Source organism: Chanos chanos, chromosome 12 (genome assembly GCF_902362185.1).
Source record: "Chanos chanos chromosome 12, fChaCha1.1, whole genome shotgun sequence".
Classification (NCBI taxonomy): Eukaryota; Metazoa; Chordata; class Actinopteri; order Gonorynchiformes; family Chanidae; genus Chanos; species Chanos chanos.
Window position 1 is genome coordinate 10719451 of NC_044506.1, and position 242500 is coordinate 10961950.

General features: G+C 41.1%; 6 protein-coding genes across 7 annotated transcripts; 2 read left to right on the forward strand and 4 right to left on the reverse strand.

Annotated features, from left to right (window-relative positions):
* Positions 1 to 16540: 16540 nt before the first annotated feature.
* arl4ab (ADP-ribosylation factor-like 4ab) lies at positions 16541 to 18307 on the reverse strand. The gene is made up of 2 exons (XM_030788725.1): positions 18180 to 18307; positions 16541 to 17418 (listed from the first exon to the last, which is right to left on the reverse strand). Exon 2 carries the CDS (start codon positions 17292 to 17294, stop codon positions 16689 to 16691), a length of 606 nt encoding a protein of 201 aa, XP_030644585.1. The 5' UTR covers positions 17295 to 17418; positions 18180 to 18307; the 3' UTR covers positions 16541 to 16688.
* A 1552-nt stretch (positions 18308 to 19859) lies between these two features.
* On the reverse strand, positions 19860 to 27381 carry LOC115824729 (adseverin-like). Its single transcript, XM_030788486.1, has 16 exons — positions 27189 to 27381; positions 25971 to 26125; positions 25276 to 25437; positions 24711 to 24860; positions 24188 to 24280; positions 23880 to 24012; positions 23442 to 23530; positions 23035 to 23250; positions 22759 to 22892; positions 22452 to 22542; positions 21667 to 21837; positions 21205 to 21382; positions 20839 to 20960; positions 20413 to 20490; positions 20126 to 20186; positions 19860 to 19993 (listed from the first exon to the last, which is right to left on the reverse strand). The coding sequence occupies exons 1-16, from the start codon at positions 27379 to 27381 to the stop codon at positions 19860 to 19862; spliced, it is 2160 nt and encodes a 719-aa protein (XP_030644346.1).
* Positions 27382 to 31577: 4196 nt separating this feature from the next.
* LOC115824665 (adseverin-like) lies at positions 31578 to 40770 on the reverse strand. Its single transcript, XM_030788421.1, has 16 exons — positions 40560 to 40770; positions 38838 to 38992; positions 38157 to 38318; positions 37095 to 37244; positions 36512 to 36604; positions 36204 to 36336; positions 35688 to 35776; positions 35282 to 35497; positions 35006 to 35139; positions 34713 to 34803; positions 33663 to 33833; positions 33357 to 33534; positions 32982 to 33103; positions 32520 to 32597; positions 32246 to 32306; positions 31578 to 31750 (listed from the first exon to the last, which is right to left on the reverse strand). The coding sequence occupies exons 1-16, from the start codon at positions 40750 to 40752 to the stop codon at positions 31578 to 31580; spliced, it is 2199 nt and encodes a 732-aa protein (XP_030644281.1). The 5' UTR covers positions 40753 to 40770.
* A 5410-nt stretch (positions 40771 to 46180) lies between these two features.
* On the reverse strand, positions 46181 to 51764 carry tmem106bb (transmembrane protein 106Bb). Of its 2 annotated transcripts, none has more exons than XM_030788424.1 (8): positions 51681 to 51764; positions 50338 to 50550; positions 49880 to 49943; positions 49323 to 49482; positions 48854 to 48994; positions 48516 to 48565; positions 48367 to 48420; positions 46181 to 48218 (listed from the first exon to the last, which is right to left on the reverse strand). In XM_030788424.1, the coding sequence occupies exons 2-8, from the start codon at positions 50540 to 50542 to the stop codon at positions 48098 to 48100; spliced, it is 795 nt and encodes a 264-aa protein (XP_030644284.1). In that variant the 5' UTR covers positions 50543 to 50550; positions 51681 to 51764; the 3' UTR covers positions 46181 to 48097. The 2 variants fall into 2 exon arrangements, with proteins under 2 accessions (XP_030644284.1, XP_030644283.1); XM_030788423.1 differs by having other exon boundaries at positions 50338 to 50565; positions 51681 to 51754.
* A 19350-nt stretch (positions 51765 to 71114) lies between these two features.
* Positions 71115 to 154657, forward strand: thsd7aa (thrombospondin, type I, domain containing 7Aa). Its single transcript, XM_030789120.1, has 27 exons — positions 71115 to 71274; positions 104050 to 104929; positions 108431 to 108679; positions 112203 to 112384; positions 116243 to 116398; positions 118608 to 118811; positions 123809 to 124003; positions 127303 to 127555; positions 129407 to 129522; positions 132023 to 132155; positions 132505 to 132608; positions 134562 to 134756; positions 135500 to 135766; positions 138586 to 138764; positions 139227 to 139360; positions 139530 to 139683; positions 140609 to 140750; positions 141116 to 141231; positions 141322 to 141439; positions 144156 to 144301; positions 145205 to 145379; positions 147306 to 147479; positions 147929 to 148024; positions 150474 to 150556; positions 152416 to 152629; positions 152766 to 152853; positions 154573 to 154657. Exons 1-27 carry the CDS (start codon positions 71115 to 71117, stop codon positions 154655 to 154657), a joined length of 4998 nt encoding a protein of 1665 aa, XP_030644980.1.
* A 7772-nt stretch (positions 154658 to 162429) lies between these two features.
* On the forward strand, positions 162430 to 188225 carry nxph1 (neurexophilin 1). The gene is made up of 2 exons (XM_030789423.1): positions 162430 to 162483; positions 187461 to 188225. Exons 1-2 carry the CDS (start codon positions 162430 to 162432, stop codon positions 188223 to 188225), a joined length of 819 nt encoding a protein of 272 aa, XP_030645283.1.
* Positions 188226 to 242500: the final 54275 nt, after the last annotated feature.

A 242500-nucleotide genomic window follows, 5' to 3' on the forward strand; every position in this document is an offset into this window, starting at 1 on the left:
AGCGCTGCTTTGCTCTCTCCTGTCCGTCCTCTCTTCCTCCAGCCTGTGAGTCCCATCCACACAGCGCTGCTTTGGCTCTCTCCTGTCCGTCCTCTCTTCCTCCAGCCTGTGAGTCCCATCCACACAGCGCTGCTTTGGCTCTCTCCTGTCCGTCCTCTCTTCCTCCAGCCTGTGAGTCCCATCCACACAGCGCTGCTTTGGCTCTCTCCTGTCCGTCCTCTCTTCCTCCAGCCTGTGAGTCCCGTCCACACAGCGCTGCTTTGGCTCTCTCCTGTCCGTCCTCTCTTCCTCCAGCCTGTGAGTCCCATCCACACAGCACTGCTTTGCTCTCTCCTGTCCGTCCTCTCTTCCTCCAGCCTGTGAGTCCCATCCACACAGCGCTGCCGCCAGGTGTCGCGCTCAGCAGCCACAACCTCCCGCTCCTCCCGTCTGATCTTTCATTTCCTTACCCAAGTCTTTTTCTGGTTTTTGTACGTCTCTTTCTGTCTTCCTGCTGAGCGCCAGCCGTGGTATAGCAGGACACCTAACACTTGACGGGTCAGTCGAACTTGAAGAAGCCTAATGACATACCCAGGTGGAGTTGGTACTGGATGACCGTAACATCAATACCTCTGGTGTTGGTCATTGCGCATACAAACACGTACGGATACAGACACGCACGGACACACGTGCACACACACACCCACACACACACACACACACACACACACACACTTGTGCGCCGTCCCTGAGTTCCTGAACGTAGGCCTTGCTGTGAGGAGAGGGGATAGTACTATAGCAGGTTTCCTGTGGGCTGATTGGCTTCCTGTCTGAGAGTTGCTCTCCTTCCTTCCATTCAGACCTCTTCTTTTCCACTGTCACGTGCCAGACCATTGTGTTCTGACATCAGCAACACTCTTATAAACACACACTGTCTCACACACACACATACACACACACATGCACACACACTCGCTCATGCCACATGTGCACACACACACACACACACACACACACACACACACACACACACACACACACACATGTGTTTATGACCTGGACTCTGAGCTGTTTGTTTCACTGTTTTTGCGAAACAAACCGCTCATAACTGATTATTTGAGATTGACTTGGCCAGTAACAGATAGTTGGCTCTTTGATCTGTGCAATTGAGGTAGACAGAGCAGAAGCTGTTGTTATGGTGGTATAGTTAACAGTTGTACATTCTCAGGTGTTGAAGAAAGAGACTTTACTTCTTTGTTAACTTTTGTTTGAATAAGTGTGGAGATAAGAGGCTGGATTTCAATCTACGTAAAAATGGGGGATGATACCGTCTACATCACCTAACACAAACTCCGTCCGACCAGCACAATGTAGTTTACTTCCAAAGGTCACTGATAAGTCTTGATTAGCGTGATCAGAGCTGACTGGGGTGGTTATCATTGCTCTATCTTTTACTACATACTCTCTCTCTTTCTTTCTCTCTGTCTGTCTCTCTGTTGTAGAATGTGATGTGTGGCTTTCCTGTGTGAAATGTGTTATATTTGATCTTTAGAGGGTGTGGTGACAAAAGTGCATCATTGTTGTCAGTCCAAACAAAATGTAATTCTAGCTAATGAGGTTAAGGTTCTGACTTTTGTACAATCTGCCATCCTGCGTTTCAAGTTTCATCTAACTTCAAAAACCACATTCACCCAATCTGTCTCAGTTTGTGAGAATGGAAGAGAGCTCAGATGCACTAACTTTTGTTTGATCTATAAATGCATGACACACTTTGTGCTGTGATCACACACAGAGGGGCACAACCCCCTGGCTTAATTAGAGTTTTGGTTTATAATAATTCTCTCTCTCTCTCTCTCTCTCTCTCTCTCTCTCTCTCTCTCTCTCTCTCTCTTTCTCTCTCTCTCTCTCCCTCTCTCTCTCTCATGCCCTATGTCTCTCTCTCTCTCCCTATCTCTCTCTCTCTCACACACACACCCCCTTACTCCCTCGCTCTCCCTCTCTCTCTCTGTCCCTTTTGAAAATGCTGGTTAAATATACCATTGATTATAATTAATTACATTGATCGCCATTGTGTGTTTATGTATGCTGGCTTTCAGACTGCTTGATTTTGTCACACTTAAATGAAGAAAGCTAAGTTAAAGTGCAGGAAATTTGAGCACACAGCAGTACAGATAGGACATAGAAATGGAAGGCACTCTTTTATTCAAAGTAATGAAAGAAAAGCAGAATACAACCTGACAAATCACAGATAAGAATTCTAACAAAACAAGCCGCTTCACTAAAGCAAAGTCACAAACGAGTCTCGGAACCCCCAAAAATATGTGAACACATTTTTGTAAAATGACTAGTAATAAAACCAGAGTTGTAGCTTCCCCACATAATTAAAGATGAACTATGTGATTAAGTGTAGCTCCTCAAAAAGCCCCACAGAACATAGCTGGCTTTGGGGGTGGGGTTGGGATGGGGGTGGGGGACAGCAGACAGAACCGGGGTGATGTATTCATCTTAAGATTAACGAGCTGGCGATTTGGAGCGGGCCCGGAACAGGAACCCAGAGCAACACGATCATTAATAGCCAGCAGATGATGGCCTTCTTTTTTTATAGGGGATATTTATGGAGAAGTGTGTCTGTACCGAGCTCCATTTCAAGCCCTTACTAAATCTTACCGCTCACCTTATACGAACAAGGTTCCTCCCATTCACTTTAAAAGGCGCTTACTAAGAACAGTCCGACTGTTTAATTGGAGGGGGAAGAAAAAAAAAAAAAACTTGCAGTCTGATGGAAATTGAGCTTTGGTGATGCTGGGCACTAATCTGTTTTGGATCATGGGTTTACTGGGCCATATGTTTTCCATACTATCATTTTGTGTTAGTTGCGCCGCGAGCGTGTCTCATGCTTCTGAATAGTTTACAGGTCGTACGGTACGAGCAAGGGGGGTTGCTTTCCGTACTATGTTATCGGAGCGACTTCTTCTGTTTGTCGGTCCGAATGCAGTGTTTTTGACCGCTCAGATAATGATTGTGTTTATGTGCTGTCATGAGAAATCCTGTTTGGTTGGGATTAATGAGATCTGTCTCTGAGATGTGGCGTAACATGAACACATACAGATTTTTTTTTTACAGTTCTGAGGTTAAAATTAAAACCCAAAACTCACAAAGGACTTTTTTTTGCTCAATTGCAACCAGATTGAACATGATTCTGGTGCTTGTGGAATTCCTGTTCATCTGACCAGAAATATTTTAAAAGCACACAGTATTTTAAGTATTTTGGGAGGATATGTTCATATTTGAGATTGTCTTCAGAATGTTCTTTTATTGAAGTTTTGAGAGGTCACATAAAAGTCAAAATTATTCTCCAAAACTGACAAATGTACACAAGTATGTGTATTTACACATACATATGTTAACTGTAGACTGGCTTTTCTGCCTTCCAGACGCTCCAGTATCTCTTTCACTGTACCCTGTTACTTCTCTTGGCATCTCTGTAATTCAGTCTTCTATGTCTCTCGCATACTCTCCTATTTAAAGGCATTTACTGTAACTTTAAGACCCCCTATATCTTAATATGGTAGTAAGTCTGGTCTGTATGTTTATGACTGTCTGAGTGTGTGTGTGTGTGTGCGTGTGTGTGTGTGTGTGTTAAAGAGGGGAAGGAGGGTGACAGAGAAGGAGAGAGATTTGAATAATATAAAACAGGACAGATATCTTGAGTATGAAGTTAATTAGAGCTGAATTTCTAACAAGGAGGAGATGGCAAGAGCAGATGCAGACCCAAGACACACAGGCACTACCTTATGACACACACACACACACACACACACACACCGCACAGACACACCGAGGAACCGCTATCCAAATTCCTTATTGGGTCACATCTCTTCCCCAGGCTTGGTTAAACACACACTCGTACACACACACACACACACACATATACACACACAGAAATAAATATACTGTACACTAATCCCAGTGCCCTCCCACACATCTCACACACACACACACACACACACACACACACACACACGCACACACACACACACACACACATACAACACAAACCCATCAAGTGTGAGGTGTTTGAATGCAGTTTAAAAATAACGTCATGTTTGTGCATCTGTGAACACGTTTGTGAGATACCCTGGCAGTGATTATTTCGGGGTTAGCTCAGATTCTTGGGATAGCTTCTAACAGATTTAGCCCATTCAGTCGTCTGACGCTGCTTACACATAGAGCGGCAGGGTGCTTGGATAATGACTCTCTTTTGGATTGAGGCAGATTGCTTTCCTCCTTAGGCCAAGCAGCTGCTAATCTTTACTTTAGAACTGCGGAGCACATGTTTCCAGGAGGGTTTTTTGGGGGGAGGGGGTTGTGGAGAAGGGGGGGGGGGTGTGAACAAAGCTACAGATGACTCTGTTTGAATGAGATATCAATTTAAATGGAAACTCCAAGTGAATATCAACCTGGGATATATTTTCACTCAAAATAGAGATAATTACTGTGGCATTTCTTTCATGTGTCAAATTCCAAGCTTTAGCCTTTGGCTCCAAAAGTTCATTGGGGCTGTTAATGTCAGAGAGGGATGAGGACAAGGGAAACAAATAGAAAGGAGATAAGATTTGAGACTTATTATAAATTCTCTGACAGTATCCTCACAATCATGAGTTAGTATGAGTACATGGCTCAGTCTGTACATTAAACACGCTTTCACTGCACAGGAATACATATCACCTTCTGTCAGCTTCTGAAAAATGACATCACCATGAGCCTTAAGCAATTACAGGAATAGTCTGATCCTTATTCGTCAATTGAGTGGATCAGCTCAAAGCATTAATAAAACTCTGGAACTCTAATGCATTTGCCACACAGATTTTGCAACAAATCTGTAATGCTTTCAGGAACTCTTCATTACAAACAGCAATAAAATCAGTGTTGTCGCAGGTATTTATGTGCGTTTGCCCATGATTCATGGTGTTGTGTTAATACAGAGAATCCCTAAAGATAAGGTAGGTTTAGCTTCCTCAATACAACTGTGATTGTCCTGACTTAAAACACACAAACCTTTGACCAGCAGGCTATCCCTTCTTCTTGATGAGGTCACTCCTCTCTCCACCCATCAGCTGATATCCTGTTTGATGAATAAACCAGCCAGACACTCCAGCACACCTCAGACACACAGCACAGGAGAATATTTAACTAGGAACCATTGTAGCATTAGTGGATTTCCTTTTATTATGTTTAACACTAGTTGACGCTACATACCCCCCCCCCCCCCCACCCCACACACACACACACACACACACACACACACACACACACATTTGATATAGGAGCTTAGTTCTAATGTAGGAAATTAGATTTGTACCATTAACGTTAGCCATTAAAAGTCTAATGGACGGTATATTGCATGTCTATTTGAAATCAAAGCAATGCTAATATTACAGCTCTAGAACTGAGTTTCAGATCAATTCTGGGACTCTTGTAGGACTAACAGCAGTAGAGTGGAAAGGACTATTCATCAAAATGGGTAACATATAATTGCTTTAGGGAAGACATTGAACCTCTTTTTGTTTTATTTTGTTTTGTTTTGTTTTGTTTTGTTTTGTACCTTGTACCCAGATCAATGCGAGAAACAGTGTAGGTCATCGTTTTGGTTCCTTTCATGCGCAGCTGCTATCCAAAACCTTTACGTACCTAGAAACAGAGCTGTTATGGCACCTCACCTCATGGAATAATCTTTTTTTTTTTTTTTTTTTTTTTTACGATCAGCGAGGTTTCAAATTTGGGTTTTGGAGCCCATGAAAATAATCTTTGTTACTGGTCCGTGCTGCCTGAGAGAACATGTCGGAGGACACATTGTTGTCGCAGCATCATAAGCACACTCAGTCCCACAGGTATTTTGTGAATTCACTGAATTGGTCCATGCTTTCCCTGAAGCTTAGTCAACTGAGTGGATGGGAACACATCTCTTACATAACAGTTGATATTATCATAAAGCCACTGAGCTTGCATGAAACACTCCATATCGCAACCCTCCCAGGCACTCTGCAGATTCAAAGCTCTTTTGAATGCATACAAACACACACACACACACACACACACACACACACACCCCCCTTTGTCCTGAGTGTGTTTCAAAGGCAGCTGAATTGGGTCTTGCTGTCCTGATGTCAGTGAGCGATGAGGGGCTTTGGTCCTTATCAGGCAGGGCGTTGAGGGGTGATCACCAGTTATCTGTCCTCTCCCCTGAGACAGAAGCACTGACGTAGAATTCCCTGGCCTCATCTGTACCTTCTGTTTCACTGCTGTAACTGAAAGCACGAATGGTCAGACAGAGGTCAAATGTGTCTCAAAGAATTTTGAATGGTAGGGGCGAAAGTTATAACTCAATCTTTTTACATTCAAGCAGACCAATTCTCAGGTGTTATCATTTGATTTAAACATAGCAATTTAACACAACTTTGAGAACAGACTGCCAAAAAGTACAACAGAGGAAATTTTAAATTTACAAGATTGCACAAGAACTAGAGGATATCAAGATCAAATAAACTGTGAAATGGTTTACAGATAGGACACATTGACCTTTGACTTTTGGAAGTTCCTATTTATTACAGCAAGGATTCGCATCCATATGGTTGTGAAACTATAATATTTGTCTCACGTTTTATTTGTCTCGTGTTTTATTGACAGCTACTTTCCCTCCCTGCTTTCTCCTCAGATGCTGAATGACAGTCTGGTGTCTGTAAAAACGTTTTTTTTTTTTTTTTTTCTTCTGACATTACGCTCAGTTAGAGCTGAAGTAAGCAAAACTGATCTCAGATCTGCCAAAAAAAAGGGGTGAGCAATCTAGAAGTGGGAGCAGGTGCTTCCTGTCTCTTTATCTCTGGCTGAGTGATGACAGGTGAGCCAACCCCACGAGCATGCTGGGAAACTGTGACGCATGGAAATGCAGAACCCTGAGCCCTGAGGAATGAAGAGGAAGGACAAACTACACGCGCCCTCCTTTTTATCCAGATGAGTTGTCCTTTCTCTGTGTGAATCCAAGTGGGCCTTGAAAACCCTACCCATGAGCCTTTGCAGGATCCACAGCTGTCTCTGTTATACAATCAAAAGGGCTTGTGGTCGGAGAGGAGTCAGGCAAGGTCTAACTCTCCAAAAACAGAAGGCACTGAAGGAGAAGAAGAAGAGATTAAAGCCTAATGAAGCCTGAAACCATGGAAAGAAACACTAAGATTGGAAGCGTTGAAGGATTTACAGGCAAATGTTAACAAAATAATTACAATCCAATATATCCATCATACGGTGCATTCTGGCACTATATAGAAGGATTCAGCATTCAGTGATCTGTGGTTGAAACATTGTTTTACTCCCTAGCATTTCAGTCTGGGTAACTAACAGTAAGCAGAGTGTCTTCTATTGATTGAATGCAGTGTTGCACTTTGCCCCAATCTGGTTAGGCATTTGTAAATGTTTACATATGGAGGTAAGCTGGTTTCTTGCTTATGATATTTGACTGAGTGACTAAGGATGTGTAAAGTTTAAAAGCACAGCCCCTGGCTTACCGTCCGTCCCAGATGAAATTATTGACCATCAGCTCTGGCACCATACAAAAGCTCTTGGCAGCAATCCACCCCCTGTGGTGTTCTCTGAGACACAAAAAAAAAGGTCAAAACAAATCACTCTCCTGCTATTGTTCTCTGCTGCACTGGGAGTGATTAACTATACTACCATGTTTCATGAAAGAGAAACATGGAAAGAGAGAGGAAAGTGAGGATGAAAAGGGGTGAGAAAATAGAGGGAGAGAGAGAGAGAGAGAGAGAGAGAGAAAAGAATACAGAGAGGAAGGGAAAAGTATAGAAAGAGAGAGAGAGAGAGAGAAAAGGAGGGACAGAAGTAAGGGTACAGAGGGCAGTGTGGAAGGAGTGAGGGAGGAAGAGGGAGAAAAGGGAAAGAAAGTGTGAGAGGAAGAAAATAAAGGAATAGAAAACAGCGGGGAGTAAGCAGAGGAAACTTCAGAAATTGATTCCCAGTTGTTATTTGTCACTGACATTTACAGTAAGTTTCGTTTAGCTGAATGTAAGATTATGTTAGCAAGAACTGAGAACCGGTGCTCCCAAAATCCTTCATGAGCTTTCTCAATTATTATTCATTTGTCGTTTAAGGCTGGTGTCAGAGATTTACTATTCTTAGCCATAACACGCTGTCTGAATGTATTAACACTCACCCAGATCAGAAGATGAAAAGGCGTGTGTGGCGTATGTAGAATGAGAGAAAGTGTCAAAATGGAAATACAGAGTCTGTGGCATAGTGAGGAATGAAAAAAAAAAGTGTCAATAACACATTAGGAATCACTGCTTTAAATTTGGAACGATTTCTGAACACAGAATATGATTAGATAATGGAGAATTTAGATGGATCTCCCTTTCCTGTCATGTTGCATGCACTGTTTACTTAAACGTGTCAGGTTAGAAGGGGTTAATAGGTCTTCTGTCCCTGTGCCAGAAACATCATGTCCTTTTGCATGCAGCATGAAAAACACCCATTAGTCAACACTTCCCCCAAATATTATTGTTGGTGAGGCTTGTACTGTAGCAGTTAGTGTGTGTGTGTGTGTGTGTGTGTGTGTGCCAGGGCTAGGACAGCATGGACAAAATGGTGTCCGGTATCTTAGAACAACACAGGTGGCTCCTGCTGGAACTTGTGTCCAGCTTTCATCAGCATATGAAGGGAAATGACAAACTCTTTATGTAACCCCTGAGAAACTGATACTGAAAATCTACAGAGAGTTTTGTCCATTACTGAGCCTCTTCCCTGGGCTGTGTGTGTGTGTGTATGTGTGTGTGTTTGTGTGTGTGTTTGTGTGTGTGTGCAAAGGAATATGAGAGAGAATTGTTTTGTTTTTCAGAACTTGTTTTTCTTCTGCATATTGTCTTGCCACAGTCTAACTAGAAAGTAAAGTAGAAAGAAAGAAAGTAAAGACAGTAAAAAGAAAGTTAAAGTAGAAGAACTCTACATGCCCTTTGTTTAACGGCAAACTGCTCACAAATTTTGATGGTTAAATTCATAACTCCCATCATATTAGCTAAATGATTTTTTAACAGTTTCAATCATTCACCTCAGATGAGCTTTAATTGTGTATTTATCTCAAATGTAAAATGTGTGTAATTGTGACAAATGAAGTTTCCCCTCACTTAATCGTTTACGTGAGATGTCATCTATTTTTGCCGACGTGTGAATCACAATTAGTTTTTCCAGTGAAGTTTTGAAATTTATGTACGTGTTTATTTTCCGTCTTTCATCGAAGACTATTCAGAACATTTCTTTCTTGAGGATTGTAGACCAAAGAAGTTTGAACACATTTCCACATAACTGTTGTTACTTTGATTTTCTTGTGTGATGTGTGTATTGTGTTGGTGTCAGAACATCCAAGGAGGGAATGGGATCTGTCTCTGGTTCTCGTTTCTCATTTCCTCGTGACAATCACAGGCGATAATGAGGTGGCACACAGTGGCTCTCTTACCTGCTGAGAGGATAATCCTATTGGTTCACTTCAGTAAACATCACTCTGTCTTCACCCACCCACAGACAAACACAGCTCTGCACACAACAGCTGACAGCTGTCAGTCACTCTCAGCTTCACTACTTCTGGTCTGGCCTGGGGTGGAGGTGGTGGTAGAGGGTGAGAACTAGAGCCAAGATGGCAGCCTTTGGCTGGCTCTGCTCATAGTGGCACACATACAGGCAGACTTCCCAGGGGCTGAGTCTTATCTTCAGGCTGTGTGTTTTCACAGTGGTCTGCTGAAACACTGAGCCAACAACATTGCGTAACTCAAAGGCGTTGCTCAGTGAACTCCGCCGAGACTTTTCTTTTTCCTTGCTGAGTGAGCAGCCCTGAGATGCATGGGAGTGGATAATTGTTAAATAATTTCCAAGCACAACTGTTGTTTGGCAGCTCAGTTTCGCTTCAGGAGAACAGTATCGTGTTTAAAGGGCAATAGAAAGAACAAAAGGGGGAAAAAAAAGAAGAGGAGAGAGGAAAGGATGAGATGAAGAAAGAGTGAAATAAGACCTGCTAAAAGACTATTGAGAAGAGACTGTTTTAAAGAGAAACACTCTGATGTTGATTTAACTGTCTAAATGTTTTAAAAGAGTCCTAAGGAGGCAGAGAGGCCTCAGTATGACTAGCACAGTCTACTCTGAGGACTTCACCACATGGACTGAGAGATAAGTGCAGGTTTATATTAGAGTTGGTTAACTGGTGTTAAAATGCTACTTTCTCATAAAAGGCTGGAGGATGTTTGAAGAGGTGTTCTAAGGTTCATTTTATTTCATCACTTCTCATGATCTCTCTTGCTTTTCCACATTTAATTGACTTCCCCTGAAAAAAAAACCAAACTAAATAAACTTTAGTGTTTGAATAGAGAAATACGTTTGACTGATCCATACGCCTGTTATTTTATAACCGAAGTAAGAGAATACTTTTCATTACATATTTGAAGCAAAGCTAAGTTATGACAGACCAAGTTATATTTGGTCTGTCCCTTTGTTTCTCTGTCTTAGACTCCACTGTAATGACTTCACAGGAAACAAAGGACATCCCCACCCACACAGTAAACAAAAGCCCCTTAGACAAAATAGAGCAGCTCCGTTCCTGTGTTCAATACACTAACCAGCCACAGGGTACAGACAGACAAAATGACAGTTTGCCTGAATGTATACATCGAACTCAACTGCCTGTGGACCAAAGATAAGATTTTAGAGTTTGCAATTTAATATAAATTCTCTCTACACAGTCATGTGCACATCCCTCAGTTTTGTCTACGATGCACAATTCGTCTCTAAGTAAATTTAGTTTGTTGAGGACATTACTAAGGCAAAGAAAAGCCAAAGACATATTGAAGGATTGTGCTATTGTTGGTTCGGTCACATGTCTGGCTGTCTTTTTGTTCCGTTGTATATTTCACGTTGGTTGAGAAAATTTTTCAGAAGTTCACGAGCAAAGAGCATATTTCACACAAGGGTCATAGAACTGCGGAATTTCGACAGAATTACTCTGCTTCAGTGATAACACAAATGAATTAGTCTATGGCCAGTCAGATATAATAATTCACATTTATATAACTTACATAACAAATCTACCACTGTCCAGTTGTACTTGTTAATGATGCATGAACATTAAATATTCAGTTGAGAAGACTTTGAATCTGACTTTCTTCAGAGTGTCTCTGAGGTCAACATTGGTCCATTGTTCAAATATTTTGGCTAAATCAGCACTAGCGTTTGTCAGGAATTTTAACTGACCAGGACTAGTTATAGAGGGCAGTCAAAGAGTACCATCAAACTGAATCAGTGTATAACATACCTCTGAGAGCTGACTTGAGGAGCAAGCATGGCTTTGAACTGTCAAATACACACATGCACATTCTCATTCTCTGTCTTTCTCTCTTTCTCTCTGTCTCTGTCTGTTTGTCTTTCTGTCTGTCTGTCTCTCTCTCTCTCTCTCTCACACACACACACACACACACACTCACACTTGGCTAAAATCTAATTTGATGAATTCTGTTGGAATGACATTTTATGAACTCATGGTGATGTGTGTGTTTTTGCGTCCTGTGTCATGTGACTCAGAAGAAGTGGCCCGTTTATGGCTTTTATCATTTCACATTTCACATATTTCAAATGTTCAGCGTCCATGAAATTAATTACCCAAAAAGAATTGAAAGCAAAAGAAGAGAGAAGGAGCAGGGAGAGAAAAAGACACATAAAGACAGAGAAAGAGAGAGAGAGAGAGAGAGAGAGAGAGAGAGAGAGAGATGGTTCTACTTGAACTGATTTTCTTAGAGAAGTATCACACTGGTAAAAATGTTTCAGTACTAGTCCTTTGTCAGTATGGAGCGGTGGGTGACAGTAGGACGACTAGTTTTGCAATAATTCATGCCTGTCCACTTAAATCATTTGATCTCAGACAGCAGTATGGACTACATAGACTGTCTCTGAACAGTTCATGTGGAATATTGACTCTGGAACACTGTCAAAAAAGCACAAAAATGAGATCTCTGAAACTTCTCAAAAATAAGCCATTTCAATCAAAATCAAATTTAGAAAGCACATGCAATGAATGATGGGGTTACCAAAACAGCTCTGTGTGAGATAAACATGTCATGACCCACCATGACAATTAACGTAAACTTGTACAAACATAAAAAAAGTTGACAATATGTCTGTGAACAAGTCAGTGTTTGAAATCTATTTTAAGCAAAAAAAAAATTCAGATTAGGTTTGCAAATCTGATTTACACATCTTTGCTCTGTTTTGCTTTTGTTCATTGAAAATTGTACGTTGGCATGTTAACATGTTTTTGTTTCAATGTGATATGCTAAAGGAGACACCCCTCTCTTGAGCAAATCATATAAAACTGTTCATTCATATTACTGTAATTTTCCCACCGCTGTCATTATTTAAACAGTCATAGTTTTATCTCATTAAGAAAGTTGTTGTAAACTAAGCAAATAGTCTAACAGGGTTATATATATATATATATATTTATAAAAATTCAATTCTCTACTGATATGAGATGAGTGTGCCATTAGATATTACCTTCTCAATTATGCACTGTCTGAATACAGTTCATTTTACAATGCTTCAGTGACTTTCTCTACCCAATTTAAATAGCTGATAGCCATTTGTAATAATTAAACCGTACAGGCTTCTCCAGACTGATCAGACAACTATTTCAACTGTTAAACTCATTGAAATAATTGTAATATGCTTACATAACTAAAGATAGGTCTTCAGAGGTTCTTAGGCTAACCTCTTTAGTGAGAGAGAGAGAGAGAGAGAGAGAGAGAGAGAGAGAAAGAGAGAGAGAAAGAGAGCGGGAGAGTTCTGCCTCTCTTCTCAGGAAGGGCAGTGAGGGAGTGGTCCCACTCTTATCACTCTGTTCTTTCCCCCCAACTCTGACCGTTACAACCCCACCCTGCTGGGTTCACACCACACACACATACTCCCACGCAGCCATTCACACCTCAGTAATACAGCATTTAGACATCAAAGTCAGACATCTCCGCTTGAATATACAGTCGTCTGATATTTAACCCAGCCATATCCTCTGAGAGGAGACTGGGTAATCTCCAAGTCTGATCACTCTCTGGAGTCGAATGATTTTGCTTTCTCAAAACCGACGCCATTTTAAAGTTCTTTAGCTGCCTTGTTTCCAAGTTTGCTCGCTCAGGTGAGCCGACGTCTCTCAACTTGTGCAAGGCAGTCACTAACCCCTTCCTAAAATGCTGAAAAATCCACCAATAAACTCAAACCTACTGAAATCTTGGCAAAACATATAAAAAAACCCCCCACAAAACTGTGATGGGAAACTTCTCGTACTCATATATGCATTTGGCCCCTTAGAAATGCTTAGCTACACCGCACATCATTTGCGGCAAAAGTTATTGTAAACATCTGTTATGAATGACAAGGTCAACCAACCAGATTGGTCCTCCATTCCACCGTAAGAGCCCTTAATGATGCACTGGAGCCCTCTTTATGACTGCAAGCAACATTTTTACAAGCCTGAGTGGCTCTTTTATGATAGGTGTAGTTGTGCGCAACACAGTCTATGGGAGGGCACTGGTATAGAGTGAAGTTCAGACTAGGTAGAAAGGTGTAGCACTCCATGGCCTGAGTCAGTGTGTTCGAGAGTGCATAGAGGAAGAACAGGATGCCTGTTCTAAGCTCTAATGTCCTTTGACCCAAAAAACTAGCCAACGCCGAACCGCTTCTAATCCCATGTTAATTACATCAATGACATCAAAGTGAAAGAGGCCTGTACAGGGTCTTATGCTGTTAGTGGAAAGCACAGGCAGTGATAGGAGAGGATGGGAACATGTAACCCCTTAGCCTGAACACCGGTCTGATAAACCTGGCTTATTCCCCCCCCCCCCCCTCACGTCCATGGGAACCGGCAGAAAAGCTTAACCCCATACCGCTTGGCCCGCCTCGCTTGAGTGATGTTTTACTGGAACAGGCCCATCGGGCATTTGGCGAGATGCCAGGTTTCCCATGAGACCCGGTACCATTAAAAAAAAAAAAAAAACAGAACGGCTTATTTTCATAAAGGCACAAAGGATGTGATTTTTTTTTTCTTCCTTCTCTTTTTTTTTTTTTTTTTGACTCATTAAAATTCTTCAGCATAGCCACGTTGCATGTGAAGTAGAGGTTGTCAGGTGTAATTTTTGTATTCTGTTTTCAGACGAATCAAAGAGAGGGGAGCCAAACAGTTTGTGATGGCATCGTCCTCCGAAGCTTCATAACCCTCCGCGTTTTGTTACTGATCCTTGATGCCGTTGCCCTACAAAATGTAAACATACTTTAAGATGCCACATAAAAAATTCTCTTTGATACATGGGTTAGAGTGTATGCTGTGCCAAACAGAACTTGTGTTTTTTTTTTGTTGTTGTTGTTTTTTTTTTTCTGGGAGGCACGACGCACCGTCGTCTCCCTGTGGAGGAAATCTGTTTGCATATTTCCAAATCTCTCCGAGAGTTAAGGGGGTGTGCTAATTCTGCCTCTGCAAGGAGCGCTGTCGCCAGGAGACCTGGCTGACGTACAGGTGCCGTGTAATGGACCTCACACTTCCCTCATGTGGGCCATACCACTTATCAGCCCTGAGTGTGCTGATCTGGGCAAACTAGTCCAGCAATGTCCCCATTTAATGGGTCAGGTACTCCTAAAGCTCCCCCCCTCTCACTTTGTTTGTGTTTGATTGTTCTTTAAAAAGGGGTTCTCGTTCTAGAACCGGCTGTGCCAGATCCTCTTCAAACGCTTGGCTCTGTAGGATCTTTTGCCAAGACCTACTGTGTACAAACCTCTGATCCCAATCTGTAGGACAGAAGCAAGTACGTCTGTATGCTGTAGGTGTGGCTATCAAAGCCGAAAACACAGATCTGTTGTTAGCATTATGAGGGGTGTATAGAATTTTGACAAAAGGACATAGCCTGGAAGCAAAATTGCATAGTTAAATAAACTGTGTATGTTTGTTTTCATGTGCCTCACATATAGCCAGTGTAATGGATCAATTATGCATGCATGTATGTATTTTGCACTAGCATATACACAGGCTACTGGATTCCTATTTCTCTCTGTCATAAGCTTTCAGTCCGACATGCTGGCAATGTAACACGCCATGGGTAAAGTCAGGGTTGGGTAAGGGTGGAGACATCACGGTTACCAGGCGACTCTGGTAAACCACACCCTAAGTAAAGAAATGTGCCAGATTTCATTATGATTCATTAATTTAGTGTGTCAAAGCATTATATGTACAGGAAATGAGCTTGTAAGTTTATAAATAGCTGAAGATCATTTTTGAGATGTAGTCAAAAGTTAATGATTACAAAAGCAAGTATCATTCTACATAGTAAACCAGCAATCGGAGAAATCAGTAGGGCATACAGTTTGGTGAATAGTTGTTGCTTTATTCAAGGTGAGCCGATTTTGATACATAAATATCAACATCACCCTATACACACACACACACGCACACACATTGAGTGACAGGGTGGCACACTTGAATGTGGAACAGCGTACAACTTATAAAATGCTTCATTTGAAGCAATACATCACATTTTTTTTTTTCCTTCAGTATCATAAATCCCATACGAAAACTGGATTACATAAGTCCATGGGCTAGAAAAGGCTAAAGTGCATTTTAAATATTTCTTGATTTAAAGGAAAGCACACATTAACGGGTTCGGCTAGAAATAACATCGGCCATCCACATTTTCTCTCTTTTCTTTTTTCTGAGATGCAGGAATGACAGTAAGCTGAGGAGAAAGTCCTGCTGAGTAAACAAACGTTGTGAATCAACAAGAACATATTAGATAGAACCATACACCCTGCAACATGTGCTCCCTTACTGACCCATAAAAATGTCAGATTTACTGGCATTCGCAGTCTTAAAGAACCCTTCCTTCTGAAACAAAATGTTCCTGACATTAGATACAAAACATCTGTGCTTCCCCAAAGAGTCAGTCATAAAGCTTATTTTGGTTCTTCTTTCTTCCACACCTTTGTTGTGCAACACTCCGAGATGAAATTCTCAGGCAAACTGACTCAAAACACTATTTCATTGTTCTTACACTGACAGGATTGACACTGATAACCTGAACGTATGCTTTTGATGTTTCGGAATAATTAACTCCACAAGGACTTTGGTAATCCATATCTCCACTTCTGAGTGCAAATTGTTTCAAAAGGGATTATGGAAAATGTCTTTTTTTTCTTTTCCCCCCAGATCAAAGGACTCGGTGGAAAAAACTTCTGAGTTCTTTGACATGTATAACCTTGCGTCCAGTGTTTTCTATCACAAGAACTCCTTGTACCACACATACAGTGAATGGCTTTAAGACTGTGTATTTCTAAAAGGTCATGTGACCCCCAATACTGTCCCAGCAATGCTATCATCCTTCAACCGAGTGGCAAAATGAATGGTGTTGATGTACACATTGTATTGTATTTGTGAACTCAAATGTGTCCAACTTCACTCAGCTGATAAAACTCAGCCAATAGGAAGAAAAAAAAAAAATCAAATCAATCAATCCACCAATATGCCACACCGCTAAGCTGAGAGCCTGTGTCACCAGCATGCCCTGCCCAGAGGCCAGAGTGAACCCCTCCTCTGATGTGCCTCTCTCTCTCTCTCAACCCTCTGTCTCTCAGAGTCATCTTTTTCTTTTCTGTTGCCTCATCATCTTCCTCCGTTTGACGATCATGGCATGGAGTCTCTCTAGGCCTTCCTGCAGGCCTTCCCCGATGATGGCACAGGCGGGCTGCAGGTGCCACGGCGTGTGGGCGCCCAGCTCGCTCAGTGCCAGTAGCCGTTCCACTTCGCCGAGCGCCAGGGCGCTACGTAGGTCCTGTTTGTTTGCCACCACCAGCACTGGCACGCCTTGGTTCTCCTGTAGCCGCGTGATCTTGTGCAGTTCCGTTTTAGCCTCCTCCATTCGCTCGACATCCACAGAGTCCACTACGAAAACCAGTCCGTCCGCACAACGCGTGTACGACCGCCAAAGCGGTCGGAGCTTCTCCTGTCCCCCAACATCCCAGAAATGGAAGGCTGCTGTCCGGCCCTTGCTTCCCAAAGCCACTTTGATCTTCTCAGTGTTAAAGCCTTTGGTGGGGACAGTGTTCACAAACTCATTGAAGCGAAGTCTGTACAATACTGTGGTTTTACCAGCACAGTCCAAACCAAGAATAACAATATGCAGTGCCTGAAAAGATGGCAGGCAGGGGAAGATGGCGTGAGGCTCTGATAATCCGTTCCCCATCTCTTTCTGCCTCACTGAAGGCGATGAAAGCAAAAGGAGAGACTCAGGAGACCAAGCTGTTGCTGTTGCTTCACCAAATATTCACAAGGCTTCTCTCATTCCCTCAGGAGACTCTAGCGATAACCTGAAACCAGATGAAAAGAGAGCTGATGCAATGAGGGCAGCAGTGGAACTCCATAACAAAACACCAGGTCTACTGCTTTTCAGTTGAGGGACTGTTAATATTAACTGAACGTGGCTTTCTCTTTGTTATACCAAAACGGTTAAAGCTTTAACCTGGCTGGATGACATTTTGCGCTTGTGTGAGTGAATGAGGAATAAAACAGCAGGGAGAGTGGCAATCCATTTGCACATGTAGCACCAGTGGAGCGCCAAAGGGTTTCATACGCTAATTTCTATTCAGGGGCAGTAAAATACATCGCTACTGAATGCCATGAACGCGCTCTCTTCCGTCCTTGAGCCTCAATTCAAACCAGTTTTATGCCCCCTGTGCACAAGTGCCAGAGGGTTAAAGAGAATATGCAGTTTGTCTTTTGTTGAATTGCCTCTAAAGCTAGGGAGGGTTTATCAATAGTAAATATGTATCGAGCTCGACATGAGTGCAACCACATTAGGCCATCTGTAGCTTAAAATCAGTTTTACGGGACATAATATTCTCCCAGAAAAAAAAAGAAAAACATTTTAGACAAGCTCAATATTAGGCTAAAATAAGAAGTATCGTTGCATAGATTCAAGCAAGCGAAAATTTATAGGCAGCGTAAATACAGCCCTATAGCAGTTTACATTCAACGAATGAACAGATACAGAATGATCAGACAGTTGTCCATAGTGTCGTTTGAGAGAATGACAGCGCTGTGTTCGGAAAGGAAAGATGAGACAACCTACCTTTTGATGATAAATCCACGGGACACACTGACTGCTTCTGGTAAAAGGGAGTCTTATATAGTAGGAGCTAATTTGACCACTTGGTCTACTCTCAACCACGTCCGCTGTTCAACTGCTTTCTTTGCCGATGGTTTGCCAGTTCATTCTAGCACTGATGGGTCAACCCATTACTTGAAGTGAGCGCTGGTTGGTTATTTTTCCAAGCAATGCACACGTTAACTCGACATACGATTGGTCGGCAGCAACGCTTGTCGTTCGTTTCTAACACACCTTCCTACCACCTGTTTCTCTCATTCAAAGACTACCGAAACTTCGAAGGGGAGAAAAGTGTTAACATAGGTTGGTTGTGTAGTCGTTAAAACATAGTCTACAAGGACAAGGATTCCGATCTCCTTACTTTGTCTAAATGCCGATACAAATGAAAAAAGGCAACTTGCAGTAATTAAAACAAGAATTACAGTAATCAAAGATGTAACCCAAGTTATTCTAGTGATTAATTTCAGAACTGTAGATGAATTGGGTGGGTGGTTTCCTTCCACTTAAAGACAGACGATCAAGAGCGCTAATTAACATCAATGCAAAGTGACTGCTCTGGCTGTCACGCTGATCAGATATACCTGATTGATCCCAAAGCCATCAAACAGACTTTGTGATTAAGCGGGTATGCCAGCAGTGAGCAAAACACATTATCTAACCCCTTTGGTCCATATAAAAGTCGATCTCCCGCTTTTGCCCTAAATAAATAAATAAGTAAAGCCCTTGAAATATTTGCGGAGAACTTTGCGCCACCCTTAAACTTTCCATGTTGCAGTCGCGCCATCGTGTGGCGTAAACAGGACACTGACAGTTTTTTGTTCGAAATTGGTCATCTAAAGGCTGTGTTTTGCAAATGGTCATGGGCCTTCCTTTGCATGCAGTCTTTCTCATTGTTTTCAGAAGTAAAAAAAAAACAAAACCTTTCTTACTGATTATTTTATGGCTTATTGTATTTTTTCACACAATGTCATGTCATTTCATCTGCACAACTGTTGGCTTCAGCATGGACTTCTCATAGCTCTGCTTACCACACAATGGTCTCAGTGTGGTGATCATTGGGTTTTCTTGATCCTTTCATCATGTTTGTCCTAAGATACTGCTATAATTAAGTGAAATTCTATTAATGTGGGCACGGTATGACCATAGGCTGATTTTTTATACACACTAAGAGGGCATACAAGACTTTTAAGGTGAACAGATTGTGCTGATGGCCCAGCTCTTAATAAAATATTCATTTTAAAAGGGAAATTAAAAAATAAATAAATAAACCATAGGGACTATGGAGCAAAATAAACTCGAGACAGGTGACTATGTCAGGTATTAATCACATCATAAATGTTTTTAATAATCACATTGAGTATATACAATACCATTTAAATTCAGTTCATTATGTCACCATAGTGTAACATGGTTTAGTGTGTGGATCTGGAGCTAAACTACACATGTAAAAGCAGTAATTGTTTGCACACATCATAAAAATATTAAACTAAAAATAGCGCCAACGAAATGCCTTTTGCAGTTTTCAAGAATACTTGCTGGTTGTGTCTGTTCTCTCTGGTACCTTTTCTGATTCTAGCTCTGTCGGTTTTTTTGTGGCTCAGTTCGTTTAGATTGTAGCAGTTAGTGATAGTTCTGGTCATAACATCAGGGTTCCCAGCGAGAATGGTCCCACGCCAGGAACCACCCAGTAAAGTTTGGGGGTTCATTCCCCTGCTTGACTATCACCACAGGGGTTCTTTTGTCCCGCCCAGACGGATCCGTTTCTATATATGTCATAGCTGTAGAGAGTAAAACAGTTTAGTGAGATTTTTTACACACTGTCTACTTTAGTCTCTAGTCACTTTACTTGTCACATATTTTGTCTAAATATTGACGATGTAGGTAAATGAGGGTAAACAGAAAATCATTACCAGCTTTTAGAGATTCTGTTTTTTCCACATCATTAGCATCTTTTCCAATCCAGATAAACACCTGAAAATAAAAGGCAGACTCCAGTTATGTTGGCACGCTCCCCAGCTACACAGTGGATAAATGAAGTAAATGCATCCTTCAATGATTTCTTCCTTGAAGGATCTCTCATTTCAAGCTGCTACAGTCATTTATAGCTACTACATATTGCTTTCACCTTTTCAAAAAACGCGGAATGGTTTGTATCACAGTCGAGAGAGGGAGAAAATAACACAGAAGTTCATCTCACCTGATCCCAGACATCTAAGAGCATGACATCGTCTTCTGCCAGGTCATCCTGGTTGAACTCTCCTGGCACCTCTTCAATCTGTAGGTAATGGGATAGAAATGAAAGAGTTTCTCATTCATTCCTCTGAACGTATCGCTCTAAATCCAACCATCGGCTCAGTCTTTCAAATGTCTTTCATTTCTTTACCTACACAGTGTTTGTTATTTTCAGATCCTCACTGAAATTCAACAGTAGCTCAAAATGAACCAAATGAAAATAATTGCTAGTCTTATGTGTTGTGATGTTAGTTCAACATAACAACATTTCTGGAATCATCTTAGGAAACCGAATAATGCTTTTTGCAACTATCTTATACAAATCACATGACACTTTTGAAGTTATCGGCAATCATATCCGTGCGTGTTTAAAAATTGAGTGGATACTCACAATGAACCTGCCTGTTTTGTTGGAACATGCAAAAAGTCTAGGAGGATGAGTAATGACTTTACTCTCCAGTGTACTTGATGTCTGGTAGTCTGTCTTTCCACCCAATGCTGCCCAAAAATCAGCTACAAATGACACAACAAACAATCATTAGGTGACCTTCAGGCATCAGGTTGCTAGAGTAAGGCTGCAATTGTTTGGATGTCGTTCATGTCAATCACTGATTTATAGATAAGAGGGACTGTATTTAGTTAGAGTGCAATATTAGTGATTCAGCTCTGTTCAGAGTATTAGAGTGTACTGAACCTGAGTCTTTGCTGGCAGAGTTAAATTGAATGTCTCTTGGTTCAGTTACAGATGTACTCTTACCTGGTTCTTGTCCCTCCACAATATGTTTAGCTTCACAATTCAGAACCTCACTCATGTACTTTGCTCCTTTCTCCTCTTCCTCATTGGCACCTTTCCCCACCCACAAATACCCACCCCCATGGGGCAGCTTCAGCAGGTAGGCATCATTAGAGTTCAAGCAGGAAGCTTTGGTGTCAACCTAGTCGATTGCATATGTGCATACACACCCACACACACACACACATATACACACACGCACACACACAATTGATGTAAAACATGAAATCCACATTCCTCCACGTTGTAAGACTCAATACTTTTCAGTAACCAGAAGGTATTGAAACATATAGAAAGGGCAGGCCTGAAGTTACATGAGTAGCTACATAATGTTTTTGATGGAGTTGCATATGTTTGCATGCGTGTCTGTGTATGCTCGTGTTTGTGGTCCAGCAGGTCGTTTCAAGCCTTAGCTGTAGTTCTCACCTCAGCGATGCGTGTGATGGTGTCCAAGTTCCTACGAACTTGAAAGAGGCGTGTAGGGGATGCGGGTGCCTGCCCACCTTTCCTTGATGTCCCATTTTTATATATAATAAGAGGTTTGTCTTTGAAGAGACTCAGGAAATGAGCAGGTTCCTTCCCCTGGGTTACTCTCACCTGAACATTGAAGACAGTTTAGTGTAAAATATGAGACAAATAGAACATGTGGCTTGATAGAAGATTTAATCTTATTGAATTTGCTGATGTTCATGAATATGAATCACATATAAACAGTCCACCTTCTGGGGATTTAGAGGGAATACAAGCTTATGCACCAGTCCTAAACATGTCTCAGTTTTGCTAATCAAGCTCCAAAGCAACGTCTGTTTGTGAATATAAAACGTGTTGGATTAGATTAGAACTGGCCCTCAATGAAAGGGTTGTCATCCCAAAATGCATTTCAGCTCAGGTATTGTTCACGAACAACAATAATAATTTGTGGTGGAAGTTGACTGTAGCTTTAGCCAGGGGGCTGCCTTCTTCCTGGGAATACCATTTTACTGGGTAATTAACTGTAAAACAGCCGAGTTATGCCCTGCTGAGCTGTCCCTCACTGAGTGCCAAAATCAATCAGAGCTTTTTAGTGCTGTAATCAGTCTTTGTACCAGTAAAACACAGAAAGTAGTCTCTTCAGACTTGACAAGGGAATGCAGTCCAGCAGTGCTCTCTCTCTCTCTCTCTCTCTCTCAAACAAACAAACAAACAAACAAACAAACAAACAGCCATATCACCTGAACAGCTTTTCCACCAATTGAGCGATCCAGTTGCACCGTGAGAAAGGCTGAAGCTGTCACCTCATCTAAAGTGCTGCTGGAACCCTGCCTGGACATGGGAGTGAAAGGTTTACGCTCTACTCTGTTAACAATTTCGTTAAAATATTACAATTGCAGCAAGATATTTTCCAATGACCTAGTATGAGAAGGTTACGACAGTTTATTAAGAGAGTTTATTTAAAACAGTTTATTAAGTTTGTGCTAAAAATTTAAAAAGGCCCACTGGTCAAAACAACACTTATATGTTGCAGAAAAAAGGTCTCACCACGTGTAAATGATTTTTCCCTTTCTGTATGTGTATAAAATGAGATAGCAATCTCCACCGTAGAACTGGCCGTATGTGTTAGGGTCTACTGGGACTTTGGTTTCTCCTTTAGCACCACACTCCACTCTCCAAATCTGAAATACAGATCAGTCAGTTTACACTTGACCTTAGGTGAAGCTTATTCAGAAAGTTTAATGGGGTGATTCCACATTTATAAGCTTTATTTGTGTATCGCCAGCGCTACACACACACAGCTACACACACAGTACATGTTACCTGCATATCCCCAGAACCATCGTCCACCATGTTATATTGGGCAGCCATGTGCTGAGACTCATGCAGTTTGGTGGCATCAAAGGGGACCTGCTGGATTTTGGCGATCCTCTCTGTGACGTAGACCCTGCCAAGGCCCTCGCTCTGGTCCACGTCCTTCCAGTTCTGAAAGAACTGTTTGAAGATTGGTGTCTCTCCACCCTCTGGAAGAACCTGGACCTGTTTAGTGAGTGGTAATGAAAGTTTCAGTTATGTTACATTTTGACTTGATCTTTTTTCCCCCTGAAATTACTATACATTTTTCTAACTTTGAAGATGTTGAAATAAGTTGTTTTCTATTTTTTTTTTTTAAATTTCATTTATCTTTCCAGATGGTTCCATTAATGATGCGGTTGATAGTGTACATGAACCTGAGTGTTTGGCACATAGCCCATCTGCTTTATGAAACTCTCTGCTGTCTTCATGGCTTCCTTCCTCTCGTTGGGATTTGCATTGCGGCCTTGATCGATGAATAATGGAGACATGCAGTATGAAATTGATGGCACAGAGTGGTTTGTACAAATGGCCCTCCAGCATACATTGTCAATGAGAGTCATAAACACCACTGATTGTTCACTGCATTGAACTCAGAGACAGATTACACTAATTGTAAAGGAAGAATTAAGGAATTAAGGATATTTGCCTGTCTGTTTGAAAATGTTAATGTTATTTATACACACAAAAGCATCAATGGCTTGTGATTGCGAGGGTGTATTTTGCTCAGTGGATTGTGTGACATGAGAAAAATAGCGCATTTGAGATGTATGAGTGGGATATGAGTTATACATTGAGTTATACATGAGTTGTACCTTTCCAGACAAAGATCATCTTGTTTTTGCCGTGGTCCAGGATGAAACATTCATCTGAGAGCAGCTGGCTTTGAGAAAAGGGATTCTCTTCAGACACCAGAGTCACCTGCATTTCACCAGTAGCATCAGACACCTGCAAACACAAGAGACAATGTTTGGTTGTTTTGTTTGTTTTGTGTTTAGCTCATTGAACAAATATGTCTGTCACTTGTGAATACATGTTTGCTCTTGCCCTTATATGCTTGTCTGTGCACATAGGTATGAATGTTATTTAAGTGCTTTTGCATGTTACACAAGTCTTATATTACCATGTAAAGTTTGGCCATTTTCCTGTTTGACATATCTGCCACCGCATCATCATTGTCATCACCTTCTGGCAGGTCTGGTTTGTCTCCAAGAACCTGTGACAAGATACAAAGTCATTTTCACACAGATAAAGCTGCAAAATACAACAGAGAAAGCAAAACCTAGCAAACACCAGAAAAGCAAGAATGCTTTAACCTGAAGCTGTCTGGTTTTTTTTTTTCACAGGAGTTCCACTGAATTCATCATCATCCCTGATCTTTGTTTAGATGCTGGTTAACAGGAAAATGAAAATACAATATGGACTGAGCAGAACACAGAAAAGTTCAAATCAGTGCGTGACAGGGTGGGTACTGGTTAAACCTGAAACTGTCAGTGGTTTAACATATGATGGTTGTACATTAAATTCCAAAGAGACTAAAGTAATCAACTAGGTTTCCTTTTTTAAAAAGATTTACATTGAATGTACTTTTAAGACATCTAGTGTTTCCTTTAGAACTTAAGAAACAGGACGATATAATTTGTCACCTTGATCAGTTCATCTGGTTCGTCCCCTTCATCAGCAATGACCAGCTGAGCCCTCCCTTTTCTCTCGTTGTCACGGATACCAGTTGCCACCTGAGCAGCTTTCAACCTCTCAAACTTATTACATGTGGAGCCACACCATTGGTAGATGACCTGAAAATGAAAAAATTCAATGCTCCACTATCTTGTGTAAACTTGTGAAATGTTGAACGACTATTACACGCCAATGTAAACTGAGTTTCTCTGCGTGGGTATGTGGGTGTGTATGTGTGTGGAGGACATAGAAAAATAAATTCCACTAATTCTGTATACAGTCCAGACATACTTATGTATGGGAGTACATTCTGTCAGACTGCCTATTTCATTCATTTAATTGATTAATTCAGTTTATTTGGTTTCAAAGTCTTTTTACTTTTAAATATCTTACTGGGGAGACAGTTGTACCCCAATAGAAACTGCATTTGTATATTTCAGTATTTGTGTAAAATGACTGACATCTGTTTTTGTCTTCTGAGGTCAGTGTTTTGAAGGAAAACATTAAGATCAGAACATTAGAATCTGGCCTTACTGCGCCCAGGTCCACAATGAAACAGTCGCCTTTGTTGAAGCTGGACCAGTCCAGAGGCACTTCTGTTGCCCTGACGACACGTCGACCTTTGATGTGGAAAAGTCTTTTGGCTGTGAGGTCGTTGGGGACCACGTGCTGCAATCCTGATGCCACGCCCCCTGACTGAGGAGATAAAGAAAACATAACGTGCATTTCTTCACCTCCTCTACCGTTTTTCTACTGTTTTACTTTTTTAATCTTATGAATCACTCCCCTTTGTTGTCAAAAATAAGGTTGCATGGAATTTCACTGGATCGGAACATGTACATTGAAGAGCTATAGAACATCCAGAGAGAAAGCTAAAGTCCCATTGCTCATGTCAGATAACGAAATAGAAGCGAAGAAACTGCTCCTAAATTTACATAATGGAACAGTTCTGAAAGAAAGTTTAAATCTATTAAACCAACCATCATTTACATAATAAAATGTCACAACAACTGTAATCAGTGTCCACTGTTTCATGTCTATGATTAAACCTCTTCAAATGATATTGAATGAACTACCAATATTGAATTGACTAAACTAATGTCATATGCCTTGCTTTGACTTTTCTGTGCATTAGTAGCTTGTCAGAAATAGCACTATTGACTCCTGAAACAAAACAAAGCCCAATACACAGGGTCGTGGACTCAGAGACATTGAACAGAGATTCATACTTGGTATGTGATTCCTCCTTTGAAGTAACTGGTGAAGGTGGTGGACTCAAAGCCCTGCAGTTCCCGGTACTGGACGGGTTTTCCTCCCAAATAGTCATCCAGCTGAACTGTGAAGATAGCTGCAGCCATGCTCTCGTCCTGTGTACATTCCTTGCCTGCAGGTGGAGGTGTGTGAAAACACAATTATTCTACATGCACAATATCGTCCTGATTTCGATTTTCATAGTTCATGACCACACAGCGTGTTCACGTACTCACACATAGTTTATAGTCTTACAATCTCTCTCTGTCTCACACACACATTGCTATATGAATGAACTTCACTTGCCACCAGCAGTCAAAATCTTATATCGAATTTTATCATGACATTTTAATCTGAAAGGACGCACCTAAGTTGTTTTTTTTTCTCCTTTTACAGGATTTAAATGACATCTAAATTTCTACTGAAAAGGCCTGCTTTCTCGGGAATAGTCAAACGGATCACTTTGAGCTCAAATTGTTTTGGGGTTTTTTTTTTTGCCTTTTTTTTGTTCTCATTGATGCCAGTGACATTGGATCTGATGATTTGTGGCGCATTAGTATCGATGATCATATTTGTGGTGTCACGTTCACGTTTCTCATACATAAGTGGTATTACACATCAATTCAGTTACAGTTTTTCTCTTTAGAATGATCTGTTCCTGGGATATTTTCAGCCTTCCTTATCTTACACCTCATATACTTATGATCCCACAAATCATTTCCTTATCTCTGAATTTTGATCTTTATCAAAGGACTGCATATCCAGAATTGTTTTGGGTTTTTGTTGTTGTTGTTGTTGTTGTTGTTTGTTTGTTTGTTTTCTGTTTTTTTTTTTTTTTCAAAATTTTTCCAGATTTCTTTCAGAATACAAGTGGATGAGAAAGGATGTAGGTTTTAGAAACCGACATTCACTGAAGTAATTTTTTGAGGCCAAATTACTTCAAAGAGATTGTGCTGCGCACATGATATACAACAGGTACACTTTTGACATATGTGGTACTGCCAGCAAAATGGTAGAGAACTCACAATTCAAAATGAATAATTATACAAATAAATGAGTGAATACAGTACTTATTAATAAATAAAACTAGTACTGTTGCTCTAAAAGATGCAACACATCATTCAGGGCCAAACATCTGGATTCTCCAACACATCTTTCGGGTATTAGGTGAGAGATACAGGTATACTTTAACTTACCCAGCCAGTAATGAAGGTCGTAGGAGGAGAAATTCTTCCTTTTGATGGTGTGGAGCACCAGGTAAGCATCCCCCACATAGAAACTGCCATGTAAATTCTCAGTTACTGGGACCAGATCCATTTTCTCAATCCTCCAGACCTGGAGACCATCATTCTTACCTGCCTGCTCAAACTGTTTGTGGTAAAGAACCATGGTTTTGCCTTGAGGTTTGGAGTTGAAGTGTGCTGAAAAGAAACCAGGCTGTGAGTGACACACAGTGCAGCTCTGCTGTCTGTCAGGAGTGAATCAGAGGCAGCAGTGTGCAGCAGTCTTATCACATTCACCTGAACTATAGTAAAGGTAGTGCAGGGTGAGGAGGAGTATAAGAAGGTATGAAATGATACTGCAAAAACCCTCCTCTTTTCTCATCACTTCCTGTCTTTATCGCTCTTACCTAGCAACCAAACTAAATAACAAAACACACACACATACTCACACACACACACAAACATATATACTATGTGTGTGTGTGAGTGTGTGTGTGTGTATATATATATGTATAATGCACAAATTTTATATATAAAGTTAATTTGTTTTTCATTTCATTTTCCAAATTTAAAGATAATCATTGATATTGACACAAAAGTACATTCATGAAAGTCCCATGTTTAACCAATCAATATCATTTTCAAACTGGAATGTCTCGTTCAAGCAACCATTTCTGATTTTATCACAGCTAAGTAATGGAGAAGTAAAGTGGAAAGTATTGTACAAAGCATAGCATAAAGTGACGCAGCCAGTTCTCTCTCAACTTTTACCTCTGTGCTTGTATTACCAATGCAGCAAAGGTATTGTAACCATCTACAGGGGTTAATGGGTTTAAAAAACCTTCGCCCATTGAAAGAATATTGGCTACTGGAGACAATGTTTGTGTGTGTGCGTGTTTGCTATTTATCCATGGCTTTGTGTGCTTTGTGCGCTCGATGTTAAGTAAGTAGTTGTTATAAACAGAGATGCAGTCGACCCCAAAAACGATCACCAATCTTTCACAATCTTTCACAAATACTGATTTATCACCATTGGTGCTCTCTGATAATACGGAAACATCCATTTTTTGTTTTTTGGGTTTTTTTTGTTGAAAAACTGTAAATCACATATAGTCAGAATTGAAACTGAAAGGAGGCAGAAAATAAAATCATGCAAGTGAAGTGAAAGCACTTAAAATTCTATTCAGTTTAGAGCCCCATTTCTAACCGTATACAAAGTTCATTTAAGTTTATTCTTCATAGTGTCACTTTGATTCTGTTCTGTGATCACTAATGCAACCCAATCCATCTGTATTAAAGAAATCCTGTTGTTTTGGCCTTCACCTCTTACTTACAACCTTACTTACAATCGCATTGCTTGGTATGAAGAACAATAGGACCTCAGCCCTTGGCTTTCTCTTTTATTACTTTGTAACTTATTGTGCTCTGATAGTAAACAATTTTTACAGTACACAGAGGCCTTTGGAAGAGCACAACACGTTTGTACTTTGGAATATATACTACCATTCAGTAACAATGTTTAAATTGTCCTGATAGCAGATTAAACCAATTAAATGAGACATTAGCTTATTTCACCAAGTGGAATTCCTCAAGTGCTTTGTTGTAGATGTGCCCTCCACGCATTTATCAGTATCTTCAGGGCGAAAGATAACAGCCTCTACGTTAGTAACTTACTGACAATGATCGTTCGTCAGTAATTCCCGCTTCCTTACGGTAATCATGTGGATCAGTTTTACAGTAAATAAGTCAATAACCAGGTGTCTGATAAAACATACTTAATAATCCTCTGCATTTTATCTCTAGTGTCAGTTGACTAGAATCAGTGAGAGTCAATAGCAGAAGTGGACTTTTAGAAGGACCCACTAAAATCAAAAAAAGTCAAAGTCTAAGAACCACAGCCTTTAACCCTCAAGTCGAAAGGTAACAATATTTACGCAAGTGCCTTATTTTTAATCATCACTCATGAGATGCACTGATCTCTTTACAGTGATAAGGAGGAGCCAGTATTCACTTGTGTCATGCTGGAGATCAGCCAATGACTGGGTAGCTTGGTGTCTGATAAATTAAAGGATGCTTAGTGACACAGAGGTGGGCAGGTCTCTGTGCATTTCCTACCTCCCTCATCCCTGTATCCCTGTGAGGCTGGTAACTCTTGTTTTCTTTCCTTTAAAGCTCAGTTATCGGAATCCCATTTGCTAACATTTGTCACTGAAGGCATTATGTTGATTTTCAAATGCTAAGAAGCGTATAGAGAGAGGCCATTTGGGTTTATTTATTTGAGGTTATTTATTTGACAGTTGTAGATGATATACCAACACTCTGAATGAAAATATTGACTTTATTCCTCTTCACTCGTAACCTTAGTAATTCCGACGCACACTTCTGTTATGATTAATAAAATTCCATTCATACTTCATCATCCGTTTTTACATCCAAGATCACAGCAACGTGTAAGCAGCTCTGTGAAACTTGGATTGAGCTAGTACTCATTAAACTGTGAACTCATGAGACGACATAGTGTCACAGAGAAAACCGTTCCAGTACAGCTCAGCATTAAACTATACTTTCACCAGCTGTCTCTGACCCAGATTCCAGGAACATGAATCAAACTACATGAAAACATCCAGGTAATGCTTACTTTTCAATATTACAGCAAATGAACATACAAAAATAATCCCACCATTTTTAATGTCATTGAAGAGATGACAGCACTGGGCTGAAGAACTGACACCTTTATTGATTTACAGACTCACATGCAGAAGATAACACACACAATTCACACGCCAACACCAGAGGAGCAGATGTAGGAATATTCAGTGTTAAGGCTATGTGTGTCTTTGATAGGTGACACAGTTGCATAGTGCTGTTCAGGAAATCTGTGATGTGTAATCAGGAAAGTGCAGAAGTCTTTCTGTTTGCCTCCAAAACTTGTTTGAGTTGAGTTCATTCATTCAGTCACTCTTATTATTTGAAGACAGCCATTTTTTGCTTACAAGCAATCTTCATTTGAATTTCAGATTAACTGAATTTAACTGAATTGGATTGGTTGGCATTGGTGGACATCATTCAACGCTGACACACCTCTCCACTCATTCAACAGCTGCTGAAGCTTCTTAGAAGAGTGAATGAGTTTCAGAGGCTAGTTGCACAGAAGGCACCCCAGATATACTGAAACAGGCTTGTCTATCTTAAAAAAAATCACAGTACATAAACAATGGATCAATAAAAACCGTACAAGACTCAAATTTACAGCTGACACGATTAAAAATAAGGCAAGTCATTGTGTTCTAGGTTCCTGCAAAGTAAACAGTTGGAGACCGGTTGGTTCTTTAGTAACTAAACAGTTTCTCTTCTCCTTATCAGCACCAGCACAGTGATCCCTCTACTGCATTCCATGCTGTTAAAGTCTTAGAGCCACGAGAAAACTATTTCACACATTATGACAACAATGCATAGAATATTTGACTCGCATTTATGGCATGAAATGTTTACAACTATCTGAATGTAAAAAAAAAAAATTATAATCATAAAAACGGAACATACATTTCTGCCAAATAGTTGATGAAATAATCTCTGGAAACATAACAATTCTGCCATCATGTGGTACCTAGATGAATAACTACTACACTGTTTAGAGTTAGCCAAGTGAATAATCTGGACACGTTGGTATCTTCAGATAGGTTATCTTGTTTGACATGAAACTCATGTCCATTCATTTATAAGGCTGCTGGTTTCTGTACTGACCTGTCCTTTAAATGCCGTTTCTGATATCTTGATTACGTTTCTCACAGGATTTCGCACGAATAAAGTGAAACTGCGTTGTTCGAAAGGTTATCCTGAGGTCGCTATTGATGCAAACATAAAAATGTCTCATGAACAAAGCACACACAGTATGGGAGCTTCTTTTTCAAGTTTATTAAGAAAGAATGTGGCACCGTTTTCAAATAAGCGCATTGTTTTCGTAACAGTCTTGTGCTTAATTAAAAGAAAAAGAAAAACCATAACAAACGGAAGATGAAAAATGTTGACTGTAGAGGATATTATGTAAAACAAAACTGCAACATGGTATTTTGCCCCCTTTTGTTTTTTAAAATCATAACATATGTCATATTATATCCCGACACAAAAGTACGCTGCATTGCTTGCACACCTCGTTATGACACCCGGCTGACTGTAAACTTGACACCGCTCCTGTACGAGTTTAATTAACTGTATGGACTGCTTGCCTGAACAACACTTGTTTTCACACATCATAAAACCACAAGAGCTCGCTTTTGAAAAGTAGCAAACGCTAAAAGTATTTTACATTTCCTCCAAAATACTAACTGTTTACAACTTTCCTTTTCCACACCCCTTCTGATCTTAGACAACGGTCAGCGACTTCATAGTCCCGGCCACGGCATCAGTATCCCAGCGGGAGGCGTCCCAACCCAGGAACCATCCTGTAAAGGTGGGTGGTTCATGCCCCTGCTTGACGATCACTACTGGCGTCCCCTTGTCCCGTCCAGACGGATCCGTTTCTATGTACGTCTTAGCTGCGAAAGGACAAACATTTCAATGAGAGTTTTTCCCCCCTAACATATTTTCCTTTTCTTTTCTCTTTGCGTGGGCTCGTATTTACAAACATATAAGCCGTACTCTAAACTCTGTCACGTCACAGCTAATCTCTCGCTTTGCCCACAGTTTATCTTTGAACTCGTCGTCTCGCTTTTGCGACAACTTCTTAGAAGTTTGCATGCTTAATCTTTGTATGTTTTAAAACTCATTCCACATCTTTCAGTATCGCATGCTTTAGTCAACACATAAATAATTATAGCATTTTTCAAGCGGAGATGTTTGGCGTTAAGTTGTCAGTGATGTGCTTAATGCACATTTAATGGCTGTCTGCACTGGTGGTAATGTTATTGACAGATTCTTTTGACATGCATATTGATGATAGCTATGAAACCCTCTCTCAGGCCCATTAGTGGAATAAACAAACAAGAATGAACATAAAAGAGAAAGATGTTTACCAAAGTTGTGTTACATACCAGATTTAACTGACTCAGTTCTCTCCACCTCGTTTGCATCTTTGCCAACCCAGATAAACACCTGAGGGTAAATTCAGATTCCAGTCATGTCAACAGAGTTTCCAGAAGTATAAGAGACATATTGTGAAATGAAAGTGAAAAAAAAAAAAAAAAAAAGTTGGCCTCCTTTCATCGTCTCTTCTCTGAGTTCTGGCTAATTTAATTTTCAAAATACCATGGAATTGTTTGTAGCACAGTCGAGAGAAGGAGGGAATAACATAGAGGTTCATCTCACCTGATCCCAGACATCTAAGAGCATGACATCATCTTCTGCCAAGTCATCCTGGTTGAACTCTCCTGGCACCTCTTCAATCTACAGGTAATGGGATAGAAATGAAAGAGTTTCTCATTCATTCCTCTGAACTTATCGCTCTAAATCCAACCACATGGCTCAGTTTTTCAAATGGGCTGAATTTTTTTCACTTTTTAGTTTACTTGTGGTCCTCATTCAAAAGTAGCAGTAGTACTTAAATGGCCCATCAGTCCCAAGCTTCTATGCAAACACTGATTTTCAGACTGACTCGGTCTTATCCGTTGATTGCTCCTATGTTCGAGGGAAATTGCTCGAGTCCTTCTAGGAACTGAACTGTGGATTATACAGCATTCCTTTCTAGCTCATCGGGCACTTCTCCAGCTCTGTGAGTCACAGGTAAAAATATTACAACACTACTGTAAATGATGAGAACTGGATACTTACAATAAACCTGCCTGTTTTGTTGGAACATGCAAATAGTCTAGGAGGATGAGCAATGCTTTTACACTCCAGAGAATCTGATGTCTGGTAGTCTGTCTTTCCACCCAGTGCTGCCCAAAAATCAGCTACAAATGACACAACAAACAATCATTAGGTGACCTTCACTGGACAATCATTAGACATCAGGTTGCTGGACTAAGGCTGCCATTGTTTGGATGACATTCATGTCATTTATAGATAGTAGGGACTGTTGTATTTAGTTAGAGTGCAATATTAGTGATCCAGCTCTGTTCAGGGTATTAGAGTGTACTGAACCTGAGTCTTTGCTGGCAGAGTTAAATTGAATGTCTCTTGGTTCAGTTACAGATGTACTCTTACCTGGTTCTTGTCCCTCCACGATACGTTTGGCTTCACAATTCAGAACCTCACTCATGTACTTTGCTCCTTTCTCCTCTTCCTCACTGGCACCTTTCCCCACCCACAAATATCCACCCCCATGGGGCAGCTTCAGCAGGTAGGCATCATTAGAGTTCAAGCAGGAAGCTTTGGTGTCAACCTAGTGGATCACATACACACACATACACCCACACAAGTAAACATGGTGAGAACATGATGTGTGTGTGTATGTGTGTGTGCGTGTGTATGAATAGGTTGTTTGAATAGGATGTCAGCTGTAGTTCTCACCTCAGCGATGCGTGTGATGGTGTCCAAGTTCCTACGCACTTGGAAGAGGCGTGTAGAGGGTGGGGGAGCCTGCCCATCTTTCCTGGATGTCCCATTTTTATAAATAATCAGAGGTTTGTCTTTGAAGAGACTCAGCAAATGAGCAGGTTCCTTACCCTGGGTTACTCTCACCTGGACATTGTACACGGAATGAATACAAAGGACTAATATAACATGTATTTCCACAGTAGAAGATTTAACCTGATTTTATGTTCATGAATGTGAATCAGGTATATACAATGCACCTTCTGGAGAGTTATACTCTAAAGCTTGTGACAGAATCCTGAGCAAACATGCTTAATTTTGCTAATCAGGCTTTATAGGGCCCTCATAGAGTAGGAGGAAGTTCTCAGTAGTTTGCCCTTTCACTTAAAAGATTATCAACCTGACATTTAAACTTATCAGAGTGGTCCCTTTTCTTTTTTATGGCAGTCAAATGCACTATCAGGCACAACCACAGGATGGTTTTAGCTTACAGATATTCCAGTCGCCTCGCTGATTTTTAGTCAATGCAAATGCTGTGGTCTACATAACATGCCTGTGTTTATTTCAGTGCAAATGGACCTCAGGACAAATGGTATTAAGCTGAATATCCTGAATATTGCACAGGTAGGGAAGTGAAAAAGAGAGCACTCATGGCCAGTGTGCCAGTGAAATGAAGGGAGACAGGTCATACAAGTAGACATGATGTTTCAGTTCAGGTACTGTTCATGTTCAGCTCTCACAGCAATGTTGTGAGCCAGCAATTCACTGTAGCTTTAGCCTGGGGCTTGACGTCATCCTGGAAATCTATAGGTGTTGACAAGTTCAACGTCAAACAACTGTTGATTGCCCCCTCCCTTAACGAAAAGTGTCATAGAACTGACTTCTCTGGTAGTGCAACCTCTCTGAGAATAAATGGAATAATTTTTTCAGGAACAGACGAGGGCTCGTGCAGTGTAACCCAACAGATAGTCAACATTTCTCTCTCTCTCTCTCTCTCTCTCTCTCTCTTTCAAATATCCATATTACCTGAACAGCTTTTCCATTGAGAGAGCGATCCAGTTCCACCGTGAGAAAGGCTGAAGCTGTCACTTCATCTAAAGTGCTGCTGGAACCCTGCCTGGACATGGGAGTGAAAGGTTTACTCTATAAACTATAGATACCCATAAACATTTAAAAGAATGTGCATCAAGATACCTGATAATGCACTTTAAGTTTTATAAGAGAGTGCTTAAACTGTATTACTGTTTCCAGAACATGAAAAGACATGTTGATGATGATTACCGTCAAAAAATTGTATTTTTTATGTGAAATGGTCTTACCAAGTGTAAATGATTTGTCCTTTTAAATATGTGTATAAAATGATATAGCAATCTCCACCGTAGAACTGGCCGTATGTGTTAGGGTCTACTGGGACTTTGGTTTCTCCTTTAGCACCACACTCCACTCTCCAAATCTGAAATACAGATCAGTCAGTTTATACTTGACCTTAGGTGAAGCTTATTCAGAAAGTTTAATGGGGTGATTCCACATTTATAAGCTTTATTTGTGTATCGTCAGCGCTACACACACACAGCTACACACACAGTACATGTTACCTGTGTGTCCCCAGAACCATTGTCCACCATGTTATATTGGGCAGCCATGTGCTGAGACTCATGCAGTTTGGTGGCATCAAAGGGGACCTGCTGGATTTTGGCGATCCTCTCTGTGACGTAGACCCTGCCAAGGCCCTCGCTCTGGTCCACATCCTTCCAGTTCTGGAAGAACTGTTTAAAGATTGGTGTCTCTCCACCCTCTGGAAGAACCTGGACCTGTTTAGTGAGTGGTAATGAAAGTTTCAGTTATGTTACATTTTGACTTGACCTTTCCTTCCCCCTGAAATTACTATACATTTTTCTAACTTTGAAAATGTTGAAATAAGTTGTTTTCTATTTTTTTTTTAAATTTCATTTATCTTTCCTGATGGTTCCGTTAATGATGCGGTTGATAATGTATATGAACCTGAGTGTTTGGCGCATAGCCCATCTGCTTTATGAAACTCTCTGCTGTCTTCATGGCTTCCTTCCTCTCGTTGGGATTTGCATTGCGGCCTTGATCGATGAATAATGGAGACATGCAGTATGAAATTGATGGCACAGAGTGGTTTGCACAAATGACCCTCCAGCATACATTGTCAATGAGAGTCATAAACACCACTGATTGTTCACTTTATTGAACTTAGAGACAGATGTGTGAATTAATGATATTTGTCCATTTTAATGGGTCAATGTTATTAGAACATATGAAAACCATTAATGGTTTGTGAATGGCCAGTGCATTTGTAATGTAACCTTCGCTGATCAGGTTACTGTTTTTATGTGCTAAAAAAATTGTATTTGCTAAAATAAGGTCTCTGTGTTGTGTTTTTTTTTGTTCTACAGATGGACTCAATGCAAAATTGATGCATATGAGATGTGTGAGCGAGATATGAATCAGGCAGTGCAGTGGGTGTCGCAGTTAACATGGAAATGCATGTACCTTTCCAGACAAAGATCATCTTGTTTTTGCCGTGGTCCAGGATGAAACATTCATCTGAGAGCAGCTGGCTTTGAGAAAAGGGATTCTCTTCAGACACCAGAGTTACCTGCATTTCACCAGTAACATCAGACACCTGCAAACACAAGAAACAATGTTTGGTTGTTTTGTTTGTTTTGTGTTTAGCTAATTGGATGAATATGTCTGTCACTTGTGAATACATGTTTGCTCTTGCCCTTATATGCTTGTCTGTGCGCCTCGGTATGAATGTTATTTAAGTGCTTTTGCATGTTACACTAGTCTTATATTACCATGTAAAGTTTGGCCATTTTCCTGTTTGACATATCTGCCACTGCATCATCATTGTCATCACCTTCTGGCAGGTCTGGTTTGTCTCCAAGAACCTGTGACAACAGAGAAAGCAAAACCTAGCAAACACCAGAAAAGCAAGAATGCTTTAACCTGAAGCTGTCTGGTTTTTTTTTTTCACAGGAGTTCCACTGAATTCATCATCATCCCTGATCTTTGTTTAGATGCTGGTTTACACGAAAATGAAAATACAATATGGACTGAGCAGAACACAGAAAAGTTCAAACAGAAGTAAAAGTGAAAACAGACAATATAAAAATGTATGTGGTTCTGTTCTAAGTCAAATTTAAAGAGCAAAAAATAGAAACATCCGATCTGCCGCCTGACAGGATGAACACTGCTTAAACCTGAAACTTTCAGTGGTTTAACATACGGTGGTTGGGGCCAGAAGCTAAAATTGAAAAAGATTAATTTAGCCAACGTGGTTTCCTTTTCTAAAAGAGTTACATCCGTAGTTCGTTACTTTCAGAATTTAGCAAACAGTTTGTCATCCTTGCTCCTTGACTGGGTGTTGTGATTATTTACCTCTGTCATGGTTGATGGTTCACTCCCTTCCTCCACAACAACCACCTGAGCCCTGCCATTTCTCTCGTTGTCACGGATACCTGTTGCCACCTGAGCGGCCTTCAGCCTTTCAAACTTGTTGCACTTGGAGCCACACCATTGGTAGATGACCTGAAAATGACAACATTTAAAGGTCCATTATCTTATACAAACTCATAAAACCCCGAGATGTCTGAAACACACTGATCTGAATTGAGTTTTCACTGTCAACAGTAGGTACTGAATAATCTAACAACATGGGCTGTATTCAGCCAAAGGGAATTCCGCACTGATAAAAAACTACGATACTGAACACTATTTTGTCAGTTAACCTGAAGTCAGCCTTCTCAGATGAAACGGTCTTTCTCCATTAACATTTTCTTATTGAGCAAACAGTAGTTTGCTTTGCATAAACACTCTTGCTGTCCTCATGTTTTATATCTAAAATGAATAACTATTGCAGAGTATATAACTCCGATAACGCTGTTTTGAAATACAACTTTGTCCGAGCAAGACCTCTAGCAAGGCCGACACTTTTTCCTTGACTGTACAACACGCTATTGTTTACTTTTGCATTTGTGCTGTAGTCGTGCTTCATTGAATACTGTAGTTTACTTAGATGGTTATATTTACATTTGCTGTTGCTACAGAGTAGATTGAATTTCACTTGTGCCCACTGTGCACACAGGATAGACAAGTTTAAGTTTGGGAATGCACACTGCGAGGCAATATATTCAATATATTCTGTCACTTCATTAACAAAATCAAAGAGCAATTTGTTGCTCATAATGATGTTAAATCTCACTAATTGTTTTTATTTCAGGATCATCTCATATATCCTGTTTTAATTACTGCTTGTAAACACATAACAATTATGATTTAAAAGGCTCCAAAGCACAGTGTGTTTTGAACATGTTTGGAAAAGCGATGTGCCCCAGTGAATGCAGCTTCCTAAACTCACTTTTGAGACATATTTTCTTTTCTGTTTTTTTTTTTTGTCCCATAAAGCTAAACATGAGAGTCTAGGTTAGAGTCTGGCCTTACTGCGCCCAGGTCCACAATGAAACAGTCGCCCTTGTTGAAGCTGGACCAGTCCAGTGGCACCTCTGTTGCCCTGACGACACGTCGACCTTTGATGTGGAAAAGTCTTCGGGCTGTGAGGTCATTGGTGACCACGTGATGGAATCCTGATGCCACGCCCCCTGACTGAGAGGGTAAAGAAAACAGACGATATTTTTCTTCTCTTCTACCTTTTTTTTCTCTGTTCTTCTTTTTTAAACCCATGAGTCATTCCCCTTTAATGCCAAACATAATATTGAAAGGACACTTAGACTTTATGAGTAACATCTTTCCACCAGATCAACACATGACAGTGACATGTGGAGGAATGGAAGATCCAGGGAGAAAGGGTGTTTCTGAGGGCTGAGTTTGAACCTCTTGACTACACCTCGTTCTGCTTAAAGGCAAACATGATGCTAAATTTACACAGTGGAACAGTTCTTAAGGAAAGTTTGTCTTTTCAACCAACTGTCCTGCGTGTCATTCCATAAAATGTAAAAAATAAAAAAACCTAAAACATCTGAAAAGATTTTTTCCACTACATGCAGATGGTGGTACTTTTCTGTGCATTAATAGCTTGTCAGAAATAGCACTTTGACTCCTGAAACAAAACAAAGCCCAATACACAGGGTCGTGGACTCAGAGACATTGAACAGAGATTCATACTTGGTATGTGATTCCTCCTTTGAAGTAACTGGTGAAGGTGGTGGACTCAAAGCCCTGCAGTTCCCGGAACTGGACGGGTTTTCCTCCCAAATAGTCATCCAGCTGAACCGTGAAGATAGCTGCAGCCGTGCTCTCGTCCTGTGTACATTCCTTGCCTGCAGGTGGAGGTGAGTGAAAACACAATTATTGTACGCATGAAAATGCCCTCTTGTGTATACGTGACCATTTTTTGTGAGGGATTTTTGTTGTGCTTTCATGGGTCTGCAACATGCTCACATTCTCACACATATTTGCGGGTGCGACCTGTTTTCACGCCATCACACCAGTTTGACCATTAACATGATTACTGAGCATTGTATTGTGTTGGACGCTGGCCAGAGAGGATGCTGCTGCTGCGGCGGTGACACTGTGGTTGTCTTACAGAGATAAACATGTCCGGTAATATGAGTGGTTATGGGTAGAAACCTAATAAGAGTTCAATTTTGTTGTTAGCTCCTTAATGACTCATAATGGAAGTGCTTTAGAGAGAGAGAGAGAGAGAGAGAGAGAGAGATAGAGAGCTGTGCTAAATGTTGCAGAGAAAATGAGTGTGTGTATTATGTCTTAAGTGTTATTGAGAAAGATGAAAATGGGGAGGAAGAGACACAGACACAGAAAGAGAAAAAGAGAAAGAAAGAGAAAGACAGAGGAGAGAAAGTGAGAAAGTGAATGGGAGTGAGTGTTTTTGCTGAGGTCTCTTATAAAGAAGCGAAGACGCGCAGTCACACAGAGAAGAGACTGTTGGCGAGTGTGATAAAGTTGTGGTTATGTAGCTGGTTCAGCATGAGTACCCACTATTCCATTTTTTGACTTTTGCATGAGAGTAAGCCTAAACTAGATCACGGACTGAGTTAAAAAGTTTACTGTCAGTTTGATTTTGTGATTCACCAGTAATGCAAACCCAAAAAACAAAGCACAAAAAATGGTTGATGTACTTTTTTATGACACCTTACCATAGTTCAGTGAGCGCTTAGTTCAAATGCAGGAGAACACGCACTTTAAATTATATTTTGTACTATATCCTTCAAGTGTGCGCTATATTATGGACTGGTATTTGATAATAATATTCGCTCTGTAAAGCATCGCCTGGAAACTTTCCACCTGAGTTAACTGGACTTTTTTTTTTTTTATTACCATACGAAATGGTTATTTTTAGTTAAATATATTTACATGTTTTATGGTGTGCCATTTAAGTAATGGTCTAGCAAAGACTCTGCCAAAAGTCCTGATATTTATGACTTTCCTTATCTGATAACTGCTCAGTGCAGGATGGTTATGCGAATCGTTTCCCTACTGTTCCTGTATCAGTCTACATGTAGAGATTTTTTCAAAGTGTGTGTTCAAATAAGTATTGGCCATATGTCATATTTATATACATATATCATAAGCATATGTTAAATATAGATAAATATATTCTTTGACATAGCAAGGATTGCTGTTAAAATTGTATAAAACTGCCCTAAAACCAAAATTCTTTTTAAAAGCTCAGTTGTCAGGATTTGGAAGACTGCGTACCACATCATGACAAATCAATGCTCCATGTACAGTTTGTACTAACAGGTGCCACACTGGAGACCACTGAACTTTTCCAGCACATCACTCAAGGGGAAGCCTGTGGCTACCCAGGCATCATAATACAGACTTCAGGTGCAAGGTTAGAGAAACAGACATTCTTGAACTTACCCAGCCAGTAATGCAGGTCGTAGTAAAAATGGTCCTTTTGCTTAACAGTGCGGAGAACCAGGTAAGCATCCCCCACGTAGAAGTTCCCATGTAGGTTCTCAGGTACCGGGACCAGCTCCATTTTCTCGATCCTCCAAATCTGGAGACCCCCAGCCTTGCCTGCCTGCTCAAACTGTTTATGATGGAGAACCATAGTTTTGCCGTGAGGTTTGGGATTGAAGTGCGTTGAAAGGAAACTGGGCTGTGAGGGAGGCACAGTGTAGCTCTGTTGTCTGACAGGAGTGAATCAATAGCAGCAGTGTGCAGTGCTCTTGACGCAGTGTAGGCTGAGGCGTAGTGTAAGTGGGTGTGTTCCGTTTTTTTCTCTGTTACTCTTTCTGTTTGTCTCTCTGTCTCTTCCTCCCAGCGCACGTATATGCGCGCGCACACACACAGGCACACACACACACAAGCACGCACGCACGCACGCACGCCACACGTACCCACACACACGCACACTCGCGCGCACACACACATACACACACAGAGCCCTATTTTAATCTAATCACCATTTATTGGTAATATAACCCAAATGCTGATTTTTATGGAATCAAATTGTAAAGTCCTGTTTATGTAACCATTTCTGCTTTCAACATACTTCATGGAAATGATGAAGGAAGCTAATGCACTAAGTGTGGCCTGTCATCTTCCAGCCAATTTTTGTTCTATTTACTTCTATCTGGGCTTATATTTCAAACACACATCAACTAATACAGACATCTGGAAAAGTAAAGATACACTGCTCTAAACATGGTTGAGTCCCATGGTTGAGTCCCAAAAAGTCCCTGTTTGTGAAGTAAATCACAGTCATACTGTAGGATACGCACAATGTCAATGATAGCCTTTTGGATTCAGAAAGAGATGGAAGACAGTAGTCATTGACTGTTTGATTAAAAATGTATACATTTCTTTTTATCTTTAAAGTTCAAATTATCTGGAAAAAATGTAACAAACATACTGTTTATACATTATACATGCTGTCTTAGAGTGCCACACATGGGGTCATGGCAGGGTCATTGTTTCTGGGAAAAAAGTTAATGCATATTCTTAGATTAATTGCCAATGGAGACAGTGTGTGTTTTTACCTTGTGCCCACATTCTGGGTCACCCTACAGCTAATAGCTTCACTGATGAAAGGATATATAAATAAAAATGATCTCTATCTGAAATCAAGAACTTATCAGAAAGTCAGAAAGTAATTATCTAGAAAGAGTGTTTCAGGTTCTTCTTTGGAAGTTATTTCACTACACAGAAAATATTTGTGTATGGGGGGCAGTTTCTCTATTTGTTATTTACTCAAATTCTAAGTTACCCAGAATGACTGTCCAGTTTTGTTAGTGAGGTCTTAATTTGGTAGTGAAGGACCGAAGAGAGACAAAACAAAAGCAATAAAACAACATAGCAACATACAGGTCTCTGGTGTTATGAGTACATCAAGAGTGAGTTTCAGGAAACAACAGTTTTGGCATAGCGTCTTCCTGAACACAATAACAACACCACTTTTCTTTCACACACAGCAAGCAGTGCATAGCTACACAAATGAAGATGTGTGAAAAACATCTATTTCTGAAATCAAAAACCTGTCAGAACCTATTTATCCGTCGAGAGCATTTTGGTTTTTCTCTGGAAAGTATCAGTTATAAATCTGTTATAAATGTTTGTTCTGCGAACAAGGCCGAAACACAAGTAGTATTCTTAGTGCTTAGTGTATTTCTGAGAGGGACGTTTCTATAAACATATCTAAGAATAAACTAGCATAAACAGCAATCAAGAAATCGCTCCATTGAGAATACTCAGTGCTTTAATTTGATAAGATTAAATTTAATTCACTACAGAGCTCATTCCAGTTATGTAATTTTGATACAGCTTTATTTGTGACCAAATGACTTTTCACTGTGGTAAAGTTACCAGGGATACATAATGTTTTCACCTTGGGAGAATATCAGTAACTATCTTGGGTTCTTGACTTGTTACTTTAAGAGTTTAAACTTCCTGAAACACAAAAAATTTTTATGACTCACAGGAAGTTTGCTAGACTAATTTATGGCCAGTCATGGCTTTTTTTTTTTTAATCACAGTGGTATATCTCTCTTGACCTTTATCAGTAGTAGCAATACCTTTTCCTTAGATAAGGATGACAGCCATTGCTTTGGCGAGTCACTGTAAACTCAGATCATTGAGTAGATATGCTAACTTCCCCATAGTGACTTAGAAATTTATTACACACTCATGTAAATTTGAACACCCATATTTTGCATGTATGGGTGGAGGATTTTCATGATTAAATCTTCAATACTATTTTTACTGATGTTGCATGAAACAGGGCCTGTGTGTTATGTATAGTGATGCACGGGTCATTGTCTTTTGAATCCTGGCACCCACCCACCCAGTTATGAGAGCCAATCCGCACCGCCCCACCTGCAAAAATATGCGTTAATCAACCACCCGCATCCGACCCGACCTGCAAACCGCCAACTTTAGCTTGTATAGCAGTGGCATCCATATTATAGAGTAAGAGATAACATTTTCTTATTTAATGCACATCAAAAAGGACAGACACTCGTGTAGACAACAAGGTATGAGCTACCGTAGATTACAGCAAAGTGACCAGTCTTGCACTATTTCGTTTTTGGGCTGCTTGCCCGAACGTTAGCATAATACACTGACTGCAAGGCATAGTATAGCGTGTGGGTCTAGGCTACTAAATGAACAGACGAATTGTTCCAGACGGTGTTCTTTATTGTTGAATAGTATTGTTGAATAGTGGCACACACACACACACACACAGACACAAACACAAACGTTGCATCCTTCACAACTCGCGCAGTTAACGTAGTCTGTAATGGTGTCATCGATCAGGACAACCTGCCCGAATCTCTCTTTTACTTTTTTGGCTCACTTTGCGTACAACCTTAGCATCGCCCGTTTTTAACTTTTCTCTGATTATGTTGGCCATATCTTCAGTGGTAGCGTCTTCTTTCTGACCAAAAAAGGGGGTGCTTTGGCAGTGTATAATCTAAACAAAAGCTATGGATACCACGAGGGGGAAAAAAAAACTCGTAGGTGAAGCCCATTATTAACACTCTAAAACAATGATTCTCAGCTCCAGTCCTGGGGGCCAACTGTCCTGCACATTTTTATTTTAACTGTTCATTATCACAGTTAATTATGCTAGTCAGTGTCTAGATGATTAACTGATCGGTGGAATCTGGTGTGTCATTCCTGAGTTAAAAGAAAACCGTGCAGGCCTCGGGTAAGCTTACCTGAACCCGCCGAACCGCAGATTTTGCGTCGACCCTCACATTACTAGTAGTGTAGTACAGAGTAACCCCCCCCCCCCCCCCCAACCCCACCCTCACCCTCACCCCCACCCTAGTGGCCAGAGCAAGCACTTAAAATGGAAAAAAACGGCATGCGGAAAATCTGAGTCTCCTAAGTGGAAATGAAACACCCCCCCCCCCCACACACACACACACACACACACACACACACACACACACACACAAACACTGCCCTGCCACCTACCAGAAACACACGCACATGCAGACAGACAAACTTTGGCCGTCCACGCAAACAGACACACTTTGACATGAATTAGTAACAGTACATGTGACCCAGTTTGTCATGTGCTTGACTCAGTGAGAGACTCAGGACACAATGTGGTGCCGAGGGTTTTTTATCCCTGTCTGAATAACATCTTTATATCAGTCAACTGCAGGAACTGTTTATCAGTCATGGGTCTCTCGGTGACCAGACGTTTTGGCTGTATTGCACTTTCTATCTTGTTAGCCTAATAGTAAATGCAATTATTTATTATGACAGGAGGCAGTCCAACAAACCCAAAGCCAAAGACTGTCGGCAAGCATGTTACTATTTATACCACTGAAAAGTCAAACTGTTGAATTACATTCAGTGACTTTATGCCGCATAAATACCAAAAAATAATTATCCAAAAACAAGATGTAAAGATGTAATTCAGACTATAGACTTAGCCCTCTGCGATGAAATTTTGGCTTAGTTTAGCATAGTTTAAATTGAATGTGTTCTCTTTTAATGAGAAATTTTGGCTTATGTGAGGGAAATGACCTAATGTGTGTAAATTAGCTCACATTCTTCTGTGAGAATTGCATATATCATCACATAAGTACTACTGCTTCATATATTTCAAGATAAAGCCTTTGTTTTTGTGAATTTAAGCATGAGTGGCTGTTACAGGCCTTGCTGGTCCAGATTTGGGGGGGGGGGGGGGGGGGGCATCTATGTCTGCTGGAGGTTTGTGCGGTTGTCCAAATCCAACTGGCATGATGTGACATCCCACTCTCCATGTGACGGGCTCCCAGCCAGTGATCAGTCAGGGAATTCCTCATCGCTTATGTAAGCACATTTACTCTGCCTGTCTCATTCACACTGGGCAGCAGTAATACAATTTGCATGAGTTCAAACAAAGATACTGTGAACCAGTTAGAGATTTTTAGTATAGAGCACTGTTGCTCAATGAGTGTGTGTGTGTGTGTGTGTGGGGGGGGGGGGGGGGTGGTTTTTAAGTAAGAGTGTGCATTGGCTACAAAATAGCATATCGTGAGTGTCTACTTTTGGTTCCTGAATGAAGAAATCTTTCATCACAAGTTGACATTTCAAGTTTATTACAGGCATTTTGTTGACTAAAGTAATGATGTTCAAATCATTATTGCATCGTCATCCCATATGATTATACTGTCATCAACCCTTACATCAATCTTGCATACAGGGTTGCATAACTTAGTTTTATTTGATGCATGAGAACACAATGTGACTTTTTGACTTTTTTCCCCCTAAAAACTGAGTCTGCAGTGAGGCTTGGAAGCATTACCCTTGCTCCAAACCAGCTTAGGCGATATATGTGTGTGTGTGTGTGTGTGTGTATGTGTGTGTATATATATATATATATATATATATATATATATATAAATAGTTGTCTTTACATAAAATGTGGTGTATAACATCAGATTATTTTTTTATTTACATCTTTGTTACATTCTTAGTAGCACACAATTTACTGTCCACTTTTATTTACAGGACACCAGAGTAACATTCTGCTATAAACACCCCGATTATCTTGTTAACTGACCATTCATTGAGGCACCTAATTTCTTAATGCATCATACACCATGCTTATTGCAGAGTCATGTGCTTCAATAATCTCAAACTTATAGACTTGGGTGTTGAATAAGCTCAAACTTATAAACTTGGGTTTTGAATAATCTCAAACTTATAGACTTGGGTTTTGAATACACTCAAACTTATAGACTTGGGTTTTGAATACGCTCAAACTTATAGACTTGGGTTTTGAATACGCTCAAACTTATAGACTTGGGTTTCGAATACGCTCAAACTTATAGACTTTGGTGTTGAATAAGCTCAAACTTATAGACTTTGGGTGGTGTTAGAACAATTCTTTTGTAATTCCTTTGAACAATTCAGTCCTGTTATCAGTTCTGACGTTAATATTAATGAACTTTTGAACTGAGTGGTTAAAGGGGGAGATCAATTTTAGATCTGTGAAAAAGGGATGTTGTTGAGACAGAAGACAGACACATCAGTGGTCACATGGCTGACAAATTTATTCATGCCGGGGAGGAACGCGAAACATGTTTCCAGAACCACGACTGTGTGGATAAGATTTCAGGAATAAAAACACCAAAGACAAACAAGTGATTCAAGGGGCAAAAAAGCAGGAACACAACACTAATCATAAACACAGTAACTTATACACACTTATATATTTACACTTTTTTTTTATCAAACCCAGTTTTTAAACACAATTTTCTCTAGTGTGAAACTGATTAATTTATTTTGTATCTATATCAGTAAAGTTAAAATCAAAGGTATGAATAAATGAGTGGAAAAAAAGATAGATGACACAAGACTGCAGTCTGACTTGAAACCCAACTCCACTCAAATTCTTCCACAGATGTCTGTGGATGCATCTGCATGTTATGTGTCAAAGTTTTATCTCTGAACACAACTAAGTGTTACTGTTTGTTTAACATTCTTGAAAGCAGCAAGCTCATATTTCTGTGAACCTTAAGGTGCTTTGTACCCGACATAAAAATGTTGCTGCAGCTATATTTCCAAATCAGGTTATGTCTAAAAAAAATATCTACTTCTACTACACAAAGAGTGAAGTTGTCTTCAAGCCAATATCTTGTTTAGAAATGTGATTACAAATGTTTAAAAATGTTATGATCTCTGTAGAAACATATTAATGTTAAAAATGTAGTATTAAACTGCTATTTGTCATCAAAGTATTCCTTGAAGTTATTCAACACTTTTTCTTTTTGCAACAAATCTAGGTCACATATGCTCATGATTCTTTATTATTAAAAAGTAATAAAATGCATTGAAAGTGTGTGCCTTTCCAATGTTGTGCAGTATTCAGTTTTAAATGAGGAGAAAAACCAGATGTGAGAATGCGATGTCTGTAATACTGAAAGATGTAAATAAACAGAACCTTTCACTCTCACAATCAAATTCACCCAGAAACACTTTAAGAAAGCACAATGTCGCCCGTATGTTTCCTTTAGAGAACACAGTGTCACAGCCAAATTGTGTTTTCTTCAGTTAACTTTGCTGATAAGGTAAGATAGCTTATACACAATGACAATGAGATGAACATTTTGTTTGACTGAAAACCTTGCCAAGAAATGAAGTATGATTTTACAAGTTGTGCCGTAACACAAGAAAAGATGCCAATGGGTGATGACATTATTTAGAATAAAGAGAGGGGGGAGAAAAAAACAAACAAACAAACAAACAAAAAGTGACAGAGCTCCCCAAACAGGCCATAGTCTGCAGCATTAACCCAGAACAGGACCATTCAAATATACAACAGGTGCCAGGACAGGTCTGTAGGATGTGAGGTAACAAAAGCACTGACATGAGGTAAATCTACCACAATAGTAATAATTAAAAAAAAAAAAAAAGTCCTTTCAAAGAGAATGACGTAATCCATTGGCATGACGTGACATCTCAAATCATTCTTCAGAATTCTCATTCAAATGCCTGATCATATGGGATCTAGTATCAGCCACACATTCACTCACACAGTGAAAGGCATTGAAAGAATGAAATCACATGACTAAAGGAGTACACTGGATACATAACGGCCCTTGATCACAAAAACTAGGACAAAAATTTAAGAGTCTCCAATCTAGCGTGACAGCTTATCATGGAATATTAGATGTAAATTGAGAACGAATGTGTACAGTCGTTAGTGGTTTGTTTTGGAGTGGCGTCAATACAAGGACCTGCTGGCCTTGCATTGTTTAAGTAACTCAGCAGTGTAATTTTGATAATAAAGTGCATTATGATTTGCAAACCCTCATGTAATTATTTGGCAAAGGATATGGAATGGACCCTATACCGTGGGTTTCTGTAGCATAGATAATCCATGCTGCAGAGAAGAGGTGGGTTGGAGGGGGGGGGGGCGCAGGGGATGTAAGGGACCCTGTGGGCATGCTTTAGCCAGTCCAAGGGGTTTTCAGATGCAAGGAGGTGGTATTACCCCCACAGTCCACATACTGGTACATCTCCTGGGAAACTTGCTCAGCATGTCCAAAATAGACTGTGGTTACAGTTACCCTAGAAACAGAACAGAGAGTCAGCCCCTTTGAAGAAATATCGAGGGAAAGGTGACGGCTTCGAAGAAAAATAATTCGTATAGCTGTAACAGACTAATCAAGCCTGCAGGCATGTAGCTGGTAGTATATCAACACAAAGAGTAACTTACTGCATCATAACCACAATGTTGTGCACTTTGATGGTCTGCAGGGTACAGTAGTCACTGTAAAACAAAGGATGTGAACTCAAACATTTGCCCATAAAGATTCTCAGACAAATCTATATTTTTATACTTATGTACATGTCACTTGTACTTACTACATATAGCTCATCTCATCTGCTATTGTGGTAGAAACCATGTAGTCAATCTGAAAAAAATTTGAGGGGATACAACAGAAGCGATGGCATTAAGTTGATGTGCTTTGTTGGTGACTTTTAATGGAAGTCACGTGAAATGCATTGGACATAAAAATCCTTGAAAGAATGAACTTGCCCAGTGCGTCATGTCACATGAAATGAACTCTTCTAATGTGTAAACTGAATGTTTGTCCATTCAAACAAACAAACAAACAAACAAACAAACAAACACACACACAAAACGTATGTATTTACGTCTGAGTCATAGGTTTTAGTGATCAGAAGGGATGATGATCTACCTGCTTCATGTCCAGGGGACCTATGGTGGTAATATTGCTGACGCGGTTCTTGCCAATCACAGTCTTTGAGAACTGCACCTGTGCTGTGATGTTAGCCACATCCACAGAGTAGTAGTTGTTGTTGGTGATGTTGAGAGTGTTCTACCAGACAGACAATGAAAATTCAAATGCGATATCACACTTCTAAATATTTATCACACCGTCTAAAAACTGAACCATCTGCAAGAACTGGAACACATTTCTTTTAAGACGTGAGAACTGCTTGTCACATTAATGTCACTGATCTACCAACGCGTAATAATATCGAAAGAGCGTCAGAGCAGACACACAATTATCTTCCGTCTTGCATTCATTTAATGGCTCTTGAAGAAAGACTAAAGAGGGGGAAATAACGATCTTAAGTTTCTCATTGCTTTGTGAGGTGATTCAGAATCCCAAGATCCAGCTAAATGTAGTTGGGGGAACTTACCGTGATGTTCAGATAAACGATGTGTTTGCCCTGGTCATAGGTGACAATGACAGACTTTACACCAACGTAGTTCACGTCAATGGAACGGGGGAACAGGAAGAAGACAGCCAACCCTGAGAGCAGCAGGCACAGAATGACCGAGGCTGTCACATACAGCTTTCTGTAAGTCACACACAAATAAGCAGAGAGCAGGTTACTTTAAAAAAAAACACGAATACAATCCACACTGAGCGTTTTGGTTTTTTTTTTATTATTTATAGCCACATCCTCTCTAAAATATGAGGAAGTTTAAATATCAGTTGAATGTTATAATATAAGAGGTATAAATAGAGAAAGGGAAGAAGTTCTAGGATTTCTCAATAAGCATGATTAAAAGTCGGCGCTTTGAAATTCAACAAAAGCTTCCCCTTTTTGGTTGCTGCCACAATGTCAGACTCGTGCCGATGATGTGTGCATGAGTTAATAGCGTAGTTTGGATGATCGGCTTGTCACGGTTAATGGTAAGGCTTAGGCAACAAGTTATTTGTGTGTAGAATGAGAAGCAGCATCGTTCTTACGTTCTCCTTGGTCGCAGCCTCTGGTCACTGTATGGAATCAACGCCACCAGCTGATTCTCTTGGCCTGCGTAAGGAGATCAAAAGTCAAATCTGAACAAACATAGTGCAGACATACCATTTGTTTTGCTGATGTGATTCGGCTACCACCTGATTCTCCTGTATTATCATCAGACTGAATTATGACTATGCACTGGAATTTGAAAACCAAACAAACAATCAGTTGCTGGTTGTTTGACCTGAATGAACTTTGTAACTTCAGTGAACCACAAGAGTGCTTCAAGGAACTCCAAACAATCAATAGACTTGGAGGGAGAACCACTTATCTTTGAGGGCCTGCCTAAACAAGAGGTTTATTTTGGAACTAATCTAAACCCTCCGCCTGACTAAAGCTAGGCCAGTGTTTCATGCACTGATCGTTGGGGCTGTCGTATTTGAGAGTTGTTTGTGTGTAGCCATACCTCTTGGGATCCTTCCAGTACCCTGGCATGTTGGGCAGGTCACGCTGTCTCTGCCAGTGAATTCCACATAGGGGAACTGAGAAACATCACCACTTGTCTTGCCATCCTCACCCTGCATGTTGTTGTACTCAGCCGATGATGTCAGGCTGTCCTGGTAGTCATCGTGAGATGCTGGCTTGGGCAGGTGGGAAAGAGACTTCCCCATTGTCTCACCTGACAGGAGGAGCCCTGGAGTTATAAGGCAGTTTAGCTAGAGAGAGATCTTAAACTAGGTATTTGACTTAGATGCACATCACACAGTCAAATTTTGTGTTCAGCGGGGTGTGTTAATCCCACATTGCATTACTCATAATTAGCTGATAACTATTCAAGTTGCAAAGGTATTTACATTGGGTGTTCTAGGAAAATAGTTAGACAAAAGAAAAATGAAATGCGTGGCTCTCGCCTTCCAAAGCAAAATATTTACAGGACACCCATATGTAAAAGTACTTCAAAATGACGACCTACACAGATTAGCAAAGAGTGAACAGGCGACTAACCTTCAAACAAGTCATAAAGTTTTAAATTACAGCGAGGGCCGGTTATGCATAGGGCAAAGACTTCAGAAAAAAAAACACACTTCTAACTGCATACCAAACCGTGACACTACCTAACCAAATAAGATATTTGGTACAGTGGTCTCTTTCTACTAAACCTGGATACAAAATACACGTGATTTGCTACCGTTGTCAGCCGATGGCGAACGCTCTCTCTCAGCCATTTAACCATTTAAGATCTCACATATCTCTCACGGACCATGTAACCACTTCCCGTGCAAAACATGGTGCAACTTTGCAGCATAACTACCAGGCAAAACGCTGAAGTTACTTGTATGCCTACAAATACACCACATCCATTTGATAGCTAACATTACTGTAAAGGCTAAATTGGGCTTCGTGTCTGCGAATTGACAGGTTTACAGAATAGCGATAGCGAACGACAGCTATTCTAGCTGACCTCCATTTCTGGTGCAGAGTGATAAACCAAAATCTATCAAAGAAACCAATGATCGACGCGACAATACAACAACATGACACCAAACGACACAAAAAACCAACTGCCCCTATGCATTAAATTACTAAATCTGCCAATGGAACTACAAACTATATAGAACCTGCTTTGCTAGCTATCTAACCAGCCAGCTACCCATGCTCGCTAAATTTCACGTCATTGAATTCAGACATGAAGCTACAACCTTCCAAACTTCACCGTTTTCTATATTGACAAACACTACGCAGTATGTCAGAGTCCTTAATTAATGTACAGTTTCACAATAGCATTATAACAGTAATAAACTCTCTTACCTGTATGAAATGTACAAAATGTTCAATCGTTTTAGGACATAGAGTTCTTGTTTATCTCCGAGCTGACATGCGCGGACTACGGGTTCGCATTCTCTGTGCTCTGCGCGCTGACGTCACGTAAAAAGCCTGTGAATTATTTATAGAACAAAATAAAGTTCTGTGAAGGTAAACCATGAATCGCAAGCGATTCTTTACTGAGAATTACCGAGATAAATGATTTTCTTGAGAAAAATGCTTTAGTGGGTATTCTTAATTTGTGTGGTTTGTAAAGACTCATCTAAGAACGGTTGCAAATACTCTGAGTTAGAGCCGACGAAAATGATTCTATCTGAGTTTCTCGCTCTGCTGCCTCTGTTGGTACAACAAAGGAGAGCTGTAAATTCACAGAATCATCAAAACAACTCCTAAAACCGAAGTTCAAGTGAAAAGGAAATACAAATGTGGGTGCTGGTCATTTCAACGATGCTGTCGTCAGACCCATTCTTCGCTTCACACCTTTCCATCACAATCTGGACAATCGTGCCAAGTAGAAGTTGAATTTATGCGTAGTGTAAGCATTCCCATGTTCTATAGTTGCGTAGTTTATGCTATATAAATTAGGTTAATCAGGACTCTCCAAACTCATTTAGCATCATATCCACAGTGGCTGCCTTGTTAAAAATGAAATAAAATAAATAAACATTTTTTTTCCACAAGGGGAAATATATAGGGAGTTTGAGATAGTAAGAGGTTGTATTGCCTGTACTCAGTGTTGACACGAGACAGCGCTGAGAGCACAAATTCTTTGGTATGCCCGACACGTCACCGAACCAGTCAGAGGACAAGCTAAACATTTAGCTGATTACGGCCTCATTATCAATCCTGTTTATCGGATCTGTTTTAGGGAAGCAGGCCAACTGCGAATTTTAATTGTGCTTTACATTAACGTCTCTGAAATGACTGCAGTTCCGATTTTTTCCCCATGATGGCAGCATTGCATTTTTTCTTAGACCTCAAAGATCGTGTAACGGGGCCTTATATACTTGCTAATGAATTTATACACAATGTGCATCAAATAGGACCTGTGAAAAATATTCTATTTTTGTGTTTTACTTGTTATATTTTACATTTATTATGCTAAGTAAACACATCACATGGCGACATGCACAATCTTTCTGTCAAAATTTACCTCAAAATCATATTCAAGCATATAGAGGGGAGGTATTTTTAGGAACAACAACAAGAACAACAACAACAACAACAACAACAACAACAACAACAAAATCTTGTTAGGGAAAAAAAGAACTTAATGAGTACAGTTTAAAAGATTTTTCATTCGGGCTCTGGAGAGACAGTTTCAGATATCAAATTGACAGAAAGCAAGGGAGACTCAAAGAACAACAGAGAACATTAAACATCTACATACCCCCCCTGCGACCCCCTCCCCCCAATCCATTGACTCACAATTATACAGCAGCCAGGGGTGTAATGGCTGTTCAGACTGCAGCAGTACAAGGGGTGATGGGAGACATTAGCATATTTCCTTCACTTATTTTAGTCTGCTTTCCTCACCCCCTTTTATTGCCTCTCAGAGTTGTGGTTTTATTGTGCTGTGATTGCCGCTCAATGGGAGTATAACATCCCTTCATTAGGAACTCCCTCTCTGTCTGCATTGGGGCCGAAGGGCTAATGATTCTTCCCAGTCTCCTGTCAGTCTTTTGCTTTTGTATTCCCATGTTCATCTGCCCTCCAGTCTGATGATATTTTAGTTCTTTTAGGAATAAAGGAATGTTTGAAAGATGATCCGTTTTATTTTATTCTTTCATGTGACGTATGTTCGGCACATTTTATTAGCTGTTGCACGTGGTATAGCTCCTTTTCTTTTTTCTTTTTTGCTTTGGATATGCCGTCCGGGTGAAGGTGAAAGGGCTATAAGACATAAAGGAGACCTGCACAAAAGTGTATCTCCACAAGAGCTTACGTTTGAGTTGGTAGTTCATTTATGATTCATTATCCCAGAAGCTGTGTCACGTTTTGGTAACTGTCAGGCAAAATTTGAACACAGCCAATATCATGCATTAAATGTAATATAATATGCATATAATATTATATATATATAAATATAATATGCATGTTAGATCATGATAAAGATTACACTCATTTAGTGCAGTATGATGAACGTGGTCATTCCTTATCTCAGCATAAATGTGAGCCTTGACCTAACTTGCGACTCAAACGTTTTTTTTTCCCTTGATTCCTGGCCAAATATTAAAGTGTACCCTTTTAAAGTCAACATTCACACACCGATTTTAATTGCCCCTGCTTAGAGGCACGATTCTCTAACAGCCATTAAATATTAAATCGCCTTTCCCATCGCAGTCTGCTGCAAACAGTTTACATGAATTTGTAATTGAGACCAAGTCAAAGGAAAGTGAGAGCACAACCTTTGGAAGTCATAAATATTTATGTGCCTGATACACTATGTTAGTTTAATTATCCATACTGATTAGAAAAAAATGCAAGTCAAAGTGTCGGAACAGATGAGAAATGAAACTACGACTCGTTCCTTCCTCTTCACAAAGCGGTAAAATGTTCCTCCAAAAAAACCCCAGAAAGACAGAAGAGATGCTCCGCATTAGTAGTTTTTATTGGGATGATTAAAAGAGGAATTGGATCCATCGGGGAGTCGGGTTTGGTGGCGTCTTGGGCCCGACGGCATAGTGTAAAGGGAGGGTCAAACTCCGACCTAATGAGTGAGGTGACTCAGCTGTGTGGAAGAAGCTCATTAGTGAGCTGCAGTCCGGGTCTTATGCCCCAGGGTTTGCTCTCTCTTGTACTTCCCCTCCTTTGGTCAAACCTGTGCCAGAAGTGCTCTATATCAGCATGAACATGGTCGCAAAAAGATCTACCGCTTCTCTGGTTCATGTGCGTGTGTGTGTGTCTAATGGAAGGTCTTGGAAGCGGGTCAGTGGATAATGTCATTTTGGCCTAATGAGTGTGCTACATAGCGCACATAGGCACTTGTCTGGTGTTTATGTTGCGTTGCATCTATCTTGCCCACAGACACGCAACTGGGCATTGTGAGGTCACGGTGGATCCTCCTTCGCATCCAATCAGAATGCGAGCTGAAGTAAACAGTTGTTCCTTCCGCAGTTGAAGCCTGTCATATTTCATACAGGGACATGTGACAAGATGCTCACTCCTCATCAAATCAACAAAAAAGTCATGCCCTTTCCCTCCACTGCCGAGAGCTGTCATAGACCGTCAACATTCTTGTCTCGTGGAGAGAAGGAGTGGTGGCACGAACAGGCCAGTTCCCTGTCCACCAGACAGAGCGATATTGAATATTGTTGTCGTGGCTGATTCAGGCTGTTTTTTTAGCTGACGTTTTCATCACGAATAAGCACCTGCCCTGCTCACTTACCGCGGGACAGTCTCCTGGTTAAGAAGACCATAATTTATCTCACTACCTGCCGGTCTGCCTGAGGCAGACTGGATATGGAAAAAGGAATAATACAGTTATGGACAATTTTAGCAATTCTTTTTTTTTTTTTTTTTACAATTAGCTGTAACCAGTCCAAACCAAAATCCCCTCAGAAACAGCCTTTAAAAAAGAAAGAAAAAAAGGGAGGTGTATAAGCTTTTAATAATTCTTTTGCATTCATACAGTTTTATATGTGTTTGTCATCACATATTTTTGATGTTATTACCCCTCTCCCCCATATCTTTCCCTCTATCTGTCTCTCTCTCTCTCTCTCTCTCTCTCGCTCTCTCTGTGCGTGTGTGTGTGTGAGAGCGTGTGTGTGTACGGGTGTATGAGTGTCTGTGGTCTTTTGCGTGCATGCAGAGAGAAGACTGGGTGGAGAAAAGGGTGGTATGTGCACTGCTGGATGCACATGACTGGTTTTGGGGTTGCTGTTTTGCCGGATGCTCAGTCTATTCTTGTTCCTCTTTCCTTCTCTGTTTCAGAAGTAGAAAGTATTTAAACTCTGCGTGCGTGTGTGTGAGTGTGTGCATGTGTGTGTGTGTGTGTGTGTCTGCATGTCTGCACGTGTGAATGTGTGTGTGTGTTTGTGTATAGGTGTGTAGGCGTGCATTTGAGCGTGCGTGCACTCACACACACTACTATTTTCTTGCCTGTGATGTGTGTGTGTGAAATGTCAAATCAGGCCAGAGAAAAACAGTCTAATCACAACTCACTGATACCAAGCCTCAAGGGAGATGGATTCCATTGTCTCTTGTTGGAGGTGAGACAAGGGGGATGAATAATGTACCTAGTCTCTCTCTCTCTCTCTCTCTCACACACACACACACACACACACACGCACAAGCCCTTCTCACAGACCATGAAGAACTGAGTTTGCTCTCTCTGTAATCTATTCTTCACAAAAGCTTGTGTTTTGTTTACGGTCAGTGGTTCTGATGAAGTCTGCCTGTGTGACTGCACAGATAAAGTCCAGCCTTGGTGTGCTACTGTGGTCTAACATTATGTTCACAACAAAGGCACGATGTCTTTGTGAACCTGAGCAGTTAGGCAATTCAGCACCTTGGAGAGCAGCCACGTGTTTGCTTTGAGACACAATACAAGAAAGTGCAACCACAGCACTTATTCACTCACCTTCACCAAGCTACAGCTGGGACACAATGACACTTTCCACATTGGATTGTCTGTATTTGTGTTTATGTGTTGTGTGTTTGTGTTTGTGTGTGTGTGTGTGTGTGTATGTGTGTGGGTGTGTTTTTGTATGTGTGTGTGTGTGTCTGTCTGTCCATCTGTTTCCTTTTTGTGTGTCATTTTCTCTTTTTCCGTCTTTTGTTTTTTGTTGGAAAGACACAAGAGCTTTGCCATTCTGTTGAAACAGCTATTGTTCTAGCTTGTCTGTGTAGGATTGTGCTTTGTTTAAGGAAGGATGAGTCTATGCACACAGCTTGAGTATATTGCTGTCATCCCCAACTTGGTTACAGCCTTCCAAAAGGGGACTCCTTTCATTCTAACGACTCTTGAAGTCATAGTGTAATTAGCACCAGTGAGAGGTTAATGACAAACAACCAGTCTCTCTCTCTCTCTCTCTCTCTCTCTCTCTCTCTCTCTCTCTCTTCTCTCTCTCTCTCTCTCTCTCTCTCTCCCTCTGTCCCTCTCTCTCTCTCTCTCTCTCTCTCTCTCTCTCCCCCTCTGTTTCTCTCTGACAGGCTCTGTCACTTCTCGGGAACACTGTTGTGAATAAGCTGGTCGCCATGGCACCGGTGAGTGACATGTGTTGTTTTGTGAGGACTCTTCCTGTGGGATGTGTTATAATGAAGGAGCCGGGACTCAGGGCAGGATGCCATTGTCCTGCAGCTCATCATGACAACACCACAGAGAGCAAGATTAGCTCCTCCACATTCACCATAGCTCCTGAGAACAGACATATGCATGTATCCTCAAAACACACACACACACACACACACACACACACACACACACGCACACACACACACACACTGTATGCGTGTGCGTTGTTTCAGTTTATTTCAGTTAGAGTGTTCTGTTCTCACTTTTGCCATAATGTTCAATTACATTTAAACAGCGCTAAGAGAACTGATACTTTGTGTAGTTTAACACAGACAAAATGGGTCGTTGAGTCTTTTTCAGGCCATTCTTCATTAAACACTGCTTCTCCATGATGTGCTCAAATTGGTATTCATCAGAAACTGCTGATCTAATGTGTCTTTTTTCACTACTTTTTCTATCAGAAATAGAATAAATGCTTTTATAGCCTGAAGGTCTTGAGATCCTTTGAATGATCCCTGTGCTTAATGTGTTTAACTCTTGTGAATGTGAACACATCTGATGATGGAATTTTCTCACATAAAGGCCAAATGAACAGTGAAAGGAGAGCAATTTTTTCTACTAGACCTTTGCAAGCAAAAGTTGAATTCTCTTATTCAGCCCAGTTACTGCTATTCTCTGAGACAGAAAGACAGAAATATATGTCGACAGATTGATGGATAGATAGATAGATAGATAGAGAGAGAGAAGGGGGGGAGGGAGAGAGAGAGGGAGGGAGGGACGGAGGGGGGGAGGGAGAGAGAGAGGGGGGGAGGGAGAGAGAGAGGGAGGGAGGGAGGGGGAGAGGGAGAGAGAGGGAGAGGGAGAGAGAGGGAGAGAGAGGGAGAGAGAGGGAGAGAGGGAGGGACGGAAGGAGGGAGGGGGAGAGAGGGAGAGAGAGAGAGAGAGAGGGACCTTCTTTCCTCCTATCATGAAGGAAGGGGGCCTTAAATACACTTTTAATTTAATCCATTTTAAGTTTACTCCCCATGTACCTCTCAGATATTTTACATCTGTCAACATCTGCAGTGTTACAGTTCCTTGCAAAAAGGCCCTGTTTTCATAAACTTTTAAAACTGCTTTTACTCTGGTATATGCTGATTTACATTAACACTGAAAAGTGTTCATTTAATCCACTCTTGCTTGTACAGATCATATGAACACTGTAGAGACACTGATTTTTGATGTAGGCAGACTCCTGAATCAAGTGCTTTTTTCAATCAGTTTTGAGAGCTTTTATGATTGAGGTGTGCAATGAAGTTGGAAAGGCTAATCTTACATCTCTTATTATAAGAACAAAAAAATATATATATTTCTTTGTGATGGCCTTGCAAAGCAAGCAGCTGAACTGAACTTTGGAGAACATGTTAGGAAATTGATTGTGTAGGGTCTAATGGAAAACAGAGACGGGGAGATCTCAGAAGACAAATTGTGGTAATTACTCTGTGTGGAGATTGTGCTGTCTGATCAATTGATATGTGAAATGATGTCCTCACAGTTGGAGGTGGGTCTGATGCTAATTTGATTTACATCACATTTGCCACCCGGGAGTGCTCTCTGATTGGACACATTAACAACTGCATTAGTGTTTAGGGTGCAGGCCCAGACCTTTGTGGGCTAATGATTTCTTCTTCTTCCACTCTAACCCCTGTTATCAACATCACCCAGCTCATGGAAAAGAGGTTCAGTTTCCTCTGAATGTGATAAGATTTAGTGGTAATGTTAAAGGACTATTTACTATCTATCTATCTATCTATCTATCTATCTATCTATCTATCTATCTATCTATCTATCTATCTATCTATCTATCTATCTATCTATCTATCTATCTATCTATCTATCTTCTTGTCAGGATTTTTGAGAATCCTGCGTCCTGTGTCATGATCTAATTTATCATGAGCTGAAAGACAAAACCAGAAGGAGGGAATCGATCCTCTTGACACTACACAAATGTGAGCGTTTGTCTTTTAATGCTTTTGGAGCCTGCTTCTTCAGAGAAGTATTGGCACAATTAAACACAAGTGTTTTACTGTTGTCTGAGTGAGCTTTGCAAGCTTCTCCAGAGCTTCCAACTCTAGCTGTGCATGTGTGTGTGTGTTTGTGTGTTTGTGTGTGCGCACATGTGTGTGTGGTGGTGGTGGGGTGTGTGTGTGTGTGTGTGTGTGTGTGTGCATGCGTGTGTGTGCGTGTGCGCGCGTGTGTGTGTGTGTGTGTTGTGTGTGTGTGCATGCGTGTGTGTAAAAAACTCTTTATTCCTGCTCCATTTATGATCAATTCCACCAAAGAACTTTAGTTTGTATGTTTGATTGTATGCCTGTGTAACATTCCCTGCATCATCATGTTCAGTAAAATGTGAGGCTATCTGGAACCTTTTGCCTAAAGATGTTAATGTGGATCTTTATGAAGTGAAAGGAGCTGTGTCTTTTACAGTCTGAGTGATCAGATATGTTGACTCTCACACATGGTCATGCAGCAAGCTGCAAGCAGTGGGTACATACATGTGGGCTGCTTGCATTCCGCTTCTCCTGATTGGTCGCTGGCTAGAGCATGGATGACTGCTTGACCCACATTCCGTGAATGTTGTAGCCTGGTGTACCTGATAAATGATAAATAAAACAGGAAAAACACATACATGGTATATTTAATGATAAAAAAGTGAATCTCCCTCCAGGTTTTCTTGATTTTTTTCCAAAGCACCACTCATTTTATTTATCTTAATTCCAAATTTAAAACTCCCTCCAGATTATTTTTTTTTTCATCTTTGGTTATTCATGTCTTCTATTCTCTCTGATTACTGTCATCTTCTCACTCTCTCACTCTTATTTGTCTTGCTGCCGGATCGGCTCTCTCTCCTGGTGAGCTGTTTTGAGTGTGAAATATATTCGGATTCAGTGTGCTGTTTCGCCTCAGCACATCAATTACCAGTGTGTGTGGTGAGCAGAAACAAGTGGCTCCTATTAACCTTACCGAGTTTCGCTGGGTCTGCCGGAACACCTCCATTTCGCTGGCTCCTTTCTGCCGAGATTGAGTGATAATTCCTTTGCTTAAGTCTTCTCCGTGACAGACGTGTGCTCGGCAAATAGAGAACTCTGCCTTCTGCCTTTGAGTGCGACGTCTTCTCGTCACTTTCGTCCTATTGCGTTAAGCAGATCAAAGCAGCGTACTGAAGGTAAAGCAGAGAGAGGAGGTTGTAAGATATCTACACTTATGGGTTTTTTTTTTTTTTTGCGCTGTTTTGAAACTGTTTTATGTCTCCGTGAACGTGCTGCCGCTCTTTACTAAGTCCAGGTGCAGCGCTTGACACTGATGTGAAGAAACAGGAGTTTGTTCACCTCTTCATGAACTGAGGGAGGGAATTGCTCTTTTGAACGTAATTGTTTGGAAGAAGCAGAGAGGGGGGAAAATGCAGTGCGGCAAAATAACGCGTGTGCCCATATGCTCCAGCTGCCCGTGCTCCACCGATGGAAGTGTTCTAGCGCCGAAAGGCAAAAAAAAAAAAAAAAAAAAAACCCAAGAAAAAACCCCCAAAACAAACAAACAAACAAATAAAAAAACAGAGGGGCGGATGTGTTTATCAGATGCTATGCTGAATAGAGCAAATCCCTTGTTTTATTTTCTGTTCTTTTTTTTTGTTGGCTTTGTTACAAAGGATTTATTGTGTTTTTTCTTCATAGAGCAACCCGGATCTGAATTCACGCTGGATTTTTTTTTGATGTATTGGGATATTTTTCCCCCATGTCTCAAATACCAGATTACATCCGTAATCTGATTTATAGATTGAATGAAGTGTTCAATACTGGGATTTCTGTGCAAGTTCTTACTCAACATCTATGTTGGCTCCTTATTGATGGAGGAATGTTTTTTTTTTAATCTTAATACATCTCTACTCTGAGACATCTCAGTTTTCAGGAAGATTAGGCTTGTAATCTGAGACAGAACGATGAAGATGGGACTGATCATATTTGTCCTTGGGTTTGCTCTAAGACTCAGTCAAAACAAGGCCTGCTTGTTGCTTGTTCACTCTCCTCAAAATGTAGGATATACTTGATTCACCAACTAGAATCGGACTCTGAACCAGAATCAGAGTCAATATCAGAATCAGACTCAGAACCAGAATCAGAATCAGGATCAGAATCACTTTTGTGCAGCAGTATTTGTCAGGTATAGGAATTCATCGTAGCAAATAAGACAATATCCGTCATCCATGATATGCACACAAACATATACCAAACACAGAGTTTAATGATGAATTCGTCATCGACATGCTAACCGCTATCGCAGAAAACAAAGTTTAAACATACAGAAACGTATCTTTATGATACTGACTGTTCTTTAGTTTTATCATTATTTTATAAGGTACAAGCCCATGAAATATCACGCCTTCCAAAAACCATCTCCCGCAGTGGCTTCTTAAATCTGTGTTGAAAGGAGTGTGCATATGTATGTCAGAATGTAATCCCCATTGTCTGCGTACATGCACTCTGTCAGAAGGCACCCCACATGCCTGGAGGGGTTGCAACCATGAGGAGAGCCCATATTGTACGCTTTGCCAAACGAAGAGCCTGCCATGCGGAATCGTCCGGGCCTCGCGTCTGATTGGTGTTAAGCTCCATGACTTGGAAGAGGAGCGGAGCCGCCCCAGACCTGAAGCTCGCTGTCTCTGGGAAGGAATGCCACTGATGCTCTCTCATTGGCAGGCTGAGCGGGAGAATCCGGGGGTCGCAGGGGGTTGGAGGCTGGGTGGGCGCGAAAATGGGGGGAAGGGGAAAAACAGCACGTTCAAAGTGAGGAAGATGAAAACGAGCACATTCCCATGCTCCAGTTATGAGAAATTTCCTCTCACTGTAATTAAAAGGATGTTGGGGGTGGGGGGGGGGTCTTATTTTCAGAGGGTTGACTTTTTTAAACTTACCATCAATTTCTACTCCCAAAAGTCGCAGTGGGTCTCTGAGTATTTACAATCCGGAGTTTCATTTTTTGGCGGCTCTTAACACCATGCTCTTATAGTCTTATGCCTTACATGTATTAATTTCAGCAATTCTTAAGTTGTCGTTTTTTGGGGTTTTTTTGCATTTATAAGCATTGTTACCAATGAAGATTTCATTTTTTGTCTAACACATTCATTTTTTTTCCAGCTCTATTCTTGGTAATACTTATTGATCCAGTTAGTCATGTTCTGCAGTCATTTACTTACATGTGCCGCCCACATGTGCACTTAGAGATCTCAGACGTTCAGAGGGATTTGTCCTCCTTTTGCAATATGACAGCTATGCATGAGAAATATGAATATAAATGAATTGTCTCTCTCTCTCTCTCTCTCTCTCTCTCTCTCTCCCGTGTGGACAGCTCCTTGGGGGCTTAACAAACTCACAGGACATTTGCCGGAGTCAAAAAATTTCCCTTGATCATTCCCAATCAGCTGGAAAGAGGCCCTTTCTTGGCTCTTCACTTTGACACTAAGCTGGGATGGGAGTGAGTTCGCGAGCTGTTGCTAGGATACAGAGCGCTTCAAGAGTTAGGCCCCTCACCTGCTAACAAGCAAAAGTTGTGAGCTCCAGACGTTAAAGAGAGAGCGAACAAGCCAAGACACCATCAGTGTTGTTAAGACTAAAAATATCTTGACAAATGAGAAACAAGTTCTCAAGTGTGTATCGCCTCTACGTTAACCACAAAGAACCATGTTTAGTGTGGCAGGATGTGTTAGTTCCTTTGAAAATGACACCGAAGATAAACACAGCAACATTTTACAGCCAAAAGAGAAATACGCTAAAATTCTAGTTACGTGACGAATCCAGCCCTTAAACTCTTTTACCAACATCCTAGTGTGAAGCGTCACGTCTAAAAAATGGACACAGAAATTGATTAGTCACCACAGCAGCAGCTCCCACTACCAGAGCCTCCACGTCTCTCGTCAGATCGATCCACGTAAGTGATCAATAACCCTTCTCTCGTTGGAGTGGTGGGCAGGAGATGACAGCTGTTGATTTGTGCTATCTGTCCACACTGGTCACTCAGAGTCAGCATCCTTTAAATTCCACTGAGGATTGGCAGACCGGATGCCTGGCCAAAGCGTTTAGTCACAAAATGCCTCGCTAATGGCATTAATTTTGTGGGAATGAATTGAATTAAATGGAAGAGGGCTCAGTGTGTGAATGCCTAGGCATACAGGGTTCGCAAAAACACAAGCTTCAGATGGACAAGATTTCATTCAGTCTGTTTGCACTGGATGAAATTATAAATCAATCAAATGCAACGTGTGGAGAGATAAGATAAGGAATTGAGTGACAGTGCTGGTTTTATGTGGGAAGACACCCACAGACGTTCCTGATAGAGCCAGCTTCCGTACGTGCTTTATTCCTGCTGTTGTTCCTATTACTCTGATACCAATGGCTTATGTAAATGGAGATCTGAATAATCAGATATGGTTTGTAATATGACTGCATAGACCAAGATAAGAGAAGGTTCTGAGTTGTGGTCAGTGACAAATTAAACACGTAAGAAGGAGAACAAACATAGTAGCATATTGTGTGGAAATGCACATCCATGGCTAGTGTCCTGTGGTGATAATCTAAAGTGTGTGTGTGTGTGTGTGTGTGTGAGTGTGTGTGTGAGTGTGTTTTATTATGTTAGAGCTAGCATTTGTCATTGACAGGGAAAACACGTTTGTCAGTGTGTCATGTGAACCCCCGGCGCAGTCTCCATGGCTCTGTCAGCAGGGTCACTCTGCCTGCTGACTGCCTCTTGGGTTGCTATGGCTGACAGGTAGTCTCTGTCAAACAGTGATGTGGCAGGCTGACAGAGATGAGTGTGCAGCACGACCTAAATGAGTCATCCAATCTTTAGGGTGCATAGTGCACCTCTAAGCACCTTCCGCAGACCGAATGATAAGGAATCATTACAACTGTCTCTGTCTGTTCACCAGACACACATTCAATCACTGGCCTTGTCCGTGAGAAAAAGCAGCTTATCACTCCGGCTTTGTGTTATTTTGTGACAGGTTTAGCATTCCTTAGTTTGATATGCGTGGTAAAATGAGGTTTGTTTGAAAATATTCATGAAATCATTGATGGCTCATTGACATAGGTGTAATTCTTATCACAATCTGTTGTCTTCATTGTAACAAGTGGAAAATCTTGAATATGGAAATAATGTATTATGTGTATTTAAGGAATATTGTAAATGTAACATCGATATGTAATAAATCAATGTAACATTGATTTATTACATACAACCTTATGTAAAGCTCACATAATATAAAGACCTATGAAATCTTATATCTATAGTGTCATACAATTTTGAATGTGTAAGATCCTTTATAAGATACTATTTTCTAGTAGTTGATATGATGCATAGGGCTGGGGTGAAGGCGGTTTTTTGAACATTACCCTTACAGTAAGTCACCTTCACAGGAGCTGTGGATTAGGACAGGTTTTACTGGAAACTGGTGGCAGATGTTCCATCTCCAGTGACATCGCAGATACACGTCCCATCCTGACAACCAAGCCGGATGTTCTCACCCAGGGGACAGTACCTGTGACCCTACTCCCCCCCAGTCACGGGCAGGCCTAAAATTCCCCTCTGTTTTCAGTCATCAACGCGGACACCTGTCCCCTCCTCCCAACTCTCCGAGTAGACACAGACAGATAGTCATACTGCTGCACTACATCTTGTAGACAAGGTCATTAAAGAACGAATCAATGGAGCACACGCTCCCTCCCCTCGGCAGGGGTTTAGACCCGGCTTGTTTAAAGATGAGCCCAAACAGGACGGGTCACATTCATTTGCTCCTATCGCCACTGTGCAAGACCCTGGTTGGTCAATATCTGACCTCCTGCTGCATTTGCATATCTATCTGATTTCAGCTGAAAATTCATTTACAACGAGCTGTTCAGAAAGCATATAATTATATTTTCTGGCTGATAATTGCCCTCTTTCCCCCTTTTAAAAAAAAACAACAGCCCCAACAAAAATGACATTTTCTGTGTGTGTGTGTGTGTGTGTGTGTGTGTGTGTGTGCACGCGCAAAAAATATTTTATGAAGTCCAGCTGGCATATATTGTGTGAAATGCAGATCAATGGGTAGAAGGATAGCAACCCCCCCCCCCCCCCCCCATTATTTGTTTGGTTTGGAGTCCCATGAGGACCAGCCTTATGTTGCTTGAAGAGGAGTGGTTGGTAAACCCCATTTGAAATCCTCTCTGAAATGTCTACCCCCCCCCCCCCCCCCCTCGTTTGCATGCCGTGTGAAGTGAGGTTTGGAGGGGCATGAAAAGAGGGGGGACTTCTTGATGGCTTTGTTCCCAATCTGGTTATAGTCTGGGAGTCAGTGAGGCAGGAGACAATGGGAGTGTGGCAGGGATTGGAAGAGGAGTTCTGGTTCTCTGGTTCTGGTGTGAGGTAGTTCGCCTGACTGAACTCATTTCAGGCATGATTTGCCTTGACAGATATGAGCTGCTTGGATTAGCATTTATGGTGGGGGGTTAAGGTCCATTATTGGGGGAAGGATTGGGGGACAACCTATTTAGAGCTTTAAGGATTGGAACGCATTACTTCTGATCTGTCAAACCTTGACGTAAACAACGGATGGTGTGGCTTACAATTGAATTAGAGATAGTTCCTGTTCTGTTGAACAGTAAAGGTTTTATGCTTGATGGTCAATAACATCAGAAAGATATTTGAGACTGATTTGAAATAAGATTTGAATTGAATATTGTTGGGAAAATTGTCTGTATCTGAAATACAGACTCTTATGAGCACATTAATGAAGTATCCTTGGTTGGATTCACTGTCATTCATAGTATGCTGTACAAAACATTAGTATTCACTATTTCTGTTCATTTCTATAAAAGTGTAAAACTGATAAATGTTTTAGCTAAAATTTTGCTAAAAGTGATGTTTTTCAACAGTGTTTTCCTTTCTCTCTCTCCGAAGATGTCTTACAAGCCCCTGTTCTGATTCTGGACTCTTTTTATAAAGTGCCTTCAAATCTATTATTTGACTTAACTCTAAAAATTAAATGATATTAGGCATCGCTATTTTTTTTTAAATGTCTCATTGTCTTCCCATTTTCCTCTTGCAGCTCTGGTGATATTTGCATATACAAATTGGATCAGCTTGGATGAGCACGCCCCTCCTACTTCATTGGCCAGTTCCCAGTCGATTGCCCCACCCCCCCTCCAGCTGTTTGAAAAATGAATCAGACAGTCGGCTCTTGCTTCAAAACAAAAACACTGGACTGGGGCAATGGTGTTTTGTGCCCGGGCTGTCTGTTTGATTTAGATTTGGTGTTAACACCGCAGGACTACATTTAAGCTTCCATGGTACAATACCCATCATAACTTCTGTAACCTTTGTCCTCCTGTGACAGTCACTCCATAAATAAACAACAGGGGAGAAACTGTCTTGTGACATGTTAGTTTAATTGTCACGTTGCCATGAAAATGGCACCAATTTTATTGCACTCTACAGTGTATTCATGAAACACTGTACAAGCTATACAATATTAGTGCAGAATCTCTTTGGCTGAAAATAATAATATTTATTAATAATATATAATTTTATCTCTGTAGTACAGTTGGCCTTACAAATATTGTTTAAATATTATAGCATGTTAATGACCTGGTGTCAGCAAGTGAGGGTGTGTAATGCAGTGTCTAAATCTACAGCATCTTTAAATCTGTTATCATTTAATGTCTCAGCCAAAAATGCTTTTAAATTTAACACTTCTTGATGCATATAGTCAGTACTGTCCATTTCATCTAATAGCTTTTTTTTTTTTTTTTTTGCTTGCATTTGTAATAAACATCCATTGGTAAAAAAAAGAAGTACCCATTAGCATCCGTTCAGCTCAACTCACAGACCAACAATATGAGTAGATCTCTGGTATATTGCTGCTTTATTGCCATATTGCAGTATATTCCTGGAATAGATCTTTTGGCATTTCCACACTCTGCTAATGTTTTGTGTGTTATCTAGAACTTATCTTAATGTTTACCAAGGCACTACTGTGATTAATACGTTCTGCGTTAAAATTTGTCTTTTCTCAAAGTGAGCGGTGGATTTACTCCTTTCATGCGAGTGTTTATATTTGTAGAACGTAATTTGCCTTTGCTGTGTCTACTTAATCTTTGGAGGAAGCTGCCCACATTTTATTAGCTAGCCTGTTTTTACATATGCTTTTGTTAAATGAATGCGTAAACAAACAAAGAGCAGTCCATCGTTTGTTGAGAGCTAATAGACAGTGTCAATGCTCTCAGGTTCATCCTTTATATTGCTCCCGTAATTATTATGAGGTATCTTTGATGTGAGTCATATATCATACACACATCATCCTGTCAGCATGTGTGTGTGTGTGTATATGTGTGATGTGTGTATGCCCACTCCTTTTCATCATGTCTTGCACAACCACACACTCCCCTCCTTGCGCAGCCCTTTCACTCAAGTCACAGTCCCTAGTTTCCACATTTGGCCTGCAACTTTTCCCTCTTAGTTCTTCTGTTCATTTCTTTGTCTCGCCGTGTGTTTTTTTTTTCTACTTTTTTTTTTTGGGGGGGGGGGGGGGGGGGGGGGGGGTTCTGTTCATATTATTTTCTCGTTCTGGCTCTGTTTTTGTGGATCTTCATTCCTGTCCGTATTTCCTTCTCCACCCCTCCACCTGTGGAGATGAGTCAGGCTGGTTTATCTCAGCGAGCTGCACTGTGCGTAGTCTTAAAGCTAGAACAGCTGAACCCGTAATCCTACCCAGCTGATTCCCCGCTAATCTCAGTCGCCTTACAGACCAGTAATGCCAACATCAGCCTCTCTGCCCTTTCTGTACCTTTCTTCTCACTCTCTAGCTTTCTGTCACATTGTATAATTGTCAGGCCATAGGGCTTTGTTAGTTGTAGGGAAACCACTTAAGTTCAGCCGTGTCAACTGTAGCAGAGAAACTCCGAAACTAATTTCAGTTTGGTGATGAATACATGCATACAAATGTACATTCGTAAATCCTGAACACACAAACAAATACAAATACACTCTGCCAATTGTAGTAAACTGAGATTTTTGTGAGATCATCTCGTGCTTATACTGGTTGACCTGTTTAACCTCGAACTGGGGAGCAAATCCAATTTTACCAAACATTTCAAAAGCAGAAGATCCTTTGCAGTAGGTTAAAGTTAAACCCAATTGCAAGGAGCCTTTTCAAGAGATTAAAGGGAGGTTATCTTAGATTTGCCTTCTTGCAGGATTAACTAAAGATGTGTGTGAGACAAACAGAGAGGAAGAGAAAAAAAAAAGAATCAAAGTTTATTAAATGAAATGTTAATATATTTCATTATACTTCTATGCTTGTCATGAGAATATATAAAACGGATTAAAATATTTCTTGTTACTTGTACTACTATACTGCCACTGTGTTTAACTTGGGATAAAGTAACACTGTAGGCTATTACAGTGTAGGCTCATTTATGTATGTCTAAGCATACAATAACTAATACTTTAACTAATGGAGCTAAGTGAATAAAAAAAAAATCAATTCATTTAATAATAGGCCCACATAATAACATAAATGGAATGTACAAAATATACCTCAAGCAAGATCTCTAGACTTAATAAAGTTAGCCAAAATTTGCACATATTTTGACAAATTACAATAAGCTGCATCACTCTTTGCCAACTGAAATACCAATGTTCAGCTGATTTGCTGAAAGATGATGCTGAAGTTATCATGAATCTTTGGTGAGATATGAATACGTCACAAACCATGGACTAACAGTGGCTAATCTTTCGTGCAGAAGTATATATATATATATATATATATATATATATATATATATATATATATATATATATATATATATATATATATATATATATATATATGTAGTTTCACAGCAAAGAGATCATCTTTTTTTAGCATGGCAATATATAGTCTTATTATAACCACACACTAACATATGTTTGTTAGAAAATACCCTATCTTTCTTGAATTTCTCAATTCTGTTGAATGGATCCTTCCATTCAAAATTTTGCATCAATAACACAAAATTATGTCGTCGTGGTTCCCAAAAAGCTTTTCCTCCCAGAATAAGTACAAGATGGAAAGTTACTGAGTGAATTCTTCATGACTACATGAGAGACTATTCCCCTTTCTTCTCAGGCGAAGAGACGTCATTGTACTAGCACCTGGCACGTGTTTCTGTTAGTCCAAAAGAGGGCATGACCCAGGCTGTGTGCCAGCCTGCAAGCTCTATTTATGTGTTCCTGTGTGTGTGTGTGAGTGTGAGTGTGTGTCTATAAGTGGGGTTTGGGAGGAGTTTAATTTGGGGTGCTGGCCGTCTGTTGCTGCCCAAGCTTGGCTAATTTGTTCAGCGGTTTGCTAAGCTTGTGCGTGGTTAGCAGGGGGTGAGCAGTTTCTTTTATGAACCTAATAGCTGTGAAACAACTGAAACGGACGTTAGCTGGGGTCAGGCTGAGTGGGTAAAGAAGGGGGGGGGGTATGGTGGGAGGGTTGAGGGCTACAAAGAGGACACATTTGGGATCAAGGGGGGGTATATTTATTAGCAGAACGACAAACTAGAGGCCCTTAGTTGAAAGCAGCACATGGTACACTGTTTAGCACCTTTTGTAAGAACACAAATTTGAATGACATTTGAATCATATGTAATAAGTAGATCTGCTTTACAACACTGTAAACTCTTTTCATTTTAAATGGGATGCATAACAAAGCAAGTGTTTTTTTTTTTAAATGAATGATTCTTAGGTTATATAGCCTTGTATTTGTTAAGGCTATAAAATCAAGAGCTATGTCCGTTCCCTCCAGTCTTTTTCATTTTCATAGTAACTCAGCTCTAGACGTTGAATCTAGGGGTTTGATCTAGAACATTCTTGTCAAACAGTGAATTTGCACTGAGGCTGAGCACGAGACATTTGGTAGCATCCCGCTATTGATTTTGAAGTCAGTTCTTCATAAATGTATTTTTCCATGGCTTAGATATCATACAAGGTCAAAAGGGTCTCCCTTCAATTATTCATAAAGATCTCCACAACTCTCCCTCTACTGTTTTTCTGTCTTCTTTTTCTCATATGGGACACTTACCCTGACTACTCCTCCCAACCTCCTCCTTTTCCACCTTCTTCCCCCATCCCTCTCTCTCTCTCTCTCTCTCTCGCTCTCTCTCTCTCTCTCACACACACACACACACACACACACACACACACACACACGTACACACATACAGACAGACGCATCTCTCTCTTGTGAATCTCTTTATAGCTTTTGGTCCCAGCTGGTGCAATGACCCTGTTCCTCTCTTTTAGCTGATCCTAAATTGTATGAACGGATACACACAGTCACACCTCCTCTTGCCTGTCTGCAGCTGTCTACATCTGTTTTGTGGAAAACAGAGAGAGTAGACAGAGAGAGAGAGAGAGAGAGAGAGAGAGAGGGAAGGAGACAGAGAGAAAGCAGGTGAGCACAGTACAATCAGTGAGGGGAGAGAGAGGGAGGGAAGAGGGACAGACAGGAGGAGAGTAAGAGGTAGAGAGAGAGAGAGAGAGAGAGAGAGAGAGAGAGAGAGAAAGTGGGAGGTGCTGCATCAGCGCGGTGCAGACAGGACGCAGTAGCAGCACTAGCGGCAGACTGTACTGAGGGATCTATTGTTCCTTTCTTTATTTCACCCACTCAGACCTCATTCTCCTTCACTGACTCAGTCTACAGAAAAAAAGAAAGATAGGAGAAAAACACAGAGAAAAAAGAACCGGGCGAGAGGGAAAGAAACAGAAAGAGGTTGGGGAGGGGAGGAGAGAGAGAAGAGCGGATTACCCTTTCCTGGAGGAAGCGCGGCACCCCGCATGAGAGAGAGAGAGAGAGAAAAGCGAGAGAGGAGAGAGAGAGAGAGAGAAAGAGGGGGAGAGAGAGAGAGAGAGAGAGAAAGAGGGGGAGAGAGAGAGAGCAAGGGAGAGAGAGGGGGAGAGAGAGAGAGAGAGAGAGAGAGAGAGAGGGGACAATAGCAGCACACGTTTCCCCTTCACCCATCTGTCCATACACACGTCTCTGAGAGTGTGTGTGTGTGTGCGTGTGTGCGTGCTTGAGCTAGTGAATGAGGTTTTTCTACTCTTTTTGGCTACATTGTTGTTGTGCGGATCTTACTGGCCGTGCTGAAGCCATGGGGCTGGCCGGCAGGGCTGCGGGGAGAGGGGGCACTCCGAACGGGGTGCTCTCCTCCCTACTGAGGGTTGTCTTGCTCTTTTTGGGACTCTTGGATGTCCAGGCGCAAACCGTCGCGAACAACAACAACAACAAACCTGTTTACATCTGGCAAACAGGTAAGTCTATTCGTTTCAATGAGCTGGAAAAAAAATCTTAGAAAACCCCTTGTTTCATTGAACTCACTCATGTTCACGCTCCTTTTCCACGGTGCCCTTAAAACATAGTGACTCAAGTGAGCGCGGGATGTTACTGGTGATCAGGTTGTCTTGTTTCTGTTATGAGCACCATTAGTCTCCTCAAAAAGAGGCTCTTTTATCCGACTGTATTTTTACAAATGAGTGGAGAAATGATGCTTGTTTTGCGCGTTCAGGATGCTGGTTTTAACTTCTCTCCTTCGGATTTTATGGGAGATTTTTGCCTAAAAATCAAGGTGAAAAAAAAAAAGAAAAGTTAAAATTTGCTGTCTGACTTTGCTCTCTTAAATGTTTGTGTGACTAACGGAAGAAATCAAAGTGTATACTGAAGTAGTTCTGTTGTAAAACACATACACAGTGTGCAGCCTCTTTGGATAAGAAGTGTTAAGAATCGTGAACATGTTCTGCAGTCTCTTTTTGGTGAGAAAACGCTCTGCTAGACTCATGCCTGGTGCGTAGCTCGCTCATTCACTTCGATGAATTGGAGGATTATTGGCTTCAGCTTCAAGGGAAACTTGAACCAGAATCAATACGATGTTATCATAATACAACACATGAATATCTGTATAGCAAGCATGAAAAATTAATGAGCTTGGGTCAGATACTGTATTACACACCGAGGCAAGAGGATTTGAAAGATGTTTTCATGTTCTACTTGCATGAATTTGCTGATTTGAGAGAAACAGCAGCATTTGTAGTGTAAATGATTTTGATATGGTGTTTACAGACTGAACGCACTACTGAAGAGCTTTAAAATGACAGACTTGCCTGTTTCTATTGAGTGTAAATACAGCAGGGATAATTCCCCTTATGGTGGTGCTTACATGGGGTATTGCCCTCAACATTTGGGTGGTGCCCCCTTCTCTCTCTCTCTCTCTCTCTTTTTTTCTCTCTGCAGTCAGTGTGAGACAACACCACATGCTGAGGGGGGAGGCATGGTGTTAGTCATGCACGGGATAGAGAAAGTAATGGGGGGTAGCGCTGTAAGAGAACAAGCCCGATTTGGGTGCTTCGGGGGGAGGGTGGGGGTGACTGACCGACAGGGGTTGAGTGGTTCTTCAGCAGAGCCAGGAGAATCAATGGGTCATTTCGCTGCTGACTCAGCTGGAGATGGGTGGAGAGGCTTCGAGATCAATGGACTGGTTTCACTGGGACCACTGGTGTTCTGCTGGGGCTGGAACTGATCAATGCATTGGCTCACGCCTAGACAGGATTAAGACGACAGTGTAAGTGGAGAGCCATCTCCACTCGTTTAGGATCTGTGAAGGGATCCGACTGAAACTGCCTTGACCAGACTGATACTGGGTTGATTTTACTTCATACTTTGAGTACAGTTGGCTCGAACAACTACAACAACCGTAGTATCCTATTGCTCATAGAATCGTCCAGCCAATATACTCTCCTCCAACAGTTTCTCTGTTATCCCTTCATATCCATTTATTGATTTCTTATGCTTCATTTGTTATATTATGCAAAAAGTTGCTTTGCTCGTGGAGAACTGTGTGATTTGCAGTTATTTGTCCCATGAGAGCCAGTGGTTTTGTGCAGTGGGGAAGTCCTTTGGCTGTACTCGCCTGCTCTGCCTCTTTAGAGAAGCCAGGCTGAGTGCAGGAGATTAAGAGTTGAGAGAGAGAGAGAGTGGTGGAACAGATTGGCTGGAGCAAGTTAACCTACATACCGCTGAACCCTGTTTTTGTTTGCCTACGTACACACACACACACAAACACACACACACAGACACACACACAAACTATGGTTTATGGTAGAGCTTTAACTATGATAATATATTTAAGCAGGTGGAGTATTATTTGCAATGCAAATTATTTTCATCAAAACGTTACTGCAGTATTGTTGTTCCCCAAACAACAACCACGAAGATAAATTCTGACTACAATATTATTTTCTGCGGTTACTGCGCATGACCTTTGACTTCATGAAATTCTCTATCACCAAATTAACAATTCCAGGACACACTCCTAACCCCAGGTCTACGGCAGCACGGGGGAAAACCAGGGCACGAGGCATAAAGGGAGTGTATGTTTGCCCATGGGGTCTCATCTAGGACCGCATCAAATTGTGACGGAACCACAATAAATTTCGGGCCTTTGACAAATAGACCTACCCCCTGCTGTGCTTATATTAGCCAACAGTGAGGAGGGATATGATTGGAAAGGAGAGAATTCCAATATTTCCCTCAGGAGGAAGCTAGGCGTACGCCTCTGATGTATGAAAACAGGAGGAGGGTTCTCTGAGGGTCTCTGCTCACTTTCTCACAGTACTACTTAAAGAGGTAGCGAGAAAACTATTTGACAGGAGACAAGAAAAGCATGAATTTTTTTAATTCACAATATCAAGTTTTTATTTCGCTCGAATATGGAGGGAGGAGAGAGTGTGAACGATGAAACAGGCTCTTTTTCCGGACCTCATTTTAGATTTCACACGCTATCCCAAACGGGTATTCTCAAATGTTTTCTAAGGGGTCCAGTTCTAGACTTTATCAAAACATTTCACAGTCTTAATTGCCAGCCCACTGTTCTGTTGTGTGTGGTGTAATCTTTATTTAGTTCTAATTATCTTCTAACCAGTCATGATTGTTAGAATGAGCCCCCTGGAACTAAATCAGACATTCTGCAGAGACCCACTGTCTTGACCCTGTGCTTTACATGTGCTCTCACTGCTTTGTAAGTACTTGCACAATTCTGCTGTCTTCTTTTGGACTCAACTAATGCATGAGTGATACACAGCAGGCCTTCAACGTCAGATGTCACTGCCTAAAATACCCCCCCCACACACACCAACACACACACACACACACACACACACACACACAGATCTTAATCGACAGGGCCGGTCTTTTTTTTCCCCCTGTGATCATTGTGTTGAGCGATAACGCATAGGCAGGAAGAGGGCATTGACTCCAATAGGACCCTTCCCCCATCAGCCACACCCATCCAACCCTGCAGATGATCATGCTTATAGTTTCCTGACGCTGCCACTAGTTTGTATCCATAATGTTCATCAATACTCACAAAAGATGCTGTCCTCAGTTCCCCTCCTCCTGCATCATCCTTTGTTCTTCCCTCAGCCCTTTCCCTGCTGTCCAACTCCCCTTTTCCAAGGGGTGAACTTTGACCCTCAAGCACGTAAGGTCCCGTGAGAGCATTGCTGGGGGGAATGATGTGCGTACGAGGGGTGGGGGGGTGGAGGGGGGGGTGGTGGGACTGGGGGTGTGGAGGGTGGGGAGTGGGAGTGGTTGTTGTAGCAGTGGTTTAGAGGGCCAAGTGTCAGACACTTAATTCAAGCATTTCCACTCAGCCAGAAGCCAATGCCACAGAGACATCCATACCATATGAATGAAGTCTCACTCCAGATTACAGAAAGCCAGTCAAGTCAAAACGGTGCTTAAGGCCTGTTTTCCTGGATACAACATTGCGCTGAACAAAACCATAGAGAGCGAGAGAGAGTGAGAGAGTGGGAGAGCAAGAGAGCTAGAGAGAGAGAGAGAGAGTGTAAAAAATCTAGCAACAACAAAAAAACATATGGATGTGCATAAACGCTGCAGAGCAGTTGTGAGGAGTAATTATTTTGAGCCATCAGGTTGGATTGTGGAGCGGAGCCCATGCGTGAATGAGGCATAATGAGGAGGGATAAAATGAGTAGCGTACTCCGTAGGATGGATCAAGTGCCAAATTACAGCAGTTATTTTAGCCGCCGTAGCCCAGGCTCTGTCCAGCTGTTCAGCACAGAATGGCGTAGCTTGCCTGAGGTGCCGGGTTTTTCCTCACTTTCTCTCTCACTCCCTCCTTCTGTCTGTTTTCTTTCATTCTGATTATGACTTGTCTTTAGTAGCCTCTCTCTTTCTCTCTTTCTTCTCTCTCTCTCTCTCTCCTTTTTTTTCTTGCTTGGTCCTCTTTCTCCTTTTCTTTCTTTTTCTCCATCAAATCTGGAAAGTCTTGTCTAAGCATTGCCATATGCTGTCTTTTCAGCTGCAGATGCATGCCTTTTCTTTTTAACCCCTCTCTTTGGAAAGCAGGGAGAGAAGCGTGATGAACAGAAAGCTTGGTAGATAAAAGGACAACAAAAGATAGAGTGACAGTGTGATTTGCTCAGTGTCCATCCATCTCTTTTCTTTCTTTCTTTCTCCCTCTCTCTCTCTCTCTCTCACACACACACACACACACACACACACAAGCACACATGCTTAGGCACACGCAGAATCATGTATATGTGCAATGCCTCATTAGTCTGAGATGAGAGTGGGTAGTGAACAACTGAAAGGCTCTTTGTACATGTGGTGTGTGTGTGTACGCGTGCGCGTGCGCGTGCATGTGTCTGTCTCTCTGTCGGTCTGTGTGTGTTTATGTTGTATGTAACTAAAGTGGGAAACTGATGACATATTGGACATGGGCTGCTGAAGTAATTAGCTGGGAGTGCGGTGGTGTTTGATCACCGTACAGCTCCACGGCCCTTAGTTCTCTGCTTTAGCTGACCACGCTAAGTGCCATGCTGACACCTACCCAAACATAATAGATCTGTTCTCTCCATCTACTGAAAACATTACTGTTTGGATGACCACGGAAAAAAATGTCCAGACATCTGTGAATTTATCTGACAATTTAAAATAAGTATTGTTCCTTGACAGCAGATAACATCAGACACGCAATAGTACTCAAGTGATTAACTACTTAAATCTGCCATGGCGGTTGCAGAAAATCTGTTTGTGATCGTCGATGGTAAACACCTATGTTCCAAAGGTGTAATAAGTTCATACTTTCCCTTTTTTACTCCTGTGAAGGAATATTTCCCTGTTCTCCCCGTGATTCAAATGAACTCTTCAAACAGATTTTTGCCCCTAATTAGCCTGTTACAGCTGTTTTTATAAGGGCAGATTAATGGCATTTCTTTCAACACCACCTAAAAGGCTTATGGACTAAAACTTCCTTCATTTGCTCTAAACGACTTTTGGCTGGGTTTGTAATCGTTGTAATGGCATCATTACAATGGTAACAAGATGAGAGAGATAGTAGAATGTTTCCCAGATTGTGTTCCCTCTCTCTATCTCTCTCTCTCTCTCTCTCTCACACACACACACACACCAGGGACAGCAGGAGGTCTAGGTCTGCTCACGTTTCTGCAGTAGGCTGCTTAACCTCTAGGAAACGTGCAGAGGAATTGCACTAATCACACTAAACTGCTTTAAATCAACACCTGAGAAATCCTCCTCTTTCCTCCTCTTAGACACTGGTCACAGCAATCTCAAAGCAATGCGTGTACATCGTGTAATGATCCTGAGGACTCTCTGTCTCTCCACACACACACGCTCACACACACACACACATACGCACAAACACTTACACACACACATACACACTCACACTCACACACGCACTCACACGCACACACAGCTTTTATTAAGCACAGACATCTATGAAAGAAGGCTAGCTGAGCCAGACATCACTTTTATTCTGTCAAGGAGTTATTCTGCTATTGCTAATGAGAGAGACAGAGAGAGAGAGAGAGAGAGAGAGAGAGAGAGAGAGAGAGAAACATGAGGAAGGAAAATAAAATTTTATGTGTATTATTAGCTATCTCTGATGTGTTCGCGGACCTTGGCAGGTAAACACATTAAGACAAGCTTATGACTGCATTGCCTACATGCAGTTTTCAATGAAGCAACACAAGGCAGTCAAGCTAGCCCAGACTACATAACGCCTCTCAAACGAACAAGTTTTACGCAAGACAGCCTCTGTGAACACCATTCCTGACAGATTTAGAGAAAAAGTCTCTTTGACAACTAAGAGAGAACTAATCCTCAACAGAAAAGACCGGAATATTTAACCACTCTCCAATCTCTACCCTTAATATCCGCCAATACAAGCACGGACAAAACCGGTATCGAGTTATTTGACCACTGAAGAGTCTATTGTGAAAGGCTGTCTTTAAGTCTTTTTATGAAGTTGTTAAGATGGCCCACGAGGGAATCTGTGCAATGTTAAGTCACACCCAGGCTAATCAGTTAACGCCAGCTCTCTCCTTTCCTCTGGAGCAGTGGAGAGCAAGGCTCCTCACACACAAACAGGTGTGCTGGAAAGCTTAAAGACAGCAGGAAAGATTAAGCAGACCTCTCTCCTGTCTGTGGAGGAGAGAGATTGCACTCTTCCTTTCCTCTCTTCGGCTTTAAGGATGTCTCTTTCTTCCTGTGTTTATCCTTTTGATTCACAATACTCCCTGGAGAGCAGGAAAGAATGTGGTGAATCCTATGCTCCCTCCAATCATGTCAGGTGTTATTTGCCAGCAGCAGCAGTGTGTGTGTGTGTGCGTGTGTGTGTGCGTGTGTGTGTGTGTGTGTGTGTGTGTGTGTGTGTGTGTGTGTGTGTGTGAGTGGGTGGGTGGATGTGTGTGTGTGTGTTTGTGTGTATGTGTGTGTGTGTGTGTTTATGTGAGTGGGTGGGTGGATGTGTGTTTATATGTAATGTGTACATGTGTGTGTGTTTGTTTCATTGTCTTTTCTTCCTGTGTCCATGTGACCGGCCGTCAGCTCTAATGTTCTCTGGAAATTGGCTTGGTGTACAGTGCCCATTTCACTCACATTGTTCTCAGACTGAAAAACAATGTTGGAGTTAAAAAAAAAATCCTGACCTCAGTTCAGCAAGACATGAAAAAAAAAAAAAGTAAGTGAGTGAGAAAAATATGAGTAATGTGCTGGAAACTGTCTTACCTTTTCAATAGCAGTTTTTTTTTTTAGCACTGGCTTATCAGCGTATGTTTTTACACTAAACATACAAAAATAAAATCCTGTGCTGTGTATGATTTGTATCTGAGAAATAATTATTGCCTAAAACCATTAGCAAGTGTAATTAAGAGGGCTGGAGATGTGCTTTCGGGTTAGCCTGTGTGTTTTGCTCGGAGGTTTTCTTGTCCAGATTGTTTAACTGAGACGCACTGAAAAGCCCTCTGGAAAATTCATTCTGATCATTTCATCTGTGCCCGTCTCCCGATCTGGTCCTTAGATTTGTTACCACGCGCCCCTGTAGTTATACCCCTGCCGGCACCGGAGAGGAACTTCCAAACGGATCATTTTCAGCAGGTGAAACTGGGAGAAAAACAGAAAAGACCAACACTGGAGCACAGGGAGAATATTTTGTCCATGTCATTTTTCATGGGAAGGTCTGCAGGGCCTATATTAAGTGAGCTAGCAGAGCTGGTCGATTTATCATAGTAACAGAGCTGAGTCTTAGTCCCTGAAGGAACATCTCTTGAGTTAAGTTCCACTTTCCCACAATGCACTCTCATAAGCATCACCCTCTGCCTCATCAGGGTTTACATTCTCTACCATAGACAACTGCCCCCCTTTTTTTCTTTTATAATAATAACAGAAGCCTCTCAATAATAATAATAATAATAATAATAATAATAATAGTTGCTCATCAGAGAGCTTTATTAATTCATCTAGTGGATTAAACATGTTAATTAGTCATAATGGCCTCAGGATGAAAGATCCTCAAAATACACGCTTTGCCATCTATGCTAACATGTGTGGTTTGATTGGAATAAGTATATAGGTTTTGATATAACTGGATTTTGAAATGAGCTTCCCCCCACATGTGATAGCCCCCGGAACTGCGGTCTACATTTATATAAACAAAGCAACCAGGTTGGTAAATGTGAGCAGAATCAGCATTATAGTTTTGTGACGGAGCATGATTGGGGATTTGGTGGTAATCCAGCTCCCCTCTGTTCTTTATGCACAGGGGAATGTGTGGCAGCTCAACCAGTAGTGCACAGTGTGTTGTCTGATACCCACGTGTCTCCTCTCGTCCCAAACGGCACAGGGACAGGGGTAAAGAGAGAGGAAAAGAACGGACAGTAAGTGTGTGTGTGTGTGTGTGTGTGTGTGTGTGTGTGTGTGTGTGTGGGGGGGGGGGGGGGGGGGGGGGGGGGGGGGGTAACCAGCAAGTGTTGACAGAGTGAAGGCTAAATAAGAGAGAGAGAGATAGGGAGATAGACAGAGAGAGAGCGAGAGAGGAGAGAACGAGAAAGGGAGGGGAGAGAGAGAGAGAGAGAGAGTGTATTAATCTAAATGGCATGGCTTACACTAAGTCCCAGTCATTACTGATATGGGGATGTTGGATGGATTATAGATTAGAGTTTATTCAAAAACTTTATTTAAAATGTTCTAAGAGGATTTGAAGGTTATTCTCATTCATATATCTGTATAGATTCTTTTGGAGGGAGGGTTGTGTTTTGACATGTAACCCAGATACATCACAATAACCGGAATATTTCACCGGTGGCTCGGAGGTCAGCAAGACTTCAGAATGAAAAAAAAATCTCCAAAATTCCAAAAGCATGCATAAAAATGTAATCAGAGCAATATAAAACATTTATAATACGCTGAGTTCAATGCAAATGCTCTTTTTTGAAAAAACAAAATCTCCAATTACTCATCTCATATCCGTGTCAGAGCTTTTCTGTTTAACTTCAATATCCCTAATTTCAAAAGCATCTGTAGCTACACTTAACATTTTAATATAATATTAATTTAATATAACTTTTTTGAAACTACTCACCACTGTGACTGAGAAATAGATATTTATCTAAATAATTTCTACTCTCTCTCTCTCTCTCTCTGTCTCTTTTTTTTTATCTTGCTTTCTCTGTGAAGCCTAGTTTTGATTGGGTTTGAGCAGCGATAGATGGTCAAGGAGGTCTTCAAACACGTCACCGTAAACTTGGCCGGACACGGATTCAGTCTGGATGCATCTCCTTCCGCAGTTAGAGTTTTTCTAGTACCAGTGCTGACATTAGGGAGTGACCTAATTCAACATGGTATCCATTCATGCTAGATACAGGGGACGCAAACCTCAGTCTCCTGTCATTAGCCCAAGTCGCGCTTCTCCCATCCCTCACTCTTGTCTTCTGTAGACCCATTCTCTTCTACTCCATTTCCTCTCTTCCTCTGCTGCTATTACTTTCTTTCATTTGCTCAGTCTGCTTCAGTGGACTTTAATATGGCTTCACTGCTACAGACATTGGTTATTCAAATCATAATGAATGTTGCATACTAAGTTTCCAGACGTGCTTAGAGCAGCTTCGACCTCTTCAAATATTTATGTTTTAACATCAGATGAGACAAAAGCATAAACATCTTTAGATCAGCGCACGTGAATGTTTTCTTTTCCCAGCAAGCCCCGCAGACGAAAACGTAGCGCGCGCAAACAGACCGTCCTTCACATTCAGTCTCCGAGAGGACAAGAATCTTTGTTCATCCTCCTCCAGGTTTACTGTTCAGCGTTCAAACCACAGTGTCCCCCTTAGTGACACAAACATTCTCTAGTGTAATGCAGCAAACATGTGTCGCGAGCTGGGGTCAGCATGCCTATCTAGCAAGACGCCTCGGCTCAGTCGTCCTCAACAGCCCCGTGAAGTAAAATTACACTGCCCAGTTCATTGTTTTTTTTTTTTTTACATCTGCCGCTGTTAAATGAAATGTCACTGCGGAACATACCTCTGCTTTCAAATAGCTGTAATTTGTTAGCCACTTGAAGGGCTAATAGCAGGCGAACATGACAGCTGTAATTGTTTCGTGTTAGTCTCTCACGCAGTCGGAACAAAAGGGCAATTGGGTGTCGCTCTGAGTCTCATTCTGTAACTGATGAATTGGCTTTTTGAATTGCACATGTTAGTATTAGAATAGTCTAAAAAAAAGAAATAAAAAGTAAGTGTGGGGTTTTTGTGAATTGCAGGGGAAAATTGTACAGTTGGGAGCATATCTTCCTTACTTTTTAATGTCTCCTTTCATGAGAAATAGAGACGATATGTGCACAGATTGTTTTTTATAAATAAGAATCAGAACTGCATTTCTAAATGTATTCAGTTGTGGCTTATTTCTGCCTGTGCTTACTTATTGTCTTTATTGCAGTTCTTAGAAAGCAGCAAACAATATTGTGAGACCTGTGACTCTTCCAATTATTTTGCTCGACTGGCCAACAGAGAGTGTCTTATCTCTTCGTGTGTGTGTGTGTGTGAGTGTGTGTATAAGTGTATTGGGGGCACTTTTTACCTCAGCTGTCTGTCACAGCTTCAGCCCCTGCTGACAGCTGTAACCATGACAACTGCGATGACTGTATTAAGGGATGACGGGGTTGTGAGATGTGGATTTAGTGGAAAGGACGAGTCACGCATTGTTTATGCGGCACCCACGGAATGACCACATTTGGAACACCACAAACACACACGCACATGCACGCACTCACGCACGCACACACACGCACACGCCTATGCACTGACACTGACCAAGGTCTCATTAGAGAGGCAAGAGGGGGAGATGGAGTTGGTGTGTTAGTGTGTGTGCTTTATCTCACAGTGGAGCTTGCAACTGTACATTTTAGTTCATGTGGTTCTAGAGCTCAATTGCCTTTGTTTGCACTACTAAAATGTACCATTATTTGTCTGTTTCCATAAAACTCACTCTGTCACTGAGTGCAGTTTGATGAGTATGTTCCTCCATTAGCTGCAGAGGTTGCAGTGAAGGTCTAGTGTTGGGAAGAGAGTCTCTGACTGATAAAGCTGACCAAAAGGCCACTGAGGCCACTGAGCTGGCTTATTCTCTGATTGCATGACATTAGTCATGAACTCAAAGTCTTAAGACAGCAGGGAAGCACAACCTATCCCACCTGTCCCAAATACACACACACACACACACACACACGCGCGCGCGCGCACACGCACACACACACACACACACACACACACACACACACACACTCCACCCCACATGTACACAGACACACACACACATCTCACCCTACACACGTACACGTACACACAAGTACACACACACACACACACACACACACACATGCACAAGTGTTTGGCTGAGTCCATTCAAAAACACACAGTAGACAAGTAGCTATATCCAGGAAACATTTTTCGCTCTGTAAAAGATGGAGACAGAAGAAAAGAGGAAACCAATTTTGGACTGTCAGTTTGTGGCAGTTGTTAATATTAGTGAGGAGACAAAAGAGCTCTTTGTAGATGACCACCCCCCCTTCTCTTTTTTTTCAGAAAGATTGCTGCTTTTTAGAGGGAGAACAAAATGAGAGAACGAGAGTGGCTTGTTTGATGTATATAGAGAGATGGACAGCAATCAGTGGAAAGAAGTGGAACAGAGAGTGCTCACTCAATGCTCATCATGTGTGTGTCTCCGTGTGTGTATGTGTGTGTGTGAATGAGTGCGCGTGTTTCTGTGTGAGTGTGTGTGTGTGTGTGTGTGTGTGTGTGTGAGTGCGTGTGTGTTTCTCTGTGTGTGTGTGTGTGTGTGTGTGTGTGTGTGTGTGAGACACAGAGAGCGAGAGTTTGAGTGATGAAGTCTGAGCAGCTCTCATTACAGTAAAACACAATAACACAGCCCCTGTCTTCGCCTTGGGTTCTCCACACACGAGCGCCTGCAATTTCAGCTGTCCTTCATTCTAATGGAGCTCCATCGACAGCAGTAGAAAAATGAACTCTGCATCTCTACATATGACACAAACCCATGAGCAAAGCCTCTGTATCATAACTCACTGTGTCAACTTGGCCCGTGTAAAACAAAAATACAATTCTGTCAAAAACAGAGGTTTACAGATTGCAAATTCCATCAAATCAGCTTTTAGTAAAATATAATTATGATGTTTATGGAACAAACTACAGAGAGGAAATGATCTGTCTGCAGTTTCTTATTGTCTCACACAGATAACATGAGTTTCTCTGTAAGTAGGGAGAGGGCAAAAAAGAAAGAAAGGAAGAGAAAAAGAAAGAAAGAAAAAAAGAGAGAAAGAAATCCTGACATTAAGAAAATGCTGCTACAAAGTAGTCTGGTACCTGATCTTCTCAGGGGTATCATAACTCTCTAAGGTTTTTCCAGTTAGTGACACGTGTGCAGTGGTCCCAAGATGAGAGGATGTGTGTGTGTGTGTACATCTGTGTTGAAACAGGAAGGGGTTAAAAGAAGAGGTCACATTGCTACCTCTGATCTCTCACCTGCTGGGTTTGTCTCCTGAATTTCGCTGAGGGAGCTTCTCTGTAGCTCCTGTGCCGGGCGGGGGTCCTCGTCTTTAAAACCCGCCTGTTCTGTCTTCTGAGCACGTAGTTCTCCTTCTACCTCTCTCTGACCCTCTCTCTATCTCTCCCATGCAGCTCACACACATTCACAACTTTCTCCTGCATGCGCCTAGCTCGCAGGCTCTGTGAGATGTAAAGAAGCCACAAGCCACGGAGCTTTTTGTCGTGGTTTCTCCCAGTGCTCTTTAGGTTGGCAGACTTTTCTTCTCTATCTCTACTCACAGGAGCAAATTCAGCGCTGAATTTAAATCAGACTGGCCAAGTTATGCTGGAGTTCATTATAATATTTGCAAAAGGTAGTCTAAACACATTGTAATGTTCTGTATACAAAACATTGCAAAATTGCACAACATTGCACAACAACATTCAACACATTTCCTGTTGCTCTGAAAAAAAAATAAATAAATAAATGAAAAGCCGCTGAACCTTTTAAATAGACTGCGGTGAGATTTAGAAACAAGAGGCAGTCTTCAGTATAACTGGTGTTCATTTGTGTGTTAATTCTGCTCTTGTCTTTGTTGTGCCTGGCACTGATTTGGTGGAAGTCCCCAGGTGACTCATGTGAGACAGGTCAAAGACAATAGACTGAGCTTTGTAAGAAGGCTCAGCCCTGCACCAAGATCTTAATACAGCCCTCATTATGATGAGGCTTGAGAGACTGGGACAATATACTTCTTCTTACTGTGAGGTGCTTAGCAAATTTGAGTCAACTACAAAATGGAAATATTCAAATGATTGGATAGTGTTGTGTGGTTTTTTTTACTGAAAATTAATTTAAAAAAAAAAAACAAACGAAAAAAAAACTACATTTTAGCACAGCTTGGGTCTGATATTACAAAGCAATTACATTTTTTTTTATTTATTTACTCCTACGAAGTCAGTAACATGGCTGCTGTTTGATACATCTCCAACCCTTTGACCATTCACTGACTGTGTAACTACTTCTGATTAACAAAAATCACACATGCTTCCAGAAATCAGATTCTAGAACACTCAAACAAGATTACCTAAATAACTCTTTCAGGTAATGTGTCGGGGCCTAATCCCCATTAAGAGTTGGAACCAGGCCTTATGGACACATAGCCAGAGTACTCTTTGCTTTCCAATTGGTGAATATAACCTTAACGTAAAAAAAAAAAAAAATTGCATGGATCCATTGCTTCTATAGCAACTGATATGTGTGTCTACGATGCTGATACATGCGGCAGCGCTTTTAATAAAACAGTCATAAACCACTGTTTAATTCAGTGCTGGGCTCCTGCTGATTTTCACTTTATTAAATACAGATGAAATCGGAAGGAATCCAGGGTATGCTTAGCTTTTTGATGTCATAACCCAACGAGATACTCTGGCAATGCCCTGGTTGTTTCAGTACTAATTCAGTATTTACTGAGTTAGGAGGCCACATTTCAACATCTGTGGCCAATATCAAGGAGAGAAAGCATCATCAAAGCTCCTGTTCTTTGAGATAGAGAGAAGAAGAAATACAGAGAGAGAGAGAGAGAGAGAGAGAGGTGCCCTCAATCACCTCCTGCTGAAATGGAAGACAGCAGCCTTTATTTTGCCTCTACCCCTGCCCTTCCCCCCTCCCACTGTGACCAGAGTCTCTGAGGAGCACTTATTGCATTGTGGGTAATTCCAGCTCACCAAGCCAATTAGATTTCCCCAGAAAAAGGGGAAAATGAAAACTCATTGTGGTTTGAGGTTCACTAAAACAATGCCCTTAGCCAGCTTGTATTAAAAAAAAACCCAAGAACAAACAAAGAAAAAAAAAAAAGGTCTTTTTCCTCATGGTTGTTGCTACCCTCAAAGATGACTTTTTTTTAGTCATGTTTACCTCATGACTGGTGATACATGAATGAGAATACGAGATCTGATGTTGCATTTTGCAGTTTCACGTAGTTGCATTTCCATCAGTGTCACTCCTTGAAGCCTTAAATGATAAGGCAAAACGGTCTAGATTGCTAATTAAACTGGCCATTTCCTCCTGATAATTGGTGAGAAGGGAGGGGGAGGGGATTGTGAGATTAACTGAAAGAAGAGAAGGAATCTTGAATGAAACTTATTATTATATTAGCTGTTCATTAATGAAGTTCTCATCCTTTGGCAAATTGCATAAAAACAACTTAGATGGTCTGCGTGTGTGTGTGTGTGTGTGTGTGTGTGTGTGTGTGTGTGTGTGTGCGCGTGCCCATGTGTGTGGGCGTTCCATCGCTGCATTTTTTTTTGTCACTGGAACATAAAGCGACTGAAAGCACTTACTGCTGGAGAACAGGCTGAAAGAATCTCTGCTCCTTGGCTTCCTCTGTCTGTCTTATGGGACCTCCGATCTATTATGGTCAGAGTGCCATTGTAACTTGAGGGGGGACTGAAATCATTTCCCCAGTCTGGGCATGGAATGACACTCCAACATTAAATATTAACGCTGGTTATTTTCTGTCTGTGGTGACTTCCCAAAGACCAGCGCTGTTTTTTTCTGAGCACAAATTTGTCACTGCATTGAGAAACTGTCAGGAAGGGGTCAGAAAAGATCTGGAGAACTGCTGTCTGTCCAGTTGTTAAATGCGATATTCTTGGCAGAGATCAGAGGTAATGCAATCCAATGGAAAATTGGACTTGACTTGTTATGGATGCTGCCACATGTTATTGCTATTCTGAGGAGCCCTTGATAAGAAATGCCTGTGTATTGATCTGTGCGACTCACTCTTCAGCTGGGGAGTGTAGACTCGTGTCAAATTGGCAGGTGTTACTAGTATTAAAAAAAAGAAAAAAGATAAAAACAAAACAAGTGGGAGACTTTTTCTTGTTGCCTGTTAAGTATTGATGTTCTCAGTGTTTTGATTTACTCCAAGCTAATTTGGCATACACACACAGACACATTCACACATATGCACGTATGCACACGCACACACACATATACACATACACACACAAACATTTTCCAGCTATCATTGTTTCTTCTGGTCGCTTTTATTGTATCTACAAAGGAAGTTGAAGGAGAAGGAAACTAGACGTCGCCCTAACAATTAGCATTACACAGTTGTAGGTAATTACATGCTAAACGCATACGTTTGTGTCTGTGAGTATTAGGTTTCATTTTAACTGCTGAGGCAAAATGATAACAGTCATTTTTTTTTACAGTATGGGCCTTTAATAAACAAAAATGTTCCTTTCATGTTGGATAGTTTACTTAAATAGTTGTAATGCTGAGGAAAAATTAAAGAAGACAAACTAGGTCATCGGTAAAAAAGAGAACACAATTATTTCTCTCATCACCTAAAACTAATCTAATCGCAAAGCTCCTATCACAAAAGCTGTCCTGTCTGGGCATCTGGGTTATAATTTAGCTTTAGCATGGCAGACAGGGGACTGTTCTGTGAGATGTTTTAATTAATCATTTTGGGAGCGCTTTGATGTTCTGTGTCATAAACATCATAAACATTACATTATGTCTGGGTTTGTGTGTGTATGTGTGCATGTGTGTGTGTGTGTGTGTGTCTGTGTTTGTTTGTTCATGACAAAAAACAGGTAAAACCAAGTCTGTAATAAAAGTAAGGTTACATTATTCAGGATCTATTGATCAAGTGGCTATGTTTATGCCATGTAACACAACTATCGATATCAGCGATTAACAGCTGACATTGAAGATTTTTTTTTTCTCTCTCTCTCTCTGTCTCTCTGGTTTTTGTCAGTCGTTGAAAATGCTTAGCTAGTATACGACTGGGCTAGATTGTTTCCTGCCTTTTTTGGGGTGTGCCTGGAAAGAGGCCACCTTTTACACGCCAGCAAGAATCTCTTCACTTAAAACAGCCCTGACAGCAATTAGCAAGATTGACACGTGTTAGCGTGCCACTTAGCTTGATTTGGATGCTCTATTTTTGCTTTTCTTTCTCTTCGCATCGCACTTGTTCCTCCCTTTCATGCTGCTAAGACCCAGCCCCACAGTTCCACCTGCACGGCAAGAGGTCTACAACCTGCTAATTCAAACATGTCATTAAGCCTCCGCCGACTGCGCCCATAAATATTTCAATAAAAGCCTATGCTAATTCTCTGTATTAATATACAATAGTGAGTTGCATTTGAAGATTTTCATAAGCTGAGCATGTGAAAGCTAATGAACAAGAAGAAAAAAGAAAAAAGAAAAAAAAAACATCAGTCTAGTGAATTTCACAGAAAGGCTCACTGATTATGAGGTATATAATGAGCAATGAGGTAACTGGCGTAAACACTGAGAGGGTATTGAGTACATAAATTGGGTGTGTGAGAGTAAGTGAGAGAGAGAGAGAGAGAGAGAGAGGGAGAGAGAGAGGGGGGGGGGACAAGAGAGCAAAAGCAAAAGCCTTTGTTCCTTTGCATTTAATATTTCATCTGAAGATATAATGTTATTACCATGTCGTGTTACTGTAACAGCTGAAACAGAAATCTTTCTTTGATCCAGAAATACAGTATAGAACCCAGTTTGATTCTGCGTGCTGAAATGATGAGGAGCTGATATGCATACCTTGTGACACATACTTCACTTTGGATAGATATTGGATAGTGCGCCTTCCAGAAGGCTCCACACACGTGTGATCTGACCAGCCCAGTACGGGACAGAGCAGAACAGCCTGTATCTGTAGGCACCAGTGTAATCCTAATCAACACTCTCCCCTCCTCCATCACATACACACACACACACACACACACACTATATATATATATATATATATATATATATATATATATGTATATACATACACTACACATTATCCCCCTCCTCCATCACACCGTTCCAGCACCTCTCCACACACACTCTCACAAACACACGCACACTCCCTAGGTGCCACCATTCTCCCATCTGCTCTGTTTACAGCTATTAGCATAGATGGAGAGAAGACATGTGCAAGCAAGAGGGATTCCCCTGTGACTGAAGCTCTGTTCCCAGTCTTCTGAACCACTTTACACACACACACATACACACACACACACACACACACACACACAAACACACACACACACCCCAAGAGGGAGAGAAATATATTTTGTATGTATACATACTTAAGTGAATTATAGAAGCACTCAGTCATGCACTGGCACTAACAGTGTTTGTACCACCTTAAGTGTCCTTGGAAACTGTTAGAAATTCAAGTCTTGAACTCCATAACGTCTAATTTAAGGGAAATATGAGAACACAGTAGCTTTTGTTCTCATTTTATTCAGTCATTATTTGTTCTAGTGTCTGCAAGTTATGTAAATTATAAATTATCCACCGCACAGACCCTTTCTCTAGCCCAGAGAAAACACGCAATCACTATCAGAAAGTTTGGTTTCTCTGAATGATAATTAGTATGAGCTGTATACAGTCTGCACAATATTTTGCTTGCTTCAAAAGAACATTTAATTGTGTGTGTGTGTGTGTGTTCATCCCCCCTCCTCATGGCAGAGTCTGTGGAGAAAATGATGCCCTGTAGGCTTGCCTTAGAGAATGAGGTGGTTGCTTTTCTCCATATGAGCTGTTAAAACATGACAAACCAATACAGTACATTCAACCATATGGCGAGTGTGTTAGCCTACATGTAGAGCCATATGGGATCTGCAGGCTGTGTCTTTATTTCATACAGACACCAGCCATTGCTGCTATTTGTTATGATATTCTACCACAGTCAGTCCAATATTAAAAATGACTAATAAATAAAATGTCACCACAGGCAGTGGGCAATGGATTTTGATGGGAGAAAGGAATTATCCTTTATAAAGTCCTAATTAACGGGCACATAGCCCATTTGATACTACTGTTCACAGCCAGAAACTTACACCCACACATCAACATATATTCTAGAGACACTCTAGAATAGAATAGAACAGAATAGAATAGAACTCACATCTTTTCACATAAACACAATAATGCAGAAGACACATTTCGAAATACAGCCACACCACTTAACATGTTACGGTTGACCCACTGAAGAATTAAACATCAGCTTTCATATTTATAACACTTTCATTTCATTGTGGTTCCCAGTGCTGGAGAATAGCGTGGCTTGGGACTTTGTGTTGAATTATTCAGGAGGAGGATTCCCAGTTATCGACTGGAACACGAGCTGATTGGTTTGGAAGACGGACGCTCTCCACAGGCTGCGTAAATTGATGTCTTGTCATTTTATGGCTCCATAGTTCAAGGTGCCCTCATGGTGTACAAATCTGCCAGCTAGATGGGATGTCATCATTGATGTGTAATATTAACATCATGCTCAAGAAATATCACCTCATCGTTGCCATTACAGCAGCGCTGTATCTGGGCTACCTCTATAGACTCGCGCTGTGGTCTTCTGCTGATTGCTATCTCTGACAGAAAAGGTTCTCACTACAACACGCTAGCTAGCATGAACCATGCATTACCTAGCAGAAACTTTATAAAGCGACTCCTGTATCTAAAAAGTGACGCTGGCCGTTCTATTCTCTGATGCCTTTTGTGTGTCCTGTTGCTTTATTAATGGTTCTGGCCAAAGGGGGCGGTGGGGCACAGACTTTTGGTGCATACCCTCTGGAGAAAGGACAAATGAAGGAACAGGTAAATTGTGGGCATGGGTAAGGCCAGGCAAGTATGATTGATTTGTGTGTATGTGTTCTTTTCCTGTAGAGAGGCATGCTGACACACTGGCCCTGATATTGAGCACCAGCACTGTACTGCTGCAGGGCAAAATAAGGCTCAGGTGAGAGAGAGAGAGAGAGAGGGAGAGAGAGAGGGAGAGGGAGAGAGAGAGGGAGAGAGAGGAAGGCAGTGGAAGAGAGCTGTCTAAAGCCAGGGAAGAGTGAGTGAGAATGTGTGAGTAGGAGTGTGTGAGTGTGCACATGTAAGGACTATGGCTGACATTGTAGATTTTCCATGTTTATTTTATAGAACAGTTTCTCTATATAACTCTCTATAGTTCCGTATAGATTTTCTATATAGATAGTTTCTCATCGTTTTATCCGAAAGAATCACAACAACACCTTATAACCACAATTCATACGTATGAATTAGAGAGGGGGGGGGGGGGATCATAATTATTTTGCCCTCTCATTAGCAACTGAGAGCAGATAAACAACAGAGAAAGAGTTACATATTCATCAGCTCGTCCTGTCTCCTTCCGTTGGTTATTTCTGTCAGAACTATTCCCAGATCTCCTGGTTCACTGTCAAATGTTCAGGACGGATTTGAAGTCTCTCTCTCTCTCTCTCTCTCTCTCTGGTAGAGTGACATTTAAAGTCTGAACACTGCACTGCCCTCCTGCAGTCTGCAGTGGAGAATCCCTGTGGATTTCCTCACATCATTAAAGAGCTGTCGTGCCACGCCGACCACTGGGTGACCTTGCCTGAGCACAGCGGCCTCTAAATGAGCTAGTCTTTCAGACAATATATTCCTGTAGGGCAGTGACACTGGAACACACGGAGGTGTATATGTGTTGCACATTTAAATAGCCTGTTTTGCCTTGAGATACTCTGAATATCAGACTATGAATATTAGTTGCATTGTGTTTACAAAACACCAGAGGACCAAAATGGACGAAATGAAGTTTTTTGGCGTAAGACGTGCTGCGTCACGACGTGCAATGTTCATTTCATATGCGTTTCACTATGCCGTTCTTCAGCGTAGACTGTTCCAGTGAGTTGTGTGGATATAGCAGATCATGCAGAATGTAGGGTTAGTGGCAGGAGGAATAGCACCTTTCCCATGTTCTCCACTGATTTTCACCTCCCTAACCTTTTCCTCTGGAGAATAATCTTGCAATGCTTTCCATGAAAGGTGATTACACGAGGGGCAAATTTGATTAGACTCTTGGAGTTTACCGACCTCACGCTATTTTTGTTGTTTCTGGGGTCATTTTTATCGTTACCTTGCTGTTTTGTGATGGAGACAGGTTGTTTATTTGCACATAAAAAAACTCTTGACACAATTGTTTCAAGTATCTTACTTTGCATTTTTTTTTCTGCTCTGCAACTTTTTGGTGACAAAGACTAGAAACTTCCATTTAGACTTTCTGAACAGTCATATCTATGGAGGGATAGCTGTCCTGGAGGCAATGCAGCCACACGCAGGAGACTGATGTGTTAGTGGATTTAGTTTACTGTGTATTCATGGCCGTGGGCCAACCTGTATATTCCCAATCACGGAGGATAAATGAAATCTTGAACTGTGGAAGGCTTATTTCCTGTTTCTCTGGTCGGACTTATTTTCAAGAGCCCTGCCCACACGTTCCCATTCATCCAATCTTAATCGTGCCATTTAAAAAACAGCACAGGGCGAGATTGTCCGCCAACAGCTGGAAACCAGCAGTTGGCAGAGCAGGGAAGCACACTCCTCAGTGAATGCCAAGCCGTTTTTCTCTGTGACGCATTGCCACTGTAAGTTGAACTGTCCAACAAAGTCTAATTTGGAAATGGATACCCAGTTTAATCCTGTTCAATCCCTAACAGATATGCCGAGTACTCTTGTGAAACTGACTTGTGGTGCCTTGTGACCAAACTGACATAGCACCTTGGATAGCCTCTGTGTGAGAGAGTTAAAACCCATCTAAGATGGCTCAGGAATTCTTAAACCCTAAAAGAAAAAAAAAAAGAAAAAAAAACCCAGTCAATCCCATGCAATCCTATTGTCTCCAGTATCTTATGCTCAGTAATCTTTGATAAACTCTGTGTCAGCCATTGTCTCATGATCCAGGAAATTACACATGGACACACACACACACACACACAGACACAGACACACACTCACACACAGACAGACACAGACACAGATACACACACTCTCATCTGTTTGGCAGATAGGAAAATGAGAGAGGGGGAGATGGTGTGACTGAAGGACATTGTGTAACAGATGAAGGACATTGTGTTCTCCAGTGTTGTGGTGGGAAAGGTTGAGGGCACTGTTTGTCAGTACTCTTACTTACTTAAGAGAAAAGTAATCATCTGCTCAGCTGTTGTTACCTCACTTGACATTCTGAATCAAAGTGATGTGAGATTTATATCTGCCATTATTCCCCAAAGTTTTTTTCAGAAGCCCTAAAGGCAAATCCCTTTATTCAGAACAGTTTGGAGTGTTTATGTGAATACTTTAAGCGATCAGACTCCCCGGATGCAATGCAAATTATGATAAAGTGTTGAATTAGTTTCACCTATTTATCTCCCTGCACCCCTTCTCTCTCTCTCTCTCTGTCTCTGTCTCTGTCTCTCTCTCTCTCTCTCTCTCTCTCTCTCTCTTTGTGTGTGTGTGTGTGTGTGTATGTGGTGTGGAGTGGACACGGTGATGCATATCTTGGCTATAGAGAGTACCAACCTCAGTCAAGTTGAATACAACATTGACGGCTTGCTGAAGGTTGTTGGCCATCATGCTGATTAATGGGTCAGTGTTGGGTCATTAAAAGCTTACACTGATCAGTGGTCCCCCTTAAACAGGCTCTTAAGAAGTCTTTGGGGGATCATCTCCTGTCTTTTCACCATGTAAAATCCTGGCTTTAGGCAGCTCTCTTCTGCTCTCTCTCTCTCTCTCTCTCTCTCTCCAGTTTTCCATAAACAGTTGTTAAATATATACTTGCTTCTCTTGACTAATGCAGTTAAAAGATTTTGTAGGGTATAGAAGTGTATATTCTAAAGAATATAAATATGAGATGTCTACCTTGCAAAAATCAAAATCATTAAATCCATGTAGTTTGAAATAAAATGTATTTGTTTAAACAAACTTGTAGTATGTTGACCACAAGCGTCATGGGCAATATTTCATGGACAATTAAATTTCCACCAATTAGTTTTTCTATTAATTCTTAATAGAATGATGGGGTTTGTCTAAGACAATCCTCGTGCTGGTCTGTTATTTTCCTTAACTGCTTAATTCCAGCTAATATAAAATGATGGATTTGAAGACGTTTCGGGTTGAAGCTGGAGCTCTTTGCCAGAGACTGATATGTTCTCCTAAATGGTGCATCATTATATAAACACAGTATCCACATTCTCAGTGTTAGTGAATGACTCAGTGCTTATGAATCTATATCTGTTTACTCATACCTCCTCAAAACACAATATTTCACTTCAAAAACAGAACACCATACAGCCCTCACGCCAAAGACTTGGCTCTATTATTTATATTGGCAGTGTTCCTAATTCTGTTTTCATAAACATTGTTTTAAAAGAAGCATGAAGCATCATTTTGTGTAAAACATAATTTAGCATACTTTGGATCTCCGCGCTGTAGACTATGTTTATAGACATTGGCATCCTGGTCTCTTGTTTGGCTCCTTGATTCAACAGGAATGGCTTCCAACAACTCACTGCTCTTCTCAACACTCGTATTGTGTTACCAAACATGTGCTGTTACATTAGCATGCTGTTAACCAGCCCAATCCTTGGAATCCATACAAATCCTGCCCAATCTGTTAAAAACATCATTCACGGCAGACCACCTCGGCCTAGCCCCACCCCCCCCCCCCACCCGCCCGCCCCTTTATCTCTTTTCCCTTTTCTCTGCTCTTCATCTTGATCCTTATTCTTTATTTTAATGTACAGCATCCTCACACCTAATTTATCAACCACTCCTCCATCTACTAGTAGATCTACTTGATCAAATTTAGTGCATTATTTGATTATTGAACCTAAAATCATCATCCAGCACCAGGATGCAGGGTCAGGGGTCAAGCCCAAATGTTGTCTTTAAGCCTCATTGTTTCTCGGAAACATTTATCGTGTTTCTGAAGGATAGTGAGAACTGGTATGATCACTGGGCTTCCCTGCCCTGGTTTTACACACGCTGACATGCGTTTGTTCTGTGTAGAGGCGATGAGGTATTGTGGGAAAGGTCTGCTGGGTCTTATAATCTTATCTGAGGCTCAGGTAGTGCAGAGATCTTCTGAAGGGATTTGGAGCCATGATTGAAGCCACTATCTATCCAGGAACCCAGCTGTGCTGCCAATGCACACCTCGAATGAACTGTGGCCCTGGTCTTCAGACTGGTGGATTATGTACTGCAATTATCTCTCTCTCTCTCTCTCTCTCTCTCACACACACATACACACACACGCACTCTCTCTCTGTCTCAAACGCACACACACACACACACACACAGACCACATACTAGACCCCTCAACCACTAGAAAATCTGACACTAGACACTGAAAGTAACACCAGTGGATTGAATGTGGTCCTCAAACATATTGTTAACCATAAACAAACACATACACACACACACACACACACGCACACGTGCACTCGCAAGATGGAGACAGTCAGGGAAATTCATCATCTGCTATTGTTTTGTTTCATCTGTGAAAGAAAATAATTAATTTGCGTAATTACACGCATTGATTAAAATTCATTTGCTTCTTTGCTTTAATCATTCAGTTTAGATTAGCACTGTTGAGCGAAAAAAGATTGTTAGACATGGTCGTAAAACCTTTTGGAGGACAACTTGTGAAAGAACAGCGGTTAAAGTGGATTAGAGCATATGCTAATGCATTGTTAACATGATGTTAATCAAAGCAGCAGTGAGCAGCCCCATAAACAGGCTGAGCCTCCATCCACCAGTGTGTGCACTGTGCCACTGGGTCACACACACACACACACACACACACACACACACACACACACACAGCTGTGTCTGACCCATAAAGATGGGTATGCTTTTCCAGCACTACCACCCTCCATCTCTCCCTTTCCCTCTTTCTCTCTCCCTTTCCCTCTCTCTCTCCCCACCTCCCTTTCCCTATGTTTGGTAGCCAAATCCAATCATGTAAGCTCCTCCATTCCCTGCTCCCTGCTCTGCTAGGACTAATGTCTTTTATCTGAAGGGCAGATTTCCTGAAAGAGTTTCTGCTTGCTGTGCCAGTAACCGGAGATTCTCCCTCTATCTTGCTGCGTGTGTGTGTGTGTGTGTGTGTTTGTGTGTGTGTCTGCACATCCACATTCGTTTCCCCCTTCCCCCAAGGGTGACATTTCTCGCTAAGGAGCCTGTTCAGATAAGACTCACAGCCTGGCATGTAGCATCACACACTGTTACTTTTCCTCACCACCAGTGGTGCTTTGCTCTTCCCGTCTTATCCTTAGCCACTCACGTGCCCTATTACTTTTGATTTCTGCAGGCACAAATTCAAACCGTTACAACGGACTTCCAGATAATTCCGTAAACACAGACGGGTTATCGTCTCGTCGAAATCCACTTATTTTTTTAATTTTTTTTTACTTTTTTGTCCTATTACTGGATTAGAAGTGTATTATTCACTGGGGAGTCTGGGGAGTCTAAAATCCTGATAACGTTTTTTACTAATGCTTTCATTCTATCAGAAATGCTTTCAAGCACAGTTAGCTCAAACCTTAATCATTCTTAGCTTCAAAAACTGACTCTAACTCTACAGAAATCTTAAAGATCAAATCATCTCAAAAAGACTTTGCAGTTTGCAGTTAATTGAATAAGATGTTGTATCTTGTGTTGTGCTTTGGCTTTGCATGCATGGGCGTGGCATTTCTCTCTGTGTTTAATAGTTTGAGAGCCTCCTGCAGGCAATCAACATTCCCACTCAAATCAATCAACAGGGGTAACCTTGGTGCAGTAGAGAAAAAGGCGGGCTCTAATTGTATGTTTTGAGTGTTTTCACCTTGGAATCACACTGGGCCTTTTTTTTTCTTTTTCTTTTTTTTTAGCTTGCCTCTACACTATACCTAATTAGTACTCAAGCATAATTTTAATAATGAGGTTACCGTCTGGGTTTGATTTTATTTCATTTTATTGCATTTTATTTTATTTATTTGTTCGCCAGTGTTAGAGGACACAATGAAGCAGAGCATTGTTATGCTACTGTCACGCAGATGCACACACACACACACACACACACACACATGCTGTCACTCTCTCTCTCTTTCTTTCTCACACACACACACACACAGACAGACACACACACAAAGATATATGCCTTTTTAAAGAGAGCATCACTGAATTTTAGAGAAGAGGAGATAAAGGACAAAGGCTAATGTCTTTGAACAAGAAAGAGTGTGTGTGTGTGTGTGTGTGTGTGTATGTGTGTGTTCGTGCGCGTTTGTGGAGGTAAAGGCACTCAACAGCACGAGCTTTGTCTACGGGAGCCCAAGCTGTCACCGAGGGCGGCGTCTCACCCCTCCAGATTTTGGCTCAGTCTTATTGTGTCTCTATACAGTACAGGCGTCCCCTGTTCTATCAGGAACAATGGGAAGATGTACGCCATAGCCCTCAGACGCTGGGCACGGACTTGCACCGTGTCTGCACTGATCTCTATGCAACTCTCAGTCTTAGTTTGCTTCGCTCTCGTCTGTCGCTGACAAGAAACGCTCTTTCTGCTCAATGTCTAGAGATAAAAAAAATCCACAGAAAAATACCGCTAGTATTAATATGTCAAGTGCTTGCTAGACACGTGGCGAGCAGTGGAGGTTGTGCGTGTGATTTCTGTGTGTCAGTTTCTATAGATTGCGGCTATAGGAGAGGGTTTGTTTGTGTGTGTGTGTGTGTGTGTGTGCGTGCGTGTTGGTGGGTTCGTGTTTATTAATCTAAGCCTCTGCAGGGTGAGCGTATCTTTGTGTGCATATGATTAATGTCTTTTTGAAAGCATGGATGATAAAAAGCTCTCTTATCTTGCTCGTGTTTGTGTATGTAACCGGAGATCGCTCTCTTTATTCCTCCCCTCTGTATTAAGAGCATGTATGAATGTATGTGTGTGAACATCTGCATGTGTATATCTACATACACACACACACACACACACACACAAACACACACACACAAACACACACACACGTATGTATGTACGTCTGTGTGTATGTATATAGATCTTGAGCCTCTCTTGAATTGCCCTGGAGGTAGAGAGTGAGATCAAGCCTGGTAAAGTGAGCCTGAACTGATAGCCCGGTTGTCAGCATGTCTTTTAAGGTTCAAGTGAAGAGGTTTATCCACAGCACTGGGCTTTAACTGCTACACTACACAGGCAGGTTCCACACAGCACCTCCACGTGTCGTCGCCAGTCAAAAATAAATAAATAAATAAATGAATGAATGAATGAAAGAGCCATAAGCTCTGTCCTCTGCTTTTTTGTGTACACAGTTGCTCCACCAGGAAGTCTGGAACTATTAAATAACAAATGTGTTGAAGCTGGCATAACAGAAATAGACTCACTCGAGAATGAACCTCATTGTGTCTGTTGTTCTTAAAGCAAAGCACACAGGCTTGTCACCAGATGCTTTTTTTTTTTTTCTTTTTTTTTCGCTGGGACATTGTATGCGTCATACTCTCCGACCACATGTTGCTGCTTATTGTTATGTATCGTCCTATCACTCTATGTTATGATTTATAGATGTGGCCAATCTGGTTCAGGCTGTTTGTTGATACTGCAGAGAGCATCTACTCTTTACTGATGAGGATTGACCTCATTCAAGTGAGTCCTCTCTCACTCCACGGCCCATCTGGGGATTTGCACTGGGACTCTATGCGGCTCTGTCCGGATGGCGCGTTTGTGTGTGCGTGTGTGTACGCACTACAAATTCTCTATACTTAAAATTGGTCCTTGCAGTTATGCATAAATTCCAATGACAAATGTGTATGTTTCTCATTTAACACTCTGCATACACCAAAAAAATGACTGGAAGTGAATATTCTTCTCCTCTGTGAACCATGGAACAATGTCTTAAAAACTGGTTGAATTTTAAAAGAAGACAAACAGAAGAGAACAGTAGGTCTTCAAGGTTAAGGTTAACCAAGCCGAGCGATGGTGTAGATGATTCTTAAAACAAGTGTGTTAAGATATGTCTTCTGATAGTCTGTCCCTGGCCCTTTTCCATGTTGCACAACATACTAAATGAGGCGTGTAATGTTCCTTCCTAAAAGGAGCGGACCTCCTGCTCTGAGAGTCCTTATGAAACATACATGAATGTCAGTTTGAGCTACTGCTATTGCGTCTCCTGACTCATAAACCGGACAAATTGCATCACAACAAATGTTCTACGCGTCCTCTCGGCAGATGTGACGCAGACTTCTTCTCTCTCTCTCTCTCTCTCTCTCTCTCTCTCTCTCTCTCTCTCTCTCTCTCTCTCTCTCTCCGTCCTCTGTACCTCATGTTTGATGCATTTCTTTCTTTCTTTCTCTCTTTCTTTCTTTCTGTCTTTTTTTGCGTGTGACTGTCTTGACTTTCATGTCAGTTACACGCTGCTTGGCAGAGATGCTGTAGGCTTTAAAATGGTAATGATGCTTTATCCTTCAGTTTATCATTTCTGTTTACCACTATAAATCACAGATATACGTCAGTATGATCATTTGACCATGAGCTAAGGAAACAAAACCCTGAGACGCTCTTTGCTCATTTCGTTCCCCTGCCGCACGTCCAGATGTGCTTGTATGGATCTCACATTGGGAAGGGCCAGTTTCTTCTCCTATTGTTACTATGCCTAGGGCACCTGGGATAACCCCCCCCCCCCCCCCCCCCCCCAGCTATGGAGACCACAGTGTCATGTCATTTAGTCATTTCTGGGTTGTTTGATCTCTGCGTTGCTGAAGATCAAAGAGAGAGAGGGTCTTGCATGGGTCAACACACATAACACAGACAGCACATTGACCTCACTGTATGCTCTATATCCTTGAAAAGAGAGGGCAACCGTGCAGGTTCAACTCGTGTGCGAGAGACTTGAGTAAAAGGAAAAGGGTGCTCCTTTGAGATGAGGAAGGTACTGAAATACACAACAAGAAGAGTGTCGATAATGTCAGTAAAGATTACCGTCTTGAGGATGTCATTTATTTATTTACTTATTTATGTATTTATTTATTTTTTTATGGTAACTTTCAAATTTTGGCGCCACCCAAAGAACCAGCTCCGAGAGTAACTGACTGTGACGAAGATAAACTGTGAAGTTCCAATGCAAAATAAAAATTCAGAGTCACGTGTACATGCGTGGAATTGAGTATTTGCGAGACACGGTTGATAAACTGCTATGATGCCCTGTGAGAGAGCTGGGTAAGATGATTAGTTTTGTTGATGTGTGGGCATGTTGGCTATGCTTGAGACACTGTATCCTAATGCCAGGGAAGACAAATAGTGTGGAAGACAGGGATGCCTCCCGAGTCCTGTGCCTTCACAGGTCCAGCACAAATCCAATGTGCTCTCAGATTATCTTTCATGCTATGAGAAAACCTCAATTCTACTGCCATTAATGCATTGCTTCAGGATAGGATCCAATCAAAAACCTCAAGAAACTCTGTGGTGTTTTGGGCTAGATGTTAAAATCGATATACTTGAAATGTTAAGGTGGAGTTTATTAAAATCTCAAATTTAAATTTTGAGATTGTAAAAACCATTATTTCTGAAGCTTCTGTTATCTCTAAAAATCCCAACGATATTTCACTCAACCGAACTGAATCATTATCTCTCTTAAAGAAAACATTATATCGAGTCATGCCGCCAACCAGCAAATATATATGTACGGTATTTCTGAGCTGTTATCATCTGAATCTAGATAGCAGTCAGTGGGTGAAGCTTATGACCTTTTCACAAAGCTCGTTCATCATGCTCGTCCGTGTGAGCGTATGAATACAGAGTGATTACCCACCACGTTTCTCCTTTTCCACCTCCTCTCCGCCCAGACTAACCGCTGAGAAGCACATCTCACACTGCTTTTCATTTTCTCTGGTAAATGCCAGCACCAACCCGTCCACTTGGCACCGTAGGAGAGCCAAAACAAGGGGATGGGTGAAGGGGTGTGTTGGAGGGGGGGGGGGTGGGGGGGGGGGAGATGGGGGATGGGGGATGGTGTCAAAAGCAATCTCATTACAGGGTGTGCAGATGATTTCTCACAGATCTCATTTCTGGCAAGCCATGGAGAAGATAAGCTGCAAAAGGAAAACTGAATACCGCCCCCCCCCCCCCCCTCCAATTTCCTTTCTTGATGTGGCAGCTATCACCAATCCCTGAATTCTGACAGTTATGAAGTAGACTACATAATCTTATCTATGAGTTAGACACATGTAGTACTGCCTGTCTCCCAAAACAGCTCAACCATCCCCCAAAAAATCACTTATTTCCCTCAAACAGTGACCTTCATCCGTGTACTGATTTAAGCAGGGCTTTGAAGATGCGGTTTGATTAAAATGACTAAATAAAGGGAGATTTAATTGATTTGCTGTTCATCTGAGGAAAAAAATTGTTAAAGAAAAAACCTACGAAGTATAGGACTTTCCAAGTTTGCATTTGTTAATATTAAATATATGGTGGGTGTATGTAGGTGAGAGGGTGATGTTGACTAGTGTGCAGTATGAGAGGTGGATGAGAGGAGGTGGAGAAGGAAGGTAAGGTCACTTACTCATGCGCATGGCAAAGTCCTGAGGCTGCAGATGTGAGGGTTGAAGCAGAGAGGCCAATTACAAACCAAAGAGTCTCTGAGATTCAAAACCTCTTATCCACTTCCTGTATCTCTTATCACACACACACACACAGACTCTCTCACACATGCACACACACACACACACACACACACACACACACACACACACACACTCACACACACACACACACAATTTCTCACTCTTGTCATATCACCTGTCCCTGGTTACTTTCACATTCTCCTCCTCACCTCTCTCTCTCTCTCTCTCTCTCTCTCTCTCTCTCTCTCACTCTCTCATCAACATCCCAAAATAACAGCAAGAGCTAGGATAGTGTTCATCTGAACCCCCTGTCCTATCCATTGTTACCTTTGTTCCTGTTTGGTTTTTATTTCAATTCCCTAATTTTCAATCACCATTCCTGTTGTTTGGCTTGACTCCACAGGCATCTCTTGGCAAACAATGTTGGGTGTTCTCAACAGCTCTGCATTCACTAATTCTTTGCCTCCCTGGTGTCCTGTGACCTGTGGATAACCGGGTTGCCGTGTAATAGGCTCGTAAATTCCAGTGAGAACTTGCAGAAGCTGAACCTCTGGGTCTGGAATTCTGAGCTCTCCCAAAGTAGGAGTATATGTGTTGCGGCTATAAACGCATCATGGCGTTCCCATGTTGGAGCACTGCTTAAGATGATAAACCTCGCCATAAAAAGCGTTTACTTGCATGTAAGCCGAATGAATTTTTCATTGCTCCCCAACCATCTAAAGCATTCAAGTGTGCTTAATTTCTCTGGAGAAAATTGTGTTTATCTTAGCTAACCTTGCAAACATCGCAACAGGTTTGGATCTGTCAGTCTGATGTGTAGGACAACAGAGATTAAAGAAACGATAAGATTTTGTACACCTTTTGTGTTCAGCACAATTTTCACAATGAGAGAAACTACATAAAAACGTGTTACTATATAACCACTCTAATAGCGTGGCGCTCTACTAAAGGTGCAGATCAGTTTGCAATTATTGTTTTTTGCGTTGTGTTTTATTTGTCTACTTATGAGAGAAATATGTTTATATAGGTTTTTATTTGTTTGTTTGTTCGGCTCAGTGAGTATAAAAGCTTGATGCTCATTTTTTGGTAGGCTCTGTCTTTTGTATCTCAAGCACTTTCTCGTGGCTTATATTGATCCATATCGAGCGGTACTGTGTTGGTGCAGCTGTAGGCTAATTCCGCCTTCCGTTGACATTTTCATCGTCTTTATCGAGTGCAGCCATAAACCACGACTTCAAACAACCCCCTGTCCTCCAGTCTCTGCTCCTATTATATCACTCTTAGGCCCAGGCAGGTTGTGTCGCTCAACGACATTTTGTTAGCATGTTCCGCTTCACAGAATTGTGTCCTAGTAACGATCCATTTCTGACATCTTTTTGGCGTCTCGTAAAAGAACGTATTACCAAAAAAAACAAAAAAAACAAAAAACAAAATAATAAATAAACCTAGACAACTGCAAGAATAATCTTTAAACCTGTTGTCAACCACTGCAAAGCTAAAGGATGGAATAAACAAAGAACCACAGAAGTCTTGTCCAATTATTTATGATATCGTACAGTTTCGCCCTTGTTCTGCAGCAAAGTTTTCTGTTGTTGTGTCCTGAATTTACGATTACAAACGAAGAACGAAGCATTCAGCAGACATGGTGGAAACACCGGGTCTCTTTGATGTACTGTCTTTTTAAACCTAGAACTGGCTGTCTGCTGTGATTACTCTCCCACACTTGTTTCCATGCCTCCTGTCAGGACCGGGGTAGGGGTATATAGAGGCAAGGAGGATGATCCTGTGATTGTGACCCAATTCTCTGAATTAGCCCCCCCCCCCCTTCGTTCCCTCCATCCATCCCTCCCTCCATCCATTTAGCCCTGGTGGCCAGTGGTACAGAGGCAAGTGCTGAATGAATCAGGCACCCTGACATAAAGCCCTGTTTCACAGTTTGGAACACTGGTCTCCTAGAGCCATGACTTTGACTGATAACATTCTAGGGAATACGGAAGTATTGATTAAGGCTTTGAGCATTGCTGCTTTGGCAGTTTCACATATCCGGTCCCTTCTTAGAGTTAAATATCTTAAGTGGATGTAATATACCTTTTCCATTAATTGCACTTCTGTAAATTGAGAAAGGAAATGCAATCTGGATATTGATGTTGTTGATGGTTCAGGAATGACATATCCATTCAGGTAGGGGTAATACTTCAGGAAGGTGTTGAATGTGTTGTATTTAATTTGTAGAATGCATCGTAGTGGGATTAAACTACCATGGTAAAACCCAAAAATCATCCTCACTTAATTTGGAGAGGTGCATTTTTTTCAATTACCATCAAACCAAAATACAGTTGGCCCTCGGCTTACTCGGGCACGCGCCAAGCGCAGTATGAAACCCACGTGAGTAAAAGGATGTGTGTCCACACCCTGACTGTTCAAACATTCTCAGTGTCTCTCTCTCTCAGTCTCGCTGCATCACTGGTCGGTCGAGCATTGCTTAACGTGCGTTCGTTACTTGTATTGTGTTCTTGTTTTCACCGTTTGAGTGAGAAAATGGCAAAGACTGTGATATTCTTTCAGGTCATTAATGTCATGCACTGTACAATACAGTATGTACAAATGCAATCAGTAGTTCTTGAGAGAGAAAAAAAAGTTACGTTGTTGGTGGTGTGTGGTGTATTGTACTTTGTTAGACTTACAATGGTTGCTTCTGTCACGAATGTGTACCGACTTTTTTTTCCTTGTCATTATTCACTAAACGTTACAACATTTATTTACATAGCATTTACATTGTATTAGGGTATTATCAATAACCTAGACATGATTTAAAGTATATAGGAAGATGGGCATAGGTTATATGCAAATTACTAAGTCATTTTATACAAGGGACTTGAACACATGTGGATTTTGGATAGTGCTGGGGGGTGGGTACCAAATACCCTCGTAAATTGAGGCTGACTGTTTTGTCAGTTTTTTAGGGTGTTAACATAGGCGATGTGCCGAACTTTGCTGGGGAATGAGATGGCTTTGTTGCTATGGTAGTGTGAAAGAGCAAAGAAAGACAGGGTATATTCTTTCAGACTACTATGGGTGGTCTCCTCACATGTTACTTCTTTCCCATGAACATGTAGCTCTGATACAATTCTGATAGTTCGATCTCTTTTCTGAGCGTAATCCTCTTGAACTCCCAATAACCTTGTTTGCTTTCTTCCTCTTTTTCTCTCTTCCTCCCTCAGGGCCGTGGGGCAGGTGTATGGGTAGCGAGTGTGGTCCAGGGGGAAGCCAGAGCCGGGCAGTGTGGTGTGCCCATTCAGAGGGTTGGACCACGCTACACACCAACTGCCTGCAAGCGGAGCGCCCCAACAACCAGCAGAGTTGCTTCCGTGTTTGCGACTGGCACAAGGAGCTGTATGACTGGCAGCTGGGCGCTTGGAACCAATGCGTGCCCGTCTCGCTGCGCAGTCCCGGTGTGCCACGGCCGGCCGTGTGCACGCGTGGCGAGGAGGGCATCCAAACCAGAGAGGTAGGCTGCGTGCAAAAGGCTGATGGGGCGCCCGCTGAGGATGCCATCTGCGAATATTTTGAGCCCAAGCCTCGACTGGAGCAGGCCTGTCTCATTCCTTGCCCTCGTGACTGTGTGGTGTCTGAATACTCCGCCTGGACCTCCTGCTCCAAGACTTGTGGACTGGGCCTACAGAACCGCGTTCGCACCGTGCTGGCACCGCCGCTGTTTGGCGGCTCAGCGTGCCCGAACCTCACCGAGTTCCGGACCTGCCAGCCGGGCCCCTGCGAGGGAGAGGAGAGTCTCTACAGCCTGAGGGTTGGCCCTTGGGGACCCTGTTCTTTACCACCTACCCGCCTGGCGAGACAAGCCCGCCAAGCCCGCCAACCCAAACGTCGAAAGAACAAGGAAAATAAGGAGAACAAGGAGCGAGTTCGTGAGAGGGTTCGGGAGAGGGGACGAGTGAAGGACCCGGAGACCCGGGAGCTCATCAAGAAGAAACGGACTCGGAACCGACAGAACCGACAAGGGGCAAAGTTCTGGGACTTGCAGGTGGGCTACCAGACTCGTGAAGTGACGTGTGTGCACAGGAGCGGAAGCACCGCAGCACTCAGGTGGGTGTTATTGCTGTCCCTTAGTATAAAAATGACCTGATGTCTGTGCCTCAAATCCATTATTAGCAGTATCTTTTAAATACTTTTCATTGGTTGTCGCTCTGTATGAGAATTCTTACAGCAATTGGTACTCAGTAATTACTGCTATTCTCTAAATGTTGAAAAGATTTTAGAATAATAAAAGACATATTCTAGTAGGCTCTGTGTTGTCTATTGGGTTAAAATTGCTGGCAATTACCTGCTTACAATAACGGGCTGGGAAAAAAAAGCAGCTGTTGTTATTACTGCAATTTATAGTTGCGAGAATGTTCCTGGGTGCCTTTATTGATTTCAGATTGATACAGAGCTTAAGGTGAAAACAGTTTAGTTTCTCATGCTTAAACAGTCAGACTTACCTCATGAAACCCTTGTGAGCATTTTAGTGAGGGTGGAATAAAGGAACTGAGCATGGAGCAATGTTGCCTCTTGTACTCTCTGTATTCCCATCTCTCTGTCAATGAATGCGTGTGGTTACGGGCTGTGCCTCCGTCCCTGGGAGTGAGCGCGTGAGTTTAGAAGCAGCACTGATGTCTGTTTTAAACTGGGGTGTGTGTGTGTGTGTTGGGGGGGGGGGGGGAGGTTGACATGCCAGTCTTTACAGACACATATTTCATGATTTCAGCTCAGATTCAGCCAACCGATACCCAAAGAAGACACACTGCCCTAAGCTGCTCCCTACACCTCTCATCTCTATGACACACATTCAGAGAGAGAGAGAGAGAGAGACAGAGAATACATGGGTTATATCCCAGTGGCTTTGGGCCAAACATGCTTGTAATGGAGAGGGAATTTATATTTTGACACCATTCCTACAACATATAAAGTTTTTCAATTATTTTCACTCCCTCTCTTAGCTTGTACGTTTTGGTCGAGAAAGTGCTACAGGATGACATCTGAAGACTCTGGAAGGAGCTTGCATTTCCTCAGGGCTATAAATATTAGTGTTGTTTGTTCTCAGTTTTAAAATATTCATGCATGCTCCTTTAGTGTCAAAATCTCAGAAAATAAAGAAACTTTTTTTCTTTTTTCATGGTGAGATGCTGACATGAAATCTTTTTTTTTTTTTCCTCCCTTATATTGATTAATGTGTGGTGTGTATGTTGCATTAGCCTAAGCGAACATTGCACACAGCGTTCGCTTACACTGGATTTCTGTTTGTAGGCTAACCTTTTTGGTCACACACCAAAGTCATTTGTTTTTAAAGACTTATGAACATATAAACAGCAATTGGCTCGCAGTACTACTGTGCGCTTGCTCAAATGTTGCTGCAGATGACTTGTCTCTCTGTAAATGAATTAAATATGATAATTGGTCTATAGCACATTAACTGTTAAGTAAAGTTACATTTCCCAGCTAGAATGGTCCCACAGGGCAAGTTGATCTGTCGGTCACAGTTCAAATGGAAGACCAGATGGGATTTAGAGAGCAACCATCTTAAAGGAAAAAAAAAATCTTAGTCATCCATCCATCTATCATCAATAGGAAATTGAGCACAAGAAAAAGACATCTCTTGATAACTCAAGTCATGGTTGACTCACCGCCCAAATCCATCATATATTCAGTAGAGCATTGCGGAATACAATCTACCGTAGGCTTGCACGATCGAATCGTTGTCGATCTCCTTTCCATTCTTTCCATCATGGTTGGTTTTTTTTCCCCTCCTCCCTTTGGCCATTTCAATGAGTTTTTACAGCTTGATATGAATTAATGATATAGAATTGCGGAATGCATACTGCAGATGTTGGTGAGGTGGTGGACTGCAGAACATGTTTTATTGAATCTACTCCATGTACATACGTGTTCCGTGCCCGCCTCTCCGCTGGATGTAGCCTATGTCCTCATTCTGTCTGCTGTGAGGAGTGGCTTAGACAGAGGTGGTCATATTCCTTGCTTTAAGATATCCATTTAACTCTACCAAAGAGATATAAATGTTTTAACCTATTTGTTTGTCTAAAAATAGTACGTGAGAAGGAGCTCAAAGGTAAAGGGACTCAAAGATACAGGGACTCATGAGCTGCGACATACCATGAATCTGTTACATCTACAAAACAATGCATTGTAATCTTCCCAATATCGAAAGGAAGAGTCAGAGGTCAGAATTTTGAATGAGAGTTCTGTAGGGGACAGTGCAGGAGATTATTGTACAGATATGTCACAGAATGTTGTGTCGTATAGGAGGAGGCAATGTCACAGGCAGATCAGTGCGTTTCAAGCTACTCAATGACTTCACAGATGGCTGAAGCCCCCAAAGAGGCTTAGTAGTTGACACCGATGACCGCATTAATGTTGGCTTTCTCCCAGGATCAAGTTTAAGCAATGGGACGGCCTGAAAAATAATGACAACTGATGAAAGTAGAGCTTTTCCCTTGTTTCATCAGACGACTACGCCTATCAGCCAGTTTCGTTCAAGATCAAGGACAATGTATTCATTTCAAATGTGAAATAGCGCTTCACCTTGATTCACCCTAACTCCTTAATCAGATACTTGAAGAATCCACGAGGCTTATGATGGTATAGGTCAAACTGCATTAAGTCTCTTAAAAACTGCTGTATCTCGACTTTGTTGTTCATAGAACTGTCCTTAGCGTGACTTGAAAAAAACTACAGGCGCATGTCTTTTAAAAAAAGACGCCAGTCCCAGACATTTCCCTCAATTATATAATAAAGGCACAGTAAGAAAAAAAAAGCCCCTGCCACCTGTATGTCTTTTAGGACCTGTGGTGAGAAAGATAGTCCTAATCATTGCGCTCCGTATGTCAAGAAACCATAGAAAATCGTTTCTTGATTACTTCTAATTAAAATTCATGGCTGCCATATTCTGATACATATCTTAATTGAATTACCATATGCATTGATTTAAAGAAAGAAAAAGGGAGGGAAAAAAAAACAGGCTTAAAGAAAAATTCCTGGTGAGAAACTGGGTCAGAGTGTATGCAGCATTAAGATTTTTATCTGTCTGAAACTCTTCATAAATACATAATCACATATTTGGGTAGGATCACAGATTATCGTTCTGTTGTGTTGGCATTTTAATTCCAGTTTGAAACTGGTGGTCCTCAGGAGGGAAAGCTTCTTTCCCCTCTGGTTCCATCTGTGCGCACGGCGAATGCGCATAGGAAAGGGAAACTGTATCTTTTCAAGGGTGATTCTGGATTGCCTGCGGTAGATAGAGAGAGAAGAACTGAGACGGAGAGCTCTTGTATTTGAAGGAGAGGCGAGAGACATAGGTGTTGTCTTATCATCTCTTATAGACAATCACCCCACACTGTCTCAGAGACTGCCTTCCAAAAACACACAGCTCAGACAGCCAACAATATTGTTTTTTTTTGTTTTGTTTTCTTTTCTTTAACGTGCCAGTTCTGTGGGCTGAAAAGAAGTCATCACTGATCATTTCATTGTTTAGTGGTCAACTGGACATGTGTATTTGACTCACCTACAACTTCTCTCTCTTTCTCTTTGCAGCTTGTGTAGTCAAGAGACTCTCCCAGTGACATTCCAGGCTTGTGTCATGACTAAGGATTGTGAAGTGTCTGGTTGGTCTGATTGGTCAGCCTGCTCGAAGGATTGCTATGACTTAAACGGACCCAAGGGAGAGCGAAAACGAACCCGTCAGGTGAAGCAGTTTCCCGTGGGTGGGGGCATGGAGTGTCCGGAACTGGAGGAAACAGAACCTTGCTCTCCTCAGGGAGAAGGGATTCCACCATGTGTGGCGTAAGTCTTACATTACCTCTTTGACTTTGATCTTGCAATCAGTACTAATTCTGTCCTTGGGCTGTTGGCTGGTTTTTGTTTCAACAGTATGATCCACCTTCAACACCTGTCATCACTCATAACACATGAGAATGATTGAAATGTGAAGCAGGGAGAGACAATGGAAAATCACCTGTATCCAGTGATGTTAGCTGGAAGAAATCTGCCAGACCAGAGATTCAGTTCAGCAGGGTGTATTGCAAGTTCACACATGGGATTAAACTAATGAGCAAGTGATCAAATTTTATCTCATCTACAGCTTGAACAAACAGATCCAGAAGGATGACATGGCATAAACATTAAGATTAGCTCTCATGTATCACTCATACAATCTCGCCAAAGCCCGAAGTATTGATAAGTAGGCTTGTCTCTAACATTCATCCATGGCTTGAGCACAACACCAGGGAGAAAAATGTATATTTCCAGAATATGACCTCTGTCTGACCTGTGCATAGCACCGAATAATGAGGTGGTATGGTTAAGACTAGGCCTCTGGGATGCACTGGATATTTCCCACCATGAAAATACAAATGACGAATTGATTTAGCTGTATATTTTTGATTAGGAAGCATCGGTCATGGCGCATCGCGTGTGCCCGGCATGTATGGGTGAAACCATATTTGTAATGGCCTGGTGTTAACAGTAAGGAGGACCGTAATAAGCTCCTCTTCACCGCTGGTGTCGGCTGGGGGGTTTTGTGCAGCTTGAGAAGGTGCGAGGACAGACGGAGAGGAGAGATGGTGGGGGGAGGGGGTGTGTGTGAGGACGTGGATGCCTGCTGGAGGCGACGGAGAAAGAGAGCCACGGGCAGACGTGCTGGCGTGTTGCCAATGTGGTGGGAAGGACGTGACGAATGGAGAGTGTCTGAGTGGACAGGTGATGTGCTGTCTAATCTGACCTGCCCCCCCCCCCCCCCCCCCCCCCCGCCCCCACACCCCCTACAGATGGCCCCAGTGATGCACCATCAGTCACCACCATGCCGTTCTGTGGGCCACAGCACTGCTGTGATAGGGACCAGGCTGGATAGTCTAACCTGGATGTGCCCCTGTGAAGAGATGCCTAATAGGGGACAGAAGGCTCTTCCTCGCTTGTGATGAGAATGAAAATGCACAACGTTCTTGTGTTTTTTGGGGGGTTTTTTGCAGATGGATGTATTGACCCACCACCTTTACAGAGGTCATGTCTAAATTGTCTCCAAAAGTGTACTCTGTCAATCTCCTATAGAAGCAAACATGTCTCAAAATTTAAGGCACCAACAATAGGAGAAGAAGAAGAATGATGATGATGATGGTGATGATTATGATGATGATGATGATGAAGACAAAAATGAAAATAAGGAGGAAGTGAAAGCAAATGTTAGCAATACTAAATGATATTTGAAAACACTGTGGAAGTTTGTAAAACTGTGCTAAGGGGAAGAAATAGAAGAGAAGAAGAAGAAGAAGAAGAAGAAGAAGAAGAAGAAGAAGAATGTTTTATTGCATGGCTTCACTACCAAAATGTGAGTTCAAAGAGAATATGACAGCTTAAGGCTGTGAGAGTGAGGTACACCCTGATAATTATCATTGGCAAAACAGAGCTGAACTATGAAAATGAACCCGCTGTTCTGCTGATGGAGCACTATGCTAATGATCCCCCATTTCCAGGTTATTATGGTACATGTCAATCATCTGTGGGCTACATGCAAAACCAGTCTTTTTCAATCTGCGGCACATTTTATATCATCTACTACTGTAAAAAAAAATATAAGGATAAGGGGAATGTGCCAGTTCCGTCATGTGAAATTTTGTTTGATTTTTTGTTTGAATTACTTTGAGGATTTTTCTCGCATTATGTGCAAATAATCCTTAAGATTAGGCATGTTACCTATGACGATGCTCTAAAGAAACATTCTTCTCGGCAAACAGTGTGTTTATGTGTGTGAGCAAAGAGAATACTACCTCTGCTTTCAGAAGTTTAATAGGAGGAGAGAAAAAAAAAAATCAATGATTGCTTGAAGAGAAGTGTAGACCCCGTGACATTCTCTCAATATAAGTTATTGAGGAGCTCCTCTGCTCAATGAATGTACAGGTTCCCAGTTCATGCTTCTGCTCTGCTCACTGGCCTCAGGGGCCTCAGTCATTACACACTCACACACACACACACACACACACACACACACACACACACACACACACATACACACATGCTCACACACTTGCACCTCATGAATATGGAGTTGTCACATTTGTGTGCTGAAATGAATTTCATTAGTGACTAGTTGACTGGTCATTAAGGTGGAACTAGGCGTCAGGGACTGGCAGGTAAATGAATCCCTAGATTCTCCAGTTGAGACATTCCTCTTAAATCAATGTTTTTTATGTCTTACCCTTGTACTGATCCTTTTTTTTTGTTTTAAACAGTACCTCACTTTTTTGGTTCGGACACATTTTAAAACAGTATTTAGGGGCTTGTCAATGATAGGCACGTGTTAGCCCTGGCATGCAAACACACAATGGCCCCGCCCTCGCTGGGCACAGCTTCACAATGGCCCCGCCTTCACTGGGCACAGCCTCAGACCCTTCATCCGCAGAACATGTGTGTAAACAGAGATAAGAGACTAACAGCACACGTGACATTCTTCAGTGGTACTATTTCAGTGTCTTTCACTCAAAGTTCATTATCGCACTATTCAGTCTATTCAATGCTCATGTTTCCTCAACCATCACCAAGTCATTTAATTGCTTTTTTTTGTCATTTCACTGCATCACATACAACAGATGTTTTTTGTTGGTTTTTTTTTCCATCGCGTATTCATTCAAATGAGTAGGTTTGTGTAGTAGAGAAAAAAAGTTTTTTATTTATTTATTTACTTATTTCTGTGCTTAATGATCAAAAAGATGTTAGCGACAGTGTAGGTGATGGTCTTTAGAGACTGTTTAATGATGAATGTATTCAGCTCTGTCAGGCAAAGAATATCAAACAGTTCCCGGTATGAAAACTCCCCCCTTAAAAGCAAGCAAAGTAATATTCCATTCAGATTTTCATCCATTAAAAGATGGAGCTTTCTCCTTTGTTTTCCTATTTGCATTATCTCTTATTCAGTCCTGTTTGACTAATATGCTCAATCAAAAGCTTGCACCACAGCCATCCAACTCAGTGAGGCTAAATAAAAGTATGCCCCAAAGCATGTTGTGACTCACCCATGAGGTTTTTTCCTGTCCATTATGAAATAAGCTTTAGTTTTCACTCAGCCTCATGAAGAGAAAGACTTGACAATGCAATTCATCCTGCTAGAGGTACTCTGCCAACATATCTCTTTCTCTTTTCAGTGTAGTAAGGCATTGTTAGTTTGATTTGTAGCTTGGTGCGTAGTGTTTAGAAAGACGTTCATGAACTCTCTCTCTCTCTCTATCTCTCTCTCTCTCTCTCTCTCTCTCTCTCTCTATCTCTCTCTCCCTCTCTCTCTCTCCCTCTCTCTCTGTCTCTCTCTCTCTCTCTCCAGATATAGCTGGAGAACTACAGAATGGAGCGAATGCAGGGTGGATGTGCTCCTGAGCCAGCAGGACCGTCGCCGGGGCAACCAGACAGGGCTGTGTGGGGGTGGCATCCAGAGCAGGGAGGTGTACTGTGTTCAAAACCCCAACGATCCACCCTCCAACCTCAGCTCACTGAAGAGCAAAGAAGGTAACCTTGCTGTGACTCACAGCCCACTTGCTATTCCACAAATATAATCTGCACATCACATGCCTGTCCATTCCAACCTATAGGAATAGTGTTATTAGTAATAAGTGTGGGGGCTTTTATGTCCTAGATCTGTTCATAATTATGTATGATAGACGCCTGGGTCGCTCACAGTGTTTAGACAGTTGATAGCTGTCCTTTTTTGCACTGTATTTGAGCTGACAGTAAAATTGGGCGTGCCTGTGTGATGGATCTGTGAGGGCACCAGAGACCTCCTGTCATTTCCAGCTACACTCTTGTTATGACTCTTAGAATCATTCAGGCTCCATCTCCATTAAAGACCGTGCGTGAGAGAGCAAGAGAAGGTAGAATGTTTCAGTCCTGGGACCATTAGATGTTCTCTGTATGCACTGTTCTTAGATTAGGCCTTTACTCAAACCGTGATGAGAAACTGATTCTAAATCTGTGCAACATGCCTATCGAAAGTACATTTGACTGTATTTGAAATAAATAAATAAAAATAGGTAAATAAATAAATTAATTAATTAATAAAAAATAAGATAAGCACTTGAGAATGTGATCCGGCCTGGTTTTGGGCATTTGCATTTGGGCATTTTAATATGGTAATGACAGCAATAGCAGCAGAGGTAGAAAGGGGGAAAAACTGCTTGAACAGGGTGTGTGAGACTGGAGCAGAGTTTAGGTCACAGCTCCACGGCTGGCGCTAAAGCTGGTACCGTGCCCACGCCCATCCACAAACTGACACAGAAACTCTCAGGCCATCTGCTCTGTGCCCTGAACTGGCCATCTCTCTCGAAACTTATTCCAATACCCACAGCTGCTCCCTAGCAACCATTCACACAGAAAGAAATTGAAAGAGAGCAAGAAAGAGAGACAGACAGAGAGAGAGAGAGAGAGACAGAGAGAGAGAGAGAAGAGATTACATAGACTGATGCGTATGTGTGCCTCTCTGAATGAGTTTTTAAAGCAGAACCGAGAGAAAAATGATATCTGGCACCTGTCCAGCATCGCTCTGGTTGCAAAGCCAAGTTAACCTGCTTAAATGCCATTGGTGCTTTGGCCATGAGGGAGTGATGTGACACTGACGGAGGCCTCGGCGCGCAGCGGGGTGACAGGCCTGGCTCGCTGATGAGAAGAACAGTGACAGATGGGAGTTGTCTGCGTGAAAAGAAGCAAAGAACCACAGCAGACACACCTGCACTCGCGCCTCACGCGCGTCTGTCTCGTGCTTATCAGCGCTTCCTCTTCAGGCTTGTAGCTTTTAATTTTATTGGCTTCTTTTTTTTTTATCTCCTCTCTTGCCTTTCTTTACGGGATCATCTTGTTCAGTATCGCAATCCTCTTTTAACGCTGCATTTTTAAAGTCCTCTTCCTTACTAATTCTTTTCACAGTTACACACACTTGTCACACACACGCAATTGTCCTTTTTCTCTCTCTCTCTCTCTTTTTGCCTGTCCTTCTCCTTCTCTCCTTTTTCTGTGTGCTTTAAAGATGAAAAATCAATCAGTTGCATTACCCGGTGGGAATTCTGTCGTAATACGAGAGTTTTTCAGGGAGAGCTCCTTATAATTGGACATGTAGAGGCAATTTGCTACCGGCCTGTCAAATCACAAGTCTTTATATTAATGCTAAACAATGAAATTGCCAGGCATGGTAGTCCTACTTAAGGAAAGCAGCGGTGAGATTTAAGCAGATTTAATCTAGTCATTTGCTTTCGGAGATGATGGGTAAATCCCATGTTCAGATTGTTTGTTCGGCTGCCACATTTTCGGCTTGATTCCTGCATTTCCACCCATGTTATTGCTGACAATGCGCGGTAAGCTTTGTAATATGGGCGATTGCTGTCCCCATATGTTTGCCCTTTCTGCCTTTAATTTACATAGGAGTATGAAAGCTTTGGTTTCAAGCCCAAATATCATTTCAGTCATTTGGGGATTACGGCTGGCCTCCCAGACCGGCGTTATGAATGCCAGAAAAACACCACTGAAACGAAACACACATTTTCATATCAAAAGCTGCTTGCTTTTTTTTACCCCCCTGCCAGTAAACATCCCCCAAATCAGCTTCCTGATTTCCTGTTTTGGATGCTGGAAAATTTGGGGTTGATTTCCTTTCTCAGTAGGGAGGGGGATTTCAGACATTCAAACAACAAGGGGTGGGGGGGTGCAGGGCAGCTGTCTCAATCTCTATCCATTAACACACCCCAGTCACTGGGAAACAGAGAAAGATCGAGCCAGGGTGTCGAATATAGCAAGGCAGTCTTTGATGTTCATTAGTTCCAGCCTGGCTTTATTCCCCTTCTGATTCTAATCGATGTGGCACCCTGTTGAGGACTGCGATGAGACATACGGCGGGATGGCTTTGTTCCCTCTGATGCCATGCGTCCCTCCTGCTCAGGCACGTGAAGTTATTGATGATGATGATTCACACCAGCGAAAGGGAGGGCGGGCGTCAGACGGATGGGGGGGTGGGGGGGGTGGGAACTGTTGGGATGCCTGGGCCCTAATTGGGCAGGGGAAGCCCTGGGTGGGCAACGTTAGGACCATCTGGACGCCAAGCGAGCGGCAAACCACCTGAACAAGGTCAGCCTGCAAGGAGATGGCCATTAATCAGACTGTGTTAAAGTCAGTGGACACCTCGAATTTAGAAGGAACAATGGAGTTGTCGTTGTCGACTACAAGACTCTGACACTGGGAGCCACGCCAAACGTTGGTCTTTTGATGAAAATTCTAAACATTTAAGCACACGACGGGCTCTGTTAGGATTCTGTATTTGTTCAAATCTTTTTTTTTTTTTTTCCCCAAACATATATTTTACCTGCAGCTTCCAACAGGAGGCCATTGTAAGGATGTATTTTTTTTTGTCTTCTGTGTTATCAACAGGTGAATTAAGCCTGTACAATTAGAAGCGGTGATTTGACAGCTGGTCGTCACAGCGGTGAAGGTTGTAAACATTCACCAGATCCATTTTAAAGAGCTTATACATGTGTTCTCCACTTGAACGAACCTGCTTATGGGCGCTTTTCCAGACGGCTTCTGGCAATTACTAAAAGTAGGACTAATCCATCTCACGATTTCATAAAAATCGATAATCACCCGCCGTCGCTTACCTTACTTACACCTTTCCCACTCACTCACCTACGGAGGGTACATGCAGCCCCTCACATACATTTTTATGAGGAACAGCTCCCCGAAACAACACCTTTTGGCCACGTAGAGTCATTTGCATGCGAATGAAAGGAGGATCCGTCACAAAGCGACGGTGGCAGATTCATCAGTGCAGTGACCTTGCAGAAAGTCACCACAGCTCCGCACTTGACGCGCTGCACGCTGAGACGCCCCGGCCGGGGAAGAAGGAAAACAAAGGCTTAGCCTTGCCGGCGTACGTCTAGCGTGGAAAAAGAAATAAATAAAATGTTTTTGCAAAAAAAAAAAAAAATGTTTTCTTTTTTTTGACAAGGTGCTACAAGAGGGCAGGAATTTCTATACGAATAAACGGAGAATGTTTTTAATTTGATGGACGGACGAGGTCAGCATTTTATGCGGTTCGTTTCACCCGGCACGAAGGTAGTTCTCAACTCTTTTTTTTTTTTCCGGTCACCCAGAAGCATCTCTTAAAGGAAACGTCAATAAAGAATGCAATTTTAACCATCACTGAATATGCGGGGGTTTTTTTTCAGTCATTTAAGTTCAGTATTATTGTCTTACCGCCACTTTAACTCTGTGACTTCGCATTCTCTCTAAATCTTTTTCTACCTCATTGTCTGTTTCTGTGTATGTATGTGTCTGTTTTGGTGTGTGTATTCATGTGTATGCGTATATGTGTGTGTGTATCTACAGCTTCCCGTCCCGTGGACAGTGACCTGTGTTTGGGAGTGCCCCCTAACACCACTCAGCTTTGCCACATACCCTGTCCAGTGGAGTGTGAGGTGTCCTCCTGGAGCGCCTGGGGCCCCTGCACCTTTGAGAACTGTCAGGACCAAGCATCCAAGAAAGGTATGATTATGGCATAAATCTGGGCAAAAATAAAGTGCTCCCTCACTCACAGACTCTCCCCTTTCACTGTACTCAAGAGCAAGTGTTGCTCATAGTAACAGCCTGGGCATTACAAAAAAAAAAAAATCAATCACAAATGTCTAAAACATCACTCTCCTCACTCCTGGCTTATCAGTGCCTGCTGGGGCTGAAAATGCATTTCCACAAAGGGATAACAGCAAGATAGAGAGACAGACCTGAGACTGAGCAAAATAAAAGATAAAGAGAGACAGGAATAGAAAGAAAGAAAGAAAGAAAGAAAGAAAGAAAGAAAGAAAGAAAGAAAGAAAGAAAGAAAGAAAGAAAGAAAGATTACAGCTAGGGGTAAAAGGAATGAGAGTGGACTTAGATAGTGAAACCACTGGATGATGCTCATAAATTGGAAAGGAGAATGAATGAATGAAAGAAAGAGAGAGAAGGAGCGAGAGATATTGCAGTTTGTCGTTCCCTCCTCTTTGTTAGGGAGTGACAGTTGCTGCTAGTCCAGGCTGGCTGCCTCCATCGTTAATTATAGCTGGGACAGCGACCTGCGCCATGACTAATGCATATTGACTCTCCCTTAATGAAGCGACTCAAATGGATGGGATGGGTAGAAATTCTCCACCATGTATCTTAATGATGGATTCTCTCTCTCTTCTCTCTCTTCCTCTCTCTCTTCCTCTCTCCCTCTCTCTCTCTTTCTCTCTCTCTCTCTCTCTCTCTCTCTCTCTCTCTCCCATTACATGCTGTACATCATAGCACAGATCACTCTCTCCAACATTTGTGTGTTTATGTATATAGGCTCATTATCCAGGGAAATGTGGGCTAAAGGACTCCTGTGAGGTGTTTCATCTTTTTTCCTTCCACCGCTGAGGAACGAGAGGATCACCACGCTGTGATCTCACTGCCATTTACACCTCGTTTCCCTGTCAGTGGTTTGGATCAGCTCCTCAAGGAGCTCAATTTATGCCCTATGCTTCTTCCCCCTTACAGACAAAAAAAACAAAAATAAAACCGAAATGACATGTAGTGAGAGTAAGCATGTGTTCTTTTCTTTTATAGTGCTGATAGTCATTTCTCCCATTTTGCTTATGTAATGTAGAGAAGAAAAGATGAGGTTATAAAAGCTTTACTTTTGACCAGAAATTTAAAAAAAAAACAAATGATTTTTGACTGTGATTTTTTTTAATTTCATTTATTTATTTATTTATTTACTCACTTACTTACTTACTTACTTACTTACTTAATTGTTCTGTGAAGTGACACACGCACACGCATTCAATGTGTAAGGTTGTGACTCTGTGCTTGGTGCATCATTTAGGCCACAGGATGTAGAAAAGAGCAATGCTTTGTGCTCTGAGGTTGGTGGATAAAGCGAAGGGAAATGGGGCGGGGCCTTAACACAGACACTTCATCATCAGACTCGTCATGGCTGATTGACAGCATGTGACAGAACTCCTCTTCATCCTCCCCCCACCATACCCCCCATCTCTCCAGATCACAATAAGCTCCCTGACCTTCCTGATTAAATAAAAGTCAGTGGAGGGTTGTGTGTGTGTGTGTGTGTGTGTGTGGTAGGCGGGGGGGTAAGAAAGGACAGAAATAATTAGAGAAAAGGACAGCAAAGCCATCCTCATTTTGGTACTGTAGCCCCCCTCTGGCTCTTCTTACCTTATCGGCCCTAGACAGTACTGTGGATTAGGAGGGGGGGATGGGGGGCTGGGGGGCTGGATAAGTCACCTTGGGGCCTGTCCTAGGTCCAATCCCTCCTTTTTTTCTGGTGAGAACTGTTTCCATGCCTTTTGAGCAAGAACCCTCACCCCTTTGCCCCTGCACCCTTTTAGTCAAAAGCCTCTTGTCTATTAATGAATTGCTGAATGCATTAGTCTCTTTGGAGAAAAGCTGGTGTAATGAGGGAGGAATAATAATATTCATGATGATGAGCAGTTCCTGTAATTTCCCTCATCTTCCTGCTTAATGGGCTGTCATGTTAAATGTAATATTGCAGTTATCACACTAAACACACTGTGACGTAGCCGAGGAGATGATATGCATTCTACTTGCCAATCTGAAATCATCCCAAACTGAGTTAAGGTCAGGCTTAGACACACAGGTAAATCCCTAAAGGAGAGTGGGTGAGCCCAAGGTGTTAATTTAACACAGCTTTTCTCCCTCATTGTGTGCATCATAGGTTTTAAACTGAGGAAGAGGAGGATTGTGAATGACCCCACTGGAGGGACAGGAAATTGCCCCCACCTGACAGAAGCTATACCGTGTGAAGACCCGAGCTGCTACGATTGGCTGCTGCTGAAGCTGGAGGAGTGTGTCCCAGACAACGACAGACAGTGCGGCCCTGGAACCCAGATCCCGCAAGTGCAGTGTGTTAACAGTGACGGTGAGAGAGATTCTATCAGTCTGTGTTTCTATCAGTCGTGGTATCCTGAGGTCATTTCTCCACCTCACGGTCCCAAAACAATAGACCTAAACAATCAAGGGTTCATCAGTTATAATTTGAATGAAGCATTGCCGAAAAGCGGAGCTAAGATAAACGATATCCGGCGTGTGGGATCCTGTAGGAATGGACTGAGAGGGAAAAGATCACGACTTCATTAAATCTGCACAATATTCTAACGCTCTGCACCTGCTTAATGTAAGCTTTCCCGTAGTATCCCTCGACTTGGACTTGAAGCGTTTGTTGGCACATTCGTGCTAATTATAAACCTACGCCCCCCCATAGATTTTCACGGGTTGTTGAGGGGTCATGTTCAAACGTGTTGTGCGTGAAAATGCAATAGCAACCCCAGATTGTTCTGGGTTTCTGCAGCTGAGTCTACTCTTCAACTCTGTCCATGGGGCCTCGAACTTGGAGTGCTGCCCAGGACAGTAATTGGTATTTTTGTTGCTTTGGCTGTTGGTATTCTTTCTCTATTGTTAGAGTGACTTTAGGGAGGGTTCAGAGCAATGAAGAGTGACATCGGTGGCTTTTGGCCGTTTAGACCCAGGGTCTCTTGATCCATTGCTGTACGAGACCACATTAGCCCAAAGGCTGAGCGCTGTGAACTAGTGTTTGGCCATTATGTTGCAGGTTATAGTGAGAGAGTGACAGTTGGTACCATCTGTGAATGAGATCAGAGAAACACAAGATTCAGCTGGAGACAAAAGGTGTCTGAAATAAGATGACAATGTAAACAGCACTCACAGAGCAAAACAAGTGCTCACCACATAATTATCTACACTTAGTACCCCAAGTTACTCACACAGATAAGTTCATTATGTGATGTACGACTATAACCAAAACACAGGATCATATAGGCAGACAAAATGACATAATGGAATAAGCATGGATTCACAGTTTAGAGGGTACTGTTCTGACTGTTTTTGTTGATGTGTTTTTCAGCTTATATGTTCACTATAGTATTGTCATGGCCACTGATGTGGTGAAAAAAAAAAAGGATCAAATGTAATGAGTTTTGAGTTTTTCTTGTTTCTCTACAGACTCAGATGTGATATGGGCTCATCAGCAGGATGCGCAGCTTGTCAGACGTGTTGCGCTAATGCATTTTTAATGCGATTTTGGGAATGAATGTTTTCATAGACTTGATGAAGGACCAGAGGGAGGTATAGGAGAAATTCACTTTAGTTTAATTGCAACTTTAATTTTCCAATCTAATTAATTTCATATAATGGAAAATATAAGCATAACTGATTGAATATTTTAAGAGTGAATGAAATTCATTCAAAGAAGGTGAGTGGGGAATTGGCATGATACAAAAAATGTGTAACAGATATATTCAGTTCAATTCATCTGAGATAATTAAGGTTCGGCCATAGAGATCCCAAGCTTAGCACCTAAACCATTTGAACAGACATGTAAGGATTCTCTCTCTCTCTCTCTCTCTCTCTCGCTCTCTCTGTTTTGTATTGTTAAATGTCCTATAGAAAAGAAATGTGATTCTGTATGCATTAATGAATCAATTATGGAAAATGCACTGTAATTGCATTTCACATCCTTGGATTTCACTCCTTTTTCCAGTGAATTTGGGTGTGTGAATATAGCAATTACAGGGACATTCCACAGCCCCAACATCCTGAATGTTAATGAGGCCCCCAGGGAGGGAGGGAGGGACAGAGTGACGAGTGAGAGAGAGAGAGAGAGAGAGAGAGAGAGAGAGAGAGAGAGAGAGATTAGCATGAGCCTCAAAATTCGTTGAGATTCTCATTCTCCTAATCAAAGAGTCTTTTCACACCAGCTGACGGTGTCATATTCCTTGCACCTCAGATGTCACCATGGGAATAATTATCCCTACCCCTCAGCCCACAACAAGTTGTCTTTGGATGTTTTTTTCACACTTTGGGTTGGTTTGTTGAGATTCAGATCAGATTCATTTAGAAAAAAAAAAAGCATCCCCGGTTCTTGTCCTGCTTTCCACCACTGCGTTCCATTTGAACTTTTAGCTGAGCCACCATCACGTGATGATTTCAAACTAATGGAGTAACGAATGAGAGCAGACTGAAGACCACAGACCTCAAACTGTCTCAGGTGCATTTTTGTAGTGTGTTACCAGGTATGACATAAGCTTTCATGCTCAGCTTTGGAGCTGGAGAAAAAAAAAAACAGCTTGGATCCGAGCTATCCTGCAGGTGTGAGAGAGATTTTACGGGCGTAACCGGCCACACGTCCAAATGTTATCCGTGTAAGCCTTGCTCCCGTTTCCTCAGAAATGGATCGCTGAAATATTTTTAGTACCCCAATTATGCTGTGTTGGCCATGAATTGTATGTACTTGTGGTCATCCAGCATGGTCTCCAAGAGGTAGGAACACATTACGCACTGGAGCCTTGGCACTTCATCGCGCAGTAAACACAGCATGGTTTGGCTAGGCAGGTACCTGACTGCTTGAGCATAATTGTGTGTCTTTATCATCTTGAATGGCAGGATGAGGGCCAATGGCAATTGTAACTAAGCCTGGTAAGATATGCAAGTGAAAGAAAAAAATCTGGAGAACAATAGCTTTTTTTTCCTTCTTCTTCTTCTTCTTCTCCTTTGTCCTTCCTTCCCTTCTCTTCTTTCTCCACCCTCGCAGACATGCTGTAGTATACTGACCCATTTAAACCAAGGTATCCGTCTCTGGCGAGGAATGGCATAATTTGTTCAAGGTCACCTTTATTTTATTTTTTGATTTTTTTTTTTTTTTTTTTGGCCTCACACCTTGTCAGTGAGATGACGAACATGTTGTTCTGCTCCTCCTGCTAAACCACACTTATGAAATTAGCTCACTGTGTCCCTCAAAAGTCAGTTTGAATTGAACTAACCTTTCTTTCATAGCCCATTAGCTTCCAGGGTACAGAGTGCAGTCTCCTCAGGATGTAACAGAACTGAGAGCATTTCAGATGCTGTCTGGTATTTTTCCATCAAGAGACAAGCAAAACTTGAGCGAAAACAGATTTGAGGGGTATAATGTACAAACATAAAACAATTTTCAGACCTGTCACCAAATCTCAAAACAGCACGGGTTTGCGGAGTGGATGTTTGTGAGACGGGATCTGTGTTCATGTTTTTCCCACAACAAAGGCTTTGTAAACATAAGGTTTTGGGTGATGTTTCCTTCTCTCTTTGTGAGTAGTTGTCAGTTTGCAATTCAAATGACATTCAATTTTCAACCTTTTCTCATTCTATAACAGCATCAGGATTTTGGAAGCCACAAATGACTATGGAAAGGATTCTAGCGAGCAGTGCTTGTTTAATGTCTTGAGGCCAGTCTTTCAGTGATACTATTAACAGAGCGCTTGTTTTCACTCAGATCCACTCTTGAAAAAAAAAAAAGCATCAATGTCAAACAAGGAAAGTAATGAATTTTTTCCATACAAGGCTTCCATTTGAACGTGTATCCGTATCAGCTGTGTTAAGAACCCTAACCCCCCACCCCTCCTCCGAAATGTCTGGTCCCCAAGTGCCCCACCCCACCCCATCCCACCCCACCCCACCCCCCCAGTAACCCATATTGATCCCTGTTGTCCATCTCTGATGAGAATGGATCTGTTTGTCCCCAGAGGGTCAGGGTGTGTCATCTGACTCAGTGGGTTTCTCTATCACTTTGGGCTTTTTCAGTGATCCGGGCTCATTCAACCAGGGTGAGGTCTCAGTAATCAATGCAGGCATGGAGCAGAGCCTGCAGTGGGCCTACTCCCAAAAAGAAGGTCCTTGAGAAGACCTTAGTGGTGTAAATCCTTTAAGCTTCGGGTTGGGTTTTTTTCCCCCCCTTTTCTTTTGGTGTCTTTGTTTTATTTTGATGTGAAACAGAGAAAAACAGAGTCTACTGTAGTGTTTCTAGCATTCTGCATGTATGGTTTGACCTTGACGGCTCCTTGGAATTCCTCCCCGATAGATTGTTGTTATGGGATATGATCTCTGTTCAGTGAAAAGGTACGGGATATATGAAGCGGTTCGCATTCACACTGGCCTTTTCACAGAGAGTAAATCATCTTACCCTGAGCTTTTTATCACCAGAAGGATGTAGAACAAAAGTGTGATAAGCTCTTAAAAGAATCAAGTCACCCAAGCCCGTTTGATACCATATGCTCCAGAGAGCGAGAGCACTTTCATTCTTGATTTCAAACATCTCGGGATCTTACTCTCCCCTGTGTATGGAGCTGTCACATTCAATTTAGTTTAATTCTGTGTTGAGGAACAAGGTAATATAGAATTCACAAGCACTGGAAGCAAGTGAACTTATGACGACCCTGGACTGTATCCTCCCATGACTACCATATTTAATATATGCAAGGAATATGCAAGATGTGTCCTTTTTTTTTGCTCTCCATTAAAAAGATTCATGAAATCCTACCCATGCAGAATTCAGTAAAAGTAAGGTGCACACACACACACACACACACATATACAAATAAATAAATGCAGAGACCATATCAGGTCTGGAGTAGAGATGACAGCTGTGGATGACTGATGTCATAGGAGTTTTGTTTGTTTGTTCAGTGTGGGAAGCTCCATTCATTTTGTACTTAATCCTGCCTCCTCAAAGATAATATTTAAGCACCTACCTAGCATTAATGTCAGCACAATTTCACACCACTGAATGCTTAAAATACTACTTGTGTGAAGTGGGAAAAAATGTATTTCACACGAGTTAGCATAGCAGAGGAAAGAACTTTAATTATTAATGTGTATCAGTATTATGTGTTTTCAATGTGGGTTTTGTGTGATTTAGAGCTCTGTTAGTGTGGTTGGAGTGGAATCGTTGTTTTGACACACCACGAGAAACGTTCTATTTTAAATTTTTCTCTTTGGTTTTTTGCCAGTTGTTGCTTTAAATGTGCCTAGATTGAATTAATGCACATGCTGAATATGTGTTCCTTCCTCTGTGTTCACTCTTCTCAGGTGAATATGTAGACAGGCAGTTCTGTCGGGACGCCATCCTACCCATGCCTGTTCTGTGTGAGGTCCCCTGTCCAAAGGACTGTGTACTAAGCCCCTGGACCCCCTGGTCCCTGTGCTCTCATACCTGCTCAGGGAAGAACACTGAGGGCAAGCAGACCAGAGCACGCTCCATCCTAGCTTATAATGCTGGGGAAGGTAAGGGCAAAGAATACATTATACCTCTTCTCTTCTTTTCTCTTCTTTTCTCTTCTCTTCTCTCTTCTCCTCTCCTCTCCTCTCCTCTCCTCTCCTCTTCTCTTCTCTTCTCTTCTCTTCTCTTCTCTTCTCTTCTCCTCCTCTTCTCTTCTCTTCTCTTCTCTTCTCTTCTCTTCTCTTCTCTTCTCTTCTCTCCTCTCCTCTCCTCTCTCCTCTCCTCTCCTCTCCTCTCCTCTCCTCTCCTCTTCTCTTCTCTTCTCTTTTTTTTTCCTCTCATCTCTTCTCAACATCTGCTGTTCCTCCACAGCGACTGCACAGGTAGTGGCCTGGGTAACTGTGATGCATGGTAAGGACTGTGGATATAGTTTAGTGACCACGTTTGTTCATGTAGTGTCACTGCTCTGGTTAACTCTAGTTAATGTGCTTAACATATTCACTAGATGCAGTTCCTACATGCAATAGTTATATTTGCTGCTAGTCCTGCTAAAATACAAACGGTATTTTCCCTCAATAAAGCTTTGGTCCTCTGGTTGTCGTGTTAGTGATAGTGGTAGCGCTAGCAGAAAATAGCTTTTTCAGATCTTGTTAAAGTTCTTTGATGGGATGTGAAATGAAAATCTGATGAGCTTTCTCTTTTTTAAAGGTCTGTCTCGAGTGCCCAAGGTTCCTGCTCTTTTTGGTATAAGCTCTATCTTCACTTAGGCTCGTAGCTGTTTGCCTTGACATAGATTTATAGCTGTTCATTTGTTTATTTAGATATGACTACACTGTGAAGAGCCAAATACACTATAGCCTCCTTCCTTTTGCTGTTTCAGCGATAGGCATACACTCTGCTAGCGGACTTAAAAGAAAAGTACTGGCCAGCACACATAATGAGCATCTCAGACAGTTAAGTGATTCGAATCTCAGGTGGTCCAGGCTCGGGATGTGAGTGTCTGATCCGTGATGGAGCGATGCTAAAGTGAGTGCCTCTGGGTGAAAAAAGTCTCCCTCTTAGCTGTCACTCACGGGCTGAGGTTCCATTTTCGCAAATATACCACCCGAGAAAGCGGAGATACCACTACCAGCGATAGCAAATTTACCTGGTTTCATTTTATATTACCGCTATCATTTTAATGGTCTTGGCACTGCTTTAACAAGACCGTTTCCACCAGACCATGACACATCACAAGCCAGACTGAAATGTTCCACACATCCACGGAGTGGAGCGGCTTTATACATTATGGATTTACTATGGATGCCTGAGTGAGGAGTGGTGAAATTGCGCGGCGTGGTTCTGCACGTACTTGATTAGGTTTCAAACGATTTTGCCAGACACCGTCCAGAATGGATGACAAGCGTCTGACAAGCCAAGTATGGGCTGCATGTAATGTGAAGTTTTGCTTCCGCCACCATCTTGCCGTGCTTGTTGAAGGGGAGATCATTGTTCATAAGGAAAAGGTGTTGCTCAGCCATTGATAAGAGGAGAAATACATAGAGGGAGAGAGAGAGAGACACACACATACACACACAAAGTGAGAAGAATGAGCTGGAAAAGCCAGCTGCTCTCCTCCCTTAATGAGTCCACACACATGGCCCAAACTAAGTAATTACACAGCGCTATATGAGGACACACTTTTGTAATGACATTAAGGATTAGCCCTCATCACAGAAGCAGGTCAGTAAATAACTGGGGGAGTGTTAATCTTCGTTTTTGTTTTTTTTGGGGTTTTTTTTTTTTTTTTTCAACAGTGTGTACAGCCTTGGTGTGTTTTTTTTTTTCCCCAGCTACGCTTGCTGAGTTTCCTGCTCCAAAAATAACATAAAATGTACTCAGCCTTTAGTAGCTTTTGCTCTGCCTTGAATTTGAGCTTCTACTTAGAGCATTTCACTGCGTTTGAGTCCAGCACCATGGAGAGCTCTCTACGGGGTTTTTTTTCTTGTCGTTTTTTAACGGTCTCAGTGTGTCTCATGAATGACGTGATGATGGTCAATAACTTCTTTATAAACGACCTACAGAGGGACATTGCCCTGCTATGCTACAAAGGATAAGTCAATTATTTCTTCTTTCCAGTAGCTTTTGTAGCGAGAGCCCCCCGTTAATGTACAAATTTTAATTTCCACCCCCCCTCCCCTGTACAACCATCGATTGCTGGGCTGCAGTCGATGTTGGCCATGGACATAATGGCTGACCTCTCCATAGGGGTTTGAGTTACTCTGAAAGACTGTGGCTGCTAATGGCAACCAATAGCTGTTTGGAATCATTGATGTCCCACCTGAGCCTGCAGTCCACGGGTTAACTTATCTCTCAATATTTGGATTTTTGGGTGGTTTTCTTCTGGGTGGACTTGTAAGATGAGGCTCAAGTAAGCTGAAGCACATAACATGTGCAAGAAACTACCCATCAATAGATCTATTAACCCACAAACAGATAGAAAGGAAGTTCAGCAAATGAACAAAATTGCAAAAAATCTGGCCTTTTCAGTCACACTCAGATGTCAGAATAATGGCACCTCACTAGATAGATAGATGAGTGTTTTGTTGATCCCAAAGAGAAAGAAACTGTGTTGTTGCAACAAGCTAGACAATTTTAAAAGTGCTATGTGACAATGTTAGAGGAGACCAAAAAAATGAAATATATCTATCAATAAATACAGCTATAGTGCTTTCTCTCGTCGAAGAGACGTTGGATAAGGAACGCAAAACGAAGATCTTCTCACATCTTAGTGCTTCTTCCAAAGAATAATGCCTGAGAATAAACACTTACTGTTGCTGTGAGGTAAATTTGTGATATAATTGACATGGCTTGTTGCTATTTTGAACTGTTCTCACGTCAGACCATTAGTGCTTCTCTCAGAGAAACTCACAGGTTGAATTGTGATCTTAGGGTGTTTCACCAGAAGTGTCATATAGCACCTTGTACACTATATATATATATTCCATTTCAGTCATCAAGCGTGTTCAAATACTGCTTGAAAAAGACGCAAGTGTGCTATTTTTGTACGCTGTTCAATGAAGACCATTAGAACTTTTAGTGAAAAACCTTAATTATCATAGTTTTTGTAGTTGTTTTAAATTTCTTTTTTTACTTTCCTGACTCAACTGGAAATGAATCTCATCCTAATTCTTGTATGCACCTCTACCTCAAATTTATTATGTGCTGCACCTTTGAACGTTTATAATACACAACCTAGTAAAAGGTACTCTGAAACTTATTTATTCCCCAATTTTTCCTCTAAATGTGATTATTATTACATTATACAATCAGTCCACACAGACTCTGTGACTACAGACTAATCTCTCCTCTCTCTTGTCCACAGGTGGACTCCAGTGTCCCAACAGCAGTGCTTTGCAGGAGGTTCGCAGCTGCAATGACCATCCGTGCACCGTCTACCACTGGCAGACAGGTCCCTGGGGCCAGTGCATCGAGGACACCTCCATCCCCACGGCCAACGGTTCACTGAGCCGCGCAGGGGCAGGCGTTGCAGGCTCCGAGGCGTCCTGCTCCGTCGGCATGCAGACGCGGAAAGTTATCTGTGTCAGAGTCAACGTTGGCCAGGTGCCACCCAAGAAGTAAGAAGCCATTTTCTCCCAGTCTTTAAAGCTTTGTCAAGTGCATGATTGCAACCTCGTAACAAAGTCAAGATTAAAGATTTTTAAGTTTTGTTGAATACTCAGTTCTGATTGGTCAGTGAAACATAATTATTTCTGTTGGATTATTTCAGTGATTGGTGAATGACAACTGATGAAAGAATATGGATGTCACACCTTGTTATATTACTCTACACAATATTCAGCCAAGTCGTTCATATCATATTGTGTCAAACATTCTTGCCTATGCTGTATTTATTGTTGTTGTTGTTATTATCACAATGAACTACTCATAAACACAACTCAGTTGCTAGGCAAGAAATGGTTATTAGGGTAAGGCAGTTTGGAACAAGCAAGGTGTTTTGGCTAAATCAAGAGGCTTAAAGGATAACTGGAAACATGCAAAAAAAAACATCTTAATAAACAAAAAATTATTAGAGCCAAGAAATAAGTGGACTAATGTGCAGAATGAGTCAACAGTTAGAAAACGAGCACCTTCAGAGTGACCCAGAGACATCCACCTCTAATACTGTTTATTTTCTAACTGTTCACTCATCCAGTGTGTATTATAACTTACATATAGCCAATTATAGCCTCAGCCAAAGTTAGCAACTCAACCTCAGTGCAGTTTTTTTTAATGCTGAGAAATACTGACTTGCCCGCCATTTTCCATGACCACAAATTCATTCTTACACTATTAGGCATTCAGTATGGTTTTCAGTGTTTCTACTTAAGTGTCGAAACTTTTGGAGGTCACAGGTCCCATTTCTCTGAGTATAGGTCTTTGTATAGATGCTGAACAGTTTGCAAATGAGAGGAGAAAACACCGAATGTTTGAGAGGGCATTGCTCTGTTAATTAACAACACCACACCTGTCTCATATTAAGCTCGGCTTGTCCTGTCCTCGTTTCCTGAGGGATAGAGCTTCTCTCAAAAGCCTGATTAAAAGTTTTTTTATAGCTCTATTTTTTCCCCTTCCTTTTGCTGATAATGAAGTGCTTTTTTTCTTTGTGTGGAGGACTCTATCTTAGCTGCCTGCGCGATGACTTTCTTTATTGGCAGACAGTGGCTATGCGATGACGGCTTTTTGCAGGCAGGTTGCTTTGAGCATCTGGGTTTCATTTTCCCCTGGAGGCATCTACTGTGAAGATGAAATATCTATTTATTCAATTTAATAGCAGTATTATTCTGTCAGTGGCTGTGGAAGTGTGGGCAGATGAGCGGACCCCATGCTGCTTATGGTAATAAGCCCAGCCTTCTTTCCCGTTGGGTTATTCCCAGCTCGGATGGGCAGTCCCCCAACACCCCGTACATCCGCTACATGCTGAGTTCACAGGCACTAAGACTCTATGGCTCTTAGACTCATGAGGCAAAGTCAAGACTTCACCTTGTCATGGATATTTACATATGCCTGACTTCAGAGGCCTAAGAGGCATCCGGGATGTGCAGGGCACATCCTGCCACACCCACATGGACCTCAGTTAGGCATATACATGGACCAAAGAGACTCTTCATTAAAATAAACAGCGCACCAGAAACAGACAGAAACATCCTGTGGTTTATTTGGGTTGTGATTATCAGACTCCGAGCCTGATTAATTAATCAGTGCGGGAGCGAAATTATATTTGTGCATAACATCACTGGAATTTTAAATCAAAATCCTGAACTCTTGTTCTCATTTATTCCTTTCTTTCTCTCTCTGACACACACACACACACACACACACACACACAGACACACAGGCCAGCCCTCAGCATGCTGCCCTGATTGTCCTTGTCATGCTTCTCATTAGGGATTCAGAGCTCAGAGAACATCTCCATTCTGTGCCTGCAGGTGTCCAGAGAGTCTGCGTCCGGAGACAGTGCGGCCGTGTCTGCTGCCCTGTAAGAGAGACTGCATCGTCACCCCTTACAGTGACTGGACTCCATGCCCCACTGTTTGCCCTACAGGTACCCTCTATTCCTTACTCTCCCGAGTGTGTGTGTGTGTGTGTGTGTGTGTGTGTGTGTGTGTGTGTGTGTGTGTGTAAAAAAAGAGATTGGGTGTGTATGTACGTACGTGTGCATACATTTCTAAATAGAGAGATAACAGGAACGTAATGTGAGACTTTATATTCAGAATGTTAATGCCGATAATTGCCAGATAGATAATTGTTCTTTCACCAAACAGTCATCCATGTATTACATCTTTAGAGTCTTTAATGTGTAAGGTCTTCATTTTCATTACATTTACATTACATTTATTTAGCTGATGCTGTTATCCGACGTGACTTACAAGTGGGGAAACAATTCAAGCTCCAGTCTAGTGAGGGACCTATGAGGAAGTTCTGCGTATTACATCTGTTTAAAAGTGCAAGCAATAAGTGCGAGTTGTCTTTCAAGACAGAGGCAGGAGAGTAGGTAGAGAAGAGTGCAGCAGGTGTGAGTAAGGCACGTTAGGGTGTTAGAGGTGTTAGGTGTTAGGAGAGGAGGTGTTCTCAGAAAAGGTGAGTCTTCAAGAGGTTCTAGAGTATAAAGAGGGACGCCTCTGCTCTGATGGCAGTTGGTAGCTTGTTCCACCATCGGGGAACCATAAACGAGAACAGTCTGGACTGAGATTGCCTTGTGTGTAGGGGTGGCAATGCCCGACGATGTTCCTTGGAGGACCGCAGCGGCCAAGAGGAAGCACAGCCTGTTTTAACGAGTTTAGGTATATGGGTGCAGATCCAGAAGTCACTCTGTAAGCGAGCGTTAGTGAATTTGATTCGGGCGGCCATGGGCAGCCAGTGGAAGTCGATGAGTAGCAGTGTGACATGTGCCCTTTTTGGCTGACTGAACACCAGACGCGCCGGCACATTCTGGATCATCTGCAGGGGTTTTTACTGTAAGTGCTGGGAGGTCTTCCGTACGTAATGCTTACCGTTAAAATCCTGAACCTCATGACTTAGGATTAGTCTCACTTGCATATTTATTTTTAGAGTTATTGTTAAAGTTTTCTATAGCTGAGTGACTACCCCCAGAAGTATGATTGTGCAGCAATACTTGCAAAAAAAAAGAACAAAAAACCCCCCCAAAAAACCAGCTAGTCCATAGTTTACACTCCATAATTGCTTGTTTGTCTTTCATGGACAATTACAAACTTATGAAAGCAATGCAATTATCATGTAACAGGATAGAAGAAATGATTAACGACGTTTCGCAACCACTATACAATGAGAAAAATGGATTTTTTCCCCCCTTAGTAACATCCTGTCAACACTACCAAAAGATAGTGTTGCCAAGCAACCCTCTCCATATAAAGAACCAGTACAAATGCTTTAATAAGCAGAAGATAAGTCCAATTTGGTTGCAATTTACAGAACAAAACAAGCTGGTGCAGCGGTACAAATGCTTGTTAACACAGATGTTTTCGTATGATTGTCACTTTCACAGTGTTTTATGTGAAATGTTTACATGATGCATTGAAAGAAACATCTGTTTGACAAAAAAAAAAAAAAAGAAAAGAAAAAAAATCTTTAAAGCCCAACAGTGAGCGTTGTCATCACTTTGGTCTATGAGTTTGTTTATTTCTCTCTGTGGCAATCGACTCGGCTTATGTGAAAACGTTTGAATCTGAACGAGCTAATTATTCATGGGGAAGTAAAAGACTTTGTTGTCATCTTTAATTTTCCTAAATATTTGTTAGTCAACAGTACAGTCAATAATGCAGTCTTACCCACAGCGCTATAAATAGAGTACACCAATGCAAACATAATGGGCCCTTCCATCTGTTAGTTACTGTGTCGAGCACGAAGCTCAAACGAGGAAATCAATCCTATTTATCATATTAAGCAGTCTCCGAGTCCTCTGAGTTGGGATAAGGCAGCTCTGTTTGCCAGTCTGAGATCCAGACAGTAATGACGAGTGTTTCTAAGTGCCAGGTCAGGGATTATGGGTTGAAACCATAAAGACTTTTACGAGAAGAGCGGGCGACACCCTTGCGAGACGACGGCTCAGTCGTGGAAAGGTTAATGGACACTCGCAAATACGTTGTGGTAGCACGTTCGTCAAAGGCCACGGTCATTGTGCTTTAAAGTTTATGGTCTCTGACTCTGAGTGTGAATAAGTTATGGACGAGAGTGTTGACACATATGAAACTAGCAACAGAATGTACAAATGGTAACAGTGAACTGTTAACGTATAGGAATGCCAACTTGATGTGGATGTGTGACTATTTCGCTTGCAGTAAGCTCATTTTCTTTGTATGTGTGTAGTTATGCATGTGCGCATTAATTATTTCAACATAATAATTTCCATAATAAGCAACAGCTTGTTGTTTGTTCCCACGGAGTATTTTATTGACCCTAAGATGTAATTAATTGATAAACAGGCTTTTCTCCCCCCCCCCCATCCCTCTTTCTCGCTCTCTCTCTATCTCTCTCTCTCTCTCTCTCTCGTTCAAATTTATCACGTTCTTCACCTTTTCTCCAAGGGGGAGGGGCAAAGAAGAAGCAGTCCAGGAAACGGATCATCATTCAGCTGCCTGCCAACGGGGGCCAGGACTGTCCAGAGGTGCTCTTCCAGGAGAGGGACTGTGAGGCCCCTTCTTCCTGCCCAGGCTACAGGTGAACATACACACACGCACGCACACGCGCGCACACACACACACACACACACACACACACACACACACAAGGACATTTGAATGATTGGAAGGAATACAGTATACCTGCTGTCCCAGAAGAATAAAAGATAGAACATAGACTAAAAGCCTTTGTTCATTGGCCAAATGTCCTACTCTTGTCCTTTGACTGGCTGTCCAGTGATTTAAGGTGGGAGCGCATTTAAGCACCGGATCATTTTAGTATCATTGGCAATGTGGTCATCTCTTGTCATAACATTATGATTTTAATGATTTGCTCAGAATTGTGTTTAACAAGTAACACTTTGCTTTGTGCTCTGTGTGTGAAACAGATGGAAGACACACAAGTGGCGGCGGTGCCAACTGGTTCCCTGGTCCATTCGGCAGGACAGTCCTGGAGCCCAGGAGACCTGTGGACCTGGACTGCAGGCTCGAGGTACAGAGAACTTTTTTTTCAAAATGAACACAAACCTCGCATTTACTGAAGTGCAATGTAGTTCATGGGGTAAGGTCTCATTTGAGGAGATTTAACCACTTGTTATAGGGCAGAAAATACTGAGTGAAAGCCATTTTGAGAAACTTAAGCAAGGTCTCCTGAGGAGAAATTGTAAAAATTTGCAGAACATGTAATCCTGAAATGATCTCTATCCATATTATTATAAAAAATATACATAGCTGAGACAGCTGAAAACAACATTCATCATGTTTATGAACCTCTTAAATGAGCAATATGATAATGAGGTGGTTATAAATTACAGCTTCTAATTAGCATTTGCTGACATGCTGAATACTCCTAAGATGAATTGCTTTCTCTGCAGTCAACACAGTAAGGATAGTAGAAGTTTTCTTATTGCAAAAGTACTTAACCCACCAGATTTCTTTGTGTGAATCTGTGTGTGTGTGTTTATGTGTGCGTGTGTGCACATGTGTATGCATGTGTGTGTGTGTCTGCATGCATGCATGTGAACGTGTGCGAACACGTGTATGCCCACATGCCTGTGTGTGCATTTATGTGTGAGAAAGACAGAGGTATGATATAATCAGCGTCTTCAACCACCTCTAAGAGATTATAAGTAAGGTAGAGGTAGCATCAAAGAGCAACCTCAGGGCTTTTTATATGCAACATTAATCTGCGTCTGAATACTGCAGGATCCAATGAAGATGCTCAGTGAAAGGCTACGGGAACTCTCTGAGGTAGACCAAAGCTCAGGCAGTGGTTTCTAACTTCATTGATAAGCACTCATAAGCAAATGTTGAACATTCAAAGACAAACACGATATCAGCAAGCAGAGAGGTTTTTTTGTGCAGATTACCGTATCATGGCAGCAATGCATCAAATGGTTTTCTGAACAGAAGGATGAAAAGAATAGTAGTGCAATAGGTTCAAAACAACAGACAGTCCCAGGGACGTGTTTCGCTGGTAGAATTTGTGTGTTTAGTTGATTGTAGATTCCGGAAGAAAAAAAAAAAGTTGTAAAACACACACACACACACACACACACACACAAAAAAAAACACTGCTTAAAATTCATTTAAGATATATTTTCATATGCAGATGGCTCTCAGTTGGTGGTACAGACTAAAAACTTTCAAAAGAATTTGTGTTTTTCTTTGAATACAACTTTAAGCTAAGCGAAGAAAAGGCCAAGTAGTGTCGAATATACCTTTGAAAAAGAACACAATACTAAACTGGGGGCTGAATCATAAGAATACTTGCTCAGGGCACTCAGACGTCTATTAGGCTCGTAAAGAATTTAGCCATTATCCTCTTTGGATCATCAGGAAGCTCAGCTTTTATCTGCACATTTGACATTAACCACCATTACCTGTAACATTATCCTTGCATAGGCAGACACAGCTGGTAAGACAATCCAATACAGAGCCTTTTACCCTCACTCAATGATATCTATCTGAACCCGTTTGGTCAATAAGCATTACACACAGTCCTTCTACATAATCCATCACTTCATGGTTATCTTTTTCAATACACGAGAGTCAGAGAGTGATAGTGGTCTAATCGTTAACAGTGTGAACCACACAGGTCCAAGGTTGGGATTTGTGTGTTGTTCAGTGCAAGGTTATACAGTGCTGCCAGATATTTGTATAGTTAATAAGATGTCTGAGCTTTGATGTCATAGATAAGCAGAGGACAGAGGTGTCATATGTGTGTACCTTTACTGCCCTGCAATATCTGTCAGGGTGACTTTTCTCTTGTATGTGCAACGAACGTGAATATAGGTTGGGTTTTTTTTTCTCTATTTTCATTTTGTCACTGGACACCAAGTATGTGCTTAGCAGATGATTTTACTGTCTCTCTCTCTCTCTCTCTCTCTCTCTCTCTCTCTCTCTCTTTCTCTCTCTCTCTCTCTCTCTCTCTCCCTCTCTGCAGCTGTGTCATGCCGTAAACAGGATGGTGGGCAGGCGGACATGAGCTTATGTTTAAAGTTTGCCGGGCCCATGCCCTCTCTCACCCAGGCCTGCCAGCTCCCATGCAAGGATGACTGCCAGCTGACGAGCTGGTCCAAGTTCTCATCTTGTGCAGCTGACTGTGTGGGCGTTCGAACCAGAAAAAGGGCACTTGTGGGTAAGTCATCTGTTTACAGCACGGCTGTGTGGATGTACCTTGGCAGTTTTATAACTCAACCATTTTCAGCTCATTAGAGCTCTTGTACTCATCATCGTGTAGAACATTATCATGACCCATCATGTGAAATTTTCAGCATTTTGATTTTCTTCTCTTGGCGTTATGATTACAAACGCCTTAAGATACTTCAGCTTCCATGCATGTGTGTCTCAGATATCTGTTCATTTTTGGCTTGCCAAAGCTCTCTAGATGCTTTAAATAGAGGAAACTGATCTGTGGCATTTTGGGATATTGTTTGATATTTGTTTGCCTATTAACCATTTCTGATGTCATTCTGGTTAACACGGACTAACTTGGGAAAAACAGTTAGGTACATTTGTTTGATCCTATCGAGATCTGACAGTATTAAATTAAAACTAATTGTTTACATGAAGTACTTATCACAGTACTGAAATGAGCAATCATAATCTGCAAGTGAAAGTTCTTAGTGCCTTTCTGGACACACTAGGCTGTCAGTGTCAGCCAACATTGCCGCAGGATTACACAAGATTAGACCTGTGGACCTCTGGATTAGGTTAGATAAGACTATTTACTCATGGTGACAAGATTCAGAGAAGAGTTTTGGGAAGGATACAATCTAAACACTTACCACGTTAATATTCTCTTTTGTTTGGTTCATTTCAACATTTAAACATGCAGGATATATTTACTAAACTGTTGTCTCTTTGATCTTGTGACATCAGGCAAAAGCAAAAAGCAGGACCAGTGTAAGAACACTCAGCTTTACCCACTGAGTGAGACACAATACTGCCCCTGCAACAAATACAACGCCCAGCCTGTGGGAGACTGGTCTGACTGCATCCTACCCGACGGAGGGCGAGTGGAGGGTATTCTGGGCATGAAGGTGCAGGGTGACATAAAGGAATGTGGGCAAGGTTACCGTTACCAGGCCATGGTGTGCTACGATCAGGACAACCGTATAGTGGAGACCTCACGCTGCAACAGCCATGGTGAGTAACTGTCTTGCCCTAAAAGCCATATAAACCATACGTAGGAAAGCAAATATAAATGAGCTACAGATACAACCTGGGTTATATATCCGTCCACTGTTTTCGATGATAACTTCCACAGCTTCTGTAACAAATGCCTTCACAACAGATCATAAAAACAAAGTGTCTGACACTCAAACGCATAAATACTGTGAATAGCATTTTGTGGTGCTTAGCGATGCATAAATGCATTCAGTCATAAAAGTAATTTTGGAGAGATATTCTCAAGCCATGCTTTTCTTAGACACAGAAATGAAACATGAGAGCAGTCGAATCGGGAGCATCCCCCCACCCCAGACTGGGTTTTGGTTTGAGCGGTCTTTGAGGGTTTTAATTTTCTTCTTGACATAAACCAAAAAAAAAAAGAATCATTTGACCATTTTTCTCAAACATATTCAAGAATCAATTTCACTTCGTTTAGGTCATTTTGACCAGACACAGGAGAGCAACAGTCTTATTGTGTTCACTTAATGTTAGCTGATGGGAAATTCGATAGAGAAGAATCAATGTGGAATCCGCTACACCACTCACAGCCTAAATCTGTCAAAGCAACCCAGACACAGCCAGGTTCTCACTCCACCCTGTTTTACGTTAGACACAGAAAGGGAATCAGGAATTTGTGCAGATGTATCAAGAGATGCTCAATGGAAAACACAGTGGCGGATCAAAGCATGGCATTAGGCGGAGTATCCTGATGTGGGTTTCTTTCTTGTCTTTCTTTCTTCCTTTCTTTCTATATTTATTTATTTTCTTTTCGGCGATATGGAGCTCAGTGATATTAAGACACCCCCTTTATGAGTCATGGTTTTTGTTTTTGATCCACCTATCTCATCTTGCTGTTGGAGACAGAGCTTGATATTTTCAGTGGCTCAGAGATGCAGTGTTCTTGAAGTTCTGAGATTCGCTGATGGAGGCATATTCTCCCTTTTTTCTGTCTTTCCTTTCTTAATCTGACTGACACCGCTGTTCAGACATTATTCACCATAATCACAAGCTCCCACTCACCACTATGTGAGGCACAGGTGCCATTTTGTGAGAGCCGGTCTGCTTGACAAGTTGCCTGAGGTGATATTCAGGGACATTAGGTGTATGTTTTCTTAGCTCTTAGGAGAGACCTGCAGAGGAAGCTCGATAATATTGCTCAAGCAAACTGAACCTCAGTGCTTCAGGCAGACCAATGTTAGAAGTAATTTTAGGACGGTTTGAGCATGGATTACAGGAGTAAATAAAAATACTGAGAACTTCAAAAGACTTCAAAAACCCGATAATTGACACACCTTCTAATTAAAGGTACTCTGAGAAAGATGTCTGTAATGTTGAAATGCCGCTCTTTTACATCAGATATATCTGCATGTATTTGCTGTGCTCTGTCAGTTCTTGGGGTAGCCGTCTGAAGTTCCCAAGATCTTTATTAGCACACATTTGCTCAAGACTTAAATAGGATGTGGAACATTTCAGTCATTTTGCTTTCACAGCCTTTTAAAGACAAAATTAATTTTGAAACAGCAAAAGAAAAGAAAAAAGAGAAAGAGAAACAATAACCAAAAAACTCCAGCAAAGACTATCCATTAATAAATGACTGTCTCTTTACATATAAGTATTTAGATAATAACTCACTCAGTTTGAAACGTTAAGTGTTAAATTGTGATATAGAAAAAGTCTTAACGCAGGGAAAGTGTTTTGAGTCTTGTCCTAACCATGAGTCTGTTTAAGAGGATCACCATGGTGACATATTTTACACTGTCTTGTCTGTGTGAACCAAGCAAGAGAGATCCTTGTTAAACCAATGAATTATTATGGTCAGAAAGCTTGGGAACAATCAATCGCTGTATTATAATTTGTCTTCGCTCTTATTAGTGTTTGATTGCTTATTCCCTGAAGCGCTGATTAAACCCTGAGCTGTCATTGGTCCAATTCTGACAAAGCCTTGATTAGGGACAGGGGTTGGGCAGCAGATCAGAGCGTGGTTGTCAGGGGTCCTCAAAAGCTTTCATCAACATCTGTATAGTCCAGCCGCTCTCAGGGGAAAGGACAGAATTGGATTGTTTTATTTATTTATTTATTTTTTTTTTTTTTTTTGGCTTTGTCCGCTTGCGTCTCTGGTCGGCTGTTTCATTGGTTTAGCCTTTTATGACAGTTTGATGTTTTAACTTGCCCCTGGGTGAGACACTGGGGGCCATTTTTCTAATGGGAAACGCAACAAGAAGGCCTCAGTGTGGACTAATGAACTGGGAAGACTGAGAATCGGGAACTACAGTGGAAACAACATGACCACTGTAGAGTAAAAGCAAATGAACTCCAGAACATTTGAGGCTTTTTTCTTACAGTGTATTTAAAGAAGAATGGTGACTATTCACTGCAGCACCATCCAGTCTTGTAACCATGAGAAATGCATAGTGGATACATAGTGGAGCGTTGGCCGTAAGACCGCTGCAATAGCTAATGAAGCATGCCTTTCTACATTCGCATGGATAAACAGACATAACAAGCAGTGAAAAACTTCAACCAGTATCTTGACTCCTTTTAAACCTCCCCATATATAAAATCTAAACACTTCAGCTCCAGCATTTCAGTTCTTCCATTATATTTAAATTGCTTCAGTGAGCAGTCATAATTTCATCTTTTTTTTTTTTTTTTTTTTTTTTTTTATGAGAAGTTTTTTTTTTTTTTTTTTTCCTGGGAAGTGATTTTTTTTTTTTTCTTTTGGAAGTATGTACATCTAACCTCAGATACAGCCACAAACCCATGCATTCATATTCCCTGTGCTTGATTTTGGGTAGGTTACATTGAGGAGGCCTGCATCATCCCATGCCCGTCTGACTGCAAGTTAAGTGAGTGGTCAAACTGGTCACGCTGCAGCAAATCCTGTGGCAGCGGAGTGAAAGTTCGCTCAAAGTGGCTCAGAGAAAAACCGTACAACGGAGGACGTCCCTGCCCGAAACTTGACCACGTCAATCAGGTGAGCTGGTGGGAGGAGAGGGTTGTTCCTCTGACTGTCTGCTCAAACGCTGGATCAAAGGAATGTCCCGGAAACATTTCAATGTTTACTTGAGGCAGCTGAATGTGGTTAATATTTGATTAAAAAATAATAATAATAAATAAAAAAAATGACATCCTACTACCTGAGCTTTCCTGCACAGGTGTTTACCTTTCAGGTCTATTTAGTCACAAACAAATGCTCTGTTTTCTCATAGTTATTTACGGATATCAGTTTTGAGCTCCGAGACTGTTTAGTCCAAAGTTTTGAACAGTTAACAAATGCTGTGCATTAATGTCTCTGCTGTTTTTTCATCTCCTGCTGAACATGGTGGGACATACCTACAGGCTCAGGTAAAAACTGCAGACTTCTCAGAAGATATGATCATATAAAACAAGTTCCCAGTTAGAATTGCACTGAAACAGCTGTGTTGTCTTATTGCAGGTATATGAGGTGGTCCCATGCATGAGTGACTGTGGTCAGTACGTCTGGGTGGCAGAACCTTGGAGTGTATGGAAGGTCAGCAACGTGGACTTAAAAGAGAACTGTGGGGAAGGCGTCCAGACCCGAAAAGTCAGGTTGGTATAGTAGCTGGACAAAGGATGAATTTAAACATCAGTAACCTAACGCAAGCAAACATCATTGTTTAATACAATGTAATACACTTTGATACACTGTCCTGTTCAGCTACAAAGTCGCAAAAGTTTAATAAGAGAGATCTAAGAGGAGTCACTCCACTCTCTTCAGATGTATGCAGAACACAACTGATGGACCGTCAGACCCAGTTGAGGACTACCTGTGCGACCCGGAGGAAATGCCACTGGGAGCCAGAGAGAACAGGCTGCCTTGTCCAGAAGACTGTGTTCTTTCCGATTGGGGATCCTGGAGCCGATGCCCACTGGTAAAAACCAAAAGAAACTTTTCGTTTTTAAAAATGGTGTGTTTAACCTCTTCTTAATATCTCGACCACCACCCCCACCCACCCCCTGCCCCCCGCCCCCGCCCCCGCCCCCGCCCCCGCCCCCGCCCCCCCCCATCTTTTAATATGACCCAGGTCTACCTTATTATGGTAAATACACTGCTTTTCATATGAAGAGGTGATCCATTTTAGAAAAACCTGTAGCAGAAGATACTGCTTCACCCCAGCATGTTTGTCTGGCACCTTTAATGCATGCAGACTGCTCAGTTGGTGCCGGTGTTTCAACTGAAGCCTTTTTTTCCATCTTTCCTGTTGAGAGGAATGTGAGAAACAGCACATTGTCATGAGCAACTCACAAGCCAGGCTCACACCAATTTACATTTATACCATCCAATGTCAGCGGTGCACTGGCAGCTCTGGAATACATGGAGAAGGCCTGGTGAGATTGTCAGAGCTCAGTGTTAGGGATGGGCCTGCTTATGACCTGGCAGGGGTGGGGAGTTCACACTGCTTTAAAGCATTCGGCGTAGTTAGGTTTTAGCATAGGAATTACTGAAAATTCTCTGGAGGGGTTGAGTTATTCTGTCATTTTCAGTGTAATACCCAGGCACTTTGCCACGAAGCTGCTGGTGAAGTTAATTACCATGGATACAGAGAGAGTGTCCCTGTGGAGTCCTCACCAAAAGAAGGACTTGACATTTTAATGTATTTTTTATTATTATTATTATGATTATTTTTGACAGAAGTAGTCAGCAATGGACTAAATAGCAACAACAATACAAAGAAATACAGAAAGAAAGAAAATAAAGTCACTGGCATTTGTTTGCAATGTTTCTCATACACCTTGTTCATAAGATCATGTAACAAATTTAACAGTGAGTTCACCTAGAATTTTCTTCTTCTGAAGCCATGCAATGGGAACAGCACACGAGAAAGGGCAGCCAGCCCCATTCGCCAGCCAGGAGAGGGGAAAGGATGTCCATCGACCAGACAGAAAGAGCCCTGTAGCTTGAACAACAACTGCTTTCACTACTCCTATAACATCACAGGTAACTATGTAGTTCACATCATAACAAGATCTGTGTCACGTGGAATTACAAACACGTTTCCATAGTTTGGCTTTTGATTTTGATTTGGTAAATTATGCCAAAATTATGCTTAAAAAATGGCATTGTGAAATAGGTGGAGGGGATCAAAATGTCCTATAATCTTCAAGATTTCAGAAATCGAAAAACCTCTTACAACTGTCGGACTACCCTTGACGTTTCGGAAGATTTTATTCAAGAATCGTAACAAATGAAATGGACCTTTTGACTGTTTTTACTTTGATCCAATGCCGTTTCACGTGCGTGTTTAACATTGAGAGAGTTGTGTCAGGAATGCTTTGACATTACACATTTGTTTCTGAATCAAGACTGGAGCACATGCCAACTGAGTGAACGAGCTGTGTGCGGGAGTGGCATCAAAACCCGTATGCTGGACTGCGTTCGCAGCGACGGCAAATCTGTGGACCTCAGGTTCTGTGAGGAGGTACGTTTACATCATTTAGAGGAGATACCTTCTCTCTACGTGGAGTCTGTCAGCCCATTCACGTGGTTAATTACGTCTGCCGTGTTTCAGCTTGGCCTGGAGAAGAAGTGGCAGATGAACGCCTCCTGTGTGGTCGAGTGCCCCATAAACTGCCAGATGTCGGAGTGGTCAGCCTGGTCCGAGTGCACTCACACCTGCGGCCTGGCAGGTAAGGCCGACACCTCTTTCAGATGCAGCGATTTTAATAACTCTTGGACCATTGCCTGAGCAGATCAAAGGGTCACAGTTTCTGCTTGGCTCAATTCACACCCTCAGCGGTCCCTAGTCCAGAGTTAGATTATCTTTCCACACCAGATAATATCGAAAGTCCCTGGAGCTTGGCATTTTGTGGGTAGAAAATTTGGGTCTGTGATGCCATTAGCCAATATGACAAGCCCCTCAATTGTCTGTTGCTCAGAGAACCATTCGACGCTCTGGGCTGTCTCTTAGAATTACATCAGGATTGTAAAGGCTGAAACCAAGGGTTTTTTTTTTCTTTTCTTTTTTTTTTTAACAGCGTGAGAATGATTGTGTTATCGCCCAAAACCAACAGTGGGGAAGAGGGATAATGATGTCTTTGTGTGTAATTCCATCAGCTCAAATGATTGATTGGAGCTCCATTATGTCTGTGTGCTTGGGGCCTTAGGGACCACTCCACTCCAGGAGGTCTCAAGAGCAAATGGCTAGCAGTAGCCAGAGCAAACACTTCAGTCATAAAAAAAAAAACCTCAGCTGACTTTAGTGATTGTGGCTACCTTAATCTGTCCCAAGGCGAGAGGATTTTTAGAAAGATAGTCAAGCAGCAGGTAAACCACAGTCTTTAACCAGAAGGTTTCTTTAATCCTGTCCATCTCAGTATAGGCAGCCATTTACACACACACACACACGCACGAACAATAACCGCGAGTAGATGTAGGTCTTTACGCTTCTTAAGCAAGGTGCTATATATGTGCTTTTGTGAAAATGATGTTATCATACCCGTTCAGTCTGTGAGGTTTATCTACCTCATTAATATAAAATTAAAAGAACAAACTGCTTTATTTGTTTTCCCTCTGTCAAAAACGGCTCAGAGCAGCTCACATTTGATTCTCCCGCTCGCTGCTTTTCCGCATACCTGCTGTTCACCCCTCAGAGTGGAACAGAAATCACCCACATAGAGAATTACATTGTAGCGGTTAGCACCGACCACCGCTAAGGCGCTTAAGCGTTTTCGCACGTCTGCTTTAAATCAGCTCCACACTTAAAAGGCTCGCTCGCGTAGAAGGAGCAAGCACCAGGGGCTGATTTGGCTGGTTGTTGCTAAGGAGCGGAGGGGCCGTGGAGAAGACTCTCCGCGGGGGAAGGGCCCTCGTCGGCGGCTTGCGGGGAAGATGAATTGGCAGCTGGTAAGACTCGCTGCAGGGCAGAGCATCAGCCAGGGACCCGACTCTGATCGCGTTCCACATTAAGGAGCTCCCCTCTTTTTTCTCCCAACCCTTGGGCCTTTGCCCAGCCAGGCTTGAAAAGAAAAAGACAAAAAAAAAAAGACTGAGAAGATAATATCAATTCTGTCCACAGTCAGTACAGCAGAGGAGATTTTATTCAATGCAGAACCTTTAATTGAATCTTATAAACACAGGACGAACTGAGGCAGGGCCTGCTGTCCCAGTAAGCTAATTGTGTGTGTGTGTGTGTGTGCGTATGTGTGTGTGTGTGTGTGTGTGTGTGTGTGTGTGTGTGTGTGTGGGATTGCCTGACCTTTAGAAGTAAACAGGGAGGGATGAATGGTGATGTGTCCATCCAGTGAGTGAATGGTCTTGGCCTTTAAAGTTCGTTACATTGGTTCTCTCTGTTTCAAAGATGAATGGCCAGTGAACTGTAGTTCATACTCTGCACTAAGTGGAGTGCAGGAGAAACTGTGTCACGTTCCTGGTCCCCAAGTCATATATATAGACATAACCAGTCCTCCCCAAGAGTCTTTAAAAATATCGGGTTCATTCAGTAATTACGTTGTTAAATGCATTTCAAACTTTTAAGAAAAACCAGCACCATCCCACTGGCAGTATGTATATATATATATATATATATATATATATATATATATATATATATATATTTTTTTTTTTTTATCCTGCTTTCTTAGATAAATGTTCAGACGTGTTGAATTTTCCGGGGAGCGATATCTCATATATTTCCACTTGAGACATGAAATAATAGGAGAATTTTTCCAGCCGGAGTCTTCTGGGTGCCCCACGGCCAGGAGTTATTTTTCTACTTCTAGCCCAAAAAGCAACAGAGGGAGATGAATATTCAGCATGGTTTCGGGTATTGAAATCCAGCACCAAAATTGCTCAGCAGATTAAGTTATTTGTGGAATGGAGGAGCCACAAGAGTGGTCCTGCGTGAGTGAATCAGGCCATGGTTAGGCATTCTCTTTGCTCCCGTGGGAAGGTTTTTAGTTACTTGAAACCACATGTGTAATATAAGACAGTGTTCTTACTGTAAATGCCCTTATTTTATTCAAGAAGTCTTAGGTCATTCTGCTGGGAGGAAAAGAGCGAGTCTTGTAATGGATAGGAAATTGATAGTATGAGGGGAAGCAGGACAGTATTTTAGGCTTCAGCGATGTGCTTAAGTACTTTTATTGACAGGTTTCTTCTTGTGGTGAAGGATGTAAGATTCAAAAAGTTGAAAACTGAGTGAGAGCGTTCTTTTAAAGGCGGGGAATACTTTTAAAGTTCAGTTGTCTTTAATACCCCCACTCCTCCTTTTCTCTTCTCTTGTCTTGTCTTGTCTTCTCTTCTCTTCTCTTCTCTTCTCTTCTCTTCTCTTCTCTTCTCTTCTCTTCTCTTCTCTTCTCTTCTCTTCTCTTCTCTTCTCCTCTCTTCTCTTCTCTTGGTCCATAGGGAAGCTGGTGCGTACGAGGACAGTGATCCAGGCGTCCCAAGGAGATGGTCGCCCCTGTCCCTCTGGGATGGAGCAGTGGAAGCCTTGTCCTGTGAAACCCTGCTACAGCTGGAGATACGGTGCCTGGTCTGAGTGCAAGGCAGGGGTGAGTCAGTGCAGACAACTGCCTCCAGAAGCCCTCTGTGTACCACAGACTATAAACATCTGACCAGTCATCTGAGTCTATAAATAGCTGATACTGAGCTACATTATTTAATTATTCTATTATTTTCTGACATTTTCCCCTCTTGTTCCCTCTGTAGTCTTTTTTTTCTGGTTTCCCTTACATCTGGAAAAGAAAGCATTTAGTAATTATGTTACGGGGTTCTTATTGCCATTTGAGGTCGTGTCTCCTCGTTTTTCGAGTCTCCCTCATTTGCCCTCTCTTTTTCTTTCCTTTCTGTCTTGTCATCTGTCTGGCTTGCTAGGCCCATCAAGGGATTTAATTAAAGACAAGCAGCAGAAGAGTTTGACTCCCCCCCCCCCCTCCCTCTCTCTCTCTTTCTCTCTCTCTCCTTTGTCTGGCTGGGAAGTGTGGAGGCACAGAGCTTTTCTCCGTGCTCTGACACTGGATAGGCTGGATAAGAGTGTTAGAGAACCGTTCTCCTTTGTTCTCTGCTGCCTGTCTCAGAGCCGTGCCTTCTGACACTTTAGCTCCCGTGTTGCTTGCAGCGCTGCCTCAGCTGTGTTACAGGTCTTCACAGATTTTCAGTGGATAAGGGGGGAAAAAAAATCAGTGTGGAGAGCTGACAGGCAGATATGCATGACAGACACTTAGCCAGGGGGGTTTTTTGGAGAACTCACTGTAAAATCCTTTATACACTTTTCTGAGAACTGGTTCCCGTATATGTCTTTGTTGATGTCCAAGTCGAGAGAGCTGATGTCAGAAGTTTTGGATATGCCGACAGTTATTTCATATTTAAATTCCAAAACTTGTGCTGCTCGTATTCCTCGAACGTAAGTCAGTGTTCCCTCGAATTTATATGAGACTTTTCCGGTTTGTGTTAAGGGGGCGAGGTGCGGAGAGGGTCTGCGTTTCCGGAATGTTTCCTGCTTTGTGTCCAACGGCTCAGGCAAGGCTGAGGGAAGCCTGGTGGATGAGGAGTTTTGTGCCGACCTGGAGCAGACGGTGGATGGAGACAAACAGATCATTCTAGAAGAGTCCTGCACTGTACCCTGCCCAGGTGAGACTCCTGGTGTTTGACCAATTTCTCGTGAACGCCACTTCTGATCGGCTGCTGTGTCTTTCCAATTTTACTTCATCGGAATGTGCAAAAAAAAAAAAAGTGCTGTTGGAGTGTAGATGCGTATTTTAATTTTTGGCTTTGTTTGTGTTGTATTAGAATCTGCAGTGACTCACCTTAGAGTTGGCTGATTGCCACTGCTATGTGATTGTCACAAACTCATTGTTCTATTCTACACTCGTACTGTCAGTTAGAATTCACTTCAGCAACCTCTTCATAAACTTCATTTTCTCTCACTCCTGTTTGCCTGTATGAATGCTTATGAATTTTGCATTGCTCAGGCCAGAAGGCTTCCTTTTAATCACCTTCAATATCGGGTCCGCTTTAACACTGACGTGCTGTGAGTTTTATAGCTGCAGTTGTCAGCCTGTCTGTCTCAGAACAGAATTCCCCCATAGCTCAAAAGCCTCTCGTGTCACCTGTTCATTCAGTGCTTGATTTGTAAATTGCGGGGCCAAATTTTTTGTACAGTTTTTCTATAAAATTCTCAGGTATGACATAGAATTTAAAAAATCCAATGCTCTTGAAAAATGTCTTCAGGAATTTTGCCCCATTTCCAGGAACATATTGACTGCCATGAACGTGCCACAATGTCTTAAATATTTTGAGTGTAGTTCTTTAAGCTTTCAAAATCTAATTTGGGATTCTCATTGTGCCACGTTGCCAGGAAAATATGGAAAACTGGGATTTTTTTTATGAGGGAATTCGGAGTGCATTTTTAGATTGTCTGGCGTGTGTGAGTGACAGATCCAGTACTGTGTTTTGACGTGTTCTGTGTAGCAGAAGAAGACAGTTTTGATACATGTTTGTGTAGCAGCAAGTACTGACAGTGATGATTTGGCAGCATCTGTTTGTGTGTGTTTGTGTGTGTGTGTGTGTGAGAGAGAGAGAGAGAGAGAGAGAGAGACAGAGTCCATGTGAGTGTGTGTGTGTGTGTGTGTGTGTGTGTATGTTGTTAGTTAGGTGGTCCTCTCAGGTCATCAGTGCTATTCAAGTGGCATCATATCCTCTGACCTTTGACCCTTTCGTTTTTCACTCCTGAATTCAAAAAGCAAAGAAACAGTCACACCACTCTAAATACCTTACAATGTTACCTGCTGTTTTACTCTCTCTCTCATTCCCTCTCTGTCTCACACACACACACACACACACACACACGCACGCACACACATGAAATGAGCAAATATACCCCACAAAAATACATCTGTACAAATTGTCACCACAAATTGTGATTACATATACACAGATATTCTCCCTTACACGCATATACACACTTCTCAGCATGTGTCCTACTTTTCTTGTCTATATTTACTGAGTGCAGCAGCTGCTGTATACTGACAACTGTCCTTGTTGAAGCTTCAAGCTACAGACAGGTACCAGGCCTGGGGAGGAAACAGCAGACACGCATACACACACACACACACACACACAGAAATACACACACACACACACACACACACACACCATCAGTCACTTCAGATCTAATCCTGTCTTCACCACGGGCATCAGAGATATGCACGTGCTTCATCACAATTTAGATTATGGGCTCTTTTTGGTAAAACGGCTTTACAATGACTTAATATTCTTAGGTATTTGCAAATCGGTACCGTTGTTACAACAGGACAGATTGACCTAGTTCAGGCCACTGAGCTGTTGCCAAGAACAACCTGCTCTCATTCACAAAACCCTAAAAAAAAAAAAACACGTGGATTGAGATTTCAGAAGACAAGAGGTGGCAGACTGGTACTGTGCACTGGATCTAAACAGCGTCTTTTGGTCAATTTTGACACTTAATCACGCTCGTTTGGAGTTTCTGTGTTGAAAAGTTTTTTTTGTTTTTTTTTTTGTTGTTTTTTTTTTCGACAGGTGAGTGTTTCCTGATGGACTGGACCGCCTGGAGTCCGTGTCAGCTGAGCTGCGTAGGAGGTGATGACCTGGGCTTCGGTTCCGTGCAGGTCCGTTCACGTGCCGTTTTCGCTCAGGAGGCTGAGAACCTGCTGCAGTGTCCAGAGCAGGAGTGGGAGGCGCGACCATGCACGGGTGAGTCATGCACAGGTCAAACAGGGTTACACATGCTGTATCGCACATTAGGCAAACTTTTTTTTTTTTGTTAAGTTCAAAAGGTCAACTTCCAAGATGACTTGTCCTTTTCATATAATAGCTATTTTATTGTCTGAATAGTGGTGGATATTACTATTAAATATCCAAATGCAAAATATAAGAGCAACTTAACAATGCAGTGTTTTGCTTAGTATTTAAAACTTTCTCTGTATGGGTTTGTGTACGTATATGCTTGTGTTTGTATATGGGTGATTTTGTATGTGTGTAAGTTTCTGCAAGTGTGCATATGTATATGCCTATTTGTGTATGTGTGTGCGTGTGTGTACATATGAGGTATTGTGTGTGTGTGTGTTTGCAAATGAGTGTAATGTGCGTGTGTGAGTGTGTGTGTGTGTGTGTGTTAAATCCTTTCCCTTGTCTTTTCCCAGAGGGACAGTGTTATGAGTATAAGTGGATGACTGGTGCGTGGAAAGGCTCATCACGCCAGGTTTGGTGCCAGCGTTCAGATGGATTAAACGTCACAGGTAAGTGTGTTTTCCTGCCGCCTCTGTTCCCTTTCTGTCATTTGCAGACTTTTAATCTAATTCATTTACATGTGTCCTCACATAACTCTGCACAAACCCAGAGTTAAAGCTCAGCTGTTTCTCTTTGCTAACCTATCCTTTCATTGTGACCAGTCATTATTTTCCAGTAGGACTCTGTTCACAGCATTGCACTGATAATACGTGTTGCATTGTAATTGCAACACCACAACACAGTGCTGATAAAGTATCTGCATAATGAATGACTCATCATACCATAAGATGGGTTTCACGTTTCTCCCTGATGAAAAGTATAAAATAGCTTTTTATTTATATCCGTAAACAGAGCACAATGGGTGGTCCGGGTGGGCTCTCCCACACGTTTATCTTGGTTACTGCGCTCTCTGGCTCTCGTGTGTGTGGGCTCAGCGATTGTGGTTCTTGATGAGTTGACGTAAAGAGCAGTGAGTGCTGTCATCCTGGAGGAAGGATGTGGAGTGTGATTATTTCCTGGCACTTCCCCAGCACTGCTCTATAATCTGTATGAATATGATCTTTTAATCCATGACAATGTCAATCAGATTTTAATCCTATTCTCTCTCTCTCTATCTCTCTCTCTTTCACTGAGCGTGTGTGTGTGTGTGTGTGTGTGTGTGTGAGAGAGAGAGAGAGACAGAGAGTGAGAGAGACAGAAAGAGAGAGAGTAGGAGAGAGGGATTTTGAGTTACCCTAAAAATACCTAGTGCTTTTATTAAATATAGCTATCAGAGTGTTGAGTTATTTTAGTATATATATTGCTCAGTGTCAAGAAGTAAAAATGCTGTGGAAATTCTGCTTCACAACTGAGATACTGACTGTAAGAGTCTTAAAGGATCATTTTACTTAAATCCCAGTTGTATTTCTTCATCACCAAAATGCTGATAGTACACAGCTTGAGTTTCATGTCTAAACTTGATCACTCTTTTCACTATTGTGGTAAATGTAGCATTGTGGGCATTGTATTTCTTGAACTGAAGCGTGCACACAGGCTAATATTTTATTTTACTTTAACTTATGATTAATGGATATAAATAGGCATATGACATGTGTATGTTTTAAACCTCTAATTTCACTTACAACCTTCAGTCCGTTCCAGTGTTGTCCATCCTAAAGCATTCAACAAATTTAGAGTGCTTTATGTACCCCTCACAACACTTTGACAGGGTTTCCAGCCATGTCACCATCTCCCTTAAACAACTGTGTCTCTCCTTCAATGAATATTCATGTACTGCACCGAGGTGTGCACCGTCATGAATATTCATAAAAACTACTAATTGGTAAACACTTTTTTGCAGATGACTGCAGTTTGTTTGAGGCTTTAGCTGTACCCTGTCTTTGAAGTATGGAACCTGTTTCACACAGACATATTCGCCATTATCACCTACATCCAATACCGAGCGGACATTTCAGAGAAATTCATCACGTCTAAACCTGGACCCAATGAAGGGAGATATTTCATTACTTTCAGTGACAGCACAGGTTACCTGTGTGACACCTGGTTACCGGGGTTCCTGACTTAGCCCAACCGCAAATGACACGTTCAGCCTCAGCTGTCGCCCTGGCGATTGTCATAGTAACAAGTCGTGAAGGGGCGGCGGGCTCGATTCCGTTTCACCATCCTCATCTCAGACTGAGTGTATTGATTTATTCCAGTGAGGAGAAAATAAAAGCTCAGTGAGAAAGCTCTGTGTATCCTATTGGTTCCCCATTCCAGCGCACTCACAAGCCCATCAGATTCTCCCTCAGGCAATGGTTTAAAAGACAGGCAGAGAGAGAGAGAGAGAGAGAGAGAGAAAGAAAGACTGAAGGAAAGAAGCACGCTTACTTATTCTATTATTTTTTTTTTCCTTGAATGGTGAAGCATGAATGTCATATGAAGAGACTAGTGTAGCAGACTAGCTGTTCACGTGGGACAGAGTAGAACGGGAACTTGCCCTTTTATTCTGTGTTTGTGTCTGCTAATATATTCACACTGTCTGCCAAATGATGAATGAATGTTAATATACATGTGTGTGTCTGGAGGTTTTGGGCTCTCTTTTTTTTTTATCATTCTTGGCCAATTAACGTGGGGGACTAATTTATCACTTTGTCTTAATATCACGTACCACTGAGGAAGGGAAAGGATGTAAGAGGAGAAAAGAATGTTCCCTGCCTCACACTGCAGACAGCAACATCAGAGATAGAGACACTCTGTGATCCTTCTTGCCTACAGCGCAACAAACCAACTGAAAATAACAGAGACGAGTGAGGTGGCTGCCCACAGAATGCAGGCTGTGCGTGTGTGTGTGTGTGTGTGTGTGTGTGTGTGTTTGTCTGCTTGTACGTGCTTTGCAGGGCTCTGGCTCATCGTGAGCTGACACGATTGTTTATTTTCACCTGGTGTGAGAGTGCTAACCTTTGACCCTTCCTGCAGGTGGATGCCCGACAACGAGCGAGCCCGTGTCAGACAGATCATGTGACCCAGCCTGCGACAAACCCCGTTCATACTGCACTGAGGTCAGCTTGTGTTTGTGTGTGTGTGTGTGAGTGAGTGAGTAAGGAAGTGCCTGGAGATGTGTACCGTGAAAAATACTGAAACACAGTTTGAGCCCGTTGTAAAAGGGCTTGTGTGAAATGGCTCTGGTTAGACACTCAATTAAACAACCAGGGAGAGGAATGTGAGTCAAGCTAGAACCATAGAAACTAATTCCCATCCTCTCTGAGTCTAAAACAAAATGACATGTCTGACTAACTATTCACCGAACAGCCTTCATACTATACTTTCTGAAATGTCTGTGAGTCACAAAACTAAAAATAAAAGTTGGCAAAAATCACAGTCCTTGTATTACCTGGAATTGTGTTTTTGATGCTTGTGGCCACACACACTTGACCTCTGTAGACAAGAGGAGGAAGAGGAGTTTGCTCTGTGTTTGTGCACAGAGGGGATAGTCATATAGTACTGATCAGTGTTGAGACACGTTAGAGTCATAACTACTGAATGTGTGTGTGTGTGTGTGTGTGTGTGTGTGTATGTGTTTTTGTGTTTGCATGCCTGTGCATGTTTGTGTATTTAAAGTACCTACATAAGCTCAGTAGCAGTATTCCAGCAGCGTGTTTACGTATCTGTAGACACAAATGTTACACGTATGTCTATGGGAGAGCCTTTAGATATACGTATATGGGAATTTTCATATCAGTATCTACCTTCATCTTACTCTGTGCATGTATTACCATCCAGACATCCACATATTATCATTCCTGCACATGTCTGTGTGCTTGGAATGAAAGTGTGTCAGAGTCAGTGAGTTCCCTCTTGCTGTGAGTATTAAGCCTACAGCACTGAGAGACAGAGATTTGGTTGCGTCTAGCGCTACTTCTTTGTGTCTGTGCTTTAAATCTGGAAATTCCTCACTCGTTCCTGCTCTCCCATGTGAGTGTATGTGTATGTGTGTGTGTGTGTGTCTGTGTGTGTGTGTGTGTGTGTGTGTGTGAGTGTTGAGCATGTGCTGTGTTTGCACTGGTGGTGATTATCTTCCTGAGTCTGCATAAGGAATAGGAGACCCCCCACAGTTCAGCAGATGAGGGAGAATACAACACACAAATTTCAGGACCATGAAGAAACTCGCTTTTCAGAAACCCACACACACACACACACACACACACACACACACACACATACACACACACACACACACACACACACACACAAATACTGTTACATTGTTCACACACCACTTCTCACATTATGTTTAAGAACTCAAGCTGTGATCAGTCTTTTCATCATTTAAGACACACACGCTGGCTCATCTAAATGCACATACATCTAACACAGACCTTTGTTTGATCATGCACCGTCTGCCCATATTTTAAGGTTTATGGAATATCATGAACACAGAGAGGCAGCAGCGTGATAAAATTAAAAGTTTTCTGGAACAAGTTTGGATTGCACTAAGGCATAACTTCAGTATGCGATAGCTAAATATTGTGAGAGATGAAGAAATCACGTGACATCTCACGAGGATAGAACCAAGTGCAATTAACAGTGATTTACAAGCACTGAGCGTGTTTCAGATCCCAAGCTGTGTGTGTTCAAAAGAAGAAGGATGAAGCGTGCCATCTCTGTGTGTTAATTAGCACACATCAGGCTCTCTTTTTTTGTCTTTTTCACCATTGACGTCACAACTGGAGGATGAGTATTCTTGTACCAGTGTCACATTGCATCTGTCTGAATCGAACTTGGTTCTTTTTGGTTGCAATGTCTTCAATGCGTGGTTTTGTATTGTAGAAGGGACAGCTGAGTTAAAACTAGCAGTAACAGAGAGGATTTTATTGGGAGCAGCAGGGGGATGTTATTTGTCTGATGCTGCCCCCTGCAGGCTGGTATATGTGGGTGCGAGGAGGGCTACACAGAGGTGATGACTTCAGATGGACTACTTGATCAGTGCACGGTCATCCCGGTCCTTGAGATCCCCACGGCAGGCGACAGCAAGGCCGACGTGAAGACCATCCGGGCTATCAATCCCACTCAGCCGACCGAAAACCTACCGGGCCGCTCCGGACGCACCTGGTTCTTGCAGCCCTTTGGGCCAGGTAAGGGTACGGTCGCACGGTTACACACAGAGGAAGGTCTTTATGAACTATGCTGTTGAAGAGAGATAGCCGACAGAGAGACGGTTAAGCCTAAAATGAAAAATCCTGTTTGATTTTTTTCCATTTCTCTGCTCAGATGGCAAGCTGAAGACTTGGGTGTATGGTGTGGCAGCAGGAGCTTTTGTACTCCTCGTGTTTATCATCTCGATGACTTACTTAGCCTGGTAAGAACGCTACCCTTCAGCATCCAGAATGTTCCTTCAACCTCTGTATCTCCCTTCATCTTTTCACTTTTTCATTTGATTCTTTCTTCAATCCATCGAACTTCAACCCATCAGTATGCGTTTTGCCCAACGCTCTCTGCCGAGCGTTGATGCCTCGGCCACTTCGGTGGTATGGATGGGACCAAACGATCATCAGCAAACTTTCACCTGTCCTGACTGCCAACACACTGAGACCCGAATCGATTAGAGCTCACGGCTCTAGCCGTGGCCTCCCACGGCTGCTTAAGTCTTTCGTCCACTCTCCCTCACTATCACTTGTGCCTTTCTGACCAATCAGATGGAGCCATCGGGTGGAGGTGAGCAGGATGACCCACCCATAGCGAGTGTGTCCTGTGAACACCCATAGACTGTAGGCTTCATGTAGAATGAGTGATTATAATACAATTTTATGACGAAAGTACTCCCATTTGACAATGATATTCATAATTAAACTAGTGTAGTCTTTTGGTGAACATGTTTAATGAGATGTAATTTATGTAGTCCTGTGACAAGTGTGTCTTAGAATTACCACACACAAATGTCAGAAATTCAGACTTGTAGTGATTTGCAGTGGCTTTACAAACACCACTCTCTGCTGTGAAGAGGTCATTTCCACTCTAAACATCTGTCCATCATTATCTTATCTGTCTTTCATTTCTTTTCACACTCTCTTATGTCTTTCATTATGTCGTTTTGATTATTGTTTTCATGCATGTGTTCATAAATGTGTGTGTGTGTGTGTATGTTTGGTGGACTGGGGCTTATTTGATGATGTAACGCTGTTATAGTTAGGATGTAACAAACAGATGTGATATTCCCATGTCCCTAACTGTATGCACTATCTCTGTGTCATAGTTTTCACTGAGGTAAGTCTGGGAAATGGAGTTTCTCCATGGGCATGCAGATGCTGCTTACTCCCCTTAACCTGGGGTCTCTTCATCCGCTATTCTCAGTTACTGACACGGTTACCGTGCCAACCGCAAGGGGGAGGAAAGCAATCCGAACTTCACAGCAGGCTTTGAAACAGTTTATACATACTGTTTAGCTCTTCACCTTCTTATTTGCTTCTTTCACACTCAGCATCCTTCTGGGGCTCAGAATGTTACATGTAAATCTGGGTTCTTAGAGTAAAAGACTATCTCTCAGCCATAGGTACATTCCATGTTCCACATGTATGTGGGTGGAAAGATAACCTCAGTATCATAGAGAAATAGAGAAAACAGTGTGAATTCCTCATAATGGCAAATATACGGCGTAAGTGATAGAGCAACATCTGCTTTTTTTTTTTTTTTTTAAACTATATTCACTGCATGTCCGATCAGCCGTTTACTAAAAGCATGGCAATGCATGTGAATCTAACAAAAACTAAATTCAATAAGAAAAGGGTTTTTTTTGGTTTGTTTCAGGATTTTGTGTTTAGATTAATTGGTAAGATATTTAGGTGCATTTACAGTAGCACGGAAGATCCAGACTTGTACCCACCAGTCTCCTTAATCCTTTCTGTATATTCTATGTTACCGAGGAAATACAACCTTTTTCTTTTGAAATACGAATCAAACAATAATTCAAATTTATAAAAAGTATTTTAGCTTAGAGTGTAATAAAAATTAAAAAAAAATAACTACATTATACTGATGTAGATATTTTTAATGTATGTATTTACTCATTTATTTCCTACAGCAAAAAGCCAAAGAAGCCCCAGAGGAGACAGAATAACAGACTGAAACCTTTGACCCTGGCCTACGACGGTGATGCTGACATGTAGCCCTGCACTGAGAGCTACCACTAGCGAAAGCATGGCCGCTGATTGGCCAGGCCACCTCAGCAAACCACCTCCTCCCTTTTTCAGCCAACCAATGGCCAAAGCCGAAACCATCGGGATCCTGGGAGCTTTACGCACTGAATTTTTTTCTATGACGTTGTGGATCTTCAAAGTTGACTGAATCCATGTTCAATAAGTAGCCTACGTTTCTCTCCCAACCCCCACCCCACCCCTGTCCCCGTCCCTTTTTTTATGTTCCATTTACTGACTTTGTTTCACGAGAGCCTTCACGAACTCTAATCTTCTTAAGGAAGTTTGCCTTTGCTTCTGTCATTCACATCTTTCTGTAACATAGACTGAAGGAAAGAGAGATTTTTTTTGTTTGTTTTTAAATGGACTGCGTCAAATCGAGAGGTGTTGCCTGGAAAGCACAAACGTCCCTGTTTACCCAACCTTTTTGTTTTTTGGTTTTTTTTTTTGATCACGTAAGTCTCTAACTCGGGCCAGAGCTTAACACCACCAATCCTCTGTAGGAATGATGCATTGTCTTGTGGGAACCATGCAATGTTCACACACCACTACTCATGTAAACCCTGAAAATGTCATTTCCTAGCTGGGTTTTTTCTTCAGCAGATGCTGTTTGCTCAGTGTTACTATCTCAATAAACAGCTAAGATATACAGATGTCACTGAAAGGGTACCCCCCCCCCTCCCCCCCACAACCCCCAGGAGCTTTGGCCTGCTTCTCTCTCTCTCTCTCTCTCTCTCTCTCTCTCTCTCTCTCTCTCTTCTTTCCCCTCTCTGTATTCAGGCTCCATTTTGCACTATATTAGTGCAGCATGACTATGTACTTAAAACATTGCCATAGAAAACTGCCTCTCTCTCAAAGCAAGATGATGTACAGTCTTGTGGTAGACATGTAAAAAAGAAAAAAAAAAAAGTAGTTCTTTTTTTTTTCCAAACAGACGTCACTAATGTTTGTCAACACTTGTTTGCTTTACCTCTTGTTTGTGATATCATGGGGAAACAAATGTAAAGATTTCTTTGTGGTTTCCACTAAACCCTTGTTGTTTGTACAGTTACATTCTGCTACGTGTCGCGTTCTTTGCCTGACTGAATTTATGTACAGCATTTTGGTGGTTACTTTGTGATTTTTCAAGACTAAGTTCGATCACTTAACTTATCTCCGATTTAGAAAGGGCTTTGTTTTCATTATTTTAACACACCCCGGGTTCCTGAAAAGTCTTTCAAAGAAGAATTATCCTACTCGTATGATGCCTTTGTGAGTTCAGCTTGTTTGGATGTGATTAAACAATGTGGCTACTTAATACCTTGAGCAGCAGCATAAGAGTTACATTCCAACACTTAATGTTGCTGTGTGTATTCAAACTATTTTGAATCTAAACCTAACTACACACAATCCTGGAACCCATCACAGTTACACATGACTGCAGAAAGCAAAGGATGTATAATCAAAAATACTCACAGCTGCCTACGTGTAAACAAGACTCAAGATATTTAATTTCACATGTTTACCTGGTTACTCGTTATGTAAAAATACCCAATAAACAAGTGTGATCTTCTTGTTTAATTACTGATTTGATCAGCAATCAGAAGTGTTCAGCTAATTTTTCACAAGGACAAATGTGGGACATCAGAACATAGCTCAACGTGGTTTTTTGTTTGTTTGTTTGTTTGTTTTGATTTTTTCTTTAAAGCAGTGTAGGATGTTATCAAACAGATATGAGCACTGTTCTTCTCAAGAAGCATATCATAAAGCTTGCTTAAGATTCTGTCCACTTCATGAAGAAGATGAAAGGAATGTTATTTTTTTTTCTTTTTTAATTATGAGTTGTACATACATGAATAATGAATTTATTTAATTATAACATTTTTCTGTATTATATATAAATATGTTCATTTCTTTTGTATTGCACAAAATGTTCAGTATAAACCTCTCAAAGTGTGTGGTTGTGTGTGTGTGTGTCTGTGTGTGTGTGTGTGTGTGTGTGTGTGTGTGTGTGTGTGTGTGTGTGTGTGTGTAACATTACTGGTCTTGGCTTGGGCGATCTGGGTTGCTGTGTGAAAACATTGCTAAGCTTCTTTTTTTTTCCTTTCCTACAGGTTGTTTATATGTATCTGATTGCTAATAATAAATGAGAACAGAAAAAAAAACTATTTCCCTTTCGATTTATATTTATTAACTTATACAACATCCGTTTTAAACTCATTTGCTCTTCAATGAGAGATGTCTCAATGACAAACAGATCTACAGCAAAATGTATAAAATATTCACAGTCTCACATATTCACTAATAGCAAGAAAAGATAGGATATATATTCAACTTTACTCGTCCCTGAGGGGAAATTCTTGAGATGAGTAATGAGAGGACATAAGTGTTTTTCATCACAGAACATTTGGGATAATAGAAATGTTGTGAGGGAATGTTGTTGTGCTTCTCTTGTAAGCATGTAATGGAGACATAGATACATGACCACAACAAAAGGAAAAGTCTAACTGGACTTTACTGACGATTATGATGCGTCATGCATCAATGCTTAGGTCAGGATATCCATTCTCCTCATAACAATACGTAACAAAGGGCCTTTGATGAACAAAAGCAAAGAGCAGAAGGTATGGTTAGCCTCATATCCAGTGAATAAGTGGAGGAATTCACCATTTGAAAGACTAAAAAAGCAGAAATAAATGAAATAGGAGACTTGATCTGGATTTGACATTTGATATCTTTTGGCTCAGAAAGGTTTGGTGTGTACTTTGGCCACAGGATGGCAGCGTGAGGGAAAGGGGCCCTGGTCTTTCAGAGCTGGTTGTCGCTGTAACTGAGTTGACTGCAGAAAGAGCAGTGGGCACGACGGGAGTCCGACAGTAGGCTTGAGTTAACGTCATTTTCAGTCAAAATTCCACACAGACGGCTGACTTTGGTAACGGGTTTGACTGCCTTATTTCATTTGAACTAGCTTTAAAAGTTCACACACCACATTCAATGACAATCTGAGCTTTAAACTTTGTTTTAAAGAAAGAAAGTGTGCCCTTTTTGACATGCAATCGATTCAAATTTTGCACACAAAGCTTCAAAATAGAACTTAGCAGCCTAAGATTTAAGTATAACTTTGCAACCTTGTCAAACTGGCTAGCAGTATGTTTAAAACCTGGTCACCCTCTTAGTTGTGTCTTTTCACCGAGCCACAAGGTGTCACTAAAAGACAATGGTATATTCTCCGAGCTGGGTTCAGCATGGTCTTGGTCTTCCTCAGTGGATGGCTGCTGATTCACTCAAATGTTTCAACTGAAATGTCAGACTTTGAGCTCTATACAGATTTTGCTGCGAATGTGATTCGCGTTTGCCACGTACGTGTCCTTCACATTTCTCAGAGGAAAGTAAATTTCAAAAAAACTGTGATATGCCGACAGTCTTTTTTTTTTTTTTTTTTGAGATTGAAAGTTTCTCTGTTTTTTTTTTTTTTGTTTGTTTGTTTGTTTGTTTTTTCACTCACAGATGAATTACACCAATTTTCAAGCTCTGGGCACAACTTTCAATGGGGCACTTCACCCTTTCAGATAATTAGTGGTACCACCAAAATCCTGTGGTGTCCCTCACAAGATGGAACAGAATCCCCAGGAACCCTTTGAACTCAGGAGAGTGAGGGCCTGGACCATAGTCCTTCCCTGGTTATGCTGTAGTCACAGCTTAAGTCAGCAATGCTCTGCTCAGCACTTGCGTATGGCAACAAACTGACAAAGAAGACTCTGTGCAAAATATGACATGCAGGACGGACCTGACTTCCCATCAATTCTCAATAAGATCAGATCAGAGAGATGGGCATGGACAGACAAAGAGGTTCGAATCTGAATGTATATATCAATTTAATTTAATTTAAAGTTGTCCAGAAGACCTTGGCTTATTCAAGTCATAGGCTGTCTTAATCAACAGGCCAACGCAGGCATCTATGATTATAATCAGGGTTCAGGGCATCTGTGTGTCTTCAGAACTCATTACCCAATCAACAATTATCACAATCATGTCTCTTGGCCAATTGATTCCCTCCAGCTAAGAGAAGAGAACAAAGTCCCATAGACTGACCTAATCAATTAAGGCCCAACGTGAGGCTCCTGTCAAGGGCCTGACTTTGTCCCCAACCACAGAGTTATCATGATGAAGTGAAGAATTTGATTAAGCAAAGGGATGTCAAGCGCAGGAAAAGCAGTTGGTGTTCCAGACTATCTGTTCCAAAGACAAAAGATTGTTCCGGTCTATCTTTGGCTGCCAGGGAAGAAATGAATCATTTAAAACTGATCATCTTCAACTGATAAAATTCTCCACTCCCTCCATTAAGCCATTAAGCTGTCGATTTCTGAGAGACTTGCAAAATTACATTACGAAATTGATTTGAAGAAGTCGCAGTAGCTCACTCTAAGTTTTCAAATGCCAGGGTCAAACTTTGAAAAAAAAAAAAAAAGAGAGACAGAGAGAAGAAGACAGATGGCAAATAAACACTTATATAAAATAACTACTCAGCAAAAAGCACAGCTTATTTTGAAAGTCTGACAAGAAGCCTTGTACCAGTAATTCTCAAGTGGACAGGGAAAGAAGTCAGTGCCAGCATTTACTGTTATTTCTTGCATTTTATTTTATTTTATTTGACACTAACAGCAAGATCATTTGTCTTTGCCTCCACGAGGAGCGGAAAAGACAGTCCCCTTTCGCTTAATCAAACTTAAACTGAGCGAGAGGATAATTTTTACTCTCATTGTAGATCGATTTCCATAGCATTCTCAGAGATCCAGATGCAGTGGACTTGTGTATGAGGATCAGTCTCTCTGTGTCTTTGAGTCCTGCCGTCAGTCTAATTGCCATGCGGAAGCACTTGATGCACGCCAGCTGCATCCTGCGACCGTCGCTCTGCACCCGCATTTGTCTCTGTCAGTGGCTTCAAGGCTCACTCGCTCCAGTGCCCAGATGAGCTGTGCTGGCATCAGCCAACAGCCTGAGGAAAACCTGGCCTGTTGTAGCACTTACACACAATGCACAGCACACGACCAGCAACTCAACTCGAGACATGGCCGTTTTGACATTTGCTTGTATCATTTGTCTGAGGTTTACTGACTTGGAGTGAGAGTGGGAGAGTGTGTCGGCGTGTTTACTTGGTGGAGCCTACTTGCTTTGGTTTGTTATGCTCTGTTTGCCTGTGTGTGTGTGTGTGTGTGTGTGTGTGTGTGTGTGTGTGTGTGTGTGTGTGTGTCTGTGTGCGTGAGTGAGTGTAACGGCTCATATGTGTATCCACTCTCAGAGTGACATTTGCAGTCAGCACCTGGCTGAATGAGATTATGGACTCTAAATGAAAGCTTCGTCACCAAATCGTCATGATGCCTTCAGGGCCTGTTCCCTTATTCCTGAAACATCTGCCTACACAATCGGGCATTCAGCCACACCAGCTGAGCCGTGGCATGCCTGCCGTCACTCAGCTGGGCCTAATCTTCCTCTTCCTCTTTGTCCTTTATCTCCCTCTCTTCTGTCTTTATCACTCACTCCTCTTCAACTGGGCCATTAGGAAATGGGAGTCTCTACCCTGTAATCTCCTGTCCATTGTATTGGATTAGATGGTGTGAATAAATATGAGGGAATGCATGCCAAAGGTGCACCGTGTCAAATTGGCCACACTTGACCTCATGATTAGCTCTTCATGACTGCAGTTTGTGTTGGAGTGGAGCAAATCTGTGGCTGTTTTCAAAGGGAAAGTTTTTTGGGGTTTTTTTTGCTTGTTACCAGGTGTCATCTTATCATTCTCTTCCAGAGCAGTTCCCCAACTTCAAATCAGTTCTAAGTCATCAGTGAAACTTTGGTTAAGCCCTTTGGTTGGAGTCATTTCAGGTTGTTGAAGGGTTCCTGGACTTTGTTTATTTTGCTGGGCACACCATAGTTTTACAGAGTCCTGGTGTTAACCGTAGATTATTCGAAATTCTAACGCTCCCCCATACGGATCCTTTTTCTGTGGTCTATCGTAATCAAAAACTGTGCTCAGTCCAGAGGTTGACTGTGTACAGCTGAGTTGTGCTGATGTATTCCCCCTGCCAGAATATCAACTTTATCCACAGCCTAGTCTCCTGACAAGGCGGCAGATTGAAAAAGCGTTCTGCGGCCGCACTCTCTATTCCAGCAGGTAGATCTTAAAGAATGCAGTGAGAGATTCAGTGGAGCCGGTCCAAAATGATTGATCCTCGTGGGCCACAGCACTGCATACCGTGCCTGTGAAGGCTACTGGAGCCATCCACAGGCGTATCCCATCAGCCCGCTGTCTGAATTATAGTGACACGCTCGGACTGCCGCTACGCTGTAGCAATGAAACCGCCGCAGATTTATGAAAGCAGACCTACACTGTCTTTTCTCCTTACCTCTCCTCTCTCTCTCTCTCTCTCTCTCTCTCTCTCTCTCTCTCTTACCCCATTTTCTTTCTCTCCCCTCCCTTTTGTATTCCAAAGGAAAAAAGGATGGCTATCTATTCTGCTTCAGTAAAAGAAACCACATACTCAGCACATATGGATTGTCTGGTTACCTTGTGCTCTGGCAGCATACTATATGTATGCGTAGACTGAGGATCTGAGCCTAAACACACACACACACACACACACACACACACACACATACACACACCAGTAACAAACACAAACACACTCCTTTCAAACCTTTTATGAAGTGTCATTCCTGTGTTTGAACAATATTTCTGCAATAATATTGGGAATAACTGTGTTTGAGTTATGAGTACACAGCTGTCCAAGAAGATCTTTGCTTCAAAGTGGCCTAGCTATAAAGAGGCATACACCTGCCTCTTCAGTGTCATTCCTCTTGAGGTACACCCTGTGGTTCTGACTGAGAAGAGTTATTATCCTACACTCCGACTTGGAGAGCTTACCACAGGTGAATGGCTCTCGTGGAGCCATTTTATGTGTTATAGCTATTACCACAGTGGTGGCTAAGCACGATAATAGGGTATTCTCACTGTAATGTGGTGTCTGCGTGTTCATGCACAGAAAATTAATTCTGGAAAATACACCTATAGCCATGTCTTTTAGTACAGCGTCGTGCACAGCGTGTACAGAGGCTGTGAACATTTCACGTTTCACGCACAGTAAGTAAAAGTTTTGGCTGGTGCATCAACAGAGACTGCAACGCTGCCTCACACAAATGAAAAGATTCTCTGTTGGATTTTCAGCCTCTTTAAAGTATTCGCTGCCGTGTGATCCCGGACCAATCTCCTCTTTTTCTTTAATCTTCCCCCTCTCCCTTCGTCCCACCCCCTCTCCTCTCCTCCCAGGCTGGTGCCGAGTTTGTCTCCGGATGTGCTGAGGGAGCGTGGCTCAGAGCGCGCGGTATAAAGCCCCTTCTGACTGACAGCGCGCTTGAAAAGCTTCTGTCCTTTTTCTGAGAGGACTACGCCGCGAGCCACTCACGGCAGCGAGACAATCACCTCAAGAGCGCTTCCCACATGACTGCTCTGAATTGAATCTCACCTCTCACTGAATTATGACAGTGCTTCACCCTTTGTGTGGATTAATGCCTATGTAATCGTTAATTTGCTTTCCCTTCCTATCTTTATCTCCAAGTGTAAGCCTGTTCTGTGGTCATGGGGTCTATAATGTCATTTTTACCTAGGCTGAGGGTCTTGACCGTTGTATAAAGCGGATACCAGGTGGATCTATGTTCCTCAAAGACAAAAGAAACAGCGAAGGGAAATTAGTGGAAGTTTGAGATCAAGGAGGATGCGGGCTACGTATTGGTGCGCCGTCTTTCTCCTTACGCCAGCCATTTACCTGGTAAGTATATTTTTTGATACAGATTTAAAATGAGCAATTCTCAAAAGCCAGTTATTTCTGTATTTTTGCCTTTGGCTTAATAACTGCAGGAGGTGGTAGTCGCGTAATTTTGATATGAGTAATTAATGTAATGTCTAAGAATTGCGCTCACATGCACTTATTGATATTGCATGTTGATTACGGAAACAAGCCGTCAGTGAAACAGACGAATAATAACTAAAATGTGTCATCAATCCTTTATGATTAACTATGTGAATCTCAAAGTACATCCGCTATTAGAGTTCTTCAGATTCATTCCTCTGGTTTAGCCGACACTGTTTACGCAATGTGGACAAAGATGTTATAGTTTAACGAATAAGCAAAGCCAAGGAATTCAAACAAATAATGGGTATCAGTGTTTCTTATACAATCGTCCTAATCATGCAAATCGAGCAAATTAACACTTCTTCGTCCTATTTTTGATGCCTCTTCTCTCTTGTGGAAACAAAATGGACGTGCAATTTCGATGTTTAATCTGATGGGGGCGCCATAATAAATGAAAATAGAGGCTCGACTGCGCATCGTGTCGTCGAGACGTTGGGACGGCACTGAAGTCTGTGCTTTCAAACATTACTCGTTTTACAAGCACTCAACTACGACGACCAACTGAAACCGACAAATGCGCAAAGTAACACCAAGCAAACTCAAAACAAGGAAACAGTTAATGTTTTTTTTTTTTTACTAAATTAACAATTGTTCGCTAAGAATTCATGCTAAATAATCACGGAATTAAAACGAAAATCACACGGAATGATACAACTGTAACTGCGAAGACGCCAGCCAACAAAACAGTGTTTATCTGTTTACTTTATTTGTTTAATTATTGTGTTATTAACACGCCTTTAAAAGGTATGGGCAAAACCATTTGGAAAACTTTCATGGTCGTTTGAGGATGTCAGTACAGTTCACAAAATAATCGAAGTGGAAAAACTATTAATTTGTTTTAATGCGCACAAAACCTATGTCAGACCATAAAAATTGCTTTGGTAACTCAGGATGTTCTTGCGCGTGCCCGCACGCTCACGCACACACACACACACACACACACACACACACACACACACACACACACACACACACACACACACACACATTCACTCTTTCTCTCTCTCTCTCTCTGTCTCTCTCTCTCTCTCTCTCTCTCTCTCTCTCTCTCTCTCTCTCTCACACACACACACACACACACACAAACAAACAAACAAATAAGCAAGCATTTATCATAGCAACGAAAGTGTTATATGTTCAGAAAAGACGTTGAAATGATTTTGGTTTTAGATGTATGGTTTCAGAAGATGTGGTTTGTATGTAATTCATCAGTCAGGTGTAACCACAGACGCTCACCAGTACATTATATTAAGTGATCAAAAACATGAAGTATGGATTTCTAAAGGCCAGTTCAGATCCATTGTGGAGAAATGGATATTCTCATTTGAAATAGTTTTTTTGGGAAAGAAGACAACATAGAGCAAAAACAAATAACCCGAAAGGTTAAGAGCCTTGGTTCAGTTATCTGTAACAAATTTACTCTCCATTCCTAAATGTTTGTTATTTTAGTTCTTTATGTTTTTCGGAGTGGATTATCGCCAGGACTGCTTGGACATTTAAGTAAAATTGAGCGAGATTTAAGTCAGCAACTCATATAGTATTGGTCTTCACAACCAAATGGTATTTGTATGAGATGCGTAGCCTAAATATGTTTTGTATTGTTATATTTATAGAATTCGTATGAATTAATTAATTTTGAAATTCTAATGTTCAGCTACACATTTCCAATGACACTTTGAGGTTCAAAAAACAGCCATACAGAACAAAATTAATTTGAGTACGGGTAACATTCTTATCCTACTCAGTTTATACTGCACTCCTATGCTGCAGATAGAAACAGTAACTCCTAGCCCAGCACTTGGTGGTATAGATTTTAGTCGTCTTTAAGCCTTTTATCTGTAAAATGTGAGAGTAAATGCAAAATAATTCCGCTGACGAGTGAGCTTCTCTTATCAGTGTCTGGAGTCCACGTAGTGTCCGTTTCACCTTTCAGATGTAGTTAAGGCGTCTGATTTTGGGCGTATTTCAGAATTGATCACTCCTTTTGCATGAAAGACAGAAAGACAGAAAGACAGAAAGAAAGAAAGAAAGAAAGAAAGAGTGACAGAAAGAAAGAAAGAAAGAAAGAAAGAAAGAAAGAAAGAAAGAAAGAAAGAAAGAAAGAAAGAAAGAAATGATAATGGCATCCTCAGTGAAGTATCCCAAACCCACAACTATTTAGGTTGGAAATCATTTTTTAAAATGTATTAAAACATACAAATATGTTTGCGAAGATACATTGTTACCGACAAGGTTATTATGACTATTACAATTATTAATGTTTGTTCTCTCTGTCTGGCGATACAACTCTGGTGGGTATTCTAACTCAAGGGTGGTTTCTTGACTGGGACATCTAATTTTATTAGATTTTCGATTTTAATTTAGTGCATGTGTTGTTTGTAAATACACAAATAAAGCAAACTTATTCGAAGATATTTGCTAGAAATTTTAACTGAAAATATCTCTTACTTCCAATGCGAGGGAGGCCTTGCGAGTATTTCTCAAACCGTGCTCAGTGTATTATGTATTATTCCTAGTTTTTGTTTTTGACGCAGAAACTATTTAATTTTTATAGAGATGTTTTAAAGGTTGCTGACAAAGTTCAGAAACATCCATCGTTGGACCTGTTCTTCAGATTGAAATAATTCAGCACCATGGATAGCACCATATTCTTTACGCTCTAGCGTCTATCAGTTTCCTCCTTTAGTGAGACTAATTATGAAAAATAATATATTTTTGCACCTAATGTCTTTCTACTATCGTATTTTAGTTTTTGTTAATGTTTATTTTCATGCTGTTAACCAGACACCAAAAGAGCCCGCGGAGAATCCGAGTAATTGAAAGCATTTGTTCTCCCGACACCCCCTTTTTCTTGAAAATTAGCATGTAATTATCAGGACGCAGTAATAGAAGTTTCAGTCCATTTATTTCACAATTTAATCAATCGAACTGCGTAAAGGCCCCTTTATCATGTTGAATTGAATTAATTGGATTTTAAATCTGCAACCATCTTTAAAATTTCGAAATTATGCACCACAATGTACTAATAAAAATCGTTAAAAATATGAACAAAATAGGGAAGTCGAACAATTTCTGCACGGTTTACCGGTTTTCTTTTCTTTCTTTCTTTTTTTTTTCTTTTAAACTCTTTCCGAAATCTTTACCAGGCAGTGTTTTGGCGGTGAATGGATTCCGCTTAAATATCAGTTTTACCTCAGCAAGTTAACAGGTAGCCTATCTCAACCTGTACCTGTGAGGATTAAGGTTGAACTTTGAGGGTTTTTTTCTCGTGTTTAAGTCTCTTGTCTTCTGTCTAAGCCTCATGTCTGCGCCGACTCTCCCTGACCCCGATAACAGGAGCGCTGCAGAGCGTGCACCCCGCTGCGCATGTACAGCTCAATAGCAGCGGCAGTTCGAGGGCGCTTGTAGCTGTTAGATCTGCGGTCGTGGACCCATATTAGTGGGCACTTGTACATTTTAAATAAACCACGGGTATCGTTTAGGGATGCTTGACGTAAGTTTTCTCTTTCCGCTTTGATATATAGTTGAATAAAGTCCCAAACTGTCTAGAACTGAAACCTCTATAAATTATTTAGCTTTTCTGTCACCCTGTCTTATTGTCTAGTTAGTGCACAGCATCCAAACCATGCTTGGCTACGTATACAAATAGAGCTGTAAGTTTAGAGCTGTACACACACGCACATGCACAAGCGCGCACGCGCACACACACACACACACACACACACGCTGAACACGGGAAGCTGGAAGTGAATAAATACACAATACATAGCTCCTTATGTACAAGACAGACTGACAGATCTGTCAACACATACATGTGATCTAGTCAATCTTCAGACATTAGAAGACATAGCATATGCATGCTCAGATGTATTTGTACATACTCACGAAAACACCATACATCACGAATCAGTTTCCAAGACAACAACATAAACCTTCAGCACTGGTAGGTACAAAATATAGGCGTGTGGCTTCATTAGCCCTCTGGACCACAGAAACACACTGTGTTATTTGTGGCATTAAGTGCAAAACTCCTGGCTCCTCTAAACCATCCCTTAACCAGTCTGAGTGTTTACAAATGCCGCTTAGCAGACCAGGTCCACTCCACTTAAGTCCCCATTTGAAAGTCATAGCCAAGGACTGCGCTAATGCACACGTGTCTAATGCAAGGCCGAGCAGCGGGGAAATGGTTTGCTGGAGTAAAGATCCTTGGCCTTGTGTCCATTAAGCTACATCAGTGTTTTAGAGAAAACAGGCTCTGCTCTTAGTCACCTGAAAACCTCAGGGGGGAGATTTTCTCAGTCTTTTTCCCATATGCACATTCACCTTAATGAAGTTGAGTGGAAAGGTTAGAACATGGCCTGTAGCTGGACGCTGGGGATTTTAAAATCATCTGTTACCATTAGCCATACAGTTAGGATGAGGAGGTGATTTTTCTTTTTTTTTTAATGCAAAAATTTTGTTTCGCGTATTTGTGTGTGTGTGCATGTGTGTGTGTGTGTGTGTGTGTGTGTGTGTCTGTTGCCTGTTTGTGTGTGTGTGTGTGTGTGTGTGTGAGGGAGAGAGATGCGAAACTCTGCAGTAAATGCTTAGAAGTCAAAAAACTGACGTGTCTGTACAAAGGCGGATACACACATGTGCACACGCACACACACATGGACACATGCACAGTTGCACACACACACACACGCACACACACACACAAACAAACAAACAAATAATAGTCCAGTAGCTGGTAGAAACAACATATTATGGTTCTAAAACAGACATTCCAGTGTGAGTGTCCTTTTACTGAAGAGTCTGAGAAGGGTCTCAATGTTTGCATAATACCCAGAGCTGTGTCAGATTAACATGTGTAGGAGCTTTTAACCCTTTCAGTGCCTCCATTGCACAACACTTTTGCCCTGAAGATTGCTCAAAGCTGTCTGGCGCCACACATTCCAAAACAGCTCTCTGTTTGTCATTCTGTATGCAGGAGCCCTCCTTCCATGACAATGAATGAGAAAACCTTATTCGTAGGTTAACAGATAATGCGTGCGCGCTATATGCAGGAGTCCTCCTTCCCTGACAGTGAATGAGAAAACCTTATTTGTAGGTTAACAGATAATGAGAAAATGAGTCCTGCGAGATGCAGAAAGCCAGATGCTGTCATCGCGAGATAACAGGATAGAACAATGATACAGATCATAGGCACATCTGTTACTATTCAGGGGAAGAGCTGACCATTTTAGAGTAAGCCTTACAGAAGGACTTGATATTTTTTATACTTTTGTTTTGGGAGCATTGTCAAGGTCATACAATCCTGAAATGTTACAGCTTTTGAAAAATGTTACAACTTTTTCTAACCTGGGTTAATTCATTCGTGTTTTCTTACAGGATGTCTTGAAGGTTCCTACAACTAATTTCATTTTTATTGCTGCTCTGTTGCACATTACTGTCTAAAAAAAACCCAAAACAAACAAACAAAAAACAACCAGATCCCCTACAAACTTTCTTTTTTTTTGGAGAGAGGACTTTACTTGAAACTTTGTACCTATGTGTTTGGATAACATACCCACCCTCCTTCCCTTCACTGTGACTTTGTGCTGAACTCTCTCCAGCTTTAGCCATACATAACACTTCTAAACCAGTTAACTCCCTGATCCCATAACCTCTAACTGCTCTTTGTATCATCACAAACACACACACAGACACACACACACACACACACAAAAGTGTGCTTGTGTCTCCACACCAGCACAGAGGCACAGACACTTACTCACTCACTCACTCACACACACACACACACACACACACACACAGACACACTCACACACGCACACTTACAGGTTCAGGTTGCAGCAGGACAAAGCCAGCTCTAGGTTGGTTTGATTAATGACTACAGTCTCCTCTCTCCCTACCACAAACTGCTCCCGAATTTCAATCAAATTCATAGGTCAAAGGCCAAAGTCAGTATTGACCACAAAAGTCACTGGTTGTGGAAAATCACACTCTGGCCTGACCTCAGCCTGATCCTTGTGGCTTATTTTTTCCCATTGTGCTAAATATAGCTGCACTCCTTTCAACCCCCCCCCAACCCGCACACACCACCACCTCCACCACCACCACCACCACCACCACCTAATGTGCAGCCTCCCGATAGGAGCACCTTTTCAAGGCTTAAGAGTGACTGGCAAAGTCTTGGAAATGACTTGATAACCTTCTGTCTCCCTGTTCCATATCTGGAGATGTTAGGAGGGGTTTGAAGTGTCCTACGATGCATTTCTTTTCTTATTTTTAATGTAATGCTGAAATGTGAAAGATGAAAGAGAGGTATTACAGCAATGAAAGACTCTGAAACAACAATAGTGATGGATTACACAGGCTACCATTTCTGACTGTGTTTGAAAAAGTGTTTGGAGTCGTAACTCAAAGTGAGAAATATTCATATTTATGGTGCTGTGAAGAAGCACATAAGTGCGAAGAAACGTCGGAATGACAGGCACAGATGATTGTCTAGACTGATCACTTTACACCGTATTTAAAGGGACAGCAGCTCTATAGCGAGAGCATTCACTAGCCTGTTCTGTGCATTCCAGGACATTCGCTAACGCTGGTACACAAGACCTGATGTTCTCAAAGACCACAACACCTGCAGTTGCATGTTCTAAGCACGCATTAGGCACATGATTCACATGATTGAGTTTTGGTCATGGGAGACTAACGTAATTTGCAAGGCAAGACAGATGTCGAAGTCACTGATCTTAGCAAATAATAACCAAGAGGCATGCAGGCCTCAAGGACGAGGGCTGGGAGTGGGGGACTGAGGTGAGGGTATCGATCTTCACCAACAACATTTTGCACTTCCCCTCCTAGCCTAAAGGGGGAGCAGTGTCACATGTTTCAGATACTGTATGGAGATTGAGACTTGATTTATGTGACTTGATTATATTAGAAATTAGATTTTCAGTCAGACCACTGTGGTTCTTTGTGAGTTTTGTGAGTACTATTTTTTAATTGCTATATGCTAATACAGTGTGGAAGTCTGTGTATGTATTGTGTCAGATAGGTAATGTTGAGTCACACTGACACAATAGCCCTACTAAATGACAGAGGCTAAATGTTTCATTCCTTATCTACTCCAAAGATTTTTAACATTTCCTGAATCAAAGCATTTCTCTTCTCCACATAAAATGCAGAACAATGCAACATACATTTTCAGGACAATTTTAAACTAATGGAGAACTGCAGCTGATCTACAGTAAAACTACAGTTACAGTAAAATCTACAGTTATTTCTGTTAGAAAAAGTAATATTGTCACCTGGTCAATCATGCACTTGGTCCTCTTCAGCATATTTACATCAGTGTAACACCCATAACACACTGCTAGGGGCCTGTGCTAATATGTTTATTAAACCATTTTTTTTATTAATTGCTCGGATTTTAAAATACTCTTTGTTTGTCTTTTCCATGACCGACACCAATTTCCTTATCGAAGCTGTTACAGTCATAGAATTATCCCCCCAAGATGTGTCATAGCGTTCAAACTAGTACCAAACGCACTGTCAGAACTGGCAGTGTTTTTGGCGGGAAATCACTTTCACATGACAAGCTGAGCAGTTATGGGTGATTAAGTCCTATGCTAAAAAACTGAACATTTAAGACCGAGAGAGAGAGAGGGAGAGAGAGAGAGAAAAGATTGTCTGTTTTTGCCAGGGGGGACATAAAAAGGCAGAAAAGACATAGATGAAAGAAGAATGAAATGATGAAAGAACGGCTGTTTGACAGTCTTTTCCGGCTATTGAATTCTATTTCTATTTAACTGCACTGATTCAATTTGACATCACACTGTCTCGTTCAGCGGTCCTTCTGAAGCTCCGCAGGACTTTTGATACTTATACCGACAGAAAACAACAGGTATTTGAAAAGAAAAGGATGTAGACTCACTTTTTCAGTAAAGCTTTCTCCTAAAGTCCAGTTTAACAGGTGTCATATCAGATCTCTCAGATTGTTGCCTTTGGCTTCGGGTCAAAATAAACTGTTTTTTGTTTTCTTTTAACAATCTGACTAGCGGCACTGTGTTTTCTCTTGGCCACTGTAATTTGCACTAATTGCAGACTTTGGGGTGGATCTGATAGTGGCGGACATAGAAGAAAAAAGAAATCTGTCTTTTGTGGAACATTCCCGTCTGATCTGGGTTGCCATTTTTTTTGGGGGGGGGGGGTGGTGGATGGGGATCAAAGACAGACAGTCCATAGCTGTGTGACTGAAATGACTACAGGTATGAAATGAGAGAACACAAATTTCTGCTGTCTGTTTGTTTCCATCTTAATGTGTACACACAACAAAAAGAGGCTCTCCACCCTAACAGAACCCAGCATTTACTAACATACTGACTGTGTGTGTGTGTGTGTGCAGATTAGTTGATTAACTTAATCTGATTATTAACCGATGATTGCATGATCTACATAAGCAAAGCGCATGCGCGAAAGCGCACACACACTCACACACACACACACACATTCACTCACTCATACATATTTACAGTCACATGTTCACACACACACACACACACACACACACACACACACACTCACACACAAACACACACACATGCACAAAACTGTGCTTGTATGTGGCTGTTGCTTATCTGAAACACTCAATCAATATGTGATGTAAGTCAAATTCTGTTCTATTAGTTTCTCTTATTATTGGAGAAGCAGAGAGATGAGGAGAGCATGTAAATTCTGCTTGTCTCGTATCCAGAGGAACAGACCGCTCAGAGTGCTTATCACTCCTTATGTAGCAAATGGCAGTATTGTATTACATGGCTGGGCCCAAGAGATTTCAGCCCCATTGATTTTCTGAATTACAATTATTTCTTTACTCATGTGGGTATACAGCCAGAGTGCAGAGAAGAGAGAGAGACAGGGAGGGAGGGAGAGAGAGACAGGCTATACAGATCCAGAAGAGATGCAGAACAAAGGATTTTCCAGAGTGAAGTGTTTTGACAGACAGCTGTCAGTCACAGTCAAGATAAGATTCATCCTGTTTAGAGCAGTCAAAGCAACAGTACTGCTACATACTGAATGAGAAGTTATGGATTCAATCCTTTCTTAATTGCCTCATACTGAGTTTGTGTGTGTGTGTGTGTGTGTGTGTGTGTGTGTGTACGCGTGCTCAGGCATGTACATCTGAAAGAGATAGGGACTGAATGAAGAAACAAATCATAGAAAAATTATAGAAAGAGTATGAGCCACGTAAACAGAAGTAGAAACCTAAGTGCATTGTCAAACCCCTAAACATTTCATTAAAGTCTATTCTCTTTTTGCTCTGCTTACTGTTTTATAAGGGTTATTCATCATAACCAAGGTCTCTGAGGTCCAGGTTTGCCATAATAACCGAAAACACTTATCTGAGCCTTTGTATGGAAGAATCCTAAATAACTTTGTTTAGATTGTGTGTGTGTGTGTGTGTGTGTGTGTATGGGGAGGGGGGGGGGGGGGGGCGTTGTGCAAGTGGAAATGGACAAAATATACAAGCACTTCACCTTGTAAAAATAATTATATAAACCTTAAAACTCACCCTGCGCTATTCATACAGCATTCAGATATAATCAAAACAGTCATTCAGATATTATTAAATAGTGATTATGTAAATGAAGTTTGGATGAAGCAAAAGCTCAGTATAAAATAACGAACTGATGGGATAAAACAAGGTGCAAACATATTTTAGTTTTTTGAATGTCATGAAGGATATACAATTTTCAAAGAACGTCATTCTTTTTTTTTGTTTTTTAACACACGGAGAAGGGTTTTACATCACTAGTTGTTTGTTTTTAGTGAACTTTATTTTTTCTTGCCTTAAAAGAACCATTCAGTAGATAAAATCATATTCATCAGTAGTAATACTTTTTTTTTTTTTCAGGCATTGTTATAGTGTTCTGCAGCACACTGTGTGCAGAGCTGTGACAAGACATGATTGGATGAAATAAAAGAGCCTCTTTTAATTTCAGGAGTCTTAGGATTACTGTGTTGTCTTCAGCGTCTATAGCAGAGCATCCATCAAATCAATTACTGCAGATGGGAGTTCCTGTAATGGTGAATGAGGTGTGGGAGCACTGATTCTTGCTGTCGCTCTGATGGATTCGCTCTGTTCTCTCACTGCAGCTAGAGAGCCTGTGATCTGTCAGCTCTCAAAAGCCATTACTTAAAACATTAGCCAGACCCAAAGCGCAGAGCCCCCGAAGTACACCGGGCAGAGTCAGGCAGGCAGGCAGGCAACCACCGTTTCTCTCATATCGGCTCCTTGGGGGAGTGATGCGGTGCGCGTGTATTGGGTTTTGGAGTGTGTGTGTGGGAATTCGTAGGGTTTGTGTGACTGTGCGTGTGTGTGTGTGTGTGTGTGTTATGAGTGGTGACTGACAGCACGTCTCACACCAAAGGCATTGACAAGCTGTCAGAGTGAAATCGCTCCAAAGACCCCCCCCCCCCCCCCCCCCCCCCCCCCCGCCTCCAGTCTTTCTCTCCAGATTCTGCTTTTTCAGTTACTCTCTCTCCTCTGATTTTTCATTCTCTCTCTCTCTCTCTCTCTCTCTCTCTCTCTCTATCTCTCTGTCTCTCTCTCTGCCTTTATGGTAATATGCTCACTATATCTACACTATCAGTTTCAGAGTTTGTATTTACATGAACTTTTTTACTTGAAAAACATTGTTCAGCCCACAAGTACTCAGTGAACTGTGGCAGATGTAGTGTAAATAAACTTGTTTTACAATTGCCTTTGTGCAGCCCAGTTAAATTGAACCTCTCTCTCTGTATAGCTGCTCTATAGACCCTTACAACCAAATGTTCATCTATGATGAGTCACTCTCTCTTTAAGGACAAAAAAAAGAGGAAAATGTAAGAATCAAGAGTGATGTAAGGTTAAAAAATCTCCCTTGTCAGTTTTAACCCAAGCATTCTGCTTTTTTCTCTATGTGAGATGTACAGGCCTCAGCTGTCTACTCAACCAGGAAGATGGTCAATCTGTTAGAAATTCTCTTGACCTCTACTTCTAGAACTCTTTTTTGTTTTGTTTTGTTTTTGTTGTTGTTGTTGTTGTTGTTGTTGTTGTTTTTGTTTGTTTGTTTGTTTTTCCATGACCACTTTCAAGTAAGACCTCCAGTTTTGTTATTCTGATTACATATGAGTATTCAAATTTTTCTTAAAATAGGTCTTCCTCACTACAAGTAAAACAGATGCACAGTTACATCCATAAGATGAATGTGATAGACCAGACTGAGACATTAGATGAGTGTGATAGATTAGACTAAGACATAAGATGAGTGTGATAGACTAGACTGAGATATAAGATGAGTGTGATAGACTAGACTGAGACATAAGATGAGTGTGATAGACTAGACTGAGACATAAGATGAGTGTGATAGACCAGACTGAGACATAAGATGAGTGTGATAGATTAGACTAAGACATAAGATGAGTGTGATATACTAGGCTGAGACATAAGATGTGTGTGATAGACTAGACTGAGACATAAGATGTGTGTGATAGACTAGGCTGGGACATAAGATGAGTGCGATAGACTAGGCTGAGACATAAGATGAGTGTGATAGACTAGACTGAGACATAAGATGAGTGTGATACACTAGACTGAGACATAAGATGAGTGTGATATACTAGGCTGAGACATAAGATGTGTGTGATAGACTAGACTGAGACATAAGATGAGTGTGATAGACTAGGCTGAGACATAAGATGAATGTGATAGACTAGACTGAGACATAAGATGAGTGTGATAGACTAGACTGAGACATAAGATGAGTGTGATAGACTAGGCTGAGACATAAGATGAGTGTGATAGACTAGGCTGAGACATAAGATGAGTGTGATAGACTAGGCTGGGACATAAGATGAGTGTGATATACTAGGCTGAGACATAAGATGAATGTGATAGACTAGGCTGAGATATAAGATGAGTGTGATAGATTAGACTAAGACATAAGATGAGTGTGATAGACTAGGCTGAGACATAAGATGAGTGTGATAGACTAGGCTGAGAATCTGAGCAACACTGTTACTTCCCCTGATTCATTTGTACTAAACCCACACGCATGGCTCACGTGTCATTTGGTTATGGTCTATTATGTGCATAAATGTCAGTTCACCTTATGAAATCTCTGTTGATCAAATACATCTCTCACCCATCTTCCCCATTCTTTTTTGCTTTCTCTCAACCGACATTCTCTCTCTCTCTCTCTCTCTCTCTCTCTCTCTCTCTCTCTCACTGATTCTTTTTATTCCCTCTGTTTCTCCTTCACTGATGCTATGCAGAAATTCGTAAACTATTCACCGCACAAAATCTGTGGTTAATGGCTCAGAGGATAAAATGATTTCCAAACAGCTCCAGAGTTAATTGAATGTGTTTGGGGCCAGAGATTGTTTTCTTGTCAGCATAAATGCATGTATTCATTGTGATTTTTTAAGATAAAAGTGAATACTTGACAGTAGAGAGAGAGAGAGGGAGAGAGAGAGAGAGAGAGAGAGAGAGAGAATGTCTGTCGTGTTGCATGTGCATTTGTTCAACTATGGATGTGTGTTTGTGTGTGTGTGTGTGTGTGTGTGTTCCTCTGCGTTTTCTTCTCTTCAATGATCAGATATTGAGCTCTCCATTGTATTGTGTTGTGAGTGACAGCTCTGAAATGTAGCTGCAAATGAACTGCCAGCGCTGAAAAGCTGTTATATCTTCTAATACACACTGGGCCATGACACAACACTGTATCCAATGCCCCCCTCCACACACACACACACACACATACACAGAGCCAGATTTTTATCTCCCATATTTCTGCGTCTACCACACAGCATCACTCAAATTACCATCTCTGCAGGAGATTAGGATGCTTGGGAGGGTTAACACATTTCTTGTTTTCAAATTTGTGCACAGCTCTCTATATTTCTTTAAGTCTTGTTCATATTTTCTCAGATATAGAGTTGAACTGGAATTAAAGTTTGAAATTTCAAAGAATACCAATAATTCATGAAAATAATGTGATTTGAGTAGTTAAGAATACTTACAATTCTTTGAATCTATATCAGATACACGATATTTACCATAAGCACAGATATCATGGTTGCAGTGTGCACAGTGGTAACTTGATAGACTCAGATATAGAAACAAGCTTGTAGTATTTACTTGGCAAATTTTAAACAAGCATAAGAGCGCTACTAAAGTGCCACTGAGCCAAAATGGTGTCCACTGTGCCTGTTTTTGCGAGACTGCAGGGCTTGCTTTGATGTGCTATTAGACTTTGAAAGTGCATTAGACCTATGGGACAGCAAATCTTACAAAGTGATACACAGTAATCAGTATGGTGAATAACCCAGAAGGAGTTTTCTCAAATTAGCTTCATAATCTCCACTTGACACACATACAAAAAAAAAAAAAAAAAAAAAAAAAAACTCTATACCAACAGCCTTGGAGAATATGGGAAGGGAACACCTCAATGAGGCAAGCTTTGAAAAAAAAAAAAAGAAAAAGGAAAAAGAAAAAATGTAAAAAGAAAGGAGGCCATGCAATCAGAGCGATTTTACGGTCAGTGTTAACGTTAACAAGAGAGTTAATATTTCGTCAACAAGTTTAATCATCTGGCTGACACGTGTACGTTCACATGTCTGTAATACTGTTAGATGAATTCTACAGAGGCCTTCCGCCCCATTGTCTAGTTCTTTTCTGACGGCAATAATTGATCCGTCTGAATCCATTGTGTCCGTTGCATGTGCATTGACGTTGTTACGCTATTGTGGAAGTCGGCTGCCCCACACAAAGGGCTTTGGAAGAAATAAACTTTATTACTGCATTATTTGATACTGGTGGCATTCATATCCCTCTTATTCAGGTATTCCCATCTAGCAGATGAACAGTAAGGGCTTACCTGCTAAAGCTGTTTAGGAGGTGTACTTTGGGGAAATATTCTGCACGGAGAATGGTATTTCCTATCAGGAGAATGGGACTAGGAGCTGACCCTCCCTGAGCAATTGTGAGAGATGATAGTGGCGCATAGCGAAACCATTTAAGGTTAAATCTAGCATACAAAATCCACTTTCATTTGTAATGCTACTGCCTCTGCTTGCCTGCACCACTGTAAATGTGAGTCATTTTGAATTAATCTTTTCTGCTCTCTCTCTCTCTCTCTCTCTCTCTCTCTCTCTCGTTCTCTCTTACACTCTCTCTCCCTCTCTCTGTCACTCTCTCTCTCTCTGTCTCACTCTCTCTCTCTCTCTCTCTCTCTCTCGTTCTCTCTTACACTCTCTCTCCCTCTCTCTGTCACTCTCTCTCTCTCTGTCTCACTCTCTCTGTCTCGCTCTCTTTCTCTCTCTGTTCCCTATTCACCCATCCACCGTTCTGTGTGGGTCTGAAACTCCAAACGTAAACAACTTTGTATATATCCAGTCTGCAGATTAGGAATTTCTGTGGCATTAGAGTTCTTAGGTGCATTATCAGAGTCTTCCATTCATTTTTATAGTTCGTCCATTAAAGGTAGCATGATGGAGGTATTTTTGGACTTCAAAAATCTTAGAGAAATGAGCTGAAAACAGACCAGAACAACCTTCTGTAGACTTAGAAAATCTTAATATCTTAAGTAACACAACTAAAGTACAGTTATGAAATTCCAGTTAAGAGCTAGAGAGCGTCACATGTCACACTCCACCAAACACATACATGTGAAATGTCAATAAAGACCACTAATGAAATGTTAGTTGTATGCAATTTAATGCCTTTGTTACAGACGTGCAGTAAACGGTAATCTTGATATACGTCATTGCCTCACAGAATGGGAAATTATCCATATTAACCATCAGTCATTGCAGACATCAGCAATGCCACTGGCTGTGATTAATTGTAAATGGAGTCAGGTTGAAAGCCACGCTGGGAGAACAATAAGGGTTTTAAGTGAACGACATTTACAGGATATGTGCTTTAAGGTCTGGACAATAGGCCCGGCCTACATGGAGACAAAGCGACCGTGGCAAGCTTTTGTTCAGTGTTCAGTCACTGTTTTGTTGGTGGTGAGTTTAAATTACACGCTTACAATGTTTCACTCGGAGGATTCATTTTCTTAACACAAGCCTTTCTACAAAATACATTTTGTATGGCTGGAAATGTGTCTCCAGACTTAAAAGCCATGCTCACATACTATTAATGAATATTTCCACAAACTTTTACTTTACAAGGTTTGTTTGTTTTTTCTTCCTCGAAAGTCTGAGGTCTGTGAATTTATTCGTAGTAAAAGTAGGCCATCGCAGTATTCCAGTATATTTCCTGTCTTCAGTCTTGGAACCTGGTGCAGACCTACTTTAGCTGCTCAGCCAGAAGATGCTCCCTTAGTATGGCAGTCATGATTAAGTACTGTAGATAGACCATACATAGCTTACACCATAGCACCACCGTTGCAATGGAATTAACTCAGCCTTTGGCTTGTAAATAAATCATATGTGAATATATGATATCTTTAAACCTTCCCTTGGAATCTTTCCCCTTATCATGCTGTCAGATAAGGGTCAATGGAGCAAGACACAGTCCTGTTTATGTCATAGGTAATTTCAGCATCACACTGTTCAGGGTACAGCTAGGTTGAATGAATTTTGCTATACCAGTACAAGTATATCCATTTAGGTTATAACGAAAGACCAATAAAAGACAAAACATCCTTAGACATGAACATTATGAACATTATGAACATTATTATTACGGAGATGTGATAAAGGTTTAGTCACCCACCTAGAAATTGGCTTTAGTTTTGTCGAAAACACGTCTTCAGTCACACCATGCTGTGAATATAACCTGGACGTATAGTTCATTACTTTGAAGAGGAAAGCAAAAAAAGCAGCTATTAGTCACCAGAGGGATCTACCAGTCTGCTCTTCCAGCACCTGTGTGGTGTGAAAGATGCCATTTACCTAGCTTAAATGGCAAGAGCACCAGGCTATTAATTTAAAATTTTTAAATTCTGGGACATATACATCTTCCCTCATCTTTCAGTTTGGGAGCTTAGTGGAGACGGATGCACCTCTTGCCTCTCCTCTCTCTCTCTCTCTCTCTGCTTGACAAAGGCTAATCTGAAGCTAAGCACCTTTCATTTAAGGTTGAGCTAGCACAGCTCTAGTGCTAATGTCACAGAGCTAACCCGCGCACGTGCAAGGTTACTATGCCTGAAATCTCTAGAGATTTTTTGAACGGCTGCCAGTGTAGCAAGTTAGTCAGTTCCTCTCGGGCCCTGCTTTATTGTGAAGAAAATCACCTTCTGCCAGGGGTATGTTAAAACCAGTGCATTCAGACAACATGCTGGATGGAAAGCAATTTGGAGAAATGTAATTGGAAGGAAGTGATAAGGTTGAATGTCCCGGGTTACGGTGCTTACATTCCATTTGCAAGCTCTGGACTCCCTTGGTGTGACTTGACTGACACTGGTTAAAAAAAAAATGTATCAAAAGGGCTCAATTATATACATTTCTATTTCATTTTATTTTATTAATTCATTTATTTTAAGGGCACTTTTTTTTATGAATTTCATAACAGTCCGCTTTAATTTTTTCTTTTTTTTGCACTCCATTTATCATTTTGTGTGCCAGAGAAATGTTCTAAACTCTTGAGTTGAGTTACACACCCTCATAAGTATACGCAGAGACAAATAAACGCACACACACACACATACACACACACAAATGTACTCAGCTCACAGCTGGAAATAAATTGATGAGGGAATAATGTCTAGTTTGAATTTATAGCTTGCAGTTTGTTCTTCATTTCAGTTTTAATCAAAACGTTCAGAGGAAAATATGAAAAAAAAAAAAAAAAATCCCCGTCATACAAATCTTTCTCAAACATTGCTGATTGCATTGTGTTTTTCGTTGTTTACACTGAACAAATACGGTACCTTATCATTATCAGGGAGCCTCTGTTATATTGTTATCTTGATTTGACATTCTGCTGCTCGTCCGCCTGTCAAAAGATGGGCGAGAATAGATCGAGAGTGGAAAATATTAAGTGTGAGTTGAAGTTGAAGAAATCCCACCTGCAGGTTCTGTGGGCTTTATCAAACAGAGTAAACTGTAAGTGGCTCTGTCAATGACCAGCCCAAATGGACACGGACATGTATTGATCACTGACTTTCAGTTAAATGTCCCTTGAGGGGATTTCATGATACCACTCTCAATCGCAATCCTCATTCTCTCTCTCTCTCTCTCTCTCTCTCTCTCTCTCTCTCTCTCTCTCTCTCCCCCTCCCTCGCTCCTTCTCTCTCTCTTTCCTGCTTAAGTCTTTCTGCCGTCACATTATGTCTGTTAATCAATGCCGAGCTGTAACAAACCAAAGGACATCTATAAAACGCTCCTCTAGATAGTCAGCATGGAGGATGTGCCACTACACCGCTCCTCTCTCCGCTTGGCTGAGTTATTTGTGTCTTCAACCACTAAATCATATTGATTAAAGCTTGTCACGGATTTGAAATGGGGTCCTGTGGGGTCATTGGAAGCAGAAATGGCAGTTTATTGGATTATGGGCTTAATTTGATTTTGAGTGACGAGTGCGCATCATAATGTGGGTCTCCTGGGAGAGTACTGCTCTTTACCTTACTCTTGAACTTTTCCTCTTTTCAGCTAAATTACAAATCTCTTCCCCAAGACCTTGTGTGATGTTATCTCATATTGTATTTACCTTATTTTTTGGTCTTTAAGATGTGTGTGTGTGCGTGTGCGCGTGCTCTGTTTCCTTTTTTGGAACTTCCTTTAATTTAAATCTGACAGACTATAATTTCCTTTCTGCAGGATACTTTTAATTTCATTTATTAACCATGGGTACCTGTATTTCTGAAGGTCAACAAAATCAGGCATTTTGTTGTAGACCCTTTTATTACATTCATAATCTACTCTTGGTTGTAACATTGTAAAAATAGTTTATCATATAGTGGCATTGTAATGCTTAGATCTTATTTCCCATATAAAACACTTGATTTGGGTCTAGCTACGACCAGAGTTTGACTGAAAGAGGCAAAATGATATTTTCACACCTCAACCTACCATTAAATACATAAGACACTGATATACTTCAATCACGTCATATCTACTCCCAGTGTGCACTTCTCATCAGTGAGATATGGGGTATTTTGTGCCCCCTTTGGTATAATCAATTGTCAAAGCCATCACCCCTTATACTGTGGCTCTACACTCAGAGAAATACTTTGATTTCTAACTACAAGAAGTATTCCAACTTAACATAACCACAGCTGAATGATACAATGATGGTGCTGAACAGAGGGAAAAAAGAAAACAGGGAGAGATAAGGAAATAATAGAGATAAAGACATGAGAGTTCATTGTATAATTCAGTGCCAGACTCTTCATGAAGCAGAAATAAGGCAGAGAGAGAGAAAGAGCCAATAGAATGTAACCCAGCAGTCATGAGACTGATTATGTAACTGAAACACACATGTATGGAGCACAGTATTACAGCACATGCTTATTTGTAAGCATTAAGACAGTTCCAGCATTGAGCACATCAAATAGCACCATCTGTACCTTCCTTGTTAAAGAATCAATTATCAATGAATGTTATATTCAATTAGGGCAACTAAGGCTGTGTTTAAGTAATTAAGGTTGGTTATGCAGAGAGTAATAGCAATTATGATATATTTATCATTATTTATAGCCTTTAAAGTCTTAATTGGTGGACGAGTGATGTTCTACATTTTTTTTTTTTTTTTTTTCCAAATGGCTCTCCGAAGCTAAAGCAAGGCTCGTGAAGTATCACGACCCATAAGGGTCCAGATTTGAAAGCTTTGAAAATAGAAATCATTTGGAGAAGAGCAGCTCGGCTTCAGTTTATTATTCCGGCCCCAAAATCTCATTAAGTGTGACACTGAAGATTAGTTCAGAGAGAGAGAGAGAGAGAGAGAGAGAGAGGCCATAGTGGAGGGAAAGCACACACTCACAAATAGCTGAGAGGAGCCTCGTGCTGGTTTTGTTTGCCATCATTAATTCTGCATTGAACAGGCTCAGAGGAAGGCCCCAAGTCACTGATCAGAAGAGGCCCGGATATGACAGCCGAACAGGTGCCCTGTCTCCCCCTCTGCCTCCCACCTCCACCACTTCTCTGTCTCTCTCTCTCTCTCTCTCTCTCTCTCTCTCTTTCTCTTTCTCCTCTTTCTGTGTATGCGCTCCCTTCCTTTGCTTCCCCGGCTCTTAATTGGGGTGATCCAGCGTCGGGGCCATCTGCGTTGCTGACAAAGGAAAGCCTGCTTTGATTTATGGAGCCTCAGGACACGTTAGTTTCAATATTTCCACAATAAATATCACTGCTCCAAGCCAGAGTTAGCTCAATAAAATTGTGCATTTCATTGTAACTGGACGGCATATATTACTGACTGAGCGTTAATTTCAGAAAAAAAACATGAGCCGTTTCTTTCCTCTTTTGAAGATAATTCTGAAATGAGCTGGATTAGAAGGAGTAAATTATATGCATTCCCTTTTAATTTATCCTTTTGATTGAATTAAATTAATGCTACTAATGTAATAAAATAAATAAAATACTCGAACCTTCCGATAGTCTTCATATATCTTAATAAGACAGATGAGTTTGGTAAAAATCTCTGGAAAACTAATAAATGAAATGCTGAAACAGTAAATACAACCACACTTTAATCAAAACATTGCAATTTACATTGTATTCCTTCCTACCGAAGACTACTACATAATTCCCAAGTAGTACTAGTATTCTGGTGAAAAAAAAAAAAAAAATATATATATATATATATATATATATATATATATATTTTTTTTTTTTAGCTTGCAGCCTGATTGTGACGTTATAAGAAAAGTGTTGCAGACGGTACAGTGATTTCGGTGTACAAAACTGTACACCTCATTACATCTCAGATACAGGATGTGTTGATGGAAAAATGATGCAATGCAACTTCAGTGCTGTTTCAGGTATTCTGTTCATCTCTCTCGGACCGCTTGGCATAGGTGACTTATTATGGATCTGCTTAACAGAGGTATTGTCGCAAGTGACAAAGATGTATAATGTCCATGGTTGCTTGGCACTTGTGTATTTATGGCAGCATTAATGAACTTATATTGCAAAAAACAAATGGTGTATGCTTGGCAGGTAATTTAAACAGGTCCAAAGTTTCCTTTGTGGCTGACATGAGGTGAAGTTGAGGGCAGACAGAGAGAGAGAGTGTGATATTGCAGTGCTATACCTTTCTGTCGCATTGTCTGCTCACCGATGCAAAAGAAAGGCCGGTGGTCAATTGCACACACACACGCACACACACACACACACACACACACACACATACACATACACACACACACACATACACTGGGTAAGAAAGTCTTCTTTAATGGTGCGTCAAACAGCCTTCTTACAAGGCCATTAGGCAGTTCTGCTGAATAGCTACAGTATGCTATTACAGGACTGCTAAGCAGCTGTCCAGCTCTTGTGTAGGCCAGGAGCACGTCTCAGTACCAACGGCTTGTCCCAAAGCACGGTGCTTAGTCATGTTGGTAATGGGCCCATGCCATGGCTCTCTACCCCCACAAATAGACACACACACACACACACACACACACACACACATGCACGCACGCACGCACGCACACACACGGGCAGCAGCAACAGGAAGGGAGAAATAACAGAATGCTTTGGTAGCAGTTGTGGAATTAGTTGAAATCCATCTTCATTTTATCCTCACATTCATTTAGTTTTTTCTCCCTCTGTTTCATCATGTGAGAGTACGGCACAGGGTGTCCAGTCTTTTTCTACTATCGGTCCTAATTTAGTTGCATCATCTCTTTCTATATGTTCTCTACCTACTGGAAATTTTGAAGAAGCTATCAGCACATTTTCTGTTATCAGCTGGCCTTCATTCTTCCCGCTATGCCCCAAACTAACCCTAACACTTATAATGAATGCCTTTGAAAAAAAAAAAAAAAAAAAAGAAAAAAGAAAGAAAGGAAGAAAGAAAGAAAGAAAAAGAGCCCTTTCAAATATCGAAGAATACCATGCTGATTCCCAATTAGATCTCTCAGCCAATACCCAGTCAAGGTTTCTGTAGTATAATGAGGAATAATGATGAATATCTGCACTCTCTAAATTTGCAAAAGCTATTAGCACATTTTTCGATATCTAACACCATTTCCATGAGATGCTCTTTGGATAATATGTGACTTGACATCCTGCACGATGTGTTTGGGTATATTTTTTCAACAGAGGCTACTGTAATATCACTGCACAAAACTCTGTAGCTCATTGAACCTCAAATACTTGGTTAATTGGGTAATATACAAGTATAACAAGCTTTTGACCTTTGCTGCTTTTCACCTTATGGGTGAAAGTCAGGGACACATACCTGACACGGCTGCAGACTACCACAAGTACAAGTTCTAACTCACTGTTAAAGCGGGTCTTGCTTTTTTATGTCCATAACAACAATTGTATAATGGAGCTTTAATGATAGCTAACACGCTAATTGACTTATTCACGCACATTAATACCTTGATTAAAGCAAATTAACACTCGGATGGAAACATAAATGCGTGGCAATTGCATAATTGTATTTTCAAAATGAGTCTGGTTAATTACTTGATTTAATCCCTCTACCTTCAATAACAAGAGGAATCTGGAACGGGATTGCATTGCGAAGACAGGCGTCTTTTAATTCCTGTTGTCAGACTGGCCCACTGTACTTGACAAAGGGTATGTTTTCCCACTAAATCTTCACATAATGACACTAAACCAGGAACCGTATGCGCTATGTTTGGACAAAGATGCAGACTATCATCCTCATTGTTTGAACTGGTCGATGATACTTAAACAGCTTGTTGTGATTACACAGAAAATCAATGTCATTTTCAGTGATGCAAAATATTCTTCCACAGCATAATAAGGCTCGATAATCCATGGCTTGATGATTCCATATATGCACATTAATAGCACATTAAATATTTGTGTAGCTGATTAAGTAGCCTAGTTTAACAGAGGTAATTGAGTATCCAGAAGATGACAGTGAATGTAAACCCTTATATTAAGAAAGCATTGTAACTGATTGTACAAAAAGGGAAATTGGTATGTGGGCTGACATTTGGGGACCCTAGGCTTGCATTGTTTGTTTAAGCAGAGCATGTCCTTCGTTGTTTGCGTGGGATGAGTGTTTTAAATCATTGTCATAGTCCAATATTTACCTTAATCTGATGAGTATCAGAGTAGAACTTGTTTGACTCAGGTCCTTGTGGCGATGCTCTCAATTTTTTGCAAACAATTCCCTTGATGATGTCAGTTCACTGATGCATATACCAACAAATTAAAACAAATTTTACAGCATGGACAGAGCAGATGGACATGTTCACTGGTTTACAGTCCAACTTTCTTCCCTACTGTTCAATAATAAAGGTAATAGAAATTCAGAGAAATTTGGGATCTGACAAGGCTTGAATTTCAGTGTCGACCTGCGTCTCATATCAGGACATAACCTGTTCTCCCACATAGTCTCTCTAGCCAGTAACCAGTAGCAGGAAAGACTTTTATGGTAAGCTTGTAACTGTGGAGCTCAGAGATAGATAGGTTGTTTGTTGGCACTAGAGCTCTTTTTACAGAGCTGAAAGCAGAGCCGTTATATATGTGTGTGTGTGTGTGTGTGTGTGTGTGTGTGTGTGTGTGTGTGTGTACATGCTGGTCCTGCTGACCTGGCGCTCTTTTCTTCGTTGCCTTGGGGAGCCAAGCTGTTTGAGGCTGGCTGTTTGGCAGTGTATGGGAGAGGTTTGGCCCTGGTTCTCCTTCTCTCCTGCTCATGTTTTACCAGATGCACTGTCCCCTCAGGTGAGCAGCGCCGCTGGATGCATGAAGCTACAGCAGACAACCTGGCACCGTGCCCTGACGCAGGCAGGACCGCGCGCGGTCAGACTGAGACTCGTACTCAAATATTCAAAGCACATGTGTGGTCTACACACTAACAAATTGACCTGGGACCCATTTTGGGGGGGGGGGGGGTTTGACTACATTTAAGGAAAGTGAGAAAGAGATATCTGAAACTAGTTATAATAAACAAACAAAGATTAATGACGGAAAGGCGTATGCAGTTGGCTGAAAAATACTACAGCTCTAGCGCGAGGAATTGAAACAGTGTGTTGGGTTTGACCATAAAATACCAAAGATAATCCTGCTGAACTACTGTTCTAGTTTTATATGGTGTTTACCACACAATGTGACCCCCCCCCCCCCTTTTTTTTTTTTTTTTTGTACTAGCACCTTGACACACAACCATAGATGTGTGAGATTGCAAATTAAAACGCGCATTCTTCATCGAGTGTGCCCTGACCCAGAGCCAGGCCGCAATGAACTGTGCATAAATGGATTTTCGAAATGTGTTCACCAAATGAATGTGTGTTTTCCCTGCAGTTATTAGCCTTTAATAATTAATATCTTAGTCTTTAATCATGCTCACTGAGCATGTGCTTGCTGGCCATAAAACACACATCGTTAGACTCCTTGAATATGGGACAAAGGCTGTGTGCTCTATTAGCCTACACGTATGTAAGAGTAATTGATCTTCATTAGTTTTTCTTTTTTTCTTTTTTTCTTTCCTTCATAAATAATCTCAGCCTTTCTCCCTGAGTGCTTAATCAATAGCCAGGAGTGAACTCTTGCTACTCTTGCTGTTGCAGACTCAAAAGGTTGTGCCACTCAGTGATAAATTACATGATAGCCAAGCTTACACAGAGAAGATCTGTATTTTTTTAAACACTGGGTTTTAGATGGAGTTTATGTCTTAATTAAACTTGGTTGTAAACCCTGTAAACTTGAACTGGATTTCTACCAAACAACTCCCGAGGGTTTTGTGTTTGAGTAAAAAGTGTTCTCAATCTACAATTCAAAATGTTCTAGAGGTCAGGTATTGATTAGCACTCCTTTTTCTTCTCTGTGAAAGCTTTAGGTGAACTGTAAGGGCTTCTCTCTCTCTCTCTCTCTCTCTCTCTCTCTCTCTCTCTCTCTCTCTTTCTTTCCCTCTCTCCCACCCAGCACTGGGTTTAAAAAGGGCTTGCATCAACCTTATGCTGACATGCTTTGGAAGGCAATTCTGTCCGAAGGGTTGGCCTGATTGGTAGCGAAACCTTATTTTCTACTATCGATCCCGGGGGTAGCCAGAGAGATGCAAAAACCACGGCAAGACGGATCTGCTGTCACATCTTACAGTAGAAATCAGGCAATCAATGTCACTCTGCGCCGCCCAGCCCTGCATGAACCTAATTCCACTCATCGCCACTAAATGGAGAGAAACCAAGGGTTCATCAATCATCAATTCAAGGAGCACTAGCTGGTTAATAGTCTGCTCTTTACTCACTGAGTGGCCACCGCCTTCATCAGGGCAGGCCGACTGAGATCTCCTCCATGTCTCCATGAAGAAGAGAGAGGGTATTTAGGGAGGAGACACACAACACAATGGCGTTTAGAACTTTGATCGCTGTATTCTTTTTCTCATTCACAACGCCATGTTCAATTTCCCAGACGGCTCCTGTCAGCTAATACCGTTCGAAATTGAGGCTCGCGGCTGGGATCGATTATCTCCTTTCCTTCAGAATTCATTTGAACTGTCTGCTTGGCGCAAGGCTACATGTTCACAAGGAGGAGGTCGAAGTCAATACCATTTGAATCAAACATTTGTATCTACTGAAATTGCTTGCTGCTAAAATTTGTACTTAATATCGTGCTCACTTAATTTAAATTTCGTACCTTTCACAGCTGAGGTGTGATATTTGACACAAAGTAATGCTGCTCAGTAAATATGTTTCTCTCTTTTCTCGTAGGCTACAAGTGCCCATGGCTCCATTCCAGGGAAATCAGAGTTGCTCAAGTCAGGGAGCCCCAAGTCAACGTTAAAACACATATGGACAGAAAGTAGCAAGGACTTGTCTATCAGTCGGCTCTTGTCACAGACTCTGCATGGAAAGGAGAATGCCACGGCCCTGGACCTGCGCTATGACACTCCTGAACCATACTCAGAGCAGGATCTGTGGGACTGGCTGAGAAACTCCACTGACCTGCAGGACTCCCGACCCAGGGCCAAGAGACGGCCCATGGTCAAGACTGGCAAGTTCAAGAAGATGTTCGGCTGGGGTGACTTCCACTCCAACATCAAAACGGTCAAGCTTAACCTGCTGATCACCGGCAAGATCGTCGACCACGGCAACGGCACTTTCAGCGTTTACTTCCGCCACAATTCCACAGGCCAGGGCAACGTGTCTGTCAGCCTGGTACCGCCCACAAAGATCGTGGAGTTCGACTTGACGGCCCAGCAGTCCGTCATCGACGCCAAGGATTCCAAGTCGTTCAATTGTCGCATAGAGTACGAAAAGGTCGAGAAGGGTTCCAAGAACACACTCTGTAACTTCGACCCATCCAAGACATGCTACCAGGAGCAGACGCAGAGCCACGTCTCCTGGCTCTGCTCAAAGCCCTTCAAAGTTATCTGCATCTACATCTCCTTCTACAGCACTGATTACAAGCTGGTGCAGAAAGTATGCCCAGACTACAACTACCACAGCGACACCCCCTACTTCCCCTCTGGCTGACGGCTTTCACAGGTGCCACCCAATGAAGGACAATAGAACCAGAGGTTGGGACTCTTTCCCCAACGTCTATGAGTAAATGTTTCCTATACTGTCCCGCCCAAAATGGTCCTGATCTATTTGGGGGGGAGAAAAAAGAATAATTCAATTCAGACATTTATGCTAACATTGAACAACATATATTTCTGCTGAGGGCAACATCACATGAGGCAGTGATGCAAGTGCTTCTGGAGTCTGAAATGCTTTGGTTTTATTATTTAAAATATTTGTTTATTATTGTTACTAGGCTGTTGTTTTCCCAAAGTTATGTTGCATAGACCTTTAGTGTGTATGTACAGTGTTAGGATATAATAAGTCTTTATTTATGGGTTTTAATACCACATATTTGCGATCCTCTTTTGTTTGCACTGTCTCTAGAGGTCAAGTTCAAAATTTTGTTCTACTTTAGAAGCTATGGTACAGGTATTTTATTTTCTTCATCACTGTCTTATGCATTACTTTGTATTGGTTAGTTTAGTTATTTATTAGTTTGTTGCTTTGTTCGTTTTCTTACTTGGACCTTCATATGTTTGTTTGAATACACGACCCTAGAAAACCCCAGTGGATAGTGCTTCAGCAATAGTCTATGACAGCAGCAGAATTGCCGGAATGTTGTTTGTCATCTGCAGTGATTTGGTTCGGCCATTTAAAAAAAAAAAAAAAGAGAGAGAAAGAAAGAAAGAAAAATATCTCTTCCTCAACCATCCACCCACTGCTGAAGGCCCTCTATAGAAACCTCAAACTTTCATGAATCACCAAAATGAGAGCTGAAATGCGAGCGGGTCAAAAGGAGTGACCAAAAGATGCAGTGGTGCATATCCGACATGAGTGAATATGTTGTGCTGCCAATGAGCAGGCCTAACTTAATGGGCATGTTTTCTATCTTAAATCTTACATCCAACGGTTGTTCTAATAAAGTGTTTCTCTACTGTAAACACTGGTTTGTGGACATAGATCCGCAAAGTCTCCTGTAGTTATAATGATATCAGCAGTGGTTGGAGGGCTTGGTCATTGTCACTTATAATAAACTGTAATGTAATGAATTCTATATCTTAGAGCCTAATTTGTATGAATGGTTTGTATTGTATATAGTTGATCGCCATGGAGCTGCTTCTGTATATGCCCTTACACACTGTGTGTTGAGCCCTCTACCCACCCCACCTCTCTCTTTCTCTTTCTCTTTCTCTTTCTCTTTCTCTTTCTCTTTCTCTTTCTCTCTTTCCCTATTCCATAAATGCTTGTTCTTGGTTCCTTGGACAAAGAAAATGATGTTGCTGATGTAGATGTGAACTCCATGAAAACCTACCCACTTGTACAGAGGCTTTAAAAAACTATCAAGAATATATTATAAGTACTAACCATCTGTATGACTGCGTTTACTTTCTGGAGAAGGTGGGGATGAAGATGTACATATGAATAAAATACTGAAAGTTTTTTCAGTTGAATGCTCTCACGGTGTGAATTAATTCATTTTATTTATGCATTTATTTATTCATATTGTTGTTCACATCAAAGGAAATAAAATGATCCAGTGAAAACTTAAAGCAGTCAAAGGTGACATTTTCCTTAGTAAGAAATGGGAAATGACATATAACAACACTCTTCAAATGAAATATTACAAACTAGGTCTGAATTATAGACTTGTACATGAAGCTTTTCATCTGACTAAGATTCACTTGCATACTTAATGACTAGTCAAAGTAACTGTTATGAATTAATAATTGATTACGCTATTGGTTTTGCATTTGCAAATTATATTGACTGGTAAATTGTATTAATATATTCAGTTCATAATATGTTAAAGCAGTACGCACTATGCACATTGTAGGTAGTGTTATCTGTAACTGTACAGGGTAAACTTATGCTAGAAATCCATAGAATAATCATGTTTTAAAGTCAACACTTGATTTCAGAGGGACTGTCATTTTGCCTTGCAAATCTGTTCAGTTTGCACAAACACAAGCCTAAAGCTATTACTTTAACAAACGAAAATCAATCATAACTGAAACTTTACAGTCTACGCACGGACAATTTCTTCCACACTTGAAACGGCTCTTTTATTTCCTACATTCAAAACAACCCCGTTCGACAGTGACTTCAAACAAGTTTTCTTGTAATCTTCAGAGGAGACAGAATGAAGCATTATGAAACGCATCATTTCTCCATGCCAAGGAAAGGAGGAGACACAGAACGGCTGGTCCTCACGTCTGTTACGGGAGCTGGCTGCGGCACCTGCCACAGAAATCCTCCGACTCGGCAGTTAGGATCAGCTCTCCGGCTTCTAACTTGATTAGGGGCCTCCAGGGGGTGAAATCCGGTGCGTTTTAGCCTGGCTCACACACTTATCAGTAATTAAAGAGGATGCCAGCTTTGTGTGTTCATCGCAGTCTGTGGGGAGGTTTTTTTTCCTTCTTTTTTTCCTTTTCAGAGAGTGCTTCATTATAGAGCTCTTTTCCAAAAAAAAAAAATCTCACTTTTTATCAATCTGGGGGGGGGGGGGTTCTCGTTCTACTGCATCCTCGGGCTGCACACTGGTATGCGTCTAGGTTCTGTTTAAATAAATGTAGTTAATTGAATAGCTGCTGTTTTGAAGATCAATATAGATATAAAACAAATTTGATCATGCGTGTCTGATATATATTATTCTTTGATCCACAGATCATTTTATTTGGCACTTTGATGAAAGATGCATAAATGAAGAAGAGTTCTGAAAGAATTTAAGAAATGATTCTAGTTATATAGAAATATATCACATTGAGATTGTTAAGTTTGTGATTTGTGTTCAGATTTTGGGCTCTGTTCTTCATTGCCCTTTAGGTGACTATTCTAGAAACTGAATTTTCATTAAAAAGAATGAAAGAAAGAAAGAAACCCCATATGATTTCCTGTGAACCAAAACTCTCAGACATTAGGCACAATTAGTAACTATTACAAGTGCAATTCTAGACAGGGACTTCTGTGACATCAGGTTGTGGGTTTCAGCTGGTGGATCTTTCACCTCTTGTTGACAGCTGACATTTTTAGAAAAAATAACTTAACATAATGAGTGTGAATCTCCCAGTCTTGGTTTCAATCTATGGTCTAACACAGGAATTTAGTTTTTTGTTTTCTGTTTGTTGAAAGTGATTTCAGAAAGCTTATTTAATAAAACTGACATTGCTGCATCAATCAATTTCCTCTGTTGCAAACAGATTTCTGTCCTCCTGAGCAGTCACTGAGTGAGAACTGCTTATATTATTTATTTATTTATTTTTACATTTAGTGGGTCAAAATACCTCAATCTCTGAGACAAAACCTGCAGTGTATTCATAATTAAATGAAAATAAATAAATAACTGGAAGATTCATTCAATTATGCTCTTGCCTGACACTTCCCTTTAACCCAGACAGTTTCTTCTGCATCCATGGCTTTCCCTATCATGTGTGTTTAATTTAAACGTTACTCAGTAGAGATTACCTGCTAAACACCTCGATGAATGTTTTTAATATCCCCAGACTTAGTTTCTGCCTTGTTAGTGGTCTAAGGCTGAGTGTGACCACTCTGGTGAGTGTGTTAGCAAATCGGGAAAATCTGGACTATTTTGAACAACAGGGTGCCGGTCCTCTGTCCAATGTTATTCCATCCCTGTCCGTCCAATCCCACATCTTAGCTCTGGTTTTGCCTCCGCAGAATTTCAGTTTTAATCAAAAGCGGAATGGAAAAAGGACCTTGCGTGCCTCTGGGATATTTTTCCATTAACCATTCTGACACATGAGTGACTGTGGGGGATTATTGGTTTTTGAAGAACTATTAACAGCTGTACATTTGCATTTTAATACAGTTCTCCTCCACTACTAATGCAATTTTGGTTCACAGCTTTGTTGCGGCCTTGTTCCTGGAGCAATTCAGAGCAACAGCAAAAAAAAAAAAAAAAAAAAAAAAAAAGACCCTCTGGCTTTAATCATTTTAATTGCCATGAAAAATTAGTTTTCATTAATCACTCCTGGATCTTTGCAACTGTGTGAGCGCACCGTTATTGGCGCAGCCTCGAAATTGTTGCTCATCACCTCCTGAAAGTTTTCCAATGACGGTGGCCAAGCTTTCCCTCCGGAATGTTAAACGGCCGAGGTGCATTTCAGGACAGGAGTCGTGAGACAGTTTGTGGGGCATTCGGCGATATCACTTAAAACTCCCCGAAGAGTCTAACATCTACTTCTGAATGTTGATGTTGTCTGGGGGGACATTGTCAGGTTAATCACTGTAGATTTTTCCTTTTTTTCATGAACTAAGGTGTTCCCACAATAAAGAAAAGCTAATTTTTTTTCAGAATTTGAAATTAGTAAGATCTTTACTCTTTATATCCATGACCGTGAAGAACAACGATAAAAAATGTGAATATTTCCAATTGCCATCCAATCCAGTAACCGCACTGCATAATAACATAAGGAAAACTTGATGAGTTACTTTTGGCTGAAAACTCATTCAAAGTGATCTTGTTAAGTATTCACCCCTGCCCAATGCCACTTTTCACGTAATCAGTATAAAGTGCATTCATATCACAGCTTCTTCGGACCTGAAATGTCCTTTGATTTTGGCACAGAAAGGTGAGGGGGTGGAAGAAGATCAGTCTGTGGAGAGGCAGTAACCTTTACTAAAGCTGACCCATTACCATTTCTCCATAAGACCTGGATTCCCCTCTCTCTTCACTAGCTGCCAGGTGAGAGTGCTGCTTTAGTCATTATGCATTACACTGTCTTCTGAGGCATAAAATGACATTTTCAGCCAGGCAGTTAGAAACCACTATATATAAATTCCATTTTCGCATTTCGCTTTTCTTTTTTTTTGTCTCTCCTCATACAACTTGTTTTTTTAACTGCAGTAAATTTGGGAATAATAACTCATAAATGTTACTTTAAGTGTGTGTGTGTGTGTGTGTGTGTGTGCTTGGTTTTCTGTTGTCCTAATTGGATATTGGGGATATTCTAAGTTTTAATTGCAACTTTTTTGGGTGAGAAAATAAAACTTTTTAAAAACACCAGTACCTCTCTGTCTTCTTCACCCTCTTCTGAAACACACACACACACAACACACACACACACACACACACAACATACACACACACTTTCCAAAAAATCTATTAAACTAATTGCTTGAGAAGAGGGAAAACATCTAAGAGATAAAGGTTACCCTCACCATTTATAACACGAATTTCCCAAGAGAGAACAGAGTGCCTGTCTCATAGTCATTATGCCTTTCTTAGAGGTGTTTTTATCACTTATTGAAACCTCAATAGTTCCATAAAACATTTTAATTAATACAGATTGTGTCTGAAAAGAGCACTGCCTTAGGGCTTTGGCAAAATGTCTGATGGAATATATTGCCTTTTAATCTTGTTTAGTAGAATCAATTTGCTCGCTTGAGAAACACACCCCTTACTGGTTCCACCCATAATCCAGCTTTCACTCAGCCTAACTTACATTTACTGTGTACCAGACAGACAGAGCTCTCAGTAAAGCTTCTGTACAATCACTACAAACACACCACTTTTCTCACTGTTTAACACTTCACTGTTTCCACTGTTGCCCGCTTCACTAATTCTTTTCCCACCTCATCCGCTGTCTTATCACAAATGATCGCTTTTTAAACTGATTTTGGGGTATCCATGAACAGCATTGTGTAGGACATATTGTGAAATAATCTCTTTTTTTGGTATTGTTCCCAGAGGTGGAGAAAAGAGATGGATGTGGCCGGAGAAAGGAAGGTCTGGGCGGCCCTCCTCTGCATGTTACCACTGCGACCTGGCCCAGGATAAGCGGCAGAAAAAAATCACATGATAATCTCTTAAGATCCTATATGCAGACTGAAGCACTGGTTATTATACGGATTTAGATTAGCAATGTGTTGTTTTACACTGTTACAGCAGATGGCTTTTCACTCTACGTGTAGGAGTTCACAGAGCGACGGTTTGGGAGGAAGAAATACAACAGTTTTCTGGTCTTTGTGGTTGTGAAACCGAGAGCAGTGAAAACCACGGTCATTTTATACCCCTGTTACTTTTGACCGACTATTAAAGCTCAGAGGCTCAGTGTTCGAGCAACAAGGAGCGTAAGCAGGGATATAGAGTCAAACACGTACCTGCTTTATGCTGCTTCTGGATATGTTTCAAATTTTCAAAATCTATCTGAACTTTTCTCAAAGCCCAAAGCCTGAAACCTGTCCTGACCAGCCTGATCTCCGTGCCCGTGTAGCTCTCCATAAGATTTTACGACTGGGTCTACCACTTAAAAGGTTGTACCTCTTTTCTGTTTAGAATTTCTTTTGGGTTTTTTTCTTTTCTTTTCTTTTCTTTTTTTGGTTGACGCTGCATTAAAATTGATACCAATTTTCACTTTCAGTTAATTCAAAGCTGTAACTGTGAGTTTGCATTTTTTTTTTTTTTTGCTTTAAAGTCTATTGTTTATTTGTCTGAGTTATGGTTTGGGGGTTCATATACATTTTACTACAAAATACTTAACAATGCTACTTGACTAAAACAAAAACTACATTACTCTAGATCTATGAAATATTACAAAGACAAAACTGATCATTTTCCATCAGCTTTTACAGATTCCTATTTATTCAGAACATGTCAAAGGAAAGCATATGGTGATAATAGTTGTATTTCAGTATTAATTGTATGATGTGTTTTGAAGATAATAAAATCTTGATGGCGACCAGTATCCTACATTACCTCATTCCAGGGGATGCAAGGTCAATAGATAGATAGAAAACCACACAGAGAGACAGAGAGAGAGAGAGAGAAAGAGAGAGAGAGAGAGGAATAGACCAATGCAGACAAAAAATCTCACCCGAACACAACCATCATCAATGAACCTAATGTTTGATTACAAAACAACTTGCACTCAAACAAAACCCTTCTTGTCTCAGTTTGACAGGGTTATTAAAATGAACAATATTAGAGGGGAATTCATGCTGAGGCAAAGAAAAGAAGTGTGTGTGTGTGTGTTGCACGGCAAGGGTGAAAGAGCTGTTTGGATTTGCGGAGCTCCGTCCCAAACCCAGCCGTAATAGGATTAATGTAGCTCCTGGCCATGCTGTTCCGCCTGGCAGAGGATCAATCGGAAAAAGGCAAGAGCATATTAAAGGGATTATAGATTAGCAATTAGATGTCTTTTGACTGGGGGAGGAAAACCACTCAATGAGGTGAAATGTGATGGGGACTCTATTTTGTTCACTGTCGTCCCAGTCAACTGTCCAGAGGTGGAATGAGTGTAAAAGAGACAGTGGAAGAGAGACAGAGAGAGAGAGAGAGAGAGAGAGAGAGAGAGAGAGAGAGAGAGAGAGAGACTACTGAATAAAGAAACAGCAAGAAGGAGCACAGATTCCAGAAGAGTTCAGAGGGATGACCTAAACATCCGGAGAATGACTTGCTATCAGAACTGGGCGTCAGAATCTTCAAAATGTCTTCCCTCAGTTTCAGTGACAGATGTTTCCCATTACACTGCTCTGCCTCTCTTCCATCTTTCCTTCACACTCATCTGTTATATCCACACCGGCAAGACACTAGCCAGGAAGGCAAAAAAAAGAGTTTCTCAGCTTTGAGCTGGAAAGATATACCAGGGAAAAACAGCAGGCTATATTTTCATATTTGGTATGAAGCTTACTTTCAAGACAGTTCTCTGAGGAATTAAAAAAAAGAAAGAAAGAAAAAAAGAAAGAAAGAGAGAGAGAGAGAAAGAAATGACTGGTAAGACTGTCACTTTGGGATGTTGACTTTTCAAGAAGCTATTCACTCATTATTAATTCTGTAAATCAATGCTACATTAAATTACAAGAAAATCACAAGAAAATGTGATCCAAACAACAAAAGATGTTTTTGGTGTGCGCGTCTGTATATGTGCTGACTTTCTTTCACGGGTGAATTTTGCAGTGAACTTCTCTAACAGGCCACTAAGGCAGGAACTGGACTGTGTCCAATGTATATTGATTTGTGGACCACCTTGCTCCCTGTTTTGGTATTGGTGTAGAAAGCATTGTGTGAGTATGTCCACAAACAAATGGACTACTTCATTGGTTGTGACAGCTCCATTGGGTTTGATGGACAGGAACTAATTTCTCCATCATACGCAAATAAAAACAAAAGAATGGGACTGCATAAGTGGTTTATTAGAGCCAGGTGTTGAGCAAACCCTATAAATGCAAATGACATTGGATATTCAGTGTGCTCCCTGGTTTTGGAGAGAGAAGACTTTCTCCAAAGCCTGCACTATCACTGATCTCTGTGATTTCACCTGCTTAATAAATAGGAAAAAAGGGCATTGACACACACATATGCATGAATGCACACGAGTACATGCACACACACACACACACACACACACACACACACACACTCTAAATCATTGGATGTTGGATGTTATATGTACAGATTTCCTAATTTAATTTAATTTAGTATTACAAGAGTTTTTATGTGATCTGAACATTTAATGCTCTAAATGACTAATTTCCAATGGCACACAGTCCATTTCAGTTATGCATTGAGCACTGTTTTCTATTTTTATTTCTTTTTTTTCTGTTGGTAATCAGCATGTATCTTTGTTTCACTCTACAAATTCTTATTCTATTCTGCCCGTCTCCATGTTTTGCTTTAGCAGCACACATCATGGAAAACAAATATCAGTGTGATTTATTTCTAGCCGCGCAATGTATCTCAGAGCAAGAGAGAGAGAAACAAAGAGAGAGAGAGAGAGAGAGGGAGAGAGAGTCTGTTATGTTGCATGTGCATTCATTTGTTCACCTATGGATGTGTGTCTGCGTGTGTGTGTGTCTGTATGTGGCCGCATGCGAGAGAGAGAGAACAGATATAGAGTTGAGAAGAAGGACTGAAATCCCCTACGCTCTAAACAGAAAGCAGGGGAACCTATGGTACAGGTGCAGGCGAGAGAAAGCAGAAGGGTTACTGAGCTCAGCATGGGGGGGGCCAATCTGAAATAAGATCTTCATCAATCAGAGGGTTCAATGAGGTCGAGATGAGGCTGGATGCTGCACGGTGTAAGCGCACACCGATATTTATCAAAGACTGAATTCATAAAACCTCACTGTTCTCTTTCTATGACAGACTCATCAGGCCATGACTCCACGTACGTATGTTTTATGTCAGGGGTAGGCAAGTCCCCCTCATGCTCGCACTCTTCATTCCACCCCCTGTGACACCGAGTCGTGTGTTATCACGTACGGAGCCCACCCCGAGAGACAAGAACGATGTGACACTCAGTGTGGCATATATGTGTATATTGTTAAAAAGGATTTGAGTTGAGACTTGATTTTCTTAAGTTATAGGATTTTGCAAAACAGCACTGACCTTTTTGAGTTATCGGCCAATGTACGTGTCAGGTTAAATGATTTGTTTGAATGTGAAAATTACAGAGAGGTATACTAATTATAGCACATGCTCCTGTCATCTCTGTATTTGGACTTTGCTGTAAGAGGCCAGATTTTGTGTGGTGTGGTGTGTGTGTGCATGTGTGTTTGTGTGTGTGTGTGCACGTGCGTACGTACATGCTTGTGTGTGTGTGTGTGTGTGTGTGGTGTAGGGACGAGGGAGTTTGAATTGTAATATCCCAAGTGTATCTTAATCCTTCTCAGGGGGCTAAACTGGGAGAAACTGACAGCTCTACAGGATGGAGGAAAAGGGAACATAAAGAAAAAAAGAAAAAAAAAGAAAGGTATGTAAGTCAGTCAGAATCAGATTTAAACGTCTAACTGTTCCTCTAACTGTCAAATCAGCCCGACTGCTGTTTTTACTTAGGCAGAATCAAGCAGATGTGTGTGCTTTCAAACCAAACCCTGTCCTTCCCCTTAAGTTAAGCATGTTTATTCATTCTGTCTATGACATGAATTTTTGGGTGAAATTCCCTTGTAAGGTGCCGTGAAGAGAAGAGTAGATTCTGAAACTAGGATGCAATAAAATACACTCAAAGCAAAAGCAATTATATATGTCAGAAATACATTTGTTTTCAATGGTTCATGCCCTTGTATTCTACACAGGCTCTGTTTCGCAGTGTTCCTTTTGCAAACATCCCTGGGTTAATAGCTTCCTTTCCCAGCCCATTCCTTGAGTGTGAGTTTATCTCACTGCTTTCCTCTGGGTGACCAGCTTCATCAGCCAACTCTTGACAAAATCCCAGCGTGCATAATGGCTCTTGTCAGTGTGGATGAAAAAGGGACAGTGAGGAACTTCCTCTAGAGTCATCGTTATCGTGTGTAAAGCCTTGTACTTAGCCCTGTCACCTGTAATTAGCATCAACAGAGAGCTGCCGCCAGGCTGACACCAAGTTATATGACATCCCGTCAAAGCTTCTGTCTCTCCCTTTCTTTCTCTCTCTCTCTCTCTCTCTTTCTCTCTGTGCCCTCTTCTGCTGTTTCCTGAGCCAATGCTGAGAAAGGGAGACATGCTATTTTGTCTCATTGTCTGTAAATGCTAATCAATACTGAAATCTGTTTGCAATCAGTATAATAAATTCAAATGGAAATACTTTTTTGATCATTTTTCAATCTTCTGACATGACATATACTTGTGTGAAAACAAAGTACAGAGGCCTAACTCTCTAAAATTCTAAAAACAATACTAGAGCTGTATAGCAAATGCCTCCAATACTGTTAAGTTTACTGTTTTCTACTTAAGCATCTGTAATGATATTAATCTATCAGTAGCTTGAATTCATTTAATTATTCTGAGGGGCCACACTACATTTCTTAGGTACATATTTGTGAAAGGGTGACTGAACTTAAATCCAGACACGCTACGATTTTTGAAATACATGCAAAGAGATCATTTTGTAACCATTATACAATAACCCAACATCACTCAGAAACAAACAGATGAACAATAAATGAAAAGATAGAATCTGTCACCCTGGACCCTCTTAAACTCAATCATTACTTACTCATTTTGACAGAGATTGATTTGCCACAATTAGACACTGGGAAGAATGAGATTACCACCATAGCCAGAGATTTCCCAGATGCTTTCAGAGGAATACAGGTTTTCCCCCATGTAATTGGAGCCTCATCAAGGCCAACACTTGCTCTTTCATGTGTTCAATCCATCTCAGTCATGGCCAGGTGGCAATCTGGTTATATATGGAGCTTATTGTTTTTTTCTTTATCATAACGCAGTGTATATAAGCCTTTAATCAATGCACAGTAGACCGTAATGTCATATAAGTAGTCGTTTTCCTGTAACCTCATGGGAACATTTCAGTCGTTATTGTTTTGTTACTTAGTGACCTCCGCATTATGGGAATAGTCCGCTCCCATTAACAGGTTTTCAAAAAATTAATCTGAGTGCACGATTATTAGTAACCATCTCTCACTCTCTCTCGTCTCTCTCTCGTCTTCTCTCTCTCTCTCTCTTTTGATGTCAGGAACACAGTGCTCCTGCTTGGGTGCTGCTCTGGGGCTAGATTGCATTAGTGTAGCTGCTGGTGGACATTAAAATCCAATGAGAAGCAGAAGCGAGAACATTAGTCTATTAAAATGTTTCTCCATTCGCCGCACCCTAATGGCATTAGAGCTTCATTTTTCAGTGGATAACGACATAATGCGCCTCTACCTATTTGTGCCCAAAGGAGACGCTTTTGCATAATGAAAACATTTTATCTGCTCTACTTTTTTCCAAGTAACTGCACTGGGGAAAAAAAAAAAAAAAGAAGTCTGTTCGTAATGTCAGTCCAACCAGGTAGCGCTATGGTAATAGCAATAGTAATTACAAAGCTTCATCACTTCGCTTCAGTTATTTGGGGTTTCACATTAAGGAAATTTCCATTTTCTATAGATTAAAAACGATTTGCAGAAAACCCATGTCATCATACTGTGAAAGCCCAGGTCCCCTGGGGTTCTGCTGATAAAGATACATGGACAAACCAAGATTGACGTGGTTAAATGTACATTTACATTTACATATATTTATAGCTAAAAAATCTACCTCAGGTTTCTCCTCTGTACTGAAGTTTATGAATTGCAGATGAGCAGAGGAGGAGCCTGTAATCAGCACTGTGTAGTAATGACAATAATGCCAATGCATTTGCATTTACTATCATTTGTTACCACCAATTAAGAGTGATTTTAAATTTACTAGAAGCTGAGCCCCATGACTACATAACATAATGGCAGCACTGAACTAGTGTTTATGAATAAATATGTTATCTCAGAACCCTTACATTTAATCTAACCTTTGTGTGCATGCCTGACGTGTTAATCAAATAAATAACTGATTAGATTGTTTAGGCTTAAAGAACAAAACAGTGTTTGTATGATTGCCATTTTTTGTTTTTCACTTCATCTGTTTTGGGAATATTTAATGTTGTTTCCTTATTTTTAGTCAATTAATTAGTTTCTTTATTTATTCCTATGAGTAATCCTGCTTGACAAGATATCATGTATATCCCACTGTACTTCCATAAAGTGTATGTTTTGTAAATTGGGCAATTAACACCCTTTTTTCCACATTTTAATTAGAAGCAGTAAGGTACAGAGCATTTAGAATACTGATATAAAGCCATGGATAGTGAATATATAGCCTTTTATTTTCAACCAGTTGAAGAAATCTTGAAGCTATATCTGGATGGTCCTTATCTTTCTCAGTAGTGTCTGAGTCTGAGTGTGGCATGAGTGTACAGATAAGCAGAATTGTGCCTGTAATTCAGCAGCTCTTAGAAAGTTAACAAATTACATTATTGCTAGTGATTAGAAAACCTTAACATGCGTGCATCTACTGATTGGGGGAAGTGTTTTAAGAGTTTCTGAAGAAACTCCAGAGAGAAACTTCATGGATCACAGATTCTCAGGATACAGACAGAGGTGGGTGGCTAAAAGATCTTTCCTCCCTGAAAGAAAGAGAGAGAGAGAGAGAGAGAGAGAGAGCGAGAGCGAGAGAGAGAGAGAGACTGTGCAGATGGTGGCCCAGTGCTGATAAACGTTATGGAGCAAACCCCATTATCACAGTCTTTCACACCACATGCATCTCCGTCTTACTCAACACATGTAAACTACTCAGTAGTTCTTCCTCAAGAAATTTGATGTGGTTAATTGGATATTATGTAGGAAGAGTGAGTTTTTCAGAGAGAGGTTTAAGAGCTAGGCGTTGTGACTGGCAGGTTGTGTACAGTGCCAGAACATCTTGGAAGGAGGAAGACAAGCACAAAGCTCGAGAAGGCTTTTGCTAACTCTCCTCAGATTGAAGGATGAACAAGGGACGATTAGAGAAAGACTTGAACAGGGCAGGAAAGAAGCAGCTAAGCTCTGTGGTTATCTAAATTCAGTTTAGTTGTGTGTTACTGCGTGAAATGCCATGACCACGTTTTCACTGTTCCGTCTTTTTTGACCACATTCTGGGATTTGTCTGCTAGTGGTTACAACACGTGCAATCCTGCCTCTGGTGGGCAGATAAAATGTTGGGTAACCCCAACCCCCCTCTTCTAAAAAAGGAGGGGTCGAGGGACCTAGAAATTAACAATGTAATCATTTAATTTGTGACTTTATATGTCAATTTTGAACTCATTTGATACATAATGAATATAATTACCTACTAGCATTAAATATTCATACTAATATTGTACATCAGTGAGGAGACGATTTCATTTGAGGAGGAGACTTAACATCCCCTTTTAACAGTATTTGCCACACGCCATGCCCAACACACTGAAAGAAAATACGTGTTAATGTGTCCTTTACTAGGATGAAGGAAGAGGGACAGTTAGTAGAGCACAGTTAGTTTGTTAACTTTACTAGAATTCAGCATTCTTGGTCGGAAGCGTAAATACTGTGCCAGTTCTCAGTCCTTTGGTTACTGTTAGTTCCTCATTTTCAGCATCTTCAGGCTGTATCGATCTGAGAAGACGTGATTGGTCTATTTTTGCACTACCTGTGAATTGAACTCCTGCAAATCCCCTGTGACGTTCCTTTGACTTCTCACTGGACTGCAGTTAACAGGAGATCAGTGGATGAATCATAGCAGAATGTAAGCAGATTGGTTGTGGTGACTCCCCCTTGTGAAGTCTCTATAGATTATGCAATTATCATTCGTCACCTATGCTAACTATTCCAGACACATACATCCATATGTGTGAACTTTGGTGAATTTAATTTCCCTTTCTTTCATCTTTGAGATACACTTTGTGGCAACGGTACTGACTGCGAGTGCTATTAAATGGATACGGAGTGATATTGAGCTAGCCTGCATTGTGGGTAAATGCTGTACTCACAAAAACAGCAAACACTGAACAATTGAAAAATAACAATATTGTTTTGTGATGTCGATGAGCAAAGTTTGACACATAAGTGTAACCCCACAATAACGGGGCAGCGAATAAGCAAAAAAAGACGATGTAGCATTCCTCTGTCAGCACGTCTAAATTAAGCCAACTTTTTTTTTTGTTTCCAGCCGCTCTGAGTAGTGATGTGTTAACTTTGCCGTGGCTCGTGCTACAGGAAATGAAAGATTCCCATCATCTGATTAACCGCATTTGTACTCGCTAAAGCCGCAAGTGCAAGGGAAGGAAATGAGGCACAGGAAGTCAGCTAGCGGCTTGAGAGTCCCAGAAAACACTGGGATCTCGGGGTTTGCCAGTGACTCAAGGCTGAGGAGGATCAGTCTTGTGCACTCATTTAAGACATGCCAGAGATTAAAATGCATTAGGCTTTAAGTAGTCTTTGATTTCTGGCTGCAGGCAGCTCTTATTCCATTTCTTAGCATAATTAACGCATATTGAAAAGTCCACACTGTAATGCTATGCCTTCGAACAAAAGCAAATAAAGCCCTCATTGTGTAAATAGACTATAATTACATTCTGGTGCCTCACAATTATTAAAGCAAGCATGACGTTGGACTGCCAAGTTTGTATTTGCATTCTTCACAAGTATAGGACTGTTTGGACCATTTTGAAATCATTTAATAGCAAATTTTATTGAAGTTGTATAGATGTGAAGTTATGTATTGAATGGATTATTAAATTGTCTGTAAAAAAGTATGCCATAGCTTGGCAAATACAACAATGATTTATCATTCTATTACAGTTTTAGTAACTTTTTTCTTTACCCTCATTTTGATTAGATTAACTAATTAGAACATACATAGTAAGTATATATGTTTCTCAAATTTTACAGATTTGAGTTTTAATCAGTGGGTAACATTAAAGGAGATCTAATGGAGCTGTTATTTGGATCATTCCCATTAGGTTGTAATTGAGGTATTAATAAATTCAGAGAGTGTGTATATGAGCTCTGGGAAGTCATTTCGATTAAACTTTGCAACTCGACTCATCTGTTGATCAATCTGCTCTGTAATGAAAGAGCACTCTGGGATAACTCATCTCTATTCCTAATAGGGAATAAAATTTAACCTTTATATCTTCAGAATTCATTTACTAGATCCTTCATTCCAATTATTTTGAAAAAAGGTGTATGATGAACTGCCTTGTGGAGCGTATTTAATGAGTTTTGATTTAGTTCCTTCCCTTAACTTTGAACGTTGATGTCGAATTTGCTTAATTAAATATTCAGATAAATTGTAATCCAAATAACTGAATAAATAAATAAATCTTCTCCCATTCTTGTTCTATTAATGTGAGGCAAGTACAAATTGTTTTCTTTCTCTGATCAACCAGCGCCAAAACGAAATGCAGTCGTTGAAGATGTTTTTCACAATAAGGGAAAATGTGTTCTAGTGTCGTTCATGTGAAATATTAATTGCTCTCTAAGATGAGAAGACAACCTTCTGTTCACCTCCTCCATCTTTCTACCTCTGTTTATTGACCCATCCTGTCAAGTCATGTTCGCGAATATGCTTCACGTTGCTGTCCCGGCACCTAATTAATCACCAAGGTAACAGTGTTCCTCCAGCCCGGCACCAAAAGAACGGCCTGCGCAGGGTTGATAAATCACTTGAGGTGCGAGAGTCACGTATTAGCACCGCGAGGTTCTCCATGAAACACAGTCAACTATGCGGAGCGGATCAATGAGGTTGTTGGCCTGGCTTCTCACAACCTCACAATGGAGGAGCATAATTCACCTTCTCCTCAGCTTGGCCTCTTTCATAAGACCCAAAACACCTCCATACAGGACTTTGTGCAGCCTTGAGTCAGAACATTCCAGAGCAAGAAGGCGGCAATGTGTACTGTTGCTATTAATCTACAGGGCACGCCACACTTGACCCTCCCATTTTTGTATGTGAGAAAAACACTTACACTTATAGTGAGACAGTGCGCTACTGAATGATAGCTAACACAGAATACTGTCTGTAGCCAATAACATGATTAATTCATAAAGCACACAAACACACACACACACACACACATTTGTATTTACGTCTGATGGGATTTTCCCATTGACTCCAACTTCACTGTAAATACTAATAACATAACCCTAACCATACCCTAATCCCTTACAAATTTGAAATACTTCATTAACACCAAGGGAAATTCGACCCTGATCAAAGAAATACAGTACACACGTGCACACACATGCGCACACACACACACACACACACACAAACACACAAACACAGATGTTGTGAGCACACCCAGTGAAGAGAAAAGAAAAAAAAAACTATTACACATAACGTATGGTAAAATACTCTTCAAATTGTTCAATTACCAAACATTTCGGCTGCGCGTAGAGTATTTTCATATTTCCGGTATTCTGCTGTTTTGTTTTTGGTTTTTGGGTTTTTTTTTGTCATTCTTTAAATGTGTCATTGTCTGCAAAAGCAGTTAACCACGAGGAGACAGAAGGCTGTGGGAAGGGAAAGTGAACAAGGATGTTTGAGAGTGACATTTGTGAGTCAGTGCAGCTGCCAGGCAGTAATCAGACTCAGGGTGCAATCAGGGGAGATGTTGCTTCAATGATTAAGAGGAGGTGAAAGAAGAGGAGCTGCACTTTCTGTGGGAGATGGTTCGACGTGCCGACAGAGCCTGCTCTGACATATGGAAATAGAAAGAGCACACAACTCGTCTAATCAGAAGAGAGAAAAGAAGAGATGGAAAGAGAGAACGAATGAAAGAAAGAAAGAAAGAAAGAAAGAAAGAGGGAGATAGAGAGTTACAAAAAAAGACAGAGTCAGAGCAGATTCCCAGAAGACCATTGAGTGGCGCTGAGCTAATAATCAGTTTGTTCTTGGCTGATTAGGGGCTAATCACGGCCCAAACAGTGTTCAGGGCCCTACACCTCCTGCATCCACTCAGCAGCTCCGCACTACTGAGCTTGCCTGTGCTCCCCTCGCTAACACGTGACCAGCCAATCTGATGAGAGAAAGAGAGAGAGAGAGAGAGAGAGAAAGAGAGAGAGAGAGAGAGAGAGAGAGAGAGAGAGAGAGCGAGGAAAAGCATGAGACAGAGAGAAATCAACAGCTATTATCTATTAAGAAGCTTCCCTGGTGTTCCAAGGATGACAATATTTACTCAGTTATGAGTTCTAATTTGCAACTGAATGCATACAGATGAAAGCAACAATAAACACAAACGTAAAAGCAAAACAAAACAAAAAAAAAGTCTAGATGCTCTACCATTATTAGTCCCTGAGTTCTTATAGAAAATGTAGGCAATAATGAAAAATGCTAACACTGCGAACACGAAGCGGAAAATAGACCGGATTAGCTCCTTCTGTTGTTTTTTTCCCCCTAGTTTACAAAACTTTGGAGCAATACAATAGTACAAAACTTACTTTCTCACTTTTAAAAGTAAGCAGAACTGTGAAACAGTCTAGCAAATCAGAGACAGGTCTGAATGTGGGTTGAATCTAATCACAAACATTTAATTTACCTGAATCACTTCAAAAGTCAGCCAAATGGAAATGCTATCAGTGAACACGTACACACAGAGAGAGAGAGAGCTTCTTGGATCTCCAACACGAAGTTGTGTATCTGTCTCCTTGCAACTATACCATCCGCCCCCAATCCCCCACTCTGAAGCCTGTGAAATTAGGCCGAACTAATTAGAATTTAAATGAAACCATAATTGGACATTTTGTGCTTGTCATCCGATGAGAGACAGATGGGATTGTAATTACATTACAAGTCTGACATCACGGCGGTGTGTATCGCGCGGTGTTCACAATGCCCTTCATGGAAAAACGGGCTAAGCAAGAGCGCAGGTTCACAGGCAATTTAGGCCTCATCTCTTTCTCTCATCACCTCCTCTGGCAGCCTCAGGACAGGAGCCTCTCAGGCTTACTGAACACAGTCTTATTAACACAAGCACAGGCATGTGGAGGTCAGCTACTCACCACCCCCATCGACGCTCATGTCAGCATCCTGAGACAAGCAAAGAGAAACCTGTGACACAGTGAAGGTATGAATTTGAATCAATGATCACCTATTTTAAAAAATAAATAAATAAATATTTGGTGTGTCTGCTGAAAACTGAACAAATAAAGGGAAGCAAGCATGAAATTAATCACGAATCTACCGTGTTGATTTTTTTTTTTTGCATTTGTCGGGAAAAAAAGATACATTTATTTGTTTGATTTATTGGATGCTACTGCGTATTACATAGGTTATGGCTGTGAGGGATTTCTTTGTCTATATTTTTTTATTTATTCTTGTCCTTCAGCTGTAGTTCATAAAATATTATACCCAGTGTAGCTCAGTGCAGAATTTATACACAGTTGTAGATCGCTCTTTCACACTCTTCACGAATAAACCGTTCTCTGTGAGCCCCACTGTTAAACACCTATCCACTTTGCAAACCTGATTCTGCCCATAAAAACACCACGCTATGCTCAGTGGCTGAATGAATTGAAATATTTCAAGTGAACTCTGATCAGGAAACAGAACAGCAAATTGTTCATTCCCACAGATAAATTTATTTTGTGGATTTATAAGAGGAATTATAAACGTTAATGACGACATGCATTTGCTCTGTTCTCAATTATTCGACCACTTTGAGTAGTAATGTGAATTAGAATTAAGTAAGGAATTCATAAGTAATCAACGATCAGTGATTACTTATGAATTCCTTGCTTAATTGAATGTTGTGCTGATGTTTCAATTAAACATTTAACAACAATAATTACTTCATTAGAAATAAATGTAAGCAAGCAATCAGATCAGTTATTGGCACAGTTACATATAACCACACAGAAATGGGGAGGGCTGTAATCAGTAGGTGATTTGTTATTTTTTAACAGGGGGGATGGCCCAATGGCCAACAGGGGAGATGGCCCAATGGTCACTGACACTACTCTATAGAGTATATACAGGGATGGCAGGTTAACAAGGGGGATGCATTTTGGTCATTGTGTTAGCAAGTGGGATGGCATCCCCCCTCATCCCCACACAAATCGCCTACTGACTGTAACCATCCTACTATGTCAGTGCCTATACAAGCTAGTATCATATTATGCTCTATCAAGCTGTTCTCGCTTAAGAATAGAATAATACAGCAGTCTCAGGCTTAGCAGTAAGACTCTTTATAATGAACTTGACTAAGAATGTTCTCTGTATTCGAAAACTGCTGTGCTTTCAACAGACTGAGCTAAATCTTTTGGCACAAAGCATAAGCTGTCCCTGTGGTTTTCACTGCTATGGCAACCAAATCCACGTCCACAGTTTAGCCTTTGACTTGAAATTATAGGGTGCCTTAATTGTTACGTGAAGTAATTTTCATTTGCCAGCATGCTAATAACAGATTTACAGGTAGCGCCCTCCGTTTGTTTTCCGAAGGCCTAAACTGTGACATCGACTCTGCGCGTTTGTACCGCACTGTCATGTTAGCAAAGTTTTCATCAAGCCGTAAATAGAGATGTAATTACAGTGTTGCTTATTAGCGTGGTGCAACAGCTTGCTAATATACTGTCAAAAGTTATACTGCCCTAGTCTGAAAAATACACACCAACAAAAATCCATTCTGAAGTTATTACTGTCACGGTCTGAATGCAGTCCACCGGCAGAGTTGTTGCCATTCTCTTCTCAGTGACATTGCAGTCTCACTCTTTTTTTTTTTTTTTTTTGGCTGGTTGAGGATTACTCACGTTTTTTTTCAGTAAGCACCACTTTGCTGTGACTATGATCTCTGTCCACTGTAAAAGCATAGAAGGGAACTTAGAGAGAGTAATAAAAATATCAAAAGAATCAGAACAAACTTTATCAACATCAGTGCTCATGCCAGCATCAGGTGCATATATTTATACAGACATGTGTCACTGTATTATTGATGCTTTTTAAGGAGTTGACCTTCAGACCGTATCCAGACTAATCCCCAACCTTTCGCATTCATTCCTTATGTAAAGTCTAGTAAGATTGACTTATTAAACTCAGATGAGACAGTCATACTCATTTCATCTTCTCTAAACCAGGTGAAGGGCTCCTTTTATACCTTTATAAAGGATCCTAAATCCCATCAAGGTCTAGATGAAAATGGTAACCCCTCAAACTTTGATTGAAGTTTGATATCATCCCCAAGCAAATATAAATGGATTTGATTTTAATAGCTGTGTTTAATCTCCTTGATGAGATTTAATATTAGTCAGCCCAGGTCAATGATGAAAATCTATCAAATATGATTAAAATTCTGACCTACTTGAATTCTCAGTAATTACCTGTGATGACTGTTGGGAAAAATGAATTTGAATTTCTGTTAGGAATGATAATCCATTCTACCTAAATTGGCTTTTTCATTGTTTCGAAAGATCACAAAACAATGTTGTGAATATTCGGCACAGAGCAGGTGGTCCTGGTAAAATGTGAGTTTCGAATGCTGTAGCATTTTTTCTGCAATGTGTTAATATTAATGAACTTTTGTTCCAACATAAACGTGCTTCCTTTAAGTCACAAAGAGGTTTAGTAATCATTTGTAGAGTGGGAAATCAAAAAGGAAGAACTTAACACACAGCAAGTGAGATTTAACACATTGCTTCAATCTTTGTTGTCTTCTAAGTGAAGGACTGAGTTCCATTACATCATGCAATTTCTCAAACCATTCTCATTAACCTTTTTTTAGGCTTTTGTCTATTTTCTTCTTCATACCTAATACCTGTACATTACAGGGAAAAGATGCCCCTTTTGATCAGGTTTTGAAATGTAAAATAGCATTTTGTATAATATTTGTTTTTAGAATAAAGTTCCTTAAAAATCCCAAAAGTGAAAATTAACGATGAGCTGATGATTACTGTCTGTTCACTAAAAAGTATATGAACAACTGAAAAACCAAAAACGGACATGAAAGTGTTCTACTTGTTTTGGACATGTATTTTTCTGTAGTTAGTCTGCAGTCCTCTACTGCGGAGGAGTAAAGTAAATGCCAAACATTTGCGCGCGCGCGTGTGTGTGTGTGTGTGTGTGTGTGTGTGTGTGTGTGTGTGTGTGTGTGTGCGTGTGTGTGTCTGCACATGTGTGTATGTGTTGGCGTATGACTTTGTTTGTGACATGAATGTGCTATTCCAGATTCACGTTTCACTTTTGTCAAAGATTTCAGCTTTGATCTCAGCTTGTTAGTGTCCATGTTCCCTTCCCTTCAAAGCTTAGGATGAAATTAGACACAAATTGTGACTCAGGCCAATTTAAGTTCTGAATGAAAGTACCGGCAAGTTATAATAAATATGGGAAAACAAACCTACGGTTCAAAAATAGCTATCTCAGGGAAGAATGAGTTGTGCAAACAGAACATCATAACCTGGGACTCATTTAAGGACCTTTTTCCATGTAGGTGCATCAGCAGTAGTCATATCCTGCAGAGGATCCTCTTTGATTGGTATATATCAGGGAGCAGGACAGTAACAAAGGAATTACAGCTTCAGTAACTGTCCACTACTCATCTCACATCACAACATATCTGCTGGAGACAAAGTGAGAGCAAAGCCAATAGGCATTTTGACATTCTTAATTTATTTTTAAACTGGAAAGTTTTCATCATACACTATACAAAAATAATTTAAAAACAACCACGTTAATACATATAGATAGATAGATACACACACACACACACACACATATATAGTCATCGATACCGTAGAATCTAATATCGTGACATGTACCTGAGAACCTTGGCAGTAACCATTATTAGTGTCTGTTGTGATTGAAGACAAAAATCACAGACATTACTCTCAGCCTTCACACTGACCTTAAGAATAGTCTTAAGAGTTCAGCTAAACACATTTCCATATTTAAGAAGTATAGCATATTTTTTTAGATATTTCATCCTCATCTGCTGCACTAGAGGACATCTCTGGCATTTTAAACCCAAAGGTTTGTGACGGAGCAAACATGAAAAAGATACACGCATTTCCCTCGCAGAGCTGTCTCAAAAAAAAAGATCACCTTATTCACCACATTTCAAAGATGCTCCCAAATAGAGATAGAGCTTTTTGTGCAACCTCCAAAGGACATAATCCCTGACATAAGGCCCAGGCAAATAACGTACTCCTCAACCCCAATCACTCGATATTTTGTCAGATTCCCCACTCCCTATAGACAGAGTTAATTGTGGCTGATGTTCTGCAAACCGCTGGATATAAAGCCAGAGAGAGAGAGCGAGAACAGAGTGTTCACTCAGCTGGACAGCTCACATGATTTAGAAGTTAAGAGGCATGCTTAAGAGCAATTTCATGCTCAGCAGATATGGCTTGCAGCAGAGGCGTGTCTGCACCATGTGAAGTCTGTGAATCACTATCCAATAATGAATTACACGCCGAATACAACAGTACACAGAGAACAGGTGAATACGGTCGCCGTCCAACTGAGCAGCAGTAAAAACCTGTTATAGGTTTTGTGTGTCTTTGCAATGTTGAGGAGATTTTGTGATGCGAATATATATACCTTTTCTCTTACATTCTACAAACCAATCATTTTCGGATTATTCAGAAGCTGGTAAGCACAGTGTCTCCTACTGGAAGTTTCTGTTGTTATCAGCTCTTTTTCCCACAGTGTGTATGAGGGCAAGTGGTCGGCGCGACACCCCCCAACACATACGGCATATATGCTTCCTCAGTTCCCCCCCCCCCCCCCCCCCCCATCTATGGTAGTAAATATGTAAGAGTCATTTTATGGATATGATTTTTTTCCTGTGAATGGCTGTGCTAGAACATTATTATATTAGATTAAAAGGTAGTCTATAACAAACTGTTGGTTTTTAAATAAAAAGTGTTTGTCCTATTTATTTTCCAGAACAAGTTCTGGGAGAGACACTTAAATATATGTTCTTCAGTAACAGGATATGTAGTCCATTAATAATTCTCATGTACAAGCGGTACTGCTCTGCATTGCTGCACTGAAATTTCATTTTAATGTCCAGTTTGAATAATCACTTCTCAACAAGCATCTTATACCCCTCCCCAAAAACAGTAAAAAAAAACACCCTTTTAAAAAACATGTCAGCTAGAATACACCTTTACATTCAATTAATGAATATCAAAATGCCCAGTGATGATTTATGATGAGGTTTAGGCACTCACCTCCACAACACTGGGAGGAAATGTGAGATGCAGAGAAAGAAAGACAGAGAGAGAGAGGAAAAAAACAAGCAATTATCAATCAAGTACCAGGCAACAGATTGGAGCATTTTAAAAGACTCATTCATACAAAGATTTGTGGCAGCGTTTCAGTGCCTCTGATTAGAATCCCCGAATTGTAAATTGTGGCTAATTAGGCTGTCATGGGTTCATTAAGGGCTTCAGCAACTCGCCTCTCCCTCACCTGCATGTATATTAAAACTCATTAGCCTTCTTGTCTGAGACACCACTTGCATTAATTGCCATTGATGCCCCTGCTCTTTCTCTTCATGCTCCTGTGCCCGGCATAGTTAGAAACACCAAGGTCCTTGGAGGATAACTTTTTTTCCCCCTCTCATCTGTTCCTCCAATTCTGGCGTCAATGTCTCTCTCTCTCTCTCTCTGTCTTTCTGTCTCTCTCTCTCTCCCACTCTCCCTCTCCCGTTCCCTCTTCCCCAGAAAAGTACATTTATGGCACACACAAACGCGTGTGCATGCACACACACACACACACGCGCACGCACACGCGCACACACACACACACACACACACACACACACAAATATATCCATATATTTATAAGTGTTTAGTATGGTGTGTGGGTATGGTGTGTACTTCGTGAGTTAACAAGGATAAAATACATGTGAGCCCAGTCAGGATTTGAGCCAAACTTGATGATCCAAATCAAACATCTATTCCACAGTCACCGTGGATTTACTGGAGTGACAAATTCAAACCGTGGAGAAGAATAAAAGGGCACACCACCACCACAGCAGCTCCGGCCGCGCGCCCGCCGCCCCTTCCATGCCTCTCTCGCGCCAGTCGCGTTCTTTCATTTGACTTTACATGCGTTATCCTCTCAGGCATGACTCTGTATGAAACATAATTTAATGTGACTCTGTAGCTAAGTTTGTTAAGAATCACCCATTGCACCATTCTAAGAAAGGAAAACACCTGTCGGTGTATTCAAGTGTGAGAACCTCACTGCAGGCTGCGAGTGCAGTTCAAACATCTGGACCCTATTAGATGAAAAGTTTGCAGGGGATTTTCTCACTTACTGAGAGTGCTGGGTTTCTCTCACCTCAGCCATCTGTGACATTCTGCTAACGTCAGTATGTAGAAGCACAAGCAGAAGCACAATTTAGAGCCATTTGCCACTGACCAAACCTGGAAAGAAAACATCAGGAAATGCTTACTATTAATTCCATCTTCACAGTGCATTAAAAAAAAGGTGAATTTTATGAAAATGTATCTTCCACTAATAATGTTTAATGGCCATAGAGATTTTCTGCATTCGTATGTTCATAGTACACTATGAGTGAGGTCATAATCTGTAAGGAGACTCAGAATCACAGGACATTGTATGAAATGCTCATCAGTGGAAAGTCACAAGATCCTATTGATTTTAAACTGAAAGGTGGTTGGTCACTAAGATGTGTTCTCCTAATGCTGTAGGAATACAGAGATACTGGAAATCGTTGAGAGTTATTCAATATAAAGCATATACAGTATATAACGTGTAAAGCAGTGTATGACGCAGTATAAATACGGCATTTAGAGGTCGAGTTGTCAAACAGTCCTTACTTGCCCAAAGTAACCGTGCGCACTGTGGGACGGTGGTTTCATTTTAACAACGACAAAATTGCAAGGCTACTGCTAAGGGTGCATCTCAGTTAAATGTATTTAGAGGAAAACAGAATTGCTCTCTCTTTCGCTCTCTCTCTCCCTGTCTCTCTCTCTCTCTCTCCCTGTCTCTCTCCAGATGTGATTTAATAAGTGCACTGGGCCCAGTGGGAGGTACTGCATTGAGTTTTCCTGTGGGTCCTTCCTGTGTGCTGTACTGGGTTGGCACCGCGTTCCCCGGCCCAGATTAATTACCCACCTCTAATTCGTTTAGTGGCTGACAGCTGTGCCACCCGGCCTGCACGCTGATACATCCTCTTAAATGACGGCCATCCGTCATCACTGGCTATTAGAGCCAGGGACCAACACCCAAGTGGCTCACTTCCCTCTTGGAAAAAGCATGTGTATGGATTTAGTGGTTAATTTTATATCTACAAATCTCATTGCCTTACTGCTTGTCAATCACAACACCATGATGCATGGATATGTTGAGCTGATATGAGAGAGGCAGATTCAGGAAGAACTATACTGGACCATCACACTTTGTTTTTAAGAACATTGCTTTTGCTGGAACAATCAGAAGCACAGAATGATATTACTGAGAATGTCATAGGATGCCTTTTTTACTGCAGTGGGCACACTGACGGACGAACTGAAGCTGATTGAAAGATTAGCAGTAGTGCTGTATTTTCTGCTTCATGAATGTTGCTTCAAAGCAAAATTTCGATACTTGATAATCCTGGACCTTGTGTACTTGATAAACATTAGAGAATTACAGAATTTAAGTCTTTCTGTTGACCACATATTAGAAATGCAGGCTAATTTGTGTTAGGGGGAAAAAAAGCATATTTAATCACATGTTTTTGCCCATTCCGTGTGTTCACAGAAAGTGAACACAGTAAGTAAAACAACTGCCAATCATCAATGAAACACAGAGAAATTCCTGTGGTGATTTTCCATCTGAAAAACTGATGTAAAGTAAGACAGTTACCCTCATTTCAAAAGACAAAAGACAGACAGTAAAGTCACAGGAGTCTGACCTGTCTCGATAAGTTTTCTCTGTATATATAAACGCATATCTTCTCATATCGTTTAAGAATGGTGAACGTTGTCTGAATATGTACAGCGTGCGAGTGTGGTATTAGCACTGAACAGCCTTCAGAGTCAGGGTCCTTTAGGAAAATAAAGGTAAAAGTAAAGTATATCTGTCAGAGGATATGATAAAAAATCCCTATGTTGATTAAGCAGACAGATATTGTACCGGTAGAGGAAAAATAAAAATGGAATGCATAAATATAAGTGAGGGGAATCGAATTGTGACTGGGAGGATAGGAGCGGATGTCACATCAAATAAAACAAGCGAAGCGCGTTATGAGGTGAGGAAATCTCCCAATATCCCCTCTGCTCTTGTGTGTGGAATAAAAGCCGAGAGATTGGACTGTGAAAAGACTCCAGGGTCCCTTATTAACTTGCAAATGCTGAGTACAGGACCATACTGTAGCTTCTTATTAAAGTGAAAATATGTTACACGGACTTATGGACTCATTTCCAGACTGTGTTGAGGTGTTGGTGAATGGGCACACGCAGATACACACCTACACACACACACCACACGGGCGTTAAAAACTATAGGCATAGTTACGAACATAAACCAAAACGGTTCAAACCAAAAAGTTGTTTTTAAGACGTACTTCGCTTTATATCGTTTACATGACATCGTGTTTATTCTCAAAGGGACCAAAACATGTGATTGTTATTAGTGTCAAAATATACTTAGAAAGGAATATAAATCATAAAAATGCAAATGCAAATGTTTTATTGTTATCATTATCACTATTGCGAGTCTTCGGTAGTCTAATCAATTATGCAGACAGAACATAGCCCCCAGGCAGAGACCCCAACACCAACAGCACCAACTTCAAATCACCAGGCATTTTGTCTAATGACAGAAAATTTCACCCCATGAAGACGAAGCCCATCAACATCTCCATAACATTGTGGTTCCACATCATTAATTTCCAGAGGCTTCTGTAGCGGGAAAAACAAAATCAAATTAATTAGGATGCTGGAAACCAACTTGAGGAATTAATAAAAACAGCATTCGAGCTAATGGACGTGAAACAAACGACACCATTATTTTTTAGAGGCAGGCAGCCTAACTATGTTGTTGGCAATTTCTGACTCAATTACAAAGCAGGGAACACTTCTCTACCTTTTGAAATGAGGTTTAGATGAGAAAATTTAATTAGAAGTTATAACCCTTAGAGGAACTTGCCTACTAAAAAAAAAACTGCCCAGTTTTTGTTCAAATTTTGCAGTCCCTGTGTAGCTTGTGTGTAGAAATCTCCATAAGCCAGTGACTCCTGCGTCATAGTGAAATAAACAAGCTCTGAGTTGCTCAGATTGGTGTTATCATTTTGGCCTAAAGACCTTTATAATTTTCCCTCCCCTCTAACCTTGAAGATGGTCTTAGGTTCACTGCTCCACAATGTTCTTTGGCAACATTAAAATGTAGTCTTCGGCATATTTCTGATTGCCATAATGTATGTATGCATGCAAAAGTAAAAGTGGAAATGACGAAGAACAAAACCTTTCTACAGGTTTAAATTAAATTATTACCTCACTACTGTCTTGTTTCTCCAACTGAAATTCACCTGCTCTACAAGAACATTCTAGACCTTCCAAGAGATTGGTCATTTTTAGCCGCTTGATTGCAAAGTCAGTTAACAAACTGAACATAGTACTTCAGAACTTAATCAGCAAGTCTTTGAAAAGCTGTGGTGCTTTAACATTGTTCAATGGTACTTGATATACATGTTGGTAAATATGTCTGCGTGTTAATATTCGCAACTCATCCAGAGTTTTGTCCTCAGATATATTGATTCACTTCTTAGCAGATTGCATCTCTGAATTTTACTTAAGCGCATAATATCTGAGTAATATAGTCAAGAAAAATGCTGTCTAGCCTCTGGAAATGAATGATTCACCTCGAGTCTGGGTTCCTCTAGCTGCAAGCCGTCAACAGGCTTTGCTGTAACCAAGCCAATTTCTCAAAGCGTTACGCTGATGTGATTGGTATCATCCAGAGGCCGGATGAGTCCACTCACGGGGTGATGTTGGTGGTGGAGGGGTAGTGAGGCTGGGTCTGTCTTACCTGGGGACAAAGAGACCTCTCTGTAATCTTCTCAGGGAGAAAATTATAGAGCTCAATTTAAGACCTGCCCCATGAAATTAACACCCCCAGCTCTCTTTTCTGCTTTCAAGAGTGATTTCTGCGAATGGCTAGTCTCTTTGAAACTTTTCAAAGTGAGAGAGATTTTTGACTTTATTTTGAGGTTACCTCATCTTAACTCAAACGTTTTCAGAATTTTAATCTTTGGCTCATGCCAGCATTGTCATGGTATGAATTTGAATTTTCTTTCTAGACATGTATAGATGCTCTAGTAAGATGCATGGACAGCTGCATTCCATATTACTTTCACTATAGCACTATATTGTCCCTCATATATATTAAATGAAGAACACTACCACAATGGTTATCATATAGATCTATATGTACACGGCTGTCAAAAACATTTATGAAAAGCTCTAAATTAAACCATCCAAAATTAAGTCTTCCCAAATATGTTTCCAAATGACAGTGCCCTCTGAAAGTGCATATGGAATACATACAGCCACATACATTTAATTAGAATAATATAGTTTTGCCATTGTCAACCAATTTGTCACTGTCGCCATACATTTTCAACGTGCAATCCAGTATGTTTCAGTATTAGGATGAATGCCCAGCATACAAGGTTTCTTTTTTTTTCTTATTAGAGAAGTACTGTGTCAGCAGATTGAGCCTGGGAGTGCAGGTTCACTAACAGGTGACTGATGTCTTCTTTATTAAGTCCACTTTATCCTCATCTCAGTGGGAGACACCCTGCCATACATGCTCGCACTTGGCTAAGACCATGCTTTAGCCCATAAAGAACTAAGGCAGCGCATCAAAGAATGTTCTTTCTGCTGGAAAAACCTCTCTGCTGCAAAGAGTGACCAAAACATGGCACGGGTAGAACCATCTGGAACCTGGAGAAAACATTTCACCCAAAAGTGGAGCAAAAAAAAAAGAGCCAGAGCTCACACTTCACAGTTTCCGTTTGTGTGGAGGAATACCGAACATCCAATTACCATGACAATGACATCATTAAGGTGCACTCAGTCCGACTGATTGTTTAATTAGGGCCAGAGGAAATGAGGGATGGGGCTAAATAAAGAGAGCTACGGCTCTGGTCCATGCTTGTATTGTCAAAATAGCAAGCTTTGTGCTGTACCAATCAAGGGTTCATCATACATTAAGACGGTCAAACACGCAACCCCCCAGTGGGGGCCAGATGACTGCTCATTATCCCTCCAGCTGTAAATTGCCACAATCCTGGACAGAATTTCAATTATGCACTTCTTAAAACACTCACTGGATTAAAGACATCACAAAAGGCCACTCGCAGCAATCAGGCGCCTTGATTAGGTTTTCATATTGACGATGAAAGGCTGGCTCCCGAATAGAGTTGATCAGTCTGTAATTCAGAGATGGAACTCTTTTGTCATCCTCTTCCCTGCTCATGGTGCCAGGTTTATCTCTAGCCATCATTCCCAACATGAAAAAGAAAATCCTGATAGCCGTTCACTGGAAAAAAAAAAATGGGTGTAGTTCTAAGTTTTCCTCTGCACCACAAATATATGTTTGAATTAGTCCGGTAAAAGGTTTTGAACAATTTAAACTAAAAAAAAATATTTGTCAGATCTGCAACCTTGTCAGCTCTGCTCCATGTCATCAATACTTTCCTGTACTCAAGAAAATAGCATCTGGAAGATGACATAAAACACAATGATGTTGTGCCCCTGCTAGTTAAAAATAATGATATTGTATTAATATGCTTGGCAGCCTTGGAACACCCACCTTCACAGGAAATGAGACTTGATTAGGTTGCATAATTGGTTTCAGAACTAAGCTCTGAAGACGCTATGGTATTCTCACACTGTCTGGATTTGAAATTATGATTCATATTGGGTGTATGTCAAAATGGGACCTTTTATTCTTACATCATTATGCTTCTTGAGTCTGCTATGAGTCTATTTTTGATTTATTTTTATTTATTTTGGTGAAGCACCAGCTACAGTGAAGGCATGAGCTGTAGAAGGATTAAAACACTGCTGTGCGTCTCTTTGTATTTCTAGGTGTTTACGCAAGTAATTGCCCTGTTTACATGTAGATATGCATCTCAGATACATCAACACACATAATGAGCAAAGAAAAATTACAACAGTATTCCTCAGCAGAAAAGGCTAGCTCTTACATTTGTAGACAACACTTTTGAAATTCAAATCAAGCCCTTGTGACCCCATTCAATCAGTCTCTCTGAACCATCACTGCTGTGGATTGCACGTTTAAATCAAGGTCTCCATCCAATAGCGCCATCAAAAATAAGCCACTGAGTGCCCTCCTCCAAGGCTTCCAGTGTATTAAGGCCATGTGTTTATGGATCAATTCAGAGGAAGGAGAGAGCTAAGTGAGTAATTTGTAAATTAAATCTATTTTCACACAGCAAATTCAGCAGTCTTCAATTAAACTCTCTGTATGTACACATGGAATCCCACACTGGTCCCACAGAAGTTCATTAAAACCTTGCAGATTTGTGCTATAGAAAATGTCCAGTGTAGCTTATAAAAATATTTGTAAAATAATGATAAAACCTGAATAAAATCATTCTGGATGGCTCTCCATATCCACTGGGCATTCATTAAGGACTGTATTCCAATTTGACTGAGCCACAGATGGTAACGCATAGTTTTGTTACGTTTTAACCATAATAAATTTGGCCAATTAACTATGTGGATTCCCTTTCCTTTAATGTTACTTGTATTGATGGATATGTTAGTAAAAAAGAAAAGTTGTAAAATGTGACTGAGACATTCTGTATGATCTCCCAGATGCTAAAAATAACCAAATAGAGATTTTGGAGGATGTAAGAATTAAAACCATAATATAATATGATTGTTCTCAATGCTATAAGCAGTCATATGCATTCAGTTCATCAGGGGATCCATCCCCGGTCCATTTATGGTGTTTTACCCAACAGTAATTTCGAGGACTTTTATTCCTTGCACTTTCTGTTTTTAAAGTGAGAAATAGTCTGATATTCAGAACATTATACAAGTCAGATTATTCACATCTGTTCTGTCTCTCTGCGCATTGTCTTACTCAGACGCCACTGTGTGTCATCTGCTGCAGGGACCTCATGGCAGCTGTCTCTTGTCTTGCAGGCAGTCCGAACTTAGCACTAAATAAGCTCAAACATCATTGAAAAGTACCAGAAAGAGCAAGCGACTGCTGTCATCAAGCACTGTCCATTGTCCCTGTATCTCTTTGCCTGCAGCTGCATGTTGAGAACATAAAGCATGTCTGCAGGTCAGAGTTTATGGTCCAGACGATGCTCACTGTGTGTCCAGCCTATCGCCTGCCCCCGGCTTTGTCTGATCATGGCTGGTGATATCTGCAGATACAGGACTAGCAGGGCCATGACAATATAAGGGCAAAGAGATGTTATGACTCTCTCTCTCTCCACAGCACATGCAGTATTTTATCAGATTTATTTATTTTATTTACCTGCACATTCACTCGTTTTCAACCATAAGAGTATAGGATTGCCTTTCTGCTCTGTTCTCCTCGTTCTCTCTCAATAGCCTTTGTCTTATCTTTTTGTACACAGAAAATTGTGTTGAGAATTTGTGGATCTGTGAATACATAGTAATACTGATCCTTGATAAACTGTGTTCTGTGGTGATGTAGAAGGTGAACACATCGAATGATGCGTATTGGCATTTACATCCTCTAAAAACAGCATTACATGGTAAACACTTGCTGTGATATCTTGTAACTCCACTGTTCCTTTTCAGTATCTACTCTATTCCTTGATTTTAAAAGTAACCTTCCTGCATTAAAGGTGAATTAGTGAGAAGACAAAAGCGTTCTGGTATCTGAAACATTATGCTTTGTTGCTGCATTCAGTGATGTCTGCAACATCTGTGTGAGCTACGTGTATAATAGAAACTGTGTTGAATTACTCTGGGGAGTCTATCTTGTGCAGTGTAATGCTCTTAGCAGTTGGCTGGCATGGACCACTCCCACTGAGCTCTCAGAGATATTACAGCACATCTTCATCCCATCGTTAGCAGGTGGGAAAAGTCTGATAACGGTAGGGTCCCGCCTGCTTTCCTGCAGCACAGAAATGAAATAATTTATCAAGACCCAGCTTCTCTCTCTCTCTCTCTCTCTTTCTCTCTCTCTCACCCTTTCTTTCTCTTTACACTCTCTCTCTCTCTCTCTCTCTCTTTCTCTGACTTTTCATTAGGGAAGGCGGAAGCCAGTAATATTCCTGTTGATCTTATCAGCGGATTTCTCAAGGGCCGTTTCCGTGCCTTGATAAAAACATGACGCTATGATATACTGTTCACAATAAACTCCCCAGATAGTCTAGGCATTTGTGAGATTGTTATGTGTAAATCTAAATGGACAGTTCTGGGATAAATCTATTGTCTCTAAGCTGCTCTATAAAGCACCTTTGACATATAGGGCATGCAGTATGCGTAACAGCGCATGCTGTAATTTTCCTATGCCTCTTGACATAATTTTCATGCATTCAGTGTCAACATGGGGCATTGCGTTCTGGTGTGACATCCCAAACCCTAACCTTGACCATTAGTAATGTTGTCCAGTTGTCCATACCACCTTATTTGCAGCATTATTGTAATTGAAAATCAAAACTGAAAAAGGATAAATAGTGGCCTCCAATGGATGGAGAATGGAATTGCAACCATGTCGAATATTGACGTTTTCCCATAAAAACATGTTGAATGGTGACATTAATGCACAAAATAACATTGCACACCTCTTTATAATATCAGGAAGAAACTATAGACATGATTCATGATCTGAAGAGCCCTACAAGAGCCACCTTTGTTGCTTCACCTTAGGGAGTGGGGTTAGCTATAACAATATTAGGTGATCAAAAATCAAACATTCGTGTATCAAGTGAACGTACAATCCCACTGCCTTTGCCTCTCCTTCTTCCTTTCTTTTCTTTCTTACTCCATCTCATTTTTTTGACGAATGTGTAACACTTCTCCCTGTTAGGGCCACTGGCACAGCCAAGAGCTGCATAATAGGGCTTCCCCTCCCTGTTAATAAAGAAAAATAAAAAAGGGGAGCCTTTTCAGCCTTGCTCATCTTGAGGAGGTAGTTGAGACGGTGGCTGGCAGTGGCCTGATGTTTGCTCTCCTCTGGCCGTAGTGTCTCCCAGGATATCCAAGCAGATTTACTCCAGCTTATCTCCAAAGGGCCAGAATGTGCTTCCACAACCGAGCAAAACAATTACTCACAGCTGCTCTGTATCTGTCCTACCATGAGCATTTCCACTTCACACAGATTCACTCACAAACGCACAGACACGTTCCTCAAACACACTCGGATTCATGCGCAGAGAAAAAAAAAAAAAAACGCACAAGTTATTCAATTTGAGATGTTCTTTGTTATGTCAGACCATCAGGTGAAATTAATTTGTCACTTTGTTGTTTTTCGAGACTTAAATTCACTGTGAGGTACTTTAAAGGCACCGCGCAATTCTTAGAGTTCTGAACAAATAACAAAAGAAAACATTTGTCTGCTTCATACCGGGGCAGCTTACCCATGACCAAAATTCCTCCAATGACAAGCCATCAGCTCTTGCCCTCTTTCACTTCCCTCTCCATAGGCAAGCTCTTCTGGATACGATGAATTATGGTATGGTATGGTATGGTATATACTGTCACAACGATAAACCCAGTACAGATTTGGAACTTTTCTGTCAGTCATGTAGTTAGGCTTTTTTTTTGCTCGGAGGTACATGAAGACAGTTTACTGCTGAGCTTTTCCCTCAGGTCCCTCTTCTCTCTCAGGGCGCTCTCTCCTCTGAATGAGCAGCAGAGTGTGAGCAGATTAAGGAGAAGTCCTCTGGGCTCGGGAAAAGCTGTGCTGAGTCGTAGAACACAGCAAAACGAGCTGCCGCTTTCTCCTTTCACAGAATGATTCTCACCTTCTGTAACACTGATTGTAGGAAATTAGAAAGGATGAAATCACCATTTCGAACACACCATCTCACGTATGGTGGCTTGCTCAAGGGAAGACATGCCGGGGTTTTGAACAAGTCGCTCTGAATACTCTAGGGCAACAGTCAAGTCAGATCCAAATTGTCATTATGAGTAAAGAATCTGATATTGTGTCAATTCACAAAATATTGCAGCGTAAAGCAATAACTAAATATATCCAGTTTGGCATGAAACCCTCTTATTCATTTATCCTGTGATATTTACTTGAAAATCACCAAGAATTATACCCCCATTGTAATTTGGGTACGATTTATGTCTAGTTTTCTTCTTAAAGATTTAAACTTAGTGGCTAAGAGACAATATTTGAGAAGCCTAAACTGTTATAAATTTATAATATGTTCTAACAGAGCCCTGGAAACCTGTACATGACTGCTTGTTCTGCGTCTCCCTGAAGCTTGCTAATGCAGCTATCCAGATTTTACTGCATGTCAGGAATCATAACTTTTACCATCTGATTGAGATTCAGAGCTGTAGACAAGCAGTCATCCCTGGAGTGGTCCAAGTGACGGAGAAAGACAGGCGGTGTTAATGCAAAAATAATCTGGTAATCTCTCTTTTAATTGAACAGATGGAAGGAGGTCTTTACTGTTCAGCTCAAAAAGTCACAAGTTCCCCGTGGCCCAGGCCGGAGATATTTCCCGAGAGCTCAAGAGAAGAGGACGGCAGGGGATCAATATGCAAAGAAATTCTGTCAACATTTAACATGCAAAGAACAATCTAAATCCTCTTAAAATCACAGGTGCAATTCTCTGGTTCTAATGGTTCTCTTTGAAACATGACATTTTTAACATATGACCTGAATGTAATAACTATACCCCCCCCTCCCTCGCCAGTTTTGCTCTTGTTTTCTATACTGAGTGAAATACATCAGATGCAGCACATCCATCCTGTCTGAACTCTGCTTTCAACAAGTCCAGTGTTGATAAATATAAGAGTACAATATGACCTGCTTTTAGACATTTTGTTATTTCACAAAACAATATTTTAATATGCACTTGAATTAAATATAGATCCAAATTCACTGTCTGTCCAATAAAAAAATCTAGAAAAGTGTGCTTGAGGGATGGGTGTTTTAAAGATAATTTACGTTTGTTTGACTTTAAATGTCAAAACTGCATTTACATTACAAGTTGTATGTTGAATATATTCTACCACTGTGGGGTACAATATAAAGATGGTGCTAATAAAGCAGTTTTTGCTGTAATCAAGGGACTGCTATTCACTAAAAGATGAAACAAAATATATACCACAGCTGTTGGGCTTAGCTAAAACAGGAATCTGTCATGTCTTCTGTCACCTGTGGAGACTGACATTATTGTTAGAGCAAGTCTAGTGGAGTCTACTAATGTGTCACAACTATACTGACCACATATTACAGGTCATTCAAGTAGCACTCTTAAATCTTTTTTTTTATGTGAATTTGTACAAAAAGACAGATTAAAAAAAAAACATACATCCACATTGTTAGACGCATTGTTTGGACAAGGCAAATTACACAGTAAAAAAATAAAGTTAAAATCACAAATACAAAAACCAGAAGAACACAGAATCACAAAAGTAAGAAAAGACTAAATGCAATTTGTGGGATATTCAAGTACAACCTTCAAACAAAGAAAAAACAAAACACGTGAGATGTTGGGAGTTCAGCTATGACCTTCATACGTCTACTCCTTCTTTATATCTGCCTGAGCACATCAACAGAGATTAGTCTGAGCAAGTGGGAATCAAATGGCTCAGTCTGAACAAAAAAGAAAACCCAAATTTACCACATAACTACAAGACAAAGCAATAACTGGCAATGATGATGAACCAGATTTTCAGAGGTCATCGGCTTGGAGAAAGATATAACTAACATTTTTTTTGCCCTGCAACATTTTATTCAATGGTTTTTAAATTTAAAACGACTTTGCTCAATTGTTAAAATAAACTACAGGATAAGGCCAAACATGAGAAGTAAATGCTTTGTAGGAACCATATTTATTCGTCTAACTCTACCACAAGAGGATGTCAGGTCTAGTTGCTAGGTCAGAGTGGAGCAGATCTAGCTGTACTGATAGTAATCCAAACTCCTCTGCTCCCACAAGATGAAGTGACAAGGATGACCAGAGTTACATTATTGTGGGATAATGAAAACAGTACGTTTGATGTGGAGAAAAGACTGCAGCTCCAATGCTCTACAATACATTCTCCCCAAACAAGAACCGTAATGCATTTGTGCGGGAATTCTGTCGAGCCCGATAATACAGTTTCCTCATTTACACTAAATTAGGCAACATGTGTGATGGTAAAGCAGAAAGAACATCTCAAAGCCAAAGCTGTAGCCATGAGAAAACAGTTGAAAAAAAAAAAATGTCAGAAAACACATGTTGACGAGCCCTCAAAGTGCTGGCAAGTAAATGAAGCCTTTGAACTTCTCTAGTGCGAACAGGCTGAATGCTTAATCAACACTGGGCTTCTGAAAACAAGCCACTGGCCCTGGATTGGAGATAAACACATGCAAGCCACTGGCCATCGTCAAAACACGCTTTCATGGAAAGACAATGGTCCTCTGATCAGAACAATGATTACGCCAGCCTTGCTCTGGCCCTCCATTGGCAGCCCAATCTCCCCGTTCTTAGCATTTTAATTAATCCTGTAATATTTCCAAGGCTCAAGCTGTATAGGCTTCTAATGAGAAATTTCATCAAAAGACAGCAGAAGCAGGCAATCTGAGCGGAGCTTGGCATGACGTACCAGTCCCCTCCATCCTCCTCTCGCCAGATACCAATTAATTGTATTTCTTCATTTTCGCTCGCAACTGTTCGGCTGAGCTTAAAGACGACAGGTCAGTGTAACGCAGCCTGTCGGAATATCCAAAGATGTATTTTTTTTTTTTTGCATGGTTGTTTTGATGCCTTTTTTTTTTCCTAATAATTTGCTGGTTTGCCGTTGTGTACTGATAGCCATCTCATTGACTTTAATCAGTCATCCATCAATGTGACAGCATTCAAAGAATAAAGGTTTTCAGGCGCTATTTAATTAATCTGCCTGCTCCTGTCTGCCTGCACTGTTCAATCATGGAGCAAATAAAGCCAGTCATGAATGTAATTGTTTGTTTTCTGTGGAGTTTAGAGTGAAAAAAAAAAATCAAAAGCAGTTTTGCTTTGTCTGATGGAACTTAGAAAGCTGTCCAATTGCTTTTCGAAGCTAGGGACATGAATAAGCAGTCTTTGTATGAAATATGTTTTGCATCCAAGTATTGAGACATTTGTGGGAATGAGTGAAGGATATGTTGTGCCTCTTTATTTCGCATAACTAAGTGGATTTCAGTATATGGATAACTTTCTTTACATGTACTTCTTTGGCCCTAAAAAAAAAAAAAAAAGCCGTGAAACTAGCAAACCACACATTGGCGTTTTTTGACGGACTTCCCCGCTTTAGCAGGATGGCCACCAATTTATTCTGCAGTCAGGGTATTGTAATGGTTGGCATAGTAATCTTGTTTCTTCGTAGCTGAGGACACAGCTGTAGGGCATTGTCTGTACACAGAGGCACATGGAAGCTCTGGCTTTCAGGTGATAAGAGGTTGACTCAAACCAAGTTCAAAGCCAGAAGGCATTGAGAAAGAAAATTCATTCCACGCAGTCAAACCCCTCTACCCATTTTCATAACTTTTGGACCTATTTTACATTAAATTTTACCAATATTTTAACAGAAAATGTGAGAAAAAAAAAAAAAACATGTAAACTTGGTTTTGAGGTGACTGCAACACATGTGTTATTACAATATTATTGCACAGTAACCACTCAAATACTTAGCTGAAGTTGAAATATCTTGTCAATCTAAATTTCAAAGGCTGTGTAACCCTGCATTTTTACAATCGTCAATAATTGCCAATATGTGCGGCCCCATGGGAATCTTTTTCGGGGGCTTCGTTGCACTTAAATTAGAGAGGATGACTTTGAAAGGAAAAAAGTAACAGATGATGAAATAATAATGTAACTGGTAGGAAGACAAATGAAAAAATATGAGCTCAGGCTATGAGTGAAATTTTTTTTTGTTGAATCCTCATCATTTTTGACTGTCCAGTTTGGAACAGACTTCATCAGCTCTTGTTTGCATGTTTGACTGATTTAATTGTACACCTGTCAGAACTCTTTTGTTACATAAACACAATATTTTCAAATATGTAAGACCATCACATATGTTGTAGGTTATTCATAACAGGTTTGATGTGACAGCTGCTACTGTGTGCATACCCTGACAAAAGCTAACAAAGGTTGATTTATTTGTTTTTATACGCAGACAGCTCCAGTTAGACACCTTGTAAGATGCAGTAAATGAGATTTATTTGAATGTAACAACTGTAGAATCCAACAAGAGTAAGGTTTTGCCCTCTTCCTCCAATAAATCAAAAATAACTCAATTACTGCTACTCGTATGAGAGACTGCGATGTTTTAAACAGGAACCAACAATTCACAGCTAAAATAACTCCTTTTCAGAGATAATGAAGTTGTAATTATGGCTGTAAATCATGCTTACTGTGAATCATCTCTGTCATTAGAACTATTTGCGTTTCCTAACAGCAAAAATATGTGTACGCAGTTCAGTGGTAAAAGAGGAGCTGGGATATCAGCCCTGTCACGCAGATCACAAAGAATTTGACAGGCAGACAGACAGACAGATAGATAGATAGATAGATAGATAGATAGATAGATAGATAGATAGATAGATAGATAGATAGATAGATAGATAGATAGATACCAGGCTTTCTGAAAAGCATCATCGATGACTGATAAGACACAGTCACTTTTGTTTACTTGAGTGTGACCTCAGCATATTACATCTGCAACCAGTAACTCTGTAAGCCAGTAACTCTGTAAGCCAGTGACTGTTATGCTCAGTTAAAGGCCATGTTATATTCCTAGGGAGAATGTGAGCTCTGATTACTGGTATGCCCCACTGCAACAAATGTCATGTACCAGGAGCTCCCCCTCCACCACTTCACATTCAAATCAAAAACAAATTTGTGGAGAGCAGTGCTTGAAATTTCATCTGTGGACTGGAACGCATGTCTGTCCCTTTCTCTCTACCCCTGCCACTTCAACCCAACATAAAATCAATCACCACATGGCTGCAATGGTTCAACCGTTCAGTCATGAACGGTAATGCGTTTTAAATGACATATATTGTAAATTGAACAACGAAGAGATAAAAGCAGAGGTACATTGTATGAGCAGCAAGAGAGACTTTTGTTTTTGCTGCTTTCTGTCTCAGGTGCGCTGTGAATTATTGGCAAAGGCAGCCAGTGAAGGCTTTTGCAACGCGAGTCTCAGTCTTCCACACTCAGCTGAGACCTTGATTTAATATTTCTGGTGAATAAATTACGGATTGACTGGATTGTGTAATATTCAATTAATTATTAAATCTGTGCGTTAAGTAATTACAATAGATTAGCCCATTTGTCTATTTGCCTTTCTTTAAGCTGTGGACCATTACTGCTTTAATTAAAGTTCATTCAGAGATTACCTCTTTAAATGTGCGAAGCAGCACAGTCAAAAATAGATTGTTCCCCATTTCATGGAATTCAAAATGAACTTAATAGACTGGACTTCCACACTTGCATAGTGCATTGGCTTCTCTCTACTGTGTATTCTCCACGATAGGGTTACAGTGACCGGTATATTGACAGGAACCAGCCGTCCTACTCTTTACCAGAAATGTACTAATTTGGTGTAACAACCAGACAGGAACTTAGACCCCAATGCTGACAAACATTCTGGCACACAATTCCACCATTGTATGAATCCAGACAAACAATTTCTCTCTCTCCCTCTCTCTGTCTCTCTTTCTGGTCCCTGGTTTATGTGTTCTATGGAGACAGGTAAGTTAAGGAGGTAATCAAGGCCTGTACTCCATTCCGGTTGGCTTGATCACTTTTGATTATGAAGAGGCATTGTCCAGCTCAAGCTCCTATTCTCAGCCTTGCATTGTATCTTTCAGTGCATTCTCAGCCATCCAGGAAATTGAAAATGGGGATAGCCACCATGCAGACAGTGGATGAGCTGCCGACAGTAATTACCCAGAGTGCAATTCAAATGGAGGCACACACATTTATGGACACTTAAGAATACCCACACTCACTAATTTTCTTTTTGATCTCCATCTTCAGTGTTCCTCACTGGAGGTTGGAAATCAGGCAATGGTTGACTCATAAAGGGTTTGGACTACTCAGGATTGCATGTTCAAAGTGCCAGACAGAAAAGGGGAGGGTTTTTTTTTTACTGCTGGAGGAACAGCCTTAAACCTTTGGTACATGTCAGGAAATCAGATACATGAATCCAAACATTTAGGTCTCTTATTTGTATTTTGTCGATGAAAAACGTGACTGTACCTTTAAGAACCAGATGGCCACAAGGAGGAGTTCCTGCTTCCACTTTTAGCCTTGTGTTAGCACCTACTTTTGGCACCTTTTCTTCTGACAGGTTTTTTTGTTTGTTTCTTTTCTTTTCTTTTCTTTTTCTTTTTTTTGTGTGGTGGTTCATCAGGTGATGTCGGGTGAAATGCTGTGACAGACTAGTCTGGTAACATTTTGTAAAATACTGTCTGAAGTGTGAAAAGAAATCTTCTACCTGTATTGTATCAAGGTCAGCAACATTCATTTTTACTGGGATCATATTTCTGAAGTGTTCCCAGTAATCAAGCTGCCCTATGTACAAGTATTAACCAAACATTCTTTACAAAAATGGTATGTCATGGTTTCTAAAAAAAAACAAAAAAGCAGTGATCCTTCCCTAATCCTCTCATGTTAGATGGACATGTTTTAGGCGAGCTGGAAGAACAGGTGATTTTTGAGACATGCTGAATCTCTGGCCATGAGTCAGAGCTGTAGGTGTGTCCTGTTCTGGTCACCATCACAGAGGTCTTTTGTCGCCTGTCTGTTTTAAAACTGCTAATGCTGACTCGTTTACATGAGCGTGCTCCCAAAAGATACACAGCAAATGTTTAATAAGCATTCTTCATTCCATCTCTCCAATGCCATGTATCGCCAAGACGGCAAACGTGTGAAAACCAGGCAACTCTGCAGATTCTCTTGTCTAAGTCGGTACTGTGACTCTGCGAGTCCTTTAGTCTCTCAAGGTCAAGGTAGTCATTCAAATAAGTCACATAGATCTCAATGTGTTGTAAAGGGCGATGTGAGGTGATGTAATGTCGCTTGGTAAGCGGAGAGCACATATACTTCAGACGTCTTCCGCCGATAAAAACTGTTACAATGGCACAGGAGTAGGAGGTAATGAAAGCACTTTGTCTTCACTCATATCCTCCTCTTCCTCTGATTCTCCCCTCTGATCTCCTCACTGTTCGTCTCCTCTGTTTTCCCTGAAAACTCCCCCTCTTCATATCACTGTCACTTGCTGTTTATTCAAAACAACACAGAAATCCAATTCCGCGGGCTTTGTGTGAGCAATGCACCAAACAAATGGGAAATGATAAAGCATCAGACTTCTTTTTTTATTTTTTTTTTGTCTCCGGCTGTCTGTATTGATTGTTGCTGAGGACGAGAGGCTGGTTTTTACATCTGAATCCCGTAATGCATTCGTAGCAGAGAGCTGCTCAGATGTGGACCAGTTGACACAGCAATGACATTTTCATTGAATTACTGATGAAGGCTCAAGACAGAATGATGGCAAGCTGTCAACATGTGAATAAATGAATTCATTTATCAAGTGCAACCTCTTCTGGCTTTTTGAAATGTGTGTAAGGTCAATGTACCAAGCATAGTGCACCGCGTACCGAACCCCCCACACGGGAAGTCTCTCTTTTTTTTTTTGCTGAATGCTATCGCAAATAACGATGTGAAGCACTTTGTCTGAACGATATATTTCATTGTTATCATTCTCATTAACATGTTCTAACTTTGAAAAAGCGGAAGAAATCCCAGTGTACAAATCTCTCCCACACGTTTTCAGTTGGCTCTTGAAAAAAAAACCACATGCAGAAACTTTCTGAAGGCATAGAACATCAAATGCTTCTAGGAGAAGTACAAAGCATTGTGGGAGTTTGAACTGGCCTCGGGAGGGATGGGTAGGTTTTATGTTCAAAGTTTCTGACGTGAAAAAAAAAAAAAAAAAATCAGGTGTGAGGAGCACAGCGTCTCCCAAAGCACAGCCTGCATAAGCCCTCAAAGACCACAGACAAGCTGAACACCAGACTGAATTAGTCCAACCACAGAAAGAACATCAGACAAACCAGATGGGCATCATGAAAAGACTGCGTACATCATGAGATACTTAAAACAGAACTCGATTCTACCTGCTCTGAACAAACATAGCACAAACTTTGGCCCTAAAATACAAACCCGAAAAATTAAATCTCAGTTAGAAAACATAAAGCGTCACGTTTTGACGTTTTGATGATTATAAGCAATATGATTATGCCAACAGTCATATTGAATGTTTTTTGAAAGGACTCGCCCCTGTTCATTAAAAGGAGTGAAAATAATATTACTTTTTTTTTTTCTTTATGTGGAATAACTCCGATGAAACAGCTCTACACTGTGCAAACCTCTACATGCACATCTGTTCCTATTGTTGTGGCAAACACATTTTTATAAAACGGCCAATAAAGTGACTGGCCTGAGGGACTTAGCAGTCAGGGCTTGGCTGGGCAAAGCTCCAGACAGGCTGTTTTGTTAGTGCGGGCCCTTTAGATCTCTGTGTGCATTTATACGGTGGAAGTTCATGCAGGGATCCCTTCAATTGGCTCTGTGAGGCAAGCCTCAGTCCCTGTCTTCCCCTTTCCACCACAGCAGGGCATGTATGGGATAGAGCTGGCAGCTTCACACACCATCTGGGCAAGGCACTTTTCAACCACAGTCAAATTCAGACTTTTCTCTCCCTTACCGGTGGTCTGCATTTGAACTGCTTGGTTGTGCAGTCGTGATTAAAAAAAGGGCTGTGTTGGTGTTGTTCATTTGGGAGGATCATTGTGGTTAACAGCATTGTGTAGAAAAAAAATTATACTGCACTTAGGTTGGGGAGAAGGAGAATTTGTTCACCGGACTACTTCAGTTTTATTTGGCAAGTTCGCTGTTTTTGGGGGCTTTTTTTTTTTTGTAATGTTACTGTGAAGTCACTAATTCTGCAGCTGCATGAGACTCATATTAATTAGAAATGAAATTATATTGCTGCTCTGTGTCTGTGTTCTCACGAAACAGATTCCACCTCCTAATTTTCGAGGCACACGAGTATTTTTGGCTTCTTTGGCCAACACAGCCTGCCAAAACACCATATCAAGATGGTTTGTTTTTGGTGGACAGAATTCATAGCAATTAGTGGTGCAGAAGAAAAAATGGGGTTGTGTGAGAGGTTGTTCTGTACATATTGAATGGATACCTCATTGATAAACAAATCAATAAAAAATTCAGGAAAGTTTTAAATGTCCTTTGCACTGAGGTTACTTTACAATTCTTGTGCCTGCATAGTCACACAGACATGGGGTTACTAAATGCAAATTAGGGCCCATATTCTAAACAACAGACAACAGTCGCAGCCACAAAGAATAATGCTGGTTGTATTACCTAGCAAGTTTTAGATGTCTTGTTTGGTATCGAAATATGTGTTGAAATGGATGAAAGAGGACAGGAAAACAAATCTCGGCTGTTGGATGAGATGCTCTGTCTTATAGAGTCGGTTCAGCTCTTCCTGCTCTCACACTGCCCTTTTGCAATGAGGCTTAATCTGAGAGATCACTTTTCATCCAGAAGGTTCCAGGTGCAATGTCAGAGAACACATCAGACTATCTCAGTGGATTAGGCCTCCCTGCTCCCTTGTAGAGACAAGTGACAGAGGAGGAAGTCAATCTGTGGTCTTGTGCCTGTATTTCTCTCCTCTCCTCTCCTCTCGCCTCGTCTCCTCTCCTCTCCTCTCCTCTCCTCTCCTCTCCTCTCCTCTCCTCTCCTCTCCTCTCCTCTCCTTTCCTTGCTATAGGCTGAGGAGATATTTCTTGTTAGCCATCAACAAAGGGAAGGAGCCTCCCAGTGTGTCAGGCAGCGGGACTGTACTATGTGTGTGTTTCTGTTATAATCTTGTGATAGGAGAATATGACGGTATTAGAGATTATCCTGCTTTATCCGAGATGAGTTCTGCTGAAACTGCTGCTGGTGTGTTAATAACATCCTCTGCATGGAATCGAGCTCATCCGAGGGTTTCATATGCTTGTCCTTGCGCCTTAATTACTTTAGGTTGAATTACTATGCAGGATATTGCACATTTTTAAATGACAATCTACAGTAACTACCACTATATATCACCACATAGTAGACAGAATGCGTAATGTTCTCCTCTGTACTAATGCATATTAACACGTCACTAAATGCCTCATTGAATCTCAGTATTTGCTTCGTGAACAAACACCTATAAACCTGATCTTTAAAGCCCAGCTGTAAACACTAATACAAGGTCAATGAGCTCTGTGTTCATCTTGATGAAGAAGGAAGTATGATGTAAACCCAAGGTCAAATTGTGAGTAAATGAAAGAGTCCACTCGACATTCCACCTTATGAGGGAAGAAGGGACGCAGTGGTGAAGAAATCCATGAGTGTGGGGTCATTTATTGCCTGTAGAAGACGAAGAAGAAATAGAATAAAGAATGTGTATGTGTATATATGTGAGTGTGTGTGTGTGTGTGTGTGTGTGTGAGAGAGAGAGAGACTGTCCTGTGGCACATTCAATCTACCAGAGCACCACTGCAGGCACGGTTGGATGCGAGAGGAGGCTGAGTGCCGGTTTTCTCTCTCCAGTGACAGCACAGAGTAATGACTGGTAACGCTTCGCTGTGATTACTGAATGTCATTTTTCTTCTTCCCCCACGCTCACAGTCTAAGAGAATGTTTTATCTGTGTGAGCGTGTGTACCCATGCGTACGTGATTCAGTTTGTGAGCAAGAGAGGGAAAGAGAGAGGGAGAGAGAGGGAGATGTAGGGAAAGAGAGAGTTTGAAAGAAAAAGAGAGGAAGAGAGACACAAATGGAAAGCAGCGTTTGGGTATATCCATCTGCCATGACGAAACATCAGAATTCTACTTTTCTGAACACCTTGCATGGTGTTAAAATCAGGTGGAAAGTCTGGTACAGGTAAATATAAATTTTCATCAGATATCCACCCATTTGCAAGTTGACTTTTTCTTCATCTCCATTGTTCAGTTGACAATATCCAATCAAACCATTGGCAATTTTTGTCACAAGAGTAAGTAACCTTTCTCCGCAGAAAAATACGAGGAACCGCATTATGCAAGCATGGTTGTACGTTCAGTTCTGTCAACAGAGGACCAATCCCTCACCGGCTTTAATGGGAAATGTAGTCCAAATGGGTTTCAGCAGCTGTCAGTCTATGTGGTCAGTAATTTGTGTCACTGGGCCCGTGCCACAGCCTGAGTGAAGCAATCAGCATTGTCATATGGAAACATTGATACAATAAATGTCTTTCTCATCAGCATTCCTGCTCAGCTGTTCTGGGGTCCTGTGCTCAGTAGGCAATCTGAGAAACAGCCCCACCATATGGTTCACGCATAAGTTCAACACGCCCCACACGGTGCCAGTATAGGTGGGTGAAGTAGGGGGAGGGGGGAGGGATGTGGGGGTTGTCTTCATACAGCACCAATCCTAAAATATTTTACATTGTCCACCAGGTTCAAAAGCATCTGATTCAATTTGTCAAGATTTGAGCTACACTGGGTACATTTACCGTAGTAATTAGGATGTTTTTGGTTCAAAGAGAGATGGCAAACACACAGGCTCCGGGTATGGAAGGGGCACTGTACCAGAAAAGAATTCATCTTTCACTGCACTAATTTGAACTGCTTCAGTAACAAAATTTACATCCTACTATGACAGGAAAAATGAATGTGTTAATTCCCCTACAAAACATTTGTTCAAGCTCTCATTCCTCTGTGGTGAAAAAAGTGTTCATTTCAGATTCACTGGAAAAAGATGAATTTCATTTTCTATCAAAGTTAAACTTTTCTAGACTTTTTTTGCAATGTATTTGTTAACCTCTGCGCTGTCAGGATTGAGTCTGTAAACACCCCATATCCCTCTTCCAACTGCAGGAAAGACCTTCAGCCCAGAGATCCATCTAGCAGGCTGTTCTGGGCTGGCTGCCTAACCTGCCCACTCAGGCCAGATGCAGTAAGGCCAGATGGAGGAGCTAATCACTGGAGCAGCAGGCGGCACGAGCCTTCCCAATCTGACTGCGTACAGACAGCCTCTAGTATCTCTCTCTCTCTCTCTCTCTCTCTCTCTCTCTCTCTCTCTCTTTCTCTGTGTGTTTCACGCTTCACCCACCTAGGATCTCCCCTCGATGTGATTTGGCTGGATATACATATTGCCAGTAAGTAACAATTTTGTCAACAACAGCATAAAACACAACTGGGAACATTTACTGCAATATTTTAAACAATGTACGAATGTGGTGTAGATAGTAGTCACTGGCGCACTGTTACATGAGACAGGAAGTGTAATGGATGGAACTGAGCTGACTGTAAGAGAAAAAAAGAAAAGAAAAGAAAGAATAAAACACATCTATCCCTCTCCATGTATCTGTATCTCCCTCCATGGAAATAAGCTCAGTGCTGGTGTTGAGTTTTTAATTAAAAGACTGAACTATGCACAGGTAATTTTCAGGCTGAATTTACTTGACTTTACCTCAGGAGACGAATCAGAGATACTCAGCTGAGGTTAATCTGACTGAGCACTCTGACTCTTTTCCCAGGTGAGACTGGAATGACAATTAGAGTGCAGGGCCTACTGTAATAGAGCATGGACCTCAGACTGGTCTGACATCACACACACACACACTCATCCCTTTATCAGTTCTTTTTGATGGGACTGGCAATTGTTCATCATGTTGTTTTTGGTTGTGCTCGGAACTGTTGGGTTTTGAAACATTTGAAGTTAATATTTGATATTCATGCACATGTTGCCGCAATTTTTGTTTAAGGAATCGTTGCAAGGCAAACTAGATTCGTCTATAATTTAGCCAGCTTTTGGTATACTGGGGTAGAGCAATCTGAATGATCCTTTCAGTGGGAAAAAAAAAAAAGCGCTGAACTTGAACTTCTGCCCAAATTCCACCATGAGTGAAGCTAATGTTCATAAACCAAAATATTACTGAGGGTTTAGTGAACAGGAAATTGATTATTTTTTCTCTTCTTCTTCTTCTTTTTAAGATGTGTAACCGCTGTTTAGTACATTGAGTGGGTAGACCACATACATGCTGGTTTGAGTTAATGTGTGAAAGTTGACACAGCAGACAACCGTTCCTCACAGCCCCCTGCTGAGTGAAGGCAGCATTACCACACTGAAAACAGCCCCAGTTCCACATCCAGCCTTTGTGCTGGCTTTATGAAGATTGACACGGCAGTTTGTGGGGGTGCACGTAATTACACAGCCCTCACATAGCTCTGCTGAACTGGTGGGGCTACAGGAGGGGACCTGGGGGGGTTGGGGGGAGGGGGCGTCTCCCCTGCCAGTCATGTCCCTTTGTAAATTAGCTTCTCTAACATTCCACCACCACCCTTGAACCCCCACGTCTACAGATACGAGGTCACGAAGAGAAGACGGGCTAAAGGAGGAAGTGAATTTTGAACGTTTCATTTGCATTTCTCTCCTCTGTGTCTTTCTTTTTTTTTTTTTTTTTGACAGAAATATTACAGACCTGTGTCAAATCTGACACATTTTGATAACAGCAAATGACCGGAAAAAAAATAGTCACAGAGGGGAGCGGTTGTTTCCTGTGCTGTATTTGGAGTGCTTGAATTGAGAAATGCATTTGCACATATATAGTTGAATATATTGAAACAACCACACAGGTTGGCATAATCACTGCGATTGGTAAGATTTTGAAAAAAGGTTTGACAGGAGAAAAGTGGAGAAGAACATGGGATGTCCTTATGTGCTCCTCGAGTCCGTCACTGTGCCGTTAAAGGCCTAAGTTATGCAAGGAAGACTGAAAATAAATTAGCATTTCCAAGATCAATCTGACGACAGTTTAATTTGCCTCACAGGAGATATCGCTCTGCTCCCACTCTGTGCATACTTCCCTTTAGTGACAGTTTACTCATTGATCCGGAAGAATCCACGCTCTTCTGAATATAAAAATTCCAGTTGGGAAAAAAAAAATATTACACTAAGAAAAAAGAAAAGGGTTAATATTACTAATTGTAGGGACACAAAGTGGGGAAATGACTTTGGAAAAGATTCATTGTACTGTCACACATCCACACAGGAGAATGTCAGGCATTGGTACAGGACTGGTACCTTTTTTTTTTCCTCTTTCTCTTTCTGCATTAAAAATTCAGAGTTGCATATATTATAACTGTATGGACTAGGAAGCCTCTCCTACAAACTCTGGTTCAAGGTTAGATGGCTATGAATTCTCTTAGGCCGCAGTGAGTTGAATTGGGTTCTTCAGCGTTAGAGCACCAGAATGGACCATGACAGGGCGACCCTTCTGCACTTTTCTGAAGACAGCATGGCTGACAGAAACCCATTAATTATCCCGGACAGGCCTGCGTCACGCCGTCTTCACGTTCGAGATGCCCGTCACCTGTCCGCTTGGGCCGAAAAATCGTTACCGACTCTTAACATTCCAGAGTTCGTGTTTGCCTTCACAATGGGAGAATACCGCCTGCCATCCTCCACTGTCAGACTCCATTGTGCCGGAGCCTAACACACCAGCTCCCTCATGTAGAAACGAAGCCGACAGGTGAGGGAATGGGGAGACCGTCGGGGCTGCTGTTGAGACTTAAAGAGGAGGTGTTTAGGTGGGGTTGAACTCCCATGTCCTGATTGCTAATCGTCTGGCCTGCTTTGGGCAGATAGGCAATTTCATACTGCAGGAATCATCACAATTTGATGTTCTATCCAGGCTTTCGTGCTGACACATGAATATACCTGTAATCCAGGTTGGAGTGTCGGGGGGGGGAGAGAGAGAGAGAGAGGTGAAAGTGAGCAATCCTAAGCCTGAAAGAAGTAGACAAATTCAGTGGAGAAAGGCAGGCTCTGTCAACTGTAACTGTGGGACATTTGTGATTACAGGCAGAAAGGTCATGTCAAGGACATTTTAGCGTGTACATTTGGGGGGTGTGTGTGTGTGTGTGTGTGTGTGTGTGTGTGTGTGTGTGTGCGCGCGCGCATGGGTGTGTGAGTTTATAGGACAGTGAGGTGGATTTTAAAAGAGAAAAAAAAAAGCTGAATTGTGTTTTGAACCATGTCTTGACAGTTTTGACCTGGTTTTCCAGTGTAATGGCATTGCATTACAGAGCCAGTTCCAGCTTAGTGAGTCTTAAGATTGAGCCCTTTTGCAGTTCAAACTGGTGTGACATTTGGGCAGGCTTTTTGGCTTTGTCCTTGGGCACAAATCGTATCGGATCTCTTCAAATGTATGCAAGCAGGATAGGCAATGTCACCGACACAGGAAAAAGAGGGAATTGGGGAGAAGAGACATGATATTATCAAAGTAAAATCTAATCAATTAGATTAGAGTGAAATTTTATGTCCTAATTTGCCAGATTTTTCAAAAATGCGCCATGATTTGATGTTCATTCCTTTTAACTGTAAAATAAAACATGGATAATTACCTGTTTGTTTGTTTGTTTGTTTGCTTGTTTTTCGAACATCCAGTTTCTTGTTTCCATCAGTTTCAGATTAGTCTATGGTCCTGCTGTCACACCTTCCTCAGCTCCTCTAAATGTGTTTCTTGTAAGATCACATTAATACTCTGACCTTAAAACGGGGCGGTAGATTTACTTAGCATGACGGATGGCGGGCTTTTCTTCCAGTATCAATACGCCGCAGCAGATTGCCAAAACCCTTGAGACGTCGCAGCAATACAAATTTCATTTTCAAAGCGGCTGTTTCCTGTTGAATATCAGTTTGCTGACACTCGGGTGAGAGCGTGGCAAACAGAGAGAGATGTTGTTTTCTGACACAGTCATTGTTCATCCCCTGTAAATGCCCCGCTGGGCTTCGCACCGCGACGCAATTGAAATTGATCTCGTGTCTAATTGAAATCAAATTGGTCAAAGTGGTAGACTATTTCTCAGCCTACACATCCATCTCGTTTGATCCGATTTCGCTGCCGAGTCCTCGAAGGTGCTTCCAAAATCTGTCCTACGCGCTCTCGTCCATTGAAAAAAAAAATTCTGTGATACGGGAAAACTAAGTAGCTCCTGTAGAAAACTAAATGTATGACGTCTTAAGTTTGAAAATAATCTAAAATAATATTTCTGGTATGGAATGATGATTATGATGAATGGTCAAAGCATGGTAGTTATTATTATTATGGAATGGTGCTTTATTGATCCATTTGAGTGTTTGTAAATATATGCATTTTCAGGTTGTTTGTGTAACAGTTCAAAAAAATGTAAAAAAAAAAAAAAAAAGACAGTTTGTCAATACAGTTCAGCATGCACACTAATCTCATAATCTCCTTTGTTCTTAAAACATATATTTATTTTCATGGCATATTTCCTTTAAGAGGACATTTTTATTTATCTGCTCTGTTGAGAGGATTTGTGCGTTTTGTCACTATTTTCCATTGATTTTATTCTTAGATCTCATTTTTTTTTGTTGTCCAGTGAAAAAGTGGATCAGAGCCATGCCCTACTATGTGTACGGTGTATGTTTTTTTTTATTATTGCTTGGATTGCTTATGTTTTCTGTGATCTTATCTTCCATCCAGATTTTCATTGTCTTCAGTCATGGCCAGGATCACTGCGAGTTTAACCTGCTGGCCTGTTGCTGCATATCGCCTCTATGTTCTTTAGTCTAGAGCTAGGACTCATCTCCGGGTTCTGCCTCCAAAGCCGCTCACTGTACAACTCGCAAAAATGATAAGGTTGTGCCCCATCTATAGCTTTGATTGTTTTCATGTCATGGCTCTGCTATTAATCTGAAAATCTCTTCACTCATCATGGAAATCTTTCAACAGCTGAGATTACCAGTGCTTAAAAAACAGATGTCTACCATTCCAAGAACTGTCTCATGTAAAATGACACTTTAAAGTCTGCCGAAAGGTTTTGCTCAAGCTTATTTTGTTTGTTTGTTTGTTTTGTTTTGTTTTGATTTTTTGGTGCACGCGACAATAAATATGTTTAAAGACAAACCATGATGATTGCAAACAGTTTGTATCACGAGCAACAGTTTTCCCAACAACGGAAGGGCATTAGAAAGCCCACGTCCAGAGTCAAGAGAACTACACACACCACACCTATCTTTTCCAATTACGCTGTAAATTACTTATCACCTGTTTCCAAATCACCTCATCAATCAGGAGTTTATAAACTGTATTTCCCAGACATTCCAGGGTCTGTCACCTCCCCTGCTGTTCGCTCCTCTGCCAAGTCTCCTCGTCTTTCTCCCCTAATGTCTCTCCCTCTAATGACATTACTATGTACCAAAAAAAACCAGAGAAAAAAAAACAAACAAACAAACAAACAAACAAAAAAAACATGCCTCTGTCTTTGCAATCAAAGGGTCTGGACCTTCATGAAGCAGGTATGGTTCCATTTTCATAATCAATAATAGATCAAACCTGAAGTGCATATCAGCTCACCCAGAAATACCACACTACACAGTAAAATTTAAGTAGAAATTAGATACTTAATTTGAACAGTTTTAAGTCAACCGTGACTATTTTATTATAGTAAATGATTTGGAGATGGAATAGATCTTTGGAGTTGGGATGGAATATACGAGGCATTTCCAACTTTACATGAACTAAATTACCGGCAGACACGGCATAATCCATTTATCTCTCTGGAACGTTGCTTGTGCTCTCTACAGGTGAGCACTGGAATGGAATTGATCTTTGGAGTTTGTTGATTAATCAATGTGTTAGAACATTTAGCATTTACTTTTGAAACAGGAGTCCACATGACAGCCTCATTTCTGAGGGAGGGTTCTAGCTGAAGAGTCAGCAATATTAAAATGATTTGCCGGTTTCTATCGGCCCATCTTCCAATCATACTCCTTGTATATGGTTGACTGTCCTCACTGTGTACATTATAAGTTAGAATACAGACTGATGTGCCATATCCTGACAATGAGACAGAATGCGTTTTTTTTTTGTTTTGTTTTTTTTGTCTGTGGTGTTTTATTCATGGTGAGCATTCGGAGGTGCATTCTGAATTCTGAGTCTGGCTACAGCGTTCTGTGTTTTTTATCATGAGCTGATAGGAGAGCTGTAACTCATCCTGGGACGAAAGCACTCATTGCAGCCAGTGAACATGAAAATTGGATTCAGAAAGATAAGTCAATATGTGGGCTGGATCATTTTATTGTTGACCTGTGAGACGGCATCAAGCATGAAGAGACTCAGATACATTAATGCCATACATTACCGCAAAGAGGAAGTGTTTTGTTTTGTTTTGTTTTTGACATTTGTTTACCACTCTTTACCTTCATTTTGTGTTTTGTGTCAAGTTCCTCAGAAACCTTTTAATATTGCAGTATCACTGTTGAATCCTAAAAAATCCTTTTATAAAGATCAAATGAGTTCTTATAACACATTTCCAACTTTACGTGAACTAAAATATCAGTAGTGACTCTTTATAACATTTATCTCTCTGGACTGTTGCTTGTGTTCTCTGTAGGTACACTGTCCATTAAAAGGGTAGGTTTAGCATATAGAACTGTAAGGTTAAAACAGCAACAGTAATGCATCGGTCCAACAGCAGTCGTGTTTAAAGTGATTATAAGGCTGTCTCTTACAGAGAAGTAACCAAAATACAGAGATATAGATGTGCATGCACAATATATATTGGATGTATTACATTGTTACAGAGCTGCCATATTAGAGCAAACTTACTGTTATATTATCATATACATATTGCCATGAATATGGATTTCAACCATTTTCTCAGTCCGTCTGTAGGATGTGTTTTGAATGATCTTCCCTGACACACTGTCACAACCTGCACCGCCATTTTGGACTTTTGGTTTGACATGTCTTTGTGCTCCTGTTCTCTGTCTGTCTCCGCCCCTCACCTGTACCTGTTTGTCTAATTATTACCTTGTTAATTTTATCCAATCCTGTTTTGCCCTGTTTAGTTCTCCCTTGTATTTAAGTCCTAGTGTTTGCCTTGTCTTTGTCTATCGTTGTTTGTGTATTTTGCGCACTGTCATGCTGCACCTTTTTGTTATTGGTTTTTGTTCCTTTTCTGCACATGTATTCTGATCTTCAGTTCCAGTAAAGTCCTCCGTTTTTCATTATCATCATCGTGTCTTTGCACTTGGGTCCTGCACCACACCACCAGCGTGACACACACACTGGTCACAATTACTTAAATGCCAATAAAAAGGCCTGTATGCATATAAGAGCTTTACTATAATATTTCCCTGATTACATAGTAAATCATTTTACCTTTAAGATTAGATTTTTTTTTCTCTTTTTAAATAAATACGCCAATGGTATATTAAGTGCTTAAAAGCACATTTAAAACTTATTCTATGATCATGCCCCATAATTCACTGTTATGCACACCCCAAGAAAACATAATGAGTGCTTTCCAAAGACTACATAATGCAATAAAGTTTTAATATAAAACTCTATAAGGTAATTGCAATGGCAAACTCAATGGAGTGTGTTTATCTGGCTCCTCCACCCTGGGATTTCTGTGAAAATTCACCTTGTGCTTAATCTTGTGTGCACTGGTGCATAAAGGAAGGAGGGGAAAAAAGTATTAAAAGGCAATATTTGAATACATTTTTAATCAAAGGGAGGAGCAGATATGGATGCTGTCGAGGGGAGGAAGAGCTCCCTCTTCCTCTACTGTAAATAAGCCACAGGGCGACGGTCGGGCGACAGGAGAGATAGCACGAATCTACAGAAATGGGTCTCAGACAACCTGAACAGTCAAAAAAAAACAGCCCAAAACAGCCCCTGTCAGAGACAGACACACCTAAACTAAGCACGCAGTATAAGCTCAGAAAA

What these genes read in the sequence shown, in the direction of transcription:
- arl4ab (XM_030788725.1), bottom strand. Translation starts at nt 17,294, where the DNA reads ATGGGGAACGGATTATCAGAGCCTCACGCCATCTTCCCCTGCCTGCCA.
- LOC115824729 (XM_030788486.1), bottom strand. Translation starts at nt 27,381, where the DNA reads ATGGTTCTTTACCACAAACAGTTTGAGCAGGCAGGTAAGAATGATGGT. An exon ending in CGACCTTCATTACTGGCTGG is followed by an intron (nt 26,126 to 27,188) that starts GTAAGTTAAAGT and finishes CTCCACCTGCAG; the next exon opens with GCAAGGAATGTACACAGGAC. An exon ending in AACAGAATCTCTAAAAGCTG is followed by an intron (nt 19,994 to 20,125) that starts GTAATGATTTTC and finishes TACTCTCTACAG; the next exon opens with CTATGACATATATAGAAACG.
- LOC115824665 (XM_030788421.1), bottom strand. Translation starts at nt 40,752, where the DNA reads ATGGTTCTCCATCATAAACAGTTTGAGCAGGCAGGCAAGGCTGGGGGT. An exon ending in GGACAAATCATTTACACTTG is followed by an intron (nt 34,804 to 35,005) that starts GTAAGACCATTT and finishes TCCCATGTCCAG; the next exon opens with GCAGGGTTCCAGCAGCACTT. An exon ending in TCTTAGATGTCTGGGATCAG is followed by an intron (nt 32,307 to 32,519) that starts GTGAGATGAACC and finishes ATTTACCCTCAG; the next exon opens with GTGTTTATCTGGGTTGGCAA.
- tmem106bb (XM_030788424.1), bottom strand. Translation starts at nt 50,542, where the DNA reads ATGGGGAAGTCTCTTTCCCACCTGCCCAAGCCAGCATCTCACGATGAC. An exon ending in AGGCTGCGACCAAGGAGAAC is followed by an intron (nt 49,483 to 49,879) that starts GTAAGAACGATG and finishes TGTGACTTACAG; the next exon opens with AAAGCTGTATGTGACAGCCT. An exon ending in TCGTTTATCTGAACATCACG is followed by an intron (nt 48,995 to 49,322) that starts GTAAGTTCCCCC and finishes TCTGTCTGGTAG; the next exon opens with AACACTCTCAACATCACCAA.
- thsd7aa (XM_030789120.1), top strand. Translation starts at nt 71,115, where the DNA reads ATGGGGCTGGCCGGCAGGGCTGCGGGGAGAGGGGGCACTCCGAACGGG. An exon ending in CTCACGCTGCAACAGCCATG is followed by an intron (nt 135,767 to 138,585) that starts GTGAGTAACTGT and finishes GATTTTGGGTAG; the next exon opens with GTTACATTGAGGAGGCCTGC. An exon ending in AACTTGACCACGTCAATCAG is followed by an intron (nt 138,765 to 139,226) that starts GTGAGCTGGTGG and finishes GTCTTATTGCAG; the next exon opens with GTATATGAGGTGGTCCCATG.
- nxph1 (XM_030789423.1), top strand. Translation starts at nt 162,430, where the DNA reads ATGCGGGCTACGTATTGGTGCGCCGTCTTTCTCCTTACGCCAGCCATT. An exon ending in TTACGCCAGCCATTTACCTG is followed by an intron (nt 162,484 to 187,460) that starts GTAAGTATATTT and finishes CTTTTCTCGTAG; the next exon opens with GCTACAAGTGCCCATGGCTC.